This window comes from Phyllostomus discolor, chromosome 3 (genome assembly GCF_004126475.2).
Source record: "Phyllostomus discolor isolate MPI-MPIP mPhyDis1 chromosome 3, mPhyDis1.pri.v3, whole genome shotgun sequence".
NCBI lineage: Eukaryota > Metazoa > Chordata > Mammalia > Chiroptera > Phyllostomidae > Phyllostomus > Phyllostomus discolor.
In genome coordinates, this window is record NC_040905.2 from 62,854,967 (window position 1) to 63,101,124 (window position 246,158).

General features: G+C 40.3%; 2 protein-coding genes and 1 long non-coding RNA gene across 16 annotated transcripts; 2 read left to right on the forward strand and 1 right to left on the reverse strand.

The window, feature by feature from the left end:
- The first annotated feature begins 58,822 nt into the window (after positions 1–58,822).
- On the forward strand, positions 58,823–186,221 carry CAST (calpastatin). Of its 13 annotated transcripts, XM_036020579.1 has the most exons (32): positions 58,823–59,011; positions 75,652–75,714; positions 94,434–94,505; positions 129,243–129,302; positions 132,898–132,963; positions 133,548–133,586; positions 134,934–134,990; positions 135,533–135,646; positions 136,670–136,753; positions 140,341–140,409; positions 141,282–141,380; positions 142,840–142,920; positions 143,556–143,594; positions 144,068–144,157; positions 144,282–144,371; positions 145,455–145,556; positions 148,780–148,863; positions 149,814–149,861; positions 151,113–151,208; positions 152,872–152,967; positions 157,108–157,206; positions 157,718–157,801; positions 160,086–160,136; positions 160,303–160,374; positions 162,113–162,211; positions 165,637–165,738; positions 167,060–167,149; positions 168,490–168,534; positions 168,963–169,055; positions 170,330–170,401; positions 183,363–183,428; positions 184,608–186,221. In XM_036020579.1, the coding sequence occupies exons 1-31, from the start codon at positions 58,937–58,939 to the stop codon at positions 183,411–183,413; spliced, it is 2,382 nt and encodes a 793-aa protein (XP_035876472.1). In that variant the 5' UTR covers positions 58,823–58,936; the 3' UTR covers positions 183,414–183,428; positions 184,608–186,221. The 13 variants fall into 13 exon arrangements, with proteins under 13 accessions (XP_035876472.1, XP_035876465.1, XP_035876463.1 ...); XM_036020568.1 differs by lacking the exon at positions 132,898–132,963 and having other exon boundaries at positions 58,826–59,011; positions 140,338–140,409; XM_036020569.1 differs by lacking the exon at positions 132,898–132,963 and having other exon boundaries at positions 58,826–59,011.
- Positions 186,222–186,539: 318 nt separating this feature from the next.
- ERAP1 (endoplasmic reticulum aminopeptidase 1) lies at positions 186,540–219,421 on the reverse strand. 2 transcript variants are annotated; one of them, XM_036020567.1, is made up of 20 exons: positions 219,196–219,421; positions 214,526–214,686; positions 213,464–214,009; positions 211,254–211,392; positions 208,664–208,798; positions 205,424–205,544; positions 204,668–204,822; positions 204,217–204,330; positions 202,943–203,074; positions 200,079–200,210; positions 199,876–199,944; positions 198,214–198,368; positions 196,760–196,839; positions 195,999–196,182; positions 194,276–194,432; positions 193,435–193,619; positions 192,439–192,600; positions 191,811–191,951; positions 190,989–191,070; positions 186,540–188,202 (listed from the first exon to the last, which is right to left on the reverse strand). In XM_036020567.1, the coding sequence occupies exons 3-20, from the start codon at positions 213,988–213,990 to the stop codon at positions 188,047–188,049; spliced, it is 2,826 nt and encodes a 941-aa protein (XP_035876460.1). In that variant the 5' UTR covers positions 213,991–214,009; positions 214,526–214,686; positions 219,196–219,421; the 3' UTR covers positions 186,540–188,046. The 2 variants fall into 2 exon arrangements, with proteins under 2 accessions (XP_035876460.1, XP_028363993.1); XM_028508192.2 differs by lacking the exon at positions 214,526–214,686 and having other exon boundaries at positions 219,196–219,419.
- Positions 219,422–222,584: 3,163 nt separating this feature from the next.
- Positions 222,585–225,250, forward strand: LOC118499491. Its single transcript, XR_004901988.1, has 2 exons — positions 222,585–223,310; positions 223,814–225,250. It is a non-coding gene; the product is annotated as an uncharacterized LOC118499491 (long non-coding RNA).
- Positions 225,251–246,158: the final 20,908 nt, after the last annotated feature.

Sequence of the window (246,158 nt, forward strand, 5' to 3'; positions counted from 1 at the left end):
TTGACTCAGTGATTCTATTTGGAGGAAGTTTTGCTGATGAAATAAACCTAGCTCACAAAGATGGTTATTGCAACATCATTGAGAAAAACTCCTGGAAACAACCTGGATGTTCATTAACTAGTGCTGAACCAGATTGTGCCTATGCAATGTAACAAAGAACTTGCTATGAATTCTTGTCTTCCAAGGGTGGAGTGATAAAATTGGCAGCTTGTTGCACAAGAATGTTCAACCAGAGTCCATCAGAAATGCTATTTTGGAAATTCTCCTAGAGGCAAGGCATAGTCTGCATAAGTTTCAATTTCCTTCTGACTGTAAAATGCTACAGTTCTATAAACTAGACACAATGACCTTTAATGAAAGAAAGAGAAAGAAGGAAGGAAGGGAGGGAGGAGGGAGGGAGGAAGAAAGGAAGGAAGGAAAGAAAAGGAAGGAAGCTAAGTTTACCACCCCATTTTTATCTGCTTTCCTCATTTTAGAATTGGGACTTTGGGACCGGGCTTAAGGCTGGGATATTTTCATTAGCATGCATAGAGGCTTAGACTAAAGCTATTTCATTTAGAGACATAAAAAAATGAAGAAAACTGATTACCGGCTTCTCTTTCCTTAATTGTTGAAATGAAATCCATATTTCAAGAATGCCTCCTTTATATTCACAGTCACTAACAGAAAGTGACTAATTTGTGGCTGGGCAGGGACACAGCGTCAAACATCTGAGCATATGGATAAGTGACTCTCTGTGTGTCTAAGATCAATGGAGCCTGACGCCTGCTGCTTTGCCTGGAGCACAGGCCAGCATAAATGCTCTCCGGAAAGGGAGACCACATCCCATTAGGCACTGGGGTAGGGGTGATGCCTTCACGTCCCTCCATTACTGGTCTGCAATTTGTGAACTTCCTCAGAGGTGCTTCAGGGGCCCAGCAAGCATTTGTTACAGTGTTTAAAATGTGTTTTCATGATTTTTAGAAACAATTCAGTTATTTTAAAGTAGTTATTTGAAAACTGTAATTGAAAACTAACCAGAAAACACATTCAAATGTGATATATGCTAAATTTTAACACACTGGAAAACACCGAAGTATTAATGTACCTTCTGATTGATTGTCCATTTAGTAAGTAAATATGAATATCAATGCTTACATCAAATTTGTTGAAAACGTACTGTTTTGGCCCTGGTTGGTGGGGCTCAGTGGATTAAATGCTGGCCTGCAAACCAAAATGTCACCAGTTTCATTCTCAGTCAGAGCACATGCCTGGCTGGGCCAGGTCCTCAGTGGGGGGCATGTGAGAGGCAACTGACTGATGTATCTCTCACACATTGGTGTTTCTCGCCCTCTCTTTGTCCCTCCTTTCCCTTCTCTCTGAAAGTAAATAAATAAAATCTTTAAAAAATAAATTAAATAAAATAATTCTAATTTTTAAAAAGTACTATTTTGCTTGTTTTATGATGTGATATAACATTTTACTTGGAAAATAGAAAATTACACTGCAAAAATTTTTGATAATCAGTGCCCCAAATCACAAGTTAGGGAAGACAGAAAAGTAAAGGTAAAATGAGGGTAGAAATGAGCCTGAGAAATTACTGTTAGAATTATTAATTCATATATATCTCAGATCTCTAAATGGTCCTCACCTCCTTCAGAATATCCCACCTGAAAACAAAAAGTTCTTTATTCCACTTCAGAATATTTAAACATATTTTGTTTCTTCTCAGAATCTGAGATAATGTTCTTCGCTCATTGTTTTTACTGTCATTTTGTGGGAGAGGGAGTTGGTACTAGGAGCTGGAGCTGAGTTGAATGTTGGTGATAAAGGTTAATGTGAAGACTTGCAAGACAGTTTCTGGTCAAAGGGTGGGGGCTCTCAAAACCCTTAATTCTTTTCCTGATGCAAACATATTTTGAGAAATTAAATGAGCTAGGAAACTTTCCAGCATGGGATCTGGCATTTGAGTCCCTAGATTCAAATTCCAGGTTCACCACCTTCAAGGTGAAATCTTTGCCTAGGTACTTTTTTAAGTGTTGCCTCAACTTCCCTTTCTGCAAGGTGGGGATAATAATAGCATTGACACCATGGGGTTCTCATATAGATTGAAGGAAACCGTATATATAAAGTACTTAGCTAGCATAGTCTGTAGCACATGATAAGCATTTCACAAATGTTAACACCACTGTTGTTTTTATTTGTATATAATTTTTGGCCAAATTTACTACGAAACTATGGTATACCAAACAGAAAAATAAAGAGGACTCAGTTCTTTAGAAGGTAACTATATTTGGAAATAAGACCTTTAAAGAGGTACTTAACTTTAAAGGGGGCTGTTAGGGTGGGCTCTAATCCAATACGAGAGGAAGAGATCAGGACACAGATAACATAGGCCAAGGGACAGCCACATAAAGATGCAGCAAGAAGGCAGCCATCTGCAAACCAAGGAAAGGAGACCCAGAATGAAATCAATCCTACTGATCTTGATCTTGGATATCTAGCCTCAAGGACTGTGTGAGAAAATTAATTTCTGTTGTTTAGACTACCTAGTGTGAAGTATTGTTTTATAGTAGCCCTGGCATCCTAATGCAGTGTGCTGCTGAAGAAGTATTTATTTTATGTTGGATGTCTTCTAGGCTCGTTACATCCAACTGGACCTCACGTTCTGAATACTATTTATCTTTTACATTATCTCAACCCTTCAGCCCTCCCTGATCTGTCCCCATTCTCACTGTCCCAGATTAGATCTTTATCATGTCTGTTTTAAAAAGATCTTATTTCTTTTTAGAGAGAGGAGAAGGGAGGGAGAAAGAAAGGAAGAAAAACATCAGCATGTGAGAGACACATCAGTCAGTTGCCTCTCACATACCCCCAACCCAGGCATGTGTGAACCAGTGACCTTTCAGTTTGCAGGCTAGTGCTCAATCCACTGAGCCACACCAGTCAGGGCTTTCTCATGTCTTGTCTGTAGTAGTCCCAGTTGAGTTGCTGCCTTCAGTTTTTCTATTTCCAGTTCATCCTATCTATCAATACAGGATAATCCCTATGACTCCACTGCTTAAGACTCTTAATTAACTTCCTATAACCTAGAATAATGTCCAAACTCCAGTGTGTGAACTACAAGCCACCTCTTGGCCTTCCAACCAGCCCACTCCCTAGCTCAAGTCCATCTGCTAAAACTACTCAGAGCCCTTGTGTTAATATCATACATAGAAATGTTGTGATGGGGTGGCTTGGAGGTTGGGATTATAGAAATCCAAAATGTGTATAAAATGAAGAATTACCACAATCAATCAGGTCTGTGTTGAAAGCATTCTGTTTCTGGTAGAGGAAATAGGGGTTAAGAGAGAGAAGGTGTGTGTTTTATAGTCAATTAATATTCAACAGAGGAAGGAAGCATATACAATGGGCCACAGATAGTTTATTCAATAAGTGGTGTTGAATAAACTATCAATACCACTTAATGGGAAAATTGGCCAGATATGTGCAGAAAAATGAAACTAGACCACCTTCTTACACCACACACAAGAATAAATTCAAAATGGGTCAAAGGCTTAAATGTTAGACCTGAAACCATAAAAATCCTAGAAGAAAACACAGGCAGCAAAGTCTCGGACATTACTTGTAAAATTTTTTATCAGATATGTCCCCCCAGGCAAGAGAAACAAAAGAAGAATAAACAAATGGGACTATATCAAACTAAAAAGTTTTTGCACAGCAAAGGAAATCATCAACAAAATAAAAGTCAACCCACAAAATGGGAGAATATATTTGCTGATACATCTAATAAGGGGTTAATATCCAAAATTTATAAAGTACTTACTAAAGTGAACACCAAAAAAAAACCAAACAACTCAGTTAAAAAATGGACAAAGAACCTGAATAGACAACTCCAAAGAGGACAGACGGCCAATAGACATATGAAAAGATGTTCAACATCACTAATTATCAGAGAGATGCAAATTAAAACCACAATGGGATATCACCTCACACATGTAGGAATGGACATCGTCAAAAACTCAACAAACAAGTGCTGGTGGGAGAAAGAGGAACACTTTTGCACTGTTGATAAGAATGCAGATTGGTGTAGCCACTGTGGAAAGCAATACGGAGATACCTCAAAAAATTAAAAATGGATCTGCCTTTTGACCCAATGATCCCACTCCTGCAAATATATCTAAGGAACCCAAAACACTAATTTGAAAGAACACAAGCACCCATATGTTCATTGCAGCATTATTTACACTTGCCAAGATATGGAAGCAGCCCAACTGTCTATGAGTAAATGAATGGATAAAACAAGTATGGGACATTTACACAGTGGAATACTCCTTGGCCATAAAAAATAAGAAAATTTTGCCCTTTGGGGCAGTATTGATGGACCTGGAGAACATTATGCAAAGTGAAATAAGCCAGTCAGAGAAAGACAACTACCTTATGATCTCACTCATATGTGGAATCTAATGAACAAACTGGACTAGCAACGGAAATGGAGACAGACTCACAGGTGGAGAGCAGATGACAACTAGTGGGGGTGGGGGGATGTTAGGAGGTAGAAGGATTGAAGAAAAAGGCAAAAAGGTCTCATGGACATGGACAACAGCATGATGATTGCTGGGAGGAGAGGTGTATAAGAGGACTAAAAGGTTATGTGAAAAAATACAATAAAGATTAAATAAAATTAAAAAGAGAGAAAGAGATAGAAGAACATTCAGAGTGGCCCATTCATCCAAGTATCTCAGAAAAAATACCAGAAAGACTAGAAACCATTTAGAAATGTGCACACATGTTTAAAAACTTTTGGTTTTCTAATGTTTCAAAAACATAAATAATAGCCAACCCATGTTTCTTGAAAAAATGTAGGAAAAAGGACTGGATTTCTTATCTTTAGCATGCAAGAATTTGTATCATTAGTAACTTCCTTAGGTGTGAAGTAAGCAACTATCCGGTGAAAGGGGGTTATTATTGCAATACTTTAGCCATAATTAAATGTCTTTTTAAAAATTAGAAAAAATAGCTAACATATATCTAAGATCTCTATGTGCCAGGTAGTACTTTAGACACTTCACCTACAAATGTTTCATTTATTCTCCTTAGCTCCCTCTAAAGTAGATGCTTTTATTATCCCATTTACAGATGAGGAAATTGAGTCTCTACAAAGTTAATTACCTTGTCCAAGGTCACACAGCTACCAGGTGGTGGTACCACTACCTCTCTGAGAGCCAATAAGAAGGTCAGTAACTTCCTGAGAATTGTGTTTTGTTTTTCCTTGTGTCTAGAAAAAACTTTTTTATATCTGACTTTAAACTTCTTTTTATTTAAAAGGTTTTTTAAGGCCCCAGAAAAGAATTTAAATTTACTGATAATTTGGAATTATCAAGAAAGATTATAGCCCTGGCTGGCATAGCTCAGTGGATTGAGCACAGGCTGCGAACCAAAGTATCACAGGTACGATTCCCAGTCAGGGTACATGCCTGGGTTGCAGGCTATGACCCCCAGCAACCGCACATTGATGTTCCTTTCTCTCTCTCTTTCTCTCTCCCTTCCCTCTCTAAAAATAAATAAATAAAATCTTAAGAAGAGAAAGATTATGACATCAAGAAATACTATGATACAAATAGGTCAAAGTTTGCTTTGATTAAACAAAAATGTTATATCCGCAGGTAGAAGAGGAAGCCACACCTCCTAGCCTAGAAGTTCAGCATTATACTAAAGCAAATGAGAGACCAGCTCTTGTCTCTAATTTGCAGCAGAAGTGTGGTGAGGAAGGCAGCTCATCTGAGCCAGTCAGGAACCTAGTAACCAACTTGGCAGAAGACCAGACAATTCATAGAAGCAGCCCTTTCCTCAAGTCTCCCGCATCCACCAGAGCTCTGACCCCACATTCAGGACTAGTGAGGGATTAAAGGCTGCTGATCCACACAGTACAGTTTAATTACGCTTGGCTTTATTGCGTCTCACAGGTGTTGTGTTTCTTTTACAAATGGAAGGCAAGACTCTCCACCCGCAAAAAGATGACTACTCGCTTTACTTCAGTACTTGATTTATTATGGTGGTCCGGAACTGGAACCGCAACATCTCCGAGGTATGCCTGTAAGTAGGCCCAGTATAAATTGCGTACCTACTACAAGTTAATGCAGAAACGGTAGAGAAGAGGAATAATAATAGCTACTATTCATCACACATTTACTATGTGTTAGCCAGGCACCGTGTTAAGCCCTCTCTATAAGTTATACTTGAACAACAATAAAAAAAGTTATCCCACGTTAACCCCAAGTGAATGCCCTAAGGTATTTTTTGTCTCCGTATCACAGATAGGGAAATAGAAGGAAAATCAGACTGCATAACATGTTCCAGATCACTGAGGCAGGGCAACTGCCTTTAAACCCAGATTTATTAAGTTTAAAGCCTATGGTCTTTCTATTGCTTCAAGCTGCCTCGTCTGCCATTGAACGTGTAGTTTCTATAATTGCTATGGTTATTTAAGCAATAGGGTTTTGTTTTCAGAAAATAAGACCCTCATTCTCAATTCACCACTTCAGCTAGAAAGGTTTGTAAAGTAGCTCTTGGCTCTGAAAAACAAAATTGACCTATTTTTAACAGCAACCGATTACAGTTGCTGGAGCCATTGCCTGTGTAGCTCAGGTTTCTGGCAGGTGCCCCAGGTTTACAAATCCTGTACAACAAGGTAACAATGTGTTTTGCCACTCAAAGGGTAAAGACCTAGGATTGAAAAGTGGTTTAAGGGGGGGGGGGGGGGGGGGACACACGACACGCAGGAAGACATCTTGACTAGTGAAAGGAGAGTTATGTTGGTAAGTACAGGAAGGAAGGAAGAGAAATAGTTCTTGACTGGTTGCTAATCATGTTAGGTTGGTAAATATTTTGAGTGACATCTTCGTGAAGAGAGAATTGTTGGGGCACAGAGGGAAAATAATTGTTTCTTAGATTTGTAAAAGGTATATTTCTTAAGCAGAAATATGGGTACAAAGTGGGTAACTAATAGGGATATCAGGCAAGTTAATCATGATAAATAATGTATTTGCTGACAATTTCAGCTCTGTGAAGGTGTCCCGGGGGGTGGTAACTTCAAGAAATAGTCAGTTATATTCCAGTCCAGAGGAAACTGCTTGTTGAGGAACACTGAAGATAGATAAATTCCCAACACTACTAAAGTGAGAGTATTTTTTTAATTTTTGTTCTAATTGTGCCTGGTATTTAAATAAGGAATATTCTGGAAGCTCTGTTTAGCTGTTTCAGAAAAACTTTTACTTTTATAAAAAGTAATCTTCCTTACAGATAATCATTCCTGTGAGAGCGAATATGCAAAGTGCCTAGCAAGTGCTTACCACGGCGTGCCTCAGCGTTCTCTTCCTTAGTGGAACTCGAGCTGTTCACGCTTTCATTTCCTGATCCAGCCACCACCTGGGTGTGATTACCTGATGTGTAATCACGTTGGAGGAAACAATCGATTCAAGAGAGACTAGAGTGCTAGTTTTCTCATTAACCAAAATCTTTACAATTAAAGTAGATGTTATAACACACATTGAACTATTTTCTTCATAAGACAGCTGTTCACTAGGTTTTGTCATTTGATATCTATAATGGCCTAAGTCTAATTTTTTTCAATGTAGATAAGAAAAAAAGTGCTCCTTACCAACTGGTTGAAATTACAATAAGATACCCTGAAAAACGATTTATGTTCAGATCCCAAGACAGTAATCAATTTACACTCTGAAGCATGAAATCTGATTGCCCTTTTCCCTAACATAAAACACCATGTATTGCAATTTATTGACCATAAAACTACTCATCCGTAGTCAAAGCATTTTGTTCTGTGATTTCTCTATCATGGAGAAAGGACTGATGTGAGATTGGTCAGCTCTTTCCTTCATACAGAGAAAGGCCTGCCCACTGTTTTAGCTCTACATAGGAGGGAGGCCTCCATACATTGGGAATGGAATTCTGCAGTTCACTTTCATAATTTATTTCATTCAAGTGCCTAGTCATTTTTTAGGCCTCCAGAATCATTAATTTGTTTTCTCCCATCATCTTTTTTGTTCCCTGAGTTATAAAGATCTGCAACATTTTTATTTATCAGTGCCCTAAAGTTATTGCTACAACAATCCTTCCTTCCAAAGACATTTTCATTAAGAACTAATGATTTCATGTACATTACTTTACAGATGGTAGATTTCTAAATAATGTTGAATTCACTTCCTATTAATAAATGTATATTCAGCCCTGGCTGGCGTAGCTCAGTGGATTGAGCGCGGGCTGCGAACCAAAATGTCGCAGGTTCAATTCCCAGTCAGGGTACATGCCCGGGTTGCAGGCCATGACCCCCAGCAACCGCACATTGATGTTTCTCTCTCTCTCTCTCGCTCTCTCTATCTCCCTCCCTTCCCTCTCTAAAAATAAATAAATAAAAATCTTAAAAAAAAAACCCTAACATAAGTTAAAAATAAATAAATAAATAAATGTATATTCAAATGTCTCAAATTATGCTTATAAGGATTGGTCGACTAAAATTGCTAAATATTTAGTAAACTTTTCGAAGAGGTTGAGAAAGGCTTTTGGATCTTATATAAATAAGTATTTTGGTAAAATTTCCAAATTTTTCATCATTTGAATTTGAATAGAAGTATAATTTATTTTCAATTTCATAGCATATCAATACTTTCTCTTATTCAAAAATGAGCTGGTATGTATAAAAATAGAGAGTTTACATGTGTTATTTTCAAAATGCTTGAATTTTGAGAATTCATTTTCTCTTTAGAGAAATCATAATGCCACTGAATGTATCTTAAGTGTGACTTTCTGCTTTATTTGAAAGTCATTTTTACAATTTCCTCTATATTTATTTCCATTTGGAAATGAAGTGTATCACCTATGGTTTCTGAGTCACATTCATTGACAGTTAGATAGAAACAGTAACAGTTTCTAGAGCAAAAAGTTTTAGTCTCAATCTGAGGAGAAAAGGATATTTTGTTTAAGGTCAAGTGATTCTTTTCATAACTTCTGTACATCAAGGACCAGGAGAATATAATAATTTTTAACATAATTATGCATTTCTTTGAGTTCATTCAATCTAGCAAAAAGACTTGACAAATAATCAGCTCTCACCTCTCCTTTGCAAAGGTTTTTCTTTGACTATAAGAAAACTAAATTTAGTAGTTTTCCGCACGCCAGGCAAGTGTTCCTTATAAGAACAACTTTGTTATAATCACTGTAAAATAGGTTTTAGAGTGTTACCAAGAACAATTTGAGGCTTCTAATACAATAGATGTGCAAAACAGAACCGAGGCAAGTTTTAGTCAAATATGAATGTTGGACTTTACCTACAACTCAAAAGAGTCTATTTCATATTTCTAGTGTTATGGTAACTAATATTAAATGTCAGAAAACTTTATGAGTTTTATAATTTTTCTAAGTTATATTAAATTTTTAAAATTATGTAATCTTTCCATTACAAATTGTACTAATGAATGTTCCACTTCCCTGTTACACAAAGTACGGTCCATGAACTACACTGGCACTGCCTGGGAGCCTGGTATAAATGCAGGATCTGAGACCAAGTGAATCAGAGTGTGCATTTTTAATGAGATCCCAATGCATTGCGTAAGCATAGTAACGTTCGAGAAGCACTGAACTAGTTAATGCTGACACTTGGAAGGACTAAATGCTTCGTTTTGGTTTCTCGGTTTATGTGCTGGGGCAGGCTGCTGTGCTGCAAATGGGTTGCAGGTGCACTCAAGCGAGGGCTCCCTCAGCCCGAGAAGCAGATGGGCAGGGACCAACGCAGCCAGAACCCCCCACAGCGGCAAGTGTCCTTGCCCATTAGCCCCCGTGTGCCATACAGACATAATGATTTTCTATTTGTGCTGCTACATGAAAAAGGTAGCGAAGCGCTGCCCTGATGAATTAGATTTAAGGGGGAAATGTTTTGATAGGGAATGCTTTCATGTTGGGTACAGACAGTTCTAAAATGAGGAAGTCAGGATGAGATTGGAAATTTGCTTCAATTCCCTGACTCCTTGCATAATAAATAGAGTTTAAACAACACCCAAATGATATTGGAAGAATAGTTCCTGGCACAGATTTTCTCCCCATAGCTCTTGCTTTAATATAAATCAGCATAGCCAAAAACATGTTTAAAATTGTTCAGAAGTAAACCCTTGGCAATGGCAACAAAATGATCAATAATCATAGGATATAGATGAAATTAAAAAAAAAAACATTCTTAGCCATATTTGTCAAAGCATTTGTCCAGTGCTTTCAATAGAGTGGCTTAGAAGTTGATTTAAGAACCTAACTCCATAGCAATTGTTACTGCTATAAATGGCATGGTGCTTTAGTTGCTATTTTAACTCTCATTCCTTAATGTGAGTCTGCTTTTCCCAACAATTTTTTAAAGGGACAAAATTAAAGAATCCCACCATCTGAGCTTCTCTGTTGCAGAGCAGCAACAATGGCTTCAAACTGGTTTCTCCAGCTAGTCTTTCTCCTTCAAACCTATCATCTACATAAAAAAGACCCTTTGACAATACAAATCCTTTTATTTCATTTTTCTGCTTATACTTTTACAATGGCATTGCATAGCTTTCTGGATCATTTAAATTCCTTCATTTGGCACTCACAAGCCTTTAAGACTCCTTAAGTCTCAACTTTCTTTGCTATCCCACACCCATCTGCAATACAGCCATATCTAACAGCTATAGAGTGACCCAAACTTGCAATGCTTTGTAATGCCTCTGTGTCTTTGCACCTGCTGTTCTCCAACTATAATGCTCTCCTCCTCCTCTTTCATTCATTTGGCTAAACCTTTCTCATCCTTGAAGCTTCGGCTCCAGTGTTACCTCCCATAGAGAGTCCCCTGACTTTCTTCTTCCTTTCCATTGAGGCATTCCCATGGAACCCTGTGTATGTCTTCGTCATGGAATTTCTCACAGGATATTATCACCAGCTTCATGGGTATACAACCCATATACCCAGGGGACAGGGACCTTCACACTGAAGGGCCCCTCCTTTGCTCAATGTTCTGCTCTCACCATCTTGAAATTCTTAGTTTTACCTTTGAATTTGTGTTTTGTAAGCTAAGTCCAGTGGGACAATGTGGCATGCCCCTGAACAGAGGAGATACATGCAATGCCTACCTGTCATTTATTGCCACCCCATTCATATACCATATTCACAGTGCCCCAAGAGCACAGAATTCCAGTGGACCTACAATGCATGAGGATTCAGCAAGGCCAAAACAAGTACAAGTATGTTACACCTACCCCAAGGTGATATATGCTCTCTATTTCAATGACAACTTGTTCTGAATGCAGAAGCAAAGCAGTGCTGTTCTAAGAAATGAGAATGAGCAAGAAACACTACCATGCTTTCCTACTCTTACTGCTTCCCTGTATTAGCCAACCACTCACACTGAAAATGATAAGATAGGAGAAAGGGAAAGATAGATCCGTCCTTCCTTATTCACCAGTAAGCTAAAAATAGTGAGTGTTGATAGAATGCATGCATATCATGCAACTGAGTGCAATTGACTTAGTTTTGTGCAGCATTTCCACTTTCCTGGTAAAAACCAAACACTGCTGTTATATAATTTCAGTGATTCTGAATATGAGTTAAATGCTTTTGTACTTGAACTTAAAACTGTTATCCCACAAAATAAAGATGGGTGACAAAATCCATGCTAATAATTAGAACTTAAATTTTTTCTTTGCTTAGAATGATATTAAAGGAGATAAAAATAGTATGGCAAATCAAGAGAGCCCAGAGAACAAAGGAAAACGTTCAAAATTTTTATACTGCCAATGACACTTTTATCCCACTTCTTGAACAGGAGGCTCCACATCTTCATTTTGCAGCAGACCCTGCAGCACATGGAGCTGACCCTGATGAGCAGTTTTGGTTTACTGGGCTGTGTAGGGTGTTAGGTTAGGAGTGTCTTAAAGGTAGGGATTGTGTTTTGCTCCTTGGTATCCCTACTGCTTCTTCCATGTAGCAGACTCTCAAAAGATGAATTTCAAATGGCAGTTACAGCTAATTATAATGTTTCTAGAAAGGAGAGACAAAAGAAGCAGCTCTCTTTCCATAATGTATCCCTAAAAAGTATATTTTGTCTTGAACGTGCCAAAATGGAGTGAGGAGAACGAAATCAGTCCTTCAGTAAATTGATGCTGGTTTTGAACATGCAGTATATCCGTTTGAGACTTTGTGGGAGATTCACATTGTTTTCTGGAGTCATTCATGATGTGTGGCTACTTACAGGGTGGTTAGTGCTTACAGGAGACATGCACACTGAGACATAACAGAGACTGGGAGATTTGCCTCAGATGCCAAAGTGGATGTCTCTCCAGGTAGATAAAAGCATGATTTCTATATGGGCAACTCCAGTGGTTTAAGGTGAGGTATGAAGGTCCTGTCACATGGGCTGGGCTTAACCAGAAGTCCAGGCAGTCCCTAGGTCCCCAGATTCCTATCCAATAGGTATTGTCTGCAGAGTTTGTGTGCATACGACCTGGGCCCTGGTCAGCAACCCAAAGGGTGGCAGCACCTCAGTCCTGGAGGAGCGAAGTGAAGGACAGTTCCCAGACCAGGAGTCTGACCCACAACCAAGTCCAAGAGTGGAACTGGGGAACAAACAGCCAAGGATACTGATGGGCTTGGGCATTTAGTTGGGGAATGACATGCAACCTGTGTGCATCTGTGTGCATCTGTGTGCAACTAAGGAGAAGTTGACCTGGAAGCCAAAGAAATTATTTCAGGGGAATGGACAGGAAGATATAAAAAATTTACACAGGAAACTTACACTTTAGTTTGAGAAACAAGACAAATGTATGTGTGCAAAGTAGAATTGACTTCAGCATGCCATATAAGAGCCAAATAATGGATTTTATACTATAAGTAATATGAGAAGTCAAAGTGGGTTGGAGAAATGGGAAAAGTCTTCCTGGAAGAGGTAGCATGAGACCTGGTTATTCAAAAAAGGAGACTCAGTGCAGTAATAATGAGCCCACAGGCAGCTGCCAATAAGGATGGCCTCCATGAAGAGCCTGTGCTGGGTGTGTGGGATGTGGAGAGGAGCCATGAGGTAGGCTGAAAAACAGGACCTGTCCATGTCCTAATCCCGAGAACCTGTGCACATTACCTCATATGGCAAAAGGAACTGCAGACACGATCTGATTACTGAGGTGGAGAGAGTATCCTGGATTGTTCAGGTGGGCCCAATGTAGTCATGGTGACCATTACAAGAGGGACACGAGAGGGTTCAGAGTCAGAGGAATGGATGTGATGATGGAAGCAGAGACTGGAGTGATGTGCTTTGACGTTGGAGGAAGCAACCACAAACCAACAAATGTAGGCACCTGCTGAGCTGAAAAAAGCAAGGAAACAAGTACTCCCCTTGGAGCCTCCAGAACAAGCCACCCCACCAACATCTTGACTTTAGCTGAGTCAGACTGATTTTGGACTCCTGACCTCCAGAATTATAGGAGAATACATTTTGCATTGGTTTAAGCCACTGAGGATATGGTGATCTGTTATAGCAGCCCTAGGAAACTAATCAGGGCACTAAGGCACATGGACAGGCTGCAGGGATCTTCATGATCCCTGTGACTAATGAAAACTAAATGAGCCACTCACCTGACAGAACTTGCTGCAAGATACCTTCTTCTCTCATGTTCTGTGGGGGAATTACTGCTTCAAGAGAAGCCCTGCAGAGTGGAGGGTCAAACCAGTCAGCCCACAGCACCATGACCAGAGGGATCAGGTGAGAACTGGCTTTAGATAGATCAAGGTATCTGCAGGTTGGTTTGTGGTCAGGCCTCTATTCCTGGCTTGGAGACAGCTGCCTCATCACTGTGCCCTCATGCGGCCCTTACTCTGTACGGGCACATGGAAAGAGAGTTCTTGGCCGTCTGTTCCACATCTTCTGTGGCAGCAGTCAGTCCTATCAGTTCCCCACCCCTATGATCTCACTGAACTTTAATTACCTCTTTAAAAACCCTGTCTCCACTACAGCATCATTAGGGGTCAGGGCTTCAATGTGAATGAGGAGAGGACACAATTTGGCCCACACCAAGTGTCGACAATCAGGATGGCACCTGGTCCCAGGATGGCATCTTTTACTTGTAGGGTCCGTGGCCTCATATTTATCATTGTTATGAAGACCATGTCAGAAAACATTATAAAAAATACTTCCACCTGGCTGGCGTAGCTCAGTGGATTGAGCGCGGGCTGGGAACCAAAGTGTCCCAGGTTCAATTCCCAGCCAGGGTACATGGCTGCATTGCAGGCCATAACCCCCAGCAACCACACAGTGACGTTCCTCTCTCTCTCTCTCTCTCTCTCTCTCTCTCTCTCTCTCTCTCTCTTTCACTCCCTCCCTTCCCTCTCTAAAAATAAATAAATAAAATCTTTGAAAAAAAATACTTCCAAAACATCTTTTAATTTTAAGCTTAATTTTAATCCTTTAAGACTTTCCTAATGTCTGCCCAGGAACTTGCCCATCTGCCCTAAGAAAGAAAAGAAGACCAGGTTGAATACTCTCACCATTTCCTCACTGACCAACGTGAAATGCTAATTACAGAAAGTACAATAGAGAAAGTATTATCTCTCTGTAAAACCCATGCAACTGGGGCCTGCTATCAGGATGTAATTATACAAACTGAAATTGGTCTCAAGTAGGACACGTAGGTTACCAACCCAGCTTCAGAAAGTGCCTGGGGAGCTCCACTAATTACCATGGACTAGAGATTTAGTCTTACATCTCTTTCAGATAATGTCAGCGGCAGCAGCTACAGACTGCCCCTCCGACATCATACTCCTTCATTATTAGTTTGCTCTGACTCACGCTCCTCATATCCTACCCAATAAACCTTTCACTGAGTGATTTATCTTTCTGTGTATGGGGTAGCACTTAAGCCACTGCCTTCTTGCTTCCTTCTTTATATTTCTACCAAGTAATTAGCAAGTGTTTCCTCTCTGCAAGGACATTCATATGTGCTATTTCATATAGGCCTCATCGTAAACCTGCAGAGTAGACATCGCCCCTCCGTAAATGGAAAGAGTGAGGATCAAAGCAGTTACATGGTTAGGCAACAGTACTGAGTCATCCTTGTGGGCAACTGAAGGGATGGAAGGGGAAGGGAAGAGGGAGGGACAGGTGGAGGAAGGAGGAGAGGGGTGAGAAACCTGCAGTAAAGTCAGCTGAGCCCTGTCTCTGCCATCCCTCCAAATCAATATCGCTCTTCACATTCCCTGAGTTCTATGCCTAGAGACTAATTTTATGGAAATTCACTGTAATAGGAACTTGAACAACCTGCTTGATGAGAATTGGTTGGACGTGCTGTCCAGACGCAGCAAGACTGTAGTGCAATTCTATAAATAAGCTCTGGCTCCCGTGCCTAATGAGAACATGCAGTCAGCCCAAAGGAAAATATACTCTGTTGCTGCCGTCGATTTCTTTTTGTCCCAATGTAAAAGAAGTGACTTTCCTCCTTTTCTTTTTTTTTTCTCTTCTATCTCTGTCTCTGTCTCTGTCTCTGTCTCTCTCTCTCTCTCTTTTTTTTCTTTTCTCCCATATACTCCTCTCCACTCAGTTTGGAATAGGGCCCCAAGTCTGCACACAGGCCCACTGGTTTCCCTGTTCTCAGCCTCCACCAAGGCCAGGACCGGGGAGGACTGTCATGTCCCACCTACCCAAGCCCTGGGCGACACAAACTTATCCCCCAGCTGACCTTTCTCTAGAGCTACAGCCTTAATTTCTTCAGGAAAATAAGCAATGGCCTAGCTCTAGTTTCTTTCTTTCTCTCAGTGGCCTCTGAGCTGGGCCGCAGGACCTGGGTGCCGTGGGGCAAACCAACGAACCAATGAACATTGCCCTGCTGCTTTTTTTTCTATGGAAAGAAGTGATGATCACTGTTAAGGACTGAATGTTTGTGTCCTCCCCAAACTCAGGGTGGAACCCTACCACATGCTAGTATTGGAAGAGACATGGGACTTTTGAGACGTGATTAGGATTAGGTGGAGTCATGAGGGTGAAGCCCCCATTATGGGATTAGTGTCCTTTATGAGAGCCCTGAGACAGCTCGCTTCCCCTCCCTGCTGTCTGCCCAGGAGGACACAGGAAGCCCACTGCAGTAGGCCAGGAGAGGGCCCTCACCAGAGCCTGCCCATGCTGGCTCCTGACCCTGAACCTCCAGCTTCTAGGACTGTGGGAAATACATTTCTGATGTTTATTACCTACCCAGTCTAAGCCATTTTTGTTACAGCAGCCTGAGATGATTAAAACAATTACTGAGTCACAACTTTGTGAGAATTTTAGTATGAGTTAATCAGACAAATGCACAACGTGAAAACCATTATTCAATCAAGGCTTATCTTAATCTAGGGAGTGAAGAGAAGGAGGACCTGGCGGTTCGTGTCCCAGTCTCCCCTCAGGCCGTGGAGTTCACTGTGGTCCTCAGTGCTCCAATCAATGCAGGTAATGTGGGTTTCTCTAATTATTTGGGGGAATTAAAGAAATACCCATTTCTCTAAATCAGGTGAGATGTGAGCTCAAGTGCCCATCTAACCAGCCTAAGGAACTTCACCCGAGGTAATACTGAGACTAGCCACCTACTCTGACAAGAACCTGACGTCTTTGCAGGGGTGTCCAACCCGGGGCCCACAGGTTGCATGTGGCCCAGGGTGACTACGAATGAGGCCCAACACAAAATCATAAATCTACTTAAAACCTTCGTTATGCTCATCAGTTTTTGTTAGTGTCTGTGTATGTAATGTGTGGCCAAGACAACCCTTCTTCCAGTGTGGCCCAGGGATGCCGAAAGTTGGGACACCCTTGTTAGAGTTTACAAAAAACACTTCTGCCCTCCATCTGACCTCCTGGGGTCTTCATCCTTGATCCATCGTGGACGCCACTGACATCTACATTGCCTGAGCTCACAGAGGCCCCTCGAAATCCGATAACCTAACGTCAGGTCACCTAGGAGGTGCAGAAGTGTTTGCAAAGACTGGAAATGCCCCCTTCATCATCTCTTTAATGTATTGTCACCCACTTGGTGCTTAGAAATGGGTGTGGGTTATACCACTGCCCTCTCTCCCTTTGTCACCACAGAAACCTTTTTCCTTTCACCCTCTTTCTCACTTTTCCCTCAAAAAGCTTATTCAGTTCCTGCATTTCTCCTTCTCTACCCCAAGCAATTCTGCATAGTTGTTTCACTGGGCATGGTTTAAAAAAAAACAACAAAAGAAACCCCTCAAAGGTTATTGACTTTAGACTGCAAGTCTGAAGTGTTTCATATAATTTCTACCAGATATAGTGACTAACCTTAACTTTGGGTTGGTGAGTGCACATGTATGTCTTAACTAAGTTGGATGGCATTATTGAAGCCATATGCCCAAAAGAAAAGGATGATATGCCTGGTGAGCAAGGGTTGAATGCATTAGTCCCACCAACCAATGTGCCTTTCAATTTTATTCCCTACTTTTCTGGATGCCTGCTGCACACACAGTCTCTCATACACACGTTTACCCCATGGTCCTTCCACTCTGATCAGACTCGTGTGAACTATGGGTGGGCACCTGACCCAAGGCCAGCCAATCACTGACATGTCCTCAGGCAGAAGCTCTCTGCCTAGTAAGGGTGCCTACAGGAATGATGACTGACCAATCGTGGATCCTCCATCTTACCAACTGTGAATTCAGAGACAGAGAAAATGATTGGCAGGGGGAGGAGCACCAGAAGCAGAGATGCTTTCCAGAAATGGAGAAGAAATGAAATGACAGAAATGGATAAAAACCAAAGAAACAACAATAGGTTTCTTGTGCTGGCATAGTGACAGGACACCTGGTGGCTAGAACTGTGTTCTCATCTAAAAGATCTGCCAGCTCCTGTTTCCTGGGAAGGCATAGCTGTATGTTTTCCTTCTTTTCCTGCATATCCTTCCTACACATTCTAATCCTCTGAGTAAACCTGAGCCTCTCTCAGGTCCTTGCAACCTGAAGAGGCTCACTCCCATTTATTTGGAGAAAAGCCTCTAAGGCTTGAATATTAGTGCTGTTAAAGAGCAGTAAACAATGACTTCCTGATTAATAAACATTTCAAAGAGCAGCAAATGACAGGGGATTTTATTCTGAGTTTGGAGGTTAAGCTGTCCTAGCTAAAAGCATCTCAAAGCTTACTAACCCCCTTTCTCTGCTCCTCCTTCTGGTCTGTCTCTGTGTTCCTTCTGCTTCTCTTCTCTTTGTGTTCCTACTCCCCACCTCCCTGCTCCATTTACCTATGTATGTTGTGATTCCCTTGTTTTCTCCCTGCCTCTTGCCTTTCCCCTCTGCAACCTCTCCCTTCTGTATCACTGTATCTCTCCCACTCTTCTTCAGTCTCCCTCATTCTCTACTCTTCCCTTCATTCCCTTTCCCATCTCTCGTTGCCTCTCCTCCCATTCTCCTCCTATTACTTTCCTTACCACTGTCACAGGTGTGCACAGGTAACCAGGTTCTTAGTGATCGAGGACAAAGAATTGAACCGAACACACAAAGTTTATAGCATAAAGAAAGAGGGAAGATTTATTAAGTGATAGTACACTCCACAGGACATGGGAGTGGGCCAACTCTGAGCAGAGAAGGAACACGTGGGCTGGAGGAATTCTATTCTTACAGGGCAGAAGCTCCCTGGCTAGTCTTTGGCAGGCTTTTCCTGTGCAGGTACAAGGAGTTGGATTTCAAAGCTACTGCACATGTGTGGTTTCCCATGATTTTCTTGACTGGCTACTGGAGAAGGGAGTCCCACAATGTTATTTCATTATAATGCTATTATTATGAATCAGGGGTAGTGCACAGGCACATTCCATGATTCAGAGTTATCCCAGAAAACAGGAACAACCCGTCTTAGGGGGTCTTTGTCATGTATAGATGTTTTCTACCCCAGCCCTGCGGGGCCTCTGGAGCTTCCTTCCTGACTATCTCCTCCCTCCCCACCCCTCTTTAAAGACCACAAAATGGAAAGGAAATATATTTATTAGTGCTTAGTGTATTGTGTGTTCTATTTTTATTTAATAGCAGGTGACTTGAACATTTCATTTTTGTTTAATAAAAGGAAATATCAAAACAATCTTTTGAATGTCCCTCAGTCCATGATTTTCCCCAATATTTTTTTTTCAGAGAGAGGGAAGGGAGGGAGAGAAACATCAGTGGGTTTAAATATCATTTCGTTGCCTCTTGCACACCCCCAAGTGGGGAGCTGGCCTGCAACCCAGGCATGTGTCCTGACCAAGAATTGAACCAGAGACCTTTAGGTTCACAGGCTGGCACTCAATCCACTCGGCCACAGCAGCCAAGGGAATTTTCTCCAATATTCTGTGGCTTTGACAGAAAATAAAGGTTCTCCAAGTCTAGGACTGCACAGAAGGTTACCAAGGAAACAATTGATTCCTTGATCAGTTTATATTTGAAAGAAGTTTTTAAAAAATCTCCCTAGTGTTTCTCCCTAAGTAAAAGAGAAAAATACAATCAATTATTTAGTAAATTAGATTATTAATCCAAAAGGTACAGAGCTGTTATTGCAGTGAAAATAGCAATTTTAGTTTCATTGTACAGATATTATCTCTCTTGGTGGCTCACTGGAGCTGACATTAATTTTTCCACTAGGTTAGTTCTGAAATGTTCCCATGTTGCACACTTTGTGAATCTGAAAGTAAAGTTTCAGAATACGTCTTAGTCTTCATAGACCAAGTCTAAAGCCCTTATCGTAATTCTGATCATCCTGTCAAATGATTAAAATTCCTTTTGGTATTTAATGTCAACAGAGAAATTTATCCAGCATTTGGTAAGCATTTTTAATGCTAATTACTCCTGTGTGTGTCCAAGAGCATAGTCACCTGCCACCTAGTGTCTTAATAAAAAATTGCAGTAAATGCTCCATCTAGTCAAGGTCTTGTGGGTTCCCTCTGAAGTTCTCATTGGACTCTTAAGGTTTAGCTTCAGATTCTTCTGATTGGCAGGCAGGTCTCTCTATGAGAGGCTGCTAGACTTGACTTCTCCACTCTGAACAGCTGCATCCCATCTGCCACAGTCAAGTAGGGTCCCTCTGGTCTGTATGTGAGACTATCCGAAGGAGCGCTTAACTCAGAACTTGACTGGGAGAGCAAAGGATGATGGTTCAGAATGGCTGAAACACACCCAAACCACGACACAAAATGTATGTAAGGTGCATATGCTGAATGTTATACTGTTACCTCAACAATAGTTATATGTAGCAATTGCCATGACATTTTCATTTAACATTTCACAAATGTTTAAATGTATTATGAGCTGGGCACCATGGCAGGAACTGAGGATGAGGCAGCGAGTGTCAGACGAGGGTCCTGTCCTCACAAGACATATGGTCTCTGGAGGAAAACAGATGACAAACAGAATAAGATAAATCCATATTAGGGTATTATAAAAGAAATGAACTGGGTCACACAGTGAACTCACTGGAGATGACTTTGTTTAATGTGGTCTAGGAAAGCCTTTCTGAGAAAGCGGCATGGAGTGAGATTCAAATACTAAGAATGTGCCTGGTATAAAAGTCACCTGGGGAAAGCTGTTCCAGGTAGAAGGGGCAGCAAGTGCAAAGGCCTAGAAGAAGAAAGGGACGAGATGTGTCCAAGGGCCAGAAACATGGGTGATGTTGATGTCGTTGAAGTGTGATGAGTGAGAGGTTGAGTGGTGTTTGTTCTCTAAATGTTGCTGATTTAGGACACAAAAAGAATAAAATTGTCCTCTGGGGTTTAAATTTTGAAATCAATGCATAATGGATCACGTATTTGTTGGGACTTTTTAAACCAAACCAAACCAAATTAAGAGGAAGCAAAGCCATGTGGCAGGAGAGGGAGAGGAATGCATTGGATTATGTAGCTGGACAGGACGTGGAAAGTTGCATGTGGAGGTCAGTCTTTCCTACCACTAGGAGCATGTGCTGGCAGCTGTGAGCTTACAGCATCCTCCCAACTCAGGGAAGGACTCTGATCACCCTGGCTTGTGCTCAGTCCTTGGACCAATCGCCGTGTCCAGGCACATGAGGAACCATGACTCAACTTGCCTGCATCACGTGCCCACCTCTGGGGCACGTCAGTTATTACAAATGGAAGGGAAGTATGTGGTAACACAGATACAGCCACTGGGACAGCGAGATATTATTGTCTACCAGAGATGAGGAGAAGGGTATGCTAAATGATATTAAGGCTAGAATGCCAGAAATATGTTTCTTTTAAAAAATTTTATTTTATTTTTAGAGAGAGGGAAAGGGATGGAGAAGAAGAGGGAGAGAAACATCAATGTGTGCTTGTCTCTCACACGCCCCCCTACTGGAGACCTGGCCCACAATCCAGGAATTTGCCCTGACTGGAAATTGAATTGGCAACCCTTTCGTTCACAGGCTGGAATTCAATCCACTGAGCCACACTGGCCAGGGCAGTTTCTTTGAAAAATAAAGAAAAACAAGAGACTGAATGATATTAGTACTATCAAAAAAAAAAAAAAAAGAATGTGTCCTTCTGAAGGAGCCTTGGTCAGCCATTAAAATAGACAAAGGAAAGTCACTGAGATAAGCCTTGGTGAGGCTCCCCTAAGTGCGTCTGGCACGGAGGAAGGCTGAGCCTGGCCCTCACGGTAAGGCACACTGTTGAGCTCGCCACTCTCTCTGAGCTAGCCCCTCTGCAGTCCCTCCCATTTTAATTCTGCGTGATCAGTGAGTGTCTGATATTAATTTGAAGTACATCCTCTTTGAAGAGCTTAAGAATCTTTACCAGAGTCATGGTTTGTCTCAGTTCTTTTCCCAACCAGGTCTTTCTCTTCCTGCATGACTCAGATTCTGTCCATGTGCTTCTATGTCCCATACCAGCTCAGTGAAGAATTTGTTTTCCTATGGTATTGTTAACAGGGAAATCTAAGTCTCTGCATCAACAATTGCTGTTAGCTCACACAAAATCTGGCATCTTTTTTACTAAGGAGACTTGACTTCCCCCGACAAGATCCTACAAAATGCCCTCCCGCCAGTTATCCATTACAGGAAAACAGCTTCTCCGTCCATGTCTATGGGGCTGCTGTGTGTGTGGGTGTTCCTCGGCTCCTGGCGGCCTTGTCATCAGCACGAGCAGCATTCCACTTTTGGGAGAAGGTTTCACATTGCACTGCTTTTGACATAAAACGTAACATTTAACCCTGCTGAAAACAGACCCAAGGCTGGACAGAATTAGGACTGACAGTAAAGATCAAATACGCAATATGAACCGGCATTCTAGATTGCATAGAGTTTCTTTTTCAACATCTTTTCTCCCATTTATTCACTCACTGACTTAACTAATTCTTATTGAGCATTTACAATGTGCTATGCACTGGGAATAGAAAGGGGAATATAATACATACATATATTATGTATATATACATATATATTATAGGGGAAATGAACAGGGTCTTCATTAGGGTCACAATCTACTGGACTATAGTCCAATCATATGGACTATTCCATGTCTGGAAAAAAGATGAAGAATAGGACCTGGACCCTTGGTGCTGGTCTTCAAGACCTTTTAGGAATTTGGGATTGAAACAGAAAAAGTATGTGCAGATAACGATCACGCTCAGTCGGCACTGTATGGTGATATTTAAACAGTGTTGCAGACAGTGTTGGGGAGGGAAGAGCTCACTGTGATTGGAGATCTGTGGGAAGAGGCACTCAGCTCATAGTAATGGAAACGGCCTTTGTAGAACTTGACTAGATCAAATTAGGGGAAGGAGAGGGAAAGAAATTCCAGGTATAGGGGACAGGGCACGTAAAAGGGCTAAAGCAAAATGTGGACTAATTTTGTAGGTCAGAGTCATTGAGTCTATTTGGCTGGTGGTGAGAGAAGCAATGTGGGATTGATGGGGAATTAGACTGAAAGCCACAGATGGAAGAATGTAGACATGCATAGTTTCCATGCATAGGGCTTAGATTTTGTTGTGGAGCAAAGGCAATCCATGCAAGATATGTAAGAAAAAGAATATCTTTGTTAGAAGCTTATAGGATGGGCTCAGGAGGCAAATGCTGAGTAGGATGGGGGAGAAAGTGCCTCTTAGCTGCTCCCTTGTCCAGACAAAGAAGAAGATGGAAACCTGACTCATGTTGGTGCCTGTGGAAACAGAGAAAAGAAATGGGTTTGAGAAAGGAAGCAGAGAGCGAACTGGCAACACTGCTGTGATGCAGAGAAGGAGAGGTGGGATAGGGGAGGGGCATGGAGGCCGCTTCCAAAGTCTCTCACTGTTCAGAGGGTCAGGTGATGGTGGTGCCACACCTGAGACAGGACACTGAAGAGGAGGGTAAGTTCAAACTTCCAGCACAACGCTGAAATGCCAGGGAAACATGCAGGTTCAGCTGTCTGAGTTTGAGCTAACGATGTTAAACCCCCATCCTGGACTGCACATACTAAGAGCTGTCCGTCATAGTCTGTCTGCTGCCCACTGTGTGTTAAACTTCATAACAACTGGTCTAAGTAGATGTCCACAGACACACTTTTCAGACAAGAAAAATGAGAACTCCAAGACATTAAACTTGCCCAAGTTTACACAGCTAATTAGGAGCAAAATCAGAATTTGAATTCAGTTTCGCCTAATTCTAACCCTCATGTTAAGTATCTTGATTTCTTCTGCACTTACATTTTCCCTCTATTCCTTGAGGGATAATTCAGCTTAATTACTTTAACTAGATTTATAAATTATGCTCAGCCTGAAAAGAAAAATTTAGGTCATTCACTTCATTCTTAGCAGGGAAACAGGGGAAAGAACAAGCACACGTGACACACCTCATGGTCAGAGGCACACAGCTGACTTCTCCAGGGGGTGGCAAGTCCAAGCAGACAGAACACGGTTTGAGTTGGGCCCTAGGAGCAAGCTTGTGGATAAAGCGGATATTGTATTAATGAGAAACTATTATTTACAGAAAGTTAGATAACCATCCTCATTAGTTCCATGTCAAACAGACTGTTTGGGGCTCTACTTCTACTGATAAATCTATGGGTAGTTACTGTGTTGCAAAGATTTACTATTTCAAGGTTATAATCTCCCCACCTGTTCATACAGCCTGTGTTAACCATGTTTTCAAGACTCTTGTAGATGTTTTTAGACAAAACTGCTTCTGTTGGTAAGATTTGTGAGTAATTTTCAAATATGCAAATATTGGGATAATTCCACCATTCCTTTGAGTCAATGTCAGAGAATTGTGGGGATGGTATTTATATATATATATATATATATATATATATATATATTCCCCCACCCCACAATGGAGTCACACAGATACCCATAAAGCAGTGATTCTCAATCCTGACAGCACACCTGAATAACTTGGTGAACTTTCTAAACGACTATAGCCTGGGGCCCTGCCCTGAGATTCCAGTTTAATAGATCCAGGAGGGCGCAGGATCGCTGTGATCCTAGCAGGTGGCCAACATGGACGACCACTGACTCCACCTGAGTGGAACAGAAGAGTGAGAAAGAGCTTTGGAGGCAGATCCACCTGAATTTGAATCCTGCTTCACTACCTACCGGCTTTGCCATTCTGGTAAATTATTTGACTTTTCCAGGTCTCAGCTTTTCATCTGTATAATCAGAATAATACCTACTTTGTGGCATTATCCTGAGGTTTAGGCACAAGTAGTGCCGGGACAATAAATGTGAGTGGCTGAGAGCAAGGTGAGGGCAAGGGCAGAGGGAAGGGCCTGGAGGAGGGTGAGAAGCCAGAGCAGAAAGGCTGAAAAGGGGGCCCACAAAGCAAACTTAAACCTGCCTCAACCCTGTAACGATTCAGCTCTTGCCTCTCATGTTTTCTTGAAATCTAGGTAAAAAGCAAGAGGTCGGCCAGAAGGAATAAAGGATTTTACCCCAACAAAGCCCTGCAGTGTGGAAAACCTGGGTGCTCCCAGTCACCCTTCTCGGTTTCCTTGACACGGGGATGTTTACACCACCTGTGCATGGTGTGCTGACTCCAGGACATCATGCTCCCCGGTGGTCTTCAGGATGGAGTCCCACACCAGCAGCAGCAATAGCAGCATGTGGGCATTTATTAGAAATGCTAAACCTTGGGGCCCCTTCCTGGAGCCACTGAATCCGAGATTCTGGGGATGAGTCACAGGATTCTGTGTTTCCCAGGCTGCCCAGAAAATTCTGATGCATGCTAAAGTGTGGGAACCATGGTATTAAATCATTATAGCAGGTGCCTTCAGCCATAAAAGTGGCTAGTAACAAGTAAACACCACAAGACTCTTCATTTCATTCACTATTGCTAAATTAACTCCTAATTCTTGCCTCCTTGGCTCAATTGTATAAATGAGTAGATACCCAAATCAGTAAATCCTCCCTCAGAAAGAAGTGATAAATCATCCTTCCGACTTGCTAAAGTGTTGGACAACACTTAAAATTACATTTTTACACATTATCACTGGTATATCTACCTGTGTGTAAACGTGCATCCTTTCTGACAATTAGGTATGTGTTTATTCATTTGTTCACCTTTGCAAGGGTTTCCTTTCACAGTCACTAGCAGCCAGCCAGAAGTCAGGCTGGCCTGCTACTCACTGGTGAGTCTATTATATGCCCACGACGCTCTTCACAGTACACGGAGAATACCACTGAGGGATGTAAAAACTTAGATTCTGGTGGCAGCTGGGAATAGGTTTAATCTCATCCCAATGTTTTATATATATAATACTAGCTTGTATTTTGGGGTAAATTACTTTAATTCTCAGAGCCTTGTTTTCATATCTATTGAAATAGAGTTAATAATATTACTGATGCCTGCCTCATAGGGTTTTTGAGAAACATGTTAAATACTCAATAAAAAATCCCTATTGGTACTATGACTTCCAGAAGTCTCTTTTCTTCTAATGACAATATGAAGCACTTGCAGATTTTTGAAGTAAGAAGACATGAGTGGAATCATAGGACTTTTGTAGAATTTGAGATTATTTAAAGTAGTGCTTTTCAAACCTGAGTATGTGTGTGAATCACTGGAGGATCTTGTTAAAATGCAGCTATTGATCCACAATGTCTGAGGCGGGATCTGACTTTCCTGGTTTTCAGCAAGTTCTCGGGGGCACTGATGCTCCTTGTCCTGATTTAAAGCACTGAGGTTATGTGCTAGCGCGTGGTAAACACCTAGTAAACAATGGCCATTGGTATTGTGACTTCCAGAAGCCTCTTTGGCTTTAACAACAATTTCAAATAGTTGCAGAGATTTGATGTATATAGACATTAAGTGAAATCCTTATCTTCCAAAACCAGGAGATGATTACAAGATCTAGCTTTCCTTGATTGCTTTGTTTGAGGAAAAAGGGAAAGGAAGTATTTTTTCCTCTTTTTAATGAGCTGCTCTTGCACCCCCCCCCCCCCACCCAGAGGACTTTTCTACATGTGCTTCCATTTCCCTTCTAGCTGAAATGCTCCCCCCACTTCTCCTCCTTACCCACTCAAATGCTAACTTGACTTCAAGGTCCAGCTCTTTCAGGAGAAATCTAGCTCTCAGCTCATGAATGTTCTATCATACAACATCACATCATGTGATTTTAAAGTGATAAACATCACATTTTAAGTTAAAAACCACCCCCACTAATATACTTGACAATGAATGTTGTTCTAAGTACCATCCCAAGAGACTGGGTTTATGATGCTGCTGCCATTGCTTAGAACACTTTTGGGACTTGTTTTGAGGAATTGCCTCAGTATTAGTCAGAATGTGCTAGTCTATGTGCATGACAAAAATATTCCAAAACGTCATTAGCTTAATGTTATAAAGGCTTATTATTCTCACTCTCATCATATTCCACTGCAGGTCAGGGGGCTTTGGTGGTGGCTCTGCTCTGGCTCCTTTTATTGTGTGATTCTGCCATCTTAGAGTGCTTTGGCTGAGGAGGAAGAACATGGAAAAATGCTCAGGAGGTCTGTGGTCAGGGCTGAAAGGGGTTCCCACACTCCAAAGCCTAGTCAGGTAATTCCAAGACAACTACTAGCCAGATCCAGCAAGTCGATGTGCCTCGGCAGAGGAAAGAGTACCGTAGAACATTGGCCAGGTGCTGCCACAGCCTGAGCCATTTTGCAGGTATGCAGAGACTCTGTACACTTTGGCTCCCAGGGTGGATGGGCAGAGGTGGATGGGCAGCTGGAGGACACCCTGGGCAACCACCATTTGTCATAAAGAGCCTCATACAAATATTTTGCCATGGAGAGGAAAAGGAATCACTACCATGTTGTCATACTCAGTTATTGAGCAAAAGCTGTATTACTGAGTGGCTTTTCTCCAAAATCAAACTTACCTCCTAAATATGTTTCTTATTATAGAAACTCATGCTAGAATGCTATACACTTTAAACATAATTCTAAGAGGGCTTCCAACATTATTTTAATTAGTAGGATATTTCCAGGATGAATGTTATTGTGGTTGGACAAAAAGTTCCTTTAGTTTTTTTCATATAATCACTTTAATAGTGCTTGGTTGTCTTTAACTTCATTCAAAACAATTTTGTTAGATTGCATTGTGACTGCTGTCATATTCGTGTACATTTTTTTTTAAAAATTATCTAAATTGGTGAATTTTTGTACAGCCACTTTAATATTGAAGATAGGAGAAGACATGCAATATTTTTGGCATAATATGTTTTATTATTTCAAGAAAGGTAAAAATTCAACTGAAATACAAAAAAAGATTTGTGCAGTGTATGAAGAAGGTGGTATGATGATTGAACATGTCAAAAGTGGTTTGTGAAGTTTGTTGGTACTATTGACATTTTGGCCAAATAATTCTTTGCTGTGGAGCTGTCTTATGCACTGGAAGATGTTTAGCAGCATCCCTGGCCTCTACCCACTAGAAGCCAATAGCAGGTGGTAGCCAACATACTCAAAATATCCAGATCAGTAAAGTTATTGATGAAAAAGGAAAAACATGTCTACTATTTTATGGAAAAATAATAACAGACTTTTTGGCCAACCCAATACAAGTCACGAAGGGCTACTTTGAAAGGGATCATCTTCATTTTTATGTACGAAATAGTGTGCTTATGAACATAGCAGCGTCATTACATTACAAGAGTAGACTCCACCCTACCTAGAACAATTTTCTTTCCTTTCATTCTCCTCCTGCTCTTTCTCCTTTTTCTCTCTTATTTCTATATGTTAGAGGCCAGGTATTTCACCCCTTATATTCTCCTCATAATAAGTAGCTTGCTGGAAGGCCCCTGATATGTGTCCAGAAAACAAGTTAGTGGTGGGTTAATTTGCTCCCTAGACATGTTGATAAGAGAAAATAAATTTTAGCTGCAAGAGATCTTTCAAGATGAAGTATGTTTTAAATTTTCCTCCCAGAAATAAATATTTAATATTAGAAGGATTTATCTGAAAGGATTTCAACCCTTTTTAATAATCACAACTGTATTTTAATATGTGCCATTCATTTTATGTACATTATCTTTCTCTCTAGACTGTCTCAAGCATATAAATATTCCAGAGAACATTACAGAAATATGTCCAGCACTAACCTTAAATTATTAAACATTACAGATCTTATTGAAATGCTCTGTGTAGTCTTACTGGAATGCTATCATCTCTTCCTTTGCAGAAGTAGCTGCTATCCTCAATTTGGTATTCATTATTCATATGCCTAAATGGTATGATATTGTTTATCTATATTTGACAACTGCTTTCTTTTTTCCCCCCTGAGCAACATGCTTCTGAGGTATGTGTTGTTATGTGCAGCTTTGATTTACTCACTTTAACTGCTATATGGCATTCAGTACTAAGGGAAAATATATTAATCTATTCTGCTGTGTTAATGTACTTCAAGGTGAGCTCTGATTTTTGGCTTTTGTAAGAAGAGCTTCAATAAAGTTCTTGTAAATGCTTCCTTGAGCACCTGTGCTAAAGTGTTTCCAGGACAAATGCCTGGAAGTGGGATTGGTGGCTTTATAAGCTCATGCTTTTAACTTTCCAAGGCAACACACGCTGTCCTCCAAGGGTACTAGTTTGGTTTTCACTCCCACCAACCTTCAAGGAGAGTTCCTACTCAGATTCAAGCTGGTGGTTATACAACACTGTCTCATTTTTCTTTCTTTTTTAAAAAATTTTACTGAGGTATAATTGACACAAAACACTTTATTAGTTTTAGGCCTACAACGTAATGAAACAACTTGGCAACTTTCCAATGTGCAATGCAGCGGTATTAACTATGCTCACCATGCTCTGCATAGAATCCCCATGACATTTACAACTGGAAGTTGGTACCTTTGATCCCTTCACCCATTTCACTCATCCCCCACCCCTGCCTCGGGCAACCCCCCATCAGTTTCCTGTGTCTATAAGTTTGGTTTGTTTTAGCTTCTTAGTTTTAAGGTTTCTTCTTAGATTCTACATGTAAATAATATTACACATTTGTCTTTCTCTGTCTGACTTATCACACTTGGCATGGCGCTCTCAAGTTTCATTCATGTTGTGGCAAATGGCATGATATCATTCTTTTTATGGCTGAATAATATTTTATTATACACATATGCATGTATCTATATGTGCATCACATTTTCTTTATCCATTCATCCATTCTTGAACACGTTGGTTGTTTCCCTACCTTGGCTATTATAAATAATGTTGCAATTAACACAGGGATATGTATCTCTTGTCAAGTTAGTGTTTTCATTCAGAAAATACACATAAGTGGAATTGCTGAATCGTATGGTCATTCTACTTTTTAATTGTTTAAACTATCTCATTTTTCAATTTACATTTCCCTGCTAAGTGCTCAGGCTGAACACTTGGTCACATGTCTAGCAGAACTGGTATTTTTCTTTCGTAAAGGGTATACTCACATCTTTTGTTCATTTTTCTACCACGTTATCTTTCTTTCTTGGTTTTTTTTTAATTAATTTATTTTTTAAACATCAATGTGTGGTTACATCTCACGTGCCCCCTACTGGGGACCTGGCCCTCAACCCAGGCTTGTGCCCCAGCTGAGAATGGAACCAGTGACCCTTTGGTTCACAGGCCTGTGCTCAATCCACTGAGCCACACCAGCCAGGGCTATCTTTCTTTATGTATTCTGATACAAACCCTTTGTCCATGCTGTATTAAAATTTCTTCTCCCATTTGTTATCTGCTCTTTTCACTTTGTTTATGGTATCTTTTCATGCACAGAAGTTTTAAATTTAAATATGATCAAATTTATCAAAATCTTCCGCCTTTTATTAAGATGAAGTTTTGCTTAAAATGTCCTTCCCTATATTGTTAGAATGCACATCTTCATCCAGTAGGTCTAGAGTAGAGCCTCAGATTCTGCTTTCTGAAGTGCTTCTTTATTTAGGCTTTCACAAATGCCTCTCAAAGAAATATTTACTTTTTGCATAATTGCATATCTTTTGTTAGATGTGATACTAGGCCTCGTATATTTTTTATTATTGCTGCTCATATTACCTACATTTTCTGTTGAAATCTTCACAATCCCATGAGTGAGATATTTTATAACAAAGGAAACTGGATTCAGAAAGATTAAGTAATAAACCAAATGTCATAGGTAGGAAATGGCCAGGTAATCCCAAAGCTGCTGGTCGAAAGAATTCATTTGAGATCATGGCTCTGTGATAGTGTCTGGCAGTGACCCTTTAATTAACAATGATTGAAGGTGAGACCTCCACCAGGTGGCAGCAGAAGCACATTATTTTATCTCCAGTGAGTTTCCACTTCCCTCTGGCTGCAGTACATGTTACTGGCAAACTCCTAATCTGTTAGACTGTTTCAGGAAGATGAATCTGGTTCCCTTCACTGCCCAGCTCTGTGACATCCAGATGGGTCAGGGTGTCATTCCCACAAGCTTCTCCCAAAAAGTGTATTTCAAGAGGCTTGTAAAGGAGAATGAAAATTTGTTTTCCACCAGTTGCTTTTTCATCACAGTGAGTTCAATTCAGGCACTTAACCAAGAATGGGAGGCATGATTTGAAATATTTGGCAGGATATGAGAGGAAGAAATGGTTCATTCGCTATGGGGGAAGGGAAAACTGTTCAGGCAGATAAACCCAAAACAGTCCAAAGATTCAAAGGAAATCCAAACCAAATGCCTGAGGGCCAGTAGCTTCATGCCAGAGCCCAGACCATCCCCTTATTTGGTTCTTTTATTTTCTTTCTAAATGTAAAAAAAAATTATTTTTAATCATGAAAAGGAATCCATTATCACCTAATATTCCTGCCCTGAGCTTAGTAAGGTGAAAACACTGCAGCCTCATTAAGAAGGAAAATGTACTCCTGATTTTTAGTTACTCAGAAACAGAAACTTGTGCACCGGAGAGGCTCCAGCTTCAGCCATCAATGTCCTTTGAGCAATCTCAAGTCCGTGTGTCACTTGGCAGTCCCCAGGGAAGGCTCCACCTCTTCATCCCTCCCTGCCCTGTAATCACCACTGATGTCTCAGCATGCTTCTTCCAGAGCACAGCTAGCACAGCGTTTCAGACATTGTCACTGGTGGAAAATGGGCATTGTGATTGACACTAGCACTGATGGAAATATGAACACAATCCACAGCTCAGGGCATTAGGCAGGCCAGCCAGGCAGTGTGAGAGGGGCCGACTGGAGGAGAAAACCAGATTACCAAGAGTCCTAGGGTTCCTGCTTCAACTATTTGCTGGGAGGTAAGGACAGTGAACAGGGTTCATGCCACTGAGGCCGACATGGAAACTTAAAGAGTTCTCCCCCAGAGTCATGTGGCTGCACACTGTGGAGCTGAGCTCTGCACCCAAGACTGAGCTCCAGGCCCCAAAGTGCAGGGTCTCAGACACTGGGCTACAGTACTCAGTGGATGAGTATTGAATTTACTTATGAGAGAAGTTGCACTTTGTAACCAAAATTACAAAAGAAAATACCAGGTGTAAGAAACCAGTCATCTAGAGAGAGGTTAATGGCAAAGAGAATAATAATGTCCTTAGCAATTGGCTCTGGAGCCCGTGGACACCATGGCCCTTTCCTCCGAGTCTGAGGATTCCAGTTCTCTCACCACAGGGTGTGGTGCCCCAAGACTAGAGCCTTGAGCCCCACTTCCCTGCTGCTGCCTGGGCCACACCTTCCTTATGGCTCTCTGGCTTCTTTCTTTGATGCATCAGGGCTCTATGGCCTGAATCATAGGCTAATACATGGGAATAAGTTGCTACTGTAAATCATTTAGTAAAACAAAGACACCTTTTGTTAAAAATTCTCCTAAGTCAATTCTTGATAATTCACCAGTGGTTGTCAATGATCTTTTGGACACAGACCCCACTGAGAATGTGGTGAAAGCTGCAGACCCTCCACCCTATGAAGGAGCACACACACACCTTCAGGGAGGTCCATGCACCCCCAGCCCAAATGCTATCCAGAAACTCTAAGCTGCGAACCCCTGCCTTACATGGCCATTATTTCGTTTTTTATTTAAGTTCAGACACACAAAATCCTAGTGGTGCCATTTAGTAAGGCATAAGCTAAAATAGGAAGGGATAGAACTTGGAAGTTATCCTAAATTATACCTTTTAGATCTTTAGGCAGACATAAATAATAGTGCTTTTAAAATGCCATAAAAAGTATTTTAATAGGTAAACTTTAGAGGTATTATAATAGCTTTAAGTGGTTACATCTGGTGGAAAGCAGGGAGAGGGATTTGGAACATTTTAGCCCGTGGGACGGGGACCCAGGCTGCGCTGCACACAGGACAAGGCTCTGCTCCTGCAGGGCCCAGGCTCTCCGGGTGTTTGCTGCTGTGTGTGTGGAGCTGGGGGTCCTAGCTTAGATGGTGGGACCGTGCAGAGGAGACTTTAGTTGCATCAGTCTGCTAGGTCTACTCCAGGGCCTTCCTCTAGAGGGGAACGGATTCCCAGGCTGAACATGAAAGTTGACCATTTTAGAATGTCCTGAGGACGTCTATCTGACGTCCAAGAAGCTTTGCGCTTCTTGGGGCTTAAAGATAGTATAACAGACCTTTGCAGTCAGATGGCTACAGTGACCAACCATCCTGGTTGGCTTGGTAGTCTTCTAAACGTTCTGCATCTCAGGAAACCCCTCTGTCCTGGGCAAAAAGGGACAGTTGGTTGCTCTACTTGGATCCTAAGTAATGACCTTGATCAAGTTGCTTAATCTTTCTGAGCCTCAATGTACACTTCTGTAAAATAAGGCAAACACCCCTGTGTTTCAGGAGCTTTATGAAGATTAGATTAGGGACAATGCATGCCAATGCCCAGTATTTGGTAGGCAGTCTTTTACTGTTGTTCTCTTTGTTGTTGTTATTGCCCTCCTCATCACTGCCTGGAAGGCCAGGCTTTGGGGGTGCCTCAGGGCCACTAAAATACATGCAGTTCCCTCATCCCTATGTCCCTTAGGTCCTCTGGGGCAGGTTGTGAGGCCCTAAATCCATCAGGATTAGGAGAACAGGCCCAAGATGGAAACGTGATATAGGCAAAGCATCTTTAACTCTCCCTTTCCAGATCCTTGGTCTCTCCTTCCCACCTATCTTCACCTTCAACTTTCCCCTCAGACACCTCACACCCCATCCTCTACCTCAAAATCTGCCCCCAGGAAGAGCAGCTAAAAGTCATCTGTACTTAAGTGGTTTAAAAGAAACTCCTGAATGTATGGGCATTTTAAATCTCTTGTCTTGAAAATAAAAGGCTATGTCTCCCTTTAAAGAAATGCACAAGGAAATTTGACCCTTTCATGGCTGAATCAGTTAGGCAAGATTCAGCTGCCTGTACAAAAAGCACAAATTATACTAATTTAAACAAGAAGGAAATTGATTTCTCTCTCTCATAAAAAGGTCCAGAATGGCCGTCTCACGGCCGTCTGGCAGCCATCACGGACCAAGGCGTCTTCTGTCTCTCCCTCCATCCCAGTGCTGGTTTCCACCTTGAAAGTCACTTCGTCAACCCAAAAGGCTGCTGGAGCTCCAATCACTAGAGGGCGTTTAATGGCCAAAGAAACGACAAAGGTAAAAGGGCAGAGAAGGTATCTGCTGAGTCAGTTCTCTTTAAACAGCCTTACTGAGAGTCCCAGAAAACACTTACGTTGACATCTCATTGGCCAGAGCTATCACATGGGCACCGCACCACTAATTGCAAAAGATATTGGGAAACACGTTCTTTCCTGGGTGGATTGCAGCTGTACGCAGAACCCCGGGTTCAGATACTGAGGAGGAAAGGGAGGATGCACCTAAACATGCAACCCGCGGGGAGCTGCGCTTGTGAAAGGTTTTGCCATTTCCTCTGCCAGCTGGTTTATCGGAGTCACCGTACCCCTGGCTCTCTCTGACCCCCATTCTGGTGTCCAGTTCGAATTTAGGCACTCCTCAGTAACCAATAAAAGAGCCAAGGGAATTATGCTAATATTGGAGGGAATTGAGTTAAATTGCTAGTCACTGGGTCAGATTTCCAGGGGATGTTCTGTCTCAGGATTTTAAAAACCCGCAGTTTAAAAAATCTTTATCACATATCTGGGGGTTTAAGGGTTGTTATATTCTTTTATGATTTTATTTATAGTTTTATTGTTGCTTCTCAACTGTGTAATGAAATTAACTTATAAAAACAGTCAGGAAGTCTTAAAAACAGAGACTGTTTCTTTTCCAGCATTTGATTGTGACTCACACAGAAGAGAAATATGGAATGGCCAATGAACCTTCAGCTTGTGATTTAGGATTGGAATATAGTACTGGTAATACAGTGCTGGCTGATTGCTGAGGGAAAAAAAATCTTATGGGAAAAATTCTAACTGTCCAAGAAGAAGTAAACCATTTCAGTTTATTTGCTATATTCACGCAGTAGCTTGGATTTCTCAGCCAACATTACTAATGACATCAGACAGATAAAATGTGCATAGTATGAACCTGATGCCAAAAACATTCTCCTATTCTTCTCTAGACACATGATTCTTTTAGCACTGATGTTTTAATCTCAGAAGTACAGGAAATAAACTAAATCACCCTGTCAGTTAAAAAGCAGTGAGAAAGTGGTAGGAGAAAAAATACAATAAAGATCAAATCAAAAATAAAATTAGGCCCTAGCTGGTATGGCTCAGTGGATTAAGTGCCGTCTGTGAACCAAAGGGTCGCTGATGCAATTCCCAGTCAGGGCACTTGTCTGGGTTGCCAGCCAGTTCTCCAGTAGAGGGCGCATGAGAGGCAACCACACATCATGTTCTCTCTCTCTCCTTTCCCCTCTCTAAAAATAGTTGAATAGAATCTTTAAAAAAAAATTAAAAACAAAAAATGAGAAATAAGTTCTAGATTTGGCTGCACAAATAAGACAGCCATGACCCATAAGGAAAGTACCACTAGCATGTGAGTCTGACTGACCAGAGAGAGAATGGGCAGCATGAAGTGCCCTAAAGAGCATCCATCTGTTTCAGGAAAACATTGAACACAAAGTCAACCAGGAGGTATATTTGCTTTAAACTGAAAAACACGGATGGACAGAACTTTTCTGAAGGGCGAAAAGCAAGATGTGATGTGTACAATCAGTTGCCACTTGCTGACATGTGCTCTGTGGAACCCGCCAGAAGGAGATGCTACCCCAGCAGTGGCTGGAGCACATGAGGCCTGACGGAGAGAGTGCTTCATGCTGACTGCTTTCTGTACTCAAACCATACCTGTCCAGTCGTGCCTCTTAGTGAAATGCCTCATTATACCAGGAATACAAATCACTTTCCTTCACAAACAGATGGTATCTCTGATATTTCATAAATTCCATCCTCTCAAGCATACTTCAATAATGGTTGTAGCCACTGCTCAGAACTGTCCTCTCCTGTGCTTGCATCTTAGTGACAGGTCACAGACTCCAGCACACATTCATAGCATTTGTTTTCCTCATTTCCAAAACCAGTGAGGTGAACGGTAAAGCTAATTGACCCTGCTGAATTCATAACACAGTTCAAGGGGTTAAGCATGGAGCCCTTGGGTTAATCCTTTCAAAAGTCGATGTAATAATAATAGCAGCTGCCAAGGGGGGCATCCACCTTGAGCCAGAACCTCTACAAACAGCTTTACATTCATATTCTCATTTAATTCTCCCAGCAACCCTCTAAGGGAGTATTTCCATCCCATTTTTTCAAAAGTAAGGAAAGTGAGGCTCAAGGTCTTACTGTTATCAAATGGCAGTGTTGTTAGTATTTAAATCTGGGTCTGTTGGCATCCAAATCCATGCTGTTTTCTACAGTTAGCTGCCTCATAAAAGTTCAGATTTCTTTCTCCTCTGATTATTTTAGCATACCTTCTTTGAATGAAAGGAGAGGAATGTTAGAGGGTTTTTTTTAAGATTATAGTAATTTTGTTATTTTTCTCAGTGAAACTCATGTCATACTATTTTAACTAGATCTAAGTCACACCACAACTTTCTGTACATTTTTCTAGATTATAACTGGATCTGTCTTTTGTCCATGTGCTATACTGGGGATTTCCACAATGGTTTATGGGCATCATGAGGAAATAACCACAATGAGTCAAGGGTACGGTGTTCTGATACCCCACCCCACAGTGTGTGTGAGTGTGTTTTCTAGGCACACCTTTCTTTGGGAAAGAGACAACTCTTCTTAGTCAGACAATGAAACATTTCAGTCCACTGACAAAGCTGACATTGAACAAGTTTAAAAGAGTCTGGAGTAATAGGAAGGGTAGTGGGATTCCAATCTTATAACACGTGCACTTAACACATGTCCAGTTTGTTGGAGAATATATGCATGTAATTATCTAGAAAGAATTTATACCAGAATGATAATAATAGATACTACTGAATGGTAGAGTTACAGTGAGTTTCCTTTAGGTGTTCTATAAATTTCCTTAAACTTATATAATGCCTCCCCACAAAACAATATATTTAATGGGTATAAGAATTCCCAAAGTGTGGAATAAGTGGCTGGAGGCACAACCATATATCATGAGGCCTCTTAGGCCTCCATCATGAGGCCACCATCTCTTGTTTATGAATGTAGTTATTAATAATCAAGATCTTTGCTCTCTCTTTGCCACTTTTTCATTAACTGGAAAGATAAACTGGTCCCCCCCAAAATGGCAAAGTCAAAGCATTTATCATGGGGTTAATCTCTAGAAACCAACATCATTTAATGAGTAAATAGTCTCCATCCATTTACATGGCTTTGTGTTTGTGTTCCTTTTGTGCAAGAATTATTTCCAGAGATAAGAAATCACAGCATCATTTTGCTTATCTATTTCCATGGCAACACATGGATTCAGGCAAGAGCTCTTGATGTCTTGGCTATTTGTTGTGTGCAATTTTTGCAGACACATGGTCCTTCTAAGTTAGTAAGGTTAATTCCCTGCAAGAGTGCCTCAGTTGCCATTTTTCATGACAATTCTTTCTTAAAATGTCACAAAACAAAAATCTTTTTAGAATTACTACTTAATGTAGAGCACAGGTGGCAAACACAAGGCCCGCAGGCCAAATCCGGCCCTCCACCTTGTTTTATCCAGCCCAGCACCTTGTTTCTACCCAACGGCAGCACTAAGCTCCTTGCACCTAGTTAAGGAGTAGTTACATTTACACAGTCCTAAAATTACATTTGGCCCTTTGAAGGCAACCATGAGGCTGATGTGGCCCCCAGTGAAAATGAGTTTGACACCTCTGGTATAGAGCATAATGATGATGGTGTTTCTAGTAAGGGTCTGCATTCTCTCTCTCCCTTGCATGCACACACACACACACACACACACACACACACACATACTCTTAGAAAGTAGGATATGAATTTTCCTTACTCTTTATTCAAATGGCATAAACCAAAATTTAGTCCAAGTTTCTCTACTTGTAATGTTTTTCTGGTGAATGCTTGAGACTTGCAATAAATTTGTAGGAGGTAGAATTCTGATCTCCTTTTTACCACAAACTCTGTGATCTTAGGCTGTTTTTCTACCTTTTTGTGCTTCCAGTTTCTCATCAATAAAATAATATAAGCTAATAAAAGACAGGAAAACCAGTTTGAAAGAAGAATTTAAAAAAGAAAAGAAAAGAAAATAGCTCTGGCCAGGTGTTTGGCTGGTTGGAGTTGTCCCTTGTACTGAAAGGTTGTGGGTTTGATCCCGGCCGTGTTCAATCCTCAGGGCACTTACGGGAGGCAGCCAGTCGATGTTTCTTTCTCACATCAATGTCTCTCTCCCTCTCTCTCTCTCCCTCTCTCTCTCTCTCCGCCCCCTCCATAAAGCATATCCTTAGGTGAGGATTTAAAAAAAAAAACAGAAAATAAAAAAGTAGGATTCCCTCTCCAACACAACCTCTGTTCTTGTTTTCTCCATAAGTGCAGGGCTTGTAGAAGGAAAGAAAGAATAAAAGAGGTCACTTTGCTGCTGGCCAAGCTCACACATGAGCCTCCAAAGAACTTCAGTTTATCATTTACTTCAGGTTCAAGCAATGTATTCCTCACCCCCAAATTCATATAGCTGGGCTTTTATCTAATAGTCCATTGTCTAATGGTCCATTAAATTTGAACCTACCAAGTCTACCTAGACACCCAGGAATATAGTTCCACATTTTCAGAACAGCACTGTCTCTTCTTCTTTTACTCTCCTTAGTACTTTTGTTTAAAGATTTTATTTATTTAGTTTTAGAGAGGGGAGGGGGGGAGAGAGAAAGAGAAACATCAATGTGCGGTTGCTGGGGGCCATGGCCTGCAACCCAGGCATGTGCCCTGACTGAGAATCGAACCTGCGATGCTTTGGTTCGCAGCCCGCGCTCAATCCACTGAGCTACGCCAGCCAGGAGTACTTTTTTTTAAGAAAAAGAATTTATTAAAGGATATTAAAGTGCTCATAGAATTCCCAGGAGGGCCAGTCTCAGAAGAACAATATCTAAATCACAATGTATTTCTCTGGGGATGACAACACCAGAGAGAAATGATAGTCATAAATCAGATTCTGCTGGCTGAACAGACTGGTTCATGGCTGTAATCTGGAAAATCCAGGAAGACACAGGGAGGACGTGGCCTTGGCCTTGGGAAGATAACACTCATCTAATCCACAGGTGAGCCAAGAAGAGGAAATTGAAGCAACCAAACTTTGTCCAGCCCCTTATCAAGGTATTAAAGCTCAGGACCCTGAGCTGATAGCAATCTTTTTTCTAGGGCTTTCAGATATCACTAAAATGTCCCAGGTTTTTCTAGCTGGTCAGTAGCTAAGTCAGGAGCCCAGCCCAAGGTCTAGGTCCTTGATGCTCAAAGTGTGCTCTGTGGCAGGGCAGGGTCACCCACCAGAGCTTATTGCTTCACATCTCACAGCCCACATTTCTCGAGAGGAAGCATAAGAGTAACACCTGCTTCACCTGCTTTAGAGGGTGGAAAGTCTTTGGCAAAGCTTTTACTGCTCTGCAGAAAAATGAGAGAATTCAGGATAATGTAGTGAATTTCCCAAAAAGTCCATTTAAGGCTATATTAAGGATTTTTTATATGAACTGACTGCCTTGCTCCTTCTCTGTCATCATGGCTTTCTTTCATGTGTGATGGTGATGGCATACGACAATTTTCTCTCAAGTATCGTTATTGAGAAAATACAAAGTTGGACACTCTGTGTTGCTATTCCTTTTTTTCCCCTATAATTTTACTGGTCTGTAAAACCCCCAAATCCATGATCTACCATGTGAAAATGTTTGGAAAGCTGAAACAATGTAAATAAAAAGAAAGAAAAAAAACCCCATGAGGTGTTAACTATTTTCGTAATTAAGTAGAGGCTTCTTCATGAGAAAACTCCTGTTTGAAGGAAAGAAGTTTATGCTCCACACACAGAAAGGTACATGTTTACTGTCTCCTGGGTTGTGTGGCTGGCCCATGGAAAGGAAGAGAAAGACCCTGCTAGGTAGATGATTTGCAGCTGAGCCCCTAGCACACCAGTAGGAGCTGCTCAGGACCCTCTTCAAGTCCCGTGCCTCAGGCTCCCTAAGTTTCCTGGTCACAAAGTAATCCCTGAGGGTGAAACTCACATACTTGCCACACTTTCATTTTCTTTTAACTGGGCAGGTGATTTCTCCTAAGGAGTGAAGAGGAAAAACTGGTTGCTCGGTTGATCGTTGCCCACTTTATCATAGGAGTAGAACACTCCTATGTTGAAAGTGCAAGTAAACATTACCCTTCTTATACACACAGGAAAGGAAATTAGCACTTTTAAGCATTGTTGATTTTTTAAAGCATTCTTTTAAAGTGGCCATTTCAGTGCACAAAAGCTTTTCTCCATTTAATTGTCTATTTCCCCTTCATCACACAAAGGCCCTATATGTAATGGCATGCACTCAAGAGTTTTGGCAATTTACCTTAACTTGTTAAAATTGCTCTATAAAAAATACAGTTAATATATAAACTACTCTAGCAGATCAGACACTCCCCCATGGCTAAAATGTTTGGAATTCAAAAGGGTGCCCGCACTCAACCTCTTTTGCTCAGAAGAGGCTTTCCCAAAGATGGCAATAATCAGTTTGACCCTTCCATAAATGTATAACATTAAAGTGTGAATATGAACTAAGTTAGGTTTCTATTTTTATGTGATAAGTATGCCCTAAGAGCACAGGATGCATTAAAAATGGAAGGAAATTTAGAAACCATCCAATCAACCTCTTTGTTTTAAGAACCCAGGAGACTGAGTGATGCAGTTAAAATCATGTAGGCTCAGAGCCAGGTAGACAGATCTGCCCTGAGTGTGGCTCTGCTTTTTGCCAGCCACGAGGACTTAGGAAGCCATTCATTGTGCCTCATCTAAAGTGCGGATAACAATATTCTGAGATAATCTAAGTCACAAGTCACAGAGGCCTGGGGAGTTAACTACTTTCTTAAAGTGATCCAATTTGTTTAACCTTCAGAACCCAAACTAGAAAATATGTATGGATGCTGTTTCCCCTGTACATCAAAATGTAACCAGTGAACAAAGGCTTACTCCTGACGGGAACTGTTGTAGCTGCTTTGCATCTCTGCAGGTCTTCTTGGAGCTGGGTTACCACTGGGGAAGGGGGCTCCCAGTGAACTTGAGGTCTGCCCTGCATATCTCATCCTGAGGCACCTAAAGGAGGTTGGCATCTGTAACAAACAATGCCTCTTCTTCGTGGGCGTAAGAGACAGGCAATGTCTTTGACTCCTCAAAATCTGTCACCTACCTTTGAAAGGTTATTCCTCCTCATTAAGTGACAATATGGAAAGTTCACCTCAGAGTCTGGCACTGCAGGTATGCAGTGAAGATCATTTTCCGCATCTCGTTTATTCTCTTTCCCTGAAGATAATAACATTACATGTAGAATTAAACAGCTCCCAGGCAAAAGAATTAGCCTTTCTTTATCAGTTGATGGTCTTCAAAGTCTAAATGATTTTAAAGTCTTATGTTTCAAAAACCAAACCAAAGTTAAGCGTAGCAAAATGTCATGTTCAGCCTACCAATATCTTAGGAAGAGTTAAAGGTGAAGTAGTTCTCCTGCTTGCTACCTATTGTTTAATGATGAAGGAATTTGATATTTTTGTGGGTTAAAAGAAGAGAAAAAACTAGCTTACAGACAGTATTTACAGGGAGAGAAAGTAAAGAAAAAAGCCCTGTAATGAATGTCAACCTATGCTAGGGTGGGCTTGTGTGGTAGGGTTGAGGGGTGCCGTGAACATACCCCCTTTACGCAAAAACTTGCTCCCACCTACAGGGGACATGGTCAGCAGGCAGCCCCCAGCAGCCAGCTCCTTTCAAGGGGCCTCAGCTGCTGAGAACTGCTTGACCTGAGGCCGTGCCTTATTGGGCAGCCTATATGGCCACTGAATGGGCCAGAGTTGTAATAAAGTCCCATACTTTGGCAGGATGCGTGGCCACACTGCTGAGCAGCCCTCTTCCCAGATCCTCCTCTGGGTTGGCTAAGGAATTGTCACCCCCGCAGTTAATATCTCATCCCACAAAGTCTGTCTTAGCATCTTCTTCAGAGAACCACACCTGCAACAAACGTGCTACATTTTCCTGAGAAGTATGGGTTGGCACTTTGCCTCAGTTTCTCTCTGGCAGTGCTAAACACGAGAGCTGTCATAGATCAACCAGGTAATTTCAAACTCTAACTTACATCTCAACCTTTCCTTCCAGCCTCACTCCCCAACGTGCCTTCCATGAGCCTTTGACTCAAGCAGCACGAGTTTGCTTGCCTCCCGTCTTTAGAAGCCACTGTTCTGCTGCCAGAGGGAAATGCCCGTCTCATCCCTTGCTGCCCAACCATAACTAATCCAGGCTGAACCATGAGTCACAGCACTTATTTGGTGTTGACTTTGGCAGAGATGATTTTTTTTTCTTATCAGGTGCTATAAAACTTGCAAACACAGAGTCAAAGCACAGCCAAGCCCTCGCCCAGCTAAGCCTGGGATATTGGAGACCAGGCTGGACAGGATCAGCTTCAGATGGAAGGCGCCCTGGACCTGTAATCTGAGGAGACTTGATCTATGGTCCCAGTTCTCAGTTAATCATTAATTGGACTAATTTTTATGGGTCACTGTCCTAGGCAGCTGGGATATGCCACTGAATAAAGTAATCATCTTCCCTGTCTGGAGAGCTTACTGTCCAGAGTCAGATATAAAAATCCAACACACAGCAGATAAACACAACTGCCCGTGTAGCACACTAACCGAATGCAGTGGCGGGAGATAAAGGAGAGTGGTAGGAATCTACTATCTGGCAGGGTCAGGGCAGGCCTCTCTGGAAAAAGACATTAAGTTGGGCCTGAGAGGTAACACAGGCCGTGGAGAGCCAGGGGCACTGCCTTTCAGGCACAGGGATGGCCCCCAAGCATTCTTTGTTTATTGATCAACTAAGTTACTTCTAAGTTGAGGACCAAAATGAAGGAGGGAAGAAAATCATCTTCTAATCAAACAAGAAAATAAGTGCCCATGTTGACTTTTTAAAAAGAGTTGCTTTTTGTCTTTTAGCCTACAACTGATTCATTCATATATATAAAATATATTATATTTGTATATTATATAATATGCCATATAATATACAGCATATACATGCTGTATGTTATATGTATAATATAATATACTATATTATAACATTAGATAATACATAATATATATATTTTGTACTGGTCCGGGCCTAGCAATAACCAATATTATGGCTGGACCAGCCCTTGTAGTTCTTCATATGACTGCAAGATATTCTTCAGCAAGAACCATCAGGAAACTTTGAAAAGATACAGGTTTATTGCTTACAACACCTGGAAATTACACAGCACACCTGGGGCCACACAGCAAAGTCATAGGTAGAGAGAGCACACAGAAGCTCTGGCTGAGATTCTGTTTTTACTGAGGTTGAAGGTGGTGACCAAGCATTTCCCAGCCTCACTCTTTATTGGTGAATTTAAACAAGAGTGGAAATTTAAAGCATGGAGAAGCACAAAACAAATAAGTAGTCCAAACAGTTAATTATTGAAATTGTCCAAGATCTCTAAAACAAAGAGCTGAAAGAGGTGGCTAGGATCTTTATCTACTCTGTGGCTGGCAGTGTGTTTATTCCAGATATTTGTTTGTTTGTTTAAGTTTCAACTTTTGAAATTGATGTATCCACAATCGAAGCTTAAGTCAAGCACTTGCACTGCAAAAAGAAAACAAATGTCAGGACTTATACTACATGTATGTATTTTTTAAGTTTTTTAAATAGTCACTTACAGAGTCCTGAACTGAATATACAGGGGTGGGCAAAAGTAGGTTTACAGTTATAATATAAATAAATAATACAGTAATTAATAAATAATAATACAAGAATAAATCAAGAAACAAGTGCTGGCAAGGATGTAGAGAAAGAGGAAAGCTTTTGCTCTGTTGGTTGGAATGAAGATTGGTGCAGCCACTGTGGAAAGCAGTATGGAGTTACCTCTAAAAATTAAAAATGGAACTGCCTTATGACCCAGTAATTCCATTTCTGGGAATTTATCCAAAGAAACCTGAAACACTAATTTGAAAGAACATAACCACCCTAATGGTCATTGCAGCATTATTTACAATCACCAAGATATGGAAACAGCCCAAGTATCCAGTAGATGAGTGGATAAAACAAGTTTGGGACATTTACACAATGGAATTCTACTTAGCCTTTAAAAAGAAAACTTTACTCTTTGCAACAGCATGGTAGACCTGGAGAACATTATGCTAAGTGAAATAAGCCAGTCAGAGAAGGACAAATACCATATAATTTCATTCATATATGGAATATATGAGCAAACTGAACCAATAAGGAAAATGGAGACAGACTCATAAATAAACAGCAGGCTGGCAGCTCTGGGGGGAGTGGGTGTCTAGGGGGTGGAGGGATTGAGCAAAAAGAAAAAAGACTCATGGACATGGAAATCAGTGTGGTGTGTTTAGGGGGAGTGAGATATAAGGGGATAAACTGTAATAGAAAAAGTATAATAAAAAAAGAGAAAATAAAAGAGTAAACTTTTTTTGGTGTATTTACAACTATAAACCTACTTTTTCCCACCCCTGTATTGTTTGTGGCTCTGTGCTTTTGTGCGTTTGATATTCTCTGCCTAGAATTATTTCCCCACTGTCCACTCATAGGACCCTTCCTTGTTTATTCTTCATGATTCACTTTAAGCCTTTCCTCTTTCTTAATAGCATTTTAAAAATTGAGATATACTTCATATGACATAAAATTCACCATTTTAAAGTATACACTTTAGTAGCTTTTGGAATATTCACTATGTGTTGCGACCATTACCACGATCTAGTTCCTGAACATTTTTGTCACCCCTAAAACAGCTTCAGTACCTGTTAGTCCTCTCCATCCCTTGATAGCCACTGATCAGCCTTCTGTCCCCATGGGTTTGCGCATTCAGACATTTCATGTAACTGGAACCGTACAATATATGGCTCATTGTGTCTGGCCTCATTCATTTAGCGTATTTTCAAGGTTTATTCTTGTTGTAGCATGGATCTGCATTTTCTTCATCTTTATGGCTAAATAATATTCCACTGTGTAGCTACACCAACTTTTGTTCATCTGTTCTTCAACTGATAGATATTTGGTTTGTTTCTACTTTTTGACTATTTTTTTTTTGTTAACATCAATGTGTGGTTGCTGGGGGCCATGGCCTGCAACCCAGGCATGTGCCCTGACTGGGAATCAAACCTGTGACACTTTGTTTTGCAGCCTGAGCTCAATCCACTGAGCTATGCCAGCCAGGGCCTGACTGTTTTAATAATGCTGCTATGAACTCTGTGTACAAGTTTTTGCGTGAACACCTGTTTTCATTCTCTCAAGTATATACTTGAGGGTGGAATTGCCAGGTCTTTTGGTAATTCTATGTTTAATTTTGAGGAACTGCCAAGCTGTTCTCCATAGAGGTTGCACCATTTTTCATTCCCACCAGCAATGTATGAGGATTTCAATTTCTCTACATCTTTGCCAATACTTGCTACTGTCTTTTTCTAAACCACTATTATAGGCATTTTAGGGGTGCAAAGTACTAATATCTCATCCTGGTTTTATGCTTTCTAAATAGGACTTGCATTTCCCTAATGATTGATAATGTTGAACATTTTTTGTGTGTATCTTCTTTAGGAAAATGTCTATTCAAGTCCTTTGACTGTTTCTAAGTTGGGTTGTTTGTCTTTTTGTTGTTGAGTTGTAAGAGTTATTTATTTATTCTAGATACTAAACCCTTAGCAGATATATGAATTGCAAATATTTTCTCCCATTCTGTAGGTTGTTTTTACACTTTCTTAATGGTGGGCTTTGACGCATAGAAGTTTTTAATTTTGATGAAGCCCAATTTATCTATTTTTTTTTTTACTGCTTGGGCTTTGGGTGTCATATCTAAAAAACCTTTGGCTAATACCAGGTCTTTTATTTTTAAATAGGGGACCAGAGTGCTGGGGGAGGCCAGGAACAGCCTCATTTCTTGAATGTCAAGGGTATCTGACTTCCGAATCCAAACAGTTAAAAGCATTAGGTAATGCTCCCTCTGAAGCGAGATATGTGGTGCCCAACATAATTTGCATTTTGACCAATTTTCAAAAATTATACCAGGAATATAATATTTAAAATCTTTTTGAGCTCCCTAAGCTCATTAACCCTCAAGGGTAAAAATAAGCCTACAAAACTATTTGTGAATAAAAACAAACAAATATTTGCATTTGGATTCAGAAAAGCATCAGGCCAGGTTTCTTAAAGAACCCAACAATCTAGTTGGAATGCTAGATATAATACCAAAGAATCACAGTATAAGTTAGTACTAAACTTTGTGATTCACACTTTAAGTGTCATAGAAATTCAGAGGCTTTATGCCTGGAGAGACCTTGAACGCTGAGTAGAATATGATGCGTTAAGTGGGTGGGTTTCCTCAGAGAAGAGCACCCCAGCCATGGAAGGCCATGTGAGCATTGTGGCTAGAAATAGGTCCTGATGTTTAACCAGGTGAGGAGACTTAAAGCTTATTGACCTTGAGGGGAGCATTTGTGTTGGGACATTGAGGGGAAATGGTCAGAGGTAGAACCAAATTATTAGACTTTGCTATTCTACACACACATTGGAGAAAAATTCAGATACAATCAGTAACTGAGTTGGTAATTGGGGGCTACTTATAGAATCAGAGATTGGATGGGATCTTGAATGGCTGGACTTCATCTCTCTGGGCTGAGGCAGGATAAGGAACAAGCCATCCTAGTCTGATTTAAAGCTATATGTTAAAGTTTCTAGATATATAGACTCTAATATTCATGGTAACTTTTCAATTTCAAAGCAACTTTAACATCAGAAAATGTTTTCCCATTGTGTACCAAAGTATTGTATCTCCCATTGTGACCTAAGCTCCATGCATTTGTTTAGGTCCTAGTGAAAATTAGGAACAGATGCTCAGCCTCCATCACATTAGCTACTCCAAGACTGGGCTACTACCACTCAATTCCTGCTTCCAAATATTAAATGGCACTCATCTGTGCTTACTTAGAAAACTGCTTCTGCTTCAGATTATTTTAAAGATTCTTCAACTTGACTCATAATAAATAAACTTAGATGGCTTGATTCCTCCTGTTTTTTCCTATCATCAGTTCCTCCTCCCTACTGCTTCCTAAAACCCTGGTTTCTCTCAATAACTTTGGAGCTATTTCCTGAGATGTGTAATCTCGGGAACACCAGTTTCTATCTTGTGCAGGTGGATGACCACGTGGAAGGGGCAGGAGTCTGAAGGTCAGACAGGCTTAGGTCCCAGTGTGATCCCTCTATGAGTCAAGTTTCCTTATTTGCAAAAGGATAATTATAGTAGCAGCCCTATTTCTATTTAAAATCTTAAGTTTCAAGAAATTGAGATTTTTTCATTATTTTATCAAAGCCTATATTTTTACTATACACACATACCTATGATAAAGTTAATTTAAAACTACCACCAAAATTAGGGGTGAGTAAGGATTGTCTCTTGACCAATGATGTATACTCTAAGTTATTTATTTTTAAAATATTCAATACATTCACATACATAAGCTTTTAAAAAGGTAAAATGATGTCTGGAAAAAGCATTCCCTCTCACCCTGTTCTCCAGTCACCTCATGCCTCCTCTAGTGGACAGGGTCCCTCTAGGGGGACTGGGTCCCTGTCAGCTTCCATAGGACTTCGTACAGACGCTAGCACACACACCTTTTCCTAATTTTCTCCTCTTTTAGCCAAATAGCAACATTTTTCCCCAATGTTGCTCTGCACTTAGCTTTTTATTGACCACACCTAGGAAAGCATTCCATAGTAATGCAGAAGGTGCTTCCCATTCTTTTTAAATGGCTGTATGTGCCATAATTTACTCAATAAATGCCCTATGGATAAAAGTTTAGGTTGTTTCCAAAACATTCTTATTAAAAGAAATACTTCAATTAAAAACAAAAGCCTTGCTCACAGACCATTTGTATATGTGCAATATATCTGTTACATGCATTTGCATAAGTTATTGCTGGCTCAAAGGGTAGGTATATTTGTCATTTTTATAGATATTGATAATTATCTGATTCCCTGTTCTATCCATTCTCACTAATACATTATTTAATTTTAATAATGTATTAAAAAATAGGAAGCTCATGTTAAGCTTCCTCTAAATACAGGTGGACACAGTAATAATTGTAGATCTGTGTGTGAGCGTGGGTGAGTCTGCATACATATCTTCCCCAGCTCTGTCCTTAGAGTCTGTCCTATAAGCAATAATACCTCACAAGCAGCACCCAGGTTTTGATTCCTAATACCACTTTCCAATAAAAACAATCAGGATGCCTTGAAGCGATGACCAACACCAGTGCTGCAGCAGGAAATGCGCAGGTGGGCCTGGCATGTCTTGCAGTGCCAGAGAGCGGTGTTCAGAAACCAAACGACGCGGTATGTCAGAGGGGAGCAGAGCTGGCCTGAAAGAGCTTCCAACAGCTAAAGCTGGAACCATTGGAGCAACATAATAAATAACGTTGTATAAGCTATAACCCAAAGTACAAAATAAATATCCACAAGTTCATACTGATATAAATAAATGATTGAATAAATAAATAAGTAGGGGAGAAGAGACAAATTTCCAGTACACAAGAACTACAACTAATTTATGTAAACACTTTCTCCTCAAGGAAATACAGCTTACCTCTCCACCCCTTGAATGTGGGCTGTGCCTAGTGGCTTGCTTCCAAGGACTACAGATAAGTGTGAAAAAGTACATTTACAGTCGAGGAGCCTGACAAACACTACAACTAGCCAGAGCATCCAGATTAACATGATCAGTGATAAATCATGTTGAAGGTATGTACCCTTGACATGATGCTCTAAGAATGACCTTTGTTTCTATAGTCCCTCCCCCAAAATCCATAACCCCAGACTAGGAAAATGTCATCAGACAAACCCAAAGTGAGGGACCTTCTTTAAATACCTGAGCAATATTCTTCAAAAGTGTCAAAGTCATGAAATACAAGGAAAGTCTGAGAAGCTTTCACAGCCCAGGGGAGCCTAATGAGACACGCTGACTAAATGCAATGTGGTGCCCTGGATGGGGCTCTGGAAGAGAAAAAGAACATCAGGGGGAAACTAAGGAAATCAGAATAAAGTCTGGTTTACTCAGTAGTGACATACCAATGTGGGTTCATCTGGTGTGACAAACGTTTCACAGTAATGTGTGGTGGTAACAATAAGGGCAACTCTCCACACTGTCTTTGCAATCTTTTTGTAAATCTGAAACTATTCTAAGATTTAAAAATTATTCTTAAAAAAGAATTAGTAATAGACTTTCATAAAAATATGTACTTGAACCAGAATTTCCACAGAGTGGTAGATAACAGAAACAAGTAAACACTGAAGTGAGCGTCAGTCCCATTGGTTGGAGACCATCATATTCTGGGCACAGTGGATGGACGTAAAGCCTAGTGATACCCATCTAGAGCATAAGAGAGCTCTAGATGCCCACAGCTGTGTTCACATCCCAGCTCTACCACTTCCTGTCCAACCTTGAGCAAGTTACCCGATCTCTTGGAACCTCAGTTCCTTTATCTGTTACTCTTGGATGATAAAACTATATATCTACTTCTTAGGGTTATTCTCCAGAATAATCCTAGAAACTAGTATTAAAGCACTTAGTACAGTACATCATGTATAATAATTGTGTACTGATGCTGGTTGCAATTATTGCATTGCACTTATTATTATTAAGTGAAAAAAAATTAAATCCCAGATTATTCTCTGGACTGGGGCAAACCAATTTTGGCTGAAGTCAGAAGCAGCCTCCTTCCAGCTAATGAATATTGTAAGTCTGTCCTCACTCAGCCAGCATTCCAGCCACTCCCCAGACCTGAGGGCTGCCCACCGCTGGGCAGCTCTCCAGGAAATCCCTGGTCCAGACCCACGCTGCTGGCTGAGCTGGCAGCCAGAGTGCAGCCTGATGTGTTCTTCCTGGAGAATGGTTTCCACCTCCTTAGGAAATACAAACTTGATTGAGATACCTGTTTTGTTGTGTTTTTTTTGCTGATATAATGTCTGGTTATTTGAAACAATTCCAGCATTTACCAGACAACAAAGACAATAAGTTTGGGATGATATGTTCATGGTAATGAATACACCAGTCCCAAAGTCCTGCAGTGTTCCTATCCTGAGGTGATGGTACGCCCATTATAGTCCCTCGGACCCGAAGGCAGCACCAGAAACTGAGTCACACAATTGCATGTTCTGGCTGGCAAGTGTATCTCTAGAGTTATATCCTTGAAATCTGCCTGCTTTCCTCTAATTTCCGTTGTTCTTCCACTCACAAACACTATTTCAGTGAGTTGATATTCTACATAAAAACTGTAGCAGCCCGATTCTCTCGAAGACAAACAGCTTGCTTCAGCTGCTGACAAAAACAAATTATCCTTTAATGTGTTCTTAATGTCTGAAATTTACCAATTAAAGTGATTCACAGGAATCAACTCTGATTTATAAGAGTCATTAAATTCTTGTCATATAGAAGTGTTCATATGGATTATCTCCTTCTTTCTATGTGTCCTAATCTCCCTCTCCCTCTCAGAGAATGGGCATCTAACCTTTCCTTCATCCTTGCCCTCATTTCTTCTTTCAGCATGTCTTTTACCCACTAAGTATTTCTTGTAGTTATATCTTGAAAGTATTATAGCTGGACTGATATGCTGAGCAAACCATATTTCCTCTCTATAGAGAGAAATAAACCACAATTGGTCATCAGTGTGACTCATCCAGGCTTTTGCTACCACACCCAAACCTCATGTTACTGCAAATACTTTGGTTAGATTTAACCAAGAAAAAAAGTCATCATGCAGAGTAAGATTTTGTATATCAACATATGCCTAATGTCTCCTCTCTTCTTGTTTCAGATTGCTTCACATCACATAAATAATGGTGTTGGTTTATTTTTATTTTTTATTTTTACATATATTTCTGTTGTTTCAGGCTCAGATTGTCATATGAGGATAGTGTGCTCTTTCCAAGAGGCTCTTCAACGGACAATACACCCATCCAATGTGCAGATTTCTTTTTATTGAAGAAAAGCTTCTCTTCAATTATGATACTGAGGGTCATTTTGGGCACTTTCATAGTCTTGATTTCTTTTTAATGCAGTGCACATGAGAGTGACTGATGTTTGGAGAGCTGAGAGCATGCAGCAGGACGGGTCGGGGTGTCCTCCCAGAACACCCCAGTTCCTCCTCCCTGCAGTAGTTTCCTAGAGCCTATTATGGCCTCATCACTCTCCTCCCTTCCTCCCAACCCGTAGTCGGTGAGACCAAGGGTAGGCCTCACTTGAAATGACTCAAATAGGTTTGCTTTCCTCATGGGGGCGTGGGGACTGGATAGAGAAACTAAGAAGACAAACTTCTAAAGTGGTAACAACTATAACAAGCATGTGGACCTGGGACTCCCTGTGGGAAGTGACAACCCAGCAATCCAGCCTGCAGAGAAAGATCATATGCAGCAGGCCCTGGAGGGAAGCAGAAAGACAGATGGAGACAGAGGAGGGCGAGCTTCCTTGGAGCCTTCCAGCTCTGAGTTCCAGTCTGCGGTGAGGCCCAGCTGCATTTTCACTCTTTAGTTCTGGGAGGTCCCTTATTTCCTTGGAACTAATCTGCCCTCTTTGTTTTTGTGTGAACTTACATGGTTGACTTTTTCTGATACTTAACAACAAAAGAGTCTCAGCAAACTCAGAGCATAACTAGAAAATCGCTCCTCTCACTACTGCACATCGCTTACATGATTCTCTTTATGGAGAATGACCGTGGGCTACCAATCAAACCCATTCCTCCCTGTTTGGTCCTCAGAGGTGATAAAGAAAAGTTGCCTTAAATCCTCCTTTTGCCTGGGTCCATCCTTCCCCCAGCCTTCTTCACCCTTCCCACAGGAAGCCAGCCCACTGGGGAGTCTCCCCACTGGCCCATGCACAAGCCACTCTCCCTTCCCCTTCCCTTTGGTTTTCCACATGGCCCTGCCTGGATAGTCTCATCCCCATTATCTAACTCCTGCATATGCTTCAGGGGCCAGCATAAGCCCACCCACCATGAGGCCTGGCCAGTCCACTCACCTCCACAGTTTTCTCTTCCTTTCTGAGAGCTTCAAATAATTCTAATACATATTTATTGACACCAAAAATATTCAAGTTCCTATATTAAGTGAAGAATGCATTGGCAAAATAGCATGTATATAACAGAGCTATAGATAAAGATAAAGCCATGTATCAATCATTTAACTGCATATTGGGATTTTGGAGTAATTTTATTCCAGTTTTATTTTTCTAGATGTTGTTTTCTTAATTATTTCTATGATAAACACATACTGTACAATAAAAATAATAAAAGGAAAAGCCTAAGCTCCTTGATGTGACTTTTAAGGACTTCCATAATTTGAGTCCTTCTAAAATTTAGCACAAACCTAAATGATATTGATTTTTTTCATTTATTCAGGTTAGCTTCTGCTACCAAATATATTGCAATATACTTGAAGACTCATACTTTCTTGTCTTTTCTTACTCTTCATCTTTCTGTTTCCACAATACTGATATAATAGTGAGTTACTAATTGATTGACTTATTCTTGAGTAGCCATGTAGAAGCTTATACTATGTGTGAGTGTGTGAGCTCTTTCTAAAAAATGCAGTAGTCTGCCTTTCGTTGTTGGAATCCCTGTGACTACCATTTTTGTCACCAACCTTTTTCCCCCAAGGATACTTCAAGTATCACACCTTATATTTTTCATTGCATCATTTTAATATAGGCAAGAAAATCACGTGTCCAGATCATGCATGTCAAGTGTGAGTCTTAAAATAAACAGATGGTAAACACTCATTCCTTGAGCAGGTTCAGCCAAATGCTGCATGTCGAGAGGCTCTATGACACAGGAGGTTTAAATGGAGGCTTCACAGAGAAATCATTAAACATCTACCTTCCACCGTGTAGGAGCATCATGGGCTGATTGTATCTATAGCTAAACTTACAATTAGGCATGACACTGGATTGCTCACTTCATTTTCTGCTTTATGTCCCTCCCCCAGGGTTTTAATTGAGCACCATTTAATGCTTTGGCTAAAACAATATTAAATGAATTATCTTTGCTTAAAAATATCCTTGTGAGCCATTTACTTTATCAAACATAGCAAAGGCAAACAAAGTTGGAAGGGAAACTGGGTTGTGTAGAACTTCTATGACCAGAATTGTGTGCTCTCTCAGGACCACCCCTGAGAGTGGTTGCCTGACCTCTGCCAAGGCCACTCTTGAAGGTAGGGTTGGGTGCTGGTGAAGGGCATGTGCTTTGGCCTCTGTTAAATAAATCTAGGTCTGAATCACAGCTCTGGTACTTAGCTGGGAGCTCATAGGCAATTTATTTCACCCTGTTGGCAGTGAGGGGCCATCAAGGACTGTAAACACTGAAATGATCCCTGCACTACTAGTTTTTCGTCAGCAGATTGTACCAACTGAGAACTGAGCTCTTCATAAACTCATACCCCGAGGATGGAAGTTGCAAACCTAAGAGACATTAACAATGAAAGCAGAAGACAGCTGTGGGCTCTTAGGGAGCTTCCTGACAAGTCTTATACCTACCTCCTCGCCTGTTGTTCAGACCTATAGAGCAGAATCTTTCTTTATTTTAATATCACTAGATAAAACTAGAAAATAAAAATTTTATTTTCCCTTTATTTCTAACCATTCTTAGCAATCACAATTTCAAAATTGTTGTTTCTCAATATCCAGATTGTCATAACAGCTTGGCTGCTCTGTGAAACAAACTGTTCTTTAGTGGCCCCTCTTGAAGGCAGAAGTCATTAAAAAGGGGAGAGAAATTTAATTGAGTGAATAATATTTTCAAAATTAATGTTCTGTTAAATAGCAACTTGACAACATGTTTTTGCAATACTGCTTCCTCTACTGTTTATTCTTTTTTTCTCTTCTGCCTCCATCCTTCCATCCTCCCATCTCCATTCTTTCTCCTTCCCTCACCCCATCTGCCATCCATGCACAAGGCTGTTTGAGCTGAGAAGCACAGTGCTTTAGTCTGTTTGGGGTGCTACAACAAAATATGATGGACCAGGAAGGGAGCTTAGAAACAACAGAAGTGTGTTTCTCAGTTCTGGAGGCTGGACGTCCAAGTCAGGGTGCCAGCATGTTTGCAATGAGGCACTCCTTCTGAATTGCAGACTTCTTTTTTTGCTCACAGGACAGAAGGGGCAGGGGAGCTCTCTTGGGCATCTTTTATAAGGGCATTAAGCTCTGCTTTCATGACATAATCACTTTCCAGAGGCTCCCACCTACTAATGCCATCATTAGGGTTTCAACATATGAATCTGAGGGGGACACAAACATTCAGACCATAGCACATAGCAAGGCTCCTGTTTATACTTATTCTGCAACTAGCTAGCACCTTCCTTTCTTTTGTGCATAGAACTTCACCACTGAAGCCATTCTCCCATAAAATGCTTCATTGTACAGTCAGAGCATGAAGTTCCTATTCAGATATTGAGTTGGCCAAAAAGTTCCTTTAGTTTTTTCCATTTAATGGTTCTGGCAGTACTTAGTTGTCTTTACATTCAAAACAATTTTGTTGATTGTATTGTGAAAGCTGTCCTATCAGTATGTATTTTTAAAAAACTTTTCAAAATTGGCCTTGGCTGCTGTGGCTTAGTGGTTGAATGTCACCCTGCAAATCAAAGGGTTGTCAGTTTGATTCCCAGTCAAGGGCACATGCTGGGGTAGTGGGCCATGTGCCCAGTAGGGGGTGCTCAAGAGGCAACCACACATTGATGTTTCTTTCCCTCTCTTTCCCCCTCCCTTCCCCTTTCTAAAAAATAAGTAAATAAAATCTTAAAATAAACTTATCAAAATTGGTGAATTTTTGTGCAGCCATTTTGATATTACAGGTGGAAAAAATATGCAACATTTTTGGCATATTATGCTTTATTATTTCAAGAAAGGTAAAACCACAACTGAAACACAAAAAAAGATTCGTGCAATGTATGGAGAAGGTGCTATGACTGACTGAACATATCAAAAATGGTTTGCCAATTTTCTTGTTACTCTTGACATTTTTGTCAAACAATTCATTGCTATGGGGCTGTCTTACACATTGGAAGATGTTTAGCAGCACCGCCAGACTCTACCCACTAGAAGCCAATAGCGGGACATAACCAACATACTCAAAATATCCAAGTCAATAAAGTTATTGATGAAAATGAAAAATGTGCCTTTTATTTTACAGAAAAAACTAAACAGACTTTTTGGCCAAACCAATACATGTGTGTTACAAGGTAAAGGAGGCTGAGAGCCTTTGCATATTTTGCTCATTTTTGCCTACTTACAAGAATTTTGTTTCTTTCTGGTGTACTCGGGAAAACACCACTATGGATGGAGTGGAGCAAACTTGACTGAGAGTCTCGAGATGGTAGCTAGGACAAGTAAGTTTCAGTGCAGTTGGAGGATACTGGGATGTCAGCTAGAAGTTCTAGATTTTCTGGGGGTAACTTCCCTTCCCAGGGTACATGGTGGTATAGAAATATCACTCAAAATGAAGGGACTGTTCACTGTCCCCTAAAATGAGCTTCCCCAAGTATAGGAGACTGTTCTGCATGGGGTGGACCCAGCTCCCACTGTGAGTACTCCCACACTGTGAGTACCTCAGAGAAACTCTCTGCCTCCTTCTCAATTTTACCCACTGGCTGTGTTACCAAAAAACCTTTTAGCTGTCAGATCAAAACGTTAAAGGATTGTCTTCATACATGGTCTGACCCTACCTTTGAGTGACACTTTATGTTGTGGACCAGCCCTTCCTTTCAGACAGCCCCCTCCTTTGGCCTGTGCTACCCACTTCTCTGTTAATTTCCTGCTGCCTCATTGAAGCTCTCTCTTGGGCTCCACTGTCTTCTTGGGACTCCGTCCTGTCTTTTTCTCATTTTATATGTTTCCTGATCAGAAATGATAAATTCCTGAAGAATTATGGGGATGAAGGGGAAGAGATAAAATGTGAAGACTATTGCAAGGGGTTTCAACTCAAGTCAAACATGGGGGGAGGAATCCAAGCCCCGCTCCCTGCCCCCAGCTCACCCACCCCCTAGGTCATGAGGAAAAGCCCCTCCTCCGGATCCTACAACATCCTAAAATACCTCTGCCTTATCCCACTGTCACATTCTTGTAGACTTATTTGTTTGTCTTTCTCACTGGACTGTGAGGTCCTCGAGTATAAGAGGTCTCTTGTACCTCTGCAGAGCCTGTCACACAGCAGGTATCCTGTTACTGAGTGAATAAAGAATACAATTCTTATAATATGTGCAAATAAAAATGTAGCAAAAGTTGTCATACATATTTAAAATGATCTTCCCCAAGTATAGGAGACTGTTCTGCATGGCATGGACCCAGCTCCCACTCAGAGATGCACAGGACCCATGCCCATGGATAGGTTTTCCCATGGGGAATCAGGCCTGCAATGTACCTAGGCTGCTTTGAGTCTTGCTTTTGCTAAAACTCCCTCACCCTGAATTGACACAGCAAGGGTGTACTATAACTTCCTAAAGTCTGTGCTAAACCTCCTCAGTATGGAGTGTAACCGGTTCAACCACTTTTCCCTTTGCATTTGCAAATATCTGTCTTCCGTGATGTAATTAATGGCATCCTCTCCTTTGTTTTCTGCAAAAGATAACTGCCTAAATTGAACTTGTGCATAGTAAATGAGGACCATCATGTAATGTGGCCAGAAAAGAAATAAAGGCTTGTCCATGCAAGGACTGAGGCTTTTTCTCCTCTTGAGAGAAACCATGCTGTCCCTTTTCCTCCACAGGACTCAATAGTCCGTGTGAATTTCTTGTATCTCATACACAATGTGGCAGACCCCAGGAGCCAGGGTCCACATCATCCAAGATGCTCAAATGCTGTTGCTGGTATTAAAATTTCAAATTTCTCACTGACTACAAGAAAAAGTGAGACTGTCATGCTCTTCTTCAACTTCTTTGCAATTTTTCTCTACTCATAGTCATCAAATCAATGCATTACTTAGCCCACAAATGTTCTGCTTATATGGGTTTCCTAAACAAAGCCTAAGGGGGAAGGTCATTATTTCTTACAGATTTTGGTATCGACTACATCATGAACACAGTGTAGCTGCTTAATAATTAAATTGATAAATGGATGGGTTACTCCTGAACTTGGACTGGCAACTCTAGCCATATGGGTGGGTACCTTTTTATCTCCTGAACTGCCCTAACCCTTTCTTCTTCAGTCCACATCTTTTCCCTTCCATAATCACCAAAAACCAAAAACTCCAAACTCCCAAAGCACATTTGTACTCATTCACACATTGCATGTCTTTCAGTGACACCCAAATGATTGTGCATTATAAATGTCACGTGACGTCAGCTGAACTGTAAGTCTCTGGAGGGCAACTAAGGTGTATTTAAATCTCTATTATCACTCCCTCTACAATTCCTTTCACAGTGATATACATGGAAGACTTTCAGGAAATATAAAACTAACTAAATTCTCCTTTAGAAAACACCTCAAACTTTAATGGGAACTGTTCTTGAGAGAATAACTTACTCTGGGCCCCTAAACCTGAATCTAGGGCCTCTGGGCTCCTGAGTTAGAAAACAGTTCCAGTTCCTGGGCCCGAGGTGGGGCTGTCTATCACCTCACCCCTCTGGTTTTAGTGTTCGCTTCCATTACTGTGTTGTTTGGTCACAACTATAAGAGCATTTTTTTAGGCTTATGACATATTCCCCAATTATGCATGTAATTGATCCCATCAGTTTTTCTTGAAATGACAATCATAGACCCCATAGCCAAGTTGTTTCATCTTTTATGTATGAATTCCAACAAACTGCAGCCTGTTGAATACAGTGCTATATACCTACACAGCAAGTAGAACCCTTTAGGAGGAAATGCATTCAAATCATTCTTCCCTGCTCCCCCTATTAAGAGTGAGGCTAGCTAGTCTCTTGAGTAAAGTCAGAATCCTTAAAAATGAGAAAAAGTAAGAATTCCATTCTGCCAAGATCCCTATAGCATGACAAATCTTTATAATCCAGCCTCTCTCTCTCCACCTGCCTAAAACACAACACTGCAGAGTGGTGACCCTGGGGTCCAAAGTGTCAATGCCATTGCAGAGTAACAGTTTTTGTTGTCAGGTCTGATCACAAACTAGCAGCAACCGCAGCCCGACAGTCTCTGCAGCTCAGCCTTTTCTAGTCAGGCTTGTTACATTTCACTTCCACCCCCAAACCAGGAAGTGCTGTTTCAGATGAGTCAAAGACAAAAGCAATCCAGCCTCAGAAACAAAGGCTCCAGGCTGCAGAAGAGCTATAGAATTTTACGTTTGGGATTACTCTTTGGTTTGGTTTGGGAAACCTACAGTTTCCTCCAGATAAAACATTATTAAACTTTCCAAATTGTCACCCCCCAACCCCAAAGTAAAAATACATAAAACATACACAAGGGCGCGCGTACAGACATAACACTAACACACAGACCAATTTGTTTTGTGATCCGCTTTGTTATCCAGACGGGGCAGGCTTGGGCCAGATTTGAGTTGGTAAATTCTTCCAGCCAAGCCAGGGTAGATTGTAGAAAAGGAGTCTATTTCTTAAGAAGAAGGGTACAGGGGGTAGACGGCCACGCCCGGGTCCCGCTCTCCGGTTTCACGACTACTGCACGATAAGTCTGGGCAAGTCCAAGAAGGAACCCCGCAACCTCCAGCCCCTCCGCTCTGTGGCCCACAGGGAACCGAGCTGTCCCGGGGAGGGGACGGTCACTGAATGGAGACGGGGGGCAGATCATGTAGCGTTTCAGGCCCGGACCGCTACAGCCAGCCCCGGGCAGGAAGGGGAGGGCCCAGCGAGGCTTGGGGCAGCCCCTGCACGGGCTCGGGGTTGGGTCGGAAAAGCTGCCTCACAGGCGCGCCCGCCAGCCCCTCCCCGCCCCAGCCTGTCTTCCAGTCTCCGTTGCGCCCTCCCGGAGGCAGCGGTCTTTGCTGCCCCGCCATGTCTCAGCCGGCCCAGAAGCCCGCTGCCTCCCCGCGGCCCCGGCGAGCCGCAGCAGCCCGCCACACCCAAGAGGTGAGTGGCGCTCCAGCCCGAGCCGCAGGGCTGTGCACTGGGAAAACCCCTACTCAGAAGCCCTGGGCGGCCTCCTCTGGGCGTAGCCTGCCTGGACTGCCGCCCCGTGCGCCCCTTCCCATCCTTGGGAAGGGCGTGGGACTCTGTGCCCGCTGTACGGCAGGTGGCTGGAGGTGGCCAGGGATTCCCCGGCCTGGGCTAACCGCGCTGGGCGTGGCGCAAGGCGGATAAGTGGGTGGGTCGCGTCAGGAAAAGTTGGTTGGTGAGCCTCGAGTGAAATGATAAGGACTTGAAAGGAGACCAAAGTTTAGTCGGGACCCCCTTCCTCTCCTCCACGCCCCCAGGGTGGGAAGGGGCTTTCAACTGGACTGCGGGATCCTGTCTTCCGAGAAAAGTCAGGGCTGCAGGGCGTGGCAGCCGGGAGCAATAACACAGCTTTTCTAACCAGCGAGCCAAATCTGGGGGGAGGGGCCAGCCCGTTTGGGGCGGGGCCTGTGTCAGGCTTAGCCCAGGTGCCCGCCCACCTGACGGTCGCTGGACTTGCCGAACTCAGTGCCCGCCAAGTTCAGGGCAGGTGGAGTACGAGCCCCGCGCCTTCAGCACCGCACCCCGATTCCTCGCCCGGTCCTGCGCAGCCCGGCTCAGAGCAAACCGGTTGTCACCATGGCATTCGCAAGTTGGTGGTACAAGACGGTAAATAGAAGCGATCGTTCCCGGGCAGGATGGGGAAGAGAATGTGTTCTCTTTGCCTTTCTGGGCGTGTGGACGAGGTATTGTTCGTCCGGGGTTTGGCGGGGAAGAGATGGCGACCGGGCGCGACCTCCTCTCAGATCTTCAGGTTAGTCTTCGGGAGAGGCCGAGACTCACCCTGCAGTGGTATGTGGGAGCGCGCCCGGGCGTGTGATTGAGTCTGGGAGCTGAAGTACCAAGCTCAGCTCGCGCTCAGAAGTTGAATGAAACAGGAATTATGCTGGAGGAATTCCGCCCCAGGACGCGGATTCCTGGATGAACTCGGACTCAGCTCTTGAGAGCTAATACCTAGTGTTTGTTTTTTAATCCATGAGTAAAGCTTAAAACTTTTAGAGGATTGGTTTTTTCCCGTGCTTTTACCAATGCAAACGAAGCGAGGCAGCTGGGATGGGGGCAAGGAGAAAACCCAAATCTCCAAGGAGTAGAAGCAACTGAGTGAGGTATAAGACCCTTGTGTATGTGGGGTGTGGGTTGTGGGAGGCGGGTGGCACTGCTCTGTTATTACTGTACTTTGGATGAGGGACAAATGTGTTCCATTTGTTTAGTGCTTTGAATACCAGGCCAACCAACTAGGTGTGATATCCAGTCAAGCTGGCACTTGTAATGTGTAGGAACCAAAAAGCAGGATTTAACAATAGATTGCTCCCCACTCCACCCCTCAAGACACAAACGTTTTGTTAACCGAGTGAAAATATTTATATCTAATCGATTTGTGGAGAATTAAAAAAATTAGTAAAGTACACCACTCTCTACCAGCATGTGGTATGGAAAAAAGCAATGATGTTGTAATCAGACCTCCATTAGAGAGAACTCATGCTGGAATTACTAAACTGGCACTTATCAGCAATGACCCTTTTCTGAGCATCTACTATGTGCCAGGCAAAGTGCCAGCCTCCAAGTACACAGTGGAGAACAAGACAATGAGTCAACTTTTTTGAACCTGTTTCCATACCTATAAAATGGAGTCATGAATCAAAGTACCATACCTATATAACTTTAATCTTGGGAACTCCAGTTTCTCTTGAGATACTTCTTCATAAATGTTTCCCATTATGTATTCTGGGCTTTTAAAATGTAGCATCTTATGGATATGTTAAAAGCAAAAGTTTGCTTTCAGTTACTATTGTTCTGAGGTTCTTATCAAAGTGCATCATATGAATTATCTGCAAATATGGATCAGGGGCTCAGAGTTGATCTCAGAATTCTCCCAAATCCATGATTCTCTAAGGGAAATTATGTGGGAATATTTGGGTGAAAGTAGTTTAAATCTATGCTTTTAACTTGTACTTTTAGGAACAGTGTGACATTTTTGCTAAAACCTCTCTTAAAATTCAATTTTGGAACTATTGTATTATAGAAATTCAGTTATAGTATTATAGAAATTCTATAGTAGTATAGAATTTTTTAAAACACAGGTATTTGTATTTTCTTTTTTCCCTTTTTTTAAAGATTTTATTTATTTATTTTTAGAGAAGGAAGGGAGGGAGATAGAGAGAGAGAGAGAAGCATCATTGTGCGGTTGCTGGGGGTTATGGCCTGCAACCCAGGCATGTACCCTGGCTGGGAATCGAACCTGTGACACTCTGGTTCGCAGCCCAAGCTCAGTCCACTGAGCTACGCCAGCCAGGGCTGTAGTATAGAAATTTTGGAAGTATAGTGTTATAGAAATTGTTTGCTAGTAGGAACCTCCTAAAATCAGCAATATGCCTGTGGCCAAACTTTGAATTTTCCTAAACTAGTGCTGCCCAATAGAAATATAATGAGCCACATACATAATCTTAAATTTTCTAACAGGCACATAAAAGCAAAAATAAATGGATAAAATTAATACTAATAATACATTTTATTTAACCCACTATATCTCAAACATTATTTCAACATGTAATCAGTATACAAAGCATCTATTTTATATGTTCTTTCTCATTAATTTGTCAAAATCCAGTTCACATTTGAAACGTCTCAAGCACTCCACAAGTGTGAGGGACTAATGGCTACAGATTTGGACAATGCAGCTTGGGTTCCCGACCAGTTTGTGTGGTGGCTGTGCAGGGGGATAGCAGACCATCTTGAAAATTAAATGAAAGTTAAGGACCATTTTTGCACAACAAAACACACATGCACATGCACATACACACAAAAAGCCACCAATAAATCCCCTAAAGGTCCATAGAGCCAAATTATAACATATATACATACATGATTTATATACATATATACCTATATTTTTATGTAATACATGCATGTGATATATATATATATTATATATATATATATATCATGCTTTTGGTAAATCCTATAACTAAAATACCTTTAATGGTACCTTTTCAATAATTTTAAACTTTTTTATTATTGGTCAGTTACAGTTGTCCCCATTTTTCCCCTATTACTCTCTCCCCTACCCATACCCCCCACCCCCACATGCACACATTCAGTCCTCCCTTCCACCCCCCGGTGGGACCTTTTAGGTATTGAAAAATAGTAGTGAATGACCTAACTATAAAAATCTAGGTGGAATAAATAAACTAATTAAAAGATGTATCTGTGATGTATTTGTTTAAGGGAATGCCTCATATAAAGCCAGTTGGTGAAACATTACAGTGTATGTTTCCTCATTGGATAGCATTAGTATCATTGACCTGAATATAAAAAGTTAGAGTTGATGAACATCGTAATGATGAAAAGAAAATTTTGTTTTCAGCAGTAATCACATTCCTGAGCCCTAAGTGGACTCCATTAGGCCATGTTAATTAAAGGTGTTCCTTAGCCTAATTAGACCCAGGGGCCTGGTGGCAGTATGATCAAGGAGCCCAGTCATGTGGGAGGTGCCTCCCTGTGGCCAGCCTGGGAAGAGTGTCTGTCACTAGTCACTATGGCTGGATAGGCCACCTGGCTGCAGTGATGTTGAGGAGGGAATGCAAATTACAGTGTCTGCCAGAAGGGCACAGGCTCTAAGGTATTGAGAGACAGAGGTCCGACACTTCAGTCTTTAAGGTTGGCAGTTTCTGAGTTACTTTGCTTCCCATTGCAGATAAGACTTTTAAACTAAAAGTGACATCTGATGACAGTGTTCTTTAATCACTTTTGACACTTCCCAGAAAGTTAATTATATTCTACTAGTGGTTTTTGAAGAATGATACAGCTTTCTTGGATGGAAACAGTGGGTGGTCATTTGGGATTGAGGTGAAGGGGTGGATAATTAGTTCTGAGTAGGTTGTCTCGGTGGAATACAAGACTTTGCCAAGCAGCCCAGCTTCATTCTATTTTTCCTTAATTATCACCTTAAAATCGATACTCTATATCCATTCAACATAGGTCCCCATTTGTTTTACATATATACGTTCAAATATATACCATTGTATTCAAGTATCTGTGTTCTTTACCATTTTCCTTTTTTTATTCTATTTTAAGAAATTTAGCACGAGATCTGCCCTCTTGACAAACTGTTAGGAGTGCAGTGCGTTGTTGTGACTACAGGGTCCTTGTTGTGCCTCAGGTCTCCATAGCCTGTTCGTCTCGCTCAACTGAAATTTTGTGCCTTTTGATGATTAACTTCTCGTTTCTCTCTCTGCTTCATCCCTGGCAACCCCAGTTCTGTTTCTATGATTTTGACTACTCTTGGAATCTCATATAAGTGGGATCAAGCAGCATTTGCCTTTTTGTGACTAGAATATTTTATATAGCATAATGTCCTCAACATTCATCCGTTAGAGCATATATTAGAATTTTCTTCCTTTTCGAGGCTGAATAATATTCCATTGTGCATATGTATATGGCATTTTGTTTATCCATTCATCTGAGAACAGACACTTAGGTTGCTTCCATTTTAGCTATTTTTTTTTGAGGAACCACCTTACTGTTCTCCAAAGTGGCTGCACCCTTTTAACATTCCCACCAGTAGCACATGGGGATTCCAACTTACTCACATGCTCACTGATACTTGGCCCACTGCCTTCCAACCTTTAAGGTTTCTGATGAGAAACCTTCAATCTTATTGCTGCTTTCAAGATTACTTCTTTGTCTTTTTCTTTCTACAGTTTGATTATAATGTGGATTTGAGTTCATCCTACTTGAAGTTTGTTGAGCTTCTTGTTTATATTCATATCCTTAATCAAATATGGGGAGTTTTAGGCCATTATTTATTTTTTTTAATCCTCACCCAAGGATATGTTTTATTGCTGTTAGAAAGAAAGGAAGGGTGGAGGCAGAGAGGGAGATGAGGGGGAGAGAGGGAGAAAGAGAAAGAGAGAAACATTGATGTGAGAGAGAAGCATTGATCATTTGCCTTCTGTACACACCCTGACCAGGGATGGAGCCTGCATCCTAGGTATGTACCCTGACTGGGGATCGAACCCACAATGTTTTGGTGTATGGAATGATGCTCCAACCAATTGAGCCACCTTGCCAGGGCAGGCCATTATTTCTTTAAATAATGTACTGCCGCTTTTTCTCTCCTTTCCTTCTGGGACTTCCTCAAAGGGTCCTTAGGCTCTGTTCACTTTTCTTTAATCATTGTTGTCTCTGTTCCTCAGACTCAGTCATTTCAATTGTCCTATCTTCAGGTTATTATATTTCTTCTGCCTGCTCAGATCTGCCTTTGAAAACCCCTGTAGTGAATTTTTCATTCTAGTTACTGTATTTCTGTGCTCCAGAATTTTTTTTTGCTTTCTTTTAATCTTTTTATCGATATTGCCATTTTTATATACCATTTTCTTGACTTTCTCTACTCACTGATTTTCAAAAAATAAATAGATTATACCTCTCACACTAGTTTTCTCCATGACTTTGGGGTTTTCAGTATAAAAATCAAGTAGTATGAGTAGAATAATGCCTTTGGGTGACTTGAGATAAAAGACTCTAAATTTTTCAAAGATTTTTATCACAGTTGAGAATGATATAATGAACTCCTCATGTACTTAATGGTACATGGTAATTAGTATGGTATACTAATGATAATTGTATACCATACATGGTATACATGGTATAATGGTAATTAGGTACATGATTACCTAATTATCTGTGGCTTCAGTAATTATCAACATTTTCACATTATGCCAGTCTCACTTTATTTACCCAACTCCTAGCCCCACCAACACATATACACACACACACACACACACGTGTGCGCACACGCACACCCCACACCCTTCCAAAGCATTTTCAAACGTGGGAATTGCACATTTAAGTGTCATTCCTGTGGCCAATTCAGTGTAGGTTGTTTAGAAAATGGATTCTCTATTCCCTGTGTACCTCATTTCCTTAGATATAACATGGAAATGTGACACCAATGCACAGCCACGAGACAGACAAAGTAATAAACTTATTAGATGGATCTAGTTCTTTGGTACTTATAAAAACTAAGAAACAGCCCTGGCTGGCATAGCTCAGTGGATTGAGCGTGGGTCTGCGAACCAAAGCGTCGCAGGTTCGATTCCCAGTCAGGGCACATGCCTGGGTTGCAGGCCACGGCCCCCAGCAACTGCACATTGATGTTTTTCTCTCTCTCTCTTTCTCCCTCCCTTTCCTCTCTAAAAATAAACAAATAAAACCTTTAAAAAAACAAAACAAAAACTAAGAAACAAAATTTCTGCTCTAATATTTATAGCCTTAGAAAAACGAAACCTTTTAAACTTTTGCTTACATCTCATATTCATTTTACTGACTCATAATTCACCACAATCAGATTGGTTCCAGAGATAAAAAGGGAGTGGAATAACTTTTATTGTATTCTTATACCAGGCAATGGGCCAGGCTCCTCATTTATAGCTTCCTTCAAAAATATGCCAGCCCCTGGAGGTAGGTACCATTAGCTCCATTTTATAAGGAAGAAAAAACACATACAGAAAGGTTAAATTATTTGCCCAAGGTCACAGCCTTTCAGATCCACGCTGTTTCTGTCCTCGAGTTTGTCAGGAAACGGAATGCAGGAAATAGGTTACCCAGGTTATAGAAGAGGCTAGGAAGCCACCTGGGGTGGGTGAGGCAACCCAGAGATTAGAAATTGCAGGAAGCCGCCACAGTTCCTAGGCTGAAAGACAGAGGGAGGGGTTGAATCACCATGCAGAAGCTGGAACCGCCCTTGGCCTGTCCTTCTGGAGATCCTCCAGCAGAGGCTCCCACAGGCAGAGAGGCAGGGGAGAAACCCCACCTACCCATTACCTCCAGTCTTCTTCCAGTGCCTCTCATAGGCCAAACCCACCCTGGGGCCATTAATCCAGTGAGCCAGCAAACGTCCTGCTGCACCACCGGGGCAGACTCCTGGCAGACTCGGCACAGAGTCCACCGGAAGTGACAGACCCAGGTCTGCTCTTAGGGAGGCCGTGTTAAAGCCAAAGCAGCTTCATATCTTGATCCTGCATGTTTGCTGAACAATCTTCTTTTAGCAAGCAAAATACATCCAAGAACAGAGTTTAAAGCATTTGGCAGGACATATCAGTTTGCACATTTTCTCTTAATTTTTCAAGCTATTTTTTCCCCAGCTTTTTCTTCTTTTATTTAGTTTATTGACCTGAATAAAGCAAAGGTGCTTCACAGGGAACAATTAGAGGTTTGTGGAAATGTAGTCATTTAATCAAGATTTGTCACAGCCCCACCACAGGACTAGAAAAAAGAGTGTAATTTACCATGTGATTAGGACGGCAAAATATCAGTTATGAGTAATCAGTCAGCCAGAGAGCCTACAATAAAGCGCTAATTTGTTTGCTTTACTGAGAGAATAGAGACCTAGGTGCAGATATGAAGGCAGGTGAGTGAGCCGTTGGTAGGTCAAGGCTCAGGATCGGTCAGGAAGCGCTGGTGTGGCACAGGGCCCTGTGCTCCTTCCTGGGTGCTCAGAGCTCACCCAGCAGGCCTAGAGCTGCCCGCATGCCTGCGTGACCCCAAGAGTCCCCCTTGGAGGCCGACTCGGGGTGATCTGAGGAGCACAAACCTCCATTTCCTGTCATGGTGCCATAAATCTCCCCTCAAAACCAGTGATTTCCAATCCTAGCTGCATATTAGGATCAGTTGGGGAATTTTAGAAAAATGTATCCTTGGCCAGGCCCCACCCTAAACAAACTCACTCCAAATCCCTGGGCTCCAGCTTGAGCATTTTCACTTGTGCACCAGGTACTTGTGGCCCTTCCAGAAGACAGGACCCCCTGCTGACCATAGGTGTTCTGATTCTTAGGGGACCCCCCAAAAAGCCTTTCGCCGTAGGTACGATGGTGGTGCTCGAGAGAGCTGAGCTCTGTGACCTGGGTAAGTCCAGAGGGTAGCAAGATAACTTTTTATTGCATCATAGTTTTGGAACAGTGGTAGCTGGACATGCAAATACTGATTTCGATGGTCTTGTCTTCAAGTCAAAGAAAGAAAATTGTCAAGTTGTTTTCAAATAACCTTTGCTGGTTTTTTAACCATGTTTTTTTCTATATAATTCACAAATCATAAATTCACATATAATTTAATATCTTTAATATATTCACAGGCTGTAAGCATCAATTAAATTTCAGAATGTTTATGTCATCCCCCCAAAAGAAACTGTGTACTCTTTTTTTTTTTAATAAAGCAAAGACATTTCAGAAGCATGCTAGTATTGAGTCCTCTTTCACAGCTGGCCTTGGACTTGGAGAAGCTCATTTGTTTCCTCTTTCCTTCTTCTTTTACATGTGTAGAAGTTTGTTGATTTTAACTTACTCTGTGCAAGGTCTACGCTGTCTGTGCAGGTATCAGGGTGCATCTGGGTAACAACTGGGAGGGCCCCAAATGCTGGACCCTCCTGTCCTAGCTGGGCAAGAGCACAGGCTCCAGGCCTTACTGCTGCTGGCTCTTGTTGACTTCCTGACAGGTTTAGGTTTGCCGCCGTAGGAGATTTTAGCATATAAATGATATGTCCTAGAATGAGGACAAAAACAGCTGTATTGCCGAATACATGGTGATGTCAGGGGCTGGAAATAGTTTGGAAGATTATTCCTTTTTAAAAAAAAATTTATTTATTTTTATTTTTTAACATTTTTAATTGTTGTTCAAGTACAGTTTTCTGCCCTTTCCCCACACCCTTCCCCACCACACCAGCCCTCCCCACCTCCTTCCCCTGTTTCCATCCCCCCCTAGTTTTTGTCCTCGTGTCCTTTATAATTGTTCCTGTAAACCCTTCACCCTTTTGCCCTGAAATTCCCTCCCCTCTCCCCTCTGGTCACTGTCAGCCTGTTCTCAATTTCAATGTCTTTGGTTATATTTTGCTTGCCTGTTTGTTTTGTCAATTAGGTTCCAGTTAAATGTGAGATCATGTGGTATTTGTCCCTCACCACCTGGCTTATTTCACTTAGCATAATGCCGTGGTGGATACCGGCCAGCAGTATCCATCCCTGCTGTGGATGCTCATCAAAACACGAGAAAAACATACACAGAGACAACCAGGTCCTGTGGGGAAATAGGGACAGAACGACCACTCTCTCTAGTGGAGAGTGTGCCGAGCCCCTGTTTCAGTAGGTTTTTATTAAGAATACAGACTCAGTTTGTGGATTCATAGTCTGGCAAAAAAGATCAAAAGGAATAGGTAACTTTCAAAGGTGCTGACAGACCTCCGGCTGGGATTCTGGGCAAAGTTTGGAGTTTTATTATTTGAAAGGACTACAGGGTCCAAAGGGCTAGTTTCGGTTTCCTATCTGTGCCGTCAAATTCTAATTTAATAACATCCTCCAGCAAGCAGGTCTTACAGTATCTTGCATATTCTACGTCCCAGGCCTGATTACCTGGGGGTCCACCGACTCTGGTCTGGGCTGCACCACCCCTGTTATTTCCTCAGGCCTGAGTCAACAAAGGAGACAAAGGCAGCCAGGAGACTTGGAATTCTCACAACTAAGAACAAGGACTCAAGCTTTGACAAAGCTGAGGGGGCAGGGGTTGATGTCCATCACCCCTTCATTTCCACAGCCCCGAGTCTCTTCCCAGAAGCCTCCATGTGATCATGTCTGTCTTAGACGATTCCCTCCATAGGAAATCTTACCTGTTATTGGCTAACTGATTAAGCATAGGAGGCCAGGCACAGAACAGGCAGCGTTCATGCCAGGGAAATAAGCTTTGTCTCCTTAGTGGCTCCTGATCCAGAGGTCTCTCACTCAGCCTAAGTCACCAGGGGTTATCGCTTCCTGAGACCAGGCAGGGCAGACTCCAGCATGATGCTCCCCAGTTCCATCCATGCTGTCACAAAGGGTAGGAGCTCCTTCTTTCTTTCTGCTGCATAGAATTCCATTGTGTAAATGTACCACAGTTTTTTGGTCCATTCATTTCCTGATGGGCATCTAGGTTGCTTCCAGCAGCTAGCTATTGTAAATTGTACTGCTATGAACATTGGGGTGCAAAGGTTCTTTTGTATCGGTGTTCCAGTGTTCCTAGGATATAATCCCAGCAGTGGAATTGCTGGGTCAAAAGGCAGTTCCATTTTTAGCTTTCTGAGGAAATTCCATACTATTTTCTATAGTGGTTGGGCCAGTCTGCAATCCCACCAACAGTGCACTAGGGTTCCTTTTTCTTCACAACCTCTCCAACACTTGTTTGTTGCTTTGTTTATGATGGCCATTCTGTCTGGTGTGAAGTGGTATCTTATTGTGGATTTAATTTGCATCTTTCTGATGGCTAGCGATACTGAGCATCTTTTCATATGTCTCTGGACCCACTGTATGTCCTCCTTGGAGAATTGTCTGCTCAAGTCCTTTGCTCATTTTTTAATTGGGTTGCTTGTCTTCTTAGAGTGGAGTTGTGTGAGTTCTTTATATGTTTTGGAGATCAAACCCTTGTCTGAGGTATCATTGGCAAATATATTTTGCCATATGTTTGGTTCTCTTTTCATTTTAATGCTGTTTTCTTTAGCCATGCAGAAGCTTTTTATTTTGATGAGATCCCATTTGTTTATTCTTTCCTTTATGTCCCTTGCTGTAGGGGACATATCAGTGAAAATATTGCTGTGTGAAATATCTGAGATTTTTCTGCCTATGTTCTCCTCTAGCACTTTTATGGTGTCATGACTTATGTTTAAATCTTTTATCCAACTTGAATTTATTTTTCCGTATGGTGTAAGTTGGTGCTCAAGTTTTATTTTTTTGCATGTAGCTGTCCAGCTCTCCCAGCACCATTTGTTGATGAGGCTCTTTTTTGCTCCATTTTGTGCTGCTGCTCACTTTGTCAAATATTAATTGACCATAGAGACTTGGGTTTATTTCTGGGCTCTCTGTTCTATTCCATTGGTCTATCTATCTGTTTTTATGCCAGTACCAGGTGATTTTGATTACAGTGGCCTTGTAAATACAGTTTGATATCACGTATTGTGATCCCTCCTACTTTGCTCTTCTTTCTCAGAATTGTTGCAGCTATTCAGGGTTGTTTATGGTTCCATATAAATTTTGAAGTGTTTGTTCTCTATCTGTGAAATATGTCATTGGTACTTTAATAGCTGTTGCATTGAATCTATAAATTGCTTTGGGTAGTATGGACATTTTGACTATGATAATTCTTCAGATCTATGAACATGGTATATGTTTCCATTTGTTTGTGTCTTCCTTATTTTCTTTCTTCAGTGTTGTGTAGTTTTCTGAGTACAGATCTTTACCTCCTTGGTTAGGTTTCTTTCCAGGTATTTTATTTTATTTCCTGGTTTTAGTTTCTGATATTTCATTATCGGTGTACAAAAATGCCTTTGAATTCTGAATATTGACTTTGTATCCTGCTGTTTTGCCAAGTTTACTTATTAGGTTGAGTAGTTTTTTGGTGGAGTCTATAGGATTTTCTATGTACACTATCATGTTATCTACAAACAATGACAGTTTTGTTTCCCGTTTTCCAATTTGGATGCCTTTTATTTCCTTTTCTTGTCTGATTGCTGTGGCTAGGACTTTCAATACAGTGATCTCTCACCTGTCACGGGAGTTACATTCCAGAGACCCCTAGCAATAGGTGAAAATCTGCGAAGTAGCGGCGTTATATTTATTTTATTATTTTTATATATTTTAAGGCTTTGTAAACCCTTCCCCGCACTCCTATAAACCTTTCCCACACTCTTATAAACACTTCATATGCTCTTAAACACTTTCTACACTCTTAAACCTATGTAATTTTAACCACAAAATTCTATATGGGTACTCACCAGTGAAGTATACAGTCATCCCTCACTGTATCGACTGCGATATAGCAAGGGATGACTGTACTATGCTGAATAGAAGTGGTGAAAGTGGACAACCTTGTCTTGTTTTTGATCTTAGTGGGAAATTTTTTAGTTTTTGTACATTGAGTATGATGTTGGCTATAGGTCTCTCATTATGGCCTTTATTATGTTGAGGAATGCTTCCTCTATTCCAACTTTGCTGAGTGTTTTTATCATAAATGGGTGCTGTACCTTATCAAATGCTTTTTCTGTATCTATTGATGTGATTCTGTGATTTTTGTCTTTGCTTTTGTTTATGTGATGTATTACATTTACTGATTTGCAAATATTAAACTATCCTTTGTATCCCTGGAAAGAATCCCACTTGGTCATGGTGTATAATCTTTTTAATGTATTGCTAAATTCAGTTTGCCTATATTTTGTTGAGGATTTTAGCATCTATATTCATTAGTGATATTGGCCTGAAGTTTTCTGTTTTTGTTGTGTCTTTATCTGGTTTGAGGATTAGAATAATGCTGGCTTCATAAAAAGAGTTTGGGAGTCTTCCATCTTCTAGGATTTTTTGGAGTAGTCTTTGATAGATAGGGGTTAGCTCTTCTTTAAATGCTTTGTTTCCAGCATGGACTGGAAGTCCAGCATGGACTTCTTTAAATGCTTGGACTGGAAATATCCAGTCCAAGGCTTTTGTGTGTCAGGAGTTTTTCGATTACGGCTTCAATTTCATCAGCTGTTGGTCTGTTCATGCTTTCTGCTTCTTTTTCACTGAGTTTCGAAAGATTATGTTTTTCTAGACATTTGTCCATTTCACCTAGGTTTTCTATTTATTTCTTTTTAGAGGAAAGGGAGGGAAAGGTTTTTCTACCTTTCTTTCTACCAGAAAGGGAGGTAGAAAAACATTGATGTGTGAGAGAATCATCAGGTGGTTGCCTCTCACAAGTGCCCCAACTCCAAGTGGGGACTGAGCCCACAACCCAGGCATGTGCCCTGACCAGGAATCAAGCCAATGACTTTTTGCTTTGCAGGATGATGCCCAACCAACTGAGCTGCACTGGTCAGGGTAAAAAATTATTCCTTTTTGAGGGAGGAATGGAAAGCCCTTTCCCTGATTTGTTTCCCTGCCTCTGAACCCCTGCCACACACCCTGTCTCTGTCCTTTATCTTAGCTTCATGTTGTCTGTGGCCTGCAATCCCAGTGGGACTTCCCCTGCTTTAGGGCTGGACTCCTGTTTGTGGCTTGGTCTGCAGCTGCTAATACAGGATGACACAGGTATTGTATGTCTATCTGGTCATTTTACAAAACAAACATGTTTAGAATAGAAAGGTTTTGTCTTGCTTTTGTTGCCTTTATTTTTTCAGTGGTTGTTTTCATTTTAGAACATTGAATTGAGACTTTCTTGATGTAAATCTCAAGACCTCAGGCAGTTTTTAAGGAGTTCAGGTGTAGCCCACTCTGTGGCGATAGACTACAATCCTGATATGTGGTGTGACAGAGGAAGATCTCATCTTTCAGATCCCCTGTTTCTTTATCCATAGAACAAGGTGACAGTGTGTGCCCCCAGAGTTGCTGTGGGCATAAAGGTGACCACATGGGGGAGTTGCCTAGCACCTATCCCAGCACAGAGCAGATGCTTAGGACATGTTAGTTGCTTTTTCCTTATGTGGGAGACTCCTTGGATTTATCAGGTTTGTGGTTTGGGTCTCTTTCCTGACCTATCGGTCCTTTCCTTCTTGTGCTTCTCACCTCTCCCCACCTCATCAGTCTCCCAGAGCAGCAGACAACTTTTTTCTCTTTGCTTTTACAAAGTCTTAGTGTAGGTTCCTAAGCTGAGTCAAATTTGACATCTGTCTTTCCCAAACATTTCATTTCATCCCCTCACTTATGTCAAAAGTACTCAATTATTCCATGAATTAAAACATCAGGCACTTTGAACATCTCTCAGTAAAAAGATGTAACTAATTTTACACCATTAATATAGTGCTGAGGATTGAATAAGTCCCAGGAAATGGTCAGGGCAGTGGTTCATTCATAAAATTTCTAGTCACTGGAAATTGAATGGCATTAGTAATTCTTGTTAATTCTCTTTGAGTGATGATGGTGTTATATGGGGAAAAGTCCTCAATTTAAAGAGACACATGGTGAAATATCTAGGGATCAGGTTTCAGAATATTTCCAATTCACTTTCAAATGTAGGTGCGTGTGCAAACGTAGATAGATCCATGCATCTGTCTATGATACACGAGAGTAGGGCACACTGTAGCAACAGTGATATTAGTTGTTGAATCTAAGTGGTAGGAATATTGGCATTCAGTGTATTCATCTCTCAACTTTTGTATGTTAGAAAAATTTTATAATGAAAGCCGTGTTAAAAAAATAAAAAATGGAAAAGTGCAATCCGTAGAGTTTCTAAAAAAATTTGCCACTTGTTTATGTGATTTTTACTTATTATACTTTTGAGTACTACAAAAAAGCTTCCTATTGAGAGCAGATATTCCTTTTGAAATGACAGAATACCAATTCTTAACATACATGATTTTGATAAGTTGTAATTGTGACTCAACATTTGAAAAATAGTTCACACACACACACACACACACACACACATATCCCTTCCAAACTATTATTTGGAACCAACGTAATCCTGAGGGATTGTGAGCATTTCAGTGGAAGCAAGTAACTAATATTGTGGGTAACCTGGAGGACTGCAGTTTTGAAACACCATCAGGAAACAATTTTTAAAAAATTTCTACAGAAAAATAATCTGTGTACCAATATTTTAGAGAGAAGAGGCTGTGTACTTACTGTAGGGTAATAAATCATAATATATTTTTGCCACATGAGCAGAAAGTGGAGTGAGACTTTGTACCAGACAGTAGCCAACTCCCTAAGTGTGTTCATTTGTAAAGTAGAATGATAATAATGCCCCTTGGCAAGTAAGTGAGGCACTGTAAATAGTATGCTCAGTAAAGCAGTGGGTATTGTTGTGTTGCAACCTATATCTAACCTGACGAAGATGTGGAACTGGAGAGTATAAATGAATGTGACATCATGGTTCTTAATGACCAGTGCTGGAAGAAGACAGGTTGGGTAAATCTCTATAATTGCAGGTCTGTCCCTCTCAGATTCTATCTCCAAATGTTGACCACTAATTCTTCTGCCTAGTCTGGGCTTTAGGAACCTTTTGCCCACCAATTATTCTAAAACTTAATTCCTACCTTGCTCTGATACATATGTGGGCTTTTTAAGTGGTTCTTTTTTGTTTTCCCTGAGATTCGTTAACTACTCAGTACTGATTGCTCTCAACTGCGGACAGACCCTTGACTAGGACTTGTAGGTAAAGTAAGCCCTGCGGAGGGCTTCATTCACCAGGCTATTGCAGCAGTCCGCCAATTCACAACGGTTTTTCATTTGGCGAAGAGCTTTCTATTCATGAAAGTGATTTCTTCCTAGTTTTTCATACAATAAAACTATTGAAAGATTTCAGCCATGTGTCTGACATTCCTTGGACTTTTTTTTTTAACTAAAATATCTGTTGACACGATTAAAGGAACTATTATTCCATTTAGCATGGCATAGTGACAAACACCAGATTCTTTCAAACACCAGATTTCAATTCAGAAAACTTGCTTTGTAAAATTTTCCCAGTTACTAGGTTTAAGTCCTTGTGAAAAGCACATCAAATGACTTTTATTCTTTTTTGTCCACAAAATAACATTAATCTTTTTTATTGCCAAATAAGAATGTTTATGAAAGTGCTTTGTAAATAATAGTGATATAAATTATTACTATTATTGCCAGTCTTCTTAATTTGACTAATTTCAGTTACCTACATATCCAGGTTATGATTCTGCTCTAGGGAATGTAATGGAATTTTATATTTTGGTTTATCTGAAGGTGATAGAGATTGAACCAAATAATGAACTTTTAATTTTTATATTTAGGCTTCCTTTATCCATGTTTTTGCATATCTCTCAATGTGCAAAAAAAAGAAATAATTCTTCATACCCTCTTTTCAGGAACATACAAGTTTTTTTCTTCATTTTTCAAAAAAAAAGATTCAGTAAACTCTATGGCTTATTTTTCCTTACCATCAAAACAAATGAGCATGTAAGCCACTTGAGGCTTTTATGAACCACATACAAATACTTGCATTCATCCCCAATGTCCTAGTGAGAAAAGTACTTCTGTTTTTGGACATCATGACATTCTAAACCCATAGTAAGTGGAAGTTGCAGGTATGTTCTTTCCACTCAGGGTTTATCTTTCTGCATTGGTGAATACTTAGAAGAACTGTAGGCAATTCCCAAGAGCCATCAGAAGTGATGGTTGACTTGGAAGCTATGGCCCTCTCTCTTGTCCATGCTGATCTGAGGCTTAAGTATGGCTTTACTCTCACTGTGGTCCACAGACATCTCATCTCTATAAGGAACCAGGAGTCTCCCATGCTGGCAATAAGGGCTTTAAATTTCCATGAGGCATTTTGTCGGAGATAAGATGCCACTTTGGCATCACAGTCAGATCTGTGCCTGGTTAATTACAGACTGACTGACTTCCTACATCCAAATGCATGTTTGTAGTTTCCCTTGATTTTTGAAAGCCATCCACATCAGTGGGTGTAGAATTATCAACATTCTTAAGAGGAAGATTAAAGGTGTCCTTGTTCATAGCAGTCTCTATATTTAACCATTTGGGATTGAAGTCATTATTATTGTGTATCACCTCCTTCTATTAAACACTATCTTTTTTTTTTTTTAATAGCATGGCCATGAAAAAAACAGTGGATCTCCTTCCAGATCAGGAGAAAAGAAAGGAGAAGATCAGGTAATTTACACAATACTGGATTTTTATTTTCTCTTGCTTTTAAATTGTAAATTATGAGTTGAAACAAAATAATGAGGTGGCAAAGAGCTCCGGGAGTATTGGCAAATTTAGTTTTAACTAAGATTTGACTCAAGAGTGTAAGTGGAAATCATTAAAAAATAAAAATTAAAGTGCTCCTGGAAAAAGCACTTTAAACAATAGAACTCAGGGTATTTTTCCTGTAGGAATTGGTGAATCTTAAATATTTTGTTGTGAGCATGGCAGATTGAAAAGGGAAAACCAAATACTGCTGTGGAAAAAGAAATCTTTTTATTTTATTTTTGAATTATAGCTTACAGTCAATATTATTTTGTATTAGTTTCAGGTGTACAGGATAGTGGTTAGACAATCATATACTTTGCAAAGTGACTCCCCCCCAGTCATATTTCAAGTGCCCACCTGGCACCATACATAAGTATTATAGTATTATTGACTATATTCCCTATACTGTATTTTACATCCCCATGACTATTTTGTAACTACCAATTTGTATGTCTTAATCCCTTCACCTTTTTCACCCGTCCCTTCATCCCCACCCATCTGGCAACCATCAAAATGTTCTCTGTATCTATGAGTTTGTTTCCATTTTGTTTGTTTGCTTATATTGTTTTTAGATTCCACATGAGGAAATCTATTTCATTAGACTGCACCATGAAAGGAGGACAGCAAGGGCCTAGATTAACCAGTCATTCAAGTTCCTAAACAAAAGGAAGAGAGAAAGAACTATTTTTTATTTGGACTGATTCTTTGGAAATGCTAGTAAAACCTAGTCTCACTTTGAGATGGTTTCTGTGAGCCTGTGATTTCTCCTGCCACTGAGTGATGCCCTACTGTAAGCACCCTTGACACTGTCCTGTTTCTCCATGGGGAGGGGTGGGGGGTGATGTGAGAGTGCTGTCCTTCAAAAGGGCACTGGACTTGCCTCCCCTTTGCTGCTTTTTACCTTTTAAATCGCAATAGACCTGTTTATCTTCATTCAATAGAAATTACGTCACTTCCAACTTGCAAAACAGTCAGATCCTTAAACGGACATGCAAATTTAGAAAGCATAAAGTGATCATTTTGTTTTTCTCCGTTTTATCAATGTGTTTACAGAAAGTTAGCTCCTCTTTCTGCTTCTTTTCTGCAGTTTTGAAATATTCAATGTGTTTTAATATATTCGATATATAAGGAAGACATAATGGCTAGAACTTGCAGGAATTCTGCCCTAAGGTTTACTCCTCTGCTTTCTACTACTGTTTCCATTACTAATATTCATGCGGATATAATGTAGATTATTTCTTACCAAGAAAATGTGTAGTGAACATTTTTGTATCCAGGGAAGGTAAATATTTATTGAAAAAGTAAAAGTAAACTTTCATTAAGATTTTACCCTGTTTCTTGGTTATATTATTAAAAAAATAAGTTTCCATATGAAAAAACATATTTCCTTTTTTTGATCTTTTTTTAAAAAGATTTTATTTATTTATTTTTAGAGAGGAGAAGGGAGGGAGAAAGAGTGGAGAGAAACATCAATGTGTGGTTGCCTCTACTTGTGTGCCCTCTACTGGATGCCTGTACTGCAACCCAGGCATGTGCCCTGACTGGGAATTGAACCAGCGACCCTTAGGTTTGCAGGCCTTTTCTCAATCCACTGAGCCATACCAGCCAGGGCACATTTTTCCTTTTTTTTTTTTTTAAAAAAAGATTTTATTTATTTATTTTTTAGAGAGGGAAGGGAGGGAGAAAGAGAGAGAGAGAGAGAAACATCAATGTGCAGTTGCTGGGGGTAATGGCCTGCAACCCAGGCATGTACCGTGACTGGGAATGAAACCTGCGACACTTTGGTTCTCAGCCCGCGCTCAATCAACTGAGCTACGCCAGCCAGAGCCTACATTTTTCCTTTTTATAAGCATGAAACTCTATATAATATTCAGTTCCCTTATCAACCCTACTCTTTAAATATATTCCCAAATATGTTTTCTCTCAAATAATTTTCTGTTTGAAAACAGTAGTGTTTCTTTGTGCTCCAAATCAGGAAATTATGTTTTTTAGATGCTATTCTCTATTAATATTAATAAAGATTCAACTATTTGCACTAAAAAGGAAATCTTTTCAAATATGGTCAAGTGGATAGTAGGGTACTTGTTACTAGCTCATTCTCACCAGTTAGGTTATTATGTGGAAACCTAAGTATTATGTCAGGAGTGAACAGGCATTGTAGGTCTAGGTAACAACTGCTAGCACAGTGTTGGGCCTTCTTTTTTGTACTGTCTGGACTATAAAGTAGCTTACTTCCATTTTTGTAAAGGGGTTGGCAAAACTGATAGGGAGCCCTGTTGTGCAGGCAGCCAGGGGAGGACTCCAGATTTCTGTGTCAGCAGAGGCAGGTTGTGCTTTAAGTTTGAAACTGAAAAGCTGAATGAACTTCTACCTCGGAAATGGAAGAAGGGATTTTCCTTCTCTTTATTAGCAATTCAAGCAGTTCCAACATGGTTTTATAACACTTCTGGTAAGTTCAGATTTACTTGTGCCTGAGCCTGGATATATTGGTCTGTTCTGCTGTGTCCCAGCCAACAGAAGCAAGGAGGGGACAGAGGCTCTTCCCTGCTCCCATGGTGTAAATCACAGAATATACAGAGATTCATATATTCTGAGCTGAAGATTGTTTATCACCTCACCAAAATTCTGCCCATGTCTGTTTGAGATAGTGGACAGACACGTGGGCAGGATGGTTTGGTAGTCAAGGTGTGTTTCCAATATGGACTGTCTCCGTGGAGCCTCTAATTCTTTATGTAATGTGTAAATAAGTCATTAAGGAGGTATTGTGGCCCTCGAGACAGTTCAAGGAAATCATCCTGCATTAGGCATTATTTTAGCCTTTGTGTTCACAAGTATGAAACCATGTGTAATCTGGAATTGTTATCTGCCCTACCTACCACTATGGTTGCTTATCATCCTCTTTTCTTCTAAAGATTACCAAAGAAAGATTTCCTGAAACTGATTCTTTCTCTCCAATATTTTTCTTACCTCCTGCTCTGTTGAACAAGAGAAGCTTGTTTTGGGTTTTGGTAATCCATTTTAAAACTAGCATTTACCTGCAAAAGTTAAGTAATGCGTTGTCCTCAACATATGCAAACGTACTGGTTGGGCTTCCAAGGTCAGACCCAGGTTTTTGAAACAAAGTTTGAAAATTTGCTTTCTGTGTTCAGGGGTTACTTCTCGGTGCCTCTTTCTCCTGCCTTTATTACTTTGCTGAATTTCATTTGGAGGTGCAAGAAAAGGAGGACACAGGAGGACTTTGGGAATTTATAACCAGGAGAAAAAACAGTAGGTTTGAGTGAGAACTACTATTATATTGTTGTGTGCACAGACATACAATATGCAGCTGTGTGAATGTCAGAGCCCTTTCTCTTCTGCTATCATAAATAGTTCTTATTGTTGGAGTATGTCCCCTAGACAGCCACTAAGTAATCCCAAAGTGTCTGTGCCAATTTTAATAGAATCTGGCAACTAAAATAACATTCACCATGTTGCATTTGCAGTACACATGCTTGAGATTGGAGTAGAATAACTTACTTATAACTACTGCTATGAGAATGTATTTGTCTGTTTATACAATCATTATAAATTTCTCAAGTACTTCTCAGATATAGAGAGATTATAAATCCTTACAAAAACTGTAAGGACTAACAAACCAAAGATAAATTGACTAGAAAGCAGGAAAAAGAAAAATGAAAACATTTAACATCAGCACCTTTAAATGCAGTGGAACAGGAAGTCTTTCCAAACCTTCAATCAAATCTATTTAAAAGTATTTGACTAACACATCTGGCCACCCTGGGGGAATGTGAGCATTTTAGCAACATATTTCAGTGAAGTCCTAAGGAATAGAATTTAAAGTATAAGGCAGGTACCATCTTACCGAGCCAATTTTAAGAACTCAAACTTAATAATAGATACATTTTTATGGGTAAAGAAATGGAAGTTTAAATACAAGAGAAACTATGCCTTAAAGGGAAAAAGCATGTAATAGACTTTCTTTACCAAAAGAGCATTGGTGGTATTCTTTTCCTTACTATTTACTTTTCCTTCTTCTAAAATGCATGATTTAAGTATTAAATGACTCCCATTTTTTTTTCTCTAAATGGAATTAGTCTTTTTTTAAATCACAAAACGAGTATATACTTATGGGCAAAAAAGGGAATTACCCAGAATCTTACCACTTACTTATATCTACTGCTACAAAATTTTGTGTGTAGTCTCAAATTAGTGGGATAATACTGTGTGTTCATGCTTATTATATATACTGATGTTAGCAACTTTTTAGTGACCATTCAGGTAAAACAATCATTGAAGAAAATTTAGGAAGTACTGAAGGCTTTATAGAAAAATACCATCTTGAATGCTAGCACCTAGACAGAGGGCCACTACTCCTATGTCGGCATATTGCCCTACATCCTTTTTGAATGTGTACATACTGTGTTTAAGCTGAGATAACAAAGCAACATCATTAATAGGGCCTGGACTGAAAGTGATAAACAATGTGCTTTGTGATAGATTAACCTTTTCCAATTAAAAAAGGAGTCATTGTGTGTGGCTTTTAAATATGTATAAAATCATTATCCAAGTACCTTCTACTTAATATGGCATTTATCCTGGCCGTTATTTTGTGTTGCAATTTTGAGGGCGGCAAACACACTTCTTCTTTAAGGAGTCTTCTGGGACACCACCCACAAGCATGTGATTTCGCTGCTGTTAGCAAATTCTGGAAGAGTACTTCAGTATACATTGTTTTATGGGATTATTATTAACTGTGGGAATTGGTTGTAGCTGCACAAGCTGATGTCCCAGTGCCAAGAAAGAGACAAAGCTGAAGGGGCGTACTGAGGGCAGCCTGCCGGGCTTACCTGGAGGCCCAGACTCCAGTAGCCAGTCCAGAATCCAACTGGGTGTCTGATTTGAGAGGTTAAACTGACTAAGGGAAAGGCCAAAACTCTTTTGGACTGCTGTTTCCCTGGTTGTTATTGGTGGTATTGTTGTTGTTGTTGTTCTAAATTTCTATGTATTTTCCCACCTACTAAAATATGTTTTAGGGTAATTTTTCCAGGGAGGGAGGACAATGGTGCCTTTCTGAATTTGCATGGGTCCAAGAATGGTTTTCTGCTTACTTTGCATAAAAAATAAGTAAAAAATTGTACAACATTCTTGGATAACATTTCTATTCCTTCAAAAATTCTGTACCTTTTGCTCCATGATTTTCTAGTTTTTTTATGCTATAGAGAAAATTTCTGGGGACCCTAATTTTAATTTATTTTTAGAAAGCTTGTTTGTCCTGCCTTGGTGCATACAAGGTCTGTCCAGAAGGTGTACAGCCATGTAATGTGAAAAATAGAGACATTTATTGCAAAAGATACAAGATACAAGAAACACTGTAAATAGGACAATGAGACCTCAGTCCCCTTCAAAGTAGGTACCTTGGGACGTCACACAGTTCTTCCAGTTGCCATCAGCTGCCCCATCATATTTTCCTGAATTCCATCAGTGGTCTGAAATCTCTTCCCTTTCAAAGGTGATTTTAGTTTTGGGAAAAGCCAGAAGTTTCAGGGCACAAAATCTGGACTGTAGCGGGGATAAGTCACCTGGGTTATCTGATGTTTTGCCAAAAAACTCTGCACAAGACATGATGCATGAGTAGCCATGTTGTCATGATAAAGCTGCCAATCACCAGTTGCCCGTTGTTGCGGCCTTCTGAATCATTGGAATAGTTTCCATGGAGGAATGTTCAAGCTTAATGCAAAATTTGATGCAGATTCTTTGCTCTACTCGCTCAGTCACTTTGAATGTGATGGCCACACAGTACACATGCTCACTCAACAGCATCTACCACCGTCACTGACTAGTACAGTGAAGTTGTCATTGTGCATGCATGTGCACTCCAGTCCACTCTCCTTGGCTGCCAGTTAACATCAGTGTTGTGCAAACTGTTCTCATTATATTAACAATGGCTGGACTTTTTCTAGACATACAGCCTAAATGAGCAATAATGATGATTATCATGGTCTTGGTCTGTGTAGTGACCTGACAACAATAGCAGTTTAGGAAACATTTACCAGACATTAGCATAGATTGGAGGTGAATCAAGACTAAAGCAGGGAGAAAAATTAGAAATATTGAACAATAAAATAAGGCAAAACTGGTACCCATAGGGACAAGGTGGAGGTGAAGGCTGTCACATTCAAAATGGCATTACATGAGATAACACAGTGATTCCCCAATTTTAACATGCCCAAGAATCACCTAGAGATAATATGAAAAATTCAGAGTCCTGGGCCCAGTTCCCATCGATCCTGACTTAGCAGATCTAAGGTGGGATCAAGGAATCAATATTTTTACCAGTTACCAGATGACTCTTACATCAGTGGTCTTCTGGGACCATTTTGAGTTTAACTGAGATAAATCTTACAGAGTGCATAGCACAGGGCTTGGTTACCATTTTTTTCTGGTTTCTTGTATTCTTTTCCCTTTTTAAGATAACCTCCCTCCCGAGCCCCTTGGTCAGCTCTTCTCTGCCATGTTTTGGGGACAGCATGGCTCTGAAGCCCACTAAGAGTGCCCCCATTTCAAAGAGTTGTTGGAGCATGTGGGAGGGAGCCGGTTCCAACTCCATTTCTTCCCTGTTCTCCTGGGACCGGCCTCTTCAGCTGTTCCCTCTTTCCTTTGACTCTTTATTTAATGACTCCTCTTCAGCCTGCATATTAGTTCAGTCTTCCTCATCCTAAACGGTTTTAAAAATAATTGCCTTTGAAACTGCACAAGCTCCCATTCCATCTTCCTTTCTAATTCTTAATGCCACAGTTCTTGATTGAAATTATTGAAGAAAAAAGTAGAGAGAGAAGAAAGAAACCAAAAGCCGGTATTGGTAAGTGCCTGCATGTAGGAGGTAGGAAGGAGAAATCAGTGAACAAGTCAAAGAAGAAGTAACTAAAAGGTAAGGGAAGCTGGATGTTGCAGTGCCATCAATGGGAAGGCTGGAGGGAGGCTTTAGGCTGCTAACCCCCTCTTGCATTTCCAGACTGATGGGGGTTGAGGGAAGACCCTGAATTGGAAATTGGAATATTGTAGGTCCCCTCTGGAGCCATTTCTGTTCTGACTGAGAGGGTGCTAAGTAAGCGAAGCTTCTGCACAGATGTCTCTTCTCTTTTGATGTCGTATGTAGATTTATGCAATGAACATCAGGTAAAGCAAAAAAAAGTTGGAATCAGTGTTTATACAAAAGGAGATAAGTGTGCCAAGATGCATCAAATGTTACGGATTTCTTGAAATGTTGCCCAGTTGTTTACAGATTCATTTATTTGGAACAGTAGAAAAATAAGAAAGGCATTATTTGGAGAGAACTTACAAGTGAATTCTATACATATGTTTATCTCAATCCTTAGGACTCTAGATTTCTGGTTGGTTATTCACGTTTTGCAGATCAAACCTCTGGTTCCTAAGTGGTCTAATTCGAGCTCAAGGAGCAGAAGTTTTGGACTTCAGTGCATTCCAAAAATATATCACTCTGAAATCTGTGCAAATACAGTTTTGATGAAAAACATTTCTTTTATAGTAAATTGAAAGCTAAAGTGATAGGATAGTCACATTTCAATTTTGGTTTCACTTAACATTTGGATAAAAATTGCTTCTCTGAATATAATTTTGCTATTTATTTTTTTCTGCTTCCTTTCTTAAAACACTGAGTTAGATTCTGTAAAATCTGAAACCACACATCCATTTCACTGAATATTGAAAGCTGAACAGAAAGCCGAATGACTAATGGATTTTTAAAATAACACATTTAAAAGGTAATGAAGGTTCTTACTACCAGCTACACAGATGAGAGGTTGCTAAAACACTTGTTAGATATGAGACAGTGTTATCTGTCTGCCTGGGTGCTACACAGGAGTGTAGGGGACACCCAGTGGTGAAAAGGAGGAAATTCCTGACTGTGGTGCAGTGTTAAAAACTGGCTATAGGACATTTCCAGCCTCAGCTGTGGTAATAGACTGCCGATTTTGTTTTTCTGAATTAACATATGTCGGGTGTGTGTGTGTGTGTGTGTGTGTGTTTTAAGAAAGAGCCTTGCTTTTGACTTCTCATGTAAAATTTCTTTAAATATTTGAAAATTTACAAATTACAAGATTGAAATGTTGGAAATATGATTAAACTTTTCCTTTAATAAAAGCAAATGATAGTTAGAAATGTGGCTGAGAGTCATGCATAAAAAATAAGTAAACTATTTGATCCAGAAATTCTAACTCTAGGAATTTGTTCCAAGTCCGTAATCAGAGGTGCACTTGATGGCTGTGTCCAAGTGTATTTGCCGTAGCTTCATTTATCATAGTAATGAGCTGGGAGGAGACGATTGCACAGCAGGGGGGCATTGGTGAAGTTAGAGCGCAGCCCTAGTGACTGAGTTGTCTTTAACTCTGTGCTTGGAAAACATTTAATGAAAGAGGAAAATGTTCATGTTAGAAAAAGAAAGACTTATGATTCCATTTTCATAGCACTGAAAACATTATGCATATTTTTGTATTTGCATAAAAATAGAAAAATAACAAAGTAGTTGTCTTGCATGGCAAGATTTTGAGTGATTTACATTTTCTCCTTTCTATTTTTCTCGTTATTCTAAATGTATTTTTTAATTGGAGGGAAAAGAACAATAAACAGCATGGATAATAAATGAATAATTTATTTATTCATAGTGAATATTTATTCAGAGTGTTTCAACAATGATCAGAACTACATCTATGCCTTTGTCTGCTTAGACCTTAAAAAAGAGAAGTGCTTTATATATTTCAGATTTTTTCCCAGGGAACCCGTAAGAGAGAATTCCAGAGCAAGGCTGCTGCTGTGTGTGTGTATGTGCACGTACATTTGAATATAAGCGCATCTCCTAGATATGGACAGACAATAAGGATTTAAGTACTAAGACAGCACAAAGGGCAAGCATGGATTCTTAACTATTTGTAGTGCATGGTCCCTTTGACATCTGATGGAAACTGATATCTTTTCCTCTGAAAAGTACACATATATGTGAATACCAAAAAAATACTCCCTAAACGTGATCCCCATTTAAGGAGGCTTACAGGTACATTTCTACCCTGAAGGGGCAATCTTATCCAACAGAGATATTTAGGAGGCACCATGTAACAATATTTCCTCAGTTGGCTTGTTGTTCATGTCTGAAATTCCACCATTAGCAACTTCTTAAGCTTTGAGTTGAAACATTACTTTCCTCTTTTTAAAAACTGTCGGTGTTCCTAGGAGGGGTAATACTATATTAATAATTAACTCCTTAGTGAGAAGTAGTTTGGCAAGAGGGGAGGAGAATTATATAGATGCTGTTTTCTATAGATTTGGTAAAGGTAGTTGAGAACTAGAGATTAAGACTAGCTAACACATATGTAGGCATTACATATACACCTTACAACTGTATTTTTCTTCAGAAGAAATTGGGGTATAACTTGATTAAGTATCCTGCCTGAGGACATAGTTGTTTGGTAGTGCCTCCCAGACTGGACTCACTTTGCAGAGGCTGTGCTTTAATGAGTATCAGATACTCTTTACAGTGTTATCTATTTTAAGAATTCTACTGAAGGCCAACTCCATAGATTTTTTTTACTGCTCTTGTCAATTTTTGTAACTCCCTTCCTTAACTCTTTTTCCTTGTGCTGTGCCTTGTTTTCATTCAAAAGATCACCAAGCAAAATTAAGTCATTCCAATTCCCAGGAATCTGCAATGTAAGAAAGTGTAGGGAACAGATGTTCCCTCTCCTAGATGGGAAATGTGGTGCAGGGAGAAGCTCAGTCACAGCAGACACTGAGGCAAGCGAAGGATAGCATTCTCCTGACTGCCAGTCAGTGCAGCTATTCCCAAACAGGGGAACCTGGGGTGGGCTTGGAGGTGATGAATGGGGATTGAGTAATCAGGAAAAAAAAACAAAAGCTACTCACTGAAGTGTGGCTACCATAGTGTGAGTCATGTGGGACTTCTGATTTCATAGGTTTCTGCACAATCTTATTAGTTCTTAACTTATTATAACTTATTGATCAGTGTGTCCTGGAGGCCAGCAGGTCCCATCTATTGCATTGCATTTCTAATAGCACACATTTATACTTCTCCTGGTAATAAAAGCAATTTGTACTTATTTGTAGGCTGTTTACAACCATGGTGTAAAGGAACATGTGTAAATGAGAGCCACAGATCTATAATTGCTAGTATGGGGAAATTCACTTACCCTTTTGAAAGACAATCTATTTCTAGATACTGTTTGCCAATAAAACATGTGTTTTCATGTGAAAATAAAATACTTGTCATTTTATAAGGTGAGTATTAAGTAATGGAACTGATTTGTTAACAAATATATCAAAACATATATTTTAATGAGTTTTTATCCTGAAATCTACTACATTTCATCAAACCTAAGATACCACTGATCTAAAAATGCACTGATCAGAAAATGCTAAGAAAAAAAAACTATCAATCTCTGACCAAATCTTTCTTATATTGATTTTAAGATGCATCTGTATGAAAGAGGAGTGAAAGAAGAAAGTGCTTTAAGTCAATGAAATAAAATTATTAGTAACTTGAAATTTTATATAGTTAAGGTATTGTACCTTGTTCAAATAATTTTGAAACTAATTCTACTTTCACATTCAGAACACAAAAGAGTTTTATCTTGCCCTTAATATTTTTTCACTAAAATCAGTATTACCTAGTTTAATACCCTTCCCATCTTTGCCAGATGTGAATCTAATTAACTTTTGGTAGTTTCAAACTGCATTTTCCATTTGCAGGATAAATAATTTGTTTTGCCTATAAGAATAATCAAATACTATGTTGTAGATTCTGAAGACAGTTAAACAAACAGTTTCAAAAATATCTTGAGCAATTATTTGAGCATGCCAGCTGCCAAGTTGAGCCCTTGAGGCTTTCAGTTACTCATTTAATGCAGAAGTTTTTGTGTATTCATGTGCTCAAAAATTTTGCCACACGTAACATCTGATCTGTTATGTACTGATCACTGACAGCTAGAGAACCCTCTGGCCTGCTTTCTCTTGAGAGCTCTCTAGGGAACATTGGCTCCCTGCATTTGGGGTGGAGAAGACAATCTTTGGATTGGAGGTTGCAGGAACTCTGACCAAGTTCACTGCAGGAAAAGGCACCACGTCTTAGCTGGTGCAGAAGGAGCTCTCACCCCACAGCTGGCTGTTTATTTCATCATCCCGGGAAGACTTTGAGGGACTGGGGTCTGAAAACCAACTTGCCCTTTTCTTCATACTCAGACCCTCACTCTTCCTTGGGGTTTGTTGGGCTTCTTGGATTGGTGGGCTTATAGTTTTCATCAGATTTGGAAATGTCCTGACCATTATTTCTTCAAATACTTTGTTTCCTCATCTCTCTCCTCTTCTCTGGAGGCTGCAGTTATATGTGTATTAGCTGCTGGAGGTGGTCCCTCAGCTCAGCTCAGTGGTGCTCAGGTCCATACCCTCCAGTCCTTTACTCTGGTTTTGTTTCGGGTAGTTTCTAATGCCACGTCCCCAAGTTCACGGATCTTTTCTTTTCCAGTGTCTTCCAAGTTCTTTATCCCAGTCCAGTTTTCATCTCAGACCTTGTATTTACTTCGTCTTTAAGTTTGATTTGGGTATGTGTTTTTTATTTTTAAGATTTTATTTATTTGTTTTTTTTAATTTTCTCTCTCTCTTTTTTTTATTATTGTTCAAGTACTGTTGTCTCCATTTCCCCCCACCACTCCTACCCACCCCTGGGTGTGTGTTTTTTAAAAGTATCTTCTATGTCTCTCTTTTATGTGCTTTTAAAAAGCTTTTTACTTTGAAATATAGATTCCCAGGACATTGCAAAGATAATATGGAGAGGTCCCATTTACCCTCCATCCAGTTTCCCCACTGGTCATAACTAATGTAGTTATAATACAATATCAAAAATAGGAAATTGACATCAGTACAAAATGTGTGTGTAAGTTCTCCACTGTTTTATTACATGTGCAGATTTGTGTGGGCAGCACGGCAATCAAGATAACATTGTGTTTTCTGCATATGGAAAATAAAGTAGTATTTCCTTGCTTCTATACATGCCTTTAATTTTTTATTAAATGCCAAGCAGATGTGAATTTCATCTTATTGGGTGCTTCTTTGTTGTTTTTGTTGTTGCCTCAAGTTTTCTTGAGCTCTGTTCCAGGATACAGTTAGGTTACCTGAAAACAGTTTGATCCTTTGGGGTTTACTTTTAAGCTTTGGTTGGCTGGACCAGAGCAGCCTTTAGAGGAGGACTGCTTGTCCTTCTGTGTATCCCACCCAGTGATTCAGACTGCTGGGAACACCTCCCGTTCCTGGCCTGTGGCAGCCCCAGTGGTTATGCCTCTGCTCCTTCTGGGTTTCCTTCCCCACATGCGGGGTTTCCTCCTGGGCAGGCATGCACGCAGGGTTGTATGGAGCTCTCTCTGCAGCTGTCCTTCCTGGTGCCCTCCCTGGGAGCCCCAGAGCCCCCTTGGCTTGCAGAACTCCCACGTCCACCCCTCAACCCAGAGAGACCAATAATTTCTGCCTTGGCCCCTCCTCCAACGCCCTGTTCGGGTAGCCTGGAAACTCCGGGCAGTGGGCAGTGGGCTGTGACAATCTCAGGGCCCCCTAGCTGGTTTCTGGTTTAGAGAATGCTTTCCTGTGCTGCCTGGTGCCAGGGTCTGAAACCACTAGTTCATACAACTGTCCCGATTTTTTTTAGTTGTTTCAGATAGGAACACTTTTCACTTTTGAATCTAAATTTCTTGACGTAAGAATGTCATTAAGATAAAAGAGAAGCAAACCTGCACTTGAAGGAAGGATGTGACCCAGTTTACAAACAAATTCCTTCCTTTACTCTTAAAAGGGTTTGAAAAGAGTTTTGGAGTTTGGCTATTAAATTTTTCTCAGTCATAAGCCTGGTCATTGAAATATTTTTGTTCATATACTAATACGTTTTAGTGCTCTGCAGATATTCTGCTAATGTTTAACTGTGCAAAAAAAACTGTTGAAATCACCTCTGCAATATCCTGATCTGACACCCTGTGTAGTTCTCAGGAAACACACTGAGGTCATGTCTATTCCTGTAGATTGGAGTGACCCCGAGTCACCCCTCCTCTTCCTCCACACACACAGACCCGTGTGACAGTGTTGGCACCTGTGAGACCCAACTGAGCAAGGTCCATCATCTTTGACATCTAATGCAGGACTGCTGGGACCTGCTGCCCTGGCTCTGGCTGGCCACACTCAGTGGGAAGGCCTTTCAGCATTAGTCCAGTAAGTGATCCCGGGTTTCCCATAGCTGGGATTTATTGAGTAATCGTATTCTGTCTGTCTGTGGGCTAGATGCATTTCATGTAATCCCCAGAGCAGCTCACATAGGGCTGGGACTGGATGTGTTCCTACTAGTCAGCATCATCAGGTAGAGTCCTTAGAAGGGTGTCATCTCTGTATTGAAAAAAAGTTACTCCTAGTCTAAAAACTGCTCTTACTCAACTTAACAAAGCTTAAGAGCAAACCTCAAAAGGATCAAGTTGTTTCCAAAAAATTAACTGTGTCCCTTATTAGAATCATGGCTAGTCCTAAGGAAAAATCACTTTTTTCTATCCAGTGAAAAAACAATTATTTTCTCTGATTAGGTAAATAATAAAATCTCATGGAAAATTCTCCACAACCACTAAGACTCCTTATGAGTTAAAACTAGACCCATAGGGGTTCCCCTGGGGAGTTCAGTCTAGTGCATTGATGTGAAGGACTTTGGGCCTCTCCCCTCAGAGCAGGGGGCTCCCGAGTGGGCCCACAGACCTCAGGCTTTACCTCATCGCATTTCATCCTCACAGCCCCCCCTCTGATGTGTGCGGAGGGCCATTCCATCTTTCAGATGAGAAATTAGTGTTTAGCAATGATCGTAAACTTGTCCAAGGTTTCATAGCTGACAGTTGGTGGAGCCAGGATTCTTGCGACGGGCGCCAGAAGATGGGGCCATTATTCCATACAATGTGGTAGCTTTCTTTGCAGAGCCGCTGAGGCTCAGGATGACACAGGCTTCACTCCGGGGGCTTTCCTGAGATTTTTAGGGGATAGTGATACAGCAACTCTCCGCCTGGCTTTTGGAACTTCATTGCTACTTTGTAAACAATTTTTAAGACTTGAGTTCTGACTCATTCAATAAAAATTTTTTTATTATGAGCTAGAACAGACATACAAAAAAGGTATGCAATTCTTTTCATGCCTTTTGACTGTAGACAGAATTGATCTAATCTGGACATTCTTTATTGAATGAATTTCCCTGCTGGAGCATGAGGTGCCTCTTTGTGGGTCTCTTAGCTGTCAGACTCAGAGCCACTTTTGCAGTGGGGAAGGCTGCTGAGAATAGGTGTGCTTTCCTAGTCCATGGACTCAGGGCCTGTGTATACTTGGGAGTCTGTGCCTGAGCAGGAGAGATTACACATGTTCTCTGTAAATGGACCAGACTTTGTGTCCTGGAGTTTGAGGCCAGTAGAGGCAAACAGGGTGTGGAGGATTCCATTTCTGTCCCTGCCCATCAGTAGGACTGAGGCCCTGTGACATGATGAACTGCTAGGAGGGCATGACTCAGCCGGGCCTGAAATTAGACATGCAGGGAAGAGGGGCAGGCTGTTCCTGACGATTTCCTTTCTATAAAACATACATTAAAGAAGAGCTCACATATCAGAAGAAATATGATTGATTGACAAGAAAAAATTTGCTCCGTGACCTTTAGCCTACAGGTTTACAGAAAAATAAGTTAACTTAGAATTTGAATTGTCATAGTATTGGCATCCTTATTTATCATCATAAGATTTTAGAGACTGGAGTTCATCTGTACGTTAGGACAAATGCAGGGGCATAGACAAATATGCTTATTTTGAGAATTTGTGCCTTCTGTGAGTAAGCAAATTAATTTTTTTCTAGCTGAGAGTAGATCCAGCCATATTAGTAGTTAGGGAATGTGCACACCTAGCTAAGTGAGAGCTGCGTCCAGGCCAGAGTGGGGTTTCTAAGGACCGATGATGATGGGAAGGAGATGGGGGAGTCAGGTGGGGAAGACACCTGCAAAGCTAAGCAGGTGACATGAGGTTAGAGGACTTTGAGAACTTATCACTTGGAGGCCAAGGAGGACTCACAAGGGCTCAGTGGCACCCAGAAAAGATCAGGAAGCAGGCCAAAGCTGGAAGAAACTGGTGACCCAAACATACCTGATGGTTAGGGCCACCCTAACCCACTGTCACTTCAGACTAAATATCGACCCAGCATCCTGTTTCAGCTCATACCATATGCCTGGGTCTAGCACGCTTCACCTGCACTAACTTCTTTCTGTTCCTCCAACTTGCCAAGCCCATCCCCACCTCAGGGCCTTTGTGCATGCCACTCCACCTACCTAGAATGCCTCCCCTCTGCCGTCCCACATTTGCGTGGTTGGTTTATCTGCAGCCAGATCTGAGTCAAACAGCATTTTTGTCTCTTCTGTCTGAAGCAGCCCTCGGTCAGTCACTGTTTTTGTGTCTTTATACACTCATCAGTTGCTGAGATGGCTTGTTCATTTTGACTTATTTCAAGTCCTCTGACTGGAATGTAAGTACTATAACAGCAGGAGCTTTTTTTGTTTGTTTGTTTGTTTAAATGGTCCTGACATTCCTACTGCCTAGAATAGGACACACTCATAGCCGGGACTCAGTAAGTGTCCGTCTCGTGAACGCGTGAATGAGTGAGGGAATGCATGAAGTCAGACACAATTGGAGAAAGACAACCAAATCTGATACATCAGCCAAGCAATCTATAATTAAATTTTGGTTACTAATCTGAGAATAAGAAGTCTGTGCTCTTGTCTTTGTGTGGTGTATTTCTACACTTTTCTATTACCTTTTACATGACTGATATTGATGAGGGGCTTAATGAGTATTTTTAGAGAAAAATTTAATGAAATATAATTTTTACAAATTCTATCCTTGTTCCTGATTAATTAAATTGCTCCTTTAATCTACGTGGCTCAGAGGACAAAGCAAGCTTCGGTGTGACAGGACCTACCCATATGAAAGCTGAGAGATCCTCAACTTTTGAGTCATCTTTTGACTTAAAAGATGTTGAGCTTATTAACAAATCATGTTTTTAAAGTATGCCTTGAGTTGATATAGAGGTAAAGTAAAAATCATCATGTGTTTAGATAGCTATTATTTTTAACCTAATAGTTTTATAACTGACCCAAAAGGCAAGTTTTTTAATTCTCATATGTTGTGGTGGAATCCATCTACAGGTGAGCCAGGGTTCAGTCTGTGGGCTTGGATGTAATGAATGGATGCTCTAGTTAGCACGGCATAGGGACGTGACCTTCCTTGATTGTAGCCGAGACCGAACACTAATAGCTGGAATGCAGCACAGCTAGGCACACCTGACCAAGACATGTGTTCTGGGCTTCAGTCTCCTCCTTGGAAAATGAGGAGGTAGAATGGGTAACAAGGTTAAGGTGAACAACCCCATTGCTGTGTTCTTGTCTTTATTCTTATGTTTGGTCCCTTACACTGAATCTATGTATACGCAGTGCTTGGCAGGAGCTAGTTAATACATTTTATATTTTGAAAAGAAACTTGGAATATGGATAAAATTAGGCCATCCCCTTCTTTCACCATCACCCATGTCACACCTGCATTACTAGCTTTTTAGCAGCCTCTTATTTCCATCACATTTATCTACGATTTTCCTTCCCTTGGTTGATGCTAATGCCTGTGTGCTTGGGAGATACTATTTAGTCCACAGGGGATGCCCGCGAGCCTGTGGCCCCTGCCAGATACCCATTTCATAAAAATGTGCCTCTGAGGCTCCTGAGATACCCATTTCATAAAAATGTGTCCCCCTACCATTGTGGTGATCGGTCTTCCTGAAGTGCTCTGAGATGGTCAGCCAGGGGACACATGGAGGTTATGTAATACTTTGAGGACAGCAAGCTAAGGTTTGGCTTTTCTTCTTGCTAAGGCAACAATTGCCCTGAGAGAAAAGAAGGCTTCTGCTCAAGCTTCCACAGCAGGCATCTTAAAAAAAGAAGCAGTGCAAATTTTGCTAAATATTTCTACTAAGTATTAAACAATTGAACCTCATCATTCTGTTATATATTTTTTTCAAAATTCTGCTGCATGGATAGATATACAACTCTTCAGTGTGTTATGTGTCAGCTAATTAGTGTATTATAGTCCCTCCTGCATTCAATGTTTAGACCATGTTGTTCATATTTTATAGACAGAGCCTAACTAATCTCACCATTTTATATAATAAAACTTTATAGCTTATATGTTTACTTCTCTGAAATATATTCATAAGAGATATAAGCTATCAAGGCCTTGTTGAAAAAGCAACTGTGTATTTTAGATCTCTTCCCCCACTCATTGTCCTTTTATCATTTAAACAGTTACAGTAAGAAATGTAACTTGTTTCTTGCATTTCTTACGGTAGTGTAAGAAAATACAGAGAAGTATAATGAAGAATATTTTTAAAAATCACTCTTAACCCTACCATCAGAAAATAACCCATATAATCTACATACTATTTTATAATCTGAGTTTTCTTTATGTAAAATACGAATAATACACTTCATTTAAATGAAGGTTCTTTACAACATGATATTTAATAAAGCATGAGATTGCACCCTGTAGCTGTCTCTAGCCTAACCCCCCATTGCAGGAGGCAGGATAGAGAGAAAAGAAAACGGGGTATGAAGCAGGCATCCTTGTTGTAACTCACTGTGACCACGGTCACGTGCCCATTCCTTTCCTCAGTCTCTTCATCCACAACATGGAGACAGCAATAGTACCAGCTTTATATCCGGTAATGTAAGGATGAAACAAATCATTATATGTGGTACTCAAAGTGCCTAGAGCACTTACAATAATACTTTCATATATTCTATTATTGAGCATTATCATTCTATCATTATCTATAATTTCATTTTTTCTGATAGAATAATTACCTGGCACATATTAAGTACTCAGTAAACATTCATTATTACCTGTATTATTTTAAATTTTTTGATGTTATGATACTGTGATGAGTATCTTGGAAGAAATGCCTTTGCTCTTATCATATTACTTTCCTAAAATGAGTTTTTAGAAGTAGAATTATATCTGTGCTGCTTCCTGCTAAATCACCTCCACAGAGGGTGCACTAAATGTCCTCGCTATAGCACTGCAGGTAGAAAGCAGCTGCTCCTTGGTTTCTGGAAGTACATTGTGGTAGAAAATGGCAACGGCCCACGTGAGGGTTTTTTGCTGTTATTTAATATAAAATCATTAAATATTAAACAGTTGGGATTTATTTAAATTACTCTCCCTTTCCAATATTGATATAGTTGGGCATACAATGCAATATACAGATTGTGTATCATAGAAATGTACACTTGAAATCTACATTACCCTATTTACCAATGGCACCCCAATAAAGTTAATAAAGAAAAATATTGATAGAGTCTTTAGGCAAAGGTATAAAAAAATCAAAAGACGTAAATTTTTGTGTGCTTTGTATATTATATAGTCTGATTTTGCTTGAGAGGATATTTGTATTGGTATGGAAATTTACACTTGACTACATTGTTAAGGGGCGTTCCCCCACTGAAATAATTATTTTCTATTTTCAAGAAAAAAGCAACAAGCCATGGGAGCAGTCAGCCCTCCAGAACCCATGCTGGTGGAACAGCCCCGGCAGCCAAGGTCAGTCATTTCCCCAACACCACAATTCCTCTGCGCCAAGGTGTGTTGTTAGTGGGTGGGGCTTACGGGGAAGGGAGGCAGCTTCCGTGTATCACTGGAAGATTTTGAACAAAGTATCATTTCTGCACTAGGGGAATGCAGTTTTAATGATTTGATTTAAAACCCAGTAAAACCATTTATGTTATAATTTCTATGGGTATATTTTAATGTGTACAATGAATATTATTTTCATAAATATCTAAATAATATTCTACTTTTGTACATGCTATGAGTAAGAAATATAGTTCTCCCACTTTTTCAGAAAAGAATTCAAATTGTCTTACTGAGCATTAATCATACCAGGCTCTCTTCTAAGTATGCTATATAATTATCTTATTCTCATAACCTTATAATTATCACTCCTTTGTACACGCCTGAGGAAACCGGAGCTTAGAGAGATTCAGTGTTCTTGACAAGATCACAAGCCAGGAAGATAGAGGTAAAGTTTGAACCCAGGTTTTTTGTTCACACAAGGTCCAGGACATGCTGGGTCTCATATGATCTGACTGAGTGTTCTTTGGTAATATAACCCATCAAAGCTTTGCAGCCTATAAAAACCACTGAAATGCCACCTTTCAAGACAAGAAATGACAATTTTAGCTGGGAGGTTTTAATAATATATAAAATAGTAATGTTTAGCCCATTTCAACTTGTCTTCTTCCAGTATGTCCAAGATAACAAAAAACCTTAACCTGTTTCAAGACTGTCTATACACCTTTTTAAAAAAGATTTTATTTATTTTTAGAGAGAAGGGAAGGGAGAAAGAAAGAGAGGGAGAGAAATATCAATGTGTGGTTGCCTCTCATGCGCCTCCTACTGGGGACCTGGCCCACAGCCCAGGCATATGCCCTGACTGGGAATTGAACTGATGACCCTTTGGTTCACAGGCCAGCACTCAATGCACTGAGCCACACCAGCCAGGGCTTATATACACATTTTTAAATAAGCATTTTTCCTTTAAAACTGGTGGCTCTTCTAAGGGGGTCTCTGGACTTTCTCCTGTAGGTTACTTGCTTCATAAAGAGTTAATATTTTATTGGCTTCTGGAACCCTGGCTGCTTTCCAAGCCCCTAAAAGGTGCCAGAACCAAAACTCAGCTGAGAAATGAGAAGAGGCTGGGCACAGAGTTGAACAGCATCCTAACTAAAAGAGACTTTTCTTGAAATGTTCAGTTTTTTTCAACAGTATTAGGACCTTTATTTAACTTATGCTTAAATTATACCTATAAATTATGCCTCATGGCAAAACTAAGCTAATGAGATTTCGTAAATCACTTGTATGGTTTCCAGAATTGTTATCCCTAAACTCTTGGAGGATCTGTACAGTGTGGAAAATCACACTCAGTTTTTTCTTTCTCAGTTTTATGACTACCTTTCTTTGAAGGTAGTCATAAGAAGCAGCCCCTTTTCCATCTTTTTCTTCACACAGGAAGTTACCGTTTAATCATTCTGTGGTGAAATGGTTATAAAGAATTTGGATTCTCTATAAGGCCCCAGAGCCTGCTCTGTCTCTGGAAGCTCAGGGAGGGTCTTAGCTGGGAGGTAGAGACATTTTAGCTGCATGTTTATTGTTTTAGTATTTAATGGTGAACCTGACATTCTTTCCTTGGCTTCTAAAACATTGTCCTCTCCTGCCTCCATTCTTCTCTCTCCTGTTATTCTTTCTCAGTATGGTTTCCTGGCTTACCTTGCTTCACCAGTTTTCTGATTATTAGTTTTCCCTGCATTTAATTCTTCATTCCTTTCTTTCTTGTATCTTTAATTTTTATACAGATTGGAAGAAAAATATATAGTATGCTTGCTTATTTTTTCTTTTGATCCATGATTGAAAGGGCTTTACCTCAGTATTATCATCACCTAAAAAAAAATAAAATGAAATCATTCCCATGCCTCGTTTAGAAAAGCTGGGAGTAATAGCATTTGTGATCATTTGAAACTTTTATTACACAAGTAATTATCATAACACACAGGCAAAAATAATATTTTCTCAACACATTAAAAAAGTATGGCAAAATGCTAGATGTAATTTGTGGTGAGAATACCACTTTTCTTGATTCTGGACACATTCTACTTGAAAGTTAAAATGAGTGATAAATTTACAATTATTAAGAAAACCAAGTCTGTCTAAAATATTTAATTTGAAGCTTATGTATAAGCTGTGTACTATAGAATAGTCACCATGTATTACAGAACTGTTTTATACAAATTTTTACAAAATGGGGATTACGTGCACAAATAATATCATTCCTGCTGGTCTTGGAAGATCCAAAGTGCTTAAGTGGCATCACTATATCTAACTCAAGTTAATCATTGTAAGATACTTAGTGCAGAAATTATATAGGCTCTTATTAAGCCCATGTGAAAACAGTTTTGATTCATAATATCATGCAATTTTATTGCTGGAAAAGCTCTCAGGCAGTTCTTCCACAACTACCTCCCTGTTCAGGTGAGGAAACCAAGGTTGAACCTGAATTAGGAATCTCTCTGGAAGACTACAGCTATTAAGAAGATGTAATGGTTAAGGTTATTAATTGCAATTGGAATCCACTCTGAATAGTTCAAGCTAAAAAAAAAAGCCCAATTTCTTAAGGCTACCAGTTAGCTCACAGAGAAATCTGGAAAGCTCTGGCAGAGACAATCTCTAGTTTCACAGCAGGAACAATGCCCAGCCACATTGTGGGAGCTTCTGCTGCTGGTACCACAGCTCAGCACCTATCGCATTTAGGACTGGAAGCCAGAAACTCTGCCACTACCAGTTTTGAAAACTGACAAGCCTTATCTCAGACTACCCCATGCTCAGGGGCATCCTTACACTGCTTACTTTCAGGCTCATTTTTCTTTGGCACATCTAATTGGCCATCATAAGGCACATGCCTCATCCTTGTTACAAGTGGGGTTGTGAGTATTCTGGATTCTACTTTGGGAAGGCGTGGATTGAGTAGGTGGGAATCATTAATATGTAGTGAGGATTTGTGAATGTGTGGTCAGCTGCCAACTGACAGATACCCACTACCGAAAGGAAAACAGAGGGATTGCCTAACTCAGTTGTCAGACTCATTTTCACTGGGGGCCACATCAGCCTCTCGGTTGCCTTCAAAGGGCAGAATGTAATTTTAGGACTGTGTAAATGTAACCACTTTTTAACCAGGGGCAAGGAGCTCAGCGCTGCCGCCAGGTAGAAACAAGGTGGAGGGGCTGGATTCTGCCCACAGGCCTTGGCCTTGTGTTTGCCACCTGTGACATAACTGAACTAAAAGGAACCATTAATGATACGTTTAGTAACATTAGGCCTTTTAAACCAAAGAAGGTACAAACAGCTTTTCTTCCCGCTAGAGGGGGAAAAAATCTAATAAACACTTCTCGGAGAAGTACTTTGTGATTCTAGTCCCATTTCTGTCACACAGGGCTGTGTTAACTTTGCTGACCCAGCTCTCCTCTCAGCGGCGCTTACTTTTCTCCTCTGCAATACGAGTGAGGGGCTGTGTTTTATAAGGTGTTCGGCATTCAGAGCCAGCCTCACCTGTGGTGCCTGTGGTTAGTGAGCTGACTCTGTGTGCTAAATGGGCAAGCATTTTCACTTTTATAATTATGCGTGTATCTTAATGTTCCATAAAAAGTGAACTAGAACTTCAAATTCATGATTCCATGACTAGTTTTTCTTGTTAAGGCTAAATGAAAAGTAAAAAAAATAGATCTATGTTTTTAAATAATAAGTAAATATAGTATACTAATTGCAAATTAAAAATATATATTATAATAATAGAATTATGTGAATATAAGGATATTCAAATAACAAGTGTTTTGGAAACATGAACAGGTGCAGTAACTTTTATATTTGAAGGTGCATATTGATTGAATCAGTGGGGTTTTATTACAATGGAGACACTCCTTCAGGCAGTCTGGGGGGAAGCCAAGATTCTGCTTTTCTGTCAAGCCTCCAGTCGATGCCAAGGCTGCTGGTCTGGCAACTACAATTTGAGGAGCAAGGATGCTGAATTGTGTTGAAAGTGGGTGGTTAAAGTACCTGTACCTCAGATTACCTCAACATTGACTGGTAACATTGAGAATCTGGTTAAAACCACAGATTCTCAGGTTCTAAGCCAAGACATTCTGACATTCCAATTCACCAGGGCGAGGTCAGGCCCAGGACTTTATGTATTTAAAAGGTACTCTTCGAGTACTTCTGATGCCGATGATATGAGGACCACACTGGGAGAAAGGATGAGCCCTAGGCACTGGATAGTCACAGAATATTGGGGGATACTAATATCCCTCTTCATCTCTCAGGAAAGGAGCCACTTTCTTCCTGTCTTGCAGGTTATGAATCTTTGGAAAATTTATTACATAACATGCAATTACTCATCAGTACTCTTCAGGAGCACAGAAATACTCACCTTTATTGTAGGAGATATGTTGCCTAGTACTAAGGACTGTGGGAGCTGGAGTTCACCCCTACTGGGGTATGGCCCCAATAAGTCACCCTGTGATATTTATGTCATAGGAGCAAAGAATATGAGTGAAACCAAGATAATCTGAGGTTTAGTTAAAGAAGGAGAAGGGGAAGGGGAAAGGGAAAAAGAAAGAAGAAGAAAGAAAGAATGAAGAAAGAAAGAAAGAAAGAAAGAAAGAAAGAAAGAAAGAAAGAAAGAAAGAAAGAAAGAAAATACTAAGGTTAAATAGAAAAGGACTTTTAAGCTATATTTTGATTAGAAAATTCTAAGGACAGGGTCTTCTGCTCAGGGAATTATAAAATATTAGAGTTGGAAGGGCTCATACTTCACCAGCTTTACGTAACTGAAATAAATCAACAATGACAATAAATAAGGTGGCGTGAGGTGAGGAACATCCTTTAGGAGAAGTCATAGGGAGGCCAGCTGCTTTGACTACCTGGTGCATGTTGGGTACAAAGCTGTGCAGATGAGCGCTCCATCTGTTGAATGCCAGCTGACCATCACCTCTGCCTTGGCTGGAGACAGCATTGAGCCTCAGCTGTCACTAGGTGGGTCTCAGGTCTCTGCTGCTCAACCACTGACCACAACCTCCTGCACTCACACTGCAAGCTGAGTGCCCATAGTGTTTATTGTCATTGGTTTATGGCTTTGGGGAAAGTTGGCTTTCCATATTTCTTTTAAAATTATATAATTCTTTTTTCTAACCCCATCATTTATTCCATATCTGTTCATTGGCATGCTTCCATAAGAAAGAGCACATCTTTTCCCATTTATTTATTTATTCATTCATTTATTTATAGCAATATGAACTCATGAATTTTTATTTTCTTCAATAGATTAAAATCTATTCTTTTTTATTTTGAAATAGTCATAATGTATAATTTAGCACAATTCTGGCCCTGTTAAACTGCTCTTTAAAAAATCGGTTATGCAATTTGAAATGTATTTTCAAATTGGTCATAACTAATTTGCTTTATATTTTAAAACGAGATATCGGAGGGAGGCATGTATTTGCAAAGAGCACCCCCTGTTCCCTTATTTTGGTAGAATCAAAGGGCGACAGCTTAGGAGCGATAGACCTCTGCCATCAGCCTGCAGTGTGGCCTGCATCCCAGGCCGAATTACTCTGTTAGTCAGCCTTCGGGAAGCCACCCCGTGACGAATCACCGAGTCACTGGGGGAAGGAGGGCGGGGAGCAGCCTGCGTAGTGTCCTGGGACCGCCCAGTCCTCCCTGTGGGCTCGGCCGCTGCGGCTAAACTGAAACCACTGGGGCCGAGCCCAACCAAGAATGCAAACATCCCGAAACCTCAGCTGAATTCCCTGGGCCCCGGAACTGGACACAGAGTGAGTACTGATTTCTGCCGCTTCTCTCCGAAGCTGCGGCTGCTTCCGGCTCCAGGGCGGGCAGCCCAGGCGCCGCCTTCCCTCCGGCTCCTGCCCGGTGAGTCCCCGGCTCCGACCCTGCCACCCACTGTCTTCGCTGGGCTTGGACAGGCGCTCTTGCTAGTCTCTTGACCCTAAAGAGACATTCCTTTGCAAATGGGTTCTAAGTTCATGTGTGATACTTGTCGACCCCTGCTCTCAGTTGGTTACTCTGTTGCTGGCCCTTCAGCTGGGAATGTGTCTGGCAACCAGACTCGGCAGGGTTACTGAAACCAGGAATTTGTGTGACCTGGGAATACTGCTGAAAGCATGAAAACAGCATCTGTGTCTGTGTGGTTTGGCACTTTTATCTCCAGGGTTAGACCCCCACCATCCGAGGCCCTGCCCCCACCACTGTGCTGACCTCGGTTTTAGAGAATGAGTTCACTCAGTGTATGTAACCTCTCCATGGACCTGACACATGCTGGGTGTGGTGTGGCGTGGCAAATGTTGGGACATGTTTCTGTTCCATTTCCTTGATCACAAGCTGAGACTGATCAGATAACATCACTGAGGGGTACTTTGTAGCTGTCTTTCAAGAAGGCGACTGTTTCCATTAGAGATTTAACAATCTCTTCTGTACAGTCAGGGTCCCAGCATTCCTCAGTAATAAATGCACAGGAGGTTGAGTTCTTTATTCCCATTTTTTAGTTTGAGAAAATGAGGCAGAGTTTAGGACGCTTCCTTAAGGAACCCACCTATGCATCAGAGGAACAGTAGTGCTTAATCAGCAGCTCTGGAAAGTTTTGCTGTATGAGGTGCTTTCTAGAGAGAAAAAAACCTCTACATTGCAGGGAAGATCATTAAGGAGTGGCATCTACTGTTCAAAGGGGGAAAGCTTGTTTTCTGATAAATAACTGTAGAGAGCCTCTTCCTGATGTTTTGTTTGTGGGCACTGAATTCAACCTTTGCACTAGTTTCAGGTGTATAGCATAGTGGTGGGAAATCAGTATATCCGAAAGGGCATTTGTTGCTGGGAATGTAGTGGGGAGGAAGTGCTGTCTGGGTTCTGGGATACAGTATAGGATCAAAACAAAATAGTGCCATTTAGCAAAACCATGCTGCACTAGGAAAGGCCACATCTGCTTACTGATGGAGGAGCGGGTAGGCAGCCAACCGCAGTGAGGGTGTAGCGGCAATCTGTGTGTGTGCATCTTGGTGTCGATTATACACAAGTGAGTTTGCACACTGTGTGACAGTGTTTACAAAGCAGCACACTGAAGTTTAAACATTGGCTGTGGTTCAGTTCACCTGCTTTGAGAGAAGGTCCCAATGCACTAGAGAATTGATTACTTAGTATGAGTGATGAGTTTGCTTCCTTGATTGTTCTCTGAATTGGCTGACTATAATTCCTCACCCACAATGAGAATTTAAAAGTATCACATAAAGTAACAGTTTGAAAGAATGAAACTAAGAGGGGTGGGAGAGGAAGGAAGAAGAGAGAGAGAGAGAAAACAAGAGAGAAAGCTATTAGGAAAACATGAGGAATTAATTTGAACTAACTTCTTAAAATCAGCTAAATATTTGTGTTCCTAATTATTGTTTATAAGTTACAGCTTTTTTCACCTCTACACAAATCTTTACAGCTGTTTTATTAATAAGAGCCACAGCCAAATGACCATCAGTTAGTGATTGGAGGGTATATCCATGCAATGAAATACCACCCCAAATGAAAAGAAACTACTAATACATGCAAAACATGTACAAAATTTAAAAATCAGGTAGCAAAGGCTAAATAAGGTTCCATTTACTTGAGTTTCTAGTGATGAAAAACAACTGTTGAGACACAAATCAAATCAGTGATATTAGAGGTGGGGTAAGGGTAGGGGACTGAGAAGATTATAAGACAAATCTGGAGGATGATGGTGGTGGTTACACAGTTATACTCATTTGTCAGAAGGGTATCTTTTTAAAAATCTGTGTTTCCTGATTGTTGCTAGTATCTAGAAATATAATTGATTTTTGTATATTTATCTTAGATCCAGCAAACTTGCTGAACTTTGCTATTAGTGTTAGTGATTCCTATGTAGACAATTATATAATTTGTGAATTATAAGAATTATGTTGCTTACTTTTAATTTCTGATATTCTGTTTGTTCTTATTTAATTATGATTGCTAAGACCTTTACTACAATGTTATCCCTAAACTAAATAGGAGTCTTTCTAATGTTTTTACCATTAATTATGATATTTGTTATAATTTTCTAAAATATACCATCAGGTTCATAATTTTTTTTATATTCCTAGTTCGCTCTGAATTTATATTTTAGGTGGGTATTGCATTTTTTAATTTTTCAATTACAGTTTACATTCATTATTATTTTGTATTAGTTTCAGGTGTATGGCACAGTGGTAAGACAGTCATATACTTTACAAAGCAATCCCCTTGATACTCAGGTACCCACCTGGCATTGGTTCCATTTCTTGGCTATTATATATTGGCTAGTGAACATAGGGGTGCATATATTCTTTCAAATTAGTGTTTTGGGTTTCTCTAGATATTTGCCCAGAAATGGAATTGCTAGGTCATAAGGCAATTCCATTTTTAATTTTTTGTATCTCTATACTGCTTTCCACAGTGGCTGCACCAATCTGCATTCCCACCAACACTGTATGAGAGTTCCCTTTTCTCCACATCCTCGCCAACACTTGTTTGTTGGTGTAAGGTGTTATCTCCTTGTGGTTTTAAGTCAGATTTCTCTGAAGATTAGTGACACTGAGCATATTTTCATATGTCTATTGACCATCTGTATATCCTCTTTGGAGAAGTGTCTATTTGGTGGATCCTCTGCCCACTTTTTAATTGGATTGTTTGTTTTTCTTAGTGTTGAGTTGTTTGAATTCTTTATAAATTTTAGATATTAACCCCTTATCAGATGTATCATTGGCAAATATGTCCTCCCATTCAGTGGGTTGTCTTTTCATTTTGTTGATAGTTTCCTTTGCTGTGCAAAAATTGCTTGGTTTGATGTAGTCCAATTTGTTTATTTTTTCTTTTGTTTCCCTTGTCCAAGGAGATATATCAGAAAAAAATATTGCTAAGAGAAATGTCCAAGATTTTATTGCCTTTGTTTTCTTCTAGGAGTTTTATGGTTTTGAGTCTTACATTTAAGTTTTTTATCCATTTTGAGTTTATTTCTGTATATGGTTTAAAAAGTTGACCTAGTTTTATTGTTTTGCGTGTATTTGTCTTATTTTCCCAAGTCCATTTATTAAATAGACTCTCTTTACCCCATTTTATGTTCTTGCCTCTTTTGTGAAATATTAATTGACCGTATAGGTGTGGGTTTATTTCCAGGCTCTCTATTCTGTTCTGCTGGTCTATGGGTCTCTGTTTATGCCAGTGTCATGCTGTTTTGATTACTGTAGCCTTGCAGTATAGTTTGATACCCAATAGCATGACACCTCCAACTTTGTTCTTTCTCAAGATTGCTGTGGAGTCTTTTGTGGCTCCATATAAATTTTTGGATTATTTTTTCTAGTTCTGTGAAAAATGCCATTGGTATTTTAGTAGGAATTGCATTGAATCTGTAGATTCCTTTCAGAAGTGTGGACATTTTAATGATTTTAGTTCTTCCTATCCATGAGCATGGTATAGGCTTCCATTTATTTGTATCTTCTTTAATTTCTTTTTTCAGTGTCTTAAAATTTTCCAAGTATAGGTCTTTTACCTCCTTGGTTAAATTTATTCCCAGGTATTTTATTTTATTTTTTGATGAAATAGTAAATGAGATTGTTTTCTCATTTTGTCTTTCTGAAAGTTTTTTATTGATGTATGTAAATACAACCAATTTCTGAATGTTCATTTTGTATGCTGCTATGTTACTGAACTCATTTATCAGTTCTAGTAGTTTTTTGGTGAGAACTTCAGGGTTCTCTGTGTACAATATCACATTACCTGCAAATAATGACAGTTTTACTTTTTCCTTTATAATTTGGATTTTTATTCTTCTTGTCTGGTTGCTGTGTCTAGAATTTCTAGTACTATGTTGAATAAGAGAGGTAAAAGTAAGTATCCCTGTCTTGTTCCTAATCTTAAGGGAAACACTTTTAATTTTTTCCTGTTGAGTATAATGTTATTTGTGGGTTTGTCATATGGCCCTTATTATGTTGAGATATGTTCCCTTTATCCCCTCTTTGTTGAGAGTTTTTTCATAAATGGGTGCTGAGTTTTGTCAAATTGTTTTTTGCATTTATTGATATGAACATGTGGTTTTAACCCTTTATTTTGTTTATGTGGTATATCACATTAATTGATTTGTGGATATTATATCAATCTTGCATCCCAGGAATAAATTTCACTTGATCATGGTGTATGATCTTTATGATGTATTGCTGAATACCATTTGCTAATATTTTGTTGAGGATTTTTGCATCTGTGTTCATCAGAGACATTGAGCTATAATTTCCTTTCTTTGTAGTATCTTTATCTGGTATTGGAATTAGAATGATGCTGGCCTTGGAAAATGAGCTTGAGAGTATTCCCTCTTCTTAAACCTTTTGAAGTAGTTTGACAAGGATAGGTGTTGTTCTTTGAATGGTAAAATTTACCGGGAAGCCATCTGGTCCAATGCTTTTGTTTGTTGAAAGTTTTTTGTTTACTGCTTCAGTTTCATTGGTTATAATTGGTCTGTTCAGATTTTCTGTTTCTTCTTGATTCAGCCTTTGAAGATTGAATGCTTTTTAGGAATTTATCCATTTCTTCCAGATTGTTAGCATGTCGTTGTTCAAAATATTTTCTTATACTCCTTTGTATTTCTGTGGTGTTAGTTGTCACTTCTTTCATTCCTGATTTTATTTTGGGGGGTACTTTCTCTTTTTCTTGATGAGTCTGGTTAAAGGTTTATCAATCTTGCTTACCTTTTCTAAAAACCAGCTATTGGTTTCCTTGGTCTTTTATATTTTTTTAGAGTCTATTTTATTTACCCATATTTTGTCATGTATAATGTGCACTTTCTGCCCAAATTTCTGAGGGAAAAATAAGGATATGCACTATACATGGGCAGTACTAGAACATGGCTGTGCATTATACACAGCAAAATATGGTATTTCTGCTCTAATCTTCATTATTTTCTTCCTTCTACTCACTTTGGGCTTTGTTTTTTGTTATTTTTCTAGTACCTTTAAAGGTATATTATTTATTTAATGTTTTTGTTTGTTTGTTTCTTGAGGCGGGCCTGTAATACTATGAATTTCCCTCATAGGACTGCTTCACCGTTTCCCAGAGATTTTGTTTTGTTATGTTCTCATTTTATTTGTTTCAGGGTATCTTTTGATTTCTCCCTTGATCTGTTTGTTGTCCTAGTCATTGTTTAGTAACATGTTATTTAGCCTCTATGTGTTTGTGTATTTTTCAGTATTTTTCTTCTTATTGCTATCTAGTTTTATACCACTGTTGTCAGAGAAGATGCTTTGCATGATTTTAGTCTTCTTCAATCTACTGATATTTACCTTGTGGCCTAACATGTGCTCTATCCTGGGAGCTGTTCCATGTGCACTTGAAAAGAATCTGTTCTGCTGCTTTGGCATGAAATGCTCTGAAAATGTCAAATAAATTCATCCAGTCCAGTGTGTCATTAAAGGATGCTGTTTCCTTGTTGATTTTCGCTTTGGAAGATCTATCCATTGATGTCACTGGGGTATTAAAGTTCCCTACTATGACTTTGTTACTGTTGATCTCTTCCTTTATGTCCATCAAAATTTACTTTGTGTATTTAGATCCTCTTATCCAGGGTGCATAAAAATTTACAAGAGTTATATCTGCTTGTTGGATTGATTCCTTTATCATTATGTAATGTTCTTCTTTGTCTCTTATTATATACTTTGTTTTAAGTCTATTTTGTCTAATACAAGTATTGCTACTCCAGCTTTTTGTTTGTTTCCATTTGCACAAAATATCTTTTTCCATCCTTTATTTTTATTTTTAAAATTATATTTTATTGATTATGTTATTGCAGTTGTCCTAATTTTCCCCCTTTGCCCCCCTGCACCAAGCACCCCTCACTCCCTCCGGCAATCCCCATACCATTGTCTATGTCCATGGGTCATGCATGTAAGTTCTTTGGCTACTCCATTTCCTATACTGTACTTTACATCCCCACGGCTATTCTGTAATTACCTATTTATAAGTCTTAATACCCTCACCTCTTCACCTATTCCCCCACATCCCCTCCTGTTTGGCAACCATCACAATGCTCTCCATATCCATTATTCTCTGTCCTTGTTTGCTTAGTTTGTTTTTTAGACTCAGTTGTTGATAGGTGTGTATTTATTGCCATTTTATTATTCATAGTTTTGATCTCCTTTTTCTTAAGCCCCTTTAACATTTCATATAATAATGGTTTATTGATGATGATCTCCTTTAGCTTCTTCTTGTCTGGGAAGCTCTGTATCAGTCCTTCCGTTCTAAATGATATCTTTGCTGGGTAGAGCCATCCTTTACTTTTAGTCTCTGTGTATTTTTAAATATGAAGTAGATCTACTATAGACAGCATATATGGCTCTTATTTTCTGATCCATTTAGGTACCCTGTGTCTTTTGAGTGGAGCTTTCAATCCATTTACATTTGAAGTGTATTTATTTGCCCCTTTTATACATATTTATGTTCCTATTTTTCTTCTTCTTCTTAAAAAAGTCTCTTTAACAGTTCTTGTAATACTGGTTTGCTGGTGAAGAACTCTTTTAGTTTTTTCTTCTCTAGGAAGCTCTTTATTTCTCCGTCAATTTAAAACAATAACCTTGCTGGTTAGAGTAGTCTTGGTTGAAGGTTCTTGCTTTTCCTCACTTTGAATATTGTGTGCCAATCTCTTCTGGTCTGAAATGTTTCTGTTGAGAAATCAGTTGACAGCTCCTGTGTTGGTAACTGTCTTACTGTTGTGCCTTTTAAGATTTTTGTTTTGTTTCTGGCTAGTGTGGCTCAGTGGACTGAGTGCCAGCCTGCAAACCAAAGGGTTGCCGGTTTGATTCCCAATCTAGGGTACATGCCTGGGTTGTGGGCCAGGTCTCCAGTAGGGGGTGCACAAAAGGCAACCATACATTGATGTTTCCCTCTCTTTCTCCCTCCCTTCCTCTTTCTTTAAAAATAAATAAATTATTTAAAAAAAAGAATTAGAAAAGATTTTCATTTTGTCTTTAACCTTTGCCATTTTAAGTATAATGTGTCTTGTGTGGGTCTCATTTGGTTCATCCTCTTTGGAACTCTCTGTGCTTCCTGGACTTGTATATCTTTGTCCTTTACCAGGTTAGGGAAGTTTTTAGTCATTATTTCTTCAAATAAGTTCTTAATCCCTTGCTCTGTCTCTCTCTCACCTTCTGGTACCTCTGTGATACAGATGTTGTTATGCTTGGTGTTGTCCCAGAGGTCCCTTAAATTATCATCATTTTACTGTGTTTTTTCCTGTTGTGATTAGGTGTCTTCTGCTACCTTTTCTTCCATATTGCTGATTGGATCTTCCTCCTGTTGTAGTTGAGTCTTGATTGTTATTGGCCTATCTATTTATGGGGTTGGCCCTCAGCCTGGCAGACTATGAGGCTGACCCCAACCTCATTGTATGAGCGGATGTGCAGGGGCTGATCTTGTGAAGTAGAATTTGCCCCAGCAAGGTCTGGTGCCTGCTGATGTACCCCTTTGGCTGTGTGCCATTGTGGAACTAATTGAGTCATGCTTTGATGTGATCCGAAGGAGCCAAGTGGTATACTGGTTCTGAGCTTCTTGGGAGGAATTGAGTTGTAGGTCAATGTCATACACTGCCTGTGACAGGCCCTGGGATACCTGTTAAGAACTATAAAGTAATCCATGGTTTGTAGCTGCCTCTGCTGGGCCTGGGTGTGTGTACGAGGGCACAAGCTGCGTGCTGAGGCCAACTTCTATCAAAAGGCCTAAGGCACACTGAGATCCTTCATCACCTACTAGCTGCCTATTAAGCTCAGTCACTGAAAGAGCCTCTGACAGTACATAACTTGTATGAGGCAGGTTCTCAGTGAGTCACCAGGTAGGGGTGAGTGGTATTCACCAGGATGATACAGATTTAAACTCAGCACCAGTGCTGGTTTTTGAGGCCATTGGGCAAAAGTCTCAGGGTACACAAGGTCAGCCACCATCCACCTGGGGCCTGTGGATATTTGCAATAGGGTGGCATCTCAGGGAGTTGTCAGAGTGAAGTCAGCCTCTCTCTGTGTGACTCTGACACTCCCTGAGCCTGCCAGCTCTCCTTGAGAACACCTCAAGAAAGACTGCAATGAGGACACAGGCTGGCTGCAGCCAGCAGATTCCTGTGCTGGGTGTGAGCTTTTCAGCGTGGGGCCACAGGGAGTCCAAAGAGTGGAGTTAGTGTAACTAGCTGATGCTGTTGGGGGTGTTGACACCTGATGGGAATGTGGGGGAAATGGCTCTCACTCTCAAGCCGGTCCACTCAGTTTCTTCCTGTGTGTCCCTGACATACCCTAAGTCTGCCCAGACCTCCTTGAGAACCTTCCAAGAAAGACTGCTACACGGTCCCGGGCTGGCTGCAGCTAGCTGCTTCCTGCACAGGGAGGAAGTTTGGCAGGGCAGGGTCACTGGGAGTAAGGAGGGTGGAGCTATTGCATTCCCCAGCTTGATGTCTATGGAAGAGAGTGCTCAACCCCAAGAAAGATGGCATCTGTGGGCAGTGTGGGAGAAGGCCTCAGTACAGGGACATTAGTGGCTACCCTTCTAGCCCTGTCCCCAAAGCCACACACCCCAATCTCTCCCTGTATGCCCCCAGTATGCTCAGAGCTGCCATCCCTTTGTCAGAGCCCAGGGTGCATACCCACGAATGAGATTTTGTGTGCTGGCTCTTTCAAAGGGTGCTTGGGTGTCTATCAGTCCATCTCACCTTGGTGGATGGAATCCCTGCTGATTTTCACAGCCAGTGTTATGTGGGCTCCTCTTCCTGGCACTGGTGCTTTGAGCTGGGGCGTCTGGGTGATCTTTGCAGCTGAGATATCTGTCCGGATTCTCAACCACCTCACCTGGGTGTGGGTCTAGCCCTTTTCCCATCTCTGCCCCTCCTACCAGTCTTGGTGTGACTTCTTCTGTAAATCCTAAGTTATAAGACTTCTGTTAGCTAGTTTTCAGTTGGTTATTCTGGTTGATTGTTCTATAATTTAATTGTAATTCCAGTTGGGTCCTGGGAGGAGGTGAGCATAACTTCTACCTACTCTGCTGCTATCTTGGATCCCATAAATTTTTAGCTTTTCTATTTTTTAATTTATATCTTTGAGGCACTGTTACTTTATAGGTGGACCTATTTACTTTTCCCAAGATATGAACTATCTAATTGGTAGTCCACTTGAAATAAAAACCCCACAACCTGTGTTCTCCTGGGATACACATATACATTGTATCTCCTCTTTCATCATACCTCGTTTTAGAGGCTGTATGAATCTGGAATGTATGGCTTAGCATCCATGTGCCTGAACTTGCAAGAGGAAGATATTTTATCCTATAGTTTTTCTGACATATTGAATCAATAATCTGCTTACTGGGAAACTACAATGGGTCTTCACAATCGCATTTTTTCCCTCTGTGAATAGCTTTTAACATAAGAATGTCAGCTGTTCAGTGTTTCCCAGCCGGGTACTATTGACATTTGGGGTGACAGTTCTTAATTGGCAGGTCTGTCTTGCTCCCACTGCATGCCAGAATATGAACAAAAGTGCTCCCACACATTTTAAATGACTTTTAGATGAATGGTCCCTCCCCTGGTTAAGAACAGATGAGCTACACTTTTTTAATGGAAAGTCATAAAAATAATTACTGTCCCATTATTTCTGGTTAGGAGCACTTCACAACATCTTCTAAGACATGCTGACTTCTGAGAAAGTCTGTATGTTTGGACTCTGGAGATTCAGGCACAGGCTGTGTGTGACCCACCCCCAAGGTGACGCTGTTACTCTCATGCTCCCCTGTCTGCACTAGGCGATGACAGTGGGTTATGAGAAAGTGACTGCAGTAGGTTCCAGAAAAAGAATAGCTCAGTATAAGCTATATTAGAACAGTGTTAATAATTATAGCTATATTCACTGAAAATTACCATGCTCCAGGCATATGCTGATCACTTTACATGATGTGATGATAACTCAGTGATGAGGTAGATGCTCTTCTCATGCCCACATTACAGGTGAAGAAAGAGCCTGGTTTCATAACCACCACCCTGTAGTTTCTTAGGGTGTATTTAACATCTCCATAAAACACTTTCCAAAAAGTGGAATTCAATGCGTGAAAAGCTACTACACACTAAAAGTCTTATTTGGCTACATAGTCTCATTTAGTTCTGGTCACTTTTGTTCTTAGAATGCCAGATTTTTGCCCTACTGGAAGCACCTCAAAGACAGGATCCATATCGTTGTACCCCCACCCCATGGCATCTACCATGGTAATTGCTCAGTGAATAGTTATTGAATTGAAAAAGAAGATTGTTTTTATCCTAATATGATTAGAGCCCTCCGATGCTGCTGCATTAGTATAGAGATTTATCCTGGGTGAGTAGAAAAGGTAAAATTATATTCGTTTTTATTCTCTAGGATTTACAGGTAGAGTTTTGCAACTTAATACCTGTTTGTCCTTTAGCTAAAGAGTAAATAGTGGATAATCAAAAAGAGGTCAATAAGAAATATTTTTTCTCCTTTTATTTTTTTGGGGGGTGCTTATACAATGGGTCAAACATGGTGCTATGGATCCAGAGGTGCAGTATGAGCCAAATATAAAAACACTGCGCAAAGTGCTAAATAGCATTGCTATCAAGGTGCTATATAAAAGCACAGTGGGAGGGTGAGGGAAGGGGGCTGAGGTTAAGCTTGGAGACTTGTTTTTCTGGGAATAAACATTGGGTCTGTGAGCCCCTTCAAGGAGAGCTACAATCAGGAGGCCAGTCTAAAGTAGAAAAGACTGACAGCAAAGATGGACTCAGACTCCAGGGAGTGGGATATTATTCAAGTGGAGTGCAGTTAGTCAGAGGCAGGACTCGTACAAGTCTGATATATATCCAGCTTCCCAAACACTGACTCTCCTCACTTACCATTTTCTTAATCTCTCCCTTCCATACTTGCCCCTAACTACCAATTGAGACACTACAGTCCGACCCCACATTGCTACATGTGCGGTTATGTGGGACTGAGAGTTCTGACTAATTCTAGGTTTCTCTGGTGACATGTTCTTGACACCTGCCCCTGGTATACAGACTGGACTTTCATCAAGTCTCAGGTGTACCTGAGACTTCCATGTTGTCCTGGGCTCTGCATGGTGTCCCAGAGACCCCAGAGCTGACTGGTCTATGTGAGCAGTCCTCCAAGTCAGCTTTGAGAGGACACATTCCTGCTGCTCATCTTCCTGTTTGTGTGTTTACCACCCAGCCCCAGGTACAAGAGAGAATAGGTGCTCATCAACTGTCAGAATAACCTTCCCCTCAATTCCAGGCATGTGTTATCTCTAAAGACACATTCGTCTCAGTCTAGTTTGTTATTTCATATTGGGCAGCTGCCACCTGGTGAATCATACATGCAGCAAGACAGGAAGACCTGCAGACCCCATTCCCTCACCTTTTATCCTTTGCACTGGCTCCTCCCACAGGAGTGACTGGCACAGGCAGGCAGAGCTGCTGCTGGTCTGCTTGTAGGTGGTGTTTGTTTCTTTTTCTTTAGATCTTTTTTCAACACTTTAAAAATCACCTAACATTTAGTTTTATTTGGGGAGGATCTCTTATATGTTGGAGAGAGGATTTGGGTCTGCTTATATCAATTAATCAAGTTAACATTGGTAAACATTTTTTAAAATTCTCACCCGAGGATGCATTTTTATTGATTTTTAGATAAAGACGAAGCGGGGTGGGGGAAAGGAGAGAGAGAGAAAAACATCGAACAGCTACCTCCCCTATATTCCCCTCCTGGGGATTGAACCTGCAACAACCTAGGTATGTGTCCTGACTGGAAATTGAACCTGGAAACTTTTGGTGTACAGGATGATGCTCCAACCAACTGGCCACCCAGCCAGGGCAGTAAACCTTTTTTTTTTTTTCATTACCAACACATCTATAATTTTTCTCACTATGGGAGCCTCCATGGTACTTAGCAGTCATAATGGATAGCATGTTGGTGAGCCATGTAGGTAACATTGACTGGAGTTTTCCAGTGAGTCTTGTTGTTGGACATCTAAGGAATGAAGAATGTGCCTGTATTCTAAGCAAGGCCTCTTTAATTGCCAAGAACAAGCTTTAACAGAGTCTCTTTAGAAAAGAGAGGTTCTCAGTCCTCAAAAAGAGACTGTTGGCCCGTAGGGTAATTCCAGACTAGTCCATGGCCCTGGGGTTCTCCCAACTCTTGTGCCACTCTGGAATTCTCCAAGATAGTGTTTCATGGCATGGAGTCTGCATAGTATCGGCATCAAATTTACCTGGGATACTGATTTTTAAATGGAGGTTTTCCAAGCCCCACCTGAGACCTACCCAAAGAGAATCACTGGCTTATGCAGCTCTCTAGGTAAATTCTTACATTTGTTAAAGTTCAATAACCACTACTTTAAGAAGTGCTGGGCTGCACAGAGCCTACCTGTTGACAGTTTTCATCTGGTCTTGGCAGCGCAGTGAGATCCTGGTGAGAATTCTGGTTATCTACAAGCACTCAGACTTCTGGATGATACTGAGGGTTCCCCGTGAACTGAACTGATTGAGTGGTGTTCACGCCCCACTTTTGGAGCCTAAGCAAGGGCCTGGATCACCCCCATTTGACTCAAAGTTGCCATAAGAGATTGAGGCCAGCTTAGTGCAGGCATGTCCTCTGGGCTCTGTAATGGATTGAGGTCCCCTGCAAAAGTGACTTAGATATAAAGACCTAGACCAGTTGTTAGAGCCTCTGGAGTCACCCAGAATAATTATGGGAGGGATCAGGGAACCTTGCTCCTGCAGAGAGACCAGGGGCTCAGCTTCCTATGTCATTTCTTTATTAGCTATTCTAAGAGGGTGGACAGAGAAAATCGTGAAGAATAAAATTATTCATACATTTTTCAGTTACATATACTTTTTTAATTTCCTCATGATTCTGAAAGGAATCATGATAGGAAATTGTGTTTATGTCCAACAGGGCAAAAAAAAATCCTTTTGTATAATTCTCTTACCATGGCTAGTCATCATCAAAGCCCTAGAATATAAATATTCTCATGCTAACAATTTATCTACAATAGTGCCTCACTGGCCCTTAGACACATCTTTTCATAATATTTTATTTACGAAGATTTATCTTTTAGGATACCTTTTTTAAATTCTCACCTGAGGCTCTGTTTATTGATTTTGGAGAGAAAGGGAGTTGGAGGGAGAGAAAGACAGACAGACAGACATTGAGGTGAGAGAAACATCAATTGGTTCCCTCCCATACATGCCCTAACTGAGGACCAAACCCACAGCCTAGCTATGTGCCCTCACCTAGGATTGAACCTGAAACCTTTCGGTGTATGGGACGAAGTGCCAACCAACTGAGCCACCTGGCCAGGGCATCTTCTAGGATTCTTAACCTCTCTCATAATTACCATCTCTTGAATTATCTTTATTTATTTAAAATTTTATGTTAAATTTTATTCAGTATTTCTGTGTGTTTGAAATAGGAGGAGGTTCTTCTGTCAGCATTCAGACCAATTTTGTTAGGCCCTCAGAATGTATCAAAAAGTTTGAAAGCCTTTAGGTGAGGAATGCACACTCAGCTTTGTCAGGAAGCCCACTAGCTCCTCTGCTGATTGGCCTGATGTACTCCTTCTCCACATCACCCAACACTGACATTTTCGCTTGTGTTTTAGACCCCAACCTACAGAGACAGACAAATAGTATTTCCTGAACATTCAATTAATATGTCATTTGAAAATTGCATCTGTTAAAAAAACACACTTGCAGATGAGCTGTATACCTGATGCATGTAGCATTAAGTGTTTCTCTAGTGGTCCAGGATACATGCCTATAAAGTGACAGCAACATGGCATCATTGATGTGTACAGCACACTGTTTCCTTACAGTGCAAGAAAGGGTGTGGGCTGCAGGCATCATCACAAGCATCAAGAGCCCCCAGGTTAAGAGCCCTAACATGGGAAAAGACAGATATCCTCGAGGCACTGCAGGAATATCTTTTTAGGTAACACCCAGCCTGGCAGTATTAGCACTGGCTAGAAAGTACTTTTGAAAAGTAATTTTGCGAATTTATCCTAATATATGGTCTGGGTCCTTTCTTTTAACTACATGAAAGTATGGAGAGACTTAGTTTGTCACCAGGAAGAAATTGCCAATGGAAAACAATAGGTGGTAGAAAACAGTGGTCATTTCACTGACCCACTATAAATTCTTGTTTTCAAACAGTAGTGATTCTTAATGTCAGGGAGTTTCAAAGTCACCTAAGAGGCAACAGCTTGTTAGGCTACAATCCTTCCTCTTCCTCCTGTGCTTTCCCCTTGTAAGTTTCTAAGTGTCCATGCCCTCCCCCTCATGCACACACACCCCACCTGTGACTGACTCTGTTCCTGGGCCGAGAACCGCTGAGCTAAGGGGTGGATGCTTGGCCAGTCACATTGCCCAACGGCATGACATAACATTCATTGCCAAATCATTGTGTAAATTTGTATCATAAAATGTTTAAATAATTATTAGTTTTTGTACATTTTGCTTTATCGTTTCAATGAGTGGAGTTAATGATCATTTCTTCCTAGCAATGTTATAAAAGTAAACTATCTTCCATGTGATATCTTGCTCTAACCTTGATTTTTTAAGTCAGTCACTCAATTAATCATTTGGAATTTTTGCCACATTGCTAAGAAACAGTGTACCCACTTGTTGAATATTAAGAGATCAAAAAGGAAAGGGTAACCTTTTCTGGCTATTCAGTTTGAGCCTTTCCCTGGTTTTAAGAATTTTTAATTTTTGTAGTGATGGGTGCAGAATTATTCTCTATGTTTTTGTGGCAGGCCATGCAGGATTCCTAGCCCAGCAAATTAGGACTGTTTTGTTCTCCAGGCCTTCTGACAATCACACTCTTATTCCCCATCATACGTTACTAAAGATTGCATATGATGAACATTGATCTACATATTTGCAATTAAGATCTGTACAAAATACACCAGTTAATTTCCAACTGAAGCCGTGGTAAACCACGGATAAAGAACTGAAAGTCTGGTTACTATTTGAAATGGAAAGAGAAGCAGTAGGACACAAAACTTAAAGAGCATTTTAGCTAGTTCTAATAATCTGAAATGATTATGGGATGCTCTGGGAGAGGGGTTAGGTCCAGCTGCATGTACGTGGTTTGGATAAGCTCCCTAGGATCCAGATACTTGAAAATACATGGAAAAAAGAAAGAAACTAAGTTTCTGTGCTAACTGATATACATAGGATTTCATGTAATCCTCTAAAGAGTTGAATATTTTTTGATTACATAAAAGGATATTAGGACAGTTTTATAAATGAGAGGATTAAGGCCCAGAGAGATTAAATAACTTACCTTGGCTCACAAAGCAAGTCTCTCTTTAATTTTAAAGCTCTTTTCAGTAGACTGATCTTCTAAAATCCTCCACTCAATAGTTTTTATCTAGACAGTTTAAACTGAGAAAGAAATTTATATCTAAATTCAAAAGAGCAGTAGAAATCAATATTGTGTTCTCTATTGTTATGCTCAATATCTTCATACTCTCTGATGGATGAGGTTTCCTGCATGTGCGAGAGAGTATTGTACAGTGATTGGATTTAGCAAATAATAGTTTCATTGCCAAAGTTTCTTTAGATATTTTAATAGGCAGTAAAGAAGGGATAAATTAGCCATCTTTGAATATAGTAAAATTTTTATATACCAAGATTAAATGGTACATAACTAAAAACTCCCTTATTGCCCTGGCCAGGTTGCTCAGTTGGTTGGAGTGACAGGCCATGCACCAAAAGGATGCAGGTTTGATCCCCAGTTGGGGCGTGTATGGGAAGCAATCAATCAGTGTTTCTCACATTGATGTTTCTCTTTCTCCCTACCTTTCTCTCCCTTCCTCTCTCTCTAAAATTAATAAACATATTCTTGGGTGAAGATTTAAAAAATAATAAATGAATTAATGAATGCATAAAAAACAAATACTCCCTTATCATGTAGAAATTCAGAACTTTTGCTTCTATAGAAGGATAAGCAATACTGTTCATATTTTACATCAATTTCAAATGAAGCCTACTTTAAAATTAATTCTTCTATTCCACTGAATTGTTATCCTAAGGGAAAGTAGAATTAAATGCAGTGGAAGGTACTATTATCATCCCCATTTTACAGGTGAGGAAACTGAAGCACAAAGCAGTTAAGGAATGTTCTCAGATCACTCAACTGGCACCAGAGCTGGAATTCCAGCTCAGGTGGTCGGGCTCCGCAGCTATTCCCTAACTGCTACAGACCACTGCCTCCTTAATATTTGCAAAGATCAAACTTGCTGTTGCTAATATACATTTGTGAATTTGTTATTCTTATCTAGTTTCTGGAATGAAATTTTATTTCACTCCACATTTTAATTTTGGTTATCTAGAGATCAGCTTGGACAGGGGAGCCCTGTGTAAATTCCTGTCACGTAAGCTTTCTTAAGAACATGCTTCTCTGAGAAGCTGCCTGAAAGGAAGGGCACGTGACAGGCCCCTGTGTCAGCCACCACGTGATTGGCCCTATCTCAGTGTTTCCTTGTAAATTCCATTCACTTTCTGATAGAGACATTTTGAGTCTGTCATCCTGGTAGAGATTAGGCTGGCAATTGGTTTGGTAACAGGAGGACTGTCAGAGTTCTCACGTCCTCTCACCCTCCATTAGGCCTGCACCAAAGAAATGAAACTGATCGCACCGTGGGAGCCAGGCGGAAAGGCTCTGAAACGGTCATTCAGCGGAGTTCAGAGATTTTTATTCTTATGCAATAATCACATCATTGGTAACCAGGCATGCTTTAGGTGAGCTCATAATCTTTTAGGATTTGCACAAAACTTTGCTACTTCCAAGATTCCTGTTCCTATGTTGACTGGAACCTGGACCTGAGCGAGCCATGCATTTGAATCTGAAGAAAATGACATAAGATGAAACAATGTTGCCCTCTTTTCTTTAAGAAGGATGAACAGTATTAGTGTGTAACTTCTCAAAGCAGTGGTCACCATACGACTGCTCTTCCATTTGGAGACTAGGGAAAATGTTTGAGGCTGTTGGTATTCAGAAAATTAAAATCACTGCCATTTATTGACTTACCATGTGCCGGGCACTGAGCCACACACTTTATAAACATGCCCTCATTTAATCCTTACTACCGTCTTATGAAGTGGTGTCATTTTTATACCCATTCAACCCGTGTAAAAACTCAAATTTGGAAGAGTTGAGTAGCTTGCCTGAAGTTACGCAGCTAAAACTAGACTCCGGGTTTGTGGGACTCCAGAGGCTAGACTCCTGTGTTTCCGATTTGAAATGTGTCATTGGGTACATTATTGAATAAGCTTCACATATTTACAACATATAATATTAGAGGTACAGAACTCCAGAATTTTCAGGCCTGACAATATACAGATAAGGAAACTATGTTCCAGAGAGGCTAAAGACTCAAGGTTACATAGCTTGTCAGGGGCCACCTTTTTCATTATTCGTTACGCAGCTGAAATTTCTTGACTCACAGGCTTAAGTAAATCCTAGCTGGACAAACTTTTTCTAGGGGAAAAATCAGAAGAGGAAAGCAGGCTGTCTTTTCCAGGTCTAACTTCTCTACCTCATTTTATCTTGGGTGGCCAGTGTCAGACATAGTTGGGATTATTTCATGCATCAAGAGAAGCAAACAGGATCCTTAGAGGCAGGAACAAAACTTCAGGGAAAAAGCTGCTATTCTACTCTTTGATGACTCATCCAGCTGTGTGGCTTGCTCTTTAACTTGCCCACAAAATAATTATCATCCCAGAAGAAAAAAATTGGAATACTGGAGTTTGCAAAGTGATGAAAATGAAGCAGTTGCCGTGTAGTATGGTAAGTTCAGCTTCATGCCTTCTGTGAAATTTTTCTAAGCACTTAGGGTGGTCCAGTGTCAGAGGTCATAACTAGACACACACAGCACGTGGCCAAACATCGCATAGCCTCTCTGGCTTGGATTGAGATCACAGATCAGCTGTGGCTGTTGTTCCAGTTGCCAGGCAACACTGGGATGTTTATTTTGAGCTCTGCCCACATGTTGCATCAGAGGCCAAAGCTTCTTGTGCTCTCCACTTTCCAGAGCAAGCAGAGCTTAGGCACTCTATTTTTACCTCGTCAGTGTGTCCCTTTCAATGCTATATTTCATGAATGCATCGCATATTCAGCTGTGATAGAACCAACCGTCTTCCGTTTCCCCCAGATGAGGCTCAGACCCCCTCATTTCACAGTGTTCCACTTCATCAGCCAGCAGCGTGTCTCTGGTACTTTCCCACCTCTAGTCTAGCTCATCTGGATCAACAAACCCCTCTCAGCCTTCATCTTCATTGTTTTTTTTTTTGAACAGCAAATATTTTATTTTAGTTTTTAAACTTAGGGGAGTTAATTTGTTATAGCAAAAAGTTCATGAGCATTGTCATATATGTTCAAATCTAAGCTCCACCTCATGTTAACTGTGAGGTCTTAGATAAGCTACCTGACTTCTCTGAGCGTCAGTTTCCTCATTTATAAAATGCAGTAGTGATGGTTCCCACCTAGGATTCTATAAAGATATGTTGAAATCAGACATGTAAGGCACCTGTCACAGTCCCCAGCACAGGGAGGGAGGGCTGTACAGTCCCCACCTCTCTACTGAACACACAATTAGTGTAAATATTAAATAGTTCCCATCTCCTCTGTGAAGTCTTTCCTAACTACCTTCCAAACCAGCATCTCAGAAACACAACCGTCTCCCTCTTCTGATAACGTCATATTGTCCCTAAGATCCTGCTGTAATCAACCTTATCTTGTGTTACGTGTGTGCTGAGGGGTGCGTTGGCACTGAGTAGGTCTGTTGGCACAAAGCTGCGCTCTGCCTCAAAGGGATGTCTCAGTTTCATTGATAGATGAGCCATTGTTTATCTGTCATCAGAATCATGCTGTTGTTATGATAAACACTATACTTTGTTAGGTGACTGTCTTGCAGGTGTGTTTCAAAGCACCATGATTATGTCATGTTAGTAGGTAAAGGCATTGCAAGAATGGCTGTCAGGGTATGACAGCATGGCAAACAACAGACAAACCCGAACTTCTGGATATTTATTTCCCAAGGTGCGTAACCCATCGCTGCAGATAGAAAACTGTGAACCTGTGCTCATGGGCCCATAAATGGTGTCTGTGGAGACGGTCAGTGCTTTCCTTAGAAAGCCCCTCCATCAGCCGCCTATTGTTTGTTCCAGGTGTCGTAGGAAGCAGCCCAGGGTTTTTCAGTGTATGTTTATTTTTTAAGTTGTACAACTGCCAAGTTGATGACAATAAGGATGTAGGTGACTAGATATTTATTTTTTAGCTTTTGTTGTTCATATTATTACAGATGTCCCAACCACCCCCCCTTTGTCCACCTGCACCCAGCCCCCACACCTCCATCCCTGTGGCGTCACCACACTGTTGTCTGTGTCTGTAGGTTGTGCATATATGTTCTTTGTCATCCCTTCACCTGTTTTCATCCAGTCTCCCCCGACCCCTGACTCCTGACAGCTGTCAGTCTGTTCCACGTGTCCCCTGCCTCTGGTTCTGTTTTGTTCCTTGGTTTATTTTGTTCATTAGATTACACATATAAGTGAGATCCTATGGTATTTGTCTTTCACCAACTGGCTTATTTTACTTAGCATAGTAATTCCAGGTCCAACCATGCTGACTGACTAGATATTTAAACTATATTATCCAAACCAGTTTTCTGACTTGTGCATTGGACAAAATTTCTGATGATCGTAAAACTCATAATGTTGACTTTTGAGTCATCACATAATACTTTTGTGTTTACTTATGCACAATTTTATACATTTATTTAACAAATACTCGTTAAGGAACTACTGTGTGCCAGGCTCTGAGGAGGCACAGCTGCTGAAACAGGCATGGCTCCTGTCCTTGTGGAGTTCAAGGCCGGGTCTGCCTTATAGCTCCTGTGAAGAAAGAACTTAAAAAAAAAATCCATCTTCCCTTTTCTTTCATTATTTGAGGTATGTTATTAAAGAAGAATCTTATTATGGTTCAAAAACAAATTACTTGTTTTTCTCTTGTGCATTCATCAAAGCTAGTTTTAAAAGTTAAAAATCAGTTACTGATTTGTCAGAATTTTTTAATTTAGGAAATTTAATACTTATTTTGTGTTTTGCCCCATTACCTGAGTTTGGTGTGTGCTCTCTCACCATGACCCGTGGGGCGCATGCTGCTCCCACTGTGGGAAACCAGGTGCCTCCGAGGTGCAGTCGACTTGCCTGGGGACTCACAGCCACCCAGAGGCCGTCAGACCGAAACTTAAGTATTCTAACTCATTAATTATATTCTTAACCCTAGCATTTTTTTTAAAAAACAAGGCATTAAAATTATACTTAATTCTTGGTTTCAATGAAATTTTAATTGATTAGAAAATGGAAACAAAGATTTGAATCAACAGTGGTTTTCAGCTCCTCTCTGCCACAACATGGCACTAGACTGGACACCGTGAGGTGCAGAAAAGGCCCCTGTGTCCTGATCAGTGTATAGCTTCATTGACAAGACATGACGTACATTTAGAAATGAGCTCAGTCACCCTCCAATGCAGCATATGCTATTAAGTGTTCAAGTGAGAAGTACAAACATATATGAGTTGAGAAGATAACGAGATAAAGCACATACAGGTGTGGTATCTTGAGCTAAACCCTCCAAGGGAGGGATGGGTGGGACCTGAGCAGGGAAAAGGCTCTGTAGGCCCTGGAATGGCAAGATGAAGGCTCAGCGGTGGAAGGTGGCATGATGGTGATGGTGGGGTAACACTAGCTGTAGCCCAGCATGTATCATTTGCCAAGCACTGTTATAATTGGTTCATGTACATTAACTTATTCTTAAAACAACATTTTGAAGAGTTATTACTATTCCCATTTCACAGATGAGGACACTGAGGCACAGAGAGGTTAAGTAACTTGCTTGAGGTTGCACATGAATTCAGTGTCAGCTGGAATTCCACCAGATAGTCTTGAGTATGGACCCCTTTCATGCACCTAACCAGTGAGTTATGCTGCTGGATGAGGTGCCCAGGGGCCAGGAAGGACACAGTTCTGGCTGAAGGGGAGTTCTGGTGTGGGCAGTATCGAGAGAGGTAGTAGAATAAATAGATTGGATCACTAATGGAAAGTCTAATGTTTGGGCAGGAGACACAGTGGGAAACAATAGAGAGTTCAGTACTTCATCTGAGTGGGAACATGGTACACATTTCAGATAAATTACTTAGGCAGCCACAGACAGGAAGGATTGGGAGCTAGAGATGAGGGTGGGAAAGAACCAGACATGGAAACTATGAGAAGGTCCTTGATGTAATCCAGGTGTGGGAGGTACATGATTAGGCAAGGAGTGTGGATGGCAAAGAAGTGCCCGAGTGGCATGGTGATGAAGCTACAACCAGCACTGTGCCCAACTCCAGTGGTTCAGGGCCAGATGAATTTCCTGTCTTCCCTCCTTTGACCCTGGCAACAAGTCCGGAGGGAGGTGGTGTTACTCCCAGTTAAGAGTGAAGGGAATGGAGGCTTCAGGGGGTTATTTAATGTGGCGCAGGGATTTGAGCCTGTATCTGCCTTTCTTGCCTTCTTCACTTCAAGTAATATAATGTAGTCTAGTGATTAAGTAGGGCTGTTAATAAGGTATGAGACTGTTCACATAATAAATGATAGAGTCATGGGGAGAAAGTTGAAGAAATACTAAAGACCACAGAGAAGAATGGGGCAGGTGGAAGAGGCTTCCAGAAGGAAAGGGTCAGAGGGCTGGGGAGAGAGCCTGTGGCTCCTGGTGTCACTGCAGCTGTGGGGGAGGGGGCAGTCTGTGAGTCAGAATGACACTGCCTATGGGTTATTGGATGGGAAAGGAGAGCACATACCTGCGCTGGCCTGCGTTGACAGGGTGGGTGAAGGGATTAGTGCTGCTGGTGGGAAGACAGTAGGAATGCTGCCAGTGAGGGGCGGGGGAGGAAGCAAGGTCTGGGCTGATTCACTCTCTGTGTGCTTTCTGAACTAAGCCAGCCAGTGACAGGTGGAGAGATCAAGGTGAGGCTGCTGGGCTTCTGGAGGGGAGGGGAGGAGTGGGCGGGTTCCTGTAAACCAGATGCAGGTGCCCAGACAGGAGCCTTCTGGGGAACAAGCAAGTGAGGGGATGCTGTTATGTAGATGACAGAGAAGTAAGGAGCTGGAGGAATGACTTTTTTGTCAGCCATATTTAGTGGCAGCAGAGTGGATGAGTAAGCCTCTAGGACTCCGCCCCTTCCAAGGGAGCCTTTAACTCTCCCGACTTGGCCATTTGCTAGGGCCTTTGTGAGGGCTCAGAACTCTCTCCGCTGACTTCCAGCCTGGCTGCATGGTTGAGGATGGTCCTAGGTCTTGTATCTCTTCTTGTGAAGTCTCACTAGACACCCAGTATTAATAAGAGAAAGCCCCAGCGAGAGACCTGCTGTAAGAGCAGGGGTCAGCAGATTAGTGTACCCAACAGACAGCTCTTTTAGGGGGACCCCATCCGGTGGAGGAGAGAATTCATGATGCAGCTGTGCGATTGCTAGCTTGTGTATGACCCTGGGAATTGGTGAGGTGGGATGGGAGAAGGAGCAGGCCCATTAGGGACTGATTGCAGGGGTTCAGAAGTTATAGTGCCAGGGCTGGCGCTAGTGAGGTACTGTTGAAAGGAAGGGCATGTAGGATTTGGATATTTGGGGAAGAGAAGTATTCAACCAGCTGCTCTTGTGGGAAAACAGTATGAAGGGAGAGATGAGTGAGGTGAGCTCTGAGACAGTGCTGCCTGGGGCAGCTGTTCTGAATTAGGAGTTGGCATGGGACTGGAGCCTGTGATGTTTAAAGGCAAGAGAAAGAATTTTTGTGTGATAAGGTGGGCAACAGGAGTCATCGCTGGTGCTGCTTTAGGGAGGAGACACGTGCCTGAGAATGACGTCTGGGAAGATTAATTTGGACAAAAAGGGTAAGAGAGTTAGAAGACTGTAGTCTGGGAGACCTTTGCAAAATATTTGTGAAAAAGGAGAACAGTTTCCATTTTCTGGGGGTCTTAAAAGCATACCATCTTTCCCTCATATCTCTAATCATTTACTGCAGTAAACTTCCAAACTTCTTGCTGTAGCAGGTGAACACATTTAAAGAAATTTTGTTGAATAATGCTGGAAAATAAGATGTTACCTTGGGCCTTGGCTGGCATAGCTTAGTGGATTGAGCTTGGGCTGTGAACCAAAGGGTTGCAGGTTTGATGCCCAGTCAGGGCACATGCCTGGGTTGCAGGCCAGGTCCACAGTGGCGGCCACACCAAGAGGCAACCACACATTGATGTTTCTCTCTTTCTTCCTCCCTCCCTTCCCCTCTCTAAAAATACATAAATAAAGTCTTAAAAAAAAAAAGAGGTAACTCCAGTTTTTTTAAAAAAGATGCCATGTTGAATAAGTACAGGATTAAATATTTTTTCTAAGCTGCAATTGCTATCTTTTACCAATATTGGCTTATCTTCTATGTAACTTGACCATACAGCAAGATCGTTTGAGGCGGGCCTGAAAGTTAGCACTCAAACATTTTGTTTAGGCTACGGGATTCTCTTCATACCTCTGATAGGAAACTTAAGTTGTAATGTAAATTGGCTTGATGTCCATTATCTCTGTGGACTAGAAACTCTTTTAAGGCTGTGATAGTATCTTATTTATTGTGTAGCATCAGCACCACTCATTACCTTTATTTTTATTTTTAAATATATTTTATTGATTATGCTATTACAGCTGTCCCCATTCCCTCCATCAGTCCTTCCCCTTAGTTCATGTCCATGGGTCATGCATATAAGTTCTTCAGCTTCTCCATTTCCTATATTGCACTTAACCTCTCCCTGCCTATTCTGTACCTACCAATTTGTACTTCCTAATCCCTGTACCTTTCTCCCATTCTCCACCTTCTCCCTCCCAGCTGATAACCCTCCAAATGATTTCCATATCTATGATTCTGTTTCTTTTCTGCTTATTTGCTTAGATTTAATTGTTGATAGTTATGGATTTATTGCCATTTTAATGTTCATAGTTTTGATCTTCTTTTTCTTAAATAAGTCCTTTTAACATTTTATACAATAATAGTTTGGTGATAAGGAACTCCTTTAGCTTTACCTTGTCTAGGAAGCACTTTATCTGTCCTTCCATACTAAAATGACAACTTTGCTGGGTAGAGTAATCTAGGTTGTAGGTCCTTGCTTTTCATTACTTTGAATACTTTGAATGCCAGTCCTTTCTAGCCTGTAAAATTTCTTTTGAGATATCAGCTGACAGTCTTATGGGAACTAATTTATGGGTAACTATCTGCTTTTCTTTCCCTGCTTTTAGGATTCTCTCTATCTTTAACCTTTGGCATTTTAATTTTGGTGTGTCTTGGTGTGGTCCACTTTGGGTCCAACTTGTTTGGGATTCTCTGAGCTTCCTGAACTTGCATGCCTATTTTCTTCACCAAATTAGGGAAGTTTTCTTTCATTATTTTTTCAAATAGGTTTTCAATATTTTTGCTCTTTCTCTTCTTCTGGCACCCCCTATGATTCAAATGTTGGTACATTTGAAGATGTCCCAGAGGCTCCTTAGCCCGTCTTTGATTTTTAGATTCTTTTTTCCTCTTACTATTCTGATTAAGTGTTCTTTTCTTCCTTATGTTTCAAATCATTGATTTGATTCTCCATTTCATCTTTCCATTGTTGGTTCCCTGTAAATTTTTCTTTATTTCACTTAGTGTAAAGTTCATTTGTGTCTGGATCTTTTTTATGCTGTTAAAGTACCCAATGAGTTCCTTGCACATCCCAATAACCAGTGTTTTGAACTCTGCATTTGATAGATTGCTTATCTCCATTTTGTTTAGTTCTTTTTCTGGAGTTTTGTTGTGTGCTTTCATTTAGGTCATATTTCTTTGTCTCCTCATTTTGGCAGCCTCTCTGTGTTTATAACTATCTGTTACATAGAGCTGCTTTGATTACCTTAGTTAGTGTGGCCTTGTTAGAGAAGTGCACCCAAAAGTTGGATGGGGCAGTGTCTTAGGTAACCACCAGGGTGGGGCCACCTGTGTTGTAGTCGCAGCTATGGTTTTGCTGTTCTGTGACTATATGGCTCTGTGTGGCAGAAGAATTGGAAAGGGGACAGTGCTGCTGCCTGGCCTCTGGAGTATTGTCCAGGAGGAAGCTGTCCCCCAGCATTCTCCCTGATGCCAGATACTTCATTTTCTCCCCATATGTTACTGGTGCCCTTCCTGCTGCTGCCCTGGTGCTTGAGCCCAGAGGGAGTGAGTCTGCGTGAGTCCTAAGTCCATTGCAGGCCCTGTAAGATGAGACTCCTGAGAATCCCACAGTTTTTTCTGCCACCCCAACCCTCACTGGTTTTTACAGCCAGAAATTATAGGGACTATAATTTTAATTATAGGACCCTCACCTCTGGTCTGGGTGGTCTGGTATGGGGCTGGGATTTCTTGCTCCTGAGGTATCCCACCTGATCTTTATCTACCATACATGGGTGTGCAACTGCTCATTCCATGTCTCCATGCCTCTCCATGCATCTCTGCCCCTCCCACCCACCTGGATGAATGTGACTTCTTTAATCCCTCGATTGTCAGACTTCTATACAGCATAATTTTCTGGTGATTCTGGGTGGTAATTGTTCTGTAGTTTACTTGTAATTTTTGCTGTGGTTGTGCAAGGAGGTGAACTGTGTTTACCTATGCCTCCATCTTGACCAGAAGTCTCTCATTGCCTTTTAAATAGCAACTGTCAAATGCATGAGTGAATGGAGAAAGATTTACAAAAGTTAGTTTTTCCAGTCTTTGTTACTCTGATTTATATCTTAATTCAGGTTTATAAATGACTAACAATACTCTGGGTATTAAGGGACTTGTATGAGTCATTTAGGAAGTAAAGTGTTGTTGTAGCTGCAATTCTGTCTGACTTATAGGTCTATTCCCAATAGAGATATTTTCTTACATTATGAGTGCTGATATTTGTGTTTCAAAATAGGCTGCCTCTTGATCTTAACAGGACTGGCCAAGTGGTAGGTTCTTCAGCAGAGTCACTAGTTTAGAAATCAGGCTGCCTGGGTCCCAGCTTCTGCACATGCAGCTCAGACGGCACCCTCTGGCCTTTTGCCTGTGTGATATCACCTTATCCTTCAACTGCCACATAACTGTCACTTCCTCAGCATCACAGTCCTGACTGTCTCCTAAACTAACTCTGGTTTCCTAGTTTGTGTTCTTGTAGGACCCTTTTGAGCACTTACCACAAGTAATCTTTGAAGTGAGTGTTCTGTTACTGTTAACTCTGATGAGGCAATAACTTTCCCAAGGATAGTGACTTATTGGTTTCAGCACTGTGTTCTCATCACCAAACACAGTACCTAGCACTAACTATGTTTGAATTAACCCTTCAAAATTTTTTAAATATGTTATTCACACCCATAATTACAAATTCAAATGGTACAGAATATTTAAAATTAAAGTATATTTAGTCCTTCACAAGAGAAAAAAAGTATTAAGAGTTCCTTGTCTTTAACAGACTGAAGGAAATTGAACAAACTACAGTTGGCTGGAGTCAAATGAATTCACAGTGGGGTGGGCTTGCTTTCCTTATTTTCAGACCCAGTGAGGTCGCTTGCCTATTTCAGTTTCAGAATGGTTAGTGCCTTAGTGGTGGGATAGAATTTCCATGGATGGATCTGGGCTGAGAACAGATGGGGCCAAGTCCTTCAGCTAAATTCCCGTGATAATTATGGCTATTACTTGTAGATGTTACTGCTCTTGGTGGGTCCTTGAAAGTCTTTTTTCTAGGAATAGAGGATTACATCTAGCTATTGCTCAATAAAGTAGTAAGGCATATTGGAAATGCCAGAGATTTGAAGAATGTTTTAATAAATTTGGATGTTTAAAAAATAAATTAATGTTTACTTGAAGATTTGCAGCTGAAAACTCATTTCATGTGGAATGTTTGATCTTTGGTTGTTTTATGTGTCTCAGAGAATGTACTGAAGGAGTGAGATAGAGCAAAGAGGAACTTTTTGAATTTGAATGGAAATTTGTACAACCAGTTGTAAGTGTGGAAAGACAGGATTATATACACAAGGGAATGTTAATCCCCACAAATTAAAAAATTCTCAGGGAAAAATGAATATATATATATTTGTCCATTAATTCAATGGGGGGTTTATCTTGGTTCATCTTCCAGTTCTTTATCCTTCAAAAAATGTGAGAGAGACCACTCCATGCCCTGCTATAGGACCGGGTGTGTGTGTGTTTTGGAATAGAGGGGATGCTCACTTGGTGCCAAATAGTACTCAGGAAAAAATTCATATGATTATGTTGAAAAAATCAGTATATTAAAGCTTTGGGCTTTTATCTGTAAGCTGTAATTTAACATGTAACCAACATGCTCTGCATTAAGTGAGGTCTGTGGGGAAGGTGATTTTGTTCATGGACCATGGATTGTAGTGGATTCATATAGTCACCTGGAGTAGTAGTGTGGGTAGGTGTGTGGGGCAGGGGCACCAGCAGGATGGGCTCATCCTACCCTGAGTCTCAGCCTCTGAGGTGGCTCAGGGCTAGTCACAGAGATGGGGTTCTGGGTATTGCTGGTAAGTCAGCAGCTGTTTAGTGACAGCTGGTTACTTCAAGAGGCAGCTTGTGCCAGATGGAATCCCTGGGCTCCAAAATCTAATGGACTCAAATATTAAGGAGATTTAATGAGCCTGGATTCGAACTCCCAAAGATAGTAATTATCTATTTAGTATTAACCAGTGTATTGCTAGCTAAGTACCAGAGTAGAGCTCAATCCCACACAAGTATCACATACATGGCCCACTGCGTGGGTGATGAGATTGCAGAGGCTGATTTCACCGCCCCTGTGTCCCTAGGGAAGGTGTCTCAGGGACCATTTGTCCCCTTTTATCTTCCAGGGAGGAGCATAGATGAGACAGATAATAGAGCAGTATTGCCTTTGCAGCCCTGTCTCCCACCTTCTCTTCCTTACATGATACTGAAAGGACAATTCTAGTCCCTCCAACTCTGTTTCCTAGAGCCATGTCCTGTTCCTTCTGTCTTGTACAATGTGCTATGAATGATGCATGAGCAATTTAATGAGTACCTACAATGTGCCAGACATTTTACACACATGATCTCAAATACAACCCTGCAAAATGGACACTATAGGTCCCATTTTATATATTAATACTTGGGAAACTGAGACTCAAAGTCACAAAGCTAGTAATTGACAAAGTTGGCATTGGAGCAAAATTTAAGTTTCAAAGTCCATGCTTTTTAAAAAAGAGCACAAACAGTAATTATAATAGTATTTCCTAAGCCATTATGTATTTATCAGTAATAAACTTAGAAGGTAGTTTTTACCTCTTGAAGAACAATTGAGAAAGGGAAAACCAAAGATCAGAAAATTTAAGTAACTTGCCAAGATTATTTAGTAAGTAGCACATACAAACTTTGAACCATTTGATCTGGTTACAAAAGATTTTACCCATTGGGCAAAACCATCGACTGGGCTTTGTGGAAGTGGTGCTCTAGACAAAGTAAAAACAGGTAAGTAAGAGAAAGCGTGGGTAAGAGGAGCTGAAGGACGAAGTAGGTTATAGGTTACCTGGAATCAGACTTTCTATTTCTTTCCTTTCTAGGTGTCTACTTCCTCTGCATCAACCAGCAAGTCTTCCAGCATGAATCCCACTGAAGCCAAGGTATGAAGAGCCTTCCAGGTCAATGTGGGTGAATGCCTTTAAGCTGATTCATGTAAAGCAAAGTAGATGCAGACTAATAGCTGACAGATGAGTTAGTTGTATGTCCTAGGAAGCTGATGTTATAGAAGTAAACATTTTTTTCCTAATTTTTGGGAGTCATTGAAAACACGGCTTTCCTTTCAATATTTACCTCAAATGTCATCTATATACTTCTGCATTGTTTTAGGATATCTAGAAAAAATGTCACCCAAAGTTGTTGTTGTGGTTTTTTTTTTTGGTCCTAGATGTGAGAGAGGTTTTTATTTCTAAGATAATCTAAGTGTGTTTCTCTGAATGTAAACAAGAATACAAATTCTTAACTTGTGACTAAAATTATTTGATTATTATAGTCATTTAATATTAAATATAAGAATGAGAAATGAACTAAGTGAACATAAAAGTGCAACAGATACTGGTTATTTCAAGTGCTTTCCAAATTTTATTTCTGAAATTTAAGTTGTGTGGGGCACCATATTACTGATAAAAGTTTGCTGAGCTCTGTTTGGGATTTATTCTAATAATTATTTTTTTGGAATTTCAGAAGAAAAAAAAAAAGAATGTCCTGCAGAGTTGGCCAAAGCTGCCTCGAAGCCTCTCCCTTAGTTACCAAGTCTCCAGCTCTGTTCCTTGGGGGTATTCTTGGGTGGGGGTTTAAACAGGGAGTCTTTTCAAGAGGCTCTCAACTAATTCTTGTGAAGCAGTATTCTTTAATGCCTCTAAGAGCCACCCCAGTTCCATGATTATTACGTTGCTTTTATTTAAAATCCCTGTCATGCTTTTGCTTTCTCCATTTTACTTTGCTATCCCAGTGGAACCCTACACCAAAATTCAGTTCTGTACCATCATGTAGCCCTATTGAGGGATCCTGTGGCCTCATTTTGAACTGCTTTTAAAGGACATTGCAAATATCTCGAAAGACACACTCTGAATCTAAGCTCTTATAAATGTCATTTGAATTTTTTAATTTATTTTTAATCTAAAATTGTTATTTAATATTTTATATTTATATTGATTTCTTATTTTCAAAATATACATGTTCAGATTCATAGTTAGTATTAGCTGTCACTACTTATTTATACCAGCCCTAATCTTTGAAAATTAAAAATTTGCTAATCTCAGTCTTAAAATAATCTTAAAACTATCATAGAAGCATTCACCAAAAAACAGTTCTCGTTGACCTTAGAGTCTGTGAAAACTTAACAAAGTACAGAGAAAGGAGAGCCAGGAAGAAGGACGTCCTTTGTGTCATATTGGTTTGCGTTTGACCCATTGCCTGGTTCTAGTCTATCCTGCAACTCCCAGCTCGAGGACCGACGCCTATGTCCAGTGTGCCCTGTTTTCCAGAGCAGTGTCAGCCACCGCTTCAGCCATCGCTAAGCGCTAAACATGAGATTCCTGCCAGTTACGGACCTGGAAGAAGGGAGGGGGAGAGGAGAGTAGGAGAGGTAAGAGAGGGAGAGAAAAATGAGATGCAAGTGATGCAGTACCACCAGCAGCTGACTCGGGACCACTTGTGGCCCCACTTCTCCTTCCTCAGTGGATTTTAATCACACTGATCTCATTAATTGTCTTTGTGTGCCTCTGATGTTTGGTTCATAACATTTTTACTAACCTCCTCTTAGAGATTTTTGTGAACTTCATGAGTATATTTCCCCAAGTATTGTGAGCTTTTAGAGAAAAGATGTTTATTTAAGATAATACCTGCAGCAATTCCTTGTCACGTTCTGCACCTTTCAGATGAAAGTCAGTCTAGTTCTAAAGGGAGCGTGACATGTTTGGATTTCAGAGCTGTCTGTCTCTCTCTCTCTCTTACCCCTGGCACAGGAGAGTTGGTAGGCACACTGCAGTGAATGAGGTGGAAGTTCAGATTATTTCTAATCATATTATCAGGATGAGCTGCGTAAAAGGATTATGGGATGTGGACACTGGAACCAGATGGCCTCGCTCGGAATCTTAGTCCCCACCAGCTGTGATGTTGGAAAACTCCTCTTTGCTTTGGTTGCCTTATCTGTACAGTTTGGAGGGAATGAAAATAGTCACAAGACTGTGTGAAGAAACAAACGTATATATTGGACAGTGCCTGTCCTAGGAAGCTTAGAAAATCTTTACTTCTGCCGGTAACCAGTAGGAGCGGGCAGGTACTCTGGAGACAATGCCCTGACTGAGAACTCCATGGCTGTCCTCAGGGAGTTACTTAACTTCTGTGTGCCTCAATTTCTTATCCATGAAATGCAGATAATGATGATGATGGTGGTTGATACCTATCTCACAGGACTATTATGGGGATGGAGTTGGCACATGTGAAGTTTAGAATAGCCCTGGTCCGAACAGGTGATCAGTAAGCACTAGGTATCATTGTCATCACTATTTTGATCAGCACCCACCACCAGAAATAAATTTAGAAAATGTTTTAGTGACTACTGATGAAAATGTACCTTTTGTTATAAGCTGCTTGCATCTGTGAGTGTATATTCTTACTTGTATTTTAGAGTTCTTCCAGGCAAAATCTTGATGCCAAAATAGAAGCTATTAATAGACTGAAACCACTACAATACGAGCTTGATTATTTTCCTTGTCAATCATTTAAACAATTACATTTGTATAAACTCAGAAAAGCATAGTAACACATATGGAAACTCATTAACAAAGGTCCAGTTTGAAAGGATCCAAAATTTGAAATTTCTTTAAACTATTTCTCGGACCATAAACTGGTTTTCTTCCCAAAGCCACAAGTGTGTCAGCATAACATGGGCCCGTTTTGTGCAGAACATGTATCTTTATCACTGAAGCATAAGATGCAATAAATTAAGAGGATATTTGGCATTACCCTTTTCAGAAAATAGAATAAAAAATAAAAGTTTGTGCTAATATCACCAAACAGATAAAAGGGAAATGACAGGAAGCATTTGGCCTAATTTTTAATCTATTACTTTGAAAAGTTCATAAAATGTTTAACTATGTTTTATTCTTGTTTCCATATCTTGCCTATGCTGAGCATTCATGGGTGTATTTAAGGAATTTTCTGACATAGTTTACATTTGTTTGGGTAAAACTGTGGAATACTCCACTGAAAATCCTAAATCACAACCAGCCCTTCAGAAGTATTCCTAGAACTTTAGATTAGATCTGTAGATTTTTATTGTAAAATAAGAATGCACTCACTGTTTACAAAATTGTTGTAAGACCATGTTGCAGAAAATTACAGAAAAACTTTGACAGCATCTGTGGCTGCTCCTTTGAACGTAACCAACATATTGCTCAAGCCGCCTTTATAGGGAGGAGGATGGGGAAGGAGAGGGATTCGAAGTTAATTTTATTAATGGGAATCTTACAGATTTTCTACCACCCAAAAGAATAAATCCAAACTGAAATATTTGCTTAAGACTTTAAAATATAAGTGCCTATAACATCATGGAGTTATATCTGCCTGCACAGAATAAATGCATCACATGAGTAGAATGGGTCCTGAGAGAAACATTTTGGGCCTATTTATACCTGGTACTTGTTTGACTGCCAGATAAATAAAACCATACTTGGGGCTGTGCTCTTACATTAGGCCATTCCAGTCAGCAAAGAGGTGAAAGGACTGCATCCTCCTAATAGGAAAAGACACAAAAGACAGGTGATGTGGTTGATTGTACTGGTCACATTAGCTGCTCAGCACGTGCTAATTGCAGTTCACAGTCTTCTGTAACTCTCTGACCCGTCACAGACTTTCTGGGCGGCTTTATCACCATTGCCCACATTCTGGCACTAAAAATAAATCTCACTGCTGTCTGTGGCCTCTGTTCTGTCACCATCCCATCGCTTCACACTGTCAGCTGAAACGTATGATGACCACTTCACACATACAGGGATTGACCATGCTCGTGTGGCTTTGCAGGATGAGGGTTTTTATTTCATTTTGCTTATGTATTAGCTACAGTGTTCATAGAAATAAATCTTTACATGTCTTTGACAGACATAGGAAAAAGTAAGATGTAAATTGGTACCTAAATTATAAGAGCAGACTATTAATTAATATGCTTAAGTGTTTATCTAAATGGTTACAATTCCAAGCAAAGTATAATAATCCTAACTCATAACATTTACATTTATAAATATATCAAAATCATCTTTTTTTAGCTTCCTTAGTTGAAGAAAATCTATAATAAACTTTGTAAATGATGTCCATTTTTCCTCCTTCCTTTTTCTTTTTGAATTTAGGCTGTAAAAACAGAACCTGAGAAGTTACAATCAACTAAGGTAAGTGATTAAAGTCAACTATGAGTTATTTGGATTCTTTGCCATAATAATGATTAACCAACTTCCTCCTTTGGTGGTACTGAATGGTTAAAAGGATTTTAGTCAGCTAATTTATTTTTTGCATGATATTATAGAGCATATGTAAAGTAATTATAACATTAAATTTATATAGGTAAAATTAATGCATGCTATTTTATAAATAAAAATTTATATTTCAGAAAGAATTTTCAAATCTATATTTTTATATTGTTTAAAAATAAGCAATAGGAACAAAGATGGAGAGCAAAGGGTAGTGAGTATCCAATTACTTTAATGATGAGCTGTCCAGAATAACTATGTCTGTTGAATCCAGCACCTAGCTAAGTTAAAGATGGGAGTCTTTCCCTAGAGGCTGCTGGCTTAATCTTGACAGTCTTATCTTGGTTGGTAGAACCAGTTACTCAGGAGACAGTTCTGACTTTTCCTTGGGAATAGCTTCTCAGGCTTTCTTGACTCAGGGCTGTCTAGACTGAAAGCCAATCTGTGTGCCCCAGGGTGTCTGCAGCCAGGCCAGTGTTTTTCTTCAATCGGGTGCTCCTTTGTGTTTCTTTCAAGAATGCTGAAGCAAATACTCTGATAAAACCACAAGGTTTCCTGTGGGAAAGCACAGAGATGCTTCTGGCTCCAGTACTTTAAGTGTAGGCAAGGGTGTGGTCACCCGGGTGAGAGCCTAGGTTTATCTCATCGTGTGTCTGGTGTCTTGGCAGCCCTGGGGGATGGTGACTCCGTAGTCCACTCCAGGGGAAGAATTCAGCAGTCAGGTGGAGGCTGTCTTTTACTTTATATATAAATACTTTGGTTACTACCTGATCTCCAGAGCACTGGGTTTCAAGGTTCTTCTGTACTTGTAACATGGAAAAGACTATGTAAATCATTCAATTGAGGAGAAAATGCAGTTTTCTTTATCTTCTGTAAGAGGATATTTAAAAAATTTAGTTTCTAGAGTAGGGTCCTCTTTCCACAAACTCAGTGGTCACAGCGATCACTTGGTGTCTCTGTGGACAGACCTGCAGTTACTGAAAGATCTGCATGAATTATGAGAAACAGCCAATACTTTGCAGAGATGTACCTACCTGAAAAAACTATTCTAGGTGAAAAACTAAATTTTTCGTTATTCTCCTGATAACTGCCATTATCAGACTGTTGGTGGGATTGCCGCTAACCATGCAGCAACACCTACCGCTCTAACTGGGTCGTTCTCCAGAGAGGTGGAGTGGTCAAATAGGGAGTGTTGCTCTTGAGCCTATTTGGAAATATGAAAACAATGAAATCCAATGTGATTGAGATTTTATCTTTTGAAATTGACAGCCACCTGTGATTCATGAGAAACAACCTCCAGAAGTAAAGCCAAAGGAACACACAGAGGTAAACAATCACCATTAGGACTTGATATCATAAAGCAAAGCCTTTTGCATGTGTGAGTGAAAAATATGAAACCCTCATCATTCAAGACTTAAGTCCCTAGAGGGATCAACTTGTAAATTATGATTGTATAACCATTATACTGTATACCTGAAACTAATATAAAATAATATTGAATACCCACTGTAACTGAGAAATTTTAACAAATGTAAATTGCTATAGAAACAAGTCCCGTGAGGATCACTCACTGGTGTTTTGGTTTTTTGTTTGTTTGGTTTTTGTTTTTGGCTAAATTGGTGCCACCATGTGGCAGTAACAGTATTTGCAGTTTACTGGTGATTCTTGCTGAATTTCAGCAGAAGGATTTGCATTATTTCAAATTTTGTACCTAACATGAAATTTTATCACATTTATATCATACCAATTTAAAATTAGCACAATTCAAAACTGCATAAAATACAACTGTTGTGAATACTTTCTACTCGATTGAGAAAAATATCTATATTTGCCATCTTGTTAACAACATGGTGTGTGTATGTTTTCAGCCCAAAAGCCTACCAAAACATGCATCAGATACAGAAAGCAAGCATGCACACAAACAAAAAGCAGTTTCCAGATCAAGTGAGCAGCCAACACCAGAGAACTCAACCAAAGCAACGGTAAATAAATCAGACTAATAGCTGGGAAATGCTGAATCAATCAGGGAGTAAGGGGCAGGTCCTCTCTCTCCATTGACATGTGGTAGTGAATCTGCAGACCTGTGACGAATGTATCTTGTATTGTAATGGTTTGGGGCTATCATTTTGCTGGTTTGCAATTAGCCTTGTGGAATTGTGGGCCTATGGAAGGCCTGAGAAGAGTACCAGAGGAGTCCAGTGGATGTTCTGTCCAGCCTTCCCCTGCCCAGCAGTGCCCAGTCACAACAGCAGGGCCGCAGGCTCCATGCCTCACGGGTGGGAGCGTGGGATTGAGGCTGCCCCTGTCCTCGTGGGCTGTGGGGACTCACATGCCCTGCATGGCCTGCCATTTACGTGGAGTTCTTACACAGTTTTTAGAGTCTTGTTCTAGAAGAGATGAACTCATAGAGCCAAATGTCAGAAATAGATTCAATATTTCTAGAGCTACTGGGGGCCAACTAGCTATTAGAAGAATAAACAAACATAAGAGGAACTTTTTTATTGAGAACTCTTGGAAGACAAGCACTAGGCCAGCTTAACAACATACTTTAGATCAGAGGTTATAAATCCGTGGCACACCAGTTAAATGTAGATTATGTGTGTTTTGTTCAAAGGTATTCTGTTTGGCTTACAATGTTATTTAAATTCTTTTTAATAGCTACCAAAAATTAAAGTCAGAATAGTTCATGTAAAATCAGAAGCTTAACTTGAAAAATCAGAACATCTGGCGTGGTGGGCTCACATGGCAAGAGTGGTGAGAGCTTTACACCTGCTGCACACGCTCTAACTTGCCTGGCCCACCTCACTGCACAGACGCTGTAAGCTCGTGGGTCCAGCCTTATGCGGTGCTCAGTGCTACCCTGTGTGCAGGTGATGCTAGTGACTGTTCTTGTACAAGATGCCCACAAGGGTCAACTGGCACAGTGGTGACATTTGAAATGCATAATCTTGAAAATAGTCATTCATAAAGACTTAGTCCTGTTAATGTTTTATTTCCACCCTTAGACTAAATCAGTGGACACTATTTCCGCTGGTGGAAAGAGTGCTGTTGCCAAAGTAGCTGCGGCATCTGGCGAGTCAGATGACAAGGTGGGTACGCGTAAGCAGGTGTAGAGTGTACATGGGCTGCAGTGCTTATCAGGCCCTATGAGAAATGTATGCTCCGTGGAGTCCCATTCTACCTGGGCTTTACATCTGGTTCTCGTTAGGGTTCTACTGCTACCACACGCAAATGAAAGTGAACACTGTTTGTACATGAAAATATGTGAAGAGGATCATGTAGTTCAGGGGTGTCAAACTCATTTTCACCGGGGGCCACATCAGCCTCACAGTTGCCTTCAAAGGGCCAAATGTAATTTCAACTCCAAACAGTTAAGGAGTAGTTACATTTATACAGTCCTAAAATTATTTCAGCTCATTGAAGGCACCCTCAAGGCTGATGTGGCCCCCAGTGAAAATGAGTTTGACACCCCTGCGTGTAGTTCAAGGATAGAGAGTGAGGAAGATACCAAAATTGATATTAAAATCTAAAAATTCAATAAATATTTATTGATCACCTGCCGTATATAGGCCTGGTATCCATACCAAGGAAATTAACATGCGAGTTGACTCAGATCCTGCTTTCAAGGTATACAGGTTTGAGAAGCAAACAAAATTGCCGAGAGCATTTGAATAAGTATCACTCTCAGCTTTCAAGTTTGTTACTGGTAAGCCATAAACAGCCATGGCATCCACATGAATTGAAATGGGAGGTTTTCAAAGCAGACATCATCAAACCTCCTCAGAAGAGAGTGTGTGTGCCTGTCTGGCAAATTATGGGCAAGCCCCCCTTAGATCCTTTGATGAGCCCATTAAGATTCTAGCCTGGAGTTGTAAGATGAGAAGTAGTCAAAGACTCTGCCATAGCAATACCTCAGCCTGGAGCCATGTCTCTCTAGAAATGCTAGTAATTATTTCTCTGGAAACCATAAGCAAGTAATTGAAGCAATAACGAGAAGATGGGGAATGAAAATAGAAAGAAGTAGTATGTATTTACCTGTTTTCCTGCTTCTCAAAATGACAAAGGCATCCTCCTGCAGCCTCAGTGGTAAGGAAAGTCACAGGACAAATTATGGCACATCTCCCTGAAACATCACACTGCTCTCAGATTTGGAGAGAAAATGCACATTGTTTCTATTCAAACTAATGCAGATCTCTTGTGGAGTACTGGTAAACTTTATACAAACTTTTAAGTGAAAATACCCACTTATTTTTTAAGCTTAATTTAAAAAATATTTTCTTGCAGACCACTCGAGACCCCATGTCCAACCCACCCCAGGGGTATACATCACTCTCTCTTGTTGATGTTGTGGGAATATTTAAGGGAGAGGATTAGATCTGTTAGGGTAGAATGTAATTGGAAATTTTATGTTAGATATAACTTAGGGTTACAGGGAAAGGTGAACAATAAAATTAGGAGAGGCTTATATGGAATTTTGGGTTGCAATGGCTTGAGCTGGAAATTGTGGCAAATCACTTAACTTTTCTTTGCCTTGATTTGTCTTCCGTAAAATGGGGTTGATCAGATTTTCATTTTGGGGTTTTTTTGTACTTACCATGCTTAAAGCACTGTGTCTGACTCTACCAGTGCAACTCGATGTAGATTAAGTCAGGTTGCAGTTTGGTGAGGACGGGAGGCACTGTCTGATGGTGGGAACCCGCCAGGACTCTGAGCAGATCCAGTTTGAGTGAGGTGTGGGAAGGCAGCTTGGACTGCAGGCTTGCAGAGGAGGCATCGGCATGGAAAAGTATAAGATGTGTTCTGGGTACAAAGTACATTCCAGTGTTGGGTGAAGCACAGAGGGGTGAGCAGTGGAACCATAAGATCAGAAAGATGGGTGGAGGCATCACTGTGGAGACTGCGAAGGTGAGTTAGTGACTTAACAGGCAGGGAATAAACACTGAAGATTAGTGAACAGATGGAGTGGTACGATTAAAAGTGACTGCAGGGGCTGGGATGAAATGGATTAGAGATGGGAGGGTGGGAGGGTGGTCAGGGGCTATTCTGCTCATTTTGGTGAGTCATAATTTAGTGTAAATTAGAGCTGAGATAGAATAAGCTAGTGGGGAGTAATGGAGGAGGCATTGCTGAGGTAAAACCTTCAGGTTTCAGGAAATGGTTAGACAAAGGTAAAGTAAAAGGTAACCAGGAGCTTGAGACTGAATGAGCTGGGTTGGCAACCCCTAACGTGAGGCTTGTACCAGTGCAGGGCCGACATCCATGAGACGGGCACCTCCTTCAGTGGTGAGCCCAGTCCCTGGTTACCGCTGGGGTGGGCAGAAGTCATAAGAGGTGTTGGTTGAGGAGGAAAAGCCGTGTCTGATTTTGAACAGGCTAAATACAAGTGTTTGAGGTGTCCCAAGAAAGATGTGTAGCAGGGCAATCAGAATAACATTTTGGAGTATCAAAAAATGGGAAGAGAAAGAATTGGGGTAGAAGGAACATGAATGAGTGTCTGCCTAAGGCTGTGGTTGAATCCTGGAGGTGAATTCAATTGCCTAGACTCAGGCTCACACTTGGTGGCCTCCACAGTACTTTCAATAGAACAGTCATACAGTCATTTAATGCTTACTTAAACATTAAATAATTACAAAGGGCTCAGTATGTGCTAAACACTGGCTTTCATGTTGTCATAGATTCACTTATCTCACCCACACAACCCCGGAGGCAGGTGCAGTCGCTATCCCTCTCACATGTGAGGACACTGAGGTGCAGGAGACGTGACCTGCCTGAAGTCTGGGGCAGCCGGTGCTTGTCGGCGTGCAGACCCAGGCAGTCGGAGTCTGTGCTCCACACTCTGCTGCCCAGATTTCAGAGACCTGCAAGTGGAACATGGTTTCCTATTGTCCCAATCCTGGCAACTTAGACCATGTAGTTGCTGCCAGGCGCTGAGAGCGGTTGGCCCATGGCCTAGAGAATGATTTTGGATAGGACAACTAGCACACAGCCGAGCCGTGCCAAACGTGTGCAGTTGGGGGCAAAGCAGAAGAGATGCCAGAGGTGGCAGAGAACAGAGGGCACAAACGCCCCAGGGGAACCAGGGTGGTGCTCGGTCACAGCTGCTGTGGGAGGTGAGTCAGGAGAGGGGTCCTCACCAGGGTCCGGGTAAAGGCGTGAAGTCACAGACTGGATAATTATTGGCAATCACTGATAGCACAACTGAAGCAATGTAGGAAGTAAGTTCATTTTAGGTAAATAAAGGACAGATGGGTGGTGAGATGCCAAACCAAGGGGTGGGCAGGTCCTGCTGTGTGGGGGCAAAGACTGAAATAACCAGAGCTAGAAGAAATGGACACTTGCAGGAAGAATTTTTGGGACTTGCAAAGACTGGCTGTGGTCCCTAGGAGGGGCATCCAAGAATAGTGAAGACAGAGATGGGCTGCTCTCGATTCCAATCTTGGGTCTGTTTTTTACTGTGTGACCTGGAAAAAGAAATGTAACCTCTCTGACCCTTGCTTTCCATATCACTAATCTATCTTATTATTTATTAATATTATGTATGCTCTTCTGAAAAAGGGATGTTAACCATACAACATAGCCATTAACATTATAATGAATTCATTTTGATATGTGTAATATTATTGAATTTTATAAATGTATGTAAAGGAGTTTTTATTTCTTTCTAAACCCCTAGCAGAAAAAAGAAAATAAGTCATTAACGTCGGCAGTACCAGTTGAGTCCAAACCGGATAAATCGTCTGGAAAGGTATGAAGGTGGCAGTGCATTTCTGCATTTCTGCATAAGATACTTATTCATAGCCTCTCGATCAAGATCTGATTTCTTGAGAGCAAAAAATATGAGGTCAGGGTAACTTAAAGAACCTTTTTAATGATTTGCTTTAAGCTAATATAACTGGGTTGCAAGTGTGATATTCCCACATATGTTTGTAATATTTTATAGTATAACCTCCTGTTCCAAAAACTCCAGTTACATACATCCCATGAAGATATCATTCCAGTTTCTTTCCTGCAAATATACCTTATTTTACCAGAGGTATCACTAAAGAATGTCAGGTACTTCTTCATTCTGAAATTCCCAATTGAATCAGTCTAAATCTAGCAGGCCCCTCCAGCATCGTCCTGTTATCCAAAGGGTTGCAGCTTCCATCCAGGGTCAGGGCGGTCAGGACACATACATACCTAGGTCGCAGGTTCGTTCCCTGGTCAGGACACATACGGGAGGTGGCAGATCAGTGTTTCTCCCTCACAGTAATGTCTCTCTCTCTCTCTCAAATCAATAAATCCTTGGGTGAGGAGATTAAAAAAAAATTAAAGTTAGGAGGCCCCAAATTTTATTACATTAACAGGTAGTTGCAAAAAAAATTAATCACTTTTTTTATCTTCACCGCCTTTCTCTCTTTCTCTCTAAAACTCAATAAATTTAAAAAAAAATAGAATCTGTACTCTGAGACTTTACATTATAAGGTTTAACTGAGACCAGATTTAACTATTTTGATATTTGAAGAACTTTTGATGTTTGGCATTTTTCTACACAGAATGATATTTTATAGTTTTAAAAAATCAAAAGTGTAGTGTATAACAAATAACATTTAAATCTCTGTTCTCTTTTCTTTTCAGTCAGGCATGGATGCTGCTTTGGATGACTTAATAGATACTTTAGGAGAACCTGAAGAAACTGAACAAGATAATACAACTTATACTGGACCTGAAGTTTCGGTATGTGATCTTAATATCTGTAAAGATTCATTCTTCATGGGTAGGAGAACAAAATAAAGTCACGATGCACAGAAGTGTACCTAGTGTTCTGTTGCTTGGAGAGAAGTAGGATGATGGCAGTATCAACAGCAGTAACTGAAATTAGTATTAGGATGGGAATAGTTCATCCTGTGGCCGCTGCACTATCATATGGATTCAGGAAATATTCCTTGATTGTCTGTGCTGAGATTACTGCTGGCATACAGCCCATTGGGTCGCAAAGACTTTTCTGTCCTTGAGATTTAAGACCCATGGACTTGAACTTATTTTGATTACTAGATATTTACCATCTTCAATTCATCCCTATTCTTAATTCCTTAAAAGCAAGACAATGATATATTTTTTAAAAGAAAAAGATATGCCATAAGCTGGAAGGAAGTATTTGCAGCAGAGAGAACAAAGGACTTGTGACAGAATTTATGAAGAGTTTTAAAAAGTGAGAAAAAGACAACCCAATAGAAAATTAGGAGAAAACTTGATGCGCTAATAAACAATGGAAGTTTCCCTAGTAAGTAGGAAAGTGATATTAAAACATAAAGAGGAATCACTTCACACTTACCAGATGGGGAAAAGTTGTGCAAGTCTGACAGCTCATCGGGAGCTTGTGAACGTGGAGGATGTGCATCCTCTCCAACCAGCAATTCCACGTCTAGACCGAGTCCCCGGAGGGAGCCTTGCACCATGTACGAGCAGTTAGAAGAAAAGCTGTGTTCAAAAGAAGATAATAAATGGGATACTTTGTAGGGATTAAAGTGGACTATTTATATGTCAACATAAACACAAAAACATAATTTTGAATGAAAATAACATTACATAATGATATGTAGAATATGTACCATTGATATAACATTTGAAAATATGCAAAGTAATGCTGTATATTGTTTGTGGATGCCTGCATGTAGAATAACCATTTTAAAATATGCTCAGCTTTAAATGGGTGGATATGATAAAGTTTAGGTTGGTAGCTATCTCTGGTAACAAGGAAGAGCAATGGGGTTGGAAAGGGCTAAGCAGGAGACATCATTCTATCTAACTTTTTGTAGAAAAAACTATAGATCTGATAGAGTTAGGTATTGGTTATATAGACATTTATTGTTATTAACTGTACTTTTGTATGAATTGGAAACATCAGCAAAATACATTTAAAGTCAAATGTCTTTTAATATAGGAATCAAGTTTAATACAGTGATTTGGGTATTTCATAGCATTACATATGGGTTAAACTAATTAAATAAGGGAAGGTGTTTGTATAAACTTTGAATTTCAGAGTTGTGGAAAGTATTGACTTCTTAATGTTTTACATTTTATTTCAGTAGTTTCATAAATTAAGAATGGAATAGTACTTTGGTTTCAGAATATGCCTATAATATTCTCAACTAATTAATTATATAATATCACTGTGTGTGTGATTTTATTACAGGATCCTATGACTTCTACCTACATAGAAGAATTGGGTAAAAGAGAAGTCACAATTCCTCCAAAATACAGGGAGCTTCTGAATGTAAGTTAAATAACCATTTACTTTTACTTTACTGTTTCCTTTTTGGTAGTATAATCTTTATCACATCAATATAGTCACAATCTTTTAAATTTAGGAAATAAAATGGAGCATAGGAAGTTGTCATTACTATGGCACTCACTATATCATTTTGCTAGAGCTGCCATAACAAAGAATCACAGACCGGGTGACTTAAACAACAGAAATACATTGTCTCACAGTCCTGGTGCTAGAAGACCAGAATCAAGGGGTTGGGCAGAGTTGGTTCCTTCTGAGGGAGGGCCTTGAAGGAAGATCTGTTCCAGGCCTCTCTCCTTGGTGTGTAGAGCTATCTCCTATACATTTCTTCACATGGTCTTTTCTCTATGGGTATTTCTGGCCCATATTTGCCCATTTTATAAGCACACCAGTTATATCGGATTAGGGCCCATCCTAATGTCCTCATGTAGCCTTAATTGCCTCTTTAAAGGCCCTATCTCCAATACAGTCACATTCTGAGGTACTAGGGGTTAGGACTTCAATAGTGTGATTTTGGGGAGGACATAATTCAACCCATAACAGTCACAGAGCAACACATTTTGCTGATTGTAAGGATTAATTTTGCCTTCTCAACATTATCAAATTAATATTTGTTTCAGAAAAAAGAAGGAGTCACAGGGCCTCCTCCAGACCCTTCGGTGAGTTTACATAAATGTCTTCTAAGATACAAATGAGCACTTTTTATATCTTTGGTTAGCGGGTAGGGCTGTATTGTGGCTAAAGTAATCTCTAAATCAGATGAAGTTTCCATGTGCTCGGAGGAAGGGGGTGAACGAGCGTGAGAGTTGTCTCGGTGCTCACTGGTTTCATATGGAGTTCTTTGGAGAGGAAGAAAAATGAAATCAAGAAAGTTTTAGGATAAAACAAATGTTAATAAAAATAGAATGGGAAATATCCCAACATGTAATGCATTTAGAAGAGGGAACAGAAAGATAATATTGCAAAACCCATTCCCTTCCAAACACAGGCTTTCTTCTGAGTTACTTTGTTAACAAGTCTCATGTGGTGGTAAAGGACTTGCCAAAGTACAGTCTCCCTTTGCTGGGTTTGTAGTCTGGTCTTTCACTTGAATGATCCCCTGTGTTACCCATCGTGGTGCCTGTTTCTTTAGAAACCCGCGGGGCCCGATGAAGCCATCGATGCCTTGTCATCGGACTTCACCTGCAGCTCTCCTGCCCCAGAGGGAAAGAAAACTGAGAAGGTATTCTTTTTAATGTTACTAGGGCAACTTGTTAGAAACCCTCTCACTTTTAAAACAGCTTTTTAGTTCTGGCGTTTACATTTCCCTCATCTATAAATGTAATCTTTCATCCTCTCTTTTTCAGAAATCTACGGGAGAAGTGTTAAAAGCTGAGTCAGCCAGGGTAATCAAAAGTGCTGTTCCACCCCTTGAGAAAAAAAGAAAGGTGGAGGAGGTATAAATGATTACTTTTTTGAAACTAACCGTGGTCTGTGAGACAGCAGTTGCTTTCCTGAGGTTGAGCTCGCTGATTTAGGACAGTCGCATCCCGAGCAGCATCTTTTCTCCCTGGGATCTGCGGGGAACGGTGAAACTGGTCACGGTGATATTCACCTCTAGGCAGGTCTTCTGCGTTTCTGCAAATGCTTATGGGAGGTTTCAGCAAATCTTCTTGGTTGGGAATGAAGGCTGCCTCGCCATTACAATACACAGAGGGCAGGACACCAGAGAAATTACACTCTTGGAACATAAAATCTTCAATGTGGTCTCCTCGAGGAGTTTGAGTCCTGTGAAATGACAAGAGAGAGGGGTGTTGTAGCTGCTCCTGTCCACCTCTCTTAGCCACAGTCAGCTCTGACGAATTCTCACGAATCCTGAAATGTGGCCCTCCCTGCTCTGGGCTGGAAGAGAAAAACATGCCCACTGCAAACAGACCAGATAATACAAGCAACAGTTTCTGTCCGAGCAGCTCTGCCTCTCTCCTGCTGGAGGGACAGTTTTTTTTATCTGGCTGGCGGGGGAGCAGTGAGAGCGCCACACCCCTGAGAGTGGGCGTTCCTGCAGTGACAGACTTTGGGCCTTCAGAGAAGAAGGCAGCTGGGCCACCTGGCCTTCCCTACTTCCGGAGCTTAGCTGGTTTGCCACAGGACAGGTTGGCAGAGGCATATTTAGAAAAAAAAAAAAAGACAAGACAGTGAAAGTTTACTTTTGCGGCTTTTATTTTGATATGAGTACTTTGTAATGGCATAATTATGGTTACAGTTATACTTCTAGCTTGCTAAATAAGAGGTTCGGTGTACCCCTGGGGGCACTGTTACCGTAGCAACTCGGCTTGGCCCCCATTTTCACTGCCTGGTAAGTTCTCTATTATTTCTCTCTTTTTCTAGGTTTCCCATAAAATTGCCTTCCTGAAGTCCTTCTCCAATCCATGATTCCTCTTTTAGATTTGAAAATTGTATTTCACAAAGAAGTGGCTTGATTGTTCAGGCTGAGGAGAGAGTCTCTTTTTCTAATGGACAGAATTTTTCCTTTGTAACAGGACACAATGAGCGACCAAGCCCTGGAGGCTCTTTCCGAATCGCTGGGCCACCGGAAGTCCGAGCCTGAGCTCGACCTCAGCTCCATTAAGGAAGTCGACGAGGTAGGGACCTTGGGGTTCATCCAAAGCCTGCTAGTCTGCAGGTTACAAAACTAAATGTGCTGTGCGTGTTTAGAATTTTTGCACAACTTTTGTTTTATTTGAGATGTAAAATGAACTGCTCTTCATTCTGCCTTACTCTCAGGGTCTCTGGTTAATTTAGATAGTTGTTGCTGGGAGTTAGCAACCGAGAATATTTGAGTATTTGTCTTGTAAACCATGTAGAATTTTAATATTTAAAATGAACACTAATCTCCTTTGCCAACGCTTAAATGACACCTGACTAAACAAGATAACACAGAGGCAATGGTCTGGTGAGGAATAGGTTTGTCTGCTCTTACGGAAGTTGGAAATTTGTGTTTTCAGAGGGTTTGGGGTACTTCTGTTTATAAGGAGAGAGGAAGATGACTGCAGGTGGGTGGAGAGATCCTTCTTTTTATCGCTATGGGAAAAAATGTTAAAAATGTGGCTGAAATTAGGATCAAATCCAGCAACAATTACTCTGTAACTGAAGCTGCTGCATGTTGAGAACATGATGCTGGGGGGTTATTGTCCCCACACGTAACAAGATCTTCACAATTGTAAGCCAAAGCAGGCTTGTGTTTGGTGGAACAGAGTTGTAATATTAAATTATGATTTTTAAAGAATATTTAAACTGAGTCCTCTGCTGGGGGGTGGGGGGAGAGAAAGGAAGGAAGAGAGTTGCCCTGGGGACTTCTCCAGCCAGGTGGTGTCCTGGGGGGGCAGGCACAGAAGTGCAGCCTGGGGACCCTTCAGAGCACCGCCCTGTCAGCTCAGCCTGGGGGGCTGGCAGGTGCTGCTGTCACAATGCTGCTGCCTATGTGGTCACTTCCTGTTCTGAGTCACCGGGGAAAGTGAGCCCCAACTACTCCCAGCAGCTCTCCCTGAGTCTGGGACCGCCCTGAGAAAAATGGGCCAATTTCTATCTTCGACTTTCCTGGAGGGCTTGCCAGCTGCAGCGTGGCACAACGAGCTTCGTGAAGGCGAACACAAGGGAGCAGGGGAGGCAGTCCTTGTCCTCCAGGACCAAGTAAAGTACTGGGAAGAAAGGAAGTTTGGGCCTAGTTAAAGAACAAGTGTAAATGGCCCCAGACACGGACAACAGGATGGGGATTGACTGTGGGAAGGGGGGCAGAGGGCAGGGGACTGGGCAGGAGAGAGCAACGGGGGAAAATTGGGACAACTGTCATAGAACAACAATTAAAAAAAAACACAACGCAAGATGCACTTACATAGAGCACTCAGATAGAAGCCCGTCTAAAGGAAAAGCAGGGTCCTGGGGGAACCCGGGGGCGAGTGGAGCTGTGGTTACAGGGCAGGGGCAGTGAGTCAACTGCACTTTCGCCTCAGGCTTTTCACAGATAATTAGGTGGTTTCATAGGACAGTAATTTGGGGAGGGAAGCTATAAACATACATCCCAGGGCAAAAAGAGGCTTAGAGTGACTAAAATCAGATGTAGAAAATATTAAATAAGTTATTGTGTTGAATTTTTACTACGTGATGGTGAATTCATTACTTCCTGGATGGTCTGATGCTGTGATTAGGCTCATGAAGGGCATCTTCTATAGGCGTTCACAACCACTCCAGTACCTTCCATGCTAGAGAGCGCTCTGAGGAAAAACTACGTAATGCTTCAGAAAAGGGGTCCATGCCTACTTGTCACTTTTGTGAGATACCATAACATAAAATAATATTTATACTGATACCTCATTAGTAATCTTCCCCATTTCTATGTGTGGTTATCTAGTCTGTTTCAATTCAGTAGGTATTTCCTAGATATTTCCTTCCAGTGCCTACAGGTTGGATGGGGTGGGGGGAGGCCAGCTTGCTTGCCCATCTCTCACCTTTTGCTGTGGATCGTGGTGGAGGGGCCGGAGGCCACGCTCAGGCGAGCTTCACTCATGGTCAGTTCCTAACTGGCCATGGACTGGTACCAGCTCTCGGCCTGGGGATTGGGAACCCCTGATTTAAAGTATACACAGATCAAAAAGGAATTGAAAGGATCTAGCTGTGCATATAATCTTTGTTGCGAGTAGGACTGAGTGGAATGGAGAGGACAGTCTTACCAAACAGGTGACCTTGACTTTTCATGCAGGCTGGTTTATAGGCAGAGACCTCACAAGTCCATGAACTGAGGAGTTCCATGCATAATGGGACTCTCTCCGTATCTGCAGTAGATTATAACTGGAAATGTTGGGTGGGGGAGAGCTTTTATCCCTTATTGAGAGGGGTTATTCTATAGAACAATAAAACTGCAATTCCAAAGCCTAGAAGAGTGCCTGGTTCATTAAAGTGCTTAATAAATATCTTTAAATTAATTCAGTAACTAAGCATTCAATGGAGAACTACAGTCTTAGACTGAGATGTAGGTGAAGCGGTGGGTTGAGCTGGAATTTGCTAAGTGACACCAGCCCGCCCTTTGTGCCCCGGACCTCCTTGGTTTGGAATTTAAATCTATGCCTTGACATAGGTACAAATTGTTACCTATCATGGAAATTCGCATTACTTAGCAATTGTTTAAAATGCAAATGTTATATCTTAGAAGCAAGGGATCTAATACAGAACTACTGTGCACCTTTAGTTTTAATGGAGTTGGCTGTTCAGGGTTCATTAATCCAGTGAAGTCCTGGTGTTATTGGAGGGAGTCCTGTACTAGTGGAAGAGGTAAAGCCAGTTGTCCATGGGTTGGCCAAGACTTGTGATGGGCCGCTCTCCCATTTCTGGACTGTGGTCACCATTCAAGACACAGAGTTTTGTCCCCTGGAGATAACTACCTCACTGAGTAAGAAAGGTGAAGGCTGTTCAAGTAGTCGCAGCTAACTTCTGCACTGTGCTTAACTGTCTCAGAGGATATTTTATTTACTTTCCTCTGGTGATCCTTACAAGTCAGTAGCTAGGTAAGGATTACTGTAGCCCTGTTTAGAGCTGAAGAAACTGAGCAAAAGGAAGACTAAGTGACTCCCCCAGGTTATGCAGCACCTCCCCAGGGGGCCCGGCTGTGCCGTTTTCCTCAGTCACCTCCCTTGCTGCCTTCCTCAAAGCCACTTACTGTGGCCTCTGCCTTGCACAAGTTGACAAGCACATACAGACACTTTTATCTGATTTGATCTTCTCTACAACACCCATGTGATACATAAAGTGATACCATCTTATTTTACATGTATTATCCAAATGTTTTTTTTTTCTTCTCTCCACTTTCATCAGGCAAAAGCCAAAGAAGAGAAACTAAAGAAGTGTGGTGAAGATGACGAAACAGTCCCATCAGAGTACAGATTAAAACCTGCCACGGTATGTTGTTAGCCTCGGTGTGTAACAGCAGCGCACACTTCTGGCCTTCCTTCATGCTTTGGGCGTTTGTCCCCATTATGCTTAAGGACGTGTCTGTCCTGGTTCACATACTCACTCTGAAAACCCTGAACACTTTCTGTTCTGCTGTCTACAGTTGAACCCTTTAAAAAGTGGTTTCCTAAGTTGTGATCATATCTTTATTAAAATTCCCACAAATTCAAGTGTTTCTACTATAAGCAATGCTTGACATAGACTCTTAAGTAGAAGGAACAATTTGGGAATATTTTTTTTTCTCTGCCTGCTGTGTGAATAAAAGCACCATAACTCTAAGTGGTAGATATAAACTTACAGCTGTTTGTCAGTATCCTCAGTTGAAGTTTTGTTGGGTTTGGTTTGAGGTGAGGTGAGGATGGTGGACTAACTCCTATAATTACATCTGTAATTTATCTCTGATGTAATACACGTAAACTTATGACAGAATATAGTGTGATTCTCATAAGTTCATAGATGGAAAGATCTATGAAATATTTATAGTTGTAAATATTCTAAGTTGTAAAACCTCATATCCAAAAAAAATAAATAAAACAGTATTTTGGGAATAATATCTAGCTCTTTAACTGGGTTGGAGAATTGGGGCTTTAAAAAAACTTTCATTAATGTAGATGTACGTTTCTTGTTAAAGATATTTAAAATTCTATTTTTCTATCAAATAGATGAAATTTTTTAAGCAACTTTTAAAGAAAAGTAAATGCATTATAGTTGATATTTGGTCTTTTGATTTTTACATCTCAAATCTTTATTCTGATACTATATAAAAGATAAATCTGAAATGAAAATTCACTTAAATATAAGGAAAAAATGCTCTCCTCTCATATCCTGAAATTCCCCAAGATAAACTTAATAAGACATGAAAGCAAAATTTTCTATTTCATTTTCAATTTCATTCACAGGATAAAGATGGAAAACCACTACTGCCAGAGCCTGAAGAAAAATCGAAGGTTGGGAGATGAATTTTTTCTGGATACTTCAAAACAATAGGACTGTGGAGTACAGATAATTTTCACAGACAGGATTTCAACATGGAGACTTGACACAGCACCCTAGTGTTAAGGAGAAGGAACTTCTGATAGCAACACAGGGCTCAGAGCTGTGACTCCTTTTCACACACTTTATTTTCCCCATGGATTAACACCAGACTGTTATAAATTTCTAGGTGACATTCGCCGAACATTAGGAACTAATGTCAAGTGGGCTCTTAAATTAGATTGTTAACACTTAGAGTTTGATTCTAAATTCAGCAGCAAATACTCTAATGACTCTACACTGCCATCGTTCACACTGGTGTCAGCCAGGGTGGCTACCTACCATGATAATACTGAGCAACATTTATCAGTCATTTACCATGCACCTGACACTGCACTAGATGCCTTTCATATGCTAACTTTTTGAGTCCCCACTGAATGAGGAAGGTGCCATTATTATTGCCATTTTACAGGTGAGGAAACTGAAATACAGAAAGATTATATAAATAGCCTAAGGTCACACAGCTAGAAAATAGCAAGGTCAAGACTCCAAACTTGGGCCGCTTGACACTGGGTCCCAGCTCGAGAGACCTGTGTGATTCTGTCATGGATTACTGGTATCAGTCAAAATCTCCACTGCCCTAAACAAGGACTCGACCTCACCTAAAGGTAGTAGGGATAACAGATTTCCTGCCCAAACCCTACATAGTCATAGGAGAGGGGGACATGATCTGTTCTTCCTCTGACTTATTCAGAAGGGAAGCCATTAGGAAGCAGAAAAGTGATCACAAAAGAAAAAAACTATACACGTCTTCTTTGGAAAGAACAGGCAATTTTATTTGAATAAAATTACTTTGTAATTGAAGTGTCAGGAAAACTTTAAACCATTAACATTTTTGTGGTACTGAGGTGTTTAATATTCCTTATTTGTTGCACAACATTTATATCTTACACTGATAAATGAAATGCCCTGTATTAATTAGCTTTTTTAGATCCTAAAGTGTAGGGATGGGCAAAAGTAGGTTTGCAGTGGTTTGTATGGAAAACAATTCAGTGATTAATAAATCATAAACAAGAATAAACTTTGTGTTTTGCATATTCACATACTACTTTTGCCTCACCCTCTGTGGCCAAATATGTGTTAACTAGAAAAAATTCTTTATGAAAACTTATTTAACAAAGTAAAAAATAGTCACTTCATAATACACAATGTCTCTTATATTTCAGCCCTTGAGTGAATCCGAACTCATTGATGAGCTGTCAGAAGATTTTGACCAGGCCAAATGTAAAGAAAAACAATCCAAGCCAACTGAAAAAACAGAAGTATGTTTCTAAAATTCAGTCTCTGGTTTTGCTTGTTTTTTAATGTTTTTCTGTAATCTTAAACATGTGAGACCCACAGTATCTCAGCATAAAGTGATTGACAAAAAGGCCCATTTTGCCACCTTTTTCTACATGCAGTGTTTGTTTTGCTGCCTTCTGAATGTGCTTTCTTTCCCCAAGCTGACCCGACTTTCTTGCGATTAAATGCTGTAATTACTCTGGTGTGGAAAGCATCCACACCCATGCTTTCCGTTCTATTCCTGCCTCTGTAACTGACAGAGTTGTCCTTCAAGTTGTCATCACTCACCTCCAGGTGGCAATGGCCTCTGTCTTCAGTCTCCTTTGGTTCATCCCATGTGTCCACCAGAATTATTCTCTCCCTAGCAGGCTTGTAGTCACATCCTTCCCCTGTTCCAGCCCTTAGGAGCTTCCCATTTCTCACAAAAGTAAAGTTTCTACTAATGTGTTCTGGTCCACGCTTCCTTTTCTGCCAAGGTGTGTCCCCATGTCACTAAACTATGACATTAAGTGTGTGTCTCCATGGCTTTTCTCATAATGGTTCCTCCCATCTGAAATAACCTCACCTCCTAATTTTAGGTCAACTGAACTCTTAGTCATCCCTTTAAGGCTGTGCTAAATATGGCCTTTGTCTCCTCAAACCTGACCAGCCTTGCAAGTCTTATGAAGCAGAATATAACATGCGGGGTGGGGAGGGGTTCTGTAGTTCTTTCTTCATATGTCCCTGTTAAGGCATTTGTTGCAAACAAGTTGTAAGCTCTCAGTCCTTCTTTACATCTTATATTTATACATAGTTTTAAATAGTAAGTTCTTTGAAAGAAGAAATTATATCCTATTAATGATCATCTGCAAAACACATTGCATAATAGACTTCCATAAATGCCAAGATTTAAACTGCTTATTTGAAATTTCACCTTGTGATAAAATAAGATAGTACAGTGGTTCTCAAACTTTAGCATTCACTGGGATCACTGACGGTTTGTTAAAACAGATTGCTGGGCCCTACCCCCAGAATTTCAGATTTAGTGTGTTGGTACAGAGGACTAAGACTGTGCATTTCTGACAAGTCGTCTGGTATTGCGGAGGCTCCTGACTGAGGGACCACACTGTGAGACCTCCTGGGATAGGGTTACTGCTATGCATTTGTACATAGCTTTATAGTTACAGTGTACACGGTGCTTTTCAATATATAAAAGTGATGTCTATAGAAAATATTACATTGCATTATATAATTAATATATTATTATATGATGATGAATAATAATAAACAAAAACAATAATAATTTCTAAAACGTATTGAGTTTGCTGTTTCCAGGAACCATGCAAAACACGTCACGTGTTAGCCCATTAGATCCCCATACCACCCTAGAGATGTAGGTACGACTATTGTCCTCATTTTTCAGATGTGGAAACTGAGTCTCAGGTTAAGTAACCTGCCTAAGGTAAGAGGTAGAATGAAGTTGGAATAATGGTGACTGAAGGGTTTTAGCCTGCCCGGACTTATTTACTATTCAGCAATCTTAGGCATCCAAGAAAATCAGGCTCACAGCATACAATGCAGCAGTGTGTTGTTCATTCTTCATTGTTCAGTATTACTAACCAGATATTTCGGAAAATTCCTCATCGTACTTGCTTCTTTCCACAGGACTCTCGGGCGGCTGCCCCGGCTCCCGAGGCAGAGGCAGTGCCTCGGGCCTCCATGTGTAGCATACAGGTAGCACCTCCCAAGCCGGCGCCTTCGGTGAGTGCGTTGAGGAACGTCCCAGAAAGGTGACGTTCTTCCTCCCCAGCATCTTCTGCCCTGTGCACTAACATGTTGTTTTATTCTGGCAAAACAGTAAAATCATTAACTGTAGCATCTACTGTTTGGGGCTTCAGGGTGTGCTAGAAACTCAGGCTATATTTGAATTTTTTTTATCCTCACCCGAGGACATGCTTACTGATTTTAGAGAGAGGGGACGGGAGGGAGGGAGAGAGTGTGAGAAACATCAATGTGAGAGAGAAATATTGATCAGTTGCCTCTTGCAGGTGCCCCGATCAGGGACCAAACCCACAACCTAGGCCTGTGTCCTGACTGGGAATTGAATCATGGCCTTTTGGTTTATAGGATGATACTCTAGCCAACTAAGCCACACTGGCAGGGCTATATTTAAAGTTTTAATTACCTAAATTACTATGAGTTCTGTTTTTCTTTCACCTTCTGAAATTCTTTCTAGCTCCTCAGCTATTGCGAGTAATCATGCTTTTCTGCATTCCTACGTTTTCAAGCCTACTTGGAATTCCACAAACAGCCTGATATTACATTTTCCTGACTCTCTAGTGGAAAAATCTGCACCAATGTCATCATGACATTGTCCCCCACTCTCGCCTGAAGGGAGGATGGATTGACTCAATTCCTTCCTTTCTTCATTTCTTGCCTTTCTCATTTTCTGTCTTTTGAATGAAGTATGATATTTAACTAGTTGAATCTTTGCTTCTTTTTGAAGGTGTTAGCCGATAGAATCTGACTTAGAGAAATTACATTAGTGGAATATATTCATTAATTCAGACTTGGTGGTTGTGTACTCTGAATAGCTATCTTGTTCTAGATGCTTTACAATGTCTTCTAATTAAATTTTCACAGGGACACAGTAAAATTTAATCATCTCTCTATTATAGATGAGGGAAATTAACCTCTAAACTGACCTTGAACAATTCATTTAACCTGTCAGAGCCTCAGCTGAAATGAAAATATGGCTCCTGCCCTCAGCTGCCTTCAAGTTTAGTGTGGATATGGGTCAGATCTCAAGTTTAATAGCACACTGTGAGCACTCATATGGAGAAAGGGCAGAGGGACTGTGGGTGCTTCATTCTCCAGGGAGAATTAGGAAAGGCTTTTGGGTAATGGGCAGGATCACACAGAGGTGGGAGTAGGGCTGTTTTGATGGAGAGACCAGTGAGCTGAGGAGGGGCCAAGCACAGAGGCGTGATGCACTTGGTATCCTTGGGATAAGTGCTTTTAGTGGTTTGAGAAGAGTGCCTTGAAGAAGGTGTAGGACAAGTATCTGGGGTGCCCTGAAGTGGCTGCTTCCTGCCAAGGAAGTCCTTGATGCTAACTGCAGATCCCCTCAAAGTGCAGGGTCTCCCTCCTGCCTTACATAGGACTTGACCCCCTTTCTTTGAGGTTTCAGGGTACTCTCTAGAAACCTTTACGTTGTGGGAGCCAGGTCCTGGGGAAAAGACCAGGGAAGATGAGAGAACCGGCGAAGAGACTGGTATAGGAACAGAGACAGAGATTAAAATGAAAAAGGTAATGGCCAACAGTCCAGGGCAGAACCCTTGTGACCTAAGCATGTGTCATCTACCTTCTCACGCCAAGTGTGATGGCCAGGGCCTCAGAGGGCTCAGGTGGTTCCTTCCCAGTTTTACCCCGACTGTGGAGTCAAGCATTGGATATTTAGCAGACAGGAAAAAAACAGAGCTCTTGTTTTTCATTGTCTGACCTCCTTTCCTGGGCCTCTGTGCCACCAGCTCTGGTTACCGTGGCTGCCAAGATTACAGTCACTGAGGTTAGTTGGCATTTCTGGGATTGTGATGCCCTGGGAAAGCGGAGAGGATAGCTGCGGAGTGTGGTAAAGGTCAGAAGAGTCAATAAAGCTCGAGGATTAGTGAGTAAAAGGTACAAAGACCAGAGGCAGGAAGTAAATGCATGTCCTGTAGGGTTATTGTTTGTATAAAAAGAAAGTTTATTCAGAACATTCAGAGATCTGAGTTCTAGTTCTGAATCTGACCATGTGAAATACTATAGAAATAGAAGTTTTAGTCCTTGGTCCTATTTCCAGATTACTTAGTTCTTAAGACGGCTGCTGCTTCCCTGAGCTTTTCTAAGTATTTCACTTACTTATTTACATTAAATTTATTGGAGTGACATTGGTTAATAAAATTATATAGGTTTTAATAAAAGTATAGAATTCTATGATACATCATCTGCATATTGCTTGTGTGTTCACCACCCAAAGGCAGATCTCCTTCCGACACTATATATTTGACCCCCTTCACCCTTTGCTAATCCCTACCCCTTCCCTCTGGCAACCACCAAACCATTGTCCAATTGTCTATTTTTCTGGTTTGTTCATTTGTTGCTTTCAGTTTAATATCCCACATATGAGTGAAATCTTGTAGTTCTTGACTTTTTCTGTCTGACTTATTTCACTTTGCATGATACCCATCCATGTTGTTGCAAATGGAAGTATTTCATCTTTTTTTTGAGGCTGAAAATCACTTATTTCTTAAGCTGAATGGCACAGGCATGGGAAGCAGTGGTTTCCAAATATTCTGCAGCAGAGAGCAGGAGGAATCAGAAGAGGCGTGTGAGCAGGTGTCTGGGATCAAGCAGCAACTCATTGTTTGGCCAAGATTTGGAGGCCACTGCAAGTCTTGCAATTTAGATATAATCCCAAACAAATTAGATATATCAGTGATTTTTGTTATTCTTGGAATAAAACCTATGCAGCGTCCAACCACTAGATGGTGATAAATCACTTTCCTCTCAGGCTCCCTTTCCTCTGTGGTGATTATTTCCTTTTGTGGTGCAGCTTAGCAGAAAAACAACTTTTCTTATTTGGAATGATGGCCAAGCTATAAAAGAGAAAGAGAGTTTCACTCTACAGTCCCAATATATACTCATTATGACTTTTATGGAAAGAATAAACCTTGAGACTGTTTAGGGACTTTCACATTTTTGACCACCAGTAGGAGTTGCATTGATATCACAACCTAGTCCCCACACAATAGAAACAAGTTTAGTTAACGGTACTTGTCTTTGTTATGTAAGATGTGTTGTTTTCTAGCCTAGTCTTCCAGTAGAAAAAAAAAGTCCTGGCCATGAACTGGAAATTGATTTTATGAGCCACTAATATGTGGATCATGACCTGTGGTTTGGAAGGACCCAGGTCTATTCCTTTTAGCCCCAAAGATAGTTTCTCCTTTGTTTTCCCTTTGTACCATTTGTGCTCTGTTTTTCCCTTTGTACATTTGTGCTCTGTGTCCATCCAGTTTGTTTTTAAATACCCGCGTGGCCAGAGCTCACTGCATTGGGAGGGGAGCACCTTTCATTTTGAACAACTGGGCCACAGGCTGTCCTTGTGCACGCAGGCTAGTCAGTCACCGGCGTCCACCACATTAGTGTGAATCCACTTCGACCAGGAGAAGCAGCTGGAGGACACAGGCTCCTAAGCCTCAGCAGAGGCTCAGCAGGGGCCACCTCCTCCTGGGTGCCAGGCCGTTTCACAGAACGTGGAGAAGAATGTCCTCTCCTGGGCTTTTCTAGAAATCTTCCCTGTGCCCCCTGAGGAACAGTCACCAGAAAATTGCTTCTTTCTGCTTTCCTGGCTGTCACATTCTTAGTGGCACACCCTTTCCATTGTCTCCCTCATGTCCAAGCCAAAGCGGTGGTTAGATCTGGTTTCTTAGTCAGTATATCAGTTACACGCACTTAATGCTTAATATAAGAAACTTGCTCTAATTTTAAACATTTTATGTTTTTTAAACATAGATTGTGATTCAGTCGATAATTTAAATGATTAAAAGGTAACGTGCTTCTTATCTAGGCCTGATATAAAGATATGCTCTTCTAAATTGTTTGAGGTATTCTCTTTAAAAGGAGGCATTGGCCCTGGCCAGGTAGCTCAGTGGGTTAGAATGTTGTCCCAATACACCGAGGTTGTGGTTTGGACCCTGGTCAGGGCACATATAAGAATCAACCAACAAATGCATAAATAAGTGAAACAACAAATCAATGTGTCTCTCTCTCCACCCTCCCCCCCAAATCAGTAAATTTTTAAAAAGTGTGGAAGGAAGTATTAACCACCTACTTAGTATATCCCTGGTGTGCTCTGAGCAGGGCACGGTGCCGGACGATGCTGTGGAAGCCTTGGCTGGTAGCCTGGGGAAACGGGAAGCAGATCCAGAAGAGGGAAAGCCTGTGGAGGACAAAGTCAAGGTAATGGCAGCTCAGATACTTCTAGAAAGTAACTATCATTGATTGTTCTCAGTCCCCAAATAAGTTAGTGGTATTTTTTAAAAATATCTCCCACAACACACAACCAGCTGGCTTTCTCTGTTACTGTGCGCACCTGCTTACTAAGCTCAGCCTGAGCGAGCAAGCATCTATCCGTGTTTGAGTGCAGCAGTGGATGGACAGCGTGCATGTAGCCGAGTTCTGAGGCTCACCTTGTCCACCTGTATCCCTGTTGTGGAGGACTCGGGAGAAGTGGCAGCTGCCTACTACTCCTTGGGACTTCTTTTAGCCCCGCAGGCTTAGTGGTGGGGTCTGAGCCTGCCAAACTAGGATACAGTACTGAAGGGTAAGGGGCTGTAGGTTTTCAATGCCTATGGTCACATATATGTTCTAACCTAATGACAGATACATTTACCTCAACTTCAGTCATTCAGGCATACACTCTATGGAGAAAAGATGTATTAACACTGAAAATGGTATAACTTGTGTTCAGGAGAAGGCCAAAGAAGAGGATCGTGAAAAGCTTGGTGAAAAAGAAGAAACAATCCCTCCTGACTATAGATTAGAAGAGGTCAAGGTAAATAGGCTGGGGTATTTTTCTACTTGATTTTAATTCATACTGAATTCTACATAGATAAAGAAGGGACATGGGCGCAAACCTGAAATATATCTTCTTTCTTAATGTTTCAAACACCAAATAGTGCTAGTCCACTACTGTCCAGTTAGCGCACTGGATATGAAGCTAAAATATTCCTAACTGACCTTTGACTCCTCCGTGAAGTGAAAGAAACCTAATGTCTAAGCTACCTAACTTTTCCTGTCTATTACAATACCAGAAATAAGAAAACATAGAAAACCTTTATAGAGACAGGCAGAGGAAAATGAAGGACAATTTTTTCCTATGAGGAAAAATGTGCAACTTTTAGATATGAAGAAAAACTAAGAGTACCGTATTCTATATTTTGAATGTACAGAGTGTTCAAAACAAGTGACACAGGGGAGACCCTGTTATGAATCTTCTGGTTTAAAGGCATCCACTTGATCAGGGGCAGAGGTGTGGACGATGGAACAGGTGTCAGCCATCTTCACAACGCACCATCGTTGAAGAGGATATTCAACTCGTTTACTAACAGTTCAGGAAAATCAAACTGATGCTCCTCTTACTCACCCATGCACACTAGTCTGTTTGTCTGGCAAGGATGGGAAATCTGTTGAGCACTCCCAGATGAAAAGTTTACTATTCTGTTTGCTTCTGCATTTCACAGTTCAGTTGAAAACATGGCATTTCTATTAAATCGGGCTCATGTGTATGCTGTTGCAAGGCTTTCAGAGAGCTTCTTATGGGCTACACGTGCTGTCCCTACTCACCCCCGCCCCATTTCATAAAGGCAGGTAATGCTGTTCCTAGTAGGAATTGGTTGCTTCCTCTCTCCCCTTGCTGAATTTCAGCAGTTTTTACTGAAGCAGTTGATTGGCTCTCCCTGACCACTTTATTCTGTGGTAGTTTCATCCACTCCTGAACTTGTTGACCTCACACGTTATTTATTTAACATTTTCATGGGGGTTGGCTTGATCGATTTTTTAAAAATCCCATACTGTTATTAGCTATGCTCACATTAGGCCTCTTCAGTGAGATTGAGCTCCCTGGGGGTGGCCCACAAGGTCCCCCTTCCAGACACAGGGTGACTTCAGTTTGAGTGTGGAGCAGGTGTGTCCCTGATGGTCCCGTGTATCACTTGGGAAATATGCGGCCTTTGTTGCCAAAAGGGATATCTATATTTTATGGTTCAAGACAGGATGCTCACCAGATGGCTACTGTTATGTTAGCTGTTGTCATTTTTAAAATCTGATGATCTAAGGGAAAAGAGGTCAGTGCCCCAGACTAATAGTAAGGTATTGCGTGGTTTAAAAATTCTTGTTGCACGTTGGTTGAAAATGAAAATCGCTGCTCTAAACTATTTCACCTCTTCACATTTTAATAAACCAAACAAAAGTCACCTTGACCAGTTCATCGGGATAAATAAATATATATATTTTATATTTATATAGTACAGTTATATATTTTTATATACTATATAGTATATATATACTATATTACCATATATTCTATATATATGTAAATATATATGGCTTTGCACTTATTTATTTTTATATATGTGGATAAATGGGATTTGCCATTTATTTATAAATTTTTTACTACAGAGTCACAACAACTTCATTGATTTTGCCCTGTTACTCAGAAGTGGCACTTAGAGGTGTTAGAAGCTTGGCATCATCTCAGCCATAAGTTTCAGAGCATCCTGCCCACAGGATGAGCTCCCTGAGGACAGGGACTTTGTCTATCCCAGTTCCTGTGGTATTCCTAGTGTTTACTGAGGGGCCGGGCACAGAATCAGTGCACATTAATTGGACATGTTACCTATAAAGTTGTATATTATATACACACACCATAAAGTTAACAGCTTTTTCCAAGCAACTTCTGCAAAGCTGCCACCCCCCAGGCTTACCCTGTGCTCCCACAGTGTCTGGCCAGTGCCCCCTGCCACACAGCCCCACATACCACACTACATGAGCTGTTCACATGTTTGTGTCTGGCACTAGCAAGTGGGCTTCTGAGGTCATAAGCCATGCCCAATCTGTTTGGGAGCCCTTGTGCCTAGGGAATGCCTGTCATATGTGAGCTGTTTATTAACATGAACTAATTAGGGCCTATTCTCTGGGGAGAGAATCTGTTTTTTGAAATGATGAGTCTAATTGGCAATGTACATCAACATCATGTATAACCTGCTAATATTTACAAGGGTTCATGCTTAGGATAAATGTGAAATGACCCAATGCTGCATTTTTCTCCTCCTGGATAGGACAAAGATGGAAAACCACTCCTGCCAAAAGAGTCCAAGGAATCACTTCCAGTAAGCAAGACTGTTTTCTCTGAGTATATCTTTCTCATTTGCCCTAACTGTAATTCAGGAAGGACATAGCTTTCTTTTTAATGAGTTGATCAGCGAATGAACAGTGACGTCATTTTGAAGAGGAGGCAAATGAGGTGGTGTTTGATTCATTTCCTGGTTCTTGCAGCCCTTGGATGAAGCCTTCCTTCTCGATGCCTTGTCTGAGGACTTCACCGGACCCCCAAACACTGCACCACTTGTAAGTCTGAAACTCCTGGTTTTATTTCCTCACTTTTAGAGAAATAAATGGAAATTTATGACTTAGAAACTGACTGGGTAGCTGAGGAAACAATCACAAAATTCATGGCCCTCAACCCACGGTAGCCATTAAAAATGTGCTGTGTCATGAAGTATTGTTCCAGCACAGTGAATATTTTCAACAGTGTAACTGATTAAACCAGGAAGCACGTATTCCATCAAGTCCACCTATGAAAAGAGAATTTAAACTTCGTTTTGTCTAAAAGTACTTCTTAGATATCTTTACCAGTTGATATTCTGCAATTTGATCATGTTCCAAATTATCTCTAGGGAAACCTAGCTTCCTGTGGAATTGATAGCCCCTCAAAGCGAATTCTGTTACTAGAAAGCTTGGGAAATGTTGGGAAACAACAAGCAGGTTTCTTAACTGTAGGAGTTTTAGGATTTTCTCTATGCAAACAGTGTAAGTCTGTGAGAGCTCCCAAACTCAGGTTCTGCAGAACCTTTCTTAGTGGGTCCTGGGTTGTTTAATCCTATGTGGACAATGGCCTGGAAAATGCATGTCAGTTGAGGAACAGAATAGGCGACAAGTAGAAAAAAAATGATTCCTTGGAGTTGCCCGAAGTTTTTGCTCTCACATTTGTGGATACTGTGTGTGCTGTGTATATTAGTAACAGATTTCAAAATATAATTATCTAATGAGATGTCAGACTTATGTAAAGAAAACAGCAATAGGAGAAATGTTCAGAAAAACAAGACCATGAAGAAATTAAAACCCATTCATCTAAGACAGTTTGACTAAATGTCTTAAGAATGGTGACAATTATTTTCAGTCATTTTATAAGTTAATATTTTTATTAAAATATCAGCAAGTTATTTGATATGACTCAATTCTGAAATAATGCATATATGAATGCAAAAAATATGAAAAAATAATAAAAATTATCTTTCACTCTTTTTAGGGAAGATTAATTTAACTAAACATTGGGCTTTTTTATACAATAATGGTAAAAAAAATACAGTTCTGATTCAGAAAGCAAAATTACAGGTCAATGGAAAAAGAAATCAAGAAATGAATGTAAGTGACAGATTTGGTATATTTTTAAAATGAATGGAAAAATCATTTCAGAAACATTCTGGAGAAATAGGCTATTTAACGTTAAGGAAAAATAATAAAACAAAACTTAGACCATGTAGCAAATAACAGTAGTATATTATTATATCTAATATGTTACCAGAATTTAAAAATATGTGATAAGTACCTGATTTGAGTGAGCAAGGCCATGAGAAACAACCTGCCATTCATTGCTTTTAGCAGGATAAACCCTAGCAACTCCTGAGAGGGCAGTTTGGTGGAACATAGCTAACACCGTAAAAAGAACCACCTCTGGAACTTTGATTCCAGGCAACTAATTACAAGGAAGAAGCTAAAAAACTGCAAACAACCTAAATGTACAACAAAAGATGTGTAACAAACCATGAACTCTGTCATTAGATTGTTGAACAGCATTTAGAATAATAAATAGGAATAGGAAATTGTTGGAAAATAATAACATGGAGTGAGAAATAGAATAGAAATCGCTCTTAAGATTCTGTGCTACTAAGTGTCCATTTGGGTCAAGAGAATTAATAATCATACAGCTATGTTAAGAACTGTATTTAAATGATGGCATTGTAGACATAATTTTGTATATAACATATTAACAAGCAAAATCTCTCCTTTTTATTTTAAACAAAAGCCATTTGAACATGGTAAACTTTCAGCTGCCGTCTCCGAACTGGTTTCCCAAACCCCAGCTCCAGCCACCCAATCTGCAGGCCCACCCCCTGACACTTCGGTAAGCAACATATTTTGTAAATGTTTATTTTCACAGCAACAACAACAGGAAGAAAGAAAACAGGATTCCTGCCTTAGCATAAATGGAAACAGACAAAAATTACTAGGAACACTGGGCACTTTCAGAAGAAGTAAGACTAGGAATTTAGGAAGATGGCAGAATATCCAAATGATTAAATGGAATAATGTATGTGAAAATATTTACACAGTCACAAAGCTTAAATTTTTGCTTCATTAGAACTGAAAGTGCAATGTGCATTGTGTATCTGAATTATTAGATTTTTAAAATTTTTTTAAATTTTAGCTTTCCTGATATTTTATTTTCTCCTTCTTCATATTTTTCTTAACACATGCTATAAATACTATCCATTATTTAACCTCAAGATTATTTTATGGAATTGTTTGGTGTTTGAGCTTCTTCCCCCCAAACTAACAAATATGTCATGGAATAGCATAGTAAAAATTTGTCATTTTCATGCTAGTAATAGAAAAACCTCAGCATCAATATTGTTTTAATTATTCACATGTTCTGAGGCAAGACTATAGGATCAAAGTTTTGCCAGACTTCCTTGATTAATTTTCTGTGCAGCACCAAATGTGAAATTATCGAGGAGACCATGGAACATCAAAAGATAGAGATTGCCCTAAACCAGACCCCCAACTCCTACGGTGGAGAAGTGCCTGGTTTGCTAGATGGAGATGAAGTAGCTTTAGTGAAGTCAGCTATGCTTCCTTTGCTTTTGATGTGGCATCAAAGCTTACTTAGTGCTGTAGTCAGAGATTCTGAATGAATTTTCGTCCTGTTGGGTCAGCCTCAGGGGAATCTGAAAATATCCAGAGGCACAAATGACAAAGCCCAGACCCGGCTTTGGGCAGCTCCACCATTAGCTATAATCCTGAGCTCTCATGAAGCACTTAAAACTAGTAAAATCCTGTGTGTGTGTGACAACCACAGTGATGAAAGTCCCTGTGCAACAGAAAGGAAGAATCGTTAATAACCCAGGCTGCCGTTGACACCTCAGTTCTTAATACTCAGGTGAGACATTATGCCTGGATTGAGGCTGTTAGTAGCCATCTGCAATCAAAAGGCTTTTTTCTTCCTTCTTAGCAAAATTTCCTGACTTTATTTTTTTCTCTTTCAATTATTTTTTATTTTTATTTTTAAATTGCAGTTTATATTTAATATTGTTTTGTATTAGTTTCAGGTGCATAGCATAATGGTTAGGCAATCATATCCTTACAGAGTGTCCCCTCTGCCATATTTCCAGTACCCACCTGGCACCATACATAGTTATTACCATGTTATTGACTGTACTCCCTATGCTGTGCTTTATATCCCTGTGACTATTTTGTAACTACCAATTTGTACATCTAAATCCCTTCACCTTTTTCACCCAGTTCCCCAATGCTCCTTCCCTCTGGCAACCATCAGTCTGCTCTGGGCACCTATGAGTCTGTTTCAAGTTTGTTCATTTATTTTGGTCTTTAGATTCCACATATAAGTAAATTAGTGTGGTTATTTGTCTTTCTCTGACTGACTCATTTCATGTAGCATAATATCCTTTAGGTCCATCCATATTGTTGTAAATGGTAAGATTTCATTCTTTTACTGGGCACTTGGGTTGCTTCCATGTCTTGGCTATTGTTCATAATGCTGCGATGAATATATGGGTGCTTATATCCTTTTGAATTAATGTTTTGGATTTCTTTAAATATATACTCAAAAGTGGAATCACTGGGTGGTGAGGCAATTCCATTTTTAATTTTTTTGAGGAACCTCCATGCTGTTTTCAATAGTGGCTGCACCAATCTATATTTCCACCAGCATTGCACAAGTGTTCACTCTCCCCCACATCCTCGCCAGCACTTGTTTGTTGATTTATTGATGATGGCCATTATGACAGGTGTGAGGTGATATCTCACTGTGGCAGATCCTGGCCAGCAGGATCCATATATGTTGTGGCAGCTCATGAACAAATGCACACAGACAACAGAAGTCCTGTGGAGAAAAAAGGGCGGCATGGCCACTCTGAGAGAGAGAGGGTGAGAGGGCCAGTCAGTTCCTGCCTAGACAAGCTTTTATTGCTTCTCTGGGTACATTACATGGAGGATGGTCCTCATTTACTATGCACAGGTTCACTGCAGGGAATTACCTTTTACAGATAACAAAGGAAAGAATGTTGTTAATTACTTCAAAGAGAAGGATGTTGCAGACCAAGGGGAAAAGTTGTTGAACCGGTCACACTCCATACTTGGGAGGTTTAGCTCAGATTTTAGGAAGTTGCAGTAAACCCTTGCTGCCTCAATTCAGGGTGAGGGAATTTTAGCAAAAGCAAGTCTCATAGCAGTGCAGGTACAATGCAAGCCTGATCCCCCCGGGAAAACCTCTCCATGGGTGTGGTCCTGTGTGTCACATGCACCCCACTGGTTTTCCACGTGAGGGCTGAGCTACATTTCCACATCACATGAAGTGGTTCCTTACATCTCACTGTGGTTTTAATTTGCATTTCTCTGAAGATTAGTGACATTGAGCATCTTTTCATATGCCTATTGGCCATCTGTATGTCTTTTTTGGAGAAGTGTCCATTTTTAAATTGCATTGTTTGTTTGTTTTTTGGTGTTGACTTGTATGGGTTCTTTATACATTTTTAATATTAACCCCTTATCATTGGCAAAATTCATTCTCCCATTCAGTGGGTTGTCTTTTCATTTTGTTGATGGTTTCCTTTGCTGTGCAAAAACTTTTTAGTTTGATATAATTTCTCTTGCCTAAGGAGATATATCAGAAAAAATATTGCCAAAAGAAATGTCAGAGATTTTACTGCCTATGTTTTCTTCTATGAGTTTTATGGTTTTGAGGCTTACATTTAAGCCTCTAGTATAAGAAGGTAGTTTAGTGTCATTTTTTTTGCACATATCTGCCTTTTACAAGTATGGTTTTTTGGGGGGTTTTTTTTTAGATTTTACAAGTATGTTTTAGAATGATACCTTTACTGGTTTTCTCATCAGAGAGTCTAGTTTAAGTTCATATTTTATTTGGAGCCATCACTAAAACTAGGAATAATCTTTATTTAAATGAATGTACTTGGGAATCAAAGAATAAACTAAACTGTAATAATTCATGTGAGTTTTCATTGCTGGGAACACTAGACTGTCACCAGCATTTTGAGACAATCAGGCAGGGAACCCCATCTTTTTAGGAGATACCTGTTTTCTTACAAGGTGAAAGACACCTGGGGATGGGACAGGTGTAGAGAGGTGCAGAGAGGTCACTGAGAGCTGGTGGACAGGGAGAAAAGACCCTGTCCCAGGGCTGGCAGGACAGTGCCTTCCTGTGGAAGTCTTAGTGGCAGTGTTGGGGTCCGCACTCCAGCAGGTGACCTGATTTGGCCCACCAGTGACTAATTCAGATTCACTTTTTAACAGAATGACAAAGAAATTGACGACGCCCTTGATGAACTTGCTGACCGTCTAGGACACAGGCAGCCTGATCCAGATGAGGGCAAACCACTAAAGGATAAAGTCAAGGTAAAAGAGAAAAATAAGTGAAAATTTAAGATATTTTATAGCTTTGAATACCCTACCCTCCACACAGAAAGAAAAAAAAACCACTTCTGACTTTGTGTGGAATTAGTGAACAGTTGGATAACATATCTCATACTTTCCTGTCGGCAGTGTTGTATTTCCTCAGTGAGGACTGTGCTATGTCATAGATTCAGGCAAATGCACTGTTTGTGAGGCCAAACCTTGTTACGATGGAAAAGCACACCTCCGCTCTGTTAATTTTATTCTCTTCCCAAATTAACTTTTCTTGATTTTGTCTGGTAATGAAACATCACATATATGATACCCGGATGTGTGCCATTTTTGGGTTGACACACTCTGCGTATGCCGTGGCAGGAGTTACCCTAGCAGCCTGGTCCGCCCTCATAACTAACTCTGCACACAGACTCCGGAAGGAGGAGAGCTTTGACCAGGAGTTTGACGCTGTGCCGAGGGCTGTCTACAAGGAACAAACGGTTAACTCTCCATGTCTTATGCAACATGTATAGGGACTTATTGATACTTAGCATACAGTCAACAATCCGCAATTCAACAGTCCATGTAGCCTGGAATCAGGAAGCAACTGACTGTCCGAATTGGTGTCCCATAGACAGCATTTCAAAGAATGGTTACATCCTGATTCTATCATTGTCATAGGAACATTGATGTGAACTTAACCTATATTTGAAAAATTAAATTATAATGATGCAGAAAAATAAAATCTAAAGCACCCCCTCCCTAGGTGGAGGAGAGTTAGGGTCACTGAATTTGTGACAGTGACCAGCCACACCCCACTGAGGTGGGGAGGTTGGATGGTAGGTGCTGCTTAACAACGGGTGTCCCCTCACTTGCAACATAAGCAGTCAGCACATCCATTCAGATTTGCTGTGCATCCTGGTCCTTCAGCTTTACTTATAAACAGTGGTTATTATTACCTCTCTCAGTGCCAAGGTGCAGTGATTTGATTTCTTTATTTGAAAAGTGAAACACACAGATATTTTATGTCCTTGGGTTTTATCTCTTCACATAGTTTCTGAGGATAATTTTCTAATCATTTATTTCAGTTTAAAATATAGGTAGGAAAGTCACAGATGTAATCTGACATATAGAAGCACATGAGTTTACTTTTTTTGGTCAACTAATGGCCTGTTCAGTTATCCAGTGTGTTACTCTCTTGCTTAAAAAATAAAGACGGTTACATTTTTGCCTCAGAAAAGTACAATAAATGCTGAGTGCTGCACTTCAGAATGTATCCTATGAGCAAAAGAGGAAAGGAATATTAATTATATCTATTCAATGTTTATAGGAAAAAGTTAAAGCTGAACACAGAAACAAGCTGGGAGAGAGAGATGACACCATCCCCCCTGAATACAGACATCTCTTGGATAAAGATAAGGTAAGTGAAGGCGGAGGTCCACATTGGGTGTATATGACAAAGCTTTTTACATTCAAACTCCACTTGAAATGAATAGGAGTTGCACTTTAACAACAGCATAGAAATGTAATGTGACTATTTTTAATGTGCCCCTGTCAAACAGGCTGTCAAGGATTCTATTTAATATTTATTTGAGCCAATAAAACTTATTGTTTAGTTATGCTGGACACCTTGGTGTAAAGAGAGTTGAACAATGTTCAGTCACTCACTGATGCTCAACAATGATTCCAAGGCATGTACACAGATGAACCCCTTTTACAAGAAAAGGCTATAAAAAAGTGATATTTGTAATCCTGACTGAAGCAGAGTCTCTCTGTTTAAGATCAATAAAGGAGCTAGCATTGGAATAGTTAATAGGGCAGATAAGGTACCTCCAAGACCTGGGGTCTCCCTTTCTTCCTTCTCCTACACTGTTGAGGGAAGACAGGCAAAACCATATTCTCAATCACAAGTCCTGTTTCTATATCTAAATATATTGTCAAGAAGGCCTGGCCTGTGTCTCTAACATGGAAGCCATTTTTTCTTAGGTCAGCCTGCCCTGTACCTCACCCCTTCACGTTAGGCTCCTAGTTGTAAGTTAATTAGATGATAAATAACCCTTTCCAGGCTTTTTCACCAAAGGAGAACAAGGAAGTCCAAATTACACCCTCTCTGTACTGCTTCATTTGATTTAAATGGTATTACCAACTTGAGTGTCGTTTCATACAGGAATCACTTCTCCTTGCTTTTATTCTGTATTCCCCAAGAGAGCAGTTCTGCACCCTGCTACAGTCCTCCCTGCTCTGATGGTACCACTGGACCCTGTGTGTGTTCTTTGGAAAATATATTATCTAATGTCCTTGCCTTCGTAGACGGGAAAAATCCCTGATGAGTTGTACTCATAATCCTGATTGAAAAAAAATAACCCTAATACATCTGTAGACTGTTCCAGTGCCTCAGATCCTTCTGAAATATGATAAGCTATAATAAATAGGACATAAAATACAAGTTACTTTTTGTAACATTTTAAGCAAAATTTTAATGTGATGGCAGAAAGTTCCTGAATAATTAGTGTTTCTTTCACTTCCAGGACCAGACTTTCCCTCTTGTATTTTCCCCAGGAATATTGAAATAGTTGCAGGGTGGTACTTAGCCAAAGTTGGTGGGGAAATAGGAGGGATCCAGGTTAATCAGTTGTGGCAGATAGGTACTCTCCCAGTCAAGTAATTGGATAATATACATGCATTATATAAATACTGACTACACCTAAGTAAACCTTTACAAAAATTTATGTCTAACCAATATTCTGCTTTGTGTTTAAGGGCAAACCAGTGGCGCCCCCAACAGAGAAACCCAAGGAATCAAAGGTACGTACCACAACTGCATGCTTGTATAATTTATTTTTAATTGCAGCTGCAACTGGTGCAGTTTAGAAATCTAAAATTTATTGAATGCTTACCCTGTGCTTGGTATGATGCCAAGTGCATTTAGGATTATGTGTATTATTTCTCTCTCAGTCTTCCCAAGAGCCCTTTAAAATAGGCAGTTCCATTTTCCATATAGAAAATCAAGGCTCAGAGAAGACCAAGCAACTTGTATAAAAGAATAGAATAAAATAAAGCTGTCACTGTTTTCCTGTTTTACTATCTCCTTTATGATATATTACTTCATCAGGAAAGGAATGTCAGCAAGGTTTTTAATAAGTGTCGTTGATTTTTGGTGATGTGGGGAAGCCACTCCATAGCATTTTTGCCTTGTGTTTGTTCACTGCCGGTTACTTCTGTTAATACCTCAGAAACCTGAGGATGGCCAAGACCCCATCGATGCTCTGTCAGGGGATTTAGACAGCTGTCCTCCAACTACAGAAACCTCCGAGAACACAGCAAAGGTACTGTGCTTTTTCATACTTACTTTCTTTGAATGTGTGTTCATGTGTGTATACACATGTATGCATATAATTCTGCTACCTCACAAACACTAGTTGGTACATTTCTTGTCTTTTTCCATATGTATGTATTTTACATATTTGTACTCCGAGTCCGTATAGTATACTGCTTAACATTACTTCATAAATGCTTTCCAGGTTGCTTCTCTATTGCCATCATTTTTTATTGCCACACTGTATTGCTGTGTAACAAGAATGCTTTGCCTGTGTTTATTTAAAATGAAAGGGGTCCCTTACTCCACCGCACTCTCTTGTGTCCACAGACCTGGGGTTTCCTTCCCATCCATCAGGACCCAGTTCAACCCTCAGCTCCTTCAGGAAGACTTTCCTTACTGCTTCTCCCTTCCCAGGCCACAGCTGGAAGCCTTTCCTCCTTCCCTGCCCCCTGCGTTGCCTAGAGTTACACGTGTAGTGCACCACCGAGCTGTGTACTTTACGCAGTAGTGATGTGTCTTTCACCTCTCCGCTCAGGACTAGCAAAATGTCTGGTATATAGCAGATTCTCCAAATCTGAGATTCTCCAAATGAAAAAAGTAATATGTAATGCAACAAGTGTGCATGTGTGGCATTTTACCTATAAATTATACCCTTCCTTGTTATTTTCAGAAGAATTAATAGTGTAGATCACAGTTTGCTATTGCTTTGGTGTTATTAATCATATCTCCCATCACTGAATTGCCATTCCTTCCCCTACTGAGTGACTTAATTTCTAGTCTTTCTCAGCATCTGATTCCTGCCTCCTGGAAACTCATAATTAACGCCTTTCTAGTGAGTGGGCTTTATTTTTATGTGTGACTTGCCCCAGCTGTCTGTGGTTGTCTCCATTGTTACATTTATCTTCTATAACACTGAAAACAATGTCCTATTCTTAGTCTATAGTACATAAAAACCAATCCCAAGAGAAATAAGCTGTGTGTTGATGAGAAAATGTGCTCTGGGTGAATCATGCATCATGGAAATTGGCAGAGCATCATTGTGACCCACATTTCCTCCATTTTTATCCTTTTTACCCCCCCCCCCACCTTAACCATTTCTGTGTACATTCACCATGGTTCAAAAAATTGTGATTAAAACACCCAAAATTTTCCATTATTTAATTAAATTGAAGGTTTCCAGGCTGCTAAAAAGAATAGTCTGAATTGATTAATTACAGCCAATACCTAATTGCTAGGTGGATTGATGATAGCAATAGCCTCATTACCTTTCCTTTGCTTTAGGACAAAAAGGAAAAGACTGCTTCCACCTCCAAAGCACCCAAGAATAAGGGGAAAGCAAAGAATTCTGCAAAGGTAAACAAAGCAGTTAAATATATTGCAAATTAATTTAGCAATTGCATAAAATGGCATTTAACCTTTTAGTCATTTAATTTGATTGGAATCTATTTAGGATAAAATAATTTAAGCATTAAGTACTATCTATCCACTAGCCTGTCTTGGTAAAGAAATTGAAGGTATTTTTTTAAATTGTTGTGCAATTACAACTGTCCCCATTTCCCCACCATTACCTTCCCCCACCTTACCTACCCCCACCTCCCACATTCAGTCCTCCCACTCTGCCTCCATTGTCTTTGTCCATGCGTCCTTTATACATGTTTCTTGACAACCCTTCCCTTCTTTGCCCTATTATCCTCCTCCCCACTGCCCCTCTGATTACTGTCAGTTTGTTCTTTATTTCAATGTCTTTGGTTCTATTTTGCTTGCTTCTTTGTTTTGTTGACTAATCTCCACTTACAGGTGAGATCATATGGTATTTATCTTTCATCACCTGGTTTATTTCACTTAGCAAAATGCTCTACATCTATGCTGTCTTGAAGGGTAGGAGTTCCTATTTTCTTTCTGCTGCATAGTATTACATTGTGTAAGTGTACCATGGTTTTTTGATCCACTCATTTAATGATGGGCATTTATGCTGTTTCTAGCATTTGGCTATTGTTAATTGAGCTGCTAAGACTTTTTTTTTTTTAGCTAACCAGTACTTTAGTAATATGAATGAACATTCTTAACACAACTGTTGAAACACCACCAAAGTCCTATGCTGATCTAGAGAATATTGCACAAAATACTGATGAGACCACTGTAATTTTATGGTGCCCAATGTTAGCTAAGCAGTCTGTGCTGGCCTCTTCCTTTCTAACACATTCCCCTACTGTCTACAGATGGCCTTGACTTCTACTTCAAAGAGAAAAATTGAGGCCACCCTGCAGAAAAATCCCTAAGGTCATCCTCCACTTACCCACTGACAAGCCCTCTCCCGGCTTCCTACTCTTCAGCTTCTTCTCTCTCAGCTGTCAATAATCCACTCTCTCCAAAGTCTTTACTCTCTTCATCTCAGTTTTTCCTTTTATAATATGTTTAAGTTTTTTTCACCACTTTAAAAGCAATATTCAAACTTAGAAGCCCTTCTGCCTACCACCCTAACCCCATCCTTGAAAGAGCTAAGATTTCTTCCTCTTCTTAAGCTCTGCCTGAGATCGGCAATGACATGCTGGTTGCTGTATCATTAATTCCTCCCTAGTTTAGCTGATCTCTCAAAATGCTTTGGGGCCTTAGACCTGATGCTGTGATGTGACTGAGAGCTTGGGGACTATTGGGACGTATGGATGCATTTTCCACCTTCACCTCTCTAAAGTCCCAGACCACCACTTCTGACAACACAGTTCCCCTTGTGTCATCACACATTGATGGTACAAGTTTGCCTGCATTCCATTACATCTAAATCACCATCAGTTATAAAATAAACCATGACTTTGTGTCTCATTAAGGAAATAATGTGATTATGATATACTGTTCATTGTAAGAACCTCTGCAAATTGAGACATTTTAAAAGGCCGGGGAATACCACCAGAAAATGTAGTTTTAGAATATAGAGGTAGTATATAGAATTAGGGAAGATCTTAGAGTTTCTATAATCCAAAATATTAATTTGATACCACCTGGGAGGAAAGACTATTAGGATATAATTTTTCATGTTGCTCTAGAGAGTAAAACTGAGGCTAATGAGTGGAAGCCACAGGTTCCAGTTTCTTAGAATTGGGCCTTGATGGAACAGAACAGTTGGGAGCATTATTCAAATTATGGCAACTGTTGTCAGGGAAGGAATGGAAGTTAGATTAGACAACCTCTGGATCCCTTCCAATTCTTAGAACATGTGATTCAGATAGTTATTACTATGATCCCTTAACTATAATGATGAATTGATAGTACATCTTTAAAAACAATATTCCAGCTACATCAAAACTCTTTAAAACAAGATAGTTCTAGTTCAAGATGGCAACATAGGAAGAGCCTGGATTCACCTCCTTCCATGGACACACTAAATCTATAGGTGAAACAATTTTCTCCAAAAAAAAATACAGAAACTAGCTGAGTAACTCTTACTCATTGGGCAAATGAGGAAAAAAAAACCCACATCAAAAGAGATAGGAGAGGGCGGGATACAATCTTGCCATAAATCTTACCCTCAGTATGGCAACCCACAATTGAGGGTAACTCAAAATCCAGAACTTCTCCCTAAAGAACTAAGTTTGAAGCCCATATTTGGCACCCCAACTTACAAGAACTGCACCTGAAAGACTAGGTCTCAAGACATCTGGCTTTGAAAGCCAACAAGGCTTGTATCCATAAGACCTACGAAGCTATAGTGAACTGATAAAATGGGCCTTAAAGGGCTTGCATGCTTAGACTGAACAGTGCTAGAGCCCAGTGCAGAGGCCACAGATAGAGAGGCTCCTAGACCTTCTATGAAAGAGTCTTAAATAGCATAAGTGTCAGCATGAAGGACAGCCATCTAATTTAGCACACACCTAGAGGCCTGCTGAATTATTTACCAGGGACAGTGGCTGATGGATGCTTTCTTGCTCTCACCTTCGCTCCAGCCAGTGAGTGCCATCTTTGCACTCACCCACTGCTTCACTCCAGCTTGCCAGTACCTCCTGGAAAGGAGTTTGCACCCTCCTCTGGTGCCTCAATTATTTGCAGCTTCTCCCAGCAGACACCTCTAGATCACCTGGTTCTGGTGGCCAGTGGGACTTAACCCTTATGATCCCACATAACTACATATTTGCATCCTTTAAAATCTGCTGCCTGAGGTCCTGGTGTCCAGTCAGCCTGAACCTAGGTGCTGACTGAGATGCTCTCCCCTTTGGAACACTGACAGATCTCAGCACACTCTTGACTACTGGGAGCTCCTAAGATTAAAGAGCTGCTTAGACAATCACAAAGGTTTGAGAGACAGCCAAGATCCAGGACAAGGTTGATTGATAAGGTTCATTTCCATCATAAGGCCACCTCTTCAAGACTGGAAGAGGTAACTGTGTTATCTAAAGCATAGAAACCAACACAAAGTATCCAAGAAAATGAAGGCAGAGGAATGTGTTAAAGGAAAAAAAAAGACAAAGCCACATAAAAAGTCCATAATGAAATGGAGATAAGTGACTTACCTAATAAACTGTTCATAATAATGGTCATAAAGATGCTCATTGAATTCCAGGAGGCCCACAAAGGAGAAGAATGGGTGAATACAAAACTTCAACAGAGTTAGAAAATATATGAAAGTACCAAATAGAAGTCACAGAGCTAAAGGATATAATAATTAAACTGAAATACACACTAGAAGGGCTCATTGGCCACTAGTGAAGAAGGGATGGGAAGATGGCAGTGGAACTCAATCAGAGTAACAAAGAGAAAACAGAGTGGGAAAGAAAATGAAAACAGCTGGAGGCCAACGTTTGCATTATAGGGATTCGAGAAGGAGAAGAGAGAAAGAGGCAGAAAACTTCCCTAACTTGGGGAAGGAAACGAACGTCCAGATCCAGAAAGCCCAGAAAGTTCCAAATAAGATGAACCCAAAGAGACCCACACTAAGACACATTAAAATTAAGTTAAATAATTAAAAAGTCAAAGACAAGGAGACAATCTCAAAAGCAGTAAGAGAAAAACGATTTCTTATGTACAAGGGAGCTCCCATAAGACTATCAGATTTTTCAGCAGAAACTTTCCAGTCTACAAGGTACTACTATACATTCAAAGTGCTGAAAGGAAATAAAACTTCCAGCCAAGACTGTTCTACCCAGTAAAGTTGTCATTCAGAAATGAAGGAGGCCAGACACGCAAAAGGCTAACGGAGTTCACCACTGAACTGGCCTTGCAAGGAATGTTAAAGGGACTTCTTGAAGGTAAATGAAAGGTTGCTAGTGAATTACAGGAAAACATTTAGGAAAGTAAAATACAAATAACTGGTAAAAGTACGTATTGAGTTGGCTAAAAAGTCTGTAACATTTTTTTCCACATGATGGCTCTAGTAGTGTTTAGTTGTCTTTAACTTCATTTGAAACAATTCTGTTAGATTGTATTATGGCAGCCTTTCATATCAGTGTTCATTTAAAATAAAACTTATAATTGGTGAAATTTTATGCAGCCATTTTAATATTGAAGATGGAAGAAAATATAAAGCGTAATATACTGAAAATTTTGCATTATTTCAAGGAAGGTAAAAATGCAACTGAAACACTAAAAAAAGATTTGTGCGGTTTATAGAGAAGGTGCTATGACTGACTGGACCTGTCAAAAGTAATAAACATCTTGTACTATTGACATTTTGGCCAAATAATTCTCTGCTGTGCTGCTCTCGTACGCATTGGAAGATGTTACCCAGGGCCTCCGTCCACTGGAAGCCAATAGTGAGAGACAGCTGACATACTCAAAATACTCAAATCAATAAAGTTATTGGTGAAAATAAAAAATGTGTCTTATTTTTCAGAAAAAAACATAATGGACTTTTTGGCCAACCCAATTAATCACTTAAACTTAGTAGGAAGGTTAAAAGACAAAAGGTAAAACAAATCATTGTAACTACAGTAATTAAAGGATATACAATATAAAAGGATGTGAAATATGACAAAAATATAAAATGGCTTGGGGGTGTAGAGCTTTGGAATGGATTCAAAAGTTATCAACTTAAAACAGGCTGTTATAAATATGAGTTGCTATTTGTAAGCCTCATGGTAACCACAAAGGTAAATGGTGTAGCAGATACACAAAAGATAAAAAAAAAAGGAATCCAAAGCATACCACTACAGAGAATCACGAAATCACAAATGAAGATCTCAAGAAAAGAAGAAACAGAGGAATTGCGAAACAGCCAGAAAACAATTAAGAAAGTGGCCATAAGTACCAACTATCAGTAATTCCTTTAAATGTAAATTCTCCAGTTAAAAAACAGAGTGGCTGAATGGATGAATAAACAAGACTCATCTATATGCTGCCTATGAGCAATTTACTGAGAAGTGAAGGGATGGAAAAAGATAGCCCATGCAAATGGAAACAAACAAACAAAACCACCCTGGGGCAGCTATATTTAGACAAAATAAGCCCTAACACTGTGGCTAAGAGTGATATCACCATCACGGCAGCGTGAGTCACTCCTTTTTCCTTTCCCCTTCAGTTTACAACTATTCGCACTTCCATAACTGAGCACAAGTGACTTTGCACAGCACACCAGGGTACCTGAGGGACCCTTCCATCTGAGCTTTTGAAATGGGGTGGATTGGCCCTCAGAAGAGGTGAGGGGCCAGGAGAGTGGTTGCCTAGGCAGTGGCAACCTTGCTGGCAGAGGGGGTGGAGGGTGAAGGAGGTGAGTGGGGATCTTTCCAGCCAAGCATGCTGCAAGTCGAGGGACCCACTGCTTGCTTTGAGGAGAGACTGCAGTGATGACTGGTGGAAGGGAAGGGGGGGGGGGGGGGGGGGGAGAGGAGGGGAAGAAGGCAGAGAGAGAACTGAAAAGAACTCATTTCTGCATGGAGATTACAGCAAGGAGTCTATCAACAGACTTCCAGGACTCCCCAACTCACAGACCCCCCTACTGGGCTATGGGCACACCTAAAGCTCCATGTGCTGAGCACACATCTCTGCCCACACTGCCACCAGGCTTTTAATATTTTTTTAAAGCCAGCTTGTATTTACAGGCACGCTCCCAACTTTAGCAGCAAATCAGTTCCACTAAGAGAAACCAAAAACTTGTGCTATTCCGCCAACATCTGGAAAAGGAAAAGTATTCTAATTGCCAGTCTGTTGAACAGAATCAAAGGGAACAAAGCCTTACCTAAATAAGAAAGGCGTTGGCTACTTCAAATGCAATGGCAGAGGCACATTTCAACAACTGCTATAAAAATTTCATCGTAATACAGTATCACAGAGAGAAAACCAGTTCTGCAGCAAATGCAAAGACATATGGACTGTTACTGATAAAGAATTCAAAATACCTGTTATGAAGAAACTCAACAACCTTCAAGAAAACATAAGCCATTCAATGAACTCATGAATAAAATTAACGAACAGAAGGAGTATTTTACCAAGATGAAAATTATTTAAATAAAGAACTAAACAAAAAATCTGGAGCTAAAGGATTCATTAAATGAGATTCAGAATGCATTAGAAAAGCTTTGAAAATGGAGTAGGTAAGACTGGAGAAAGGTGAGAGAATAAAGACTTTTTAAAAGTGAGGAAACCCTATGAGAGCCATCAGACTCCATTATAAAAGCCAGTGTAAGAATAATGGGCATGTCAGAAGGAGAAGAGGGCAGAGAGTATACTTAAAGGATAGCTGAGACTTCCCAAAACTGGGGAAGAAACTAGATGTAAAAGGTCCATGAAGCTAATAGAACACCTTATTATCTCAGTCCAAAAAAGACCTTATCCAAGACACAGTGTAATAAAACTGTCAAAAGTCAAAGATAAAGAATTTTAAAAGACAGCGACGATAAAAAGAAAGTAACCCACAAAGTAACCTCCATTAAACTATCAGCAGATTTTTCAGCAGAAACTCTGCAGTCCAGGAGAGAGCAGAATGACATATTCAAAGGATTGAAAGATGGAAATTTCCAACCAAGCATACTCATTTTTGCAAAGTTACCCTTGAGATGTGGAGAAATAAAGGCTTTTCCAGGCAGACAAAAGTTCACTAGCACTAGAACAGCCTTTCAAGAAATGCTGAAAGGAGTTCAGCAAAGAGAAGAGTACATGAAACTTTGATTATGATGATATTCAGAATTAGAAAACTCTGAATCTATCTTAGAAAGCTGTGTTAAACAATTATAGCATAAAGGTTAAAGGGAAGAAGCATTAAAAATACAGCTACTATGATTTGTAAGAAATTCACAGTATTAAAAAGATGTGTTATAAAAATATAAAGGGAGGGAATAAAAGGATGGAAACTTACAGGCAAATTAAGATAAATTGCTATCAGCAGAAAAGGGACTATTTTATCTATGATTTTTTTTTGTAAACCACATAGTAACCACAAAGCAAAAATCTAGTGCAGAAACACAAAACAAAAAATGGTAGGGGTGGGAGGAAATGAACAAGTCCCTGTGGAAAACCACAAACTTGATAAGGTAGACAGAAAGAGAAGGAAAAAGAAACAATGGCAATACAAAACAACCAGAAGGCAAAAGGTAAAATGACAGTAGTAAGTCCTTACATATTATCACCCTAAATGTGAATGGATTGAATTTACCAGTTCAAAGGCACAGAGCGGTGAAAGAATAAGAAAACACAAGACCCAACTAATGCTGCCCACAGATAAATATTTATGCACCCTCACTGGAGTTTGTAAATATGTAAAGCAAATATTAACAGACCTAAAGGGAGAAATAGACAGCAAAACAATAATAGTAGAGGACTTGAATGAATACCCTACTTTCATGAATGGGTAAATCACCCAGACAGAAATCAATAATAAATGACACATTCAATCAGATGGAATTTATACACACACACAAACACAGACACACAAAAGAGCATTCCATCCAAAAAACAACAGAATATACATTCTTCTCCATTGCATGTGAAATATTCTCCAGAATAGATTATGTTAGGCCACAAATAAGTCTTAATAAATTTAAGAAGACTGAAATTATATTGAGTATCATCTTGAACCACAATGGTATGAAACTAGAAATAATTACAAGAAGAAAACTGAGAAATTCACAAATATGTGGAAATTAAACAATGTGCTACTTGAAAGCCAATGGTTAAAGAATGTATTAAAAGAAACATTTTGTAAATACTTTCAGACAAGTGAAAATGGACATGCAGTATACCAGAGCTTATGGGATACAGCAAAAGCAGTTCTAAGAGGGAAGTTTGTAGTGATAAATGCCCATGTAAAGAAACAGAAAAGTCTCAGATAAACATTACTCTTCAAGAAACTTGGGGAAAAAACAAACAAAAACCTCACAGTTCCTGTAATAGAGATTAGAAATAATCTAAATGCAATAGAAATTAGAAATACAATAGAAAAGATCAATGATACTAATAGCTGGTGTTTTGAAAGATAAAATTGAGAAACCTTTAGCTGGACTCACCAAGAAAAATAGAGAGGACTTAAATCAGAAAGAAAAGATGTTCCAACTGGTACCTCAGAAATTGATTTGTAAGAGATTGGTATCAACAGTTTTATGCCAAGAAATTAGACAATTTAGAACAAAAGGATAAATTCCTAGAAATACACAGTCTTCCAAGACTGAATCTTGCAGAAATGGAAAACCTGAATAGATTACTAGCAAGGAGAATCACTAATCAAACACCTCGCAACAGCCCTTACTGGTGTGGCTCAGTTGGTTGGGTGTCATCTGGCAAAGCGAAAGGGCACATACCCAGGTTGTGGGTTCAGTCCCCAATCAGGGCACATACAAGAGGCAACTGACCAATGTATCTCTCTCACATCAGTGTTTCCCTGCCTATCTTTCTCCCTCCATTCCCCTCTCCCTAAAAAATAAAAATCTTTTCAAAAACCCTCCCGACAAACAAAAGTCCAGGACCAGACAGCTTCCCTAGTGAATTCTACCAAACATTTAAGAAAGAATTAATACAAATCCTTCTCAAACTCTTCCAAGAAATAGAAGGGGAAGGAATACTTCCAGTCACATTTTACAATACCAGCATTACCCTGATACTAAAGCCAGACAGGGATGCTACAAGAAAATAAAATTACAGACCAATGTCCCAGAAGAACACAGATGCAAAAGTCCTCAACAAAAGATGAGCAAACTGAGTTCAACAATACAGTAAAAGTATAATACACCATGATCAAGTAGAATTCATTCCAGGGATTCAAGTTTGGTTCAACATATGCAAATCAGTCAGTGTGATACACCACATTAATAAAATGAGGGATTAAAACCACATGCTCATTTCAATAAATGAAGAAAAAGCATTTGACAATTCAACATCCATTTATGATAAAAACTCTCAACAAAGAGGGTATAGAGGGAATGTACCTCAGCATAATGGCCATGTGTGATATATGGCCTACAGCTAACATATACTCAATGATGTATAACTGAAAGCTTTTCTTCTAAGATCTGGAACAAGGCAAAGATGTCCCCTCTCTCCACTTTAATCCCACATAGTTCTGGAAGTCCTAACTAGGAGAATTAGTCAAAAGAAGGAAGTAAAAGGTATCCAAGTTGGAAAGGAAGAGGTAAAACTGTCACTATTCACAGATGACATATTATTTATAGAAAATTCTGAATACTCTACCAAATACTGTTAGAATAAATGAATTTAGTAAATATGCAGCATACAAAATCAATATACAAAAATCTGTTGCATTTCTACACACTAATAAAGTATCAGAAAGAGAAATTAAGAAACAATCCTATTTACAACTGCATCAGAAAGCATAAAATACCTAGGAATAAATTTAACCAAGGAGGTGAGAGACCTGGACACTCTGAGACATTAATGAAAGAAATAGAAGAAAACACAAATAAAAGGAAAGAGATTTCATGCTCATGGACTGGAAGAAATAACATTAAAATGTCCATACTACCCAAAACAATCTACAGATTCAATGTAATCCTTATCAAAATTGGAATTTTTCACAGAAATAGGGCAATCCTAAAATTTGTGTGGAACCACAAAAGATGCTAAATAGTCAAAGAAGTCTTGAGAAAGAAGGACAAGGCTGGAGGCACACACTCCCTGATTTCAAATTATAGTACCATTGTAACCAAAACAGTACAGTAATTACAGAAGAATTAACTCAAAATGGATTAAAAACTTGAGTATAATATCTGAAACAATAAAATACATAGAAGAAACATGGCTAATAAACTTACAGACCTTGGTCTCAGAAGGTGTTTTGTGAACTCGGTCCCAAAGACAAGGGAAGTAAAAGCAAAAATAAATAAATGGGACTACATCAAACTAAAACATTCCTGCATCTCACACACACACACACACACACACACACACACACACACAAATCAACAAAACAAAAAAGTGACCAATTAAATGGAAGAAAATATTTGCAAACTATACACCTGATAAGGGGCTAGTATCCAAAATCTATAAAGAACTCATGCAGCTCAACAAAAATAAACAATTGAATTTAAAAAATGGGGAGAGGACCTGAATACTTTCCCAAGAAGACCTACAGATGGCTAACAGAGATATGGAAAGATGTTCAACTTCACTAACTATAAGTGAAATGCAAATCAAAACTACATGAGGCAACACTTTGTACCTGTTACAATGGCTATTACCAATAAAACAAGAAATAACAAGTGTTGGGAGGATGTGGAGGAAGGGATCCCTCCTTCACTGCTGGTGGGAATGTAAAGTGGTACTGGCTCAATGGAAAACAGTGTGGAGGTACATACTTCAAAAAACTAAGAATAGAGCTACCATGTGATACAAAAATCCCTCCTTTGAGTATCTACTTGAAAACACTTATTTGTAAAGATATTTGTACCCTATATTCATTATTCACAATAGCCAAGACATAGAAACAACCTAAGTATCCTTTGACTGACAGTTTGATAAAGAAGATGTGGTACAAATACACAAGAGAATACTACTCAGCTGTTAGGAAGATGAAATATTGCCATTTGCAACAATATGAATGGATCTTGAGTATCATGCTAAGTCAAATAAGTTGGACAAGAACCATGTGATTTCACTCATGTGTCATATGTAAAACAAAAAAACAAACCAAACTCATCAGTACAGACAACAGTATGGTAGTTGCTGGAGGGGAAGGGAGGTGGAGGGAAGATGAAGAGGATAAAGGGGGTCAAATATATAGTGACAGAAGGAAACCAGACGGGTGGTGAGCACACAATGAAATATACAGATGACAAATTATAAAGTTGAACACCTGAAACTTACATAATGTTATTAACCAATATTACCCCAATAAATTTAATTAAAAAGTAATTTTAAAAAATCAGTATGCTATCGGCATAAACAGACCCATAGATCAATGTAACAGAATAGAGAGCCCAGAAATAAGCCCACAAATACGTGGTTGATTAGTTTATGACAAAAGAGACAGGAATATACAATAGAGAAAGGGCAGTCTCTTCAATAAATAGTGCAGGGGAAATGGGACAGACATGTGCAAAATGAAACTGGACCGCTATTCTACACCATACCCAAAAGTTAACTCAAAATGGATTAAAGACTTAAACATAAGACCTGAACCATATAAAACTCCTAGATGAAAAAATAGGTAGTAAGCTCCTTCATGATGGTCTTGGTGATGATTTTATGTAGTTGACACCAGAAGCAAAGGCAACAGAACCAAAAACAAACAAGCGGGACTATATCAAACCAAAAAGAAGCTTCTTAGAAGCACAGCAAAGGAAATTATCAACAAATGAAAAGGCAACTTACTGAATAGGAGAAAATATTAGCAAAACATATCTGATAAGGGGTTTATATCCAAATTATATAAAGAACTCAGATCAATAACAAAAAGCAAATGATCCCATTGACAAATGGACAAAGGCTCTGAATAGACATTTTTTTTCAAAAAAACATGTAGACAGCCAGCAGGTACATGAAAAAGTGTTCAACATCACTAATCGTCATGGAAATGAAAATCAGAACCACAATGAGGCATCACCTTACACTTGTTAGAATGGCTACTAAAAAGACAAATAAGTGTTGGTGAGGATTTAGAGAAAAGGGACCTCTGATATAATGTTGGTGGGAATGTAAATTGGTACAGCCACTTTGGAAAATAGTAGGGAGGTTCCTCAAAAAATTAGAAGGAGAACCACCATATGATCCAGCAATTCAACTGCTAGGTATTTACCCAAAAAAATGAAAACATTGACTCAGAAAGATATGTGCTCCCCCGTTCACTGAAACATTATTTACAGTAGCCAAGATATGGAGACAACCTAAGTGTCCATCTGTGGACGAATGGATTTTTAAAATGGTGATTCTTGTATACATAATGGAATATTATTCAGCCATTAAAAAGGAATGACATCTTGTCATTTGTGAAAACATGGGTGGATCTTGAAGGCATTATGTTAAGTAAGATAAGTCAGAGAAAAATATGTGATCTCAGATGTGGAATCTTAAAAAAATAAAGCAAAATAAAAGACCAGCTTGCATATTGGTAGTTGCTAGAGTGAGGGAGGTCAAAAGGTACAAACTTCCAGTAATGAAACAAATGGTGACTATGGTTAGTAATGCTACATTACATATTTTTAAATTGCTAAGAGAGATCTTAAAAGTCTCATCACAAAAAAAATATTTGTAACTATATGGTGATGGAGGCTAACTAGACTTATTATGATCATTTCAGAATGTATGAAAATATCAAATCATTATGTTGTATACCTAAAACTAATATGTCAATTATGCATCAATAAAAGAGATAGTAAACTCCATGAAGTATACAAGAAACCAGATTGATAATTGGTTGCTCATGCCATTATCTCAAATAAATTAATTTGCTTATTATTGAACTTTAGTCATACAAAGTACATGATCAACCCTTTCACATAAAGTGGAAAACATAATAACTCTGCATGCTGAGCAGACTCGCTGGCCAGCTATGCCCCCCTTGCAGGGAGAGGAATCACCATGGAATGTATAAACAATGCCATCCAAGAACACTTACTATTTACTTTTTCCTTCAGTTACCTTGGTCTTCAAAAAAAAGTCTAGATTAGAGTATTTAGAATCATTTCAGGTTATTTTTAGATTATGAATTTAAAGGAGAAGAATCAACTTAAAAAGAAAACAAACTTAAAGGGTAAGAATTCATAGTATTGTGGCTAAATAAAAAAAGATCATTAGAACCATCTTATTTTCACCAACTGACTACCATCTTTTGCCTCTTTAATTCTGAGAAGACCGTCTATCTCCTAAGAGTCTTCTGGTTGATCAGTTTTATGATATCTAATCCAGAAAAGAAAGAGCTCATCGATGGTTTTGCTTTCCCTTTTAGGCAAAGGAAGAAACCTCCAAGCCAAAAGCTGATAAAGAAAATACGAGTTAAAGTTCCCACTATTTGGTAAGTTGGGTGTAGTTGTAAGTGAAGGCACCCATACCTTCTGACAACCTATGTGTTACAGGCCAGATAAACTAAGTCTACTTCTTGAGTATTTCATGTTCTCTTTATACTATTGGCATGAAATGCACATTGCAAAATCTATAGAGTAATTCCCTGAAAAGCACTGAATGGGAAAATTGTGATATTGGAGTGTTAAAAACCATTAATCTTATAATTAAGCGTTCTTCAAAATATTAGGCCACAGTCTTAAAGAAAATGACCACCTAAGTTTAGTTGACTCTTTGAAACCCAAATGCTCATGAATGTAGGTTACTGCTGCAAAGCAAAATTAGCATGTTGTGTTACCTCTTCTAGTGAAATGCCCTTATGTTATTGATACCCACACGTGATAGGTGGGGAGAAGTACCTCTTAGGGTCTGGTGGAAATTACAGGGTTTTTGGAACCAAGGGTAAAGAAAGAGATTGACCACTTTTGTTCATCTTAGTTTGGGAAAATAAAATACTATGTTTGATTCTACTAATGTAACTTAGGAGCTTGTATAAATGAAGACATCACTGAGATCTATCTTGAGACCTGAGCCTTTAACTTATTAACTTCAGAAAGAAGAGGCCTTGTTCTAAGCCATAAAAGATACCCTGGCTGGTGTAGCTTGGTGGACTGAGCACGGGCCTGTGAGCCAAAGGGTTACTGGTTCAATTCCCAGTCAGGGCACATTCCTGTTGCAGGCCAGGTCCCCAGTAGGGGGTGTGTGAGAGGCAACCACACATTGATTTTTATCTCCCCCTCTTTCTCCTTTCCTTCCCCTTTTCTCTAAAAATAAATAAATAATTTTTTTTAAAAGGTAAGATTTCCTTCTTTAAAAAAAAAAAGCTTATAACTGCTTGCCAATCAAAGCTTAAAGGAAATAAAAATGTAGGTTAAATTGGGCTCTCACCATGGTCCACTTTTGTTCCCTGGAAAGAGGGAGGTATACTGATTAGAACTCAAGATTTTCCCCCAAACTAAAAAAAAAAATTCTATTAATTATCCACTCTCATATTTACTGATAGGAAATTCCTTCTGATCTGTTATATAATGATTTTTGCTAAATATTACATTTACCATGCCTTGTAACAACAACAACGAAAATTGCATACCAATGTCATTCACTGGATTTCTTTTTCTTTGAATTTTTCAAGGTATCTACATATAAAATCTTCAGCTGGTGAATGGTGACTTCTGAAGAACAAAAGGCTTTGACAATGAATTTTTTCTGGGTGACTTCTAGACAATGGAATTTGTTGAGGTTTTTTGTTGTTGGGGTTTTTTTTTGACATCCTAAATATCGGTTTCTTATTCCTTTCCCAGAAAGAAATTGAATGTCTGGTTCATATGTGTTATTGTATGGAGCATTGATAAACTTTGAATTTTTAAAAATTGCCTTGAGTTGGGAGAGAAAGGAACTTTATATTTCTAAGAGATATATTTGATAGTTTCTTAAAGCAACAGACACCCCCCAAAAGGAAAAACCTTTGCAAACTTTGCACATTTTACACACAGTGCCTGTAAATCTCAGTATTTTTGGTTTGCACATAATTTTTTGTTGCTGTTGTTAGCATTTAGAAAACAACAACTTAAACATTCTTTGGTGTTCTGATTCCTCATTGCCCCTTTTCTCTTGGGCTTTTGAACTGTATTTGACGTTTCTTTGGATTAATGTTTATAAGTCTGATATAAAAAATTGTGCATTGAACACATATCTCCTCTTGGGCTGCTAATGATAAATTAATAGGTAATTTATCATTACCTATTAATGGGCAGACCAGGAAGCACCACACTCCTTTTCAGGTTAAACTCTTCTTTGCCAGAGGTTAGGGTTTCTGCACCTTATAGCCAACACAAAACATGCTGAGACTTGAATCAAGTCAAGAGCAAGATATAGACTATATGTCACTGCATAGCACGTTCCAAGAATAATAAAGTCTACTTCTTAGATTATTCATATGGCTTGAACTCGGTTGGTTTACTGTTAAGCTGTGCCTTCCTCTCACTCTATATACAACCTTAGCAGCAATTGTTTGCTAGGGCAATTGCAACTCGAGTCTTTGCACTGTATAGCCTTTGGCTTTATGGAAGTTAGGTTTACCAAATACAAAGCTGAACTTCTGCTTAAAAAAATAAATCTGGAATTTAAAAATTTGCTTCCTGGCCCAAAAGCAACTTAAGAACTAGGCTCTGATGTCCTACATCTCTGAGTGGTTTCTTAAATATTTCGGAATGAATTGTTTATGAACATCACACTGATGTCATTGATGAGATTTTGATAAATATTTAATTTGATCTTCTCAATAGTGAATGCAGGAAAAGATATCAGGTACATATCATAAACTGATTTGGAATTTCTTTTTTCAGAGAGCACAGCCTTCCTTAGCATCTCTTTAGAGGTTTTATTTATTAGGGCTTAGCTGACTTTACTAAATATAATATCGGAAATACTGTTTAATGTGGGGGAGGGACAAGCAAAAATAATACTGCTTATAATGGTCATCAGATTTTGTTAATACTTTCTACAAATCCTCTTTAAAAATCATGCAGAGACCTACAGGATTTCAGACTTCACCCACATTAAGTGCTGTGCTGTCCCACCAGAGATGAGGCATTTTTCTATTATTCTAAGTCTGGGACATCCAAGCCAGTGCTATGGTGACTAGACAGACCCTTTTGAGCACTGACAAGAAAACAAAACAAAACACACATTTCCTGTGGAATTTTAATTATGTATCTAATTCTTCCATTTGGGTAGTGTGAAGTGAGTTTTTTTTGTTAAAAAAGATAAAATATTGGACATGGACAGATTTGTTTGCAAGGATATGGCTGCAGTATTACTAACTTCCATGCATACATTTTTTCAATGATATACCAAAACCTAAAGATTTAAGAAATGCCTATAAAAGTAAACATTTATTTAAGGTATATGCTGAGTATGCTTTTTTATGTATTAGGAATGTCTTCAAGACATGGGTGTGTGCTAATAATTAATGATAAGACTTAAGTAGGCTATGGGATCTAAGTCAGTCCTTTTTTACCCATCTGATTAGGAGGAAATAATTGCGAATATCCCCTTAGAGGTATATAATAGACAACTTTTTATTACCAAAAAGGTTTTGCACATCGTTGAAGCAGTATTATATCTATTTAGGAAATGGACTTCTACAAAAGCAAACAAAAGTAGGTTCCTCAGGTGACCAAACAGAAAATCACTATTTCCATGTTTCATTAATCAAGATATAAAATACAATTAAAGAAAAATATTTTACATTAAAATCTTGGCTTTCTATGTTTTTTTCAGAAGGAAAATACATAGGGGTGGAAATTACCAGTGACTATTTCTGTTTTTATTTCTCAAACCATCAAACCATGCAGTGTGTATAAACGTGGAATTGTAAACACATTTATGCCCAGAAAAGTCACTACTCCTAGTGTATCAGAATACATTTTGACATTTTTCATATCATATTCCTTTCTCTTGAAAATTCTGCAGTATATTAAAAACCTCATAAAAGACTTTCTCATTTAGAGCAATATAAATAAATATTTTCACTTTCATAGTGCATTATCATTTACTGGAGACTACAGTGAGTTATTCTGGAATTGTAAACTAGGCCAAATGACAAGCAGGGAGAGGAACCATCTACCTAAACATCAACAGCTCTCATGTTCAATTTCAAATGAAAGGTTTCTCTTCTAGACCTGAATGTACCTGCTGTTTCAGAAGGGACACTGTACAGTCAGGGTCCCTGAGGAAATAGATGACACTCAAATTAGGATTACCTGAGAAGGGTTCTGTAAAAGGTGTTTTGTTTTGTTTTGAAGCAAAGGTGGCGGCAGCGCTGTATGGAAACACTAAGTATAGCCAGGCTGCCACTGCACCCCTCATCCTGATGGAGCGAGGAAAGGAAGCAGTTACTACAACATAGAGATGCGGAGGGCTGTGTGGGAAAGGGGGCCACTCCTCCAGAGCTGAGACCTTTGTGAAGGCCACCTGCAGCAACCTGATAGGGAACTAGGAAAAACACCCCATCTCCTCTCTCCCACCCCAGTTCCCATCTGCCCTTCTGGGACACTGACCACAAGCGAGGGGACAAGGAAGCCCGGCGGCATGGTCCTACACATTCTCCCCTGGTGTGTAGCAAGGAAGAGAAGGTAAAAAGCGGACCAGCCTTGTCCTGGCTTCTCACTGATCCAGATGGTCACTGTCAATAGTCTCCAGTGTCCAGAGTGTTCAGGGAGCTGACAAAACAGCTTATGAATGACAAATGCGAGGGGAGGAAGGGTTTGGAGGCTGTGGAGCTCAGGTACAAAATATAAAATGAGAAGAATAAGGCACCTTACTCCTCGGTGTTGGGGAACCCACCACTTGGGTTTACGCTGTGGGCAACACCTGTAAATGAAACACATGCCAGCCATAAACCATTGACGAAAACTTAACAGCAGACTTTTCACAGGACTGGTCAAATGAGTGAGAAGTTGGGGAAAAGTATATTCAGTGGGAGCCAAAACAGCCATCTCCGGTTTGAAAATCACATTCAACAAAATTTTAGTGATTATAAATCACAGGGACCAACAAGGAACGAATTGTTACAGCAATTCAAGCTTTTCATTTTGGAGCCACGCTCTGATTTTATCGAAGTTCTTATCCATCCAACGTATGTTTTCCTCAATGGTTTCGATTGTTTGCTGGACACAACGGAGCTGAGAACCATTTTCTTTCAAAGAGCTGAAGAATCCTTTTACCTTGAAAGAAAAAAAATAGGTTTTAACATTTTTCCTTTATTACATTATACAAATATAAGTTCAGGCTGGTTAAAGAAAACTGAAGCAAAAATTACAGCATTTGTCAAAATTCTGTGTGGAAGTCAGCGCCAGGTGTCTGGATACGATTATGTACACAAACTTAAGCTACGTGAAATGAACTCATGCCTCATGATGTCGTTTTGTGTGTTTTTCTCGGCAGCTTTTTAGTTTATTCACAGTTGCCAGATTCTGAAAGACTTCACTGTTTGCCACTTTATAATTAAGGTTTAATTGAGTGTGTCTATTTAGTGTGTATTCTGTTACATACACACAGATGCAAACTTAATTTTTTAAAACATATCTAAAAAAGCAGAATGTACAGAGTGTCTTCCTTGCCAAGCAAAACAGTTTCAACCACATAAGTGGAGGCTTTCTCCATGGACCCGGCCTTGCGTGTTATTACAGGAACACTGTGGGGGATGAGGTTCTTAGCAAGTTATGGTGGTAATACCCCAAACTTTGCCAAGTTTTTGTTATCCTAATCCACAATTCAGGTGTTGTTCACTCAACGTAAAACCCACACAAAGGTCCCCATGACTTAAAAGAGATAAGAAACTCTTGGTTATGTCTTCGGGAATATCTTTGTTGTCATTTCATTACTGGGTGTCTTTACCCCTTTGAGCTCACATGGGGAAGAGGCCGGTTTCACCAGAGCGCTGACTGTGATGCTACTCTGTTTCACCTTAAAGGGTTCTTAACCTTTTGTCATAGATTTTCACAGCATTAATGGGTTGATTTTTTCTATTGTGTAGACAGGAAGCAAGTCTAGGCCAAGATGCATGGCTTCCAGACAGTTAATTCCTTTAAAAAAATCCATGTCATAATATCATATGAGTTTGAAAATGAGATGGGGTTAACAATGGGTTTTGAAGAAATCAGATTTCAATTTTAAATGATGCAAGGTAGTCTTATAATTAGGATATGCACTGCATATCCTACTGCAACCAGTGCAACTTCTCAACGAGCTTAGAGGCATGTCCCCCTGCACCCTAGAAAACACTTATTCTGCTTCTCTGTCCGAAGTTGTAGCTCAACCTTTATTCATACTCTCAGAACTCAAGATTAATTGATATTCAATTAAAAATTAATCTGGGTGAACTTCAACAGTCAAAACATATCAAAAATTTTTACCAGTTGGTTAAATTGTCTAATCCTGAAGGAGCCCATCATGATAATGCCACTAAAAAACAGACCTACATGATTTGCAACAAAGCCAGTTGTTAACGCCAGCCCACAGATTTTTCCTGACCCCAAATTCTCTTTCCTATATTATCTGCCTTGGGGAATGCAGCATGTCTTCTGCGTATTTGATTCAAAACTGCTTCCTTGAGAACATCATCTGTGCAACAAGCAGCATGATATAGGAATAGAAAAACATCTGTTTGACCTTGAGCAAATAGTTAACTTCCCTGAGACTCTGTCACATTGTTAAATGAGGGTCATCTCTACACAGAGGCAAGGTAAGAATGTAGTTCTATAATGTGGATAAAGTGCAGAACTAAAACCCAGCATGAATTGGGGACGCAATCTCACCATTTACTCATGGATATTTACACTGGTACTTAGTTACTGTGCTAGTACTGAGGATGAGGCAATGACTCAGCAAGCACCCTACGCTCATGGAGCTTACATTCTACCTGGGAAGATAGGCAATAAACTACGACTATCATAAATATACTGCTATGAAAGTAACTGAGGAGGGGGTGACCTGCTATACACAAGAGTGGCCTGGGAAGGTGACTTGAGCTGGAACCTCCAAAGGATAAAATGATTCTTTCCAGGGAAAAGTTGGAGAAAGAGCAAGCCAGACAGAGAAGAGAGTGCAGAGCCTTAGAGATGAGAGAAAGGTCTGAGTGGTGGGAATGTTGAGAGCAAGTGAACAAGGAGAGCAAGTGGGATTAGTGGGAGAGGCGCACAGGGGCCAGGTCATCGCCGTCTTGTGCACACAGGATGGAGAGATTTGGAACTGACTGCAAAAGCAACAGGCAGGGCTTCAAGAAAGGAGTCAATCATGGGCTGATTTCCAGTTTTAAATGTGGAAAATGGTGTGGCTAATGGTTAAGACTAGGAGAAAAGTATGTTTTTGTGGAAAACTTCTATGGTCCCCTCTTACCAGACAATGGGATTAACTCACACTTTTTTCTCATTTTTCTTGTGACTGCTGGAAAGCTGTGATAAATTTAAGGTGCAATTGCAATAAATTATCCTCAGCATAAACTTTCACACAGTTAACTCTTTCCATTATGCAGTTTTCTGTTCTTTATTTTAACATTTCTTTTATATATGGACCTTATAAATTGCCTAAAATTCTTTCTGAAAATAGAGGGCATATAAATAAGTAACAGGACACCGTGAACTTGGATGGTAGAGAACCCAACTTCCACACGTCCCTCTTTCACAATAGCTAGGGGACCACTCTAGTTATATTTGTACCTCTAATAATCACTTTTAACATCTGGAGACAAGGATTAAATGTTTAAAGTAATTTTAAGCTCTAAAACTTATAATGGCAAGGATACAATTTCTTAATGTGTTTGGGAAGAGACAATTTTTACTAGTTCATTTGTAACTGATTTTTCCTTACGTTAAAAGCATCACAGCATCCAAAAAGAATATCTATTAAGTGACAAAATCCATTTCTAACTCACTGCAACTTTAAAATACTTTGTCTCCCCCACGTTTATTAGGTAACTGTCACTTAAGCTTAAAAGTAATTTTTTTTTTACCTCTTCAAGCCGTGCTCTTGTGGAGAATTGATTTGTTGTTCCCATTACCATGTAGGCTATGGAAGGTGAGCCAAGGTCAAACCTAGAAATGGAAATTGTCAAGTTATACTGTGAAATATTTATTCTTTCAACATACAGTTTTAAGTGCCTCATATGTTATATCACTTAGCTAAAATCTGGTTAGGCATGAAAAACATGGACATGATCCCTACCCTCTAGCTGCAAAGGTCTAGTTGCAAAAAATATACACCAGCAGTTAAATAAAAGATGAAGTACCCAAAAGAAAATGATAGAGGTAGTGATGCTGTAAGAGTTAGACGAGGGCGGATGCAAATCAGCAAAAGTGCTGAGCAGCAAGACTTCAGATGGGTCAGTGGGTGCAGAAAGGGGCCATTCCAGACAGAGTGGGAAACCTGCCTACCCAGGTCCATAAGCTAGCAATGCATTTGCGTTGTACGTTTTCTAGGGATATTTTAAGTACCTCTACTTTCTACCTGCAATCAAAACCCTCCTTTAGACGATCACTGTTGTTGTACAAACAAAGCAAATGTATAACAAGTTTCGGGAACTTTTCCAGTCACAGCACAATTCTTGGCACTACTTACTTTTTTTTTTTTAAGATTTTATTTATTTATTTTTAGAGAGGGAAGGGAGGGAGAAGGAGAGAGAGACAGAGAGAGAAAAACATCAATGTGCGGTTGCTGGGGGTCATGGCTTGCAACCCAGGCATGTGCCCTGACTGGGAATAGAACCTGCGATGCTTTGGTTAGCAGCTCGCGCTCAATCCACTGATCTACACCAGCCAGGGGCTGCACTACTTACTTTTGTACCAGTTTATTCCAGTTCTCCCTCAGAAACTGCCAGGCCAATGGATATCCCACCGGGTTTCTGCCAACAAGTCTAAGAATACCTGGAAATTCTTGAGTTTTTATTACATCTCCTTGAAAACTTTGGTCTAGTAGCCTACGATGATTAAGAGAAGAAATTTAGCAATGAATAGGCTCTGAAAAAGTTATGCATAAGACAGTGCATAAAATATTTGTGAAATTTTTTAAAAAGCTCATCTGCCAATAACAAAGACTGAAAAGATGAATAGGTCACCACAGCCCAATAAACGTGTTATAGTTATGCAATAATGAAACCAACACATCATATTTACAATACACATTCTCACATACTCTCATCTGCTCATAAGAGGGTCTATATGTACCTCTCATAAGAGGTACATATTTCTATGCTTATGATTTTAAAGATACACAAATATATGCTCCTTTAAATATTTTTCCTAATACCTGCTTCCCCCAAATTAGTTACCATACTCATTAGATGTGTGCCGCTAGCATACGTGTTCCCAGAACAGGCAATTCCTGGCTGAAAGAACAGAACTAGGTGCCAGAAGGACCTGATCTAACTTAATTCCCTTCGCTCACATCATGAATGAGTTACTCACCATCGAAGCTTTTCCTTATCTTGGCTGACACAGAGGGCAAATTCGATTTGTTCTTTCTCGGTACTGGACAAGGAAGACTGATATTTACTATAAAGGAAATCCCATCCTTCCATGGTCTGGGCTCCCACAGCAAACACAGCCAAGGTCACATCGCTGGGCAGTCTGTGGGAAAGAACATGCCCGGTGAGAGTGAGGTGTGGGAGCTGTGTCTGAGTGCAGGATGGTGACCAACTATGAACTGATAAACTGGCCTCATGACCAGAGCGGCATGCCTGGAAATCTAAACAATAACCTTTCTAGTTAAATTTTTTGAAAGAGGCAAAGGAAAATATCTAAAATTAGGTTGTGAGTAGCCTTCTCAAAAATGTAATGGGAGACTTCACTTTTTTATAAATACCTATAAATCTAACACACTTTAATGACACTGGGTGACTCAATAAAGAGATTCAAACTTGACTCAAGATGGAGTCCATGAGCAAATGTCAGGAATCCAATAGACCCACCATTTATAAGCATTTCTTTAAATGAAAGCATGTATACCGTTGGCTTTGTATTTCCCAGATGGGACGTAAGCCCCAACGTAAGTATAGCAAGAATTAAATTTCCAGATGGGGGAAGATTCTTAGAGTCAGCAACTACTGTGTGCCCCCTGTTGGGGACTTTGGAGACCCACAGGAACTACTGTGAGACACATTGCCTCTGTTCCTGCCCAGAGCAGCTGTCTCTGTCTGGTAAGGTTTTGTATCCGTGGCTGCATAAAATGGGAATCATTCTAATCCCATTCTAACTCCCCAGATATTTGATTTTTTGTGCATAGATGTTCCCTCCTAGCATGACTTCAATTTGAGAGATCCATAGATAAATCTTAAAAAGCAACGTATTTTCCTAAAAAGGGAGATGGGAGACTTGTGTGTAGTTGGTTTTGCTCCCAGTGATAATGCAAAATAGAAAAGGCACCCCTTACATGAATGAACTGGTTGTATGGTAAGGACAGACCTCAAATTTCCATTGGCTTCCTTCCACTGTCTGAAATAGCCTTCTGCCTTCTGCACACAGGGCTGATACTTGCGCACACAGGCGAGGAGGAGGAGCTGACTTCGCAGCATTCGCTCAGAGACGGAGCCCTCGTCAGTCCAAGTCTGCTTATCAATGAGGTCCCTCAGCAGCCTGATGAGAAAGGCCTGGGGGGAAGCCACAGTGTCACCAGTACTGCCCCAGCCCTGTCCCATTTTATGTAATCCAGTGCACACTCAGGTGACAGGGAATATTTGTAAAAGCTTAATGCAACTCTTTGTTTTTAAAACCAGGCAGTTCTGTTTATATTTAATTATAAGAGGGGTCAAAAACAAGAAATAATGAACTATTTTAGTTTTTGCATAACAATCTTTTATAAATATACCTTTTCTACTTAAAATCAGGATAAACTGCCACTTTAAAAACAAAGAGTGTCTATGACTACATTTTGAGAGCAAATTATACAATGGGACTTCATTACAATTTGCTAAAAATAACAATTTTGTACTTAATCTTCAAGTACCTGAGTTCCAGAAAATCTTAATAGCAGCCATCATAATACAGAAGTAAAATGAAATAAAGAACTTTCAAAAAGAAGGGAAGAAGAACCCATGAAAATTACATACAGAATAGCATAGTTCCATATCTATTTTTAGAGCTAAAATAAAACTATTATCTTTGCCAGTCAATCCAAATACTGAGTTAATTTTGATTTACTTTTCTTGAATATGTACCAAGACATATCCACAACAGTAAGAATTCTCCCACACCCACATAAAAGCAAACCACTTATGCAACTGCCTAATTTATTTCAGGTTTTTACCTTGAATTGAGTTTCCACTTCATTCATATCTCGTTTCTCCATTAACTTATACATAGGTATCAGCTCATTCAAACCTTGGAACACGGGCATAATTTCAGTTTCATGTTTCAGGTACAGGGTTAAATCCAAGGCTTTTTCAATTGGTAGCTTCCCAATGCTGGTCAGGAGACATACCATGATTATCAATTTAAAATAAAATCCAGGAAATCAACCTTATGTTTCAAAATATATTTTAACAATCTTATTAAAAAACTCAGTTATGAATGCCCCATATAAATAAGGATCTCTGTCTGTATTAGCATCTTTTCTGTCGCACGTAACAACATCTGACACATTTACATGGTAGAGGAAGTTTCGCAAATAACACCAGAGCTAGGGCTAACTTGTGGTTAAGACAAAATGCAAGCATGTGTCTCCCTCTATGAGACATTGGATTCTGTGCTGACTTCCAGGGTAAGATGGGGATTTTGAGCAAAGATCCTTCGGGAAGCCTAGTAAGAGAGACTGCCACTCAGTTAATAGTATGAGTCTCTGGAGTGAACACATCCTCTTCTCCTTCCAAAAAGAAACTGACTATAGATACAAACCCTTCATCATAGAGGGTTGGTGTAAAAGCCTCAGTGGTGCCTAGTTGGTGTGGCTCAGTTGGTGGGGCATCATCCTGAGAAGTAAAAGGTCACTGGTTCGATTCCCAGTCAGGGCACATGCCTAGGGTGTGGGTTTGGTCCCCAGTCCAGGTGTGTGCAAGAGGCAGCCAATCAATGTTTCTCTCTTTCTCCCTCCCTTCCCCTCTCTAAAAATAAGTAAATAAAATCTTTTTTAAAAAGCCTCAGTAGTAAGATACATGTTCATGTAAGTACAAAACCCTCTAAGATTTAAGCAGTAGTACTCTACCTAGAAGAGTATTCTTAGGCATGCCGATACAGCTAGCTAAGCTGCCCCCATTTTCATCCTCCATTGTTTTTGTCACAAGAGGCCCAGAAAAGGAAGAACTTGACATTTAGAGCAGAGGGGCAGGGGGTATGAGGAAAATTATCAATTATTCCTTTCTGCCTGGGTGATTTGCTGTAGGACTTCTGCCTAAATACCGAAGAAGTGCATTTATCAGCTCTCGGACCATGTTCTTAAAAACCATTGTCATCGGGTGAAAATTAAGAGTATGCACTATCCTCAACAACTCAAAGGTCATTTGGTTGGCCAACATTTTATGAGCTGCATTCCATAAAGATGCTCTGAAGTCCAGGGATCTAGCTGGGGGTGCGGGGTGGGGGAAACCTTCTTTTAACCCAAGAAGTGTAATTCAAACAACTTGGGCGGGGACCATTCATTCTTCTGAGGAGGCTTCAAGATTGTTAAAGACCCAGCGGCTGGGGTGGGGGTGGGGAGAAACCTGATCTGTTAAAGCAAGGCCAGAGAAAGCCGAAGCACAAGGATTCAGAAATCTGCCAGGAGCTTCTCTAGGGTGGTCTTCTGATTTTCTACACTTTTACCTCCATGTGATCTTAGTTGTTAATGAAAAAGATTAAAATACAGATTCCTTCCTTACCTTACTCAGCAAACACAGACAGGAAGTTAACCATAAGGCTAAAAGCAACCTTGGATTTTTAGAATTTAGGGAAAAACACCCTCCAACTTCTTATTAGCAATCAATCATTTTCTTCTTTAGAAATCAAGAATTTGAGTGATAACAGCTGCCTATAGAAATAAACCAAGCCTGTATTACCTGACAAGTTGAAATGCATTGTTAATGAGACTGGCTCGATCATTACTGCTGATTGCTGTGTGTGTTCCTTTCAAAAGGCCAGTCAAAGAATCCCATCCATCATCCTCATAATGCACAATGTAATAGCCATTCATTCCCACATTAAATTTGATCCACTCCACCTCTTCTGGGAGAATGAGCACATCTAGAGCAAATAAAATAAATCATAGTTCCATTTTCTCTCTTGACAGATGAAAGCTTTTCTGATCAGAGATTGGACCGTGAAACTAAAGGCAAATTTAATACTGAACAGTTTTAATACTGAAGTGAGCTTTATATTGTACCTGTTCCTTTTAGAAACCAGAAAACAGCATCCCAATAGACAAAAGCCAATGCTAGTTTTAGACACCATTTCTGTGAGATTTATAGACCTATGAGGAGAATTCGGCCATGTTTCAGGACAAACAATACAATATAACCTAGCAATGTTAACAAAGTAATGGGGAATTTTTATTAGTAATCCCTTCTTCATAGCATTACATAACTAACCATTTTAATCTCTATCTGGCAAGATACTGGCCTTTTTTTGCAAACAGATAGTACTTTCAAACCTAGAGACTTTACTTAGAAAATGAAAGAAAGAGATTTGCAGAAGATAGCCAGATTGACCTGATCTTTTTTTTTTTTTTGCTTTAGCCAAGATAAATAGCAAAAGAAAAGTGGTATCTAAATCCTGTTTCCAGAGTTCCTTCTTGCATTCACCTATTTTCACAACAAATTACCTGTTTTTGTCTTCAGCAAAAATCTGTGGGCTGAGTCTGATTTGCTGGTAATGAATGTCAGTGGAACATGCCACAGGTACCTAAAAGACAGGAGGATTGATCACTCTTTTGTTGATTCAACACACAAGCAGTTATTAAATTACCTATCATGTGCCAGACACCAGCTAGTTTAAGAAACAATGGTATCAGAGCTGCCAAAACCAAGAGATCAAAACACTCCCATCCTGTTTTCAGGAACTATTCATCCTTCTTAGTCTGCTTTAGTTAGGTTTAGGAATTTGGGCTCAAGTGAGCCCTGTCAGCCTTTACAGTGATTGGCTGGGAGCTCAGAGGGCCAAGCTTAAAAACTGTGACCACTAGTAATGGCACAAATTGTCATCATGTGCCTCCCGCATCATACACATATCACTTCTACAAAATTCCTGCTAACGATGTATAACTTGAATCTGATCATCAAGAAACAGCAGAAAACCCAAACTGGAGGACATCCCATAAAATAACTGACCTGTACTCTTCAAAAATGTCAAGGTCAAGAAGCACAAAGCCTGAGAAGCAGTTTCAGAGAAAAAGGACTAAGGAAATGGAACAATTAATACAATGTGATCCTAATACTGAATGCTGCCTGCACCAGAACTTTTTCTTTTTGCAACAAAGACATTAAAACAATTGGAAAAATCTGAATAAAGTTTGTAGATTAGATAATCTGCCAGGGGCCAGCATTGTATCAAGTTTATTTCATAATTTTGGTAATTGTGCTGTGGTTATATAAGTAAATATCCTTGTTTTGTTTTTTAGAAAATACCACACTGAAGTATTTTGGGGTAAAAGAGCATCATGTCTCCAAATTACTCTCAAATAGTTAAAAATATGTATATATTCACACAGCACATATTTGGAGATATATGCAGAGAGAAGTACAGCAAATGTAGTAAACAGTTAATATATACGTGGGAAATATAGATGGGGATTTTTTGCATGCTTCTTTCAACTTCTTCATTAAGTCTAAACTTCTTTTGGAATAAATTTTTTTTTAAATAATACCCATCTAGGGTCAATCAAGGTGCAGTGTGTCATTTTCAGTGATGTCTTTCTGTGGTGTGAAGCTGACAAGTTCCAGGAGCTAGCTCAGACTTCCAAAGGAAAAGAATTGAGTCTTTCGTAATTCCCAGAAATCAAAATTTCCAGACACTATTGTAATTTAGTGCTGGCTACTTAGATTGCAGCTTATTTCAAGCCAGTAACTAGAAATTACCATCCTGTCAAGCTACAAAACATGAGAGTGTTACAATAATTATATATCACCAACTTCACTAAGATGAACTAAGGTATAACTCAGCTTCACGGGATACGTAAATTTGATTGAAATGTAGCAATCAAAGGGCACTATTTCAAAAATAAGGTTTTATCCTACAAGTCAGGATAAAAAGAAATGTGTTGTTCTCAGTGAAGCTTACCCAGACTCGGGGTCGTCGTCTTGTCCTTTCAGGTAGCGTTCTTGCTTCATGTGCACGTTCCTCCCTCGCACGGTGACAGTTATCAGGGGAAAGCCCTGCTGCAGCGTCCAGGTGTTCATCATGGCTGTCACATCAAGGCCTTCCTGTTTCCAGTGCTGGATGATACAGAAAATGACAGATGCATGACCCACCTAGATGCAACTCTAAGACAAGAGATGGAACCCAAGCTTGCCCTCACACATGGAGCTGCTACCAGCTGACCACCTGCTCTGTGAAGCTCTTCCTCAGCCTTCCCTCTGCTCCCTCGAGCACAGTCCCCATCCACAGCGTGCTGGTCATTAAAGCACTGACTGTTTACTTTTCATTTCTTCCTCTACACATGTGTGTCTTGAGAACAGGTACCAGGCCTGGTTCTACTGGGTTGTTTGAGCTTGGCACCGAGCACAAAACAGGCATACAAATGAAAGTAGAGAAGGGAAAGTTGCCAGGTGTTCAGCACCTACTTAGTGATGCTGGCTCTCAGACAAGCAACGTTGGGAAACGTGTTCAGTCAGGAGCCTATAATTCCAAAGGGGCAACACCCAGATGCACCACACTGGACAAGCAATCATGAACTCGAAACAGGATATATTCTTTGATACTAAAAACAAAAACTTTTAAGAAATATTTAAAAGCTAATGAAAGGATAAAATACACTATAGAACAAATATATAAACTACTGAATAAAGCCATCTCTAAAAACAAAAAAGCCAAGGAAACAAAAACACAGTGGATAAAATTCTGTTAAATCTCCAGACTAACCCACAGCTGTCTACGAAAATGTGCTACAAGTCCAGACAAACAGAGATGTAGACTGTTCTGTGATTCTGGTGTTAGGAATTCTGTATAGTTTATCAGTTAAAAACCCCAACCTAGATCTAAATTCAGATCTCAGCTCTGCAATTTACTAGCCACATGCCTTTGGGTTTTATATTCCCATCTCTAAAACAGGGATAAAAATCCCCAACTGATAGGCCCACTGTGAGGAGTAAAGGCAATAATGCACATAAGTGCTTAACACATGACTGACATGTACTCAGTACTCAAGAATACTTGCTGCCATTATTTGTTTCCTTACAAATGAACTGTTATGAAAATGATTGACATCATCTCACTGATAAAGCCCTAATCTCCCACAGAAACCTGTTATAAATTCACTGCTTTACAGAGAGTGAAGCTGAAGAAATTAGTATCAGTGAGACATGTTACTGAAGAAAGTTGTGCAACTGCCTTCTGTACATAATTTTTTAAAAATTATAAAAGCCACCCTGGCCAAGTAGCTCAGTTGGTCAGAATGTTTTCCTTATATGCCAAGATTGTGGGTTCAATTCCTGGTCAGGGTACATACAAGAAGCAATCAATTAATGCATAAATAAGTGAAACAACAAATCGATGTTTCTTTCTCTTTCACTATCTCTCTATCTCTCCCTCCCTCCTTTTCTCTCTAAAAAAAATTTTTTTTAATTGTAAAAGCATGTCAGTCTGGTATAGTTTCAATGCAGTCTTATCAAGAGTGAGGGTGATATAATCAAGGACCTCGAAGTTAGGCACACAGCCAACCTTCAGAGGCTGTGGAGTAAAAGAATGTGCAGACGGGTAATGTGTACAGAGGTAAAAACTTACTGAGGATGAAGATGAATGTTGACCCCTAGAGCAAAAGCCATCCACCGTTTCTGTATCTGGAGGGCAAATCTAAAAACCAAAAGTACATACATCGCTCTCAATTCTGTAGAAAACACTCCATGATTCTTCTCAGAGTGATTAATATGAGAAAAAATAATACGCCTGTCAATCCCAAATGTAGAGATACACAAAAATATACTTACACTTGCCATGCTATTCCACAGGTCCTCGTTTTTCGTGTTTTTATAGCTGTACTTCTGGAGGTAATGTACGATACCACTTTTAAATGTATCGGCACCAAGATAATCCATTAGCATATTCAGAATACAAGCTCCCTGAAAGACGATATAAATAAGTGTTAGCTATACTTTGGATTTAATCTAATCAACCATCACATTTTATTTTGGAATAATTCATTTAAAAGTCTCCTTTTCTGGAAGAATTTCTTACTCTCTTCAAGGTGGAAGTAGTCTTTCTCTCAGCTCTACAGCAGTAATTTTCAATGTTTCTCATGTCATGGCACACAAACTAATCACTGAAATTCTAAGGCACACCAAAAAAATATATTCTTTGCTGATCTGACAAAAAAATAGGTATCATTTTGATTCATTCACACAGGATGGCTATTGTTATGTTGGCTGTTACCATTTTTTAATTGAAAATTTAAAGGAAAAGAGGTCAGTGTCCCTGACTAAATAGTCAAGTATGGCATGTTTTAAAAATTCTTATGGCACACTGGTTGGAAATTGCTACTCTGGGAGTGGTGGGGTCACAAAACAGGAAAAGCCTGGATCCCTGAATGTCTACATGAAGTGCATATCCCTGCCAACAGGACTGGCACTCTATTTTATTGAGCTATAATCGACATAGCATTATATTAGTTTCAGGTGTATGACATGACTTAATATTTGTATATATTGCAAAATATCACAGTAAATCTAACTCAACATTCGTCACCATATACAGTTACAAAATTTTTTTCTTGTCATGAAGACTTTTAAGGTCTACTCTTAGCAACTTTCAAATATGCAGTACATTATTACCTATAGTCATCATACTGTACATTATAACCCATAACTTTTTATATTTAAAAGTTTGTACCTTTTGACCCCCCCTTTATCCATTTTGCCCATGTCCCACGCCCTGTCTCTGGCAACCACCAATCCGTTCTCTATGAGCTTGGTTTTTTGCTTCTGTTTTTTTTTTTTAAGATTCCACATATAAGTGAAATCATACAGTATTTGTCTTTCTCTCACTTATTTCACTTAGCATAAAACCCCCAAGGTCCATCCATGTTGTTATAAATGGCAAGATTTTCTTTTTTATGGCTGAATAATATTCATATATATATTATATATATAATGTGTGTATATATAACATATATGCTGCACACCATTTATCCATTCACCCATCAATAAACATTTAGGTTGTTTCCATATCTTGGGTGTTGTAAGTAATACTGCAATGAACATGGAGTGCACGGATGTTTAGGTTAGTGTTTTCATTTTCTTTGGAGAATGAACAGAAGTGAAATCACTGGATCACACGGTAGTTCTATTTTTAATTTTCTGAGGAACCCCTATAATGTTTTCCATAGTGGCTGCACTGATACACATTCCCATCAACAGTGCTGGGAACCCTTTTTGCCACATCCTCGCCGACATGTTACTTGTCTTTTTCATTGTCGCCCTCCTAACAGGTGTGAGGTGGCATCTCACTTTGGTTTTTGATTTGCATTTCCCCAATGATTCATGATGTTGAACACCTTTTCACATACCGTTTGGCTATTTGTATGTCTTCTTTGTAAAATTTCTACTTTGTAAAATGTCTACTCAGGTCCTCTGCCCATTTTCAATCAGATTGGTTTTGTTATGAAACTGTATGAGTCCTTTTTATATTTTGGATATTAACCCCTCATTAGATACATGGTTTGCAAACATTTTTTCCCACTCCATATTGGTCTTTTCATTTTGTTTATTTTGCCATGTATAAGTTTTGAGTTTATTGTAGTCCCACTTGTTTGTTTTTGCTTTTGTTGCTTGTACTTGTGGGTTCATATACAAAAAAAAAAACCATTGCCAAGACCCATGTCCAGCAGCTTTTCCCTTGTGTTTTCCTGATGGATTTTTATGGTTTTGGTCTTAAGTTTAAGTCTTTAGTCCAATTTGAGTTCAGTTCTGTGAATGGTATAACATAGGGGTCCAGGTTTCCCAACACCATCTGTTAAAGAGACTGGCCTTTCCCAATTCTATATCCTTGGCTACTTGGTCATAAATTTACCATAGACACATGCATTTATTTCTGGACTCTAAATTCTGCTCCATTGTTTTATGTGTTTGTTTATATCTATTTTCATCTCCCCTGCACTATTACATAAACATCTGAGCAAGAAATACCTTTCTGTTTGCTGTAAATAAAACAGCCAAACATAATGATAAATGGCACATTCTCTGCCTCAGTGAGAAGACAATAGAAATGGTGGCATTAGAAGAAGTGGAAAAGCAGAAACTTTCACTTCATAAAGGAGCCATCACTTAGCTGCAGCCTATGTTGCCAAAGGAAATACAGCCCACTGTGACCAGAATTCTTCTTCCCCTCATCTAAGAGAAGCAAGATGTCTGGATTTTTATGTAAAATCTCCCAATTATTAAATGTTGGCATCAATTCTGTTATTAATCACATCGCGCAGGACAGTGCTTTGCAGTTCAACAATGCAAACCATTCCCAAAGGCACTGAAAGTTAAGTCACACAAGGGCAGGAACTTTTGCCTGGTACAAAGTCAATGCTCATTTGAGACCTAATTACATAAGTTGAAAATTCATGGCCTACTAAAACTCAACAGAGTAAATGAAGAATTTGCCAAAATTTAATCTTCAGGATTACTAAACGAATTGCAAGTCAGTCCTAAATGAGTGAACTCCTGCCAGCACAGGTCAGCATACAAGGCATTCAGTCTGGGTTGTTCCTTATGAAGGGTGAGTTACCCCACAACCCTAACTAAAATCCCTCCACCTCAGTATTTATAAGTTTCAGTGTCCAAACTGCACTCTTATTATCCGTCTTTACCTTTTCATAAGACACCTCATCAAACATCTCCCGAATCTGAGTAGGATTCTCCACCAGTGTGGACACAGGATGTGAGGAATTTAATGCATCTACCTCCATTGCATCAAAACACTTGCCAAAGAAATAATCTTCCTATTGAAACAGAAAAAGACAACATGACTTATGATTTACACATAGATGAAAACTATGACAGGAGGAAGTCTTGATCTGGGGTAGCAGATTTTATATTTCTAACTTCTGGTCCAATATATTCCATATTCACAGAATTTACAAAATAAAAATCTTTTAAAGAGTAACCAAGAAAAAATGATTTTTGGTAAACATTTTAGATTTCTCTCACCTTAAGTATTTACTTATCACTTTAGGATTAAAGAACTCATATTAACTTAAAAACAAAACCACTATGCCTATAGCCAAATAGCAACAAAACAAGAAACTAAAATGTAGAGTGCTTTCAACATTTGCAGTCATCATCTATAGTATTTTACAGCAAAGAGATTTAGCTTTAAAACCATGTAGTGAAAGAAAAAATAATGGAGGACAAATTCCAACTATAACCTGATTTATTAAGGCCTATTAACCAATAGAATAATACACTTAATATAATCACTTTAAAGTTTATGTGGAAACATAGGAAAATACTTATGATCTATTGTAGCATAATAATTATATGTACATTATAATCATAACTATGTACAAATTATGTATACAAGAAGATGAAAGTAGAAAATAAATATGAGCAAATTAAATAATTATAGAAGAATAAAGGATCTTTTTATATAAAGTTTAGTTTCTTTTAAATTTTACTGCATGTGATTGTCACAAGTTAAACACACGACTTTTAATATAAACATGTGGAGGTTCCATGAGTCTACGTTCATATACAGTCAAATGTGCAGTTGCCTTAAGAATAATTTATTTGATTTGGCAAGTAGAATTCTACTGAAAGAATAGCAGACTGTCCCTAACACTTCTTTTGTGAGCACTCTGACCGCTGGAAAAATGATACAGAACAGACAGGCTCTCATTGCTTCTATTAAAGGAGGACAACATTTAATACAATTTTACAGCAATCATAGATTCACAATTTAGCTTGGAAATAAGCCTTTGTTATATATATATGTAAAGTTCACTAGCATTTTGGGAACATGATTCATATCTAAACTTCCAAAGAAGTTATTAATCTATGAATTCTCTAATCAAAACTATTTTCCAGAAATATTGAACAAAGCAACAAATTAACCTAAAAATGTAAAAAATAAGTAAATTCTTACAACTCTCAGTTCTGGATGAGTCACACGGACAGACACAAACTCCATGAACTTGGCAAATCCCTCATTTAGCCAAAGATCATTCCACCATTCCATAGTGACCAGGTTCCCAAACCACTGAAAGGAAAACATCACTCAGATTATTCACACATTTCTATGGAGAACAGGATTATCTACACAGCCATAAACATAAGGCCTTCAGAAGGAAATATATTTTATATGTATAATGTCAGCTGGATGGATGTTAACATCATATAACTAATATTTTATCAAAATAAAAAGAAAACCCTTTAAATATTGATTTTAAAACATGGCAGCTAAGACTTTAAAGAAATCATTTTTCCTATAGAAAAAAAGACAAAGTAGAAATTTGAATAGCCTCAAATGTCCCATAAAAGCAATACAGACACAGTTTAACTTCACTTTTTAAGAAGTGCAATTGAGCTTTTTATACCTGATGGGCGAGTTCGTGGGACACAATCATGGTGATGCCAAGCTTACTGGATGCAGAAGACTTTTCAGCATCAAACAACAGAGAGGACTCCCTATACGTCGTCAGGCCCCAGTTTTCCATAGCGCCAGACTGAAAGTCAGGAATGGCAGCGAGATCTTGGGAACCGGAAAAGAAATACATATTAACCGATCTACAAGCTACACATTGCTCAAACACACTAACTTTCAGAATGGATAAACGTAGTAATTAAACCTAAGCTGCCCGAGCAGGATCATAAATTCTGGGATGGAAGAACCTTGCACAGTGGAGAAAAGGCACATAGTGACTCATTCAGGTCAAACTTGGGTCACAGGCCTCCTGACTCCATTTCTAACTTTCTGACAAGTAGTTTAGGATTGAAAAATTGTAACAATTGCCTTAATAATCTACTCTACTTTGAATACTCAAGATCCCCATAAACTTAAAACCTCAAACACAAAATAGTTATAAAGGATCTTAAGAGAAAATGCAGATTTTCTTTTGCTGTATAAATATATTTATTCAAAAAAAATATGTGTGGAGCATCTTCTGTGTTCCTACCAAGTACGTGTGAACAATGAAAAATGCACTATTTGTCCTTTGTTGTCTGGCTACTAACATAGGGTTTTAATGAATTGAGGGGCGCATGAGATAACGACAGGGATGCTAATTAGGGGAGTATAATCTACGGCTGGGATCATTTAATCCACATTTGTAATATCTGTGTAAAACCTCTACCTTGTTTGGGTAAGGGATAAGGAATGCCAAAATAATCCTCATAAAATTCCAGAAGAGTCACTGCAGCGCCCAGTGCGTAATCTGCCTGGTTTATCTTGTCTGGCACAGCATACACGGAAACCTGAAGAGAAAGGCATAATAAGAAAGTCAGTCGAATGCCATAGTGGTTTCTCTCCACAACTGCAAGGAAGACTGACATTAGTAGCTTCATATTGTGGAATCTGGCTGCCAATATCAAAGAAGGCAACTGGAAGTTCTGTTTCTTGTATTAACGTTGACTATTCCTGATAAACTCCCCTTCTGAAACAACTATGAATGCTGGACAACACATACAAAGATGTCTCTTTAATTGTTTTCATGTGATAGTGATAAAGATAACTTAAGAGGCCAGAAATGAAGTGACCGCAGGATCCTCAGAAACCAGCAAAACAATGCAGCCAGGTTTTGCCCTGAGCACATTAGCTCAAGACAGGCAGACTTGTGCTTCAGTTTTCATGGCATTGAAAGACCCAGAGGGGATGAGGCAAAACCCAAAGGCTGCTTAAGATGTGCAGTGAAACAGGAGATGCACCTTGGCAAAGGCTGAACCCTAAAGGACCACACCCTAATGTAATGGTGAACTAGAAATAACCACCCCCTTCCTCAAGAAGACTGCACTGAAGACTGTCTTTTTCAAGTGTTGGTGCAATATGGGGAAGAATGAAAGACCCCCTCAGAGAGTTTGTAACTAAAAGCTAACCATGCTGTTCAGCAGTTGGATTCAGGATCACCAGGCTGTCTAAAAACCCAAAGCCAGTAATTTGAGTTAAAGCGGTACCAGGCTGCTAAGTGCCTGCAGTCAAGACAAATCCTCTCTGGAATAATCCACCTTCAACTCAGGCAATACAAGTTCACATGCATAATTCACAACATGTACATAGGAATAAGAAGATACTGTGAGCAACAGCCATGCGAAACCATAAACCACAGAACCAGACACACAAAGACTTTAGCCATGACAATTACTAGACACAGAATATAAAATGTTTAATAAGTTTCAAGAAATTAGGCCCTGGCTGGCATAGCTCAGTGGATTGAGTGCAGGCTTCGAACCAAAGTGTCACAGGTTCGATTCCCAGCCAGGATACATGCCTGGGTTGCAGGCCACAACCCCCAGCAACCACACATTGATGTTTCTCTCTCTCTCTCTATTTCCCTCCCTTCCCTCTCTAAAAATAAATAAATAAAATCTTAAAAAAAGAGAAAGAAATAAAAGGACTAAAAACATTAGCATGTGAAATGGGTTCTGATACCCAGTTCCTAAGTGGGTATGTGTCGGGGTGGTTTCCCCCACATCACCAAGCAACTCTCCAACTCCAGCGGGTGTCCTACAGTTTAACTCAGTTCTGACACTGTCTAACCGCAGATAGCATCAGATTCCACAGGGCAAGGGTTCAGCCCCACAAGACTGTCCCCTTCCCTCCCCTTCACTTCAAATGCCAGTCACAAGTCCAGGTTTTCGCCTGTGCTTCTGAACAAGTGGATATAAATGGAAGGTTTCAACATCCCCTCCTTGGGTTTGATTGATTTGCTGGAGGAATTCATAGTCCAAAGTTTACTTACTAGATTACCAGTTCACTGTGAAAGGAAATACCTCAAGAACAGTCACATGGAAGAGATACACAGGACAAGATATGGGGAAAGGGTGCAGAGCTTCAGTGTTCAGTTCCCTCTCCTAGCGCGCTACCCCCACCCCCAGCACCTCCACACATTCACCAACCTGGAAGCTCTCTGACCCGTTGTTTGGGTTTTTATGGAGGCGCAGACACAAGCATGGCTGATTAAATCATTGACTATTGGTGATAGAACTCAATATCCAGCTGAGATCAGGAGTGATTTTACAAGGTCCAACCGTCCAATTACTTAGTTGATTCTTGGCAACCAGCACCCTCACCCCCCTGCCCCTGACCCATCCTTAGGTTCCTAGGGACTTTCCAAAGGTCACCTCATTAATGAAACAAGAGACGCCTTTATTGCTCCCTATATTTAGGAAACTTGAAGGGTTTCAGGAGCTCTGTGTCAGAATTGGGAGGAAGACCAAATATGTATTTTTAATTATAAGCCACAAAATCAGTATGGAAGAGACATTATAAAAAGGCTCATTCATAAAAGATTGAGAGGGCAAACCAACAAGTGGGTGTGTTTGTTGATAGTTTCACTGCTGAATTTAGATTGCTCCCTACATTCAAGTTTCAAGCATCACCTCCAAATCCCCAGGTAAGTAGAGATATCTCCACAAGAATAAGAAGCTTCAGCCCAGCCCTGGCTGGCGTAGCTCAGTGGATTGAGCGCGGGCTGGGAACCAAAGTGTCCCAGGTTCGATTCCCAGCCGGGGTACATGACTGGGTTGCAGGCCATAACCCCCAGCAACTGCACATTGATGTTTCTCTCTCTCCCTCTCCCTCACCCCCCCTCTCTCTCTCTTTCTCCCTCCCTCCCTCCCTCCCTTCCCTCTCTAAAAATAAATAAATAAAATCTTAAAAAAAAAAAAAGAAGCTTCAGCCCTATGGGAACAAAAGGCAATTTAGCAGTGAAACCCTGACTATTCAGGCCTCAGTGAAATCCAGTACAAATAAGTGAGGTATCTCAAAAAAAAAAACAAAAATAAAAACAAAAAGTGCCTTGCAGCTCCTTGCATTCAGAGCCACAGCAGAGAGTTGTATAGTTTGTCCACTACACAAAGGTACCCAGACAAGGAGCGAGTGCCCCACAAAACAAGACTTCTTCCTCCAGTGTTCCACCACTCCCTGGTCCAGAGGCTCTGAGAGCCATTTCATGCTCCAAGCAGACGGGCCTTCCTTCCCAGGGCCAGAAGTCCCCAGCTCAGATAGTCAGTGGCATTCATTTCTAAAGTGCAGAGCTATAGCCAGAAGCAACCTTAGAAACCATTGCAGGATCATGTCCAACCTACACATTTTAAAGAAGTATAAAAACAAGTTCAAAAAGGAGGGAGCAGGGCCTTGGTTGGACAGGCAGTTAGTGGTGGAGCCAGAACTGTGACACGGACCGGGCCCAGCCTCCCTACATGCTTGTTACTAGAACCTCACTGTAAGTACGAGCTTCTGTGGTAGTAGGATCGCCAACCCTGATGGGCCCACGACCGAGGGGGTTCCCAGGGTGCAGACTTCCAATTTTAAAGCCAAGATAGTCCCAGGCAGACCAGGCTGCGCTGGTCACCCTGTGTGACAATCACAGGTTCACCTTGACTCCGCTCTTGGTCATCTTGCTGACAGACTTAAAATCTGAAATAATGAAGGCCACCAGGTAGGTGCTCATCTTGACAGTGACATCAAAATGGTCTTCGATGAGTCCTTCGGCAACAGTCACAGATTTAACCTAAAATCAGAATAACTTACATCATCAAATAATCCAGTGTGATAAAAATATTTCATACAGAGAAATTTCCTACCAGACATGTCATTGAAAGTATATGGTATGGCATTTTTACAATTAAAAATTTTTCTTTCCAGTTGCAGTTTGGATATTAAGGCCAAATCATTCCATTCAAATACTTTTTAAATTGAGATATAATTCATATACCATAAAATTCACAATTTTAAAGTGTAAAATTCAGTGGGCTTTTAAAAATTATATTCACACAGTTGTGCAACCATCACCACTTAATTTCTTATAAATAATCCAGATGGCTGCAAACTGACTTATATTTGGCACATGAGCATTAACAATAAAGATGGGACGAAACAAAACTGAGGTTACTGGTTTTGCCAAGACGTAGTCTATGTGTCCTTCATTACATGGAAGTGCAACGTCTAACTTATTTTCTACACTGGGCAAGTACACAACCGTATACAGCCTTAAAAGAGCTTCTGCTTTCCCAAACAAGCAACCCATGCCTGGGCCTGACCCTGCAAACCTGCACACTCTGATCAGCTTCACTGGAATCAGCTTTTAAATGCAATCAAAAAGCAGCCTTGCAGAGTGGGGTGGGAGGGGTGGAGGTCCAGTCTAAGACATCCACTCCCAATGAAGAAAGTCTCATACCTCGGCCAACAGAAAGCACAGGGGCAGGATTTGGAGAAAGGACCCTCCACAGCTAGCCTGGCATTCCATTGTTAACGCATGCTTTTTCCTATAATCTTCCCTCCACCCCCATTTCTGCACCCTGGCCCTTCTTCTCAATACCCTCGAGCTGGTCACTCTCTGGTCATCCAAGCCCTGACTCTAGTAGTCAACCCCAGTTTACACCTGAAGAACACAAAATTACCTTTTCTTTTTAAAATGCTTTTACCAACCCCTAACCAACATTTTCTTTCCTGATCCTGTGATAATTATGAGAAAAGTAAGCTAAATTAATTCAAATTTAAATGTGATTAACTATTTGCTTTTCTAGCCTCCAACAAGATCCTTTCAGACTCCACTGTCTTTCCCCACCACCCCATGTCTGCAGCCTGATTCAGGCTGCTCCTGTTCTGCCCAGGAGAGGGCTTTCCTGTCCAAGGGACAAGATCACATTAGAGTTTCCTATCCTCAACAAGTAGGTCCTGGAAATCCTTGGATTTATGCTCCATTTTGCATCTTTGCAAAGCCTCAGAGGCCTCTTCCCCTGCAAGCCTATGAATCTCTCTACCAACCTTGTCTCTCTCCCTGGTCCTTTATTTTCCTAAAGCTGTAATTCTCCAGAGAACTCACTACTGTCTTGGGAGTAATACCATAATGTTGGGGGAGGGAACTATAGTTTGAAAAAACATGTCCTCTATCTCAAATTCATATTAGAAAAATGACAATTTTTTCCTTATCTTTCATATATGAATGTGGGGAGGGGGAGATACAAGTTCTTGGCTGGCCGGGATTTTCAGAAGGATGCCTTTCATAGGGGATGGCCCTCTAGGGGGACCTGTCAGAGTCTTGTTTGAGGAAGGGATCCTTAAGGTATTTAGGGAGGATATGAAGTTTTAAAGGTTGAGGAGTACTGCACTAGAGGTTGGTCTGTGGCACTCTGGGTCCCTTCGTGCACAGGTATTACACAGGGATGGGACGGGCAGTCCTTCAGGACTCGGGACAAAGCCTGGCCTCTCTGAACAAAGGATGCGGGCACTTCAGGGGCTGGTCTGCCTCTGCTACAGAATGACAGTTCAGCGGATGCTTTTTCTAAGCTGCCAGAATCATAGGATAATGGCACTTACAGTTGTTGTGCTCATTTGGCACAATCATCTCTCGCCACTTTGAAAAAATAAGAAGAAACACTGTCCACATCTGCCTTGAAATTGAAGAGTAATGGTTTCTTTAAAGGAAACAGAGCTACCTATCATTACTTACTGTTAGTATTCAAATATTCTGAAAATATTACTTTTTTCCTTTTCTGTCTGCCCACTCTCATGCATATGGTTACAAACTGTATAGTTAATATTAGTATATAGCATATAGATATTATAGAAAATAACTACACACTGGAAATATCGCTTTATTCAACAAAATGTTCTCTTTACAATCCTTTTAAAAGACGATATGAGACAATAAAGGTGAAAGTGCTTTGTGAAGGACCTGAATGCATCGGTGCTGATTCCCTCCATTGACACCGATGACCTAGAATATCACTCTTACCAAAATGTTCCATGTTTTAAGGAACAATTTTTTTTCTAGCACTACAAATAAATTGTTGCTTGAAACAAAAGCATAGTTTGAAAATGAAAAAAAATGTTAGCTGTCTGTTAGGCAATAAAACAAACAAAATGGGTGACCTGAATAATTACTATCATCGGAGTAATGCAAGTCACAGTGAAGCAATGGGCTTTCTGGTTTTTACAATAGATGAAAAGGAGTTCAGACTCACCAAGGGCATATTGGAGATGGCGAGGTGCCTTGGTTCCCTTCTGATCTTGATTGAGAAACTCGCTTTGAAGGCAGGCTCATCAAAGCAGGGGAAGGCCATTCGGGCTGCAGTGGGTTCAAACTGTGTTGATGCCAGCACCCTAATATTAAGCAAGTGAGAAAAAGGACATAGCATGAGGCACAGGGATTCTAAAAGGTGTGTGTGTGTGCATGCGTGTATTCTAATTTCCAATATTACCATAAGATTGATGGTTTTTACTAACAAAAAATCTTTTATATTACAAAAGCTATCACAAAGTAAGTGAAAAGACAAGTAAAACTTGGGAAAATTGATTGAAAGGTATTTGACAAAGAGTCAATAGCCTTCATATATAAAGAGCTCTTAAAATGAACAAGAATATACCCAGCAACCAAGTCAACAGAAGACACAGGTTATAAATAGGCAATTCACAAAAGAAAAACCTACAAATAGTAAATATATCAAAAAGTTGCTCAACTTCTTCAATTGTCAATGTAATTTAAGTCAAATGGAGATATCTATTGACTTTTTGGCTCTACAGCAGGGATATCAAACTCATTTTCACTGGGGGCCACATCAGCCTCCCAGTCACCTTCAAAGGGCCGAATGTAATGTTAGGACTGTATAAATGTGACTACTCCGTAACAGTTAAGCGAGAGCTCAACAGTGCCTCTGGGTAGAAACAAGGTGCCGGGCCAAATAAAACAAGGTGGAGGACCGGATTTGGCCCTTGGGCCTTGTGTTTGCCACCTGTGCTCTAAAGAGATTTCTGATACACAGGATTGGTTAGAGGTGAGGAGTATGGCAAAAGAATAAAAAATCTATAGACCCGTTGACTTAACAATTTTAATTCTAGGTATTTATTCCAAAAACATAATTTACAAAGATGTTCATCCAAGTGTTGCTGATGCTGTAAAGTTGGAAACAACATAATCTCCGTCAATAAAGGAGTAGTTAAATAAATCAGTGCACAAACATACATTTTAATAGGCATTAAAATGATGTATAGTGATAAGGCATTCATATAAAACACCTTCTCAACATATTTAAAGAACTCTCTTCTAAAACAGAAAATATAATGTTGCTCCACTTACATAAAATAATGTATATGCATAATCAGAGAGAAGTTTAGAAGGATGTTTCCCTAAAGTAGAAGTAGTGGTTATCTCTAAGAGCTGTGATTGGGATAAATTTTACTTTCTTAAAAGTTTTTTTTGGTAGCACCTGATTTTTTCTCTCTCTCTCTATACACACACGTATATACATGCATATGTATATACATATACATACACACACATATATATATAATCAGAAAAGTAAGGTAGTATAATCTATTGATGAGTAAAACTTCATTTTAAAATTTAGTATAAAATCTCCCAAAATAAATTACATCCTTAAAAACAGAACTAAAGCAAGGCAGATGAGGATCCCTGTGAAGTTTGAACTGAGAAGAAAGTATCCCCTCTTATAGACTGTTGTGGGTTGAATTGTGTCCTCTAAAAAGGTATTTTGAAGTCTTAATTCCTACTATCTGTGAATGTGACTTTATTTGAAAATGGGGTCTTTGCAGATATACTCATGTTAATATGAGGCCATCAGGTTTGGCCCGATCCTGTATGACTGGGGTCCTTATAAGAAGAGGGAAAATTGGAGAATGTCTGTGTGATAACAGAGGCAGAGATCAGCCCAGAGGAGCTATAATCCAAGGAACACTGAGGCTCAAGGGCCACCACAAGCAAGGAAGAGGCGAGGAAGAGCTCTCCTCAGACACTGGGGGCACAGGCACCCTGACGCCCTGATTTGGACTCCCAGCCTCCAGAACTGTGAGAGAATGAACTGTTGTTTTAAGCCACCTAATATATGGTACTTTGTTATAGTAGCCCTAGAAAACTAATACATAGGCCAAGAAAATTAAAGATGTTTATACTGTCCAAGAAATCTAATTAAATAAACAAATAGGTAATTACACCGATAGAGCTGAAAGCAAGAAAACTGGTTAAAACACAATGAAGAATGAGATCCAAAAAACAAAGAAAACAAACTATTGTCATTTTAACTCTACCTAGAGGATGCAAAAGCCAAACCAAAGAAAGAATTCAACAGTCAAGGAAATTTTGTAAGACAATCCATTTGAAATAGTAAGTTTTGTGTGGGCAGCACTTGAAGCTTAAAAAAAAAACAGAAGAAAATACCTCACTTCCCCTTCCTTGGTTCTGTAGGTGCTTTTATAAAACCCATGGAAGCTCTCAGAAAGATTGCCGGCATAATCAATGACAACCGTGTATGGGAGCCCAGCAACCAGAGGCTTGGGAGCCAGAAGTGCGATTTGCTCATGAGGCAGGTGCTCCAGGACTCTCAGCGGCTCTTCGGACTGCCTCGCTCCAGCTCCCTTCCTGAGGGTGGCCTTAGATATTTGCAGGCGGTTACTATGCAGGATGATGGCAGTGGTGGGCTGGCTGGCAGTGATGTCTATGGCCGTGGTCCCCTCGAAAGTCAGAGTGGTGAGATTTGCATGGATCATGAGATCATAATGAACTGGGATGATGTACTCAGGAAGTCTCACTTCATTCCAAGGAAACGGTGTCCCATTACTAGCTTTTGGAGATGTAGCTTCACTACTCTGACACCAGGAAGGGGTTGACCCAATTAAGAGAATCAACAGTGAGAGAGATAGAAATGACACAGTTCCAAGTGGCCATTTGCTGGACAGAGATATCATCTTCTTTGCTCAAGCTTCCCTAAAAAAAAGCAGAAAAAAAGTTACTAAAATATTATCAGGACAGCATGATTTCAGAATGTATCCACCCAGAACTGGCAAATGTAGATATAGACTTTCAAAAGTACTAGGTCTTTTTCTAAAACTAAAACTACCTTTCTGATGTTACTGATTCATAGAAAAAAAATTTAGGGTTAGCAATAGTCATTAACACCTACTCAAAGGCATCCTCTGGTTTTCAAAGTTTAAATTAATTTTATCAGAAGTGTTCTTGGTTGAAAGCAACAGAACAAGCTCTGGCTGAGGATCCTGACCTCACTAAATAGGTTGCACAGTTGCCAGGACATTTCGGAAACCAGGCTCATAAAATGGCAAAGACGAACAGCCAGGACCACATCAGAGGAACATCTGACCAGACGACCACTTCTCACCCACACTGGGCCTTGGAGGAAGATGCCCTATTGCCCTGGAGGTCAGATGCTTGACACAGCAGCAGCTACCACTACAGTGAGTTCTCCACTACCCCTGTAGTTGTGACTTGTTTCAGCTTCCGAGTCCTAACTTCCAACTGCAATTGTCGGAGCAGAAGTGAGGTACCCACAGTACCAGGCAAGGAGGTGGAGAAAGCAAGAATCAGGACTTTGCAGCTTCTGCAGTGAGAGACAAGCCTTTTCTCACAAAGCTTACAAAGCAGAGACTCTATAAAACACAAGAAGCACAGGAAGATATAGAGACTGAGTAGCAAGAGGAAGAAAGCAAGTATCCATAACAGTAACCTTTAATAACATTGGATCTGTATCAAATTGTCATGCTGAAAGTTAACTGAATAGTTATGTATCTGGGAATTACTTAAAGAGTTTATGGTGATTTTCACCATAGTGTATAATAAACACACCTGTCACCTGGATTCTCTCTTACAATCAACCCAACAGATATGTGTTGAATGCCTGTTACGTAGAAGGCCATGTGCCGAGCACAGTGTGGAATATGATAATACACAAGACATAATCCCACAACCCAAAACTTCAAAACCTGGAAAGGCAGAAACATTTGTACACAAATAATGAAACACAGCAGAAAGTGTGGAGCCCTATAAGAATAATAAAAGAGGGTGCTGGGGAAGAATGGAATGATGTTTCTGAAGAAAGAGAGTAGCTTGGCTGCAGGGACTCTGGGATGCTTCCCTGCAAGACCAGCTTTTGAGGGTGGTCTGAAAGATCAGGTCAGATTTGGAAATGAAGGGAGGCATTAAGTGTTCATTGAAGATGGAGTAAGCCGGGGCGGGAGCTAAAGCACAATGGGAGAAAGTAGAGGGTTATTTAGTCAATCGATGTGGACCGAGGGAGCCCGAGGAGAATTTAGTGGAGAATGATTATTATATTATAAAGATTTTATTTATTTAGTTTTAGAGAGAACGGAAGTGAAGGAGAAAGAGAGGGAGAGAAACATCAATGTGTGGTTGCCTCTGGTGTGCCCCTACTGAGGACCTGGCCCGCAACCCAGTCATGTGCCCTGACTGGGGAATCACAGGGGAGTTGGCAACCCAGGCTCTGAGAACCCAGCATACTTCTTTCTCTGTCTTAGACAAAGATGTGTCTGTAATGGGTGCTTAGCAGGAGGGGTCTCTGCCAGGTGAGCCCAGGTAATTGGCCCTAATTCCTTCCAACTCCTTTGTCACCCATTTGGATCAGATGAGAAAAGTGGTAATGCTGCACTGTGGATCCCTTGAAATGATCGTGATGCATGAGATTCTCCCTACATTCAGTGGTTTTCAACTCTGGTTGCATATTAAGATCGGCTTGGAGACTTTTAAAATAACTCTTGACTAGATCCCTATCTAGAATAATTAAACTGGAATTTATGGTGATGAAGTGAAGGCAATCAGAATTCTTTTAAACTTCCCAGAAATTCTGTTGAAGAGCTAGGTTGAAAAGCTCCTGGATAATCCTTTCCAAACCTTGGTCTTATCCCTTGAGCCCTACCTGCAGGGATACTAGTTGAGTGTAGTCACTGAAGGCTTTCTCCCACCCCTCACTTTCCACCCTGTTCCCTTATCAAAAACAGTTAGAGGCACCTACCTCCCCTTCCCCATGGAGTGGATTTGCAGGCTACACAGAAAGGACAACACAGCAGAGGTAGTCAACCACAGAGACACCATAATTCCAGTTCAAAAGGCACCACCAAGTAAGACAGAAGAGAGATGTGAACAAAAAGAACAGTTCTGGTTGTTATTGTTGTTGGGGGGGGGTGTTTGTTTTTTTGCTAGGAACCTAATTAAGGATGCGAGGATTGGCGCAATTTGAAAATTAATAAAAGTTAAATGCCGAAATGGTAAAGCGTTCTTGTCCCTACCTCCCAGGGCAGGAGGAGAACGATGGATTTCCCTTGAAGTTGGAGAAGTAAAGGGAACACATGTGAGGCTTCCATTTGGAATTTCCGATGGCAGTAGCTTAGTGCGTTTAGCCAGTGACGTAAGATGGTAGAGAGTACAGTGAAAAGTTCAAGTTCTGGCATGTGAGGACTCTGGAAGTCCCTGAGTGTTCTCCAACAGCTGAGAGGAAATCTAAAAATCCCAAATGGTTCTGAGCCGACAGCAAGGCCCATGGGCTGGTAAGGCTGTTGGCAGTGAGAACTCATATCAAAGGCTTCACAGGGTTGTGTCCATGAGGGGAGGGAATCAAAGAGAACACGGCTGTGTCCCGAGGAGGAGGCAATGCCAGGAAACCAAAATGGAGCATGGAATACGGACAGCTTAAATGTCAGAATACATACAGATATAATTATAGGCATATTAATTGTACATACATACATACATATACATACGGCTTACAGTCAGAAAAGGAAACCTGGCTTTGAGGTCTTGCTCTGCCACATACTGCATGACCTTGGACAGGTGACTTAATCCCAGTTTCATGTTCTTCATGTGTAATATGAGATGAACACTTCTCTCACAGATAGTGGTAAAGATTAAATGAGTTAAAATATTGTCAATCACTCGTTGCAGAAATATTTATTCAGGGCCTATTATATGTCATGTTGGGGGGTTTTCAGACCACTAGCAGAGCAAGATAGCACAGGTCCCTGACCTCAAAGGGGGGAGGGGTTAACAAGCTGACAAGCTCACACAGGTAGTGAAAGAGAATAACAGGGAAGACTAATTTACATTGGGGCCTTCTGACACTTTTAGCTGAGATTTAAAGGACAAATTCATGTTAGCTGAGAAAAGAGCGGGAGAGTTTCCCCAACAGGGGGGACAGCAATCCTGTCTGCAGGCTTAAAGGAAGTAGACTGCTGCTGATAAAGGCCAGTGAACCTGGAGCACACAGAATGTGGCAGGAAAGATGTGCCTTGGATAGGTGGGCAGGGGCCAGACCACTACACAGCCTCATAGACTTAAGGATTTGGGATGCTAGCCTAAGAGCAATGAGAGGACACTGGGTTTTGAGCTAGGAGGCTTTAGGATCTAATTCATACTTTAAGAAAATTACTCTGGTTGCTGTGTGAAGCAGGGAGGACTGGAAAGGAGCAAGAATGAAGGCCACGAGACCAGTTAATAAGTAATCTAGACAAACTAAGCTAGTGTGCCACACTGGGGTGGTGTTGGCAAAGGGAGGAAGAGGGGTGAGGGAGAGGAGAGAAACACAGACACTGGGAAATGAATGGATTCATCATCCTAAGTGAGGGGTAAGGGGAAGGATGCATTAGAATTGCTGTCAGGTTTCTAGAATGAACATGAGAGATCATCGGTGCCCTTTACTGAGACAGAGAAGACGAGAGGTGGAATAGATTTAAAAGGGAGGGGAGGAATCAAAGGTTCTTATTTTAGTTTGCTTAATTTGTGATGTCTATGTGATATCCAAAGGGGGCAGTTGAATACACAGATTTAGAGCACAGGGATAAGGGTTTAAAGGACTTTCCTGTACTTGACTGTACTCCCTTCGGGTTTTAAAAAATATTTTTCTCTGGCACCTGATCTTTCATAGTCAATGTGGTCAGTGAAAGTGCAGCAGTAACAGAGTACCTAACTTTACTTACAGTCACTTGGTTTGAGTTCCAGATACTTTGGGAACTTTATTTAGGCTGCCTTTGGCGATTCTGCCTTTTCCTACTCACACAGTAAGCATGGGGTAGCTGATTCTGGATTACCTCACCCTTCCCTTTATTGGGACACTATGGAGTGTGAAATCGATCATTAGAGAGGTGATGGACTTTCTTTCCTGTGCTCTGAACAAAGGAATTAACAAGCCCTGATAATGACTTCTCACTGCAGGTAAATAATAAAAATGTTTAATTAGTTTGACTTTTTGTCCTTAACGCATTAGATTTTTTTCTGTTGTTTTTTTTTTTTCAGGCTTACCTGCAAATACGCTGGATATTAGTACAACTCCAACTCCTTAGGAAAACAGACAACTCTGGTCAATTTTAAAAAGTATTTTAATCGTTGACCACGTGCTAAGTTAAGTTGAGAGAGCGTTTCTTTCAGGACCTGGCCTACACACGGAATCTCTATGAAAACTGTAAGGAAGTGTCGTCTGCTGTTCTCCTTCCTCATGAAATTAACTTGCAGGCCCACCTGGCGAGTTACTCTGTGAGGCACCCGCACAGGAAACATGAATTGGCTCAAAAGGAGAGCGGGATCTGAATGGAACCGGGTTAGAGGTGGAGCTAAGTGAGGACAATCGCCGGTAAGACGTACAGAAGCTCGGAGAGAATTGACACTTGGGACCTTTAGGCGCAAATTCCAGCCGCCCACCCCCGAGCCCAGTATGAAAGTCAAGGCCAGGTTCGTTTCTCTGGCCACTATCCGCAAGGTGCCCTTGGAGCTCTAACCCCGCCACCCACTCACTTCTCCCTCCGGGCCGGGTGGACGGAGGGGCTGGCAGGAGCTCAGGCGTGAGGCGGCGCGCGCAAGCAGGCTCCCGCCCGCCCCGCGGCGGCAAAGCGCCGGCAGCACGCGGAGTAGGCGCGCCAGCCCCGCGCCCCTCGCTTTCTCCGAGTGGGGAAGGACCCCGGCCGGGCCCCCTCCCGTCAGACTCGGGCCCAGGCTCCAGTACTAACCCCGCGCCGCGTCGCAGGACCCCGGCGTGCCTCCCCCCTCCCCCCCCCCCGCCCGAGGCCCTAGGGCCTTCTCGGGAGGCACCGGGAGGACCTAGGGATCCAGCCCTTCTCCAGCCGCGCAGCCCCCTCTCCGCGGGCCTCACCGTGTACCTGCGGGTCTCGGACACACCGGCTCACCCTCGCGCTGCCGCCGCCGCCAGCTTTTGCCTCGAGAGCGAAAGTGAAAGTAGAGCCTAGGGAGCGGCAGGCTGCGCGAGGGGCTCGTGGGCCGAAAGCTGGCCATGGGTGCGAGGGAGCCCCGGACTGATGCGGAAGCTGGGAAAGGGGACACCCACAAGTGGGGTCGCGCGAGGGATACCACGGGTCCCAAGGGGGACTTAACAAATGCAAGCCAGAGAAGCAGAAAGGTTGCAGTACAAGGGGGGATGGGGCGAGAGGAGCACTCGTGTCTGAGCACGAATTATTTCCTCTGCGGGTGTCTTTGGAGGTGTTGTTTCTCCTTAGCAACCACCGGCCCCGCCGCGGTGGGGGTACCAGGACAGAGCAGGTACTTGCTGCCGCCCGAGACTCAGGCTGGATGGGAGAGACTTCACCAAGCCTGGGTGGGCTCCGCCCCGGTTGGACTCAAGGGGTGTCCATCATCTTGTCTCTACAAATGGGCAGAACGGCTCTTTGCTGCAAAATGCTGAACCCTCTGGGCTCTGGGTGGAGAGGGATTCCACTAGGAGACGCCTCAGAAAAGGAGATGTAGATGGCTCCTTGAAACTTCCCCACCTCTACCCAGGTGGTCTTGGGCCCCAAAGATTTGCTGCTCCCCACATTAAAACATTCCCCCTTGCTTTTTAAAATCAAATAATCATTCTACCCTCCCTTAGAACATTAAGCCTGAATGAAATTTCCCCTGAAAAAACGTCCATCTTTAGACAGCTGAGGGTAAATGAAGTCACAAAGGCCCACACTGAACGAGTGCTACCAGTTGGTGAGGCCGCGGTACTGCAGGATCCCTGGGACCTTCTTCTCGTGACACTCAGGCTTCTCTCACTTCCGTCTCAGCCTCTTCACTTTCGGAATTAGTGTTCAAGTCACTGGAACAGTCAATCTCAACTATTTTTCTCTAGCCTTAGCCTTGTGCATACTTTCTAAAAATATTTTTTGTTCTGCATATTCTCCATAGTCAAGGACATTTGGTAGTATAAAATTAACACCGGTCCCCACGTCCAACCAGGATGGCATCAAGGGAAGTTGAAAACTACATTCAAGAAGAGACAGAGCTTTCAGACCAGGTAATTTCACAGTGCGGGCAGAAGGGGTCAGCGCGCAGCCGCAGCCTCAAAGGCCTCCCAGTGTCAGTGAGTGATCCCGGTTTGCCTCAGCAGCAAGTTTCTTGTCCAGTTAACTCATGTATCCCTTTGCTTTTATATTCATATTTTTTAATGCGATGGCTCCTCTTTGGTTTTGAATACATCTTATTTAAAATATTCCTTGAAGGTCAGGATGGAAAGAGCTGCATGCACCAAACAAACTGAATGAAGGCTGCTATAAATGACAACTGAGAGGGCAGGAACAGGGGGCGGCTTTATAGGAACCTGGCAGAAGGGAGCTGAAAGGTCAGTGAGGAGAACACTGCCACCGGACTCTAGACTGTTCTCTCACAAGCTCTCCCTTGCTCAGACTTTAAACTCCATTACACAGGCCGCGATTCCCTCTTCAGAATCCAAGTGTACTACAAATAAAGCCGTAAGACAGAGGCTTTGGCAGCATTTTCTCCTAATATCAAAGCTCTTGCAGGGATACAAGGGACACAGACCTTGCAGTGAGGACTTTACACTTGAGGGTGTTCCCGCTGTGAAGTCAAAACTTAGCAACTACCAAGTTTAGAAATAGTATTTGAGGAAAGTGAACTAACAGAAAGGGCCCTAAGTTTATTGATTACTTAACAACTGTGAGAGTCTCTGCTAAGTACTAACCATAGGCATAGATGTATATAATTTAATCTTTTCACTAATCATGTAGTGTAGTTATTCTGTTTTATAGGCAAGAAAAGAGAGAGAGGTTGGCAACCTGGTCAAAAGGAAAGAAAAAATAAAAAGTGAAACTTAAATTTGAATACTAGGTAGATCTATTTGACTCCAAAGTGCATGCTTTTTCCACTAAATCACACAGCTTCCTCAGCTAGCTGTTCCTTTACTTGCTCTCCCTCTTCGCTTCACCCCCATTTCACTTGACACTCCTAGTTTCATCCATTTCCATCCAGCCCCTTGGAATTTCATATCCTGAAAAATCTTCCTAGAGTTGCCAGATTTCTTTTCCATGGATGTTAGGTCATGCTACTGTAACATAGCAACCCTAAGTTTCAGAATAGAAAGACTTCTTGCTCACTCAGGGTACACAGCCCTTGTAGGTAGGCAGGGTCCAGTGCCCTGTGCAGCCACTGGAGACTCAAGGTGACAGAAGCTCATCATCATTTGGCCTTCTAGATCACCATGGCAGGAAAAGAGAAAGTCCAGAGAATGAGGCATCAGCTTTTCATCACTTCAGCACTGAATAACACACATTACCTCCACTCACATTTCACTGGACAAAACTATGCACAAGTGTAAGTGGGTCAGTTGAGCTCTTCCATTTCCAAGCCTTCCCAGAATCCTTAGTCCCAGGTGTGAGCAAAGAGAAAGAGGAAGTCTACCACTTTGGGCTTAAGACAGTTAAGCATGAACAACTTTGGGCTATAACTAATCAATTTCTTAATATCAGATTCCAGATTTGATCAAGTGGTGTTTAATTTTGTTCTGTCTGAATGAGTTCAGTCTTCATTTGGCTCATTTCTTCTCTTTGCTGCCATTTTGATATTCCTACCCTCCTTTCTGATGTAAAATCTTACCTAAAATCACGATGTAGAAAACACACAAGTGGGGCTGCTCTGATCAAGCGGGACAGCCCTGCTCATTCAGTCCTTGCCGGCTGCCCCCCAGCACCTCCCCGCAATACACTGTGATCCCTGAGATACCTCCAATGGCTCCTAGGAACGCAGAATTCAGTTTCTAAGATGTCAACATATGAAGAAATAGCAATGCCCCTCATTCTTGATATTCTTAGTAAAGAGAATGATATTTTTTACCCTATGTGCCAAATCACAGGACAGTCCTATCAATAAAATCTGTATCATTTTATTAATAATCTGAACTAGGGAAGATGGTATAAATGCCAAGTTAAAAGAATGAATGTTTTAAAGCAAACCACTGAGCTCATAACAACTACACAATTCCCCTGAAACATTGTGGGTTTAAAATTTTTTTTATTATTGTTCAATTACAGTTGTCCCCATTTTTCCCCCATTTTGCTCTCCCCTGCCCTGCTCACCCCCCCTCCCACATTCAATCCCCCATCATTGTTCTTGTCCATGGGTCCCTTATTCATATTCCTTGATCTTTTTCCTTCTTTCCACTGTAGTCCCCCTTCCCTCTGCCACCTCCCCTCTGGTCACTGTCAGTTTGTTCTTTATTTCAATGTCTCTGGTTATATTTTGCTCCCTTGTTTGTTTTGTTGATTAGGTTCCACTTATAGGTGAGATTATATGCTGTTTGTCTTTCACTACCTGGCTTATTTCACTTAGCATGTGTATACTCTATCTCATTGGATCTTATAAGTGGCTTACAGCCCCATTTTTCCAGAATGAGGAAACTGAGGATTTGAGATGGTAATGAGCCCACCAGGGGCTACCACATGGGGAGAGCCTGCTCTGAAGTTCAGTCAATTCATTGGAAAGCAGAGGAGACAAAGAAAGACAGAGACAGAGAAAATAACCCCATGGAGGAGCTATTCTGAGCAAGCCCTGCCCTTGAACTTTCCAGTCAAGAACGAATGAACTCCTTTCTTGATTCAGGCAGTTGGAGTCCGGCTTTAGAAAGTCCTGAGTCACCATCATGACACTAGAGGAGGAAGCATTGGATCCCAGCTTCTGTGTGAACAACTAAAGTTCTTACCAAGCAACTGCAATTGCTGTCAGACCACTAGGACTGCTGGACCCTGTAGAACATGCTGGGTGACTTCAGTACTGATTACATTTCCTGTTTTTCCTCCCTCGTCAGACAGCTATTCGATAAATTCCTGCCACCTAAGGTAACCTGAGCTTGTCTCCAGTTCTTACAGTCTCACAGAACCCAGGGCCCTGCCCTCCCTGCCCTTCTCTGTATGTGAGGGGCTGTCCACTGCTCTCTAGCCAGCGTCCTGTATTCCTGCTGATCTCCCTTCGCTCATTTCATTAAGAGGTAAATCACCATAACACATGCCTTTGTTTGAAATTTGCATTTCTTTCATTACTAATAAGACTGAAAACACACACTGATACATTGATTGGATGTTTTTCCTTATTTCCTCTTTTGAAGAGTTATATGTTTACACTCATTGCCCATTTATCTAAAGGAATATCATGATTTAGTTATATATAAATTATCTATAACACACAAGAGAAATCCATAAGTTCTAGTAAAAATGTAAAATATCACATTCAGTAAGGATCTATTGTTTAAAGGCAATCCCACAAATACATTTAGAAGAATCATGTCAATTTCTTAAAAATCAAGACCTAAGCCTAAATTATTTATGTTAGAGTTTACCTGATATTGTCAATCTGAACAACTCATCTGTTCATTGAATGCAACAAATAATGCCAACCTCACTTTATGTTTTGTGTGCATGTAATTACAAAAATGGCAAAGAAAAATAAAGAGGCCAGTGACATTTTTCAAAAGTAATTTCTATGTTGTGTCAGTCAGGATGCAATCACAGAGAACAGAATTCACTCAAGCCATTTAATCAGAAGAGGATTTATTGCAGGCTATTAAAATGACGTACATAATCAATGGGTCGGCTTAAAAAACACGTGCTAGTGGAAGCTTCCAGGAACAGATCCCAAAGCCACAATGTAGAACTCAGCCACCAGCGGAGCTGCTTCTCTTGCCGTGACCCAGAAGCAATCTGCTAAGTTGAGCAGATGCTGTCACAGATGCTGGCTCCAGACCTAGCCATGGATGCTACAGTCTGTCCAAACAAAACAAATAGTCCAAGCCCTGCCTCTTTCTCCACTTAACTCAGTTCAAGTTCAAGTTTCCCACCAGTGCTTCTGTTTGGCAAAGCCTAAGTCATTCCAGAACCTAGGAGCAAGGGAGTTCGAGAAGTAAAGAATTTGCTTTCCAGACTGCAGTGGAGAGAAGAATTCTCAAAAGAGGTTGGACAATGTACTGAGAGAGCCAACCATAATATCCACCACAAATGTTACACTGTACTGAAGCTGAAGAAATAAAATAATTATGAGCAGGCCTTAAGTAATTTTGAATGTTTTTATGGGCAAAAAATAATTGCATAACCAATTGTAGATTAGATGAGGAGAGGCATGGAACCCTTGTGTGTGTGAGGAATATTTAACTCTGTGACATAAGTACATTGCCAAGCATCAAGTTATGATTTGGTATATTTGAAATGTGTCTCAGGGCTCTTTCTTTCTTTGTCTGGTCAGCACCCCTTCCGCTCCTCCTTCTGGTACATGCATAGTCACATGACTCAATCTTGGCCTGGGGTAAACATAGCACCACCGTTCTCTAGCTACAGTGACCAGGCCAATGAGCAAAGCCAGACCAAGAGGCCTTGCCCAAAGGTTTTCTGGATGAAGCTGACAGGGAAGCCTCTTTTTCTCTTTTTCTTTTCCTTTGTGTTCCCAGCACTGTAAGAATGTGGCCTTAGAGTTAATGGGCAAGTTCCCACTCTGGAGGAATGCCTAAGAAAGTGAAACCGGGACCAACGAGGGAAAAAGAAATGAGAGGCAGAGCTTGAGAATTTTCTGATTCCACCTTTGGGGACTGGAGCTTCCTCCTCTCTGCAGTTATTTCTTCAGTTTGTGAGCTATCCATCATCCTTCCAATAAATACTACCTTTTGGGTTAAAATCATTAGATTGAGTAGGGTATTTTAGTCACATGCAATTTTAAGGGTCCATGACAGTCTCAATTTTATAACCCACTAGTTCCACTAGTCACTTGAAGAAAGGTGGTGTCCTTTGTGGCCCCTGGGGAAAGTGAGATTTTTTTTCTTACCATATATTGTTTGAGGTTGACCTAAATTCCAATGAAGTCTAAACCTGAACTACATTTCTAATCCACCAACTTGATTTCAGTAATATTGGTAATGCCACTCAATTTCAGATAAGCAGCCTCTTGGAACAACTCCATTTTTTAAAATTCTCATTGACCACTGCTGCAGCACAGTCCCCATGTCTTCACTCCGCAGTCACCAGCTGTGCAGTCTAGAGTGCCCCAGACATTTCTCTGGCCCTGGGGAAGAGCCAGAAAAGTGACTGGGAGACCAGGGAGGGAAGAGAGCCCACGCATCGCTCCATGGGTGAGTGGTGAGTGTGTGTACACACGTGTGTGACAGAAAAGGAGAGAGAGGAATCAAAAACTTTCCTACCGGTAACACTCAGGTGTGTGTTTCTTACTTGCTTTAAGCTTCCTCAAAACTCACTTACACTGTAATTTTGAAATGAGAAAAACCCGTTCCAGGTTTGTCTTTTCAAACGCTACAGGATCAAATCAGATGGGCATTAGGAGTGTGACATACAAAATAACCACTTTCAGGGAGGGTTTAATTCAGGGTGCATTCTCAGGATTGACATGCACCTCTCCAAGCACTGTGTTCACTCAACACGGTATTCTAATATTTTGTGGGAGATAGTGTCACCTTCCAGGACATCATCAAAAAAACTGAGCATATAGTAGACTTTAATTAGTAATGGATTTAATATTCACAGTTTTGTGCATTTGGGGGTGAACTGAATGTCTAAAACTTGAATAGCTGGTAATTTTGCTGAGGCATGATTTAGAATTGTGGGAACTGAGGAGACAGAAGGAGCCACCTGACCCTGGAGTGGACCTGCCAAGCCATTCAGAAAGCACACCCCAACCGGGTTCTGTTGTTCTCCGCTCATGATCACAGGCACAGCCATCTTCTCAGGTGATAAAATCTAAAAAAAAAAAAAAATTGAAGCTGCATTTCTAGAATTTTATTAACAATTTTGATGAGGTCACTTAAAGTTTTAAAATTCATTTTATTGCATTTTATGAGAGAAAATATGTGTTCAAGTGGTATTTGAAATTGGAGGCTTGGAACATTCTTGCAAAAGTCTACTATCATCTAAACAGTAGTTTTTCTTAAGCTGCTGAGGATAGTGTAATCCACGAGTTAAGACCACACAGGTTTTTAGAGTGAGTCTTATAAAACTGCTACTAATTCTGAAATTTGTCTTAAAAAACAATGGGAGCCATGTCTTTTGCAAAACTGCAAACAGCAAATGCTGATTCGTTAGTTTCTCATTCTTTATGCTGTTGGTTTTTGTGCAGTATTTGATGTAGTTTATAAGCTCTTTGTTCTTGCAATCTCCCACCTCCCTTGGCTTTAGAGATACCACTCTCATTAATAACTCTGACTTAACTTACAGTCAACCCTCGGTGTCCTCAGGGACCCATGTTGATACTGAAATCTATGGGTGCTCAAGTCCCTTAAATATGATGGTTATCATATTTGCATTTAATCTATAACCTGTATTTACATATAGGTTACAGCAGAGTATGCCTACACATCACTTCATTTGCATGGATTCAGCATAGTGCTTGGTGCATGGGAAATTCAAGTTTTGTTTTTTTTAACTTTCTGGAATTTTTTAAAAAATATTTTGATCTGCAGATCTGCAGTTGGTTGAATCTGTAGATGTGAAACCCATGCATACAGGGGGCTAACTATACTTTGATTTCTCTACTGAACTCTAGATCTGTATAAACACTACTTACTCTGGAAAGTTCTCTTGGACTTTCTATAAACAGACTCCAAGAAAAATTGCCCTTATTCCTCACAAACTCATACTTTCTTTCTGTCTTCCCTTTTTGACTCTCTCCTCTGTTGGTAGACCTAGAAGAAAGGCAGGCCTGGGCATTCAGTCCCATGGACCCAGGGGAAGCACCAAGTGAAGAAAAAGACAAGGGGAAGAGGGGTTCCTTCTCTATGACTAGGGACTGGCTGTCATGTCCAACAACTGCGTGAGTGCCAAAGTCAAAGCCAGTCTAATCTAGGAGCTCAGTGAAAACTAGGAGATGAAATTTATACAGTAGTTCCCCTTATCCATGGTTTTGTTTTTTGTGGTTTCGGTTACCCTCAGTCAATGGCAGTTTAATAATTTTCAATGCAAAATTCCAGAAATAAGTAATTTATACATTTTAAGTTGAGTGCCATTTTTAGTAGCATGAAGAAATCTTGTGCAGCCCTGCTCCATCCCACCAGAGACGTAAATCATCCCATTGTCCATCGTCTCCATGTTGTACTTAGGGAGGGAGGGAGGGAGAGAGAGATGGGGAGAGAGAGAGAGAGAGAGAGAGAGAGAGAGAGAGGGAGAGAGAGAGAGACCTATTCATATAACTTTTTATTACATAATATTCTTATAATTATTCTATTATTAGTTTTTGTTAATCACTTAATGTGCAAGTTACACATTAAACTTTATCATAGGTATGTATATATAGGAAAAACATAGTATATACAATATTTGCTGCTATACATGGTTTTCGGTATCCATTGAGGGTCTTGGAATGTATCTTCTTTGGATAAGGGAGGACTACTATAGTTAAACAGGGAGATCTCAAAGCAGTAAGAAATCCACTCATGATAAAAGCATGAGTGGACCAGGGGGGCACATCTTAACAATATGAACTGGTATATTTTGGACATTTCTGTGTGCCTAGCACCATGCCTAGCACTTTATGTGAAGAGCACCATTTAATTCTCACAACACTATAAGTTATGTACCACTAGCATTTCCATGGAGAAAAACTGAGGCTCTGTAAGGTTAGATAACTTGTGGGATATATGGGTAAGAATGGATAGAGCCAAGTTAGTGATGGGACCAGGATAAATTCTAGAGATTAAGTGCTGATGCTTTTCAAATCTCTCCTAGTGCAGGTTTACTTGTGTGCCATCTTAGTTGAAAAGGGATTGGTGAGAGTTAGAGTATTCCAGGCATGGTTATGATCTTGCCTTCAACCTAGTCACCCAAGTTATCTACTTACATGACATCATTATCTAGGACCCTTCATTCACCACTCAACTTCACCAGGTCCTGTCAATATTACTTCCAAAGGAAGGGTGTCTTGAATCTTTCCCTTCTTTTCCATTCCTGTGGATTCCAATCATCTCTCCTGTGTGTCTCAAGCATTTGTTCATAATATAGTCTTTCCTGTAAGTCAGCTAGGCAACTGCTCAGCTAGCTGCCTGCCGAGCAGCCCAGCACCAAGGAATAGACAAGGGTCATGTACAGTAACTACCCTATTCACTCAGCTTTTATTGAATGCAGGTTCGCTCAAAGTAGAACATCAACATACGTTAATATCCTACTCACACTCTAACAATCTAAGTGAAATACAACACACACACACACACACGCACACACACGCACACACAGCGCAATCAATAAGGGATAATGAACCTGAATCCCAGAGTCTCAGTCTGCAGGCCCAGGAGCCAGCACAGTGAGCAAGGGAGTTGTCAGCATCCTGCAAGGAAGGATCTCCAGAGCCAGGTGGGCAGCAGGGCAGGTGGAGTCTTCAGTTCAGCAGGGCAGAGCCTCCAGTGGCTGGTGCTAATGGAGATCATCATGATGAGGAGCAGCAGTCTGGTGTGTGGAGCTTGGCAGTCTCAGCAGTGGTCTGGCACCTGTCTCAGTTATACCCTGAAAGTAGTGTGCTCCACCTTTCTGGGTCTTTTCAATAAATGTCTTGACACCCCTGATGCCAACTGTGGAATTTGCCCCGGAGCCTATCCATGGTGGTCCCACTCTGCACCCATGGCTGTTCTGATCATGTGTGCAGATATCTTAGGCATTTCTCCTTGCCAGACATGTCTGTTCTGACTTAAGTAGTTCTCCTCTTGAACCAAAGTGTCAAGGCTGATTGGCAGCTGTCTTGGTTGACATAAGTGACTCCATTTTGTTTTATACACTTGAGGCTATCTTGAGTGGACCAATGCCATTTTATTGGTCCTGCTCTCCTGTGCTGTTATAAGATCTTAACTAGTATTTTAACTTCTAATTTTTTCCTGTCTTCAATCTGGTGTCCACCATCCTGTCTCAACCACCATCTTGGGCAAGCATGAGGCCCAGAAATCTAAACCACCAAGCCATAATTTGGCAAGGGGTTCACATGGAGCATTTACTGTGATAGTGAATGTGGGGAGGGTAATGTGGGATGGGTGAGGCTTGGGGGGAATCAGAATAAAAAACAGTGGCCCAGAAACCTAGCAAAAGTTCAAATATGGTGTCATTATTACTAGGAGCAAGCAGAGATCCAAAAATTGGGTCTTAAGCAAAGAGACTACACTGGATTCAGCCAGATGAACACATTCAGAAGGAGTATGACTAGAAGGTAAGATTTCTTATACAGGACTTCAGATTTGCCTGTAGGTGGGGACAAGACAGCTCCTCTTCGTAGCACTATATTAGTTTTCCATGCTACAGAACTACTTTAGCAGCTTGAAACAGTTGTCTCACAGTTTCTCAGGGTCTGGAGTCCAGGCACAGCTTATCTGTGTCCTCTTCTGAGGGTCTCACAGGCTGCCATGAAAGTGTCATCCAGGGCTGTGGTCTCATCTAAGGCTTAACTGGGGAAAAATACAATCCCAACCCATCCTCAGAACCCTTCTCCTCTCACTAACCACCCTCTCATCCACCAAAATTAGGAGGTATCCCACTTAAGAAGGAAAGCAGGACAGTGGCTGGCTGCTGTGTGAGTCAGGAGGCCCTCTCCCTGTTTCTCTCCCCAGCTAGACAAGCCCCGAGCTTGTTGTGTGGTCTGTTCTCCTGTTCACCCATACCTCCAGGCTCTCAATTCTTGCCTTCTTCCCTGTACTCCAGTCTCACTAGCTTTTTAGATTTTGTTATTGCATGATGCTCCTTCCAGCTCCACAACCTTACTGCATGTTATTCTACCTGCCTTGATTTTTTCCAGCCTGCTTCTCTTGGCTCATCCAACTCTCAGCTCAAATATCCTTGCTTAATCTGAGAGCAATAGGATCTGTAGGTGCAACTGAGGCTGACATTCTGAAGAACAAAAGTGGCTCCACTGTCTGATCCCTCTCCGATTTCTTCAGATTATCTCCAACTCAAGCATGTCTTAGCTCTGTTATTGCAAGCAATGGGTTCCCTTTTTTAAAAAGTACTATGACCTGGTTTAGAGGTATATCACATATCTTTGACTTAGTGCTCTGCTAAAGATATCAAATATTGTGACTACCATTTCCTGAGGGCTCTCTTGAGTGCACTGTACAATAAAATGTCCATGTCCCCCATAATTTCTTGGCCCTACATTCATTGGCTGTCTTGGAATAATTTGCCTCTGATTCTCTACAATGCCATGTCTAGTTTCTCTATGGCTGTGATATCAGGTCCAAGTTACTTTCTCATCATGTGCTCCAACGATAGACTAATAGACCTGTTTAGCGAGTTTTGAGAGACCCTTTCCTTGGCAGCCAGCTCTTTGGGAACACGCTGAAGGGTTCTCCCACCCTGGAGTCCAAAATCCAGCTCAGATATAGTCAGTGTCACTGTAGTAAGTCTATTTCTTCTCAAAAGAACAAGGCCATGGCTGGGATTACTGAAATGGACGCATCTGGGCTGGTTACCTTTGCTTTTGTTGGTGAGCAGCTACCTCCTTCTCTTTCCCTACCTTGACCAGCCTTAGCAGTTGAAGGGGACATTCAGGCTGAGCTTGAAGCAGAGTGTGGCACCAAATTTTGCTCCTGTCCAAACTTGTTATGAGTTCTAAGCAAGAATGTTCTATAGGTTAGTGTCCTTTGTTCCAATACCTGTCATGGCTATATCATTGCAGGAAGCTTTGCCAGTCTTCTGCATTAAATTTAAGAACTATCATGCTGCCCTGGCTGGTGTGGCTCAGTAGGCTGGAGTGTTGTCTTGTAACTGAAAGATGACAGGTTCCATTCCCAGTCAGGCCCATGCCTAAATTGCAGGTTTAATCCCTGGTCCAGGTGTGTATGACCCCCAGACTGGGCATGTATGGAAGGCAGCCATTAGATGTTTCTCTCACATCAATATGTCTCTGTGGATGATACCATCCAGCAGTATCCATCTCAGCTGCGGATGCTCATTGAAACACAAGAAAAACATACACAGAGACAACCAGGTCCTATGGGGGAATAGGAACAGAAGGGCCACTCTCTCTAGTGGAGAGAGCATGCCATATCGATTCCTAAGCAGATTTTTATTGAGAATACAGACTTAGTTTGTGGATTCAGTCTGGCAGAAAAGATCAAAAGAAGTAGGTGACTTACAAAGGTGCAGACAGAACCCCTGCTGTGATTCTGGGCAGAGATTGGAGTTTTAACACATGAAAGGATTACAGGTTCCAAAGGTTTCCTGTCTGTGCCTTTAAATTCCAAGTTAATAACATCCTCCAGCAAACAGATCTCACAGGATCTTGCACATTCTATGTCCCAGGCCTGATTACCCCGGGGGTCTGCCGTTTCTTGTCTGGGCTGTCCCTGCAGGCCTGAGTTAACAGAGAAGACAAAGGCAGCCAGGAGACTTGGATTTCTCACAAGGACTCAGGCTTTGACAAAGCCAAGGGGGCAGGGGTTGATGTCGATCACCCCTTCATTTCCATATCCCCGTGAATCTCTTCCCTTAGGGCATTCCCACATGGTCGCCTCTGTCTTAGATTCATTCTCTTTCTTAGAGAATTGTTACCCGTCATTGACTGCTGATCATGCTAGGGAAATAAGTTTTGTCTCCTTAGTGCCTTCTGGTCCGGAGGTCTTTCACTCAGCCTAAGTCACGGGGGGGTTACAGCTTCCTGAGACCAGGCAAGGCAGTCCCCAACATGTCTCTCCCTTCCTTCCTCCCTTTCTCTCTCTCTGAAAGCAATGAAAAAGTATCCTCAGTTGATGATAAAAAAAGAATTAACATACTATATTCACTCCCAAGCCCAATGTTCAGATGTTTAGCCAAACCCACTTGAGAACACGAATTATCCCAGAAATTTGATCCCTCAGATACGCTCCACTGGCAGCCTGGTGTGGGGACTCAGGTGGCTGCCTCTGCTTAGTTTTGAGTCAGTCCTGCACCAGTAACTAAATGCCTCTTTTGCTAGCCCTGGAGTTTTATCTCCACATACAAACCAGGTCCTACTTTCCTGATTAAAAACTCTGATGGCTTCTGTTGATACTTTCTAAGGTCTATAAGGCCCTGTGTAATCTAACTCCTGTCTACCCCTATAAATCATGTCAAAACTCTCTTCTCTGTGCTAGGTTTTACTATACTGACCTTCTTTCATTTCCACAGACATGCTAAGTAGTTTTCTGTCTCATGCATGCTATTCCCTTATCCTAGAAAACTTTCCTCTCCTCCTAACAACTGGATTTCAACTTGCACATTTCCTTCTCTGACCGTTTTAACAAATAGTCACATACACTATATTCTTTAACACAGCTCTAATTATAATTTTTTTATTCTTTAAATTTTTATTTTGTTTCTTTGATCTCCAGGCAGTCTCCTCAGCTAGTTTGTAAGTTCCATGAGGCCAGACCTTTGCCTATTTTTTTTTAAGCACTGCTTTTACTTTATCCCACAAATTTCGATAGTTTGTACTTTTATTTTTTCCAATACTTTTTTATTTCTCTGGAAACATCTTCTTTGACTTATGTGTTATTTCAAAGAGTGTTATTTGGTCTTCAAATATTTTGAGATTTTCAGCTACCTTTCTGTTATTATTTTCTAGTGTAATTCCATTATGGTCTGAAAGCATATTTTGTATGATATTTATTCTCTTAAATTTGATCTGGAATATTTTATGGTCCAGAATATGGTCTATCTTGGCAAATGTTCCTTGTGAGCTGAGAAGATTAAGTATTCTATAAATGTCAATTAGATCCAGTTGATTAATAATTATGTCTCTTTTCACCATTAAATTCCCAGGGGTCAACAGAGAACTTGGATTATAGAATGTGCTCCATAAATGTTTATTGAATAAGAGGAGAGAGAGCAAGCAAGAGGAAAGGAAGAACAGATACAGTGATCTCATGTTATTCCCTGACTAAAAGTTTTCAATATTTTGCTATTATATATACAATATATTTTTACCATTATTCTTCAGACTCAGTAGTAATGTGTCAAAGTAATTTACTATATTTCTTCTGTTGTTAGCACAATTATTTTATGCACCACTGGAGAAGGGGGAAAAGAAACACTGCCAATAAAATTGTGAAGTGCCATCAATTTCAAAGGTCTAAATATGAAACAGAGCAAGTCACAGGGTTGATGAAATATTGTAAATAGCTACAAGTCTGCCTTACATGCTTATTTAGCTCTGTATCCCCAGCACCAGGCACAGTACATGGCATAGAACTGATGGTCATTAACATGAGTTTAGTTATCTGAGTGTCACTGACTCCCCTCCACTAGCCACCTGGCCATCCTTTGTTCCCAGACCTGCTATTTCCTATGTTCCAATGCTGTCAGTGTTCTTAACTGGCCAGAGATTTTAATTTCTTTTGAAATACCTTTGCTGCACAAATATATGATGCTGTTTTATGTTTCTCATGAGCCAGCTGTAGGCAGCCAGCTACATTACAGCTACATATCTGCCAAGCTCACATGTGTGTTCCTGGAACTACTATAATAGCTTGATGTCCTCTCCCCCTCTCTCGACTCCCTCAACACAACTGCATTTAGCCTAGTGACACCGACAGGTCGTAGATGCTGTGGCAAACCAGTGAGGAAAGGAGAACTGGGGTGGGGGGACTTTGGGAAGCTTCAAATAAGTTCCTGGTTACTCCTTGTCCATCCACTGGGTTGGCCTTCCCTAAGCTTTATTTGCTTGTAATATCTACTTTGTGAAAGCAAAAAGAAGTAAAACTCAGGGATCTTCACCCCAGTCAAACAAATGCCATTCCTTTTCATCCTTTTAACAAGGACTGCTTTAAAATGAGGATTCCAAATGGGTATCATGGTGGAGTACATGTAGCCTCTCCATTCAGCCAGTGTGGTATTGGTTTTGAAACATGTGATTAGACTGTGCATTCTCCAGCTGGCCAGCACATCACTTCCTAACCATTTTACTGCCATATGTTCACGTAGTCCTGTTACCCACTGGACCCTTGAAAGTATTTGAATGTTTGACCTTTGCCTTGAGTGTGTGGTTTTTCTTCTCCAGGAGGCCCTCCGGCTCACCATGTACCCTAACTTTTCTAACCCTCATATTGAGATTGATTGGCCATTAGAGATGGGTCAGTTTCTCTAACTGTAGAGAAAACTATACCCCGAAGTTAAAATAAACTGGTTATAGAAATGTTTGTTAGATACATTTATTGGTGCCTATATTTATTGTTAGATATATTTATTGGTGTAGCTATAAAAATAATCCCTGCCTCTATTTCCACAGGCTCCAACACCCATGGTCCATCTTTGTGGCAGTACTGGAGAGAGGAGGAGGATAGACAGAATTTAAAAAATTGTCACAATGTTGACATTTAAAATTTCATCAAGAATTTTGGGATGTAAGACCTTCCTCTAAGCCTAGCTCTAACTCATACCTTCCAAACAGATCTTTCATGTTTTCACTTTGAATTTATAAAACACAGGCAAAGGAAGATAGTGTTAGGTGAAGTTACAAAGACTTGGGTTCTAGTGTGTCCTTTAATGCATGGCCACAGGGAGTAAGTGTTCTTTCCTCTCCTTTGTGAAGTCAGTTGGGCATAGAAAACAAGTGATTCAGAAGTTAAACGTAAAACTGAAATACTCCCACCTGTTTAAGGAATAAAAAAATAAAAATGTTTTCTGGAATTGGCTGCTTTTAATCTTTTAATAGTAGTTTCCACTTCACTTTGCCATTCTGCCTCACCTTTTCCTCTCCCTTCTACCCCCTGCAAGGTATTCATCCCCCTGGAAAAAAAAATTGAAGTTTCCAAATTCTTATTTGAAAACTGCTGAGACCCCATGCTGGTTGAACCCCCCCTGAGGATAATAGAAGAGTAGTGCATTCTGGGGCAGTAGCCCTTATTTTTTCTACTGAGCTAGTTTAAAGTCAGCTTTATTAGGTTTCATAATTATTTTCCAAATAAGACTTTTTATTTCACAGACTAACCAATTGAAATCTACTGTGATAAATGAGGCCTATTAGAAATGAAACACACTTGTTTTGAAAATTATTTTACATTTGAGCAGGGAATTCTTCTGCATTTATATAAAAGTAAAATTTTTCTACTAATCACACAAGGAATGTACCCACTAAAAACATAGGTACCATTGCTTCTGCCTTTTGTGATGTCTAATCCCAAATACCTTCTATTTTCTATTACAGGGTCAATCCTTTAATTTATGTCTTGTTTTGTGAGATATAATTGACATATAACACTGTGTAAAGTTAACGTATATAGCACTTTGGTTTGATACACTTATGTATTGCATATTGCCACAGTAGTGTTAACTAATATCTCCACCATGTGTCATAATAATAATTTCTTTTTTGTGATGAGAACACTTAAGATCTAGTAGTCTCTTATAACCTTCTCTAGTAGTCTCTTATAACAACATTGGGTTGGCCAAAAAATATGTTTAGTTTTTTTCTGTAAGATAAAAGACAGTTTTCATTTTCACCAATAACTTTATTGATTTGGATATTTTGAGTATGTCAGCTATCTCTCACTATTGGTTTCTAGTGAGTAGAGGCCAGGGGTGCTGCAAACCATCTTCCAATGCATAAGAAAGCCCCACAGCAAAGAATTTTTTGGCCAAAGTGTCAATAGTATCAAGAAACTTTGCAAACCACTTTGACATGTTCAGTCAGTCACAGCACCTTCTCCATATACTGCACAAATCTTTTTTGCATTTCAGTTGTGTTTTTACTGTTCTTGAAATAATAAAGCATAATATGCCAAAAATGTTACATATCTTCTTCCAGCTTCAATATTAAAATGGCTATACAAAAATTCACCAATTTGATAAGTTTTTTAAATGCATGCTGATATGACAGCTGCCACAATACAGTCTAACAAAATTTTTTCAAATAAAGTTAAAGACAACTAAACACTATTAGAGCCATCATACAGGAAAAACCAAATGAACTTTTTGGCCAACCCAATATGCAATACAGTATTGTTAACCACAATCACAATGCTGTGCATTAGATCTCTAAAATTTATTTATCTTCTAACTGCAAATTTATACCCTTTTACCAACATCTCCCCAATTCTTCTATCTGTGCCCCCCACCCATGGTTTCTATGATCTGGCTTTTTAGATTCCACATATAGTGAGATCATACAGTATTTGTCTTTCTCTGTCTGACTTATTCCATTTAGCATAATACCCTCAAGGTCCATCCATTTTGTTGCAAATGTCAGGACTTCCTTCTTTTTTTATGGCTGAATAATAATCCATGATATATACAAGGTCTGTTCAGAAGGCATCTGGCCATGTAATATGAAAAACAGACACTTAATGAAGAAGGTACAAGATACAAGAAACATGGTATGTAGGACAATGACACCTTAGTCCCCTTCAAAGTAGACACCTTGAGACCTCACACAGTTGTCCCAAGCACCATCAGCTGCCCTGTCCTACTGTCCTGAATCTCATGAACAGTCTGAAGTCTCTTCCCTTTCAAAGGCTATGTTAGTTTTGGGAAAAGCCAGGAGCCACAGGGCACCGAATCTGGGCTATCGTAGGGCTGAGTCACCTGGTTGATTTGATGTTTCACAAAAAACTCTGCACGAGATGTGGTGCATGAGTGGGTGCACTGTCATGATGAAGCTGTCAGTCTTCCGGTTGTCCATAGCTGCTGCCTTCGGAATCATTGGAATAGTTTCCATGGAGAATGTTCAAGCTTAATGTAAAATTTGATGCAGATTTGTTGCTGTACTCACTCATTTTGAATGTGACGGCCACACAGTACACATCCTCACTCAACAGTGTCTACAGCCCCCACTAACTGGTACAGTGAAGTCATCGTTCACTCATGTGATTTCCAGTCCATACTCCTTGGCTGCCAGGTCACATTAATGTCATGCAAACCATTCTTATTATATTAACAATGGTGGAACTTTTTCAAGACAGATCTCATATATATACCACAGTTTTTTATTCATTAATCTGTTGAAAGACACTTAAGTTGTTTTCATATTTTGACTACTGGGAATAATGCTGCAACAAACATGGGAGTGCAGATATCCTTTCAAGATCCTGTCTTCATTTCCTTTGGATATATACCCAGAAGTTGGATTGCTGGATCATATGTTTCTACTTTAATATTTCAAGGAAACTTGTGCTCGCTTCAGCAGCACATATACTAAAATATTTCAAGGAAACTACATACTGTTTTCCATAGTTGCTATTCTAATTTACATTCCATTCCTATCTACAGTGCATAAGGGTTTCCTTTTGTTCACACCCTCACTAACACTTGTTTTCTCTTGCCTTTTTCATGGCAGCCATTCTTAGAGATGAGATATCTCATTGTGATTTTGATTTTCATTTTCCTTGTGATCAGTGGTTTTCAGCACTTTTTTGTGTGTCTTTTGGTCCTTTGCATGTCTCATTTGGAAAAATGTCTATTCAGTTCCTCTGCATATTTTTAAGTCAGATTGTTTGGTTTTTGTTGTTGAGTTGTATTAGTTCTTTATATATTTTGGATACTAACCATTTATGAGATATATGGTTTAAAAATCTTTTCTTCCATTCTGTAGGTTACCTTTTTATCTTATTGTTTCTCTTTCTGTGCAGAAGCCTTGTAGTTGGATGCAGTCCCATTGCTGAATTTTGCTTTTGTTGTTTGTGCTTTAGGTGTCATGTACAAAACCATTGCCAAAACCAAAGTCAAGGAGCTTTTTCCCTGTGTTTTCTCCTAGGAGTTCTAAGGGTTCTGGTTTTATGTTTAAGTCTTTAATACATTTCAGGTGAATTTTTGTAAGTGGTGTAAGATAGAGATTCAGTTTCACTTTTCTGCAGGTAATGATCCAGTTTTCCCAGCATTATTTATTAAAGAGACTATCCTATTGATCTATTACTGACTCCCTTGCAAATATTAGCTCACTGTATATGCAAGGATTTGTTTCTGGCTTTTGTGTCTTTTCCATTGGTCTATGTATCTATTTTTATGCCAGTATCATACTCTTGATTGCTATACTTTTGTAGTATAGACTGAAATTAGAAAGTGTGATGCCTCCAGCTTTGTTCTTCTTTCTCAGAATTGCTTTGTCTATTAGGGTCTTTTGTGGTTCCAAATAAATTTTAGAATTATTCATTCATTCTGTGAAAAATGCCAATAGAATTTTGATAGAGATTACATTGAATCTATAGATGGCTTTGGGTAGTATGGACATTTTAACAATATTAACTCTTGTAATTCATGAACATGGGATACCATTTGTATTTTCTTCAATTACTTTTATCAAAGTTTTATAGTTTTCAGTGTACAAATCTTTCAGTGCTTATCAGGTGTCAGTCTTTTTCAATAACAAATTCTCGATGATAAATGTTACTTAATTAAATATGTATTAAAATAGAAGAAAAAGTAAATCAGTTAGTGAGAATTGATAATATTAGCAGTTCATTTTTTTAAATGTCTATTCATTATAGATATATCCTCCAATTAAGCAATTTTGCCACACACCCAATACAGTAATGTGCTCATTATTTTGGGGGTGGAAGAGAATTTGGATCATAATTACAGAATCATCTGGGTAAAGAGAGGATAAAAGATATTCAGAGGCATCCTCCTGTGCAAGAGGAGAGTCACGCTGACATCATCCTGCGTGAAGGGGAATCTGCCCTTGCTCTGAGCACATTACATTTCAGCAATTCTAGACACCTGGGAGGGGTTGGAAGGCCAATAAGCTTCAAAATAATCTAGATTTTAAGAAATTGCTCACCCACTGGCAATTGAAATTAATAATACTCTTCTTTTTTAAATTTTAAATAAATTTAAATTTACAATTAACATTTAATTTCAGAGAAACTGAGTATCATAACATCAAGCTCAACAAACAAATCTACTCTTAAAAAAAACAATAACATCCAAAAAGTAGGCCAAAAATACATATTTGAATTTGAAAAGGCAAAAATATATAATCCCAAAATATATGGGTATTTGTCAGAATATAATCTGAGAAAATCTGTTTTATTCCATTTCCCCCTTCATTATTTTAAAATTAAAATGTAGTTGACACACAATATTATATTCATTTCAAGTGTAGAACAGAGTGATTTATACTCTACAGTGTGATCACCATGATGTCTAGTAACCATTTCTCAACATACAAACTTATCATGACATTGACTGTATTCCCTATGCTGTACATTACATCCTCATGACTTATTTATTTCATCCCCTTCACCTTTTTCACCCATTCTCCACTCCTCTTCCATCCAGCATTCTCTGCACAGCTGAATGACCACCAGTTCGTTCTCTGTATCTATAAGGCTGTTTGTGTTTTGATTTGTTTGTTTGTTTTGTTTTCTAGATTCCACATATGAATGTAAGTGAAACCATATGGTATTTTTCTTTCTCTGACTTATTTTACTTAGTATAATACCCTCTAGGTCCATCCATATTGTCTCAAACAGCAAGATTTCATTCTTTGCCATTTGAGACATTCTTATCCATTGCTGGATAATATTATTTTTATTACTGAATAAGATGTAATATTCACATCTTCTTTATCCATTCATCTATTGATGGATGCCTAGTTTGCTTTCATATCCTGGGCGTTGTAAATAATGCTGTAATGAACATAGGGGTACATATGTCTTTTTGAATTAGTGTTTTTGTTTCCTTCAAATAAATGCCCAGAAGTGGAATTGCTGGGCTTCATGGTAGGTCCATTTTTAACATTTTGAGAAACCTTCATTCTGTCTCCATAGTGGCTGCACCATTTAAATTTCCACCAATGGAGCATGAGGGTTATTTCTTCACTTCCACACCCAACACTTGTTATTTTTGATAGCAGCCATTTTGACAGGCATAAGGTGATACATCAAGCTAAAACACTTTTGCAAAGCAAAGTAAATCATCAATAAAATGAAAAGACAACCTACTGAATGGGAGAAGATATTTGGCAATGACATGTTTGATAAGAGGTTAATTTTCAATATGTATAAAGTACTCATAAAACTCAACATCAAAACAATAAACAATTTGGCCCTGACCATTGTGGCTCGGTTGGTTAGGCATCATCCTGCAAAGTGAAAGGTCACTGGTTCAATTTCTGATCAGGGCACATGTCTGGGTTGCAGGTTCAGTCCACTACTGGGGCACATATGGGGCAACTCATCTATGTTTCCCTCTCACATCAATGTTTCTCCCCCTTTCTTTCTCCCTCCTTTCCCTTCTCGCTAAACATAAATAAATATTAAAAAAGAAATACAAACACAAAAAAATTACTTTATTTTTTAATATATTTTATTGATTATGCTATTACAGTTGTCCCATTTTCACCCTTTATTACTCTCCACCCTGCACACCCCCTCCCACCCTCATCCCCCCCCTTTAGTTCATGTCCATGGGTCTTACATATAAGTTCTTTGGCTTCTACATTTCCTATACTATTCTTAACCTCCCCCTGTCTATTTTCTACCTACCATTTATGCTACTTATTCTCTGTACCTTTTCCCCCTCTCTCCCTCTCCCACTCCCTTGCTGATAAACCTCCATGTGATCTCCATTTCTGTGATTCTGCTCCTGTTCTAGTTGTTTGCTTAGCTTGTTTTTTTTTTTCAGTTGTTAATAGCTGTGAGTTTGTTGTCATTTTACTGTTCATATTTTTGATCTTCTTCAATTTCTTAGATAAGTCCTTTTAACATTTCATATAATAAGGGCTGAGTGATGGTGAACTGCTTTAACTTGACCTTATCTGAGAAGCACTTTATCTGCCCTTCCATTCTAAATCATAGCTTTGCTGGATAGAGTAATCTTGGATGAAGGTCCTTGCCTTTCATGACTTGGAATACTTCTTTTTAGTCACTTCCCTTGCCTGAAAGGTTTCTTTTGAGAAATCAGCTTATAGTCTTATGGGAACTCCTTTGAAGGTAACTGTCTCTTTTTCTCTTGCTGCTTTTTAAGATTCTCTCCTTATCTTTTATCTTGGGTAATATAATTACGATGTGCCTTGGTGTGTTCCTCCTTGGGTCCAGCTTCTTTAAGACACTCTGAGCTTCCTGGACTTTCTAAAAGTCTTCCTTTGCCAGATTGGGGACATTCTCCTTCATTCTTTTTTCGAATAAGTTTTCAATTTCTTGCTCTTCCTCTTCTCCTTCTGGCACACCTATGCTTTGGATGTTGGAATGTTTAAAGATGTCCTGGAGGTTCCTAAACCACTCCTGTTTTTGAATTCTTTCTTCATTCTGTTCTGGTTGAGTGTTTCTTTCTTCGTTCTGCTCCAAACCATTGATTTGAGTCCTGGTTTCCTTCCCATCACTGTTGATTCCTTGTATATTTTCCTTTATTTCACTTAGCATAGCCTTCATTTTTTACTTTAATTTGTGACCATATTCAACCAATTCTGTGTGCATCCTGATTACTAGTGTTTTGAACTGTGCATCTGATAGGTTGGCTATCTCTTCGTCACTTAGTTGTATTTTTTTCTGGAGCTTTGATCTATTCTTTCATTTCGGCCTTTTTTGTGTGTGCCTTGGCATGCCTGTTGCATAGTAAGTGGTGGAGCCTTAGGTGCTCGCTAAGGGCAGAGCAACCCACATCCCTGCGTTGTGACGCTGTATGTGGGGAAGGGGTCCGAGAGGGAACAATGGCATTTGCTCAGCTCTCTGTGGGATTTCAGTCACTTCCCTTGCTACCCACAATCAAGTTGGGTCCTTCTGGTGCTGGTTCCCTGGTGGGTTGGCTTGTGTACGTTCTAGGACCCTGTAGGTCTCTCCAACGGGCTCTCCTATGAGACTGCAAGTTTCTCCTGCTGCAGCAACCTCCACAGGTGTTTTCAGTCAGAGGTGTTTTTTTTTTAAGAATTTATCTATTTTTTTTAGAGAGGGGAAAGGAGGGAGAAAGAGAGAAACATCAATATGTGGCCTCTTGTGTGGCCCCCACTGGGGACTTGGCCTGCAACCCAGGTATCTGCCCTGCCCTGACTGGGAATAGAACCTGTGACCCTTTGGTTCACAGCCCGCACTTAATCCACTGAGCTATACCAGCCAGGGCTTCAGTCAGAGGTTTTGAGCCCTTATTTCCCCAAGCTGGAACCCTGGGTTGTGCAGTCTGTCTCATGCCCTAGTTGTTCCTCCGGGCTTATCTGCACACGAATGTGGGACCGCTCCATCTACAATCTGCCAACTCACCAGGTCTACCAGCTACCACCTTGCCTTGAGTCCTCTTTGCCCAGCTGCCTGTCTTCACCCCTCCTACAGATCTGGGTGAGTGTTTCTTCTCAAACTTCTTGGTTGTCAGACTTCCTTCCATACAGTTTGATTTTCTGTCAGTTCTGGTTGTTTTTGTTTTTAAATTTGTTGTTGACCTTCTTTTGCTTGTTTGAGGAGTCACAGTGTGTCTACCTATGCCTCCATCTTGGCCAGAAGTCCAGAAAAATTATTTAAAAAAATAAATAAATAATGTGATCTAAAAAGGGTAGAGAATATGAAGACATTTCGCTAAAGAAGACATACAGATCACCAATAGACCTGAAAAGATGCTCAACACCACTAATCATCAAGGAAATGCAGAACAGTATTCTTCATGATGTTTTAATTCTTCATTTTCATGACTGTAAGCATACTTTGCAGTCCCCTTGGGTCCTATCCACACACATATTCACATATTATCATCCTAATAGAAGATACCTTGTTTTTTCATATACTAAATAAAACACAGTAGATTTCCAAAATTCAGTATGAGTTTATTTACAACATCTTATAGCATTAGTACTGTTACAGAGCAACAAAGGGGGCCTCAAAGGCAATATACTATTACCCGAAAGGAACCCCCTGAGGTTTGTTATGTCTGCCGCCAAAGGAAAGCTATCTCTCAATGCCAGAGATTCAGTGAAAAGGAAAGGAATTTATTATTCATTCGAAATAACACAAACTAAAGTTCCCCACAAATGCACACAGTCCTCCCAGCACCCTCCACGTAGCAAAAGGGAGCACCTCCAAAGCCTCGTGGTCCTGACTCTCTCTCAAGCCTCATGGTCCCAGCCAAGATACCAAAGCCGCATGGTCCTAAACAGACCTGTTGTCCCAAAAAGTGAGACGCATGGTCCCAGAAGAGAGACATGGTCCCAAAAGGAGAGACGTGTGGTCCCAAAGAGAGATGCCAAATGGCTGCCTCACTGGGTTTAAATCCCAGCGCCAATCTTCTTCTGCAGCCCCATTACTGGCTCCTCCTACTGTTGGCTACAGCTGCCAGCATTCTGGGCAGGTGTGCCCTCTGGTGTGGAGACAATTATCTCCAAGCTCTTCTGAACCCTATTACAAATCCCTATTTGGGGCTCCCCTCTTGACTGTACCCTATTACAGTACTATCTAGTATGCTGGCCTGTTTTGAATTTTACTAAGTCTAAGAATACCCTAATGAGGAAGGAATCGAAAACATGATTTTCCCATAGCAACAAAGGAGCTAGTCATTTCTCTGATGTACATTAAGACTTCCTGATTAAATTCTTTTTATCACTGTGATTTTCTAAATCTATTTTAATAGAGCTACATTTCCCATTTTAGATTCTGTGAATACTGATGTCATCATTGATAAAAAAAATAAAATTCCCGGCTGACATAACAATCAGCTCCATATTAAATGAAAGAAAACACTAGGGAGCAGAATTAACCAATTACAACGTGTTGTTCAGTTTCCTTGAGGGCACTGCCTCCCAAATTAATGATAATTTACTCTTTTTATTTGTAATGATTTTATACATACTTTTTGAATAATAATATAGGCCCAGAGTTGTACTCAAAAGGCAAAGAGTACAAGATGCAAAGTAAGTATCTCTTATCAGTGGAAATGCTATTCACTGTTAGTGGGTGTATAAACCATTTTGGACAGCAAATTGGCATTAGCCAGTGAGATTGAAAGTGTGGAATTTCCATTTCTGTTAATGAAGGACTAAGCAAATGGGACCAATCCTCCCATGAACAACAACTAAAGACTTCAAATGTTTAAAATCCATTATTATCAAAAAGCTAACAGGATGTTTAGGATGGACATTTGGGATCACTTTGAAAGAAATTGGGAAATACTGGAGTCCAGGCTGCCCAGATGTCAGGAGCATGGGGAACCCTGTCTCAATGGGGGATGGGACTGTAGGTTTTGCAGCCCTCAGGGTCCCCCCGCAAAGTGGGAACTTTAGAGCTTCTTTCAATTCACATCAGTTAGATACAGCCTATCTCATCCTTTTTTCTCTCATAAGTCCTTGAAATAGCATTTGTCTGTTTGGGGAAATACTGCTATTGCTTCTTCCAGAATCCAAGCTTAACAGGGGTAAAAGCAAACCATGGAAAAGTAGAGAAGCAGCTAGCCATGCCCTCTCCTTTTCCCACTGCAAATCTCTTTCCTGGAGCAGGATCCAGCTGGGATTGAGGAAAGCTCTATCCTGTTGATAAAAATGGAACACATTTGTAAAGTGCAGTAGTTTCTTAAAATGTACTATGGAAGCAGATAACTTTGTGTGTACAAAGGGAAAATGATGCTTCAAATATCTTAGGTATTAGGTTTCTTGGTATACATGTTTTTCCATACTACCTGAATTTCATTCATGATCCCTTTAGGCTGATAAGTTGCTGGATCAATAAAGGTTCCCGCAGAAAGTAAAATTATTGATTGAATTATTCAATTTTCTACAGGTGACATTTTTAAGATTGTTTTTGTTCAATGTCAATCTTTTCATGTTCCATCATACTTCTCCAGTGAATGGGGTTCTAGCTTTATGAGAATTAGGTTTTCATTACTGTGTGCTTTGATCACATAAATATTCCTCAATAACCTATTTTCAAAATGCATATTGTCTACTGAAATGAAAAGAGTTTTATACATGTGGCTATTTTTGTTGGTGGTGGTGATAGTGGTAAGGTAAAAAGAGATACTTTGAATGACATGTGTATGCTCCATTTAAAAGTCCATTCAAAATGGTTCATTGAGGGCCTACTATACACAGATCACTATTTTAGAGACTGGCAGTATATGAAAATAAACTATTTGGTCATGTGGCTCCTGACCTCATCTTGTATAAGAATTGATTGACAGGATTTTCTTTTTTACAGGTCCAGTCTGACATGTCTCTTCCATTTTTTCTGTCTATATATCTTTGTTCTTATATTTGTAAATAAAGTAAGACTCTCCCAATATTAATGTGGTAGTAATAATTCATTGCTGATTATAGCAAAATTCATGTTAGTTGGAGTAAAGTTATTAATGGAATAGCACCAACTAATTAGGTTTGAAAAAGTAAAACTCAAAATCTGGGCCCTGGCTAGCGTAGCTAAATGGATTGAGCGCGGGCTGCGAACCAAAGTGTCGCAGGTTCGATTCCCAGTCAGGGCACATGCCTGGGTTGCAGGCCATGACCCCCAGCAACCACACATTGATGTTTCTCTCTCTCTCTTTCTCCCTCCCTTTCCTCTCTAAAAATAAATAAATAAAATCTTTTTAAAAACCCTCAAAATCTGAGATGTAGCTTCACAGAATAAATAGTTGCCTGAAATTGTTAGTGTCATTGGATTTTTCATTTTTTAGTAACTGAACTACATCTATAATTAAAGTGGGATTTCATTAAAGAAAAATCTTTTTTATTATCTCATTCTGTCACAAGAATCTCCTCCAATAAATAGGGGTGTTTGTGTGTGTGTGTGTGTGTGTTGCCAAGAAATGTATGTACTTAGTCAACATGCTTCCCTGGGTTGCAGCTGACAGACTGGATCCTCATTCCAGCCCTGCTACTTTTGTCTGTGAGAGTTCGTTACACTATCTAGCCTGAGTTTTCTAATCTACAAAATGGAAGAAATAGCCCCAGCCATAATGTTGTGCACAGTGGACACATCATTAATGTTCATTCCTTCTTTCATTTCAACACAGTTATCAGA

Excerpts from the sequence above, each read along its gene's own strand:
- CAST (XM_036020579.1), top strand. The coding sequence starts at position 58,937 with ATGTCTCAGCCGGCCCAGAAGCCCGCTGCCTCCCCGCGGCCCCGGCGA. Across the intron at positions 145,557-148,779 it reads CCATTAAGGAAGTCGACGAG|GCAAAAGCCAAAGAAGAGAA; the intron begins GTAGGGACCTTG and ends CACTTTCATCAG. Across the intron at positions 157,802-160,085 it reads ATAGATTAGAAGAGGTCAAG|GACAAAGATGGAAAACCACT; the intron begins GTAAATAGGCTG and ends CCTCCTGGATAG.
- ERAP1 (XM_036020567.1), bottom strand. The coding sequence starts at position 213,990 with ATGATATCTCTGTCCAGCAAATGGCCACTTGGAACTGTGTCATTTCTA. Across the intron at positions 199,945-200,078 it reads TGTGGAATAGCATGGCAAGT|ATTTGCCCTCCAGATACAGA; the intron begins GTAAGTATATTT and ends TTTGGTTTTTAG. Across the intron at positions 188,203-190,988 it reads CAAGAGCACGGCTTGAAGAG|GTAAAAGGATTCTTCAGCTC; the intron begins GTAAAAAAAAAA and ends TTTTCTTTCAAG.